Below are 269786 nucleotides of genomic sequence, written 5' to 3'. Positions count from 1 at the left end.
GCCATCCTTTCCCTACTTGGGGTAAATTAGTGAACAACAATGCCCAGGCCTCTACTTCCAGCCTATACTTACTATCTACACCTTATGGACACAGTCAATTTTACAATAATTCTATTTTATTAGTTTTTTTTGTTTTTGCTCCTGAACTTCTACTCAACCTCTCCGATCATTTTCATGATGTCCATCCGGTTTGCTTCTATATGCCATATCTTTCTAACTGTGCTCTTTCCCAAAAGCTCCCAACATACAACCTATATACTTATTATGGACACAGTATGCTTACATTATTAGTTGTCTTGTTATTATTTGTTGTTATTTGTTATTAGTCCCATCCTTCAACTCCATTCAATACCTCCCATCTATCTCTTAACACCATCCATATAGGATTTCTATTTGCCATATATATACAGTGGGGGAAAAAAGTATTTAGTCAGCCACCAATTGTGCAAGTTCTCCCACTTAAAAAGATGAGAGAGGCCTGTAACATAGGTACACGTCAACTATGACAGACAAAATGAGAAAAAAAAATCCAGAAAATCACATTGTAGGATTTTTAATGAATTTATTTGCAAATTATGGTGGAAAATAAGTATTTGGTCAATAACAAAAGTTTCTCAATACTTTGTTATATACCCTTTGTTGGCAATGACACAGGTCAAACGTTTTTTGTAAGTCTTCACAAGGTCTTCACACACTGTTGCTGGTATTTTGGCCCATTCCTCCATGCAGATCTCCTCTAGAGCAGTGATGTTTTGGGGCTGTCGCTGGGCAACACGGACTTTCAACTCCCTCCAAAGATTTTCTATGGGGTTGAGATCTGGAGACTGGCTAGGCCACTCCAGGACCTTGAAATGCTTCTTACGAAGCCACTCCTTCGTTGCCCGGGCGGTGTGTTTGGGATCATTGTCATGCTGAAAGACCCAGCCACGTTTCATCTTCAATGCCCTTGCTGATGGAAGGAGGTTTTCACTCAAAATCTCACGATACATGGCCACATTCATTCTTTCCTTTACACGGATCAGTCGTCCTGGTCCCTTTGCAGAAAAACAGCCCCAAAGCATGATGTTTCCATCCCCATGCTTCACAGTAGGTATGGTGTTCTTTGGATGCAACTCAGCATTCTTTGTCCTCCAAACACGACGAGTTGAGTTTTTACCAAAAAGTTCTATTTTGGTTTCATCTGACCATATGACATTCTCCCAATCCTCTTCTGGATCATCCAAATGCACTCTAGCAAACTTCAGACGGGCCTGGACATGTACTGGCTTAAGCAGGGGGACACGTCTGGCACTGCAGGATTTGAGTCCCTGGCAGCGTAGTGTGTTACTGATGGTAGGCTTTGTTACTTTGGTCCCAGCTCTCTGCAGGTCATTCACTAGGTCCCCCCGTGTGGTTCTGGGATTTTTGCTCACGGTTCTTGTGATCATTTTGACCCCACGGGGTGAGATCTTGCGTGGAGCCCCAGATCGAGGGAGATTATCAGTGGTCTTGTATGTCTTCCATTTCCTAATAATTGCTCCCACAGTTGATTTCTTCAAACCAAGCTGCTTACCTATTGCAGATTCAGTCTTCCCAGCCTGGTGCAGGTCTACAATTTTGTTTCTGGTGTCCTTTGACAGCTCTTTGGTCTTGGCCATAGTGGAGTTTGGAGTGTGACTGTTTGAGGTTGTGGACAGGTGTCTTTTATACTGATAAGTTCAAACAGGTGCCATTAATACAGGTAACGAGTGGAGGACAGAGGAGCCTCTTAAAGAAGAAGTTACAGGTCTGTGAGAGCCAGAAAAAATACTTATTTTCCACCATAATTTGCAAATAAATTCATAAAAAATCCTACAATGTGGTTTTCTGGAGAAAAAAATTCTCAATTTGTCTGTCATAGTTGACGTGTACCTATGATAAAAATTACAGGCCTCTCTCATCTTTTTAAGTGGGAGAACTTGCACAATTGGTGGCTGACTAAATACTTTTTCCCCCCACTGTATTTGGACAATTTGCACATTTGGATCGAAATTACTACTAATTAATATCATCACCCCTTTTGAATTTCATTGCCCATTGGAGAAGTATATTCCCCCCATTCCTTTTTCCACACAACTTCATCTCGAATTGTTGAATGAGTTTCCTGTATACAATAGATATTATATTCCTTCTCTTTGAGCCATGTAAATATTGTTCTTCTTTTGTTATTATCAGCTAAGCCATTACAATTATAACTGGCTATACTTATTTCAACATACACCATAATGAGATACAAGTTTCAAGTCAATTTATCATTATATATGTTTGTACATTTACCAATAAAAAATACCGTAATGATTGAGTGTCCATATAGCTGTACCGTGATATTTGCATTGCTGCGGAGTAACCCTTCAATTGTTCTCCACTAATTCCCCCGCTAAAGCCCCCCCCCATCCCAAGTTGAGCCGTCATCCCAGTGATCAGCATCCCACCCACGTCCCTCCGGGTCCCTAAGGCCCCGAGAGGCCAGGATCCATCCATCGAAAACAGCACACAGTGCCACCCACAAAACAGAAGCAGATTAACTGCCAAAAGCATTTCCAATGCTGTCACCTCTATCTATATATATATATATATATATATAACTATTTTTAAAAAATTATGCATATCCTATTTTCCATCATTATCAATTAATATGCGTAATAATGTCGGCAGTTCATGCGTAGGATTTTAACATATAACCTTGATTGCCATTGTATTACATTTAATTTGTTGACAAGCAATTATTATCCTAGCAAATAATTCCCGTGGTCCATCCCATACAACCCCCCCCTCCCCTCCCCAACATCCCCACCCCCTACAACAGATGCCGGACAAACACACACGCACATACTCACATACTCCAACACACTCAACCCCCCTCCTCCACAATCCACCATAAAATCAGATACTCAACGGCTGTTATATCCCAGAGCCCAACTCAAGAAATAACCTGATTTACGAGTGCACATACAGTTAAAGCTGATTGAGAAAGCATGCAGATTGAGCAGAAATGGACAACAATGTGAGATTTGATTAATCTACTTAATCTATGTCAAGTCCTAGGTGATGGAGATCAGATCCACCCTCTTCACCTGAGACACACAAACACTTTGATCCCCTGTTGTAACCATTTTCCCAAGCATCTCCGTGCGGTCAGACCTTTGATTATTTTGTGCCACCTGGGCCACAATGATAAACCCCCTCTCTGATTGTCCGAGTGTGACCCCCTCCCCATGGGTTACTGCAGCCAGTGTTGCCAGCACTGCCACTACCTGGGTGGGCGTACCCCACCGGAATCCCCACCGGCTAGGTAAAAGGTCGTCAAGGTTCTCATTAGCAGCTTCGAGAATTTCCTTGTATATTATGCTCTCCCATCAGGGGGCTCTGGCTTTGTAGGACCAACCCTGCCAGGCAGGCTCAGAATCTTGAGGGGGCGGTGCTGCTCAAGTAGGTCTCTGACCGCATTTATTTATCTGTTTAGGCTGCATACTCACAGCAGGTCCATAAAAGAGATGGGAACTTCTCTTTGGTGTATGGGTCGCTCAGGTGGGTGTCCAGGTTATAGGGTTAGGGATCTTTCCATCATATGATAGGACAATAAAAAATGTGATTAGATGTATACTATATTTAAAAATGTATATCCCTCATCTACACAAAATTGAAAGCTCTCTCTCACTACCCCTGCTCATAGACCCCCGTCAGCCCTGGGATATGCAACCATTTCCCCTCTCACTCACTTAACGCCGCACCTTTTCAAACACAAAAATGCACACCACATGGTTGACTGCGGAAGAAATGGGCTGAGCGTGCAAACGCACCCACATCCACATCTGCCGCAAGGGGGAAAGGACGCCAGAGAGAACACAGGACCAACCACAACAACCATCCGCCAAAACAACAACCTCCCGCCAAAAAAGCCATGTTCTAATTATTTGTATTTAAAGATGTATTATTCTGCTTGTTATCTTTTCTTGTTATATCGTTTTATCCTTATATAAATTACTATACTTACTATAAATGTTATTTAATATTACAATCCCTATCATTGCTAGTATTGGGTGTTCCATTATTCAACTCCTCTATTACAACTTTTAGAATAGCCATGGAGTAATCTTTGTGTCTCTGAACATTTGGTTGTCAATATATAGTTTATCCACCACGAGTGCAACACGTTTCCCTTTTAATCTGTTTTCCTTGAAGATTGGATACAGAACTTTGCGCCTTTCTGCAATCTCCCTCGGGAACTGATCATTCATGCCTATTTTCGTGCCAGCAAGTCTTTTCCCTAGGCTTTTAACCATTGCTTTATCTTTAAAAAAAGCAAATTTGGCAACGATTGGGCGCTCATATTTCTGTCCTCTTTTTCCAAAACGGTGTACACGTTCGAGTTGGATTTTATCGACAGCCTCGAGTGGGATTTGTAGCGCTGTATGCAGGAAGTCCTTCATAATATTCTCTGTTATTTCTCCCTCCTTTTCCTGAATACCCATAAGTACTAGATTTTCTCTCATCGATCTAGTTTGGATGTCTAGTAAGGTTGTTTTCCTTTTTTAGTTCCCTAACGTCCGTTTCCATCTTAGAGACTGTCACTTTTAATTTTTTGGTTTCATTCTCCATTACCAAAGCTTTTTCGTCACTCATTTGAAGACTCGCTTTCAACTCTTTTACGTCTTTACTGACCAATTCTAGTATGCCCAATTTGTCATTTATCGACTTCAACAGGTCGCTTTCCACACTTCCCATACCCAGTGGTGAAAAGCATATATCATCTGTATCAGTCGATGAGTCGCGATTTCCTTTTGGGGGATCGGCTCTCACGCTTATCTTCAGTCATGTTTGGGTGTTGCGTGTTGTTGTAATATTTGTTGATATATTTCTCTAGCCTTATGATCTGTTTTGTGTTATTATCCAGATTGAATTATATTAACTGCGAATATATGAAATGCTAATATTTAGTCTAACTTACTGATTTTGAATATTATGTTTTTATCTTGAGGTGTTTTGTACCGTTTCCTATTCAATACGCCATCTTGCCAGAAATCCCTATCATAGTTCCTCTCAGAAACTGGATTGCAAAATCCCACAATGCAAGGAGCACTGAAACACCACTGGAGCGCTAAACACCACTGGAGCGCTAAACACCACTGCACTGTCAAACCAAGTTCTGGAAGGACTATTATTATGCAGAGTGTAGTTGTTCCATAGATTGGAGTCTACTTACACTACATGACCAAAAGTATGTGGACACCTGCTCGTCGACTATCTCATTCCAAAATCATGGCCATTAATATGGAGTTGGTCCCCCCTTTGCTGCTATAACAGCCTCCACTCTTCTGGGAAGGCTTTCCACTAGATGTTGGAACATTGCTGCGGGAACTTGCTTCCATTCAGCCATGAGAGCATTAGTGAAGTTGGGCACTGATGTTGGGGGCGATTAGGCCTGGCTCGCAGTCGGCGTTCCAATTCAACCCAAAGGTGTTTGATGGGGTTGAGGTCAGGGCTCTGTGCAGGCCAGTCAAGTTCTTCCACACCGATCTCAACAAACCATTTCTGTATGGACCTCGCTTTGTGCACGAGGACATTGTCATGCTGGAACAGGAAAGGGCCTTCGCCAAACTGTTGCTGCAAAGTTGAAAGCACAGAATCATCTAAAATGCCATTGTATGCTGGAGTGTTAAGATTTCCCTTCACTGGAACTAAGGGGCCTAGCCCAAACCATGAAAAACAGCCCCAGACCATTATTCCTCCTCCACCAAACTTTACAGTTGGCACTATGCATTGGGGCAGGTAGTGTTCTCCTGGCATCTGCCAAACCCAGATTCGTCCGTCGGACTGCCAGTGAACGCGTTTCCACTGCTCCAGAGTCCAATGGTGGCGAGCTTTACACCACTCCAGCCGACGCTTGGCATTGCGCATGTTGATCTTAGGCTTGTGTGCGGATGCTTGGCCATGGAAACACATTTCATGAAGCTCCCAACGAACAGTTATTGTGCTGACGTTGCTTCCAAAGGCAGTTTGGAACTCGTAGTGAGTGTTGCAACCGAGGACAGACAATTTTTATGCACTTCAGCCCTTGAGATCCCGTTCTGTGAGCTTGTGTGGTCTACCACTTCGCGGCTGGGCCGTTGTTGCGCCTAGACGTTTCCACTTCACAATAACAGCACTTAAAGTTAACCGGGGCAGCGCTAGCAGGGCAGAAATTTGACGAACTGACTTGTTGGAATGGTGGCATCCTATGACTGTGCTACATTGAAAGTCACTGAGCTTTTCAGTAAGGCCATTCTACTGCCAATGTTTGTCTATGGAGATTGCATGGCTGTGTGCTCGATTTTATAAACCTGTCAGCAATGGGTGTGGCTGAAATAGCCGAATCCACTAACTTGAAGGGCTGTCCACATATTTTGTATATATAGTGTACCTCCACTTTTTACTTATTTTTTTGTAACTTTTTTTACAATGGAAAAAGCATGTTCATCCTAAACAGCACTCAAGCTGACTGAGCCTCAAAGAGTTTCAAAAGGTTTATTGGAGACCCTATGGGCCTATGATAAAGGCTGAAATCAATTACTTTGATAAATATAAACGGATTGATGCTTCATTAGAAGAAAAAATAGTTTTTCCCCATTCATGAAAGATAGGAAAATCAGAGGCCATCTATCCATGACTTGGTCAATGACGTTGTATAGGCTATAGGCTTCACAGGAGGTTGGTGGCACCTTAATTGGGGAGGACGAGCTCATGGCAATGGCTGGAGCAGAATCCTTGGAAGGGTATCAAAAACATCAAACACATGGTTTCCATGTTATGGTCAGACATGTTCACACATTTTTCACTGTACTTTTTCTGCTTAGTAATTGTTTTGCGGGGCATTGGATGTGAGCGTCGCTCTCCTGTGCACATTATGCACGAGGACAGCGAGGGTCCCATTGGTCTCCTCTCATGAGTCTCCTATCTGTTGGAAAAAGTTAATGCCGTTTAACCCAAACCTTAAAGTGTTTTACATTTTTGGGAATGATGTAACGGGGGTGTATGGCACAACCCTCAGTCTCCACCAATGAAAATACGGGCAGGGTTCAACAGCTACGATTTTCGGGGGGCTTGCTATAAAGCCGGCTTATAACGGATTTATCAGTCTATATTCATATTCAGTATTTTACCTGAATTCCTTCATTTGGAGTGTGAAATTCTTTTGAGATTGTAAAGGTATTTAAAAGGACTATTGTTATTTAAATTTATGATTACGCATTTAATTACCTCTAGCAAGTAGCCTAAGTGTCCAATTTATGTAGAGGCAATTTAAAATAGGCTACGGCTGGTAAAATGTATTAACGTATATTTTATTAAGGTATAGATCACGTGTTTATTATTACGCATGCACAAACAAATATTACCTTGCTCCAAAGAGATGCCTATTATATGTAGTTTTAGAATAGGCTGTATCCGATCGCTGAGATTTTTTTTAGATAGCATGACTTGTTTAGATTACATTTTATTAGGTTACATTTGAGTTGATTAGGATTGATTTTATTTATTGTTCTTGCATTATATACATAATTTTCATTGCTAATGGGCTATATAATGCATTTATACGGCGCTGTGATAAGATAGCCATTAATAAGATCAGATCTATAACTTGACGTGTCCCAGTCTGATGGTAGATCGCTCTTCATTACCAGATGTTCAACTAACTGTGCACATAGCTTAATTAGTTCAACAGCGCTTTTGATCTCAAACCGGATTTTATAGACATCGCACCTGTTGAGTTTTCATGGGTAATTTAACACCTGGGCTAGCCTACTTCTCTGCACTGATGTTTTTTATTTTTATCTAACAAGTTTATTTGCAGTTTTCCAATTGATTATTAGGCTACTCATTTGTATATTAACGAATAATCTTAATATATATTATTTGTATGATATTTTTCAACAATTTATAATGCAGGAATTATTCATGAAAATCAATTTGTTTGTCCTATCTTTTATCCCCTAGCCTTTTTTCTTCCTATCTCTCACATATTCAGCTGCAGTTGCAACATGGAGAACCAGTCCTATGTGGTCAAAATGAATGGGAATGGTATCCATGAGAAGAATGCTCTCAATGGTATCAATGGAAAAAGTCTTAATGGGAATGGTATCCATCATAAGGGTGTGAAAGGCATTGTTTATCCAGCCAAGCAGAAGAGCTGCAGGCAGCAATGGAACATCCGGCCCTCAGAGATGTCAGTCAACACCTTGAATCCCATCCGTGCCATTGTGGATGGGATGAAGCTCACACCCAACCCCGAGAAGCCCATGATTGCTCTGTCCATTGGTGAGATGCTACATCACTATCTCATTTGCATATGCTCAGTGTGTTCATCTGTGAAGTGCAGTTGTTCAGAATTATGTTTCTTATGTACTCCTTTGTCCTCCTGTCATTCCATCAGGGGACCCTACTGTGTTCGGGAACCTGCCTACTGATGACAAAGTTCTCCAGGCCATGAAGGACGCCATTGACTCACACAAATACAACGGCTATGCTCCGTCTGTTGGTAAGACTCACGCAATCACTTTCTTATAGCACCAACATTTCAAAAAGCTTGTGAAGTGCAAAAAAACTAGGGATGAAGTGATTTTTTTTGTATTTTATTTAAATGGGAATTGGGAGGATATGAGATGAGGCACAGCTATAGGGGAGTTGGGTGGCTTGCAAGGGGAAGAGAGGTTAGAGGTTAAAGTCATTTCAGTCAGGGAAGTTGAGAGAGCTATGTAAAATAAGGCCAAATAACCCCTCTATGATTAATGATGATTGTAGCTCTAAGGACGTATGCAGGCAAAATCTCCCTTTCTACCAGCAGACTACTGAGTACAGTATACAGTATAAAATATAATATGTTGTCTTCTACTCATCAACAGGTTATCAGAAGAGCAGAGAGGTGGTGGCAAACTTCTACAGTTGCCCCGAGGCCCCCTTGGAGGCAGAGGTGTGTTTATCTGACTCATCGTTTACCTGCTTTAACTCGTTCAAACTCTATTTTTTTCTTCACCATATATTCACCTGTCTCCCTACTGTAACTGTTTTCCAAAACTAGAGGACATATAGACATCAAAAATACAGTGAGGGAAAAAAGTATTTGATCCCCTGCTGATTTTGTATGTTTGCCCACTGACAAAGAAATGATCAGTCTATAATTTTAATGGTAGGTTTATTTGAACAGTGAGAGACAGAATAACAACAAAAAAATCCAGAAAAACGCATGTCAAAAATGTTATAAATTGATTTGCATTTTAATGAGGAAAATAAGTATTTGACCTCCTCTCAATCAGAAAGATTTCTGGCTCCCAGGTGTCTTTTATACAGGTAACGAGCTGAGATTAGGAGCACACTCTTAAAGGGAGTGCTCCTAATCTCAGTTTGTTACCTGTATAAAAGACACCTGTCCACAGAAGCAATCAATCAGATTCCAAACTCTCCACCATGGCCAAGGATGTCAGGGACAAGGCTGGAATGGGCTACAAGACCATCGCCAAGCAGCTTGGTGAGAAGGTGACAACAGTTGGTGCGATTATTCGCAAATAGAAGAAACACAAAATAACAGTCAATCTCCCTCGGCCTGGGGCTCCATGCAAGATCTCACCTCGTGTAGTTGCAATGATCATGAGAACGGTGAGGAATCAGCCCAGAACTATACGGGAGGATCTTGTCAATGATCTCAAGGCAGCTGGGACCATAGTCACCAAGAAAACAATTGGTAACACACTACGCCGTGAAGGACTGAAATCCTGCAGCGCCCGCAAGGTCCCCCTGCTCAAGAAAGCACATATACAGGCCCGTCTGAAGTTTGCCAATGAACATCTGAATGATTCAGAGGAGAACTGGGTGAAAGTGTTGTGGTCAGATGAGACCAAAATGGAGCTCTTTGGCATCAACTCAACTCGCCGTGTTTGGAGGAGGAGGAATGCTGCCTATGACCCCAAGAACACCATCCCCACCGTCAAACATGGAGGTGGAAACATTATGCTTTGGGGGTGTTTTTCTGCTAAGGGGACAGGACAACTTCACCGCATCAAAGGGACAATGGACGGGGCCATGTACCGTCAAATCTTGGGTGAGAACCTCCTTCCCTCAGCCAGGGCATTGAAAATGGGTCGTGGATGGGTATTCCAGCATGACAATGACCCAAAACACATGGCCAAGGCAACAAAGGAGTGGCTCAAGAAGAAGCACATTAAGGTCCTGGAGTGGCCTAGCCAGTCTCCAGACCTTAATCCCATAGAAAATCTGTGGAGGGAGCTAAAGGTTCGAGTTGCCAAACGTCAGCCTCAAAATCTTAATGAGTTGGAGAAGATCTGCAAAGAGGAGTGGGACAAAATCCCTCCTGAGATGTGTGCAAACCTGGTGGCCAACTACAAGAAACGTCTGACCTCTGTGATTGCCAACAAGGGTTTTGCCACCAAGTACTAAGTCATGTTTAGCAGAGGGGTGAAATACTTATTTCTCTCATTAAAATGCTAATCAATTTATAACATTTTTGACATGGGTTTTTCTGAATTTTTTGTTGTTATTCTGTCTCTCACTGTTCAAATAAACCTACCATTAAAATTATAGACTGATCATTTCTTTGTCAGTGGGCAAACGTACAAAATCAGCAGGGGATCAAATACTTTTTTCCCTCACTGTATATATTGTTATCTTCCTCTCTCTTCCATGCAGGATGTGCTTCTGACCAGTGGCTGCAGCCAGGCTATAGATCTGGCCATCACAGTGCTTTGTAACCCTGGAGACAACATCCTAGTCCCCTGCCCTGGATTCTCTCTCTACAAGACTCTGGCTGTGTCTCTGGGCATCCAGGTCAAACTGTACAACCTGCTGGTGAGTGTTGGACACGGGGGAGGAGCAAAATAGTGGGAAAATAAATCAAAGAGAAAAGCTGGATGATATATCATTTTTGTGAAGAGAGAGGGAGGGAGAGAGAGGGAGGGAGAGGGAGGAAGAGAGCAAGAGAGAGTGAGGGAGGGGGAAAAAAGAGATTGTTGAAAGGGAAAGAGTGGGTGAAATGCTGAGTTCTTCCTCATTGACGCACATCTGGCACTTATAAATCATTTTGGATGGCTTGCTTTCCTCTAGGCTTACACACACACACACACACACACACACACACACACACACACACACACACACACACACACACACACACACACACACACACACACACACACACACACACACACACACACACACACACACACACACACACACACACACACACACAACATACAAATACAGATAAATACTTGGAGCTACAGATAAATACTTAGAGCTACATAACATTTTTAGTTGAATTACATCCATAAAAAACACGAGGTCACTCAGGGACACAGTGGAATGTCGTGACTCATGAGGTCATGATGTGTACATGACAACTTCACACAATGTTAAGAGCTGCTATTGATTCACCTATACAATCCACTTATACATTCTTAGAACTCTTACAGAGCTTCCTCCTAATGTCAGGACAGCTGAGTTCCTGCCCATTATCTGAAAACATCTGAAAACCTATATCTTCACAAAGTATCTTGACTGAATTCGGATCTTTTTTCCACTAATTGGTCTTTTGACCAATCACATCAGATCTTTTCACATCAGATCTTTTTCAGAGCTGATCTGATTGGTCAAAAGACCAATTAGTGGAAAACATATCAGAATTGGACTGCCTGTATAAACGCAGCCTATGAGATCAAATGTCAGTTAAGACAGTTAGGGCGGTGCAGAAACCTCTCTGTTTTCCAGTGTGTGTGTAGTGCATGTACAGTAGCCTTATGCCTGCTCTCTGACTCATGGTGGCTTTGTCTGTCCTTGCAGCCAGAGAAATCTTGGGAGATCGATTTCCAGCACATGGAAAGCCTGATAGATAACAGGACAACCTGCCTGATTGTCAACAATCCCTCCAACCCTTGTGGCTCCGTCTACAGTAAAGAGCACCTACAGAACGTCCTTTCTGGTTAGCCCTGTTCCTTCACCCCCCTGGCCACAGTATTCCCTCTCACTATAGCACAATATAAGCATTTGGTTCCTATAATTAATCCAGTTATAATTGTAATATTTTTGAATGTGTCTATTCTCTTGTCTAGTTGCCTCCAAACATTGCATCCCAATCCTGGCTGATGAGATCTATGGTGACATGGTGAGTTCATATACACACAGAAGCACTCTCAGAAACAAACACCCACACAGACAGACACTCATACAGACTAATACAGAAACTGGCATTGAGTCTGTTGCATAATAGGAGACTAAGGAGAGGAATCTATATTGGATTGTCTTCTGGCATTGAGGAGATGTTGAGTTCTTTCTAGGGTCTAACGCAGGCTGGATTGGTCTATGGAGGTGTGCAATACAATAGTAGACAGGTCATGCGTCCAGGAGGGGGCTGCTGGTTCTGGGGTATAGCCTACATCCTGGCCACTGGGCCCCATGTAATACATAATGCCAGCGAGGCACATTCTTTAACATTCTGTAGCAGTTACAGGGAGGTTTCTCTGGTATCCGAGGAGACCTGTCTGACAAGTCCACATCAGCACTGGGGTGATTAGGGGTGTTACAGGCTGTATGGGTGGCTGGCAGTGGTGGGGCAGCAGTGCTGGGGTTAGGTCAGCCAGGGCAAGTGAAGGATGAGCCACAGAGGTAAAACTGTAGACAAGAGGCTCTCCTCTCCTCTGTAATTTCTGAGAGCTGTGTTGAGAATTTATTTTGGATAGTTTAAAGGGGAAATTTGGAGTTGCTACATCCATTTATGGACTTATAAATGAATTATTTACTGTATACTCATTGATTCTTGAAGAATATAACTTATAAATGCCTCATGAGCTTAGCTCAACTGTCGTAGCCCATCAGAACCCAAAATATAAGCTTGTTTTACTCCAATGTTTGTAAACATTGTAAATGTAATGAAACACTGTATAGCCTCCAAATATGTTTAAAACTATAATTTTGTTATCTTGGATGGTCATTCCTTGGATCAATAGCTCTGTCTATGAATATAAAGGAGCAATATGCAGAAATGTCCTGGTTGCTAAAATTCTAATAATTCGCCTAATTTCAGTTTATGTGACAAAACAAGCAAGTGTAGACAATCATTGTACCATCTAAGCCACTGTGAAATATATTTTTAAATAACCAACATTTTGTATTTTCACCTGTGTACAAAACCGAAAGTAAAAGATGCAAAAATAAAAACGTAAGAACGGGAAGTATAGAAGTAACGCACATAGAACAGATCTACTGCTTCTTAGACTTACTTTCAATGAGGATGACAGATCTATAACTCACATTTATATGTGAATTTGGTCTGGTCGCCCCAAAATGTTACATATTGCAGCTTTAAGTGTGGTAAAATTTTAGGTGGGGTGGCAGCTTTGTTATTGTTTCAACTGCTGATTGCCCCTTTAATGTATTAGAATTTGTTTTTATCATTGTTAGGTGTTAAACATCTTATATTTAGCTATTTGGATTATCTAAAGTGTTTTTAAGGTGTGTTTAATAGGAGAACAGATATTTTGCAGTAATTCATGTATTGATGAGATTGACAAGAAAGCAGTGTTTTTTATTATTAGTCCCTGTGAGAATAGAGAGAGGTAGTTGGGGTGATTGGGAATGCATTATTTTAGAGGAGGTGATTTGGGTCGTTGAGTGCATAAATCACATGGGCTCAGAATTCACCAATGTCTTGCTCAGTACAAAAAACTAAACAAAAATATGTTGTATTGTCACATACAGCGGATATGGGCAGTGAAAAGTGTTGTTTTTACAGGGTCAGCCATAGTAGTACAGAGCCCCTGGAGCAAATTAGGGTTAAGTGTCTTGCTCAAGGGCACATCAACAGATTTTTCACAATGTCGGCTCGAAACAAGGCCCTTTCGGTTGCTAGCCCAACGCCCTAACCACTACAACAGAAGTACTCAGAATGACTGTGCACTTTTTTGCTGCATGTGTTTGCGATTATGTGAGGGTAGTATAGTGCGAGAGCTGGGGGGAAGAAGTGGGTGGGGGTGGGAGGGCCTCTTTTTAAACAACAGGGTGCCTGTTTAGGGGCTGTGTGAAGGGGAGCCTGTTTAGGGGCTGCGTGGAGGGGTGCCTGTTTAGGGGATGTGTGGAGGGGTGCTTGTTTAGGGGCTGTGTGGAGGGGTGCCTGTTTAAGGGCTGTGTGGAGGGGTGCCTGTTTAGGGGCTGTGTGGAGGGGTGCCTGTTTAGGGGCTGCGTGGAGGGGTGCCTGTTTAGGGGCTGTGTGGAGGGGTGCCTGTTTAAGGGCTGTGTGGAGGGGTGCCTGTTTAGGGGCTGCGTGGAGGCATTATGTATCTGGGCACCATTAGCTCCAACTCACGGTTAGAGGGGAATGTTTGTATAGCACCAGGTTCTTTCCCTATGGGCTCTTCTCTGTGAAAAAAGAAAACACTGCTCACGAGAGCTTAGAGCGGAGCCATAAATGCTCTGTTTGTAAATTAGATCTGAGGTGAGGTTTGAGATGTTTTTTTTTTTTCTGAACTGTCAGTCACTGTGCTCTGACCAATAGCATGCGGGGCGGATCTCCCACCCGACATCAAGGCCTCAGCTCTAATGAAAGCCAGCTTGCTACAGTTACCACACCACCACTCTCTTTTTCTCTCTGCTCTTTCTCTCTCTCTGTCTTTTTGTCCTAGACGAGCAGTGCATAAAAATTTATTTGCATGACATAAAGTTATGAAATCCCTCACAAACTTTGTTATGGTCAAATTAGTTTAACTATTGATATACATTTGTGCATGTTGTTGTCTTTGATAGTGTTGTTTGTATTGATTGATTAAGTTTAACTGCTTTATTTTTCAATGGGTGAAGAAAGACCATATTTGCACTGATGTGTAGTCAGAGTTGGGTACATCTGGAGTTATCGAACTTCTTTAAAAAATTGTCATTGGATTACAGTTACATACTTAAAAACAGCGGAATACATTTGGAATTACTTGATCTAAAATCACGATGTGGGCTGCAAGTGTTTGCCTCAAACACACTGAAATGGCAAATTTATTAACATAATTGAAAGCTGTGCTGATCCACACAGTTCAGAAGTTACCTTTAGGTGGGAATGGAAGCTCTGTTGTATTTATTTGAAATCTCCAAAACTTCAGAATTTGCTCTCCTTGGTTGCTTTCCACAGAAATGTATTTTAACCAAAAAATTCAGATCTCCACTTTCACTGGGAACTGAAACATCAGGGTCTTTGTGTCAAAAGGACATCTTTGGTTAGTCAACATTCTCCACCCTGTTCACTGCTCAAGCACTTAGATGGCATATAATCATATTTCTCTTGCATCCGTTGCATCTGTCTATTGCCGTCTTTATCGTACCAGACAGTTACCTTAAGGGTGGGTCAGACATTTAAATGAGCATTTCCTTTTTTACTGACCACATACTGCTTGGTGGCTGGGTGTATTTTTCAAGTAATTCACCCAACCCTGAGTGTAATGCTCTGTATTGTGAATACTGTATTGTCAATATATTAAAACATTTCCCCTTTAGTGTAAACTAACCCTGATTATTTGACATTGTCTTCTACAGTATGTTTTGCATTGATGTGAGTATTTACTGTATCTCAATGATCAGGTGTTTCCGGGTTGCACGTACCAATCTATGGCGTCCATCAGCAGTGATGTGCCCATCCTAGCGTGTGGCGGTCTGGCCAAGCGATGGCTAGTCCCTGGCTGGAGGCTGGGTTGGATCCTCATCCATGACAGGAATCAAATCTTCGGAAAAGAGGTAAGTCCTTCCTCACTACGCCCATACAGTATGTGAAGTCCAGTTGATCGATTCACATACACTACACCAATACACATACGGTAGAATGAATCTGTGTCCTCTGAGGTTCTGAATGACTTCTAATGTATATAATCTGTCTCTCTTCTGCTTTCAGATTCGTCAGGGTCTGGTTAAGCTTAGCCAAAGGATTCTGGGTGCCTGCACCATTGTCCAGGGTGCGATAGAGAGCATCCTGAACGACACGCCCCAGGAGTTTTACCACAGAACCATCAGTTTCCTCAAGGTGAGACCCACTCCCTTGAACCTTCCCCAATTACTTTATATGCAGATGGTAGTAGTCTAACATATTGATTTATCTGGATATCTGTCTGTCTGACTGTCCGACTGACTGTCTATTGACTTGCTTCTTTCTCAGTCAAACTCTGAGATCTGTTTCTCTGAACTGTCCACTGTTCCTGGGCTGACCCCCGTAATGCCATCAGGAGCCATGTACCTCATGGTGAGTCTTTTGTGTCCAGAGCTTAGGTGTGGAGTCTGTAGGTGGGGAGATAACAGAACAGACCAGGATCCCCGTAAGGAAAATAACGTATTTTCCAGACATTAACGTTAGGTGCATTTTAGGTGCTGAATGACAGGTAAAAGTATGTATTTTCCGGATGTTGAAAATACATGTTTTCCAGACATTGAAAATACGACTTATCCTGATGTTGAAATCAGACGTTAAAATCAGGTGCATTTTAGGTGCTGAATGAAAGGCGAAAAGACTGCTTTTCTGGACGTTGAAAATACGTAATTTACAGACGTTGAAAATACATATTTTTCGTTCATTGATTCTATAGCCAAATTTCAACTGCACATACTGTACATTCTCAATGACGTAAGCATTAGATGACAATAATGTTATTTGTTATATGTTATTATTGCTCCCATTATTGCTCCCATTTTCAAAAGCTTTAAAACTTGAAGCAATGATGTTCAAATTAGTCCAATTTACATAGTAAACCAACAGACCACTTCAATAACTACAATAACATTCTCAGTAACGGTTACCGATTTTTTCTTTTCTTACTATGATATGTTGTTGTTTATCTATCTTAGTTGAATGCACTGACTGTAAGTCACTCTGGATAAGAGCATCTGCTGAATGACCAAAATGTAAATGTAAAAACAAACACTTGCAAAGCATGCTGGGTATTATTCATGGGCCAAATCTAGGCCGGTCTGGACCGGACCAAATCTGAACCAATTATAGACATCTATGTTTGGTCCAAATATAGGCCGGTCTAGACAGGTTGTCTGTGGACGTTGATATCAAGATGGCCGTCGGTAAATGCTTAGTAGGATAGTTAATGTGTGTCTTGGTATTTGTAGGCGGGAATTGAGATGGAACACTTCCCAGAGTTCCAGAACGATGTGCAGTTCACTGAGCGTCTGGTAACTGAGCAGTCCGTCTTCTGCCTGCCTGCTACGGTAAAACACCACACACACACACCTACCTACCTGTTTATTTATCGACGGGTTGGCTGACAACGTATCGAAAATGATGCGTGCGCATTGATGTGAGTGGAAGCCGTGCTTTGTTATGATTCTGAACGGTCAGATAGCTAGCAACACCCGTACAAAAAAAGATTGCAGTTTTGAAACTGCAGTAAAAGTGCAGTAACTGCAGTCGACTGTGATATTTTAAACGCAGTAATTCCAGAATAACTGCAGTGTACTGCAGTTATACTGCAGTGTACTGCAGTTATACTGCAGTGTACTGCAGTTATACTGCACTGTAACTGCAGTTACACTGCAAAATTACTGCAGTAAAAAAAATGTGGTATTTTGGACGTAGTATTTGAAACATACTGCAGTTATACTGCACTCTAACTGCAATCTTTTTTTGTAAGGTCAATGACAAGAAGCTGCCATCTGGGGAATCGTAGGTGGCTCGTTTCAGCTAGTTTTATCTTGTTCTTGTTTTAAGGTGTTTTGACTGATTTCATGTCAATGTTAATGTGGCAAAAATTCACTAGCCATCTAACCAATAACTGTAACAATGTATTTGAGAGACAACAAGTGCTCATTGTGCAAATATATTGATGTTTTCAATAAACATTTGGAGACTAATTATAGTTTACATATTGCTATCTATCCATCCATCCATCTAATGGTCTCATCCATCCTCTCTGTCTACCATGGGTAGAGAAATGACCTTGTTTTGTCGTTTACAACTCTCTTCCCCCTGCAGGCATTTGAGTACCCAAATTACTTCCGGATCGTGGTGACCGTACCAGAGGAGATGATGGTGGAGGCATGTGCACGGATTCGGGAGTTCTGCCAGCGGCACTACAGAACCTGCAGCCAAGACCGCAACGAGCTAGACCAATAATGAGAGACACAGCCTGAGAGAGGGGGAGACCAGAGAGTATTGGCACAGAAGGTGACAAAAGTAAATGTGAAAAAAAGAGAAGGGGAAGAGGGTGAGAGGAAAAGAAGAGAAATGAGGGAAGAGGAGGAGTGAGAAGATGGGTCAAAATATCATGTTGCACTGCGGGAACAAAGGTTTTAGCAATGTCATTGGTAGTGGTCCATCTTTGGTACCCCAACTTATTAACAGACGTGATATTTATATTTTGTATGGCCATCTTATGTTAACCTTACTTTGTCTAACTATTTGAATTCTTAATGTTATTCTATATATTGGGTTGACCAGAACACCGTTGGGCGTATAGAACCAGGGACTGGGGGTTTACCCCCCTCCTCCCCTTTGTTCAAACCATGATGGGATTCATGGTTGGGTTGATCCCACCAAGGAAACAGATGGAACTGAAGCACCAGCATGGATCAGATTATCTACAGTGCTTTCCATAGTCAGCATTACATACTCTTTATTTCATGTGTTAGAATTATGATGACACTCAGTACAATCTGATATATTGCATGCTTAACCAAAACTTTTCCTATGTATATTATCTATTTGTTATCTTGATGTAATATTGAATGTTTTTTGTTTGTTTTTCACTTTCATATAAAAAAGCTATTTTAAACCAAATTAAAGCTATGAAATACTTGTTTGTTTGTTGTGACCCATTAGCGCACAATAATATAAAAACAAAATCGAATTTATCCACACATGATGAATTATACAGTACAACATTTGTAGTTGTGGCCTACATCCAATCCAGATGTGGGGATTTGACCCGTGCTGACCTGTCCATCAGTAAAGTTATGTAACCGTTTAAGGGTTGAAAGGTGTGTCCAATCAGTCCAGAATGGAGGAACGCATTTTATTATTCAGTCTTGAGCTGTTGTCATTTTATACTTCTAATTCAAGTATAAAATGTTTTGTAAATGCTTTATGTCAGTATATTCAGTACACTTTTATTGCTTTTCAGCCAGAACTTTCTCATACTAAAATGTTATCCCCTAGGGCCTAGACACACCTTGAGTCACCTTCAGTTTCAAATCCCTATGAACGCTCTCTTGGTTTTAAAGAAAGAAAACAAACGTCCTCATAAATAATGAATATTACAATGGAATAATTGTACTCATAATACACACAGATACATTTATCAGTCTAACTAGATACACATGTGGTTCAATGGTATGCTTCTCGAGCTAATTGTAAAAAAAACTAAAAACTGGTGTGATGTCTTACTGTAGCATGAAATCATTCATTGCTGACACTATAGCACATCCTACTGTTGGAGGTATGTATTGCAGTATGGGACCTTGCTGAGCAGATTCAACAAGGAAACATTATTTGGCCCACATCCAGGACTTGCATGTCTGAATGTATTTGCATTGCATCACCAAACACTTTAAGTTTAAAATCTACACTTTGGTACAATATCACATATATCTCACAGTGCATAGGCCACACCTTTCCTAGCACATATTGTGTGCACATGAGGACCCTGTAGTCTAGGCCTACAGTATTTCCTGTCTGAAGAAGGTGACCTTTACAACATTCTCCTTCCTCCCCTGAGTCTTTACGACAGCCCTCAGTTACTGAGTGTACACATAAATACACAATAGTGGTGAAGTACTTCTTACATAGTTCAATGATTAACTAGAAAGATAAGGAAGGAAGCGAGAGAGAGAGAGAGAGAGAGAGAGAGAGAGAGATAGAAAGAGAAGGGTATGAGGGACAAGAGAGTGAGTGACAAAGTAGTTGGTAAAGAGGAAGGATAAGTCACAAGTCCCTGTCACAAGGCTCTTCCTGTCTTTCTGTGCTGTTTCAACCCACCACATGGAGGCGAGCACCAGTGTTGTTCGGACAATAGAGCTGAATGATGGCACACGCATGCCCCTGCTGGGCTTGGGAACATGGAAGGTACTCTCTCTTTCTCGCTCTCTCTTTCTCTCTCTCCCACTCACACATTGAAGGTTATCTCAAAATCTCAGTATATATAATGTCTCTATGTATTATTGTCTCTAAGTATGAAAGGTGTATGTTTTTACATTGCTGATTGTTGTTATTACACAGTGGGTTAATTGGTCATTATGGTGTCTTTGTGTTGTTTAGTCAAGCAGTTCAGCAGCAGTGTGTCAGAGTGCGGTGGAAGCTGCCATAGCTGCTGGTTACCGTCACATAGACACAGCCTACAGCTACCGCAATGAGGTCAAGATCAGCAAGGCCCTCCTCTCCAAGATGCAGCAAGGCATCATCCGACGACAAGACATGTACGTCGTCAGTAAGGTGGGTGCTGCGGCTGCAACCAAGAGGTGGAGTCTGAGTGTTTATGTGGGCTGGCTGTCACTGTTTCCAGGTGGACATGAGCTTGCCCTTTGGTCTTTTAGTCCAATACAAAGTTCAAATATATATAATCTGATATGAATATTGTCTGTAGAGTAGAGGTCTTCTCGGGTCCAAAAAGTTGGACCCGGAGCTGAACGGACCCGAGGACAATCAGACCAGGACCCGAACGGACCCGATTATAAAAAAAAGGGGGGACTCAGACCCGAACCCATATGGACCTGTTGACAACCAACCTAGACCAGACCCTATTGGACCCTAGTGACAAAATCAGTATGTTTATCAGCCAAGTTGCTCTTCTGGTTAACAAATTGGTCTTTATATGTTGGCTTTCTATAAGTCAATAAATGCACCTTATTAGCATAAAATAAATATGCTATAGGCTGTGCAGAGCCGTGGTCGGGTCCACTTGGGTCTATCAGCTGCAGTTACATAGACCTGAGAACCAATGACAATCAAACAGGACCCGACCCGGACCTGAGGGAAAAGTTTAAATTTTGGACCCAGACCCGCTCGCGTCCTGTGCCGGGTCTCTGGTATTCAGGTTCGGGTGGACCTGTGAAGACCTCTACTGTAGAGTATTTGTTGCTATATCCACTAGTGTTATTGGTCAATGTCTATTATGTAACACTAAAAAAGTTAAGTCATATTGATGAAGTGATTTTTCATAAAACCTTGCAAAAACAAGCTGGACCTCAGTTGACATATGTACTGATTGGAAGCAGAACTGGTTTCTATCTACGTGCTCTTGTTGTCTGTATTAATGGTTGATTTGCTACATCATTGTGTTGTGCTGCTGAATAGACCTGTGACCACTTCTTTGTGACCACTTCTTTGTGTGTAGTTGTGGAGTACACACCATGCGACCCATGACATCCCATTGTGTCTAAACAAGTCCCTGAGTGACCTGCAGCTGGACTATCTGGACCTGTACCTGGTGCACTTCCCTATTGGACTGAAGGTGGGATTACAGTACACACTGGCAAAAATAGTCACATGGATGATATAGGGACTAATGGACTCTTCTGATACAGTTCTTGACATTTTAATAACACACCTCTGTTTACTTTCACATACAGTGCTTTCGGAAAGTATTCAGACCCCTTGACTTTTTCCAAATTTTGTTACGTTACAGCCTTATTCTAAAATTGATCAAATTATTTTTTCTTCATCAATCTACACACAATACCCCATAATGACAAAGCGAAAACCGGCTTTATATTTTTTTGTTAATTTATTTAAAATAAAAAACAGAAATACCTTATTTACATAAGTATTCAGACCCTTTCCTATGAGACTCGAAATTGAGCTCAGGTGTATCCTGTTTCCATTGGTCATCCTTGAGATGTTTCTACAACTTGATTGGAGTCCACCTATGGTAAATTCAATTGATTTGACATGATTTGGAAAGGCACACACCTGTCTATATAAGGTCCACAGTTGACAGTGCATGTCAGAGCAAAAACCAAGCCATGAGGTCGAAGAAATTGTCTGTAGAGCTCAGAGACAGGATTGTGTCGAGGCACAGATCTGGGGAAGGGTACCAAAACATTTCTGCAGCATTGAAGGTCCCCAAGAACTGTCACGATCGTCGTATGGAGTAGACCAATGCGCAGCGTTAGTTGCGAACATACTTTACTTTATTTAATGAATGCACGAACAAAAACAATAAACGATACGTGACGTCCTATGTTGAACACAACAAACACGGAACACACCGAAAGGAACAACCAACAGGAACAAGATCCCACAAATACAAAGGGAAAACAGACAGTTTAAATATGGCTCCCAATCAGAGACAACCAGCCACAGCTGACACTCGTTGCCTCTGATTGGGAGCCACTCTGGCCAACATAGAAACACAACAACCAGAACTCCCGACATAGAAATACAACACAAGAATGAACACACCCTGGCTCAACATATAGAGTCCCAGAGCCAGGGTGTGACAGTACCCCCCCCCTAAAGGCGCGGACTGCGACCGCGCCTCAACTAGAACCAAACAGGGGAGGGCTGGGTGGGCATTCCTCCTCGGCGGCGGTTCTGGCTCCGGGCTTGCCCACCACCCTCCAATAATCCCCCCATAGCGCCCCTGGTCCGGTCTGGCCCCGCTGGCTGGAGCTGAACTGGACATCGTAGGAGCGGGTAGCTTCAGCTCCGTTGTGGAGCAGCTGACCGGTACCTGATCAGGCACCGGTGACCCAGGCACGGGTTGTGCCGGACTGACGACGCGCACCCCTGGCTTGGTGCGTGGAGCAGGAACGGACCGGACCGGGCTGACGATGCGCACCCCTGGCTTGGTGCGTGGAGGAGGAACGGGCCTTACCAGGCTGACGACTCGCACCCCTGGCTTGGTGCGTGGAGGAGGAACGGGCCTTACCAGGCTGACGTCTCGCACCCCTGGCTTGGTGCGAGTAGCAGGAACAGGCCGGGCCGGGCTGGCGACGCGCACCGTAGGCTTGGTGCGTGGAGCAGCAACGGGCCTTACCAGGCTGACGTCTCGCACACCTGGCTTGGTGCGAGTAGCAGGAACAGGCCGGGCCGGGCTGGCGACGCGCACCGTAGGCTTGGTGCGAGTGGCAGGAACAGGCCGGGCCGGGCTGGCGACGCGCACTGTAGGCTTGGTGCGAGTGGCAGGAACAGGCCGGGCCGGGCTGGCGATGCGCACCGTAGGCTTGGTGCGAGGAGCAGGAACAGGCCGGACCGGGCTGGCGACGCGCACCGTACACTTGGTGCGAGGGGCAGGAACAGGCCGGACCGGGCTGGCGACGCGCACCGTACACTTGGTGCGAGGGGCAGGAACAGGCCGGGCCGGGCTGGCGCGCCGCACCGTACACTTGGTGCGAGGGGCAGGAACAGGCCGGGCCGGGCTGGTGACGTGCACCGTACACTTGGTGCGAGGGGCAGGAACAGGCCGGGCCGGGCTGGCGATGCGCACCGTAGGCTTGGTGCGAGGAGCAGGAACAGGCCGGACCGGGCTGGCGACGCGCACCGTACACTTGGTGCGAGGGGCAGGAACAGGCCGGGCCGGGCTGGCGACGCGCACCGTACACTTGGTGCGAGGGGCAGGAACAGGCCGGGCCGGGCTGGCGTCTCGCACCCCTGGCTTGGTGCGAGTGGCAGGAACAGGCCGGGCCGGGCTGGGGACACACACCACTGGCTCTACACCGGGATCTGGAACGGGCCGGACCGGACTGGTAACACACCCCAGTACCTCTCGCCGTGCCTCTACACCTTCCTTCCCTTCCTTGACCAGTGACCCCCGTAACCTGGTGGCCTTCTGAATTCGCCCCTTGTCTGCCTCCGTCAGCCCCGTCATCCATGCCCTGTGCCCCCCCCTAATTTTTTTTGGGGGTTGCCTCTCGTCCGTCCGACGACGACACTGATTACGCCGTTGCTCCTCTCTCCGTCGCGCCTCTACCGTCTCACTCCATGGCCGGCGATCCATCCCGGCCAGGATTTCCTCCCAGGTCCAGGACCCCTGCCCGTCCAAGATCTGCTCCCACGTCCAGGCTGCCTGCTCCTGGACACGCTGCTTGGTCCTGGTATGGTGGGATCTTCTGTCACGATCGTCGTATGGAGTAGACCAATGCGCAGCGTTAGTTGCGAACATACTTTACTTTATTTAATGAATGCACGAACAAAAACAATAAACGATACGTGACGTCCTATGTTGAACACAACAAACACGGAACACACCGAAAGGAACAACCAACAGGAACAAGATCCCACAAATACAAAGGGAAAACAGACAGTTTAAATATGGCTCCCAATCAGAGACAACCAGCCACAGCTGACACTCGTTGCCTCTGATTGGGAGCCACTCTGGCCAACATAGAAACACAACAACCAGAACTCCCGACATAGAAATACAACACAAGAATGAACACACCCTGGCTCAACATATAGAGTCCCAGAGCCAGGGTGTGACAAGAACACAGTGGCCTCCATCCTAGAGCTGGCCGCCCGGCCAAACTGAGCAATCGGTGGAGAAGGGCCTTGGTCAGGGAGGTGACCAAGAACCTGGTGGTCACTCTGACAGAGCTCCAGAGTTCCTCTGTGGAGATGGGAGAACCTTCCAGAAGGACAACCATCTCTGCAGCACTCCACCAATCAGGCCTTTATTGTAGAGTGGCCAGACGGAAGCCACTCCTCAGTAAAAGGCACATGACTGCCTGCTTGGAGTTTGCCAAAAGGCACCTAAAGGACTCTAAGACCATGATAAACAAGATTCTCTGGTCTGATGAAACCAAGATTGAACTTTGGACTGAATGCCAAGCGTCACATCTCCAGGAAACCTGGCACCATCCCTACGGTGAAGCATGGTGGTGGCAGCATCATGCTGTGGGGATGTTTTTCAGCAGCAGGGACTGGGAGACTAGTCAGGATCAAGGGAAAGATGAACGAAGCAAAGTACAGAGAGAACCTTAATGAAAACCTGCTCCAGAGCGCTCAGGACCTCAGACTGGGGCATAGGTTATCCTTCTAACAGCACAACGACCCTAAGCACACAGTCAAGACAATGCAGGAGTGGCTTCGGGACAAGTCTCTGAATGTCCTTGAGTGGCCCAGCCAGAGCCCGGACTTGAACCCGATCGAACATCTCTGGAGAGACCTCCCCATCCAACCTGACAGAGCTTGAGAGGATCTGCAGGGAAGAATAGGAGAAACTCCCCAAATACAAGTATGCCAAGCTTGTAGCATCATACCCAAGAAGACTCAAGGCTGTAATCGCTGCTAAAGGTGCTTCAACAAAGTAAGTAAAAGGTCTGATTACTTATGTAAATGCCATATTTCAGTTTTTTTTGTTTGTACATTTGCAAAAATTTCTAAAAACCTGTTTTTGCTTTGTCATTATGGGGTAGTAGTGTGGTCGTGTATTCTGTTGTGTCCTCGTGTAAATAGCCAGTGTTTTGTGTGTCTTTTTTCGTATATATTTCTTTATCTCACTTTCCAACCTTTAACTAAATATACTTTCCTGCAACCTGCCTCACCCAATGTGGAACGGATTCTATTATTAATTTATTTGTATCAAGAACCTATGGCTGAAACTAGCCAACTAGCCAGCTAACTAGCTACTTGCTATTAGCCACCGTTAGCAGTCTTCACCACTGTCCGTGGGCTGCACTACCTACCAGCCAGCTCTAGCCTGGACAATTATCGGCCAGTCTGCACAGCGTGCTATCGACCCTGTCACAAGTGTCAGTGTAATGGGGTGGATCGAAGTCAGGCGCAGGACACAGAACTCTATGAAATGTACTTTACTGGATAAGTAAATAAATCAATACAAGATACCTCCACACAGGGAGGAACAAACCCGCTCACCAACGACACACGAAATGAAAAACAAACACGCACAAAACACATTGGGAGCCACCGGGTTAAATAGGGAAGGAGTAATCACATAATGGGAAACAGGTGTGTAACAATCAGACAACAGGTAGAACATAGAAACATAGAACATAGATCGGCAGCAGCTAGTATTCCGGTGACGACGAACGCCGAAGCCTGCCCGAGCAAGGAGGAGGGGCAGCCTCGGCAGAATCCGTGACAGACCCAGAGCATATCGGATTTTCTGCCGGAATCACTGAATCACTGGACCTTAGCACCAGACCATCGCAACTAGCTAGCTGCAACCGAATGGCTGTTGTTGGCTAATCACCACTGTCCCGACGTACCAGTTAGCCTTGAGCTAGCCTCGAGCCCATCTCCCGGCTATCTACCTCTCTGTCAACCGGACCGGACCTCCTAGTGTCGACCTCCTAGCGCCGATCCATCACGACTGGTCTGCCGACGTAATCGTCTGATGTGGTTTCAACAGGCTTCCCATTGTGACGACCACGAAGATCCATCTGCTGCCTCCTGCTCGCCTGTGCTGTAGCAGCCTACGAACTGCTCCCGGACTTACTTATTGCTGTTCACTGGACCTTATGATCACTCAGCTACACAGCTAATGCCTGCTGGACTGTTCCTTTACACGGTACCCCATCCTGTTGATCTGTTTAGCCTCAGCCCAAACATTCATCGCCATTACCAGTTGTTGTCTTAGCCCTCTCGAATAACACCTGTGATTGCGTTATGCCTCTCTCGCATGTCAATATGCCTAGCCTATTACTGTTTGGGTTTGTTCTTATTATACAATTTCACTGTAGAACCCCCAGTCCCGCTCAACCAGCCTCAGAGAGATCCTTTGTCCCACCCCCCATACACGCGGAGACCGGCTCAATCAGTACCTCCAGTGATGCTATCTCTTTCATAGTTACCCAATGCTTAGGTGTACCTCCACTGTACTCATATCCTTCCATATCCTTGTCTGTACATAATGCCCTGAATCTATTCTACAACGCCCGGAAATCTGCCCCTTTTATTCTCTGTACCTAATGCACTAGAAGACCAGTTCTTAAAGCCTTTAGCCGTATCCTTATTCTATTCCTCCTCTGTTCCTCTGGTGATGTAGAGGTTACCCCAGGCGCTATCATTTGTTGACTTCTGTAACCCTAAAAGCCTTGGTTTCTTGCATGTTAACATCAGAAGCCTCCTCCTCAAGTTTGAGTTATTCACTGCGTTAGCACACTCTGCCAACCCTGATGTTCTAGCAGTGTCTGAATCTTGGCTTAGGAAGGCCACCAAAAATTCAGAAATGTCCATCCCGAACTACAACATTTTCCGTCTAGATAGAACTGCCAAAGGGGGCGGAGTTGCAATCTACTGTAGAGAGTTGAGCTTCTACTTCTAAAAATCCACCTTTCCAGAAATAAGTCTCTCACTGTTGCCGCTTGCTACAGACCCCCCTCAGCCCCCAGTTGTGCCCTGGACACCATATGTGAATTGCTTGCCCCCCATCTATCCTCAGAGTTCGTACTGCTTGGTGACCTAAACTTGTATATGCTTAACACCCCGGCCGTCCTACAATCTAAACTAGATGCCCTCAATCTCACACAAATTATCAAGGAACCTACCAGGTCCAACCCTAAATCCGTAAACATGGGCACCCTCATAGATATCATCATGACTAATTTACCCTCTAAATATACCTCCCCTGTCTTCAACTAGGATCTCAGCGATCACTGCCTCATTGCCTGTGTCTGTAATGGGTCCGCGGTCAAACGACCACCCCTCATCACTGTCAAACGCTCCCTAAAACACTTCAGTGAGCAGTCCTTTCTAATTGACCTGGCCCAGGTATCCTGGATGGATATTGACCTCATTCCGTCAGTAGAGGATGCCTGGATGTTCCTCAAAAGTGCTTTCCTCTCCATCTTAAATAAGCATGCCCCATTCAAAAAGTTCAGAACTAAGAACATATATAGCCCCTGGTTCACCCCAGACTTGACTGCCCTTGACCAGCACAAAAACATCCTGTGGCGTACTGCATTAGCATCGAACAGCCCCCGCGATATGCAACTTTTCAGGGAAGTCAGGAACCAATATACACAATCAGTTAGGAAAGCAAAGGCTAGCTTTTTCAAACAGAAATGTGCATCCTGTAGCAACTTGCCCATGCCCCCCCCCCCCCGCTTCTCCTTCACCCAAATTCAGATAGCTGATGTTCTGAAAGAGCTGCTAAATCTGGACCGCTACAAATCAGCTGGGCTAGACAATCTGGACTCTTTCTTTCTAAAATTAGCTGCCGAAATTGTCGCAACCCCTATTACTAGCCTGTTCAACCTCTCTTTCGTATCGTCTGAGATCCCCAGAGATTGGAAAGCTGCCGCGTCATCCCCTTTCTTCAAAGGGGGTGACACTCTAGATCCAAACTGTTACAGACCTATATCCATCCTGCCCTGCCTTTCGAAAGTATTTAAAGCCAAGTTAACGAACAGATCACCGACCATTTCAAATCCCACCGTACCTTCTCCGCTATGCAATTTGGTTTCCGAGCTGGTCATGGGTGCACCTCAGCCACAGTACTGTGCAGCCATCTTCATCGACCTGGCCAAGGCTTTTGACTCTGTCAATCACCGCATTCTTATTGGCAGACTAAATAGCCTTGGTTTCTCAAATGACTGCCTCGCCTGGTTCACCAACTACTTCTCAGATAGAGTTAAATGTGTCAAATCAAGGGCCAGTTGTCTGGACCTCTGGCAGTCTCTATGAGGGTGCCACACGGTTCAATTCTAGGGCCGACTCTATTCTCTGTGTATATCAATGATGTCGATCTTGCTCTTGCTGCTGGTGACTCTCAGATCCACCTCTACGCAGACAACACCATTTTGTATACTGTGTTAACAAACCTCCAAACAAGCTTCAATGCCATACAACACGCCTTCCGTGGCCTCCAACTGCTCTTAAAACGCTAGTAAAACTAAATGCATGCTCTTCAATCGAACGCTGCTTGCACCCGCCCGCCCGACTAGAATCACTACTCTCGGCGGGTCTGACTTAGAATATGTGGACAACTACAAATACCTAGGTGTCTGGTTAGACCGTAAACTCTCCTTCCAGACTCACATTAAGCATCTCCAATCCAAAGTTAAATCTAGAATCGGCTTCCTATTTCGCAACAAAGCCTCCTTCACTCATGCTGCTAAACATGCCCTCGTAAAACTGACTATCCTACCGATCCTTGACTTCGGCGATGTCATTTACAAAATAGCTTCCAACATTCTACTCAGCAAATTGGATGTAGTCTATCACAGTGCCATCCGTTTTGTCACCAAAGCCCCATATACTACCCACCATTGTGACCTGTACGCTCTCGTTGGCTGGCCCTCACTACATATTCGTCGCCAAACCCACTGGCTCCAGGTCATCTATAAATCACTTCTAGGCAAATCCCTGCCTTATCTTAGATCATTGGTCACCATAGCAACACCCACCCGTAGTATGCGCTCCAGCAGGTATATCTCACTGGTCATCCCCAAAGCCAACATCTCCTTTGGCCGCCATTCCTTCCAGTTCTCTGCTGCAAATGACTGGAACGAACTGCAAAAATCTCTGAAGCTGGAGGCACTTATCTCCCTCACTAACTTTAAGCATTAGTTGTCAGAGCAGCTTACCGATCACTGCACCTGTACACAGCCGATCTGAAATTAGCCCACCCAACTACCTCATCCCCATATTGTTATTTACATTGTTATTTATTTTGCTCATTTGCACCCCAGTATCTCTATTTGCACATCATCTTCTGCAAATCTATCACTCCAGTGTTAATACTAAATTGTAATTATTTTGCACTATGGCCTATTTATTGCCTTACCTCCATAACTTACTACATTTGCACACACTGTATATAGATTTTCTATTGTATTTTTGACTGTATGTTTTGTTTATTCCATATGTAACTCTGTGTTGTTGTTGTTTTTATCGCACTGCTTTGCTTTATCTTGGCCAGGTTGCAGTTGTAAATGAGAACTTGTTCTCAACTGGCTTACCTGGTTAAATAAAGGTTAAATAAAAAAATTAAAAAATTTGTCTGTAGATTGATGAGGGAAAAAAACAATTTAATCAATTTTAGAATAAGGCTGTAACATAACAAAATGTGGAAAAAGTCAAGGGGTCTGAATACTTTCCGAATGCACTGTATCTTTTTCATTCCTTCCAGAAAGTGGATGATGAGCTCTTCCCTATGAGAGATGGAGAAATGCTCACCACTGACATTGACTATCTGGACGTGTGGAAGGTTAGAACACTATCATCTCCTCTTCACTTCATCAACATCATTATACTGTCTCCTAACAACAAAATGATTTGCATTTCTTTGTGATCTATTTTTGGTATCATGAAGTGTGGTGTATTACTGTGTCTGTGCTGTAATGTCTGCTGTGTGATGTAGGGGATGGAGGCCTTGCAGGCCTCAGGGAAGGTGAAGAGTATTGGCGTGTCCAACTTCAACGTCCTCCAGCTGGAGAGACTGCTCTCTGTGGCCAAGGTTCCCCCTGCAGTCAACCAGGTGCTTCAAGGCTTTACACCGCAACTTTAGCTCTTTTAAATACACCATTATGAAACACTGAGTACCTCACAAACCACAGGAGGCTACTGAGGGGAGGACAGCTCATAATAATGGCTGGAATGGAGTTAATGGAATGGTATCAAACACATGGAAACCATTCCATGTATTCAGTTCCAGCCATTACTATGAGCCAGTCCTCCCCAATTAAGGTGCTACCAACCTCCTGTGTCACAAACTTATTTCACTCCTTTAACCAGCTCAACCAGTGCAATACACAGTTAACTGTGTTTATGCATGGACACTACATGTGCAAATGGGTGTGTTTACCATGCTGAAAGAGTGTGTGGGTGTCGCTACTGGGTCAGAGGGGAGGAGACAAGAATGGATAACAGGCGAAAGAGCGTTCTCACAGCTCTGTCATCTCATCATCTCTCCCTCCACTCCTGCAGGTGGAGCTGCATCCCTACCTGGTCCAGTCTGACCTGGTGGAGTTCTGCAAGTCTCGCAACATCGCCCTCACTGCCTACAGCCCCTTTGGTTCCCCTGGAAGACCCAAAGACCTGTGAGTCCTCCTGACAATAACATGTATACAGTAGCGACTGGACTATGATCCTGCACTATTGACCCCACTATTGGCCGAGTAAACATCCCTCCCTATGTTCCAAAAGTTGACTGTGTCAATACTTCCTGCAGTCACTGTGGAGACACTGATCCTGAGAAGCTGCTGGAGGACCCTGTGGTAGGAGACGTGGCTAAGAAGCACCGACGGAGCCCTGCTCAGGTTAGACTAGATAGTTCAGTAGAAACACACATCTAAGGTGTATGCGTCTCAGCTGTGTGTCAATCTCAGATCTGTCTTCAGGGAGTGTGTGTGTGTGTGTGTGTGTGTGTGAATGAGTATCTGAGCTCTGCATCTAAGGACTGTATGTGTGTGTGTGTTGTTTCAGGTGCTGCTGAGGTACCATGTGCAGCAGGGTATAGCAGTGATCCCCAAAAGTGTCAAACCCAACCACATCCTGGAAAACACTAAGGTGAACTCTCTTTGACCCAATATAGATTATATTTCCTCATTTGTACTACATGTAGCTCTTGCTCAATCATACCATGAGTTCATATCAAGTTCAGTTTGAGCAATATGACTTTGACTGATATAGTATTCAGTCTTAGTGCTAGTTTGATCAATGTCAGATCAATGTCTTGGTTTACACATTTAGTTACTAACTAATTACTCGCTAACATAAATCAATGGAGATGTCACTTTTGACAACCATTCAAATGTGTCAAAGGTACAATAAACACTCAAAAATAAAGTGTATTGTCTGCAGATCTTTGACTTCTCTCTGACTGAGGAGGACATGTCAGCACTGAGAGGACTAAATAGAGGCTGGAAGAGCTGCATCATCGACTCGTAAGACATGCTAAACCCTTCCTTTTACAAAAATACTTAATACATCAATAATTCCATGTAGAGAACAACTGCTCCTACCCTGACATGTTTCTGTTCTTCAGATTGAAGTCTCATCCATACTACCCCTTTGAATGACAGTCCCTGGGGATCAGCGAGTTGAGACAAGAGACAGAGAAGTCACAAAATAACTGCTTCTCAACCTGAGAACATAGCCAGATTACTATCCACCTTCTCATCAACATCAGCAGCATCGGCCTGCAAATGGTCTTCAACCAGTGTTTATTGTTTACCTATAATGTGAAACTGTGATGATAAATAGAAACTTGGCCTCCCGAGTGGCGCAGTGGTCTAAGGCACTGCATCGCAGTGCTAGCTGTGCCACTAGAGATCCTGGTTTGAATCCAGGCTCTGTCGTAGCCGGCCGCGACCGGGAGACCCATGGGGCGGCGCATAATTGGCCCAGCGTCGTCCAGGGTAGGGGAGGGAATGGCCGGCAGGGATGTAGAGCATGGCGTTTGCAACGCCAGGGTTGTGGGTTCATTTCCCATGGGGGGCCAGTATGAAAAATAAAATAATGTATGCACTCACTAACTGTAAGTCGCTCTGGATAAGAGCGTCTGCTAAATGACTAAAATGTAAGGTATAGATGGATGGTATTGTTTTTTTGTTGGCATGATTTGAATAGATATACTGTGCCCTGTCTGCCTGATTCTGAAAGGATTCAATGTTGTTTTTTTATCCTCAAAACTCAAACAAAACGTTTAGTTTAAAACACATATACCGAAAAAATATATAAACGCATGTAAAGTGTTGGTCCCATTTTTCATGAGCTGAAATAAGAGAGGCCAGACATTATCCATACACACAAAAAGCTTATTTCGCTCACATTTTGTGCATACATTTTGTGGTACAAATTTGTTTACATCCCTGTTAGGGAGCATTTATCCTTTGCCAAGATAATCCATCAACCTGACAGGTGTGGCATATCAAGAAGCTGATTAAGCAGCATGATCATTACACAGGTGCACCTTGTGCTGGGGACAACTAAAGGCCACTCTAAAACGTGCAGTTTTGTCACACAACACAATGCCACAGATGTCTCAAGTTCTGAGGGAGCGTGCAATTGGCATGCTGACTGCAGGAATGTCCAACAGAGCTGTTGCCAGAGAATGTAATGTTCATTTCTCTACCATAAGCCGCCTCCAACGTCATTTTTATAGAATTTGGCAGTACATCCAACTGGCCGCACAACAGCAGACCACGTGTAACTATGCCAGCCCAGGACCTCCACATCCAGCTTCTTCACCTGCGGGATCGTCTGAGGAGGGGGAAGGGAGGTGCTGAGGAGTATTATTATTTATAATTTCTTTGCACTTTTACCCCTTTTTCTCCCGAATTTCGTGATATCCAATTACAGTCTTGTCCTATCGCTGCAACTCCCCTAAGGACTGGAGAGGCGAAGGTCGAGAGCCATGCGTCCTCTGAAACACGACCCTGCCAAGCCGCACTGCTTCTTGACACAATGCTCGCTTAACCTGGAAGCCAGCCGCACCAATGTGTCGGAGGAAACACCGTCCAACTGGCGACCGAAGTCAACTTGCAGGCGCCCGGCCCGCCACAAGGAGTCGCTAGAGCGCGATGGGTTGGTTAGTTGGTAGAGCATGGCGTTTGCAACGCCAGGGTTGTGGGTTCGATTCCCACGGGGGTATAAAAAATAATGTATGCACTCATTAACTGTAAGTCGCTCTGGATAAGAGCGTCTGCTAAATGACTAAAATGTAAATCTGATTTTGGTTGAATTCTTAAAGCATGAATAGTTTAGGGATGTAATGATTTAACAGGGAGTGAATATATAGAGTGTTATAATGTGTATGTCATATCAGGTATATTAGTAGAACAAATAGGAGTTTAACATTGTATCTATTAACAGTCTTGGATTTTCAAGCAATTGGGTTTGAGATGTCACTCATTAGACTATGTAAGTGATAATCACATAGCATTGTATGTTATTATAGTAGATAAAGAGGGAATGTATGTGATTATATGGGGGATACATGTTGGCCATTAAGATTAGGAAGGTATTGGGAATTTAAATAAAGCTATGGGAAATATTAGAGACATATAGGAAGGTATTAGGAGTATGAATAGAGATGTATCAGTCAATATAAATGCAAGGAGAGAAAGGATAAATTATTAATATATCATGTTATTCCAGTTTAGAGTACATTGATAATGTTGATTGAGGAATAAGGAATGTTAAGATGGAGATGTGTAAAGTGGATTTTACGGTGTACAGGATTGAAGATCAGATTGCGCCCCAAGTGACCAGTGACAAGCTTGGGGTTCATCTGTATGAAGAAGATTGCAGTTGTTTTATTTTGAAATATTCATTTGAATATATTGTAATATCCATGTAACTTAGTAATGGTCATGGATCTTTGTATTTGTGGGGATGATGTCATGATGGTCACAATTTATTTTATGGATGTTTTTCTTGGTCGCATGTCTCAGAAAAAGGGGTCATTTTAAAATGGGGGATGTCTATGTGGGATTTTTCCTTATATATATATATAAGTAAGGTTTTGACTACATAGATTATTAGCATGAATATATAGTAGTTAATTATGTGTTTATCTTTTACTCAGACTGAGTCTATAGAGGTTTGAGAGGTTTGATATCGCATAAGATAGATGACTGAGAATTTATACCTTTGTTGATTAAATATATTGAGAATCAAGTTGGATTCAGGTATAGAAGGTAGAAAGGGGGGAATTCTCAGTTATCTAGCATAGTTTAGGCTCTAGTCAGATATATATATATATACTACTGATTGGGAATATTGTATTTTATATGAACTGTTGGGGGTTAAGTAATTTTACTTGCCACAAAATAAGAAAAAAAAAGTGGATTGTAATGATGTCATGTCATAGTATCGTGGGGACCAGGTTAAAGTTACTAGATAAGTGGTTTGCTGCCACGGAGTCTACATTCCGTTATTACTGAGGTTGATCTTAGAATAATTGATAGACAGGATATACTGACAGGGGTAAAGGGTAATAACATCAAAGAATGGGAGTGCCCATGATGATTACCAGATGTTCGTGGAGAGACTTGTAACAGAGTGTATATATAGAGAGAGTGGATCTTTGTTCCGGAGTTAGGAAGTTGGCAGAGGCATGGCCATGTCCCTATGTCTGTTATAACTAACCATGGTACCATATTAAATATCTAATATGAACTCCCCATCAAAAGTGTCTAAGTACATCCTTACATTCGTAATCACTTGATACCCTAGAAACTCATCATAACAATAGGTCACATCATGCTACTAACCTTGGATGACTCACTTATCCGTTGAGGCCATGAAACACAGCATTGTCTTACATTATCCATTGTGTGCTCTCAATCCAACACTATCTGAAGGACAGGGAAATTTGAATACGAATGACAGAATTGAGAGAAATCACAAGTGGGCTACTAGCCCTTGATCATGATTCTCAGTTCCATTACATTATACATAAGTCATTGGACAAAGGTGTCTTCTGTACGGGGAACTTTTGTTAAGAGCCCCAACGCTCAGTCTGAACATTAACATGCATCACTTGCAGTACGGTTTTGGAAGCATAAGGACCTTAGCCTTATCTTTTGACTTTATGTTTTGTTTACATTTACATTTACATCATTTAGCAGACGCTCTTATCCAGAGCGACTTACAAATTGGTGGGGGGGTAGAAGGATTACTTTATCCTATCCCAGGTATTCCTTAAAGAGGTGGGGTTTCAAATGTCTCCGGAAATGTCTCTTTACCCCATATGTAACTCTGTGTTGTTGTTTTTATCGCAGTGCTTTTGCTTTATCTTGGCCAGGTCGCAGTTGTAAATGAGAACTTGTTCTCAACTGGTTTACCTGGTTGAATAAAGGTGAAATTAAAAAATTAAAAACAAAAAAATATCAACAAGATTTTTTTTAAACTAAAGGTTAAATTGATACACACCTTTATAGGGTTAGGGTTAGTGTTCTCACAAGGCCATATCTCCATGTTACAGCATGTTTACAGAAGACAGAGGGACCACCTGTGCTAATTAGCTATCTAGCATGCTCCGAACACCTGTGTGTAACGGAAGAAGGCCGCCAGAAACGTGTTGTCACTGAAAAATACTGTAGGCTGCAACTGTGCTAAAACCATCATTTTTAAAAATTATTCTGATGTGATATGAAAGTAAAGGGCTTTATGTTTGTAGAACCGTATTGCAATTGAGAATCAATTCACGTTTAGATGGAGTATTTGGCTGTTTTGGCTGCCAGAGCCAGTCCACCTCTGAAAATAACATAAGGTCATTTGACCTTAAGGAGTAACAGTAGGCTCCTTAAGAGTAACATCTTGGGCTAGTGGGCTACATAATTTCAGTTGTGTAAAGTCCTTAAGTAAAAAATACTTTAAAGTAATACTTAAGTCGATTTTTGGGGTATCTGGGCCCAGTTGCATAAAACAAGTGTTTCCCTTTAGGGTTTACCTTAAGGAATAATTTTCCCTTACCTAAGGGAATTGTTTAAGGGCGTTGCATAGAGCCTCTCAAATGTTTCCGTAGGTAAGGGCATACTTAAGGGGTTTTACGGTAGTTTGAAGGCATGTATGGCAGAAAGAGTATCTGGTTACCATAAAGACGGCCTGATTCACTGACTAAACGTCTCGCCAAAGAGATTGCTTTTATTTTGTGAGATAGCTAAATAGAACTTTTACAATCAAGACAGGATAACCAAATTGCTTCAGAAGATAATAAAGCACGTTTCTTGTACTTATTTTTTTCTCAACTTGTTTATTTTACTTTCTAGTATGTCAAGCTAGCTTACAGAGTAGCTATAGCTAACTAGCTTTGTAGCCATGGATTGTGCACCTTCCATTGTTTAGCTAAGTAGCTAGCTGGTTGATGTTTTCCTTTTGTAGCTAACCAGAGCAGATGAAAGCAACATTCACCTCCACAAATGCTGTTTACATTGAAATCCATACTGAATTAAGCAGTTAAGGGAGCTCATTGGAACCCTTAACTTTTTCACTTAATTTAAGAGGGAAATTCACCATAAAATGTTTTGTGCAACTGACTTAAAGTTAAGGAAACTTTAAGGGAAAAGATAATGGGGAAATTAACTTAAGGTGTTTTATGCAACCGGGCTCTGTATTTATATGTTTGACAACTTTTACTTTTACTTCACTACATTCCTAAAGAAAATAATGTACTTTTTACTCCATACATTTTCCCTGACACTAGTTACATTTTGAATTTTTAGCAGGACAGGAAAATGGCCCAATTCACGCTCTTATCAAGTGAACATCCCTGGTCATCCCTACTGCCTCTTATCTGGCCGACTCACTAAACACAAATGTATGTTTGTTAGTTATGTCTGAGTGTTGGAGTATGCTCTTGGCTATCCGTAAATTAAAAAAGAAAATTGTTCCGTCTGGTTGGCCTAATACAAGCAATTTGAAATGATTTATAGTTTTACTTTTGATACTTAAGCATATTTTTGCAATTACATTTACTTTTGATACTTATGTATATTTCAAACCAAATACTTTTAGACTTTTACTCAAGTAGTATTTTACTGGCTAACTTTTACTTAAGTCATTTTATATTAAGGTATCTTTACTTTTACTCAAATATGACTTTTGGGTACTTTTTCCACCACTGCATAACTTGGACTACAGCCGAACTTTGGGGTTGCTTATCAAGAAAATTTGACAATGACATCATGCCACAATGTATCACCTCACTTTGACCTCTCAGGAGAGGACACTGGGAGAATATTGGCGTCTTGTTACATTGTAGCGGCTATTCAACAGCAACTTTGAGATCCTACTATCAGTAGACTAGCAACAATCTACACGAGACGCTTTTATGTTCGACAGCGATATTGATCGTGCGAGAATAAAAACACCTATTTTAAATTTACCACAGCATCATCCGTTGTTATATCTTGCTTGATCAAAAGCATTTTGAAAATGTATTATTTTGTTGTTTAATCGCAGCCATGATCTCATCCAGGAAGTAGCCGTAGACTGTCTGTGAATCCAACCAATCACAGGGCGAGTGCATGGGGCCACTTGGGATGCATTCAGAAACGGCAATTAGGCCTACCATGCATGCACTGCTAAAAACGTCAAGCTATTGGACACAGATTTAAAAGGTTAGTTTGAGAATTGCACTGCTAAATGTTTCTCCCCGCAATCATAGCCCTCAGTGTAGAAACTTTTAGATTACATGTTGATTTTATTGTAGATATTTTGGCCTCATCAATTCATGGGGGATGTGATCATGCAGGTACAGCCGTTGTAAAATGACTAACACCTATCACACACACAATCTCTCTCTATTTCTTTTTTTCTTTCTCTTTCTCTCTCGCTTGGTCCCCTCATATAGCTTGAAATAAATGACCTCAATCTCTGTATTCTAGTCCTACTTTCCATGGTTTATTATTTTCTTTGAATGTTTAATTGTCTATTGGGCTATAATCACACTGCCCCCAAATGTGGGTATTGGTTTAGGAACTGTTTGCTGCGGGCTATTGTTCTCATGCATCGATCACATTAACAGACCACAAGAGGGCAGGATAGCGCAGTAAAACGGTAACAATAGAAAAAGGGTGGATTTAATTTGACTGAATACCTCAGTTGACTATTGGGAGGTGAATACTGCGTCTGGGGACTTCGCCGCACTAGTACGGCAACCTGATTGACAAACATCACCAACGCCCATTAACTGGATATAGGAAATGAATCGAGTCGTGGAAAGAGTCTCTTTCTCAGATAATTGAGAAAAGATACACCCTGCTCAGCGCGCTCCTCGTGTAATAGCGCAGACTCGACTGCTCAGTAGGGGCTCGTAATTTCAGACTAGAGCTGTCTCTATTGTATAACTCTCATTCTGCTCCTTTTGGATTTTTCTTTTCGCCTCGCTTTCTTCACTTCGACTACCGGTAGCCTATCTGTTCTGCGCTCTCATCTCTACTGTCCATTTGCGTCCATCCAAAATGGCAACACGAATCGATAAAGAGGCTTGCAGGGAAGCTTATAACCTCGTCAGAGACGATAACACGGAGATAAACTGGTGAGTGTGGTGAAATTAGTTGTGCATAGGCAATTGTGGGCATCTGAGAGTTTACACAGCATCCTAAAAATATATATATTTTTATAAAATCTATAACAATGTATGGATAATCAAACTGCGCACTTCTCATTCATTCATCCAGTGTTTAATTTGATTAAAATTGTTTCTATCCTCGCCATAAATTACCTCTCTTGGTCTAATAAATCAGGATACCGGGGCATGACGAATTCATTTTGCCTATCCAAGAGGTACAGTGATAATGACACGTATATGTTGACACAAAACCGGACACGTCGGCCCTCATTTGACAGATCGGTTTTTGAATTAATAGCCTACTCACCCTGGTCGCCACTAGATACATTGTAATCCTATCCGATAGATGTCGGATGATGGAAGTGGACACGCATTAGTGGAGTAGACTGGCATGGAGGATTACCGATTTTATTGACAGACAGGGTCTGAATATTCCATTTGAGATTACTGTAAGGTTAGTGCATTTTAATTCATTCATTTATTGTACCTTTTATGTTATTTTAGGGCAGCGTTTAAATATGAGGGCCATATGATTGTGCCGGCGGGCCAGGGGACTGATTATGAAGAATTCAAGAGTCAGTGCACAGGTAAGGCCTGGATTTCATTAATTTTTGCGTTTATGCGGTTCTTTCAAATTGGCGGCAATGGTCCTGAGGAATGGCAACAGCGCTGTAATAACCTATAAACCACACACATTTTAACGATTTGTTGCCATGTCAGTCAGTAGTGCTCATTGAGTTGTTGGAAACTTATATTATCTGAAATGTTGTTGCTTGTAAAGTAGTAAAGAATGTCAGCGCTTGAAGGAACTTCGGATTTGTGACTCCCTGTAGCCTACAAGAGCAATAATCTTATAAAACTCTGTCCTCTATTGGACGTCAGTATGCTACTTAATCCAGAAGTACTGCGACCTAGTTAACATTTAATAGCCTATCTGTCCCGTGACTTCATACGGAAGTAGGCCTTTCTGGGTTCTTAAAAAGTGTGAACTATATAGGCCTAGGTTTATAATATTAGTAACATTGAAAGTGTGTCCACTATATAGGACATAGTATAAATGTGCCACCCCAGGGAGCAAATCATGCTGTCACCACCCTATCAGCACACTTCCCTGACACTCTCATCCCCTTAATTAGATACTTGAGTGTTGGGCGTGGCGCATATAAACTCCAGCGTTGGTGCGCGCGCCTGTATTGCACCTGGCTGTAGGCCGCTCCGGTTTATTTATGTTTCAGGGCATATATTCCAGTGATGAAATTATGATTTGTTACGATCTAGGCCTATTACTGATGTATTACCCTTTTAAAAAGGATAACTGATGTATTACTATACTAACTACCCAAATAGTACCCCTGGCTGTCCAATACTACCATTGTCTCTCCTCACTTTGAACCTTGTCTTTGCCCAGGGAATATTGTTGCTCTAATCCTACTGTATAAGAAGTTTCATACATTCTGATGAGTCTGCTTTAACAGAAACTGTGAAAGTCTCATCCTGTCTTTGAGGGCCACCGGCTGTTGCAGTCAAAAGTAGATGAGTGAATACTTCTATGGGAAGGCTCAGTAATTGCATCTGTTGTTTAGATAGACATAGTGTGCTAAAATAAACATATGTCTTTCTTATCAACTAAAGGGCTAAACTAAAGCGTTCTATTTGTCTTTTTGCTACATGATCATAGTCTCAGTAGTGCAGCAGTTTTCTGGGCACTTGTGTTAACAGCGTTGTCAGCACAACTAAAATGGATGTCTTAGAGAGGGAAGAGATATTGAGCTCAGTCTGACAAACCAGAACGTTTACGACAGGGGAGTTCAGGCTTGATACTCAGGAGTTAGCAGAATTAGTGTTTTCTTTCAACAGTGTTATATGCTTATTCATTACTTGTCAGCCTTAACCGCCACCACAATGTGACAAATATGTAAATAAGCACAAAACATTTGACATTTTTTATGAATTTAAGTGCTAGAAACATCCCATTGTGGTCATTATACAGAGAAACAGTATAGACCTGTGTGTGGTCTGGTGGATATCGTGGCTAAGTCATGTGACATGTAGGGGACATGCTGGGTAGGTGTTGAAACTAACAATGGCCTTTGTAACCATGCTGATAACAGTTTGAACACTGATTCTTGTTCATGCACAACAAAAGCCTTTAGATGAATGCTGCTTGTGAAGCTCTGCCAGGAAAATCTCTATCAGCAAGGCACAGGTAAACACAGATATCATGCGTAGATGGTACCGATCAGTACAGAGGGAACCAATGGGGGAACCAATGGGGCATTATTAATGGTAAGGAAGGGCCAGGGCCCCGACCAGAGCAGAGTCATGTCATAAATGTGTTATTACTTTTACTATAATCTACTTTGAGAAATGGTTTGGCACATATTTGGTGTGTTGGACTATACAGTCGTGGTCAAAAGTTTTGAGAATGACACAAGTATTGGTCTTCACAAAGTTCGCTGCTTCAGTGTTATGAGAAATGTTACTATGGTATACTGAAGTATAATTACAAGCATTCCATAAGTGTCAAAGGCTTTTATTGACAATTACGTTAAGTTTATGCAAAGAGTCAATATTTGCAGTGTTGACCCTTCTTTTTCAAGATCGCTGCAATCCGCCCTGGCATGCTGTCAATTAACTTCTGGGCCACATCCTGACTGATGGCAGCCCATTCTTGCATAATCAATGCTAGGAGATTGTCAGAATTTGTGGGTTTTTGTTTGTCCACCCACCTCTTGAGGATCGACCACAAGTTCTCAATGGGATTAAGGTCTGGGGAGTTTCCTGGCCATGGACCCAAAATGTCGATGTTTTGTTCCCCGAGCCACTTAGTTATCACTTTTGCCTTATGGCAAGGTGCTCCATCATGCTGGAAAAGGCATTGGTCGTCACCAAACTGTTCTTCGATGGTTGGGAGAAGTTACTCTCGGAGGATGTGTTGGTACCATTCTTTATTCATGGCTGTGTTCTTAGGCAAAATTGTGAGTGAGCCCACTCCCTTGGCTGAGAAGCAACCCCACACATGAATGGTCTCAGAATGCTTTACTGTTGGCATGACACAGGACTGATGGTAGCGCTCACCTTGTCTTCTCCGGACAAGGTGTTTTCCGGATGCCCCAAACAATCGGAAAGGGGATTCATCAGAGGAAATGACTTTACCCCAGTCCTCAGCAGTCCAATCCCTGTACCTTTTGCAGAATATCAGTCTGTCCCTGATGTTTTTCCTGGAGAGAAGTGGCTTCTTTGCTGCCCTTCTTGACACCAGGCCATCCTCCAAAAGTATTCGCCTCACTGTGTGTGCAGATGCACTCACACCTGCCTGCTGCCATTCCTGAGCAAGCTCTGCACTGGTGGTGCCCCGATCCCGCAGCTGAATCAACTTTAGGAGACTGTCCTGGCGCTTGCTGGACTCTCTTGGGCACCCTGATGCCTTCTTCACAACAATTGAACCTCTCTCCTTGAAGTTCTTGATGACCCGATAAATGGTTGATTTAGGTGCATTCTTACTAGCAGCAATATCCTTGCCTGTGAAGCCCTTTTTGTGCAAAGCAATAATGACGGCACATGTTTCCTTGCAGGTAACCATGGTTAACAGAGGAAGAACAATGATTTCAAGCACCACCCTCCTTTTAAAGCTTCCAGACTGTTGTTCTAACTCAATCAGCATGACAGAGTGATCTCCAGCCTTGTCCTCATCAACACTCTCACCTGTGTTAACGAGAGAATCACTGACATGATGGCAGCTGGTCCTTTTGTGGCAGGGCTGAAATTGGATTTTTTTGGGATTAAGTTCATTTTCATGGCAAAGAGGGACTTTGCAATTAATTGCAATTCATCTGATCACTCTGAGGCATCAAAACTGAGGCATCAAAACTGAGGCAGCAGACTTTGTGAAAATTAGTATTTGTGTCATTCTCAAAACTTTTGACCACGACTGTACAGAAAACCCCCCAGCTCTATTCCAAGACAATGCAGCTGGTGATGTAGGTCGAACATGTGATGTGAATGTGTGTTTTAGTGTGTTTGTGTGAGAGAGACAGAGTGAAAGAGTGAACCCACAATCACTGCCTCCCCAGTCCCCTCGGTATTGCTCACAACTCCAGCCCCCTTTTATTAAGTCTGTTGACCTGAATACCTCCCCCTGTCTCTCGTACTCACAGATTTATCCCACTTTTGGATTTGGTGCTTGGCCAAGGCAGTGTCACCATAACAAGCCAAAACTCCCCGCCTGTATTCATACTTCTTACAGCAGCATAGAAAAACTCTCACAGGAATCAGGCCTTGCCAATTGCTGGCACAAAACATGGACATGGTGACAAATCCATTTCTCTAACAACTATACTGTAATTATCTGTCATGAGGCAGCTGGGAATGGAAATGTTCTGCTGTGTCATCAGCCTCTCTGCATGTTTCTGCTTGTCTGATGGTCAGTCTCATCTCTGACTCTCTCTCTCTCTCTCAGATGATGTGCGTCTCTTTGGCTTTGTGCGGATCACAACGGGTGACGCCATGAGCAAGCGGGCCAAGTTCACCCTCATCACCTGGATAGGGGAAAACGTGAGCGGCCTGCAGCGTGCCAAGATCAGCACTGACAAGACACTGGTGAAAGATATTGTCCAGGTTAGGGACTCTCTGTTCTCACACATACTCACATGATTCCTTCACAAATATCAAATATTTATGTTCTGTTAAAATATAGTAAATTAAATGGCAAATAAAGTATAACACAATTTTGTACCTGTGCCATCTCTCTAGCTTCGTTTGTCTTTTTTGAAGAGTCTTTCTCTTACATTCCTCTCTCTATCAACCCCCCTGTTTGTGTCCTGCAGAACTTTGCCAAGGAGTTCATGATCAGTGATCCTCGTGAGCTGGAAGAGGACTACATTCGCACCGAGCTGAAGAAGGCGGGCGGGGCCAACTATGACGCCCAGGGAGAGTAGAACAGAGTCCATCAGGGCGGGGCAGGGGAGGGGCTGCTACCTTTTGGGGGAGGGAGGGGTCTTCATGCCTGGATGAGAGAGTGACGGGGATATATACACACACACGTACAGACACGCAGACACATTAACACACAGCAACACACACACTCTCACAAAAAAGCATGTTGAGACACACTCAGACATATATGCCTACAGTCCTATCCTCAGCCCTCTCACCTGTCAGGTCATGGATGATTATCTACTGTACTGTGCATCATCTCAGTCTCATCTCAGCTGCGGCACAACGTTAAGAACTCTCTCAATCTAGGGGGCTGTGTTTGTGTTACAACTGGAAAAGTCACATTACTGTACTGTTTGTCAGAACAAGGGCAGAGGGATTCGCTTTGCCTCTATCTGATTTGACTTGTCATCATTGTGCTTTTACTGTATACTTCTGTGGTTGTAGTCCAAACATGCATCCTTGGTCAATAGAGGTCCTTCCTGCCCAGCGTTTCTCATCTCCCAATCCACCCCCAAGGTATATACCCCGCTGTGTTTACTGCCTTAATCTCCCATGGAGAGAGGGGCATCATGGGAGGCGTGTGTGTTTTTGGATACTACACTGTGATTGGCTATCCTCCACTCATGGGGGTGGGACTATGATTTTCCTATGGCCCACAAACCAATGGGACAGGGCTGTAGCACTTTCAGTCAGCCCAACCCAGGAGCAGCCATTTCTCTAGTGTAGCCTCTCTTTTTATTTGGATTAAACCCCCAAAATGCATTTTTTTTCAACGATTATTTTTTATTTTCTCTAACCTTTGATTTATTTTTGAGAGCAATGTTATCTAGGAGATTTGAGGAGACTTTTAAAAACTGAACTGGGCACATGACCAATCATTTCAGAATAAAAAAAATGTTTTTTCAAGCTCGCTGGTCTCTTTGTTTGTGTCTAAAGCTCTCATTTACATGGACAGGAGGGCTCTTTGGGTGATGTGAGAATAAGGTAAATTAGTTTTGTGGTGGTTGTGAGACTCAGTGGGGCAGTGATGTAATGGAAGCCCTTGGCATTGTGCCACTCTAGTCCAGAGTACACATAGTAACTGGGCTTGTTTGAGTGGTAATGTGAAAGCAACTGACTGTAGACAAAAGTCGAGGAGTGAAGTCGGGGGAGGTGCATCTGCAACAGCTGAAAGTTAGACCCTGATGTGGTTTTCCAACAGCAAGGCTCAGCGCAACATGGCAGTGTTGTCATTGTTTATAAACGTATTTTTTTATAATGTCAAAATTAATAGGTCTCTAACCCCCATATCACACACTCACAAACTGAAAATAATGTGTGTACATTGTACAATCAATTGGTGAGAGAGAGAGCCTTAAATATCACATTAATTTGTACATATCCACTGTATACATGAATTGCGGCAAAGTTGGTTCCTGTTTCAGTCACGTCTTTGGTCACGTTTGCGTGGGTCAAACAAAAACACCCTAATGATTGGTTGACAATAGAGCCTTTCACAATGCAGGCGATGCTGCAGGATGAAGTTGGTGAAGAGCAATTGCAGAAACTTGCAGTCAATTCTTCATGACCTTTGATAACATGATTTTTGTAAAGTTCATGCAGTCGGACAATTCTTATCCCCATAATGCAACACACTTTGAAAGGCGGTGACCAACGATGGTCACCAACTTGACAAAAGTGATCTACTCGAACGTGCCCACTGTCTCTGGGGGTTTATGGGAGTAGCATGTTGTCACAGTCACCACTTCTGTCAGACTCAACCAATCACAGCCTCAGGGTGAGCTGTTCTGTTCTAAAGCTGGTCAATAAGAACCCCTCCCTACTCCCACTCCCTCAATCCCTCTGTTGACTAACCCCTCTTCTCCCCTCTCTCTCCAACCATTTTCTTTTTGCCACTATTCTCTCTCGCCACCCCCATCCATTCCCCCTTTCCCCCTCTCAGCCGGTAGTTTTGTTCAACAAATGTGAACTCGACTGCCTAATTACTTAATCTAGTAATCTATAAGCCTCTTGCAGTCTGCTTTTATGACATCTAGTTCAGTTTGTAGTGGGTAAGAGAATGATAGAGTGGGTATGACCCTATGTGGAATTTGAATGCTAATGTTTGTTTGTGTAGTTTGAGCGTTGAATGTTGTTTATCTCAGGTCAATTTGGCTGCGTTTACACGGGCAGCCCAGTTCTGATCTTTTTTCCACTAATTGGTATTTTGACCAATCACATCAGATCGTTACACATCAGATCTTTTTCAGAGCTGATCTGATTGGTCAAAAGACCAATTACTGAAAAAATGATCAGAATTGGCCTGCCTGTGTAAACGCAGCCTTAATAGCCTCCAGCAAAACTGGTTCAGGTCCAGACATGGGGCCTGAGTGGTGAAGGGGAGGGAGAACAGGGGACTGAGAGACTAATAGGTTACAGAGTTCTGGAAGAGGCTGTAGTCAGGTTAAGATAAGGATTCAGGGTTCAGTATTGTCACAGTAAGGCCTACAGACTCCAATAATTGAGGATGCAGGGTGAGATTACATCTTGTGTTTATTGTGTTTGCTTTTAAGTAGATGTGTGTGTGTACGGCGTGCGTTTATGTTCATGTGTGCGTATAGTCCCCGAGTGGCGCAGTGGTCTAAGGCACTGCATCGCAGTGCTAGCTATCCTGGTTCGAATCCAGGCTCTGTCGTAGCAGGCCGCGACCGGGAGACCTATGGGGCGGCGCACAATTGGCCAGCGTCGTCCAGGGTAGGGGAGGGAATGGGATGTAGCTCAGTTGGTAGAGCATGGCGTTTGCAATGCCAGGGTTATGGGTTCAATTCGCACGGGGGACCAGTATGAAAAATAAAAAAATAATGTAAGTCGCTCTGGATAAGAGCGTCTGCTAAATGACTTAAATGTAATGTGTGTGCTGATGTGTGTGTGATCTGGTTAGGGATGTGTGTGTGTGTGTGTGACTTAGCCCAGTTGGAGCTGAGTGGAGGATGGGTGAGATGGTGTTGTCTTAGGGGACCATATTAATTAGATGAATGACTTTAGGGGGTTAATTTGCATCCTTGTCACACTGGTGGACAGACTGCTTTCTGAAGCAGGAAGCACCAGTGACTCGGTTAATAAAAAAGTGGTCAGATGACGCTAAGCTACAGGACTGTTTTGCTAGCACAGACTGGAACATGTTCCAGGATTCTTCAGATAGCATTGAGGAGTACACCACATCAGTCACTGGCTTCATCAATAAGTGCATCGATGACATCGTCCCCACAGTGACCGTACATACATACCCCAACCAGAAGCCATGGATTACAGGCAACATCCGCACTGAGCTAAAGGGTAGAGCTGTCGCTTTCAAGGAGCGGGACTCTAACCCGGACGCTTATAAGAAATCCCGCTATGCCCTCCGATGAACCATCAAAAAGGCAAAGAGTCAATACAGGACTAAGATTGAATCGTACTACACCGACTGACGCTCGTAGGATGTGGCAGGGCTTGAAAACTATTACAGACTACAAAGGGAAGCACAGCTGCAAGCTGCCCAGTGACACAAGCCTACCAGACGAGCTAAACCACTTCTATGCTCGCTTCGAGGCAAGCAACACTGAAGTATGCATGAGAGCACCAGCTGTTCCAGATGACTATGTGATCACGCTCTCCGTAGCCGATGTGAGTAAGACTTTTAAGCAGGTCAACATTCACAAGGCCGCAGGGCCAGACGGATTACCAGGACATGTACTCCGAGCATGTGCTGACCAACTGGCAAGTGTCTTCACTGACATTTTCAACATGTCCCTGACTGAGTCTGTAATACCAACATGTTTCAAGCAGACCACCATAGTCCCCGTGCCCAAGGACACTAAGATAACTTGCCTAAATGACTACCGACCCGTAGCACTGACGTCTGTAGCCATGAAGTGCTTTGAAAGGCTGGTCATGGCTCACATCAACACCATTATCCCAGAATCCCTAGACCCAGCCTAATTTGCATACCGCCCCAACAGATCCACAGATGATGCAATCTCTATTGCACTCCACACTGCCCTTTCCCACCTGGACAAGAGGAACACCTACGTGAGAATGCTGTTCATTGACTACAGCTCAACGTTCAACACCATAGTGCCCTCAAAGCTCATCACTAAGCTAAGGATCCTGGGACTAAACACCTCCCTCTGCAACTGGATCCTGGACTTCCTGATGGGCCGCCCCCAGGTGGTAAGGGTAGGTAACAACACATCTGCCACGCTGATCCTCAACACGGGGGCCCCTCAGGGGTGCGTGCTCAGTCCCCTCCTGTACTCCCTGTTCAACTCCCTCCAACACCATCATTAAGTTTGCCGACGACACAACAGTGGTAGGCCTGATCACCGACAACGATGAGACAGCCTATAGGGAGGAGGTCAGAGACCTGGCCGTGTGGTGCCAGGATAACAACCTATCCCTCAACTTGACCAAGACAAAGGAGATGATTGTGGACTACAGGAAAAAGAAGAGGACCGAGCACGCTCCCATTCTCATCGATGGGGCTGTAGTGGAGCAGGTTGAGAGCTTCAAGTTCCTTGGTGTCCACATCACCAACAAACTATCATGGTCCAAACACACCAAGACAGTCGTGAAGAGGGCACAACAAAGCCTATTCCCCTTCCGGAGACTGAAAATATTTGGCATGGGTCCTCAGATCCTCAAAAGGTTATACAGCTGCACCATTGAGAGCATCCTGACTGGTTGCATCACCGCCTGGTATGGCAACTGCTCGGCCTCCGACCGCAAGGCACTACAGAGGGTAGTGCGTACGGCCCAGTACATCACTGGGGCCAAGCTTCCTGCCATCCAGGACCTCTATACCAGGCGGTGTCAGAGGAAGGCCCTCAAATTTGTCAAAGACTCCAGCCACCCTAGTCATAGACTGTTCTCTCTGCTACCGCACGGCAAGCGGTACCGGAGTGCCATGTCTAGGTCCAAAAGGCTTCTCAACAGCTTCTACACCCAAGCCATAAGACTCCTGAACAGCTAATCATGGCTACCCAGACTATTTGCACTGCCCCCCCACCACCACCCCATCTTTTTACGCTGCTGCTACTCTGTTAATTATTTATGCATAGTCACTTTAACTCTGCCCACATGTACATATTACCTCAACTACCTCAACTAGCCGGTGCCCCCGCACATTGACTCTGCACCGGTACCCCCCTGTATATAGCCTCCCTCTGACAGCTCCACAGCTAGGCCAAAGGTAAAGCCAGCTTTTCTCCCCTGTGCTGTGGGAGTGTGTAACTATACATTACTTGCATGTAAGCTAGAGAGAGAGGGAGTAAGTACATCAGCAGAGGCTGGTGGGAGGAGCTATATGTGTTTGATACTGTTCCATTTATTCCATTCTAGCCATTACAATGAGCCCGTCCTCCTATAGCCCCTCCCACCAGCCTCATCTGAAGTACATGTGTATTAGAGTGAGGGAGAGTTGCTTAATAAGTGAGTATGCGAGTTCTGGGAGTATTGTTCACTCTGGGATTCACAAGGAAGTTCCTGCCAGCGATACTCAGCTCCTTCCTGCATTCCAGAGGCCTCCCATTTCCAGCATATTTCATATCCCACACATCACTGCAGAGTCATGTGCTTGTTTGTGTGTCTGTGTCTACGTCAGTGAATGTGTTTGAATGCCTGTGTGATCCATCTTATCCCAGCAATGTTCTTCCACTCTGAGAGGGAGGCTTTTTCTGTTGTTCTTTTGTTGTCTTTGGCAAAATATATAATTCAAACCAGATATCACATTTGACAAAAAAAAACAAGAGATGTAAAGAGTATGGAGTCTGTTTTAACATCTTGCCAATATCACTGAAATGTAATTGAACTGCATTATTCACTGCAGCAGTTGACATTATCAATGTCCCTCCCTGGATTCAAAGAAAAAGGACTCCCCCAGTCACTTATCCAAATATCACAACATGGGCTAACAAAGTGACTAGCACGGCTGGATTGTGTACTTACGGGATATTTAACCAACCCCTTGCTGTGCAGATGATCTCATCACTCTCTTCTATCACATCTCCTCAGGTGCAAGAGGGGGAAGGGGAGTAAGGGGGAGTGGTGGGCTGTGAGTAGGGAATAGGGTTCATGGGGACTGATGGGGTGATTTTGGTTGGGGAGGGGGGAGAGTTTAGGGAGGAGAGAAATTGGGGCGAGCAAGGGTGGTATGGGGGGCCCTTTCAGCCTGTGTGAATGGGAAAGGGAATGTGAGTGTGAATGGGTCAACTCTCAATGCTCCTGTGTGCCACTCCAGCATTGGCATAGAGCGGCCATTGTCAGGGTCTAATGAGCTGAGCTGCACTCCATCCACTCCATCCAAATTGATGCATCTATCTGTCTCCTCAGTGCAGTGATTGCACTGGCCGTTGGTCCACTCAGGTCACTGTTCTGTCCCCCAGATCAAACCTTCCGCTCTCTCTGTCATCCCTGTCATATGCACACTCAAATGACTTAATTTGGGAAATGATGAAAGCTGCTATTTTCCACTAGAAGAAAATATAATAGTCAATCAGATTATCTGTCATCATGGCCAATGAAGTGAGGAATATGATTGTGTAGTTTCATTTACTTTGAAAAATGAAGGATAGTTTCTCAACTGTTTTGCAGAATTGCAGAAGTGCTGTTCCAAAGAGCTCAAACGAAGATAGAAACAGAGGAAGTGATGAAGATGGAGTAGAGTTTGACGATCTGATTCAGAAGAGACTATTCTTCCTAGAAACTCCTTCCGAATGTTACATGTCAATGTCACGTCTTCTTTAGAGCAACTCTAGTCTTCTAGATATATAGATAACAGACCTGAGGCAACAAATGTTCTCTCTTTCTTTCTTTTCTTCTCCCTCTCATACTTACTCACCAATATGTCCAGCTTCTATATCCAGCTTCTATGTCCAGCTTCTCTTTCTTGCTGGATTCGCCATTTAATTAAACTATAACTCAACTCCTCTGCATGGATCAATGACCCCAGCAAAATAGTTATTCATTTCTTGATCCTGCTCAAGTTGCACACAGACTAATAAGATATGAAACACAGTCAGTAGACAGAGTTTATAAAGACAGATAATCTCCCTACAGCATGACTGGCTTTTTCAGAGGCAACACTTCAATATTATTGACCATTGGAAAAATGACATTATACTTATCTATAGCTAGCTACGGATACAGTATATTGCTGTCACGTTCGTTCAATGACGGGTCAGACCAAGGTGCAGCGTGATATGCGTACATGTTTATTCAACTTAATAAACACATGACAAAACAATAAATGAAACGAAACGTGAAGTGCTAAGGTAGACACACAACAAAACTTAACAAGATCCCACAACTCAACAGTGCCAATAGGCTGCCTAAGTATGATCCCCAATCAGCGACAACGAGCGACAGCTGCCTCTGATTGGGAACCACACCGGCCAACATAGAACTATACATACTAGAATGACAACCATAGAATATACACACACAGAATATACACACCCTGACTCAACATATACAAGTCCCCTGAGTCAGGGCGTGACAATTGCACAGACAGACGCTGCGTTAGATATAATATTTAAAACCTTCTGTACATTTTCTTTTTTCCCTGCATTGAGGAGTGTGGCATTTACAAGTCTTTGATGAATTGGTCAGCAAGGTCAACCACATGAAAGACATGATGACATTTGAAAACATTCAAGAGCCTAATGAACCTCTCAAGCATAAAGCAGAATGAGGAAGTGGTCTGTGCGAGCAGAGCAGAATAAGCACGCTATTTAGCACTAGAGTGGCAAACTGTGCACATTACAGCTGACTTGTGTGTATTACAAAGGTATACTAACATTTTTATTTATTTATTCCTGCTTAATATTGGCTCAATACTGACAACAACCTGAAGAACAATCTGAGTGTTTAAGCAGGTCATACACTGAGGTTATCCTATATTATAAGAAATATCCAAGGCTTGAAAATAAGTTACCTGTGATTCAAAGCATTGCATATGTACACCAACGTCCCCGCTTATTCAAGGTGGTTGTGTGCACATAGCTATGTTCTTCAGCTTGATTGTGTGTTTGATAGTGATCTTATGCAGTATGTTCCCAATTGGTGACAGCAGATAAAAACCAAATATACCGAAATCTTTCCACTTTATGATATATTTTAGTCATTTAGCAGACACTCTTATCCAGAGCAACGTACAGTTAGCAAGTGCATACATTTTCATACTTTTTCATACTGGCCCCCTGTGGGAATCGAACCCACAACCCTAGCATTGCAAGCACCATGCTCTACCAACTGAGCTACACAGTATCAAGTATCAAACTTGGTACATTAATACTAGATACCTTAAGGAACATTTTAAAGATGGGAGGCAGTCTGGGAAGCATGTCAGTCAACCAGGGCGCCATTTTAATAAAATGGCTGCCATTCGGATTTCCTGTTAGAAGAAAATCATTCCAAACAATATCTAAATGTCTTTGTAATGTTATATACCCACTAAATATATCCCACAGATAATATAGACAATAGTTATGATCATAAAATACTCTTAAGACCTTTATGGGGGTCATATTGAGGTCATTTTGACCATAGTCCAGCGGCTATTGGGAAACATTTTGGGACTTTGTGGTACAGCCACCAAATTTCACACACAGTTGGGGTATGTCTAAATAAATATTTTTGGCTATAGTGCCATCACAGATTTTGTCCATTACCCCCCTGGTAATATGGCCCCATGCAACCAGCTGCATGGGGCCATATTGGACTAGATTCACTTGGCCATATCTCCATAAATAACTGCCACATACAGCCCAATGATGGCTTAAAATGTTTGAGGGGGTCTGGAAAACACAATAAAATGGCCCAAAAATGCCATATATTCATATCCTTAAAACTTTTAGTAGAAAAGGGGTGAAAACATGTGGCAACTTACTGTTTATTGTAAATGTTTTCATGGCTAGTTCCAATAATTTACATGTAAACACTCTAAAAAGTAATATGGGTGTTCCCTGAGGTCTACTGATTACAATGATATATAATATAATATTCTGTTTTGTGTAAATTCAAAGAAAATGTTCAGGAAACCTGCTTTGAACACGTCACTTTGTACAGTAAAATCCCATAGGAATGTATTATGTCCAGCAGAGAGACAGGTAACCCATTTTAACAAAATAATTTTTATGATGAGACCTTTCAGCCTCTACACAAAGTAAGTACAAGTCTAAACAAAGATGTCTAGCTATAGTGCCATTTCAGATGTAACATATTATACTCAGTGGTGTAGTGCTATTTTGTGCCTCAGTGCACATTTTTTAAAATGACGTCATCATTTCTCAATCAACGTTTGCACCGTAGTCTGTTGAATAATATCATTTTATATTTCATTTTATATGCATAAAACGCATCATGCAAATGCACGGTCTGCCTATGCAGACTTTGCATTAATAAATGTTTGAATATTTAATACCCTCAAACACCAAATTAGGCCTAACTAATTTCAAAATAGGCCATCATTGTCAATCGTGAATGATAATTATTCTCGTTTTACGGGTAAAACGTCCAAGCTGCATCTGAATGCGAACCATAACCATTTAATCTCACTCAGTTTCATGAGAATATGTATTAAGATCTTCTTGAGTGATGTGAGTAAATACTCTTTGAGCAGATTTCAGAGGAGATTATATTAACAAGCTACAGACTAACCTTCCTGTATTGCTTCCATCAGAGTACATTTATCCTATGGCACGCGCTGTTTAGTTTTGGCCACATCATGAGAAAAAAACGTGACCTTTCAGTACAATCATCCTTAAATCTCAAAAGAAATTACGTGGTGTTTTTGGTCTTACAGTAACGTTATAGTATGCTATTATATTCAGGCTGTTATGCAGAATACGAATTAATCATTCATTAAGTGATCATATGGGACATTGATTCGTTGCTCCGGTGCGCTCCGGCAGCACTATACCTGTGAATATATTCCGTTTTCCAAAATGACCATCAACAAGCTCCATAGCGCCATATTGGACAGGATTTACATGGCCATATCGCCATAAATAATTGGTAGATACAGCCCAATGATGGCTTAAAATGTTTGAGGGGTTCACAAGAACACAATAAAATGGCCCAAGTATGCCATATACACTGAGTGTATAAACATTAGGAACACCTGCTCTTTCCATGACATAGACTGACCAGGTGAATCCAGGTGAAAGCTATGATCCCTTATTGATGCCACCTGTTAAATCCAATTCAATCAGTGTAGATGAACGGGAGGAGACAGGTTAAAGAAGGATTTTTAAGCCTTGAGACAATTGAGACATGGATTGTGTATGTGTGCCATTCAAAGTGCCTTTGAACGGGGTATGGTAGTAGGTGCCAGGCGCACCGGTTTGAGTGTGTCAAGAACTGCAATGCTGCTGGGTTTTTCATGCTCAACAGTTTCCCGTGTGTATTAAGAATGGTCCACTACCCAAAGGACATCCAGCCAACTTGACACAACTGTGGGAAGCATTGGAATCAACATGTGCCAGCATCCCTGTGGAACATTTTCGACACCTTGTAGAGTCCATGCCCCAACGAATTGAGGCTGTTCTGAGGGCAAAAGGGGGTGCATCTCAATATTAGGAAGGTGTTCCTAATGTTTTGTACACTCAGTGTATATGTATCCTTTAAATATTTTGTAGAATAGTGGTGAAAACGTGCCAAAAGTATCTACCAAAATTACTGATTCTTGAACATACTTTCATTCTCATTTTCTGTATTTTACATGTAAACACTTAAAATGGTCAAATGGGTGTTCCTTAAAGTCTACTAATTACAATGCTATAAAATATGATATTCTGTATTTTGTCAATTTCGGGAAATGTGACAAGAAACCTTCCCTGTACTTACTTTCCTGTACTTAGAATGTTGAAAATGAAACCATGGACATGTAGTGTTGAGCAGGTGAGGAGCTTGGAGCTTGGCGTCGGGTAAGTTTGGCTTTATACATAGCTTGGGCTTTGTCGAGTAAGGCTTAAACTATGTATTTAGATTGTAGTTAGGTATTGTAGGTAGGTATCGTGGGTTGTTGTAGGTAGTTATTGTATGTAATTATTGTAGGTTAGTGTTGTATTCGGCGGTGCCGGGTGTAGCACGAAGCTAGCTAGCTAGCTAGCTAACTCACCACCTGGACTAGCTGGCGAGTAGCTATTAGCAACGGTATAGTTGTTTCACGCCTGAGAGTGCCTGTAATTACGCCAGCTGGCTGCCTACAATAATTACATACAATAATTGCCTACCATTCAGCTGTTTTCTAACCTCATTGTCTGAACCGTTAATGTTAGGCAGCAAGTGGCTACTGTGCTCGAAAAATTAGCAAGCTTGTTGCAACCTGGATAGCTACTTGTAAACAATAGCTGAACGACCGAGCGAACAGACGCGAACTGGCTGAGTCAATTCAGTGGCTAGCTTTGCACTTGGCTAGCTAACAGTAGCTGCTAGGGGTAAGTCATAACCTACACTTGTGTTTTGTTTTTTACATATTGATAGCCCGAGTCGCTCAAGGAATTCGGGACATGGGTGACTAGTTAACGTTAGTTTGGCTCTCTCTGTGTGTTTGTGCCGTGAAAGGAGGGGTTCTTCTTTGTCTGAAAGCAATGGCTAGCTAGTTTGCTAACTATTCTAGCTAACTAACTGGCTGAATAAGTTGACGACGGACTCGCTCAAGCTGTCGGGACTAACCCACAACGTTAGACACGGACGATCTGCTTGTGTGTTGATACACTGGTGGTTGTTGTGGCTGAGTATTGGCGCTAAACCCTGCTGTTGGAGACCGGCATGCTAGCTGGCTGTGGCGTCTTATGACGAGGTGCCCGGACGTTTTTCACGGAATAATACTGCACCTAGTTAGCTAGCTGAATAAACTAGGTTAGTCTATTCCTAGAAAACATTGAACCGCTGTAGTTTACAACAATTATAGTTTCTGAGGTGGAAGTTGGGAGAGTTATATTTGGGAGTTGTGGTGAGGGAGGCCCCGCTCTCTCCTTTCCCAGATGTTTAGTTCATTTTATTCTGATCTCCTCTGCATTATTGTAGCCATCTGCTGCAGCCTGTCAACTATGCCTCTGCCTATCCCTGTTCTCTCCTCTCCGCACAGGCTACACAAACGCCTCACACCGCGTGGCTGCTGCCTCTCTAACCTGGTGGTCCCTGCACGCACGACCCACGTGGAGTTCCAGGTCTCAGGCAGCCTCTGGAACTGCCGTTCTGCTGCCAACAAGGCAGACTTCATCCCAGCCTATGCTACCCTCCAGTCCCTCGACTTCTTGGCGCTGACGGAAACATGGATTACCACTGAAAACACTGCTACACCTGCTGCTCTCTCCTCGTCTGACCATGTGTTCTCGCATACCCCGAGAGCATCTGGTCAGCGGGGTGGTGGCACAGGAATCCTCATCTCTCCCAAGTGGACATTCTCAATTTTTCCCCTGACCCATCTGTCTGTCTCCTCATTTGAATTCCATGCTGTCACAGTCACTAGCCCATTTAAGCTTAATATCCTTGTCATCTATCGCCCTCCAGGTTCCCTTGGAGAGTTCATCAATGAACTTGACGCCTTGATAAGTTCCTTTCCTGAGGATGGCTCACCCCTCACAGTTCTGGGGAATTTCAACCTCCCTACGTCTACATTTGACTCATTTCTCTCTGCCTCCTTCTTTCCACTCCTCTCCTCTTTTGACCTCACCCTCTCACCCCCCTACTCACAAGGCAGGCAATACGCTTGACCTCATCTTTACTAGATGCTGTTCTTCTACTAATCTCACTGCAACTCCCCTCCAAGTCTCCGACCACTACTTTGTATCCTTTTCTCTCTCCCTCTCCTCCAACACTACTCACTCTGCCCCTACACAGATGGTAATGCGCCGTCGCAACCTTCGCTCTCCCGCTACTCTCTCCTCTTCCATCCTATCATCTCTTCCCTCTGCTCAATCCTTCTCCCTCCAATCTCCTGATTCTGCCTCCTCAACCCTCCTCTCCTCCCTTTCTGCATCCTTTGACTCTCTATGTCCCCTATCCTCCCGGCCGGCTCGGTCCTCCCCTCCAGCTCCGTGGCTTGATGACTCATTGCGAGCTCACAGAACAGAGCTCCGGGCAGCTGAGCGGAAATGGAAGAAAACTAGACTCCCTGCAGACCTGGCATCTTTTCACTCCCTCCTCTCTACATTTTCTTCATCTGTTTTTGCTGCTAAGGCCACTTTCTACCACTCTAAATTCCAAGCATCCGCCTCTAACCCTAGGAAGCTCTTTGCCACATTCTCCTCCCTGCTGAATCCCCCCCCCCCTCCTCCCTCTCTGTGGATGACTTCGTCAACCATTTTGAAAAGAAGGTTGACGACATCCGATCCTCGTTTGTTAAGTCAAATGACACTGCTGGTCGTGCTCACACTGCCCTACCCTATGCTTTGACTTCTTTCTCCCCTCTCTCTCCAGATAAAATATTGCGACTTGTGACGGCAGGCCGCCCAACAACCTGCCCGCTTGACCCTATCCCTTCCTCTCTTCTCCAGACCATCTCCGGTGACCTTCTCCCTTACCTCACCTCACTGATCAACTCATCCTTGACCGCTGGCTATGTCCCTTCCGTCTTCAAGAGAGCGAGAGTTGCACCCCTTCTCAAAAAACCAACACTCGATCCCTCTGATGTCAACAACTACAGACCAGTATCCCTTCTTTCTTTTCTCTCCAAAACTATTGAGCGTGCCGTCTTTAGCCAACTCTCTTGCTATCTCTCTCAGAATGACCTTCTTGATCCAAACCAGTCAGGTTTCAAGACTGGTCATTCAACTGAGACTGCTCTTCTCTGTGTCACAGAGGCTCTCCGCACTGCTAAAGCTAACTCTCTCTCCTCTGCTCTTGTCCTTCTAGACCTGTCTGCTGCCTTTGATACTGTGAACCATCAGATCCTCCTCTTCACCCTCTCCGAGCTGGGCATCTCCGGCGCGGCTCACTCTTGGATTGCGTCCACCTGACCGGTCGCTCCTACCAAGTGGCGTGGCGAGAAGCTGTCTCCGCACCACGTGCTCTCACCACTGGTGTCCCCCAGGGCTCAGTTCTAGGCCCTCTCCTATTCTCGCTATACACCAAGTCACTTGGCTCTGTCATATCCTCACATGGCCTCTCCTATCATTGCTAAGCTGACGACACACAACTAATCTTCTCCTTTCCCCCTTCTGATAACCAGGTGGCGAATCGCATCTCTGCATGTCTGGCAGACATATCAGTATGGATGACGGATCACCACCTCAAGCTGAACCTCGGCAAGACGGAGCTGCTCTTCCTCCCGGGGAAGGACTGCCCGTTCCATGATCTCGCCATCACGGTTGACAACTCCGTTGTGTCCTCCTCCCAGAGTGCGAAGAGCCTTGGCGTGACCCTGGACAACACCCTGTCGTTCTCCGCTAACATCAAGGCGGTGACCCGATCCTGCAGGTTCATGCTCTACAACATTCGAGAGTACGACCCTGCCTTACACAGGAAGTGGCACAGGTCCTAATCCAGGCACTTGTCATCTCCCGTCTGGATTACTGCAACTCGCTGTTGGCTGGGCTCCCTGCCTGTGCCATTAAACCCCTACAACTCATCCAGAATGCAGCAGCCCGTCTGGTGTTCAACCTTCCCAAGTTCTCTCACGTCACCCCGCTCCTCCGCACACTCCACTGGCTTCCAGTTGAAGCTCGCATCTGCTACAAGACCATGGTGCTTGCCTACGGAGCTGTGAGGGGAACGGCACCTCCGTACCTTCAGGCTCTGATCAGTCCCTACACCCAAACGAGGGCACTGCGTTCATCCACCTCTGGCCTGCTGGCTCCCCTATCTCTGCGGAAGCATAGTTCCCGCTCAGCCCAGTCAAAACTGTTCGCTGCTCTGGCACCCCAATGGTGGAACAAGCTCCCTCACGACGCCAGGACAGCGGAGTCACTCACCACCTTCCGGAGACATTTGAAACCCCACCTCTTTAAGGAATACCTGGGATAGGATAAAGTAATCATTCTACCCCCCCCTCGTATTTGAAAAAACAACTTACAAAAACATACATGATCCATTTGATTGTATTTTCCACGCTACCTTGAACATTTTAAGCCATCATTAGGCTTAATATGCCACTTACTTATGACGTTATGGCCAATTCAAATTACAGAACAGTAATTTTAGGGGACATTTCCACCACATTTCTTTATAAAGTGTAGTTAAACGACACATACATAAGGCATAATTGAGTAATTTTACTGTGCTCATCATAATGGATTATCTGTTTCTCTGATGGACATAATGCGTTCATATGGGATTTTACCTAAAGTGACGTGTACAGGGCAGGTTTCACATTTCTTAAAATTGACACAAAACAGAATATCATATTATATATCATTACAATCAGTAGACTTCAGGGAACACCAATATAATGTTTTAGAGTGTTTACATGTAAACTATTGGAACTAGCCATAAAACATTTACAAAAAACAGTACGTTGGCACACATTTTCACCACTTTTCTACTCAAATTTTAATACGTATATATGGCGTCTGTGGGCCATTTTACTGTGCTTTCCAGACCCCCTCAAACATTTTAAGCCATCATTGGGTTGTATGTACCAATTATTTATGAAGATATGGCCAAGTGAATCTAGTCCAATATGGCCCTATGCAGCTGGTTGGCGACTGTACAAAATCCCTCAGAGTGGAGCAGCATTCTACTGAGATGAACTTGATTAAACAAGTTGATTTCACCTGTTGACTCTCTCTTACTACCCCACACTTGTCACTAATTATCAGGACTACCCTGATAGGCTCCTTCACACCTTAATTATAATTTTTTAAATCCTGTGACCCCATTCCTCTGTTTCTTTTCAGATGTATGTGTCCAAGTTAAGAGTACATTTGTTTGCTTGCTCTCTGACCGGAGCAGAGTACCCCTGGTGACATCTATCCAACCAGTTACCTTTCTTGGCTTATTTTTCAGTGCCAGGGGGGTAATGGACAAATTCTGCAATTGCGCTATAGACAAAAAAAAATATTTAGACATGCCCTAGCTGTGTGTGAAATTTGGTGGCTCTATCACAAAGTTTCAAAACATTTCCTGTAGCTGCTGGACTATGGTCAAAATGACCTCAATATGACCCCCATGAAGGTCATAAGAGTACTTTATGATCAGAATTGTCTATATTATCTTTGCGGTTTATTTAGTAGGTAGATAACATTACAAAGTCATTTTGATATTGTTTGGAATGATTTGACCCTATTTTCTTCTAACAAGAAATCCGGACGGCAGCCATTTTATTGAAATGGCCGCCCTGGTCGACTGACCGGCTTTCCAGACTGCCTCTAATCTTTAAAATGTTCCTATCTAGTATTAGTGTACCAAGGTTGATACTTGTATCATCAAATGGAACAATTATTTCACCTATCCGCTGGACTAATGAGACTGTCCCACATTCTATGAACTCCAAACAAGAGTTTTCAGTGAATTTTCACCCCAACAAAAATAGTGAGTGATACTATTATTATAATGTACTGTATGTTCTTGTTTTTGCGCATGAGTGTTTGCGGGTGATTCATTTCCTGTGCACTCAGTCAACAATGAGTCTTTTACCATATAGGGCTGTGAGTAGAAAGAGGCAGGCAGGGGAAGAGGAAAGAGTAACTGTCGAGATGGGAGAGAAAAACCTCAAGTCTCAACTTGCAGATAGACGAAGCACCAGAGAGGAACAAAGTAGAGACTGCCAGAGATACCTATCATGCCAAGAAACTTTTATTGGAACATCTACATGTGCACTCAGTGTCAGAACTTTTGTTTCTTTCTGGGTTTGTCTGTAACTGCATGAACTATCCAGGAGCCAGATGGAGAGAGGAGATGATTTCATTGGGAAACTTTGGCCTTGTTTATCGTGAGAATCTGAATTTACTCGCATCCAACCACATCAAGAGCTTGCTTTAACATGGACAGCATGACACATTCACTCCCTGATCATGCCCCTGGTATGGCCTACACTGCACAACTGAATCAATCTACTACAGCAATGCTCGGTTACAGATGCTCCAAAAGAGACCTAGTGTGTAAAAATAAAATATTGATGTCAGAGAACAGGAAGTTCCCTTCAGACTTATAGTATTTGGTGCTGACTGAACTTTAGCTTTACTTTCACTTTCATGGTCATCTTAGCGTTTCACATGCTTCTGAATGTGTACTTTCAATTTTAATGGGCAATAACACATCTGTCATACTGTTTGTCAGTTGCTGTTTCCATTATATTTCAATACAGTAGCTTATAGTCAGCCTTCTAACATGCTGCAATAACAGAATGTCTAGAACAGTCAGCCTTCTCTCTTGAACACTACACACACCATCACCTCTTGAAAAGGATCACTACTACTTCTATGTCAGTGGAGGCTGGTGGGAGGAACTATAGGAGGAAAGGCTCATAGTAATGGCTGGAATGGAATTCATGGAACGGAGTCAAACATGTGGTTTCCATATGTTTCATGTGTTTGATACTGTTCTATTGATTCCATTCCAGCCGTTACAATGAGCCCGTCCTCCTATAGTTCCTCTCACCAGCCTCTTCTGCTCTATGTCCTTTAGTGTAAGTCCTACTATATGTGATGGCTCACTAAAACGGATGCCCTTTGTGTGTTTCTCATTCTATAACAATAAGGAAAGGTTATGAGGCCTTTGTGAGATATCGTATTGCCTCCAGTGTAGGCAACCATTACCTTTTCAACACACCCATCAAATGTATACATATTAAAATGAGCAGACTAAACACACATATCATTCATACCGGTAATGGAGAAATCAAGTTATATTGTCTTTAACATACATATATTGTCCCTGATATAACTGAATATAAAATAAAATCCTGTAATGTTCTTGGTTTTTAACTGAGGAATAAACTTCAGTCTGCAGATAGGTGCAAGAGACACCTGGCGACGTCACCTATACAAATGAGTGGGACGTCACCTATACAAATGGAGCGAGACCAAAGCAGTCAATCGTCGCGTTCCCCTGCTCAGACGTTGCATGCATCAACCAATGGTTGCATGCCACGTCATAGACTGTGTCATCGGCAGCGTGGCATTAGTGGAAACCAATGGTGCTTTCAAGACAACTGGAAACTGAAAAGAACGAGGTCAAATCATGACGTCAGTGATCTTCAGGTCCGAAAGTCGTAGCTCTAGAAAGATGCCTGAGTTGCCGACTTTGAATTTCGAGTTGGATGACCGTTCAAAACAATTTTTCCCAGACAGAGCTCGTTTTTTCCCCAAGTTCCCAGTTGTCTTGAACGCACTGAAGTCAGAGATTTCCAAACTCTGAATTCCCAGTTGTTTTAAATGCGGCACAAGACTGTTCTCAGGGCAGGCCTGGTTGTAGATATGTTTGAGTCGCGTTGGGGACAATTTTAGCATTTTGGCTTACCCTAACCCTTTTCTTAACCTTAACCTCATTATCTGAAGCTGCCACGTTAATTCTCCTAACCTGCTGCGTAAATTCTCCTAACCTGTATGAAAAGTCACTTCTGCTAGTCAAAACCTGCATATCTGCCCTGAGAACAGTCTAATGCGATACAGCGTGTCATCGACTTACAGATTGCTATAACATATGATGTGGTTAGCTGATAGTGATACTTAAAGATTGAGTTGCACACCCTTTTGCCCTCAGAACAGCCTCAATTCGTCGGGGCATGGACTCTACAAGGTGTCGAAAACGTTCCACAGAGATGCTGGCAAATGTTGACTCCAATGCTTCCCACAGTTGTGTCAAGTTGGCTGCTAGTCAAAACCGGCATATCTGCCCTGAGAACAGTCTAATGCGATACAGCATGTCATCGACTGACAGATTGCTATAACATATGATGTGGTTAGCTGATAGTGATACTTAAAGATGCACTATGCAGAAATCACTCAGCCATTTCCCGTTTGCTAAAATTCTAATAATTCGCCTAATTTCAGTGTGTGACAAAACAATCAAGTATAGTGTAGAGAATCATTGAACCATCTAAACCGCTGTGACATATCTATTCATTAACCCAAAATATTGTATTTTCAGCTGTTTGAAGCTGGTGTACAAAACCGAAACTAAAAGACACAAAAATGAAATTGAAGAACAGGAAGCATAGAAATAGTACACATACAACAGATATACCGCTTCTTAGACTTGCTTTTAATGAGAATTACAGATTTATAACTAACATTTCTATGTGAATTTGGTCGGGACGCCCAAAAAGTTACATATTGCAGGTTTAAAATACCTATCTAGGCGTTGTATGATCTGGCATGCGTCAGCAACGCCTGAACAGAGGATAGCGCCCATTGTACTGCATCCGACTTGATAACACACCCAGCCCACTCACACCGTAAATCGTGCCCTTAAAAGGCGTTTTTCATAGTCTACTACTGTTTCAATATGAGCTGATGCTAAGCACACTGGTTCCGTTTTTATGTGCTCCTTTGCACACTCTTCTGGCGAATAAGGGAATAGCAGTGGCCGTCCAATGGAAACAAGGCTGCTCTTCAGAGAATGTTCTGTTAGTCTGACAGTTTTATGTCCAATTATATAGAATAAATGTATATAAAATGTAGTAAACAAAATGCTAAATTATTCCCCACTTTAATCATGGACTACTAGATAGATGTCTTGACTCAACAGCAACCATATTTTGCAACCATATTTGACAAAAAATAGCATTCGTTTATGAAATACAGACATTACTACACTGTGGTAGAGAATTCCCCCTGCTGAGGGCGCTGCAAGACACTATTTAATTGACTGGTTTTTGTTGTGCGCAATTGTTTATGATTGGCTCGGCTGAGTCTGGCTCTCCTCAAGTGAGGAAATATCGATCAGCGCACAGCCCGCGGTCTCAGCCAAGCAGCTGGTGCCCAGTTGCCCCATACTCTGTAAATGAGCTGATCATTCACCCTCTGATTGGCTAAGGACATATGCACCAGCTAATAAGGCACGATGCTCTTGCATCCCTATATATACAGTCAGTCCCAATGGCTGTTCCTTTCAGTGCACATAAGCGGTGTATTTACGGATTTACGGCAGTGTGTTCATGGAGTGCGCGGGTAAAAGTGAGTAGTGGTTATTGTTGTTATGGCTGAGATTTGTGTGTGTTTACTATTACTGTTTGTAGTAGTTGCTATTATTCCCTGTAATCTTATTACTGGGTTATATTACATGTTCAGGCAACATGTTTGTTTATATTCATACAGTCCTTTGTTATTTTTATCACAATCACTGTTAGTGTCAGTACCCTATTCCATGGGACTTCAACCTTTTCTTGCCCAGGGACCCCCTCCCGGGCAAACCGGTGACCCATGAACATCCATCATACGTTAACAAAAACATAATCAGGAGAATGATAATGGCAAGGAGACGTAATCAATGCTTTGTACAGCACATATGAAGGCATAAGGCCGAAATGTTTGCTAGTTTTTATTTTGCACCTTGCACTGTCACCCTTTGTATTATTTCGAGCATGGATTAAATTAAGTATATTTTGTGATAGGTGGTGGGCCGAAGCCTATAGATCAGTGGCCAAAGCATCATATCTGCTTTAGTTTTCAAGTTGATCGGTCCCTGGCAAGGAAGGAGCTGTTTTTTAAAAACATATTCTATATATGTATTTATTCTGAACACATTTCCTTTTGTTGGCAATGTCAATTATTGTAAATGTTTTCTAAATTCTTACTTTTATGTTTGCTAGCTGGACAGGCAAACACTGGCAAGTACTAAACCGCTAACCCATAGCCACAGGAAGTAGGGGTACTGAGGGTGCTACAGCACCCCCTAAAAAATTAAATACAATTAATAAAAAACTTTGTGTACTATCCAGGTACCATCTCTGCTGATCACGTCTGCCAATCACGTTCTCCGTATCTAAGGTACTAAACACAGCTGGTTACAGCTTGAGCGAGATCTCTGTCCGACCAACTGCTATGGGAGTGTGGGCAGGGAAGTAGTTGTGGCACTGCTCATGCTCTCAAAATGTGGCGCCCGGAGAAGACATGTTTCCGGGGGGTGAGCAGGACGATTATGAGATGGAGTTACGTCGGGATGCCACCGGGCCGCTAGCAAAGCCAGGACAAGAGGAATATTGGGACAGGGACACGGAAAGGTGGATTTCGGAGGAGGAAAAAGAGGAAGAAGAGGTCGTAGAGAATGAGGAAAGCAGAGGTTGAATTAGAATTTGATGTAGATGGCGATAAAAAAGCAGATGGTGTGTCGAAGAAGACTGGGGTCAAGTACAAACAGAGTGAGATGTCCGCCAGACTGAGTTCTGGAGGTGAAATGGAAGTGAATGAGGGAGATTTAAGTGAGGTGGAAAGTGTGGTGAGGAGCTCAGAGCCCGAGCCTTGTATCGATGGACATGGTTATGATAAAGATGAGTTTTGCCCAGTGGGAGTGAGATTCTTGGAGAAAGTGGATCCAGACCTTTTGGCTGATCCATATGTGGTATCAGGTTTGGTGGAAAAGTACTGTTAAATCGGTGAAGGTACAGCGATGCCACGCAACTCTGGTCAATATCTGTTTCTTGCTTTGCTCTTAGGAATAGGGCACTATTGAAAGGATGATTTCTGGGGTAGCGTTAAGTGTAGAGGTGGAGCAATTGAAGTTGAAGATACCTGGTGTTTGTGACGCCCATCATTTGGTGTGACGCAGACCCGGTGGGGAACGTGGTGAAACAGAGGTGTCACAGTCTGTCCTTTTGAGGTTTGAATCAGTCTTTAACCTACAAAGTCATGTTAGGATATAAGAGTTATCCTGTTAGAGCTTTTGTGCCCAATCCACTGCAGTGTTTCAGTTGCCACGTTTATGGTCATGTCACAGCAGTGTGTAGGAGGGAGATTCCAAGATGTGAGAAGTGTGCAGGAGGACATGGGACAGAGGATTGTTTAGTTTTGGTGGAAAAAGTTGTGTGTGTCAACTGTACGGGTGCCCATGTTGCTGGGGATCAGAAGTGTCCAGTGCCAGAGAGGCAGGTTGAGTTGTGCAGAAGGCGTTGTATGCTGAGGCAGTGAAGAAAGTAGAGGAGGATGGGTCAAGGGTGAGGGATCCTGAGAGGATCCCTCTGAGCAGTAGATCTGTGCCAGTTCAGAGGGATAGGCCAACGAGTGATATATGCTTCAGTAAGGTTGGCTTCTTAGCGCTCATAGCAATGGGTATCAACTGTACCGCAGAAATGGAACGTAAATCACAGAAAATAGATGTTGTGGTGACAGCTGCAGAGAAGTGCTTGTGTGTACGAGATTTGACTTCAGAAGAGTTACAGGGTGTGTTGAGTGGTGGGTGGTGTCCCATCCTCCCAGGCCGTTGGCATGGTGCAGATGCAGATAGGGTAGAAGTAGTGGAATGGGGTAGTGGATTTAGTTGGAAGGGTGTTTTTTTTCCTTGTCCCCTTTTCCCATTTTGTATCACAAAGTATAATGGATTTACAGTGAGGGAAAAAAGTATTTGATCCCCTGCTGATTTTGTACATTTGCCCACTGACAAAGACATGATCAGTCTATCATTTTAATGGTAGGTTTATTTGAACAGTGAGAGACAGAATAAAAACAAAAAAATCCAGAAAAACGCATGTCAAAAATTGTATAAATTGATTTGCATTTTAATGAGGGAAATAAGTATTTGACCCCTCTGCAAAACATGACTTAGTACTTGGTGGCAAAACCCTTGTTGGCAATCACAGAGTTCAGACGTTTCTTGTAGTTGGCCACCAGGTTTGCACACATCTCAGGAGGGATTTTGTCCCACTCCTCTTTGCAGATCTTCTCCAAGTCATTAAGGTTTTGAGGCTGACGTTTGGCAACTCGAACCTTCAGCTCCCTCCACAGATTTTCTATGGGATTAAGGTCTGGAGACTGGCTAGGCCACTCCAGGACCTTAATGTGCTTCTTCTTGAGCCACTCCTTTGTTGCCTTGGCCGTGTGTTTTGGGTCATTGTCATGCTGGAATACCCATCCACGACCCATTTTCAATGCCCTGGCTGAGGGAAGGAGGTTCTCACCCAAGATTTGATGGTACATGGCGCCGTCCATCGTCCCTTTGATGCGGTGAAGTTGTCCTGTCCCCTTAGCAGAAAAACACCCCCAAAGCATAATGTTTCCACCTCCATGTTTGACGGTGGGGATGGTGTTCTTGGGGTCATAGGCAGCATTCCTCCTCCTCCAAACACGGCGAGTTGAGTTGATGCCAAAGAGCTCGATTTTGGTCTCATCTGTCCACAACACTTTCACCCAGTTTTCCTCTGAATCATTCAGATGTTCATTGGCAAACTTCAGACAGGCCTGTATATGTGCTTTCTTGAGCAGTGGGACCTTGCGGGCGCTGCAGGATTTCAGTCCTTCACGGCGTAGTGTGTTACCAATTGTTTTCTTGGTGACTATGGTTCCAGCTGCCTTGAGATCATTGACAAGATCCTCCTGTGTAGTTCTGGGCTGATTCCTCACCGTTCTCATGATCATTGCAACTCCACGAGGTGAGATCTTGCATGGAGCCCCAGGCCGAGGGAGATTGACAGTTATTTTGTGTTTCTTCCATTTGCGAATAATCGCACCAACTGTTGTCACCTTCTCACCAAGCTGCTTGGCGATGGTCTTGTAGCCCATTCCAGCCTTGTGTAGGTCTACAATCTTGTCCCTGACATCCTTGGAGAGCTCTTTGGTCTTGGCCATGGTGGAGAGTTTGGAATCTGATTGATTGATTGCTTCTGTGGACAGGTGTCTTTTTATACAGGTAACAAGCTGAGATTAGGAGCACTCCCTTTAAGAGTGTGCTCCTAATCTCAGCTCGTTACCTGTATAAAATACACCTGGGAGCCAGAAATCTTTCTGATTGAGAGGGGGTCAAATACTTATTTCCCTCATTAAAATGCAAATCAATTTATAACATTTTTGACATGCATTTTTCTGGATTTTTTTTTTGTTATTCTGTCTCTCACTGTTCAAATAAACCTACCATTAAAATTATAGACTGATCTTTTTTTTGTCAGTGGGCAAAAATATAAAATCAGCAGGGGATCAAATACTTTTTTCCCTCACTGTATACTATAGTCCAGTTAGTGGTGGTAATGCAACATATTGGATGCCAACCGCCGTTAAACTCCAATGAAGAAGAAGAAGAAACTGCTGTGTAAAGTCTTTGTTATATTTGTAATCTATTTAGTTATAGAAACATGATACCATCAATGCAAGCTGTAAAATAAGTATTCCAACTTTGCTTAGAATGCAGTAACCTTAGCAATGTAGTTAGCTACTGTAGCTACAACAAGTATACCTTTTGCTAGCTAGCAGGAGCAGATAGCTTTATCACTAGCATGTCATTCTGGGACAGGGACCTTTAGCTATCATTATTCCAAGCAGGGGCGGTGTGTTCATTAGGGCGATATGGGCGACGCACTGCCAAACGGGAAAAGGAAGGGATTTTTTTTCTAATCAATTATATCACGTCAACAGTAGTTATCAGTGTTATAATCTAGACGTCTGATCTGCCACTAAATGTCCAATCAGGCTAAAGTCGTGCTTCAAATGGCCCCGCCCCTTTTGGGGCGATTTCAGTCAGGTTGAAAATCGCCCCAGAAGTCTCTCATAGACTCTCATGTAAAATCTTTTTTTTTCAAATATCAGAGCTTTCAATACAATCTCTATGGGTTCCGGGAGGGCTTGCACTTACGCGCTTTCGTCATACGTAACATAACAATGAACGTAACTAAGAAAAGAGCGGGTAGCAGCGTCAATCAATTCACGTACTACTGTCAAGATGGCTAGCGTTCAGTGCAACTCGATTGTCTCTTTGAAAGAAGTTCCTTTTTGTCGGCTAACAAATCAAGATAAATTGGCAACGAAACAATTAGGACCTCCCAGACCAAATTTAATAATTCAACAGGTTTCTACTAAAGGGGGAAAGTCCTACACCCGAGGATTTTCCAAAAATTGGTACGAACGAAAAACCTGGCTAGCAGGCTGCGATGTAGCTAATGCAGTCTTCTTCTACCCCTGCTTACTCTTTCACCCTGAAGGCGGCACGGCAGACGGCACCGCTTGGACAGCGACTGGTGTAACGGACATGCACCATCTTTCAGAAAAGATTAAGGAACATGAGCTGTCAAAGACCCACATGGATAGCTGTTTGAGATTGTCTGCTTTGGGGAGAGTGAACATTGCCACTCAACTGGATGAGGGATACAGGCTAGCTGTCCGCCGCCACAACGATGAGATTAGCAAGAACCGCCACATCCTCAGCCGGCTAATCCAGTGTGTGAAGTTTTGCGGAGTGTTTGAGTTAGCTTTGCGAGGCAAAGATGAAACTGAGGGCTCCACCAACCCTGGTATTTTTCTTGGACTTGTCAACTTTGTGGCACAATTAGATGATGTGTTTTATGGAAATGCATATTGTTTATGCAGTGTTGAGGAATGTGAAAGAACACCCTTGATTATTTTTACTGTGATAACTTATTTTGCTTTTGTAAGCCAACACTTTTGAGATCAGTCAATAAATGCTTCTGGTATTGACTTATATGCTGCCCCTGTCTTCATGTTGTTGCTGGACATATCTTTTTTAAAATGTGTGTAGGTCACCTAAATCATCAGAAAAATTGCCCCCCCTGAGAATTTTTTCAGGAGCCGCCACTGATTCCAAGTAATAATTTAAGACTACAAAAATCAATAGGACAAGTATTGTAAAGATGGTACACAGTCATCAAGGCAGGACTCATTAATTTCAAAAAAGAAATTACACATCCCTGCCAATAGGCATAGTTGGAGTTGGCTACAGATTGTACACCAGATAATGTGATAGTGTATAACCAATGATTGTTGGTATCCATTACTGGACGTTACAGGTTTGCCTATAAAAAATGCTTCGCAAAAATAACATGGACATTGTGGTAAAACGTTTATTTTGATTGGTGATTTTCTGCATTTATTTAAGTACCATCAGGTAGCCTGATTTCAGATGTGTCCATGTAAACATAATTATTAGGGAAATCATTCTTCTTGCAAAGCATATAAATGTTTTAAATGAACTATTATATTAATCTGACTATCCACAATAATCGTATTATTGTATGCATGTAACTCATTGAGACCACATATGCATTTGCCTGTTGTCTTTTCTTTGGGTTTTGTCTTATACAGTCTACACCAGGGGTGTCAAACGTCCGGCCCGCGGGCCGGATCAGGCCCGCAAACGGGTTTAATCCGGCCCGCGAGATGATAAAAAAAAAAAATATATATATATATATATATTAATAATTTTGTAAAGTATAAAAAATGCGCTGCAATTTTTCAATAAAATAAACTGCTGTTCCAATTGCGTCCACTGGATGGCGCAATAGCAATTGTGTTAAGCAAGCAAACTGTTTATACCGGGGCAGAGCAAGTAGGTCAAGCACGTGCAGCCAATGAGCTACTTTGTTTTGCCCGCGATATTTATTACGGCTTCTACTTTTAACATTATGTGCTTTGGCACCCTCATTGCCCCAATATGTCTCTGTCAAAAAAGAGAAAAGTGGACGCAGAGTGCAGAGTGTTCCAAGAAAAATGGTCATCCTATTTATTCCCTGAATTGAATGGGAAAGCTGTATGTTTGGTGTGTTCAGAGCATGTTGCAGTGCTGAAAGAATATAACCTTCGTCGCCACTATGTGAGTCTTCATGCCGACAAATATGACAACTTTCAAGGACAGCGGAGATGAGAGAAGGTGAATGAACTGTTGGCGGGTCGGAAGAAACAGCAGTCTGTGTTTACTCACAGCCGAGACATTACATTACATTTTAGTCATTTAGCAGACGCTCTTATCCAGAGCGACTTACAGGAGCAATTAGGGTTAAGTGCCTTGCTCAAGGGCACATTTACGTCATTTAGCAGACGCTCTTATCCAGAGCTACTTACAAATTGGTGCATTCACCCTATAGCCAGTGGGATAACCACTTTCCAAAATATTATTTTTTATTATTATTTTTTTTCTGTGGGGGGGTAGAAGGATTACTTTATCCTATCCCAGGTATTCCTTAAAGAGGTGGGGTTTCAAATGTCTCCGGAAGGTGGTGAGTGACTCCGCTGTCCTGGCGTCGTGAGGGAGCTTGTTCCACCATTGGTGTGCCAGAGCAGCGAACAGTTTTGACTGGGCTGAGCGGGAACTATGCTTCCGCAGAGGAAGGGGAGCCAGCAGGCCAGAGGTGGATGAACGCAATGCCCTCGTTTGGGTGTAGGGACTGATCAGAGCCTGAAGGTACGGAGGTGCCGTTCCCCTCACTGCTCCATAGGCAAGCACCATGGTCTTGTAACGGATGCGAGCTTCAACTGGAAGCCAGTGGAGTGTGCGGAGGAGGGGGGTGACGTGAGAGAACTTGGGAAGGTTGAACACCAGACGGGCTGCGGCATTCTGGATGAGTTGTAGGGGTTTAATGGCACAGGCAGGGAGCCCAGCCAACAGTGAGTTGCAGTAATCCAGACGGGAGATGACAAGTGCCTGGATTAGGACCTGTGCCGCTTCCTGTGTAAGGCAGGGTCGTACTCTCCGAATGTTGTAGAGCATGAACCTGCAGGATCGGGTCACCGCCTTGATGTTAGCGGAGAACGACAGGGTGTTGTCCAGGGTCACGCCAAGGCTCTTCGCACTCTGGGAGGAGGACACAACGGAGTTGTCAACCGTGATGGCGAGATCATGGAACGGGCAGTCCTTCCCCGGGAGGAAGAGCAGCTCCGTCTTGCCAGGGTTCAGCTTGAGGTGGTGATCCGTCATCCATACTGACATGTCTGCCAGACATGCAGAGATGCGATTCGCCACCTGGTTATCAGAAGGGGGAAAGGAGAAGATTAGTTGTGTATCGTCAGCGTAGCAATGATAGGAGAGGCCATGTGAGGATATGACAGAGCCAAGTGACTTGGTGTATAGGGAGAAAAGGAGAGGGCCTAGAACTGAGCCCTGGGGGACACCAGTGGTGAGAGCACGTGGTGCGGAGACAGCTTCTCGCCACGCCACTTGGTAGGAGCGACCGGTCAGGTAGGACGCAATCCAGGAGTGAGCCGCGCCGGAGATGCCCAGCTCGGAGAGGGTGGAGAGGAGGATCTGATGGTTCACAGTATCAAAGGCAGCAGACAGGTCTAGAAGGACAAGAGCAGAGGAGAGAGAGTTAGCTTTAGCAGTGCGGAGAGCCTCCGTGACACAGAGAAGAGCAGTCTCAGTTGAATGACCAGTCCTGAAACCTGACTGGTTTGGATCAAGAAGGTCATTCTGAGAGAGATAGCAAGAGAGTTGGCTAAAGACGGCACGCTCAATAGTTTTGGAAAGAAAAGAAAGAAGGGATACTGGTCTGTAGTTGTTGACATCAGTGGGATCGAGTGTTGGTTTTTTTGAGAAGGGGTGCAACTCTCGCTCTCTTGAAGACGGAAGGGACATAGCCAGCGGTCAAGGATGAGTTGATCAGCGAGGTGAGGTAGGGGAGAAGGTCACCGGAGATGGTCTGGAGAAGAGAGGAGGGGATGGGGTCAAGCGGGCAGGTTGTTGGGCGGCCTGCAGTCACTAGTCGCAAGATTTTATCTGGAGAGAGAGGGGAGAAAGAAGTCAAAGCATAGGGTAGGGCAGTGTGAGCAGGACCAGCAGTGTCATTAGACTTAACAAACGAGGATCGGATGTCGTCAACCTTCTTTTCAAAGTGGTTGACGAAGTCATCCACAGAGAGGGAGGGGGGCGAGAGGATTCACCAGTGAGGAGAATGTGGCAAAGAGCTTCCTAGGGTTAGAGGCAGATGCTTGGAATTTAGAGTGGTAGAAAGTGGCCTTAGCAGCAGAAACAGATGACGAAAATGTAGAGAGGAGGGAGTGAAAAGATGCCAGGTCGGCAGGGAGTTTAGTTTTCTTCCATTTCCGCTCAGCTGCCCATGGCTCTGTTCTGTGAGCTCGCAATGAGTCGTCAAACCACGGAGCTGGAGGGGAGGACCGAGCCGGCCGGGAGGATAGGGGACACAGGGAGTCAAAGGATGCAGAAAGGGAGGAGAGGAGGGTTGAGGAGGCAGAATCAGGAGATTGGAGGGAGAAGGATTGAGCAGAGGGAAGAGATGATAGGATGGAAGAGGAGAGAGTAGTGGGAGAGAGAGAGCGAAGGTTGCGGCGGCGCGTTACCATCTGTGTAGGGGCAGAGTGGGTAGTGTTGGAGGAGAGCGAGAGAGAAAAGGATACAAAGTAGTGGTCGGAGACATGGAGGGGAGTTGCAGTGAGATTAGTAGAAGAGCAACATCTAGTAAAGATGAAGTCAAGCGTATTGCCTGCCTTGTGAGTAGGGGGGACGGTGAGAGGGTGAGGTCAAAAGAGGAGAGGAGTGGAAAGAAGGAGGCAGAGAGAAATGAGTCAAATGTAGACGTAGGGAGGTTGAAATCCCCCAAAACTGTGAAGGGTGAGCCATCCTCAGGAAAGGAACTTATCAAGGCGTCAAGCTCATTGATGAACTCTCCAAGGGAACCTGGAGGGCGATAGATGACAAGGATATTAAGCTTAAATGGGCTAGTGACTGTGACAGCGTGGAATTCAAATGAGGAGATAGACAGATGGGTTAGGGGAAAAATTGAGAATGACCACTTGGGAGAGATGAGGATTCCAGTGCCACCACCCCTCTGACCAGATGCTCTCGGGGTATGCGAGAACACATGGTCAGACGAGGAGAGAGCAGTAGGAGTAGCAGTGTTTTCAGTGGTAATCCATGTTTCCGTCAGCGCCAGGAAGTCGAGGGACTGGAGGGTAGCATAGGCTGGGATGAAGTCAGCCTTGTTGGCAGCAGAACGGCAGTTCCAGAGGCTGCCTGAGACCTGGAACTCCATGTGGGTCGTGCGTGCAGGGACCACCAGGTTAGAGAGGCAGCAGCCACGCGGTGTGAGGCGTTTGTGTAGCCTGTGCGGAGAGGAGAGAACAGGGATAGGCAGAGGCATAGTTGACAGGCTGTAGCAGATGGCTACAATAATGCAGAGGAGATCGGAATGAAATGAGCTAAACATCTGGGAAAGGAGAGAGCAAGGCCTCCCTCACCAAAAAAATATAACTCTCCCAACTTCCACCTCAGAAACTATAATTGTTTTACTGAACCACCCGAATAAAACTCTCCCAACTTCCACTTTAGAAATTAGAATTGTTGTAAACTACAGCGGTTCAATGTTTCAAGGACTAGACTCAACTTACTTTATTCAGCTAGCTAACTAGCATGCTAGCATCCAATAACACACAGTTTAGCACCAATACTTGGTTACAACAAACTACCAATAGTGTGTTAACACACTAAACAGATAATTTGTGTCCGTGTCTAGTTCTTTCATAACGCAGCAATGATTAAACGTTGGCTAGCTAGCACAAAGATATTGTATTTAGCTACCACAGTACAGCCAGCTGGTAGTGTTGGCTAGCTAGCAATGGCTGCTGTGTTGACTTTGTTTGAAAAACGGCGTCGCTGCGAACGAATGTAGCTGGCTAAAAGGATATTGTATTTAGTTGCTGCCGTTGCTAATAGCTACTAGCCAGCTAGTCCAAGAGGTGAGTTAGCTAGCTAGCTTCGTGCTACACCCGGCACCGCCGAATACAAAAGTAACCTACAATAACTACATACAACAACTACCCACAACAGCCCACGATGCCTACCTATAATACCTAATAATATACAGCCCACGATGCCTACCTATAATACCTGACTACAATCTAAATACATAGTTTAAGCCTTACTCGACAAAGCCCAAGCTATGTATAAAGCCAAACTTACCCAACGCCAGCTAACTGGGTGGCACACTGCAATCAGTAGCTGTAATTAAGTACAGCAGCCACCAACCACCTAACGTTAATGCCTCGGATAATGAGGTTAGAAAAACAGCTGAATGGTAGGTAGCTAGCTGGCTCAATTACAGGTACTCTTAAGCGTGAAATAACATTGGAAACAACTAACCACAGTTGCTAAAAGTTACCAGTAGCTACCCGCTAGCTAGCTAGCTTTGTTGGTCCAAGTAGTGGGTTAGCTAGCACTCGTGCTTTGCCGGGGTCCGCCAAATACAATACTTACCTACAATAATTACCTACAATAACCTACAATAACCTACAATAACTACCTAAGTAAACTACCTATAATACCTGACTACAATACCTACCTACAATCTAAATGCATGGTTTAAGCTTTACTCAACATCATATAAGAAGCCAAGCTTACCTCCTGCTAGAGAAAACACAACCTCTCCCGACCACTGCGCCACCAGATGCTGCAGTGAAAGGTAGCTACCTCATTGCTAATGAAATCGCAGTGGCTTCAAAACCATTTAGTGAGGGTGAATTTGTAAAAACATGCATGATGAAGGCAGCGGAGATTGTGTGCCCTGAAAAGCGGCAGGCTTTTGCAAATATCAGCCTGACAAGAAACACAGTTGCAGACAGGATTTCCGATCCTTCAGTGGATTTGGACAGCCAGTTGAAGCAAAAAGTAAAGTCATTTATTGCGTTTTCGGTTGCAATTGATGAAAGCACGGACATTACAGATGTTGCACAACTGGCCATTTTCATCCGCGGAGTTGATGACACATTGACCGTCACCGAGGAGTTCGTGGAGTTGGTGCCGATGACAGATACAACGACAGCAGCTGATATTTTTACCGCACTCGTCGGCGCGCTGGACAGGGTCGGAGTGGACTGGTCCCGCGCTGTCAGCCTGGCTACAGATGGTGCGCCCTCAATGATTGGGAAAAAAGCAGGCGTTGTGACAAAGTTCAGAGAGAAAGTGCAATCTGCAAATGGAGGACGTGATTTTTTGACTTTTTACTGTATTTTGCACCAGGAGGCTTTGTGTTGCAAGTCATTAAAGATGGATAACGTCATGAAGGTGGTCATCCAAACTGTTAATTTCATCCGATCCAGAAGCCTGAATCACCGTCAGTTTGACAGCCTTCTCAGAGAGAAAGACCACATCTATGGCCTGCCATACCACACTGAGGTAAGATGGTTAAGCCGAGGTGCTGTGCTGAGGCGTTTCTTTGATTTACGAGAAGAAATTGAACAGTTCATGGAAGAAAAGGGCAAACCAGTGTTAGAATTTCATTCCGCAGAATGGATGCAGGACCTTGCATTTATGGTGGATGTTACAGAGCACCTGAATAACTTGAACAAACAGCTGCAAGGGCGCAACAAAGTTGTCACGCAGTATTATGACAGCATACGTTCTTTCAAGTTGAAGCTGTCATTGTGGGAGACGCAACTTGCCGGTGGTGATGCAGCTCACTTCCCCTGTCTGAAAAATGTGTGCGCGACCCAACATGTGGCAGACATGAAGCGGTTCAAAGATAAAATAACGGGACTGTTACGGGAGTTTGAGCAACGCTTTCAGATTTATGTTTATATGTTTTTATGTTGATGTGCTATTGTTTTTAATTGATTTTATTTGTATATTTAACCTATTCTTGACTCTGTGGTTCTTGCACTTGTTTGGGGAACAGGATTTCATTATTTTTATCTTCATTTCTGCCTGAGAAATGACACCCTGATATAGTTCTGTGATATACTTCTGTGAATCACTGAGGCATTGTGTGTTTGTGTGTTCTTTGTCCTCAGAACTTTCAAATAACTTGAGGTGTTTTATGATTAATAGTGATGTGCTTTTGGACACTGTCCTCAGGCTCCAGCTTTATGTTTATATGTTTTTTTGTTGATGTGCTATTGTTTTTTATTGATTTTATTTTATTTGTATATTTAACCTATTCTTGACTCTGTGGTTCTTGCACTTGTTTGGGGAACAGGATTTCATTATTTTTATCTACATTTCTGCCTGAGAAATGACACCCTGATATAGTTCTGTGATCTGTGAAACAGTTATGTTAATCACTGAGGCATTGTGTGTTTGTGTGTTCTTTTTCTTTAGAATTTTCAAATAAACTTGACGTGTTTTATGATCAATAGTGATGTTGTGCTTGTACTATTTTGGACACACTGTCCTCAGGCTCCAGCTTTATGTTGTATGTTGATCGTATTAAAACAAAGAAAACAATCTGAAGTTGTTGTTTTTAAGTTATATATACACCCACCCGTAGTCTGCGCTCCAGCAGGTATATCTCACTGGTCATTCCCAAAGCCAACACCTCCTTTGGCCGCCATTCCTTTCAGTTCTCTGCTGCCAATGACTGGAACTAATTGCAAAAATCTCTGAAGCTGGAGACTCTTATCTCCCTCACTAACTTTAAGCATCAGTTGTCAGAGCACCTTACCGATCACTGCACCTGTACACAGCGCATCTGAAATTAGCCCACCCAACTACCTCATCCCTATATTGTTATTTATTTTGCTCTTTTGCACCCCAGTATCTCTATTTGCACATAATCTCTTGCACATCTAGCATTCCAGTGTTAATACTATTGTAATTATTTTGCACTATAGCCTATTTATTGCCTTACCTCCATAACTTGCTACATTTGCACACACTGTATATATATTTTCTGTTGTATTTTTGACTTTATGTTTTTTACCCCATGTGTAACTCTGTGTTGTTTTTATCGCACTGCTTTGCTTTATCTTGGCCAGGTCGCAGTTGTAAATGAGAACTTGTTCTCAACTGGCTTACCTGGTTAAATAAAGGTGAAATAAAATTAAAAAAATACCATGATTTTTCCGGTCCGGCCCACTTGGGAATAGATTTTCCTCCATGTGGCCCCTGAGCTAAAATGAGTTTGACACCCCTGGTCTACACAGTCTAGTGCATTTTAGAGTTGAAGAGCACCAACTACAGATACACATGCTTGTTAGAGCATCTCAAAGACTAAATTCAATATAGAATCAGTTTGACAAGGTGAAAACAGATTATGTTTTACTATTGTAACATGCAGTGATGCAAATTCTATTGTCCCTGTCAGGAGCCCAGGCATTTGTCATAGATGGGAGAGTTCTCGTCTGTGGACCATAAGATCTTAAGATTGCATTCTGTTAAGGCACTTCTCTCTCTCTACATCGGTTGGCTACATTGGTGACCAGGGTGGGATCCTTTCGATACACCTATGGGGCCTGGGCACACGAATGCTCCTAGAGAGAGGGGGGGCATACTGAAGCATGTGTTGGTGACAGTTTTCTACTGTCTCCATTAGAGGCTCAGGCTTTTGGCATAGATGGTAAAGCTCTCCTTTCTGGACTGCAACATTGTAAGATTGTGCCCCCACGGCACTTTCTCTCTATATGCATTAATTGGTAGGTTACACTATATTTAAATACTTCAAATACTGCCTGAGACACCTTTGCTATTTGTCTCCGTACTCAATAAATGGTGAGACACTCAATTTGATTGTGTTCTTTGTTTGAATGTATATGCATGAAACATACATTATGGAAAACATGTCTCACACTCAGTCATAGTTATTAGTAGAATAATAGATTGTCAAGAAGTCGGCATCGCCAACTTTTAGAAGGTTAGTAGGAAAGTTAGGCTAATCATTTAACCCACCTAAATATATTCACATTCACTGAACATTTAGTATTTGAAACTCAAACATTCATTTCCCAACTGCTTTTTCTATAATCCTACACCCTTGATCATTCTCCATACCTTATATTCCAATGCATCCAACATTATGCATGCCCACCATGGTATTGGGCAGCTGCTGACATTTGAGAACTGGTTTAGAAATTAAACTCTGGTCATCTTATTGCAGAGCACATTGTATACATTTTGCCCAGCTGTTTTTTGAGAAGACCAGCATCAGTTTGAAATGATTGTATTAGCTGTGTGTTTGGCCATCTCTTCTGAACAGTGGCCTGGCGAGAGAGCAAATGTTCTATGCCACGCGAAATCGCACATCATTAGCTCATTTTTATTGATGTATCTCAAAGAAATCACTAGAAAACAGCTTAAACAAACGCAAATGAAGCTACTTTGCTGTTATTCTGGCTGCACTGTTTGATGTAACTGTGTTAGCCAAAGTTGGCTAGCTAGCAAGCCATGGATAAGAATGTTGCCAGCCATCATGGCAAGAGAACATTTAGAACATACAACTGGGTCTTGTCCATAGATTTAGAACAAAAATACTTAACGACTGGGTTGCGTCTCTGGCAACTGAACCAATAGAACGAATGACCAGCCGGCTTGGGTAGCAACCCAATATTTGTGTCGGGACTATATCTCGTGGAAGGATAAAATAGTATGAATAAATTAATCGAAATAACATTTTTCATGAAAATATGTCAATCATTATTTGAATATGTTGGTAACCCCTTGTATACAAGTGATAATGCCCTCGAAGCCAGTGTTTGGAGGATATATTGTCACTAACAACACCCGTGCCAATATATCCTCCAAACACCGGCTTCTCGGCATTATCACATAACTAGACACCATAGAGGTTTTCCTCTTACATCACATGTGGTTTTGCTTCCTGGCTGAAGTACAGCTTTTGTCAAAATTGGCTTTTCGTAGCAGGTCAGGAGAATTTACGCAGCAGATTAGGAGAATTAATGTAGCAGGTTAGGAGAATTAGGTAAACAGGAGAGTCAGTGAAATGACGTTGCACGAGCAGCAACGCAGATATTGCGAGACTTCGCTCTCACAGTCAAAAACAGTATCTGCGCATGCTCACAGGTTTGCTTCACACTCTTACGGAGGACCAAACACACTCTTAACGGGGACCAAAACAGCTGAGAAGTTTAGCATCGCGCTCCAAAGCTCTTAGTTTTTGCAGAAATTGACCCACTATGTTGTTTACTTTGTGCATCTACGTCCATATCGCTGACTCTACCTTTAGCTAAAATGCAAAAAAACAACAACAACAATTACATCAAAAGCTGTATCCCATCTAGACATGACCAAGCACAAGGGTCCTTTAGATCGGAAGCTGGTTTTATAGCTATTCAACCTGTCTTCTTTGGTTGCTGTTGACCCTATTGACTTCTCAATGAGACCACCTCTCACTATATGTACCATTGTACAGTAATGAACATTAACCCTGCAATGTATTGCACCGCAAGACAATTGCCAATGATAAACATAATCAAATTCTAAACATAATTTCAACATAATTTCAACCATGCTAGAGAGACTGAACGTCAAAGTCTACTCACTGGCACTAATAGAAACCAGGACAAAATGCCCCTACGGGTACAGCCCATGTGCTGGTCGCGTCAAATCCATTGTACTGAAATACTGGAACATCCTCAAAAGTGATCAAAATCTACCAGAGATCACAACATTGCCCCCTAGCATTTGTTTTTCGCCATGCGTGCAATCTAGCCAATTCCGTTACACACAGCATGCACAGTGGCGATTTTAGCATGTAAATCTTGGTGGTGCAAACAAAAAAATGAAAACTAAGATGCATGCCAGCAAAGCCACTACACTACACAACACAAAACTAAACAATACTTGAATTGCACTATAATGGTGACAAACTGTGCTTTCTTTTCAGCACCATGGAGTGAATCCTTACCACTGCTACACCTAGCTATCAGCGGAGCCTTGTCTGGCAGCGAAACAGTTCATTCAGCCTAATTTACTGCCTTTAAAAAAAACATAGCTGATATTTTTTATTTATTTATTTTTTTTATTTTATTTCACCTTTATTTAACCAGGTAAACCAGTTGAGAACAAGTTCTCATTTACAACTGCGACCTGGCCAAGATAAAGCATAGCAGTGCGATAAAAACAACAACACAGAGTTACATATGGGGTAAAACAAAACAAAAATCAAAAAAAATACAACAGAAATACAATTAATATACAGTGTGCAAATTTAGTAAGTTATGGAGGTAAGGCAATAAAATAGGCTATAGTGCAAAATAATTACAATTTAGTATTAACACTGGAATGATGTGCAAGAGATGATGTGCAAATAGAGATACTGGGGTACAGATGAGCAAAATAAATAACAATATAGGGATGAGGTAGTTGGGCGGGCTAATTTCAGATGGGCTGTGTACAGGTGCAGTGATCGGTAAGGTGCTCTGACAACTGATGCCTAAAGTTAGTGAGGGAGATAAGCGTCTCCAGCTTCAGAGATTTTTGCAGTTTGTTCCAGTCATTGGCAGCAGAGAACTGGAAGGAATTGCGGCCAAAGGAGGTGTTGGCTTTGGGGATGACCAGTGAGATATACCCGCTGGAGCGCAGACTACGGGTGGGTGTTGCTATGGTGACCAATGAGCTAAGATAAGGCGGGGATTTGCCTAGCAGTGATTTATAGATGGCCTGGAGCCAGTGGTATGGTTGACTTGCTTAAACAAATGTGTTTTTTACTGACAATTGAGATGTACAAACTATGGCATAAGGGGACGACGAGCGCATAAGAGGCAATCCGTAATTTCGATTAAGACATTAATGAGCGAGCTAGGATAGACGTAATCAATATAACAATTTATTCAGCACTTTTGAAATGTATAGCGTCAGAATTCAGAACATGGGCCGTTCTTACTATATTCTCCCTGTACACCAAGTCAGAACCGTAGGATAAATAAAGGGGGCATATAAGCAGACAATGAAAGCTCTTACAATATTCGATGATTACATTTCTCTAAAACAGGTTATAGGCTACATGTGCACCACCAAATCTGAACAGTAAACGAAATTATGAGGGGGAAAGGGACCAAATTATTAGGGTGAGGCACATGGGCTACTAACAGCTTACTACACAACATACACTTATTACTACTTTCTTAGCTACAGTATACATATCTCCCTGGCATATTACATCATTTATGCAGCAGCATACAAGACATTTCTGGACTCATCTTGTTGTGCTGTGCTCACTTGAACAGGAAGGTGGTGTGGCGGTCCTTCGTGGGCAAATTTTGTCATCAAAGTCTGGCATTCTCTGGATTGATGGTGCTTTCAAGACAACTGGGAAGTCGGAAGAAAACAAGGTTGAATCATGACATCAGTGATCTTGAGGTGGGAGCTCTATAAAGAGGCCCAAGTTCCCGACTTGGAATTCCGAGTTGGATGACCGTTCAAAACGTATTTTCCCAGTCGGAGCTCGTTTTTATCCGAGTTCCCAGTTGTCTTGAACTCACGGAAGTCTGAGATTTCCCAGTTCCGAGTTTCCAGTTGTTTTGAACGCGGCAGAAGTCATGCTGGATTGACAACGTGGCCAATGTATTCCACCTTTCCTGACCCATGGTGTTGAATGTTTATCCTTTTAAGCTTGGAAAAGAGACCCTTAAACCCAGACTTGGACCATACACCCACTCCACTGAATAGCAGGCTAGTGATTGCTTTGCAATGCTTGCAGTTAGCTACTGATTCCTTCCAAACCACTCATTGTTGAATTTTGCGATTTCCAACTTGTTGTGTAATGTTTATGTCCAATGGCCGATGAGCACCGATTCGTTTTATCTATAATTTCTCTTCATATGACAAGGGTTGAAAAGGATTGTCAAGTTGATTCATGATGATGACTGCTAGCGTGCTAGCTAAGATTTTGAAAGTATGATGTTGACATGATCAGTCCAATCAAAGCTACAGTAGATATAATGTGATTTGACATCATTTTATCTGTGGCCAATGACCTTGAGCCTTCTTGGATGGGCACTTCTAATGTAACTATGGCAGCACCCAAGGGGCTTGAGTTTTCGAGCTCTACCCATAGATTTTGCGGTGAGTGACAGAACACATATCCAATCACGGCGCAACTAGAGAACATTACCAGCCCCTACGCTCCGTATTATCTGCTGGTTGCCCCACCACCACAGAAAGCGCTGAGCTAATTCACCTTGTCCTAGACAGATTTACACGGTTATCAAAACGTCATGCCAGGGTAAGCCTACAAAAAAAACAGCCCTTATTTTAAGTGTTTCTAAAATCCCCTATGGGAAAAATGAATGATGGAAAAACGAATGTAACCATTTCCCTGTTTGACCGCTATGTTTTATGGGTATTATGACTCATACTGTGGTACTCTATTGCTGTGGTGAGAGAGAAGCGCGCCTGTATCCCTCACAGAACTAGAATGAGATTCACTTTATATGAACTCTCTCCCTCTCTCTGCTCTGATAGACATGAGCCTGCAACTCTCATCTCTCCAGCGTGGCACTTCATCATTTATTTCCTTATAGAATCATAGCCGCGGGAACAGTGCTGGAGGTGCTGCAGTACACCTAATAAATTGAAACACATTTGTCAAAGTTATAGAGTTACTGAAATAAATAAAATAATTCTGAATACTACACCAGGAGTAGGCCTATCATTTAGCCACGGAGGATCAATAGTTTATTTTATTTTTTTATGGCCTAGCTGTGGATTGTGTGTGGCCCAATCACAAGGCTTGCCTACAGTTGGGAACGCACAGCAAATCTGTCAGGGAACAGCATGCAGCCAAAACAAGTATTTCGCAAATATTTCAAATACAATCGGGGGAAAACACAGGTTGTAAAGCAAATGGATCCTGCTGAAAAGAGAAGACTAATCTATCTGTAGGCTACCAAGTTATCAATTTCCAAATACAGTTGAAGTCGGACGTTTACATACACTTACAGTGAGGGAAAAAAGTATTTGATCCCATGCTGATTTTGTACGTTTGCCCACTGACAAAGAAATGATCAGTCTATAATTTTAATGGTAGGTTTATTTGAACAGTGAGAGACAGAATAACAACAAAAACATCCAGAAAAACGCATGTCAAAAATGTTATAAATTGATTAGCATTTTAATGAGGGAAATAAGTATTTGACCCCCTCTCAATCAGAAAGATTTCTGGCTCCCAGGTGTCTTTTATACAGGTAACGAGATGAGATTAGGAACACACTCTTAAAGGGAGTGCTCCTAATCTCAGTTTGTTACCTGTATAAAAGACACCTGTCCACAGAAGCAATCAATCAATCAAATTCCAAACTCTCCACCATGGCCAAGACCAAAGAGCTCTCCAAGGATGTCAGGGACATGATTGTAGACCTACACAAGGCTGGAATGGGCTACAAGACCCTCGCCAAGTAGCTTGGTGAGAAGGTGACAACAGTTGGTGCGATTATTCGCAAATGGAAGAAACACAAAATAACTGTCAATCTCCCTCGGCCCGGGGCTCCATGCAAGATCTCACCTCGTGGAGTTGCAATGATCATGAGAATGGTGAGGAATCAGCACAGAACTACATGGGAGGATATTGTCAATGATCTCAAGGTAGCTGGGACCATAGTCACCAAGAAAACAATTGGTAACACACTACGCCGTGAAGGACTGAAATCCTGCAGCGCCCGCAAGGTCCCCCTGCTCAAGAAAGCACATATACAGGCCCGTCTGAAGTTTGCCAATGAACATCTGAATGATTCAGAGGAGAACTGGGTGAAAGTGTTGTGGTCAGATGAGACCAAAATCGAGCTCTTTGGCATCAACTCAACTCGCCGTGTTTGGAGGAGGAGGAATGCTGCCTATGACCCCAAGAATACCATCCCCACCGTCAAACATGGAGGTGGAAACATTATGCTTTGGGGGTGTTTTTCTGCTAAGGGGACAGGACAACTTCACCGCATCAAAGGGACGATGGACGGGGCCATGTACCGTCAAATCTTGTGTGAGAACTTCCTTACCTCAGCCAGGGCATTGAAAATGGGTCGTGGATGGGTATTCCAGCATGACAATGACCCAAAACACACGGCCAAGGCAACAAAGGAGTGGCTCAAGAAGAAGCACATTAAGGTCCTGGAGTGGCCTAGCCAGTCTCCAGACCTTAATCCCATAGAAAATCTGTGGAGAGAGCTGAAGGTTCGAGTTACCAAACGTCAGCCTCGAAACCTTAATGACTTGGAGAAGATCTGCAAAGAGGAGTGGGACAAAATCACTCCTGAGATGTGTGCAAACCTGGTGGCCAACTACAAGAAACGTCTGACCTCTGTGATTGCCAACAAGGGTTTTGCCACTAAGTACTAAGTCATGTTTTGCAGAGGGGTCAAATACTTATTTCCCTCATTAAAATGCAAATCAATTTATAAAATGTTTGATATGCATTTTTCTGGATTTTTTTGTTTTTATTGTCTCTCACTGTTCAAATAAACCTACCATTAAAATGATAGACTGATCATGTCTTTGTCAGTGGGAAAACGTACAAAATCAGCAGGGGATCAAATACTTTTTTCCCTCACTGTAGGTTGGAGTCATTAAAACTAGTTTTTTCAACCACTCCACTAATTTCTTGTTAACAAACCTATAGTTTTGGCAAGTCGGTTAGGACATCTACTTTGTGCATGACACAAGTGATTTATCCAACAATTGTTTACAGACAGATTATTTCACTTATAATTCACTGTATCACAATTCCAGTGGGTCAGAAGTTTACATACACTAAGTGTCTTTAAACAGCTTGGAAAATTCCAGAAAATGATGTCATGGCTTTCGAAGCTTCTAATAGGCTAATTGACATCATTTAAGTCAATTGGAGGTGTACCTGTGGATGTATTTCAAGGCCTACCTTCAAACTCAGTGACTCTTTGCTTGACATCATGGGACAATCAAAAGAAATCAGCCAAGACCTCAGAATTTTTTTTTTTTATCTCCACAAGTCTGGTTCATCCTTGGGAGCAATTTCCAAACGCCCGAAACTACCATGTTCATCTGTACAAACAATTGTACGCAAGTATAAACACCATGGGACCACGCATCCGTCATACCGCTCAGGAAGGAGACGCGTTCTGTCTCCTAGAGATTAACGTACTTTGGTGTAAAAAGTGCAAATCAATCCCAGAACAACAGCAAAGGACCTTGTGAAGATGCTGGAGGAAACAGGTACAAAATTATCTATATCTACAGTAAAACGAGCCCTATATAGACATAACCTGAAAGGCTGCTCAGCAAGGAAGAAGCCACTGCTCCAAAACCGCCATAAAAAAGACAGACTACGGTTTGCAACTGCACATGGAGACAAAGATCGTACTTTTTGGAGAAAAGCTTTTATTTCTTTCATCCCATTCCCAGTGGGTCAGAAGTTTACATACACTCAATTAGTATTTGGTAGCATTGCCTTTAAATTGTTTAACTTGGGTCAAACGTTTCAGGTAGCCTTCCACAAACTTCCCACAATAAGTTGGGTGAATTTTGGCCCATTCCTCCTGACAGAGCTGGTGTAACTGAGTCAGGTTTGTAGGCCTCCTTGCTCGCACACGCCTTTTCAGTTCTGCCCACAAATTTCCTATAGGATTGATGTCCGGGCTTTGTGATGGCCACTCCAATACCTTGACTTTGTTATCCTTAAGCCATTTTGCCACAACTTTGGAAGTATGCTTGGGGTCATTGTCCATTTGGAAGACCCATTGCGACCAAGCTTTAACTTCCTGATTGATGTCATGAGATGTAGCTTCTATCTATCCACATAATTTTCCTTCCTCATGATACCAACTATTTTGTGTAGTGCACCAGTCCCTCCTGCAGCAAAGCACTCCCACAGCATGATGCTGCCACCCCCGTGCTTCATGGTTGGGATGGTGTTCTTCGGCTTGCAAGCATTCCCCTTTTTCCTCCAAACATAACGATGGTCATTATGGGCAAACAGTTCTATTTTTGTTTCATCAGACCAGAGGACATTTCTCCAAAAAGTATGATCTTTGTCCCCATGTGCAGTAGCAAACCGTAGTCTGGCTTTTTTATGGCGATTTTGGAGCAGTGGCTTCTTCCTTGCTGAGTGGCCTTTCAGGTTATGTCGATATAGGACTCGTTTTACTGTGGATATAGATACTTTTGTACCTTTTTCCTCCAGCATCTTCACAAGGTCCTTTCCTGTTGTTCTGGGATTGATTTGCACTTTTCGCACCAAAGTATGTTTATCTCTAGGAGACAGAACTCCTTGCTGAGTGGTATGACGGCTGCGTGGTCCCATGGTGTTTATACTTGCTTACTATTGTTTGTACAGATGAACGTGGTACCTTCAGGCATTTGGAAATTGCTCCCAAGGATGAACCGGACTTGTGGAGGTCTACAATTTGTTTTCTGAGGTCTTGGCTGATTTCTTTTGATTTTCCCATGATGTCAAGCAAAGAGTCACTGAGTTTGAAGGTAGGCCTTGAAATACATCCACAGCTACACCTCCAATTGACTCAAATGATGTCAATTAGCCTATCAGAAGCTTCGAAAGCCATGACATCATTTTCTGGAATTTTCCAAGATGTTTAAAGGCACAGTCAACTTAGTGTATGTAAACTTCTGACCCACTGGAATTGTGATACAGTGAATTTATAAGTGAAATAATCTGTCTGTAAACAATTGTTGGAAACATGACTTGTGTCATGCACAAAGTAGATGTCCTAACCGACTTGCCAAAACTGTAGTTTGTTAACAAGAAATTTGTGGAGTGGTTGAAAAACGAGTTTTAATGACTCCAACCTAAGTGTATGTAAACTTCCGAATTCAACTGTAAATCTTGGTATTGCAAAAATAAATAAAGTGGGATGAATGCCAGCAAAGCCACTACACAACACAACACTAAACAATACATTAATTGCACTATAATGGTGACAAATGGTGCCCACAAACTGTTAGAGCCTACATAAAGTTGCCAAAACAGCAGAGTCCCAACAGCAGTCCCAACACCTTACCACTGCTACACCTGGCTATCAGCGGAGCCTTGTCTGGCACTGAAACAGGTCTTTCAGGCTCATTTAATGCCTTAAAAAAAACATAGCTGATATGGCTGACTTGCTTAAACAAATGTGGTTTCTACTGACGATTGAGATGTACAAACTATGGCATAAGGGGACGACAAGCGGATAAGAGGCAATCCGAAATTTCGATTAAGACATTAATGAGCGAGCCAGGACGGACGTAATCAATATCACTATTTGTTCAGCACTTTTGAAATGTACAGTGACAGAATTCAGGACATGGGCCGTTCTTACAGTGTTCTCCCTGTACACCAAGTCAGAACCGTAGGATAAATAAAGGGGGCATATAAGCAGACAATGAAAGCTCTTACAATATTCGATGATTACATTTCTCAAAAACAAGTTATAGGCTACATGTGCACCACTGAATCAGAACAGTAGGCGAAATTAAGAGGTGAAAATAGACCAAATTATTAAGGTGAGGCACATGGGCTACTAACAGCTTACTACACAACATACACTTAGTATTACTTTCTTAGCTACAGTATACATATCTCCCTGGCATATTACATCATTTATACAGCAGCATATAAGACATTTATGGACTCACCTTGTTGTGATGTGCTCACTTGAACAGGAAGGTGGCGCGGCGAAAGAGGCCGGATTTACATTTCCGAGTTGGATAACCATTCAAAAGTGGAGCAGGTTGAAAGCTTCAAGTTCCTTTGTGTCCACATCACCAACAAACTAACATGGTCCAAGCACACCAAGACAGTCGTGAAGAGGGCACGACAAAACCTATTCCCCCTAAGGAGACTGAAAAGATTTGGCATGGGTCCTCAGATCCTCAAAAGGTTCAACAGCTGCACCATCAAGAGCATCCTGACTGGTTGCATCACTGCCTGGTATGGCAACTGCTCGGCCCCCGACCGCAAGGCACTACTGAGGGTAGTGCGTACGGCCCAGTACATCACTGGGGCCAAGCTTCCTGCCATCCAGGACCTCTATACCAGGCGGTGTCAGAGGAAGGCCCTAAAAATTGTCAAAGAATTCAGCCACCCTAGTCATAGACTGTTCCCTCTGCTACCACACGGCAAGCGGTACCAGAGTGCCAAGTCTAGGTCCAAGAGGCTTCTCAACAGCTTCTACCCCCAAGCCATAAGACTCCTGAACATCTAATCAAATGGCTACCCAGACTATTTGTATTGCCTACTCTCTGTTTATTATATATGCATAGTCACTTTAATAACTCTACCTACATATACATATTAACTAAATTACCTTGATTAACCGGTGCCCCCGCACATTGACTCGGTACCGTTACCCCCTGAATATAGCCTCGCTATTGTTATCTTACTGCTGCTCTTTCATTATTTGTTACTTTTATTTCTTATATTTTTTAGGTATTCTTTCTTAAAACTGCATTGTTGGTTAAGGGCTTGTAAGTAAGCATTTCACTGTAAGGTCTACACCTGTTGTATTCGGCGCATGTGACAAATAACATTTTATTTTATTTGATAAAAACATATTTTCCCAGTCTGAGCTCATTTATTCCGGACTTCCCAGTTGCAATGCTTGCAGTTAGCCACTGTCACCGATTCCTTCCAAACCACTCATTGTTGAATTTACGATTTCCAACTTGTTGTGTAATGTTTATGTCCAATGGCCGATGAGCACCGATACGTTTTATCTATAATTGATCTTCATTATTTATCTTCATATGACAAGGATTAAAAAGTGTGTGCCAGTAGATTGTCGACTTGATTCATGATGATGACTGCTAGCTAAGATTTTGAAAGTAAGATGTTGACATGATCAGTCCAATCAAAGCTACTGTACATATAATGTGATTTGACGTAATTGTATCTGTGGCCAATGACCTTTAGCCTTCTTGGAAGGGCACTTCTAATGTAACTCTATGGCAGGACCCAAAGGGCTAGAATTTTCGATGTCTACCCTTACTAAGGATTTAGACTTGGCGGTGATGTAATGTCCCCATGAGTGACAGAACACTGAGCCAATCACTGTGCAACGCTCCTATTTTCTGCTAGCTTGCCCCACCACCACAGAATGCACTGAGCTAGGCTGAAACACCTGCATTTTGGAGCTGCCTTACTCAAGAAAACAAATAAAATACTATGTTTGTATGATATATATTTTTTTATTGTTTGCAAACTGATATGTGACACATATTAATGCCCAAATAACATGCAAAACAGGCAAGCCCCACCTGCCCTGAATGACAGGTCGCCACTGAATGCGTTTATAAAAGGCCACATTCTTTCCGGAACCTAGGCTACAAATGTGTTTCCCCATGTGTGCAACTTTTGCAAGCGCCTCTACTTTACTGCTCTATGCCAGTACACAAAAGCGATGATAATGCATGCAATGCTTTATTATAACTTTTAAAAATATATATATATGAGCCCCACAGGGCTCACTTTTTGTTCCGGCACCTCCCAATTTACAAATTAAGCACTGGCGGGCATTGAAACTCGGCATCCCAGAACATAAAGTTGCTTGCTATTCGTAATAAAAACACGGACTATGCTATTGTGCGCCACTGCATATAAGCCAACCATGGCTCACCTTCCTCCCTGTGCTTTGTAGCCACAGAACAAGTCCACATTTCACCAAGTGGAGGTTACATAAACTAAAACAAAGAGAGGCATTCTGCCAGTAGCGACGCGTCATGTTTTGAGCCACACATGTTTAGCCCAAAAAAACATATATAGATGTTATATATTTCTTTGCCTGTTTTGCATGTTCTTTTGGTATTAATACGTGTCACATATCAGTCTGCAAACAATGTAAAACATGTAATAATAATTGACTTAATAAAGCCGCATACAAACATGGTCTCTTTTTTGCTTTCTTGAGTAAAGCAGCTCCAAAAATTATTTTGAATGGGACTGAATTGTGTGTCTCCACAAGGTTAGTAGTACAAGACAGTGTGTGTTTGTGTGGTGTGTGGATGGTAAAGTCTGTTGAGATTTCTAATCTGTGTGTACAACTGTACACTACTATTGTACTGCTACAATAAATGGACACCAGGTGCGGCCCACTCACATCAATCTTTATCTTCTGTGTTTGAGCTCATGTGAACAGGTATTTAGTACTGTCATAAATCATTGTTTTGCTTTGATGGCTTTTTATTTCCAAGTGTTTATTTAAGATCCAATATTATGTTTCACCTTTTACCATTCATTTTATGGCTTATCTACTATACAGCACCAATAACTATAAACTTCCAGGCGGCAATTTACAATAATGAGGCCTGCATAACCTACTCTGGAGGTTCCCTCAGTCGCTCTACTGCCTCGTTGGGTTTAGTTAGTACTCTGGTTTGCTGATCTTGCCACTTCATATTTTTATGCAAATTTCGAGGAAAAGTGACGTTACATACGCAAATCAGCAGTTGAATTTCCTTGTAGACACAGTGAATGGAATAGAACAAGGCGGCTTCATAAAGTAAAAGAAAATACCTCTTTCATACATCCGACATTTCCACAATAACTTGTTCTATTTTTTTTATGTTTAAATCTTTCATAGGCTTATTGTACTGACTGAGCGTGTGTTTAAAGGTAGACTCAGCGATATGACGTAGATGCAAAAAGTAAACAGCATAGTGGGTCAATTTCCGCAACAACTAAGAGCGTTGAATTGCGAGGCTCATCTTCTCCGCTGTTTTGGTGCCCTGGCTACCACGCTGTGAACCGCGTGAAGCGAACCATGCACATGCGCAAATACTGTGTGTGAATGTTTGAGAGTGAAGTCTTGCATCTCACTTATCTCAATATCTGCAGTGCTGCCTGTGGCAATGTCATTTCGCTGAGTCTACCTTTAATATTAGATTATTACTTTATTATAGGCTATGTATGTGATGGTATTAACCCATTCATGCCCATAACGGAAATGTATTATTTCCTTTGGTACACTTGTTCTCTGAGGTTACTGATGGACAAATTTGAAAAGAAGTAAAACATTTTTTTTTCATGAATCAAGTAATGTGAATACATCAGATCAGATCTTAATAATTTTTGCTATATAGATTGTCCAGACCAATATATATATATATATATATATATATATATATATATATATATATATATATACACTACCGTTCAAAAGTTTGGGGTCACTTAGAAATGTCCTTGTTTTCCATGAAAACATACTTGAAATGAGTTTGAATAGGAAATATAGCAAAATGCATAGGAAATGTAGTCATTGACAAGGTTAGAAATAATGATTTTTAATTGAAATAATAATTGTGTCCTTCAAACTTTGCTTTCGTCAAAGAATCCTCCATTTGCAGCAATTACAGCCTTGCAGACCTTTGGCATTCTAGTAATCTGAAGAGATTTCACCCCATGCTTCCTGAAGCACCTCCCACAAGTTGGATTGGCTTGATGTGCACTTACGTACCATACGGTCAAGCTGCTCCCACAACAGCTCAATAGGGTTGAGAGCCGGTGACTGTGCTGGCCACTCCATTATAGACAGAATAACAGCTGACTGCTTCTTCCCTAAATAGTCATTGCATAGTTTGGAGCTGTGCTTTGGGTCATTGTCCTGTTGTAGGGGGAAATTGGCTCCAATCAAGCGCTGTCCACAGAGTATGGCATGGCGTTGCAAAATGGAGTGATAGCCTTCCTTCTTCAAGATCCCTTTTACCCTGTACTAATCTCCCAATTTATCACCACCAAAGACCATCACATTGCCTCCACCATGCTTGAAAGATGGCATCAAGCAATCCTCCAGCATCTTTTCATTTGGTCTGTGTCTCACAAATGTTATTCTTTGTGATCTGAACACCTCAAACTTCGATTCGTCTGTCAATAACACTTTTTTCCAATCTTCCTCTGTCCAGTGTCTGTTATTTTGCCCATCTTAATCTTTTATTTTTATTGGCCAGTCTGAGATATGGCTTTTTCTTTGTAACTCTGCCTAGAAGGTCAGCATCCCGGAGTCGCCTATTCACTGTTGACGTTGAGACTGGTGTTTTGCAGGTACTATTTAATGAAGCTGCCAGTTGAGGACCTGTGAGGCGTCTGTTTCTCAAACTAGACACTCTAATGTATTTGTCCTCTTGCTCAGTTGTGCTCCGGGGCCTCCCACTCCTGGTTAGAGCCTGTTTGCGCTGTTCTGTGACGGGAGTAGTACACAGCGTTGTACGAGATCTTCAGTTTCTTGGCAAGTTCTCGCATGGAATAGCCTTCATTTCTCAGAACAAGAATAGACTGACAAGTTTCAGAAGAAAGTTATTTGTTTCTGGCCATTTTGAGCCTGTAATCGAACCCACAATTGCTGATGCTCCAGATACTCAACTAGTCTCAAGAAGGCCAGTTTTATTGCTTCTTTAATCAGCACAACAGTTTTCAGCTGTGCTAACATAATTGCAAAAGGGTTTTCTAATGATCAACTAGCCTTTTAAAATGATAAACTTGGATTAGCAATCACAACGTGCCATTGGAACACAGGACTGATGGTTGCTGATAATGGGCCTCTGTACGCCTATGTAGATATTCCATTAAAAATCAGCCGTTTCCAGCTACAATAGCCATTTACAACATTAACAATGTCTACACTGTATTTCTGATCTATTTGATGTTATTTTAATGGACCAAAAAATTTGCTTTTCTAAGTGACCTCAAACTTTTTAACAGTAGTGTATATGAAAACAATATCTAAAGAAATACACACACTCTCTCTCTTGGAGGTGGCTTATGGTAGAGAACATTTTATTCTGGTAGACATTCCTGTAGTCAGTATGCCAATTGCACGCTCCCTCAAAACTTCAGACATCTGTGGCATTGTGTTGTGTCACAAAACTGCACATTTTAGAGTGGCCTTTTATTGTCCACACCACAAGGTGCACCTTTGTAATGATCATGCTGTTTAATGAGCTTCTTGATATGCCACACCTGTCAGGTGGATGGATTATCTTGGCAAAGGAGAAATGCTCACTAACGGGGATGTAAACACATTTGTGCACAATATTTGGTGCATATATATATACAGTGAGGGAAAAAAAGTATTTGATCCCCTGCTGATTTTATAAGTTTGCCCACTGACAAAGAAATGATCAGGCTATAATTTTAATGGTAGGTTTATTTGAACAGTGAGAGACAGAATAACAACAAAAAAATCCAGAAAAACGCATGTCAAAGATGTTATGAATTGATTTGCATTTTAATGAGGGAAATAAGTATTTGACCCCTCTACAAAACATGACTTAGTACTTGGTGGCAAAACCCTTGTTGGCAATCACAGAGGTCAGACGTTTCTTGTAGTTGGCCACCAGGTTTGAACACATCTCAGGAGTGATTTTATCCCACTCTTCTTTGCAGATCTTCTCCAAGTCATTAAGGTTTCGAGCCTGACGTTTGGCAACTTGAACCTTCAGCTCCCTCCACAGATTTTCTATGGGATTATGGTCTGGAGACTGGCTAGGCCACTCCAGGACCTTAATGTGCTTCTTCTTGAGCCACTCCTTTGTTGCCTTGGCTGTGTGTTTTGGGTCATTGTCATGCTGGAATGCCCATCCACGACCCATTTTCAATACCTGGCTGAGGGAAAGAGGTTCTCACCCAAGATTTGATGGCACATGGCCCTGTCCATCATCCCTTTGATGCGGTGAAGTTGTCCTGTCCCCTTAGCAGAAAAACACCCCCAAAGCATAATGTTTCCACCTCCATGTTTGACGGTGGGGATGGTGTTCTTGGGGTCATAGGCAGCATTCCTCCTCCTCCAAACACGGCGAGTTGAGTTGATGCCAAAGAGCTCGATTTTGGTCTCATCTGACCACAACACTTTCACCCAGTTCTCCTCTGAATCATTCAGATGTTCATTGGCAAACTTCAGACGGGCCTGTATATGTGCTTTCTTGAGCAGCGGGACATTGCGGGCGCTGCAGGATTTCAGTCCTTCACGGCGTAGTGTGTTACCAATTGTTTTCTTGGTGACTATGGTCCCATCTGCCTTGAGATCATTGACAAGATCCTCCAATGTAGTTCTGTGCTGATTCCTCACCGTTCTCATGATCATTGCAACTCCACAAGGTGAGATCTTGCATGGAGCCCCAGGCCGAGGGAGATTGACAGTTCTTTTGTGTTTCTTCCATTTGCGAATAATCGCACCAACTGTTTTCACCTTCTCACCAAGCTGCTTGGCGATGGTCTTGTAGCCCATTCCAGCCTTGTGTAGGTCTACAATCTTGTCCCTGACATCCTTGGAGAGCTCTTTGGTCTTGGCCATGGTGGAGAGTTTGGAATCTGATTGATTGATTGCTTCTGTAGACAGGTGTCTTTTATACAGGTAACAAACTGAGATTAGGAGCACTCCCTTTAAGAGTGTGCTCCTAATCTCAGCTCGTTACCTGTATAAAAGACACCTGGGAGCCAGAAATCTTTCTGATTGAGAGGGGGTAAATACTTATTTCCCTCATTAAAATGCAAATCAATTTATAACATTTTTTACATGGGTTTTTCTGGATATTTTTGTTGTTATTCTGTCTCTCACTGTTCAAATAAACCTACCATTAAAATGATAGACTGATAATTTCTTTGTCAGTGGGCAAACGTATAGAATCAGCAGGGGATCAAATACTTTTTTCCCTCACTGTGTATATATATATATATATATATATATATATATATCTCAGTGCCTTCAGAAAGTATTCATACCCTTTGACTTATTCCACATTTTGTTATGTTACAGCCTGAATTAAAAATGGATTAAATAGATTTTTGATGTCTTCACTATTATTCTACAATGTAGAAAATAGTAAAAATAAAGAAAAACCCTTGAATGAGTAGGTGTGTCCAAACTTTTGACTGGTACTGTGTATATATATATATATATATATATATATATATATATATATATATTGTCAAGGTCTGATGTGGATGCGGTGGTGGAGTCAAGCGCAGGACACAGAGGAATAGTCAAGATGACTTTACTAATACCTCTTAAGGTACACACAAAATAAACAGCCTCCAAAAACACAAGAGGCGTAACAAAATACGCGAGTGCGTAAAACCCACAAAAGCCAAGGTCACAGAACCTATACATACACGACAGGCGACAATAACACACAAAATGCAAACCTAACACAGGAGAACTTATAGGAGACATAATCAAGACAGAATACGAGACAGGTGCACCAACTAGACATAACCAAACAAACATCGAAAACATCAAGCGGTAGTAGCTAGTACTCCGGGGACGACGAACGCCGAAGCCTGCCCGAGCAAGAACGAGGAGCAGCCTCGGCGGTCTCCGTGACAGTACCCCCCCCCCTTGACGTGCGGCTCCAGCCATGCGCCGACCCCGGCCTCGGGGACGGCCAGGAGGACGCGAAGCAGGACGCGTAGGATGACTCCGGTGGAACTCCGTCAGAAGGGAGAGATCTAAAATGTCCCTCCTAGGCACCCAGCACCGTTCCTCCGGTCCGTACCCCTCCCACTCCACGAGATACTGCAGACCCCCCATCCGACGTCTCGAATCCACGATGGACCGGACTGAGTACGCCGGAGCCCCCTCGATGTCCAGTGGGGGCGGAGGAGTCTCCCGTATCTCACTGTCCTGGAGTGGACCAGCTACCACCGGCCTGAGGAGAGACACATGGAACGAGGGGTTAATGCGATAATCATTAGGCAGTTGTAACCTGTAACAAACCTCGTTCAATCTCCTCAGGACTTTAAATGGCCCCACAAACCACCGACCCAGCTTCCGGCAGGGCAGGCGAAGGGGCAGGTTTCGAGTCGAGAGCCAGACCCGGTCTCCTGGTGCATACACCGGAGCCTCACTGCGGTGGCGATCGGCGCTCGCCTTTTGCCGCCTGATGGCACGCTGCAAATGAACGTGCGCAGCATTCCACGTCTCCTCCGAGCGCCGGAACCACTCGTCCACCGCAGGGGCCTCGAGCTGGCTCTGATGCCAAGGTGCCAGAACCGGCTGGTAACCTAACACACCCTGGAAAGGTGTCAGGTTAGTAGATGAATGATGGAGGGAGTTATGGGCTATCTCTGCCCAGGGAATATATCCCGACCACTCCCCCTGCCGGTCCTGGCAATATGATCTCAGAAACCTACCCACATCCTGGTTCACTCTCTCCACCTGCCCATTACTCTCAGGGTGGAAACCCGAGGTAAGGCTAACCGAGACCCCCAAGCGTTCCATGAACGCCCTCCAGACTCTAGAGGTGAATTGGGGACCCCGATCAGACACTATATCCTCGGGTACCCCGTAGTGCCGGAAGACGTGGGTAAACAAAGCCTCAGCAGTCTGTAGGGCAGTAGGGAGACCTGGCATTGGGATGAGACGACAGGCCTTAGAGAACCGATCCACAACGACCAGAATAGTGGTATTCCCCTGGGATGGGGAAGGTCCGTGACAAAGTCTACCGAGAGGTGAGACCACGGCCGTTGTGGAACGGGTAGGGGTTGTAACTTCCCCCTGGGCAGGTGTCTAGGCGCCTTACACTGAGCGCACACCGAGCAGGAGGAGACATAAACCCTCACGTCCTTAGCCAATGTTGGCCACCAGTACTTGTCACTAAGGCAGTGCACTGTCCGGCCGATACCAGGGTGTCCAGAGGAGGGTGACGTATGAGCCCAATATATGAGACGATCACGAATCTCGAGCGGAACGTACGTCCGCCCCACCGGACAATCTGGAGGAGTAGGGTCGGTGCGCAACGCCCGCTCGATCTCCGCATCGACCTCCCACACCACCGGTGCCACCAGACAAGACTCCGGCAGTATGGGCGTGGGCTCAATGGACCTCTCCTCTGCATCATATCGCCGGGACAGGGCGTCTGCCTTACCGTTCTGGGACCCTGGGATGTAAGTGAGCTTAAACGCAAACCGGGCCAGAAACATGGTCCACCTAGCCTGACGAGGGTTCAGTCTCCTAGCTGCCCGGATGTACTCCAGGTTACGATGGTCTGTCAGAATGAGAAAAGGGTGTTGAGCCCCCTCAAGCCAATGCCTCCACACCTTTAGGGCTAGAGCAAAAAGCGCAGGGCCGGAGTTTAGGGGGGGTGCCTGAGCGTTGAGACAGTACAGCCCCAATACTGGCCTCTGACACGTCCACCTCCACCTGGAACGTTAAAGCGGGATCCGGATGCGCCAGCACCGGAGCAGAGGTGAACAGGTCCTTCAGTTTACCAAACGCCCTGTCCGCCTCAGCTGACCACTGCAAACGCGCCGGGCCCCCCTTCAGCAGGGAGGTGATGGGAGCTGCCACCTGTCCAAAACCCCGGATAAACCTCCGGTAGTAATTGGCAAAACCCAAAAACCGCTGCACTTCCTTAACCGTGGTTGGAGTCGGCCAATTACGCACGGCTGAAACACGGTCAATCTCCATCTCCACCCCTGACGCGGACAATCGATGGCCCAGGAAGGAGATGGACTCCTGGAAAAACAGACATTTCTCTGCCTTGACATACAAGTCATGCTCCAACAGCCTACCCAACACTCGACGCACCAGGGCTACATGCTCGGCTCGTGTAGAAGAGTAAACTAGTATGTCGTCAATATACACTACTACACCCTGCCCATGCAAATCCTGGAAGATCTCGTCCATAAAGGATTGGAAGACTGAAGGAGCATTCATTAACCCGTATGGCATGACGAGATACTCGTAGTGACCCGAGGTGGTACTAAATGCTGTCTTCCATTCATCTCCCTCCCTAATGCGCACCAAGTTGTAGGCGCTCCTGAGATCCAGTTTTGTGAAGAAACGCGCTCCGTGTAATGATTCCGTCATACTCGCAATCAGAGGGAGTGGATAACTGTATTTCACAGTGATCTGATTGAGACTACAGTAATCAATACACGGGCGCAACCCTCCATCCTTCTTCTTCACAAAAAAGAAACTTGAGGACGCAGGGGAAGTGGAGGGCCGTATGTATCCCTGTCTCAGAGACTCGGCTATGTATGTCTCCATAGCCACCTTCTCCTCTTGAGACAGAGGATACACATGACTACGCGGAAGTGCAGCACCTGCCTGGAGGTCTATCGCACAATCCCCCTGTCTATGAGGTGGCAATCGCGTCGCCCTAGTCTTGCTAAACACTAGTGCCAAATCATCATACTCAGGAGGAATGTGCAGTGCGGGCAATTGGTTCGGACTCTCCACCGTGGTCGCCCCTACGGAAACACCTAGACATCGCCCAACACACTGGGCAGACCACTCCTTGAGAGCCCTCTGTTGCCACGAAATGGTGGGGTCATGGGCGATTAACCAAGGAAGCCCCAGCACCACGGGATACGCAGGAGAGTCGATCAGATATAACTGAATGATCTCCTCATGACCCTCCTGCGCCTTCATCCTTAGTGGCGCTGTGACCTCCCTAATCAACCCAGATCCCAACGGACGGCTATCTAAGGCATGAATCGGGAAAGACACATCTACTGGTCGGCAGAGCATATGAGCGGAGTGGAGCGGGAGCGAGCGTGGAGCGTGAGCGGACGGATTTTGAACAGAGCGCAGAGCGGCATTTTTAAAAGGACAGAGCGTCGCCCTATGTCCCGCTCCAATTTCGCTCGCTCACACCACGAGTCTGAAGCATGCTCAAGCCTGACCCAGAATCCATCTGTTTAATTTAATTTGTGTCGTCCATTAATTTGTATTTTATAGAGCGAGAGGAGCAGCAGCAGCAACAAGAGAAAAGGGTTGAGGAATTCAAAAGTTTATTCACTGCACGCAAAGGCCCAACCATAACAAGGGAGAGAAAAAGAGAGCTGGATGTAGCATTTTTTGAAATGATTTTCATGGACTATGAACCGCTGAGTAAAGGAGAACGCGAAGGGATGCAACACTTCGCCAGCGCAGCTCAACCGGGCTACACTCCCCCAAGAAACTATGATAAATCAGTACTTTACTTTGTCAAATTTACATCTGAGATGCCCCATTCACATGCTTCAGCTGGCGATCAAAAACGCCGTTAACAAGCACGACAACATTAATAGGCTGTTAGTGAAAGTCGGGCACCTGGTGAAAAGTGTACGCAAGAGCACAGAGGAAACCGACCAATTAGGTGTCCGCCCCACAAATGCCTGCGCCATTCGATGGAGCAGCCAGCTGCGGATGATTCAGTCGTTCATCCGGTTGTTCCAAAAAGACCCGTTATGGTAAAACAAACTCAAGTCTAATGTTGCTAACATCACCCTGAATCAAGTACGGCAGCTGACGCACCTTGTCAGTGTGCTGACACCACTAGCAGACCTCACAGACAAAATGCAGAAGGAGCTGGGGAACCTGGGGATGATCCTCCCTGCTGTCACAGAAATCAAATCCCTGCTCACCGATTACACTCACGCTGCACTTCCAATGGGCATCGCTGCTTTTGCAGAAACATTGGCAAACAACGTGTCAATTCGCTATGGAATATACTATACTGATTAACATCTCATTTTAGCGTCAGTGTTAGATCCCCGTTTCAAGACAGAATGGATAATCCGAGATGAGTCTGTATGCAACAAATTCGGGAGATAAAGTAAGGCTGTGGTTTAAGCTAAAAGTGAAATACATGCAGATTTTGTTCCTTTTTTGGAGTGAGCGGGGGGCGATTTGAGTGGAGCGCGATGCAAACTGCGTTGAGCGCTGAACGATAATGAGCGGACTGGCCTGATGTGGCTTTGAGCGGGGGGAGCGGAGGGGTGAACAGCTCCGTGAGCGAGGAGCTGAGATTCTCACCGCTCCACTCCGCTCATATGCTCTGCTGGTCGGAGGGGAATCCCTAACTTAACACAAAAATTACGATCAATAAAATTCCCAGCTGCGCCTGAATCGACTAGCGCCTTATGCTGGGAATGAGATGCAACCTGGGGGAATACTACAGGTATACACATGTGACCAACAGAGAGCTCTGGGTGAGTTGGGCGCCTACTCACCTGGAATGACTCCCCAGTGCGTGACCTGTTGCCTCGATCCCCTGGAGACCCTCCCCAGCACCGAACCGCAGTGTGTCCTCTACGGCCACAGTTGGTGCAGAGTACGGCCTCCCTCCAGATCTCTCTCCTCCTCTCTCTAGCGCCAGCACCCCCGAGCTCCATAGGGCTCGGCTCGGAGGTGCTGGGGGATGGAATGGACGGCCCCAACTCCGGACGTCCGCGGGTAGCCAGCAGGGTATCCAGACGGATTGACATGTCCACCAACTGGTCGAAGGTTAAATTGGTGTCCCTGCAGGCCAACTCTCGTCGAACGTCCTCTCGCAGGCTGCACCGATAGTGGTCGATGAAGGCCCTCTCATTCCACCCCGCATCTGCCGCTAGAGTCCGGAAGTCCAGGGCGAACTCCTGTGCGCTCCTCTTCCCCTGTCGGAGGTGGAACAGACGCTCCCCCGCCGCTTTACCCTCTGGAGGATGATCGAAAACAGCCCTGAAGCGGCGGGAGAACTCCGCGTAGCTGATGGTGGCGGCGTCTATTCCCCTCCATTCGGCATTGGCCCACTCCAAAGCCTTGCCGGAGAGACAGGAGATGAGGGCGGAAACGCTCTCGTATCCCGAGGGCGCCGGGTGTATGGTTGCCAGGTAGAGCTCCACCTGAAGGAGGAACCCTGACACCCGGCTGCGGTGCCATCATATGCCCTCGGGAGCGAGAGCCGAATCCCACTGGACTCCGGAGCTGGTATGATGGGGCTGGCCGATGGTGGTGGTACGGTAGGAGGAGGTGTGGGCAAGCCTCCTCTCTCCAATCGGCGCAGGGTGTTCATGACTTCTTGCATGGCGGCGCCGAGTCGGTGGATCATGGCGTCCTGGCTGCTGACCCGCTCCTCCAGTGACTCGGTCACCGCCGCTGCTGCTCCTGCTGACTCCATAGGTGGTGTGTTATTCTGTCAAGGTCTGATGTGGATGCGGTGGTGGAGTCAAGCGCAGGACACAGAGGAATAGTCAAGATGACTTTACTAATACCTCTTAAGGTACACACAAAATAAACAGCCTCCAAAAACACAAGAGGCGTAACAAAATACGCGAGTGCGTAAAACCCACAAAAGCCAAGGTCACAGAACCTATACATACACGACAGGCGACAATTGTCACGGTTTACTAAGCCAGAACCCAGAAGCAGACCAGGACAAGGTGAGTTGAAACGAAGGTGAGTATTTATTTAACAGATTCAAAAAACGATGTAGAATAATCCAGGGGACAGAGCGGACGGCGGAGATGAGTTGGTGGAGGTGCAGTGGTAGATCCAAGAATGGCTCGGCAGCCGCCGACAACCAGGCAGGGGTTGGGTGAAGGTTCCGGGAGATTGACTGCAGATAGAAACAAAACGGAGGTAAGTACATGGCAAGCCAACAAGGTGCAAAACAACAAAACTAACGCTAGAAACTCCAAGGCTGATACACTGACAAACATACTGTTCATGGCTAACGATCCGGCAGGGAATGGATGTCAGGTCAGGGCTTAAGAAGGGTGATGATCAGGACCAGGTGTGCAGACCGCTGATGAGATGCAGGTGCGGTTAATCGGGAGATCTCCCGCCTAGCAACGTCGCCCGGCAACCAGGCCGGGAGCGTTCACGAACCCTCAGGAAACTGGAGATTCCGAGCAGAAAAATAGCAACACAGGCAGGAACCGACTCAGGATGCAGGGTTCATGACAACAATAACACACAAAATGCAAACCTAACACAGGAGAACTTATAGGAGACATAATCAAGACAGAATACGAGACAGGTGCACCAACTAGACATAACCAAACAAACATCGAAAACATCAAGCGGTAGTAGCTAGTACTCCGGGGACGACGAACGCCGAAGCCTGCCCGAGGAAGGAGGAGGAGCAGCCTCGGCGGTCTCCGTGACATATATATATATATATATATATATATATATATATATATATATATCAGTGCCTTCAGAAAGTATTCATACTGTTTGACTTATTCCACATTTTGTTGTGTTACAGCCTGAATTCAAAATGGAATAAATATATTTTATTTTCTCACCCATCTACACAAAATACCCCATAATGACAAAGTGAAAACATGTTTTTAGAAATGTTTGCAAATTTATTGAAAATTAAATACAGAAATATCTCATTTACATAAGTATTCACACCCCTGAGTCAATACATGCTAGAATCACCTTTTGCAGCGATAAGTGAGTCTTTCTGGGTAAGTCTCTAAGAGCTTTGCACACTTGGATTGTACAATACTTTTTTTACATTATTTTTTCAAGCTCTGTGAAGTTGGTTGTTCATCATTGCTAGACAGCCATTTTCAAGTCTTGCCATAGATTTTCAAGCTGATTTAAGTCAAAACTGTAACTAGGCCACTCAGGAACATTCAATGTCGTCTTGGTAAGCAATTACAGTGTATTTTTGGCCTTGTGTTTTATGTTATTGTCTTTCTGAAAGGTGAATTTATCTGCCAGTGTCTTGGAAAGCAGACTGAACAAGGTTTTCTTCTACGATTTTGCCTGTGCTTAGCTCTATTCCATTTATTTTCATCCTAAAAAAAACTCCCCAGTCCTTGCCGATGACAAGCATACCATAACATGATGCAGCCACCACCATGCTTGAAAATATGAAGAGTGGTACTCAGTGATGTGTTGTGTTGGATTTCCCCCAAACATAACGCTCTGTATTCAGGACATAAAGTTAATTTCTTTGCAACATTTTTTGGCAGTTTTACTTTAGTGCCTTATTGCAAACAGGATGCATGTTTTGGAATATGTTTTATTCTGTACAGGCTTCCTTCTTTTCAGTCTGTCATTTAGGTTAGTATTGTGGTGTAACTACAATGTTATTAATCCATCCTCAGTTTTCTCCTATCACAGCCATTAAACTCTGTAACTGTTTTAAAGTCACCATTGGCCTCTCTGGCAACTGAGTTATGAATGGCGCCTGTATCTTGTGACTGGGTGTATTGATACACCATCCAAAGTATAATTAATAACTTCACCATGCTTAAAGGGATATTCAATGTCTGCTTCTTTTCATTTTTACCCCTCTACCAATATGTGCCCTTCTTTGCAAGGTATTGGAAAACCTCCCTGGTCTTTGTGGTTGAATCTGTGTTTGAAATACACTGCTCGACTGAGGGACCTTACAGATAATTGTATCTGTGGGGTACAGAGATGAGGTAGTCATTCAAAAATCATGTTAAACACTATTAGACACAGAGTGAGTCCATGCAACTTAATATGTGTCTTGTTAAGCAAATTTTTTATCCTGTACTTATTTAGGCTTGCCATAACAAAGGGGTTGAATATTTATTGACGCAAGACATTTCAGCTTTTCATTTTTAATTAATTTGTAAAAGTTTCTAAAAACATAATTCCACTTTGATATTATGGGGTACAGTGTGTAGGCCAGTGACACAACATCTCAATTTAATCCATTTTAAATGCAGGCTGTAACACAACAAAATGTGGAAAAAGTCAAGAGGGGTGAATACTTTCTGAAAGCACTGTATATACCAAATATTATTAAGATCTGAACATGATTAAGATCTGAGAAAGAGGGAGAACACTGTAAAATGACTCACTCTCCAGTCACCATTGACTTGCATTGGATTTGCTTATACTTCATGTACTCTAGGGGTGTGTATGTGTGGAAGAGAGTGTGTGTGTGGATTTCTTTAGATATTGTTTTTATATATCTATACAGTACCAGTCAAAAGTTTGGACACACCTACTCATTCCAGGGTTTTTCTTATTTTTACTATTTTCTACATTGTAGAATAATAGTGAAGACATCAAGACACATATGGAATCATGTAGTAACCAAAAAAGTGTTAAACAGATATATTTTATATTTGAGATTCTTCAAAGTAGCCACCCTTTGCCTTGATGACAGCTTTGCACACTCTTGCACACTATTTTGATGAATTTATTCATACTATTTCATCCTTCCACGAGATATAGTCCCGACACAAATCTAGGGTTGCTACCCAAGTCGGCTGGTCGATCTTTCTATCGGTTCGGTTGCCAGAGACGCGACCCAGTCGTTAAGTCTTTTTGTTCTGTATCTATGGACGCGACGCAGTCATTCGTTCTAAATGTTCTATTGCCATACTGTCTGGCAACGTTCTTATCCCTTGCTTGCTAGCTAGCCAACTACGGCTAACTTACAGTCACGTCAAACAGTGCAGCCAGAATAACAGCAAAGTAGCTGCATTTGCATTAGTTTAAGCCAGGACCGGTCCTTGCCGTTCTGCCGCCATAGGCGGTAAACCATTGTATTGCTTACAGGGACTAGAATAGTCCCAGTAAGCAATATGAAGTTGGAAAGACGTCTAAAATATGTATTTTCCAGACATTGAAGTTATGATCAATTTAGGTTCTGAACCTGAACCAAACATAGACATCTATGATTGGTTCAGATTTGGTATGGACCGGACCAAAAATCTATGTCCATGGATGTTGAAATCAAGGCCGTTCCGGAACTGCACCAAAAAAAGACGTCCAAAATGCGTCGGTGTCGGTCCGTGCTTACTGAGGTGTAGCCTACAGTGTTGCCTGAAATTGAATTTTATGAATGCCCATCCATTTGTAAAACAGGCCATCGCATTGGCTTTATTAGTCCTGATTCCTGTGACTAATCACTTTGTCTATTTATGCTCTGAATATCAGCTACCCAACTTTATCAGGAGTTATCGCTAGCCTTTACAATTTTTACACAGCGGGAAATGCAGAAGTATTTTCTTTTTCACTATGATCAGCTTGTCAAAAATGTACGGATACAAACTTGAAACCACTGATCATGACAATGGGGTGAAACTCCTAGACAACAGTTGTGATTGTCCATTCCATATTGTCCATTTTACTTTGACCTGTCCTGTTTTTAGGATATGTTGTTTGTTAACATGACAGCGCATTTTTTATTTGATTGAGCGCCATTTAGGTTAGGCTATTTGATTGGAGAAACCTGCATGATGTAAAAAGTGTCCGTCTCATTACATTGTCATACATTTTATCTCCAGTTTGTAGACTGCAGAAAAGGCCACATGTTCTTTCTACCATATCCTATATCTGCTACATAATTTATGTTAGATCAAAGGGTGTCATCAGCGTTCACCTAAAATGCCCATATGCCACTGGTTGAGAGAAATTGTTATTGTTTTTGGGTAGATTTATGTGAGGTTTTATGTGCTGTTGTTGGAGGTGCCGCCTTCGTCAATCTGCCACCATAGGCGGCTGCCTAATCCTGCCTAATGAGCGGGCCAGCCGTGGTTTAAGCTGTTTTCAAGTGACATTTATTTGGATACATCCATAACAATGAGCTAATGATGTGCGATTTCACCTGGAATAGAAAATGTGCTCTCTCGTCAGGACACTGTTCAGAGGAACTAGCCAGCAACACAGCTAACACAATCACTTCAAACTGAAGCTGTAAAGACTGCAAACTAGCTGCATTTCGTTTGACCTGTTTTCTATTTATATTTATTTGTATATATCCATAGAAATTATACTGATTCATGATTTCGACTGGCTGAGAAAAGCTGCCTGCCTGTCTGTCTCAACCCGACTCCCGACACGTTCATTACTATGCGACAGCTGGAGATCTAATTTGAATATTGAAACAATGTTGCAAATGTCGGAGAGACAGACAGCAAGGTTTATACAAATCTCCGCTGTTGAAAACGAAATGTTAGTCTAAAAGAAATGTGAGATAATGTCTAGATGCTTTTTATAGTGGAGATCAAGTTTATAAATTGCCTGGCCGGGCTGACGAGACAGTGGATTGTGCAGTCAGATGGAAAAGAGTAAATAGGCATTATGTCCATTGTATAATGCTTTTATAAACTGTTACCAACATATTAAAATAACAATGAATTGCATATTTTCATTACAACGTTATTTTAATAAGTAAATTCATACAATTTCATTCTTCCTCCAGAAGATATAGTCCAGGCAAAAATCTGGTTGTTAGTTATTTTGGACATGTTGCTACAGACCCAGTCCAAAAATTTTTTTCATAGTTGCTATGCAAAAGTACTTGTAATCTGTTCTAAACAAAATGGTTGCTATGCAGGATAGATAATAACTGTATTGTCGCTAGCTAGCTTCAGCTAACTCAGTCATTTTAACCTGGAATGACAATACACTAGCTGCATGTTTGTTTGATTGAGCTTTTTTACATTTACTTGGATATGTCCCATTATATTAACTTTTAAGCGTGATTTCGCCTGGCACAGAAAAAGTTGTCTAGTCTTGTCTGGGCACTATTCACTCTCCATGTATGGTACAGAGGTTTATATGATCTTCCGCTGTACCAAACTAAATGCTAAGCAGGAAGCAAGGGGAAATAATGTGCGAGTTGAGATAAATACAAGAGATTATTCGGACAGCAACATGAACATGATATTCTTATAGAGGTGCATTGATAATTTTCAGATGGAACTGTTAGCAGGCATAGAATTCCTGTGATGGTAAATACAGCTTGGAACGCTGCTTGTCCAATCAGCATCCATGATCTAAACAACAATTTTTATCATTCAAAATACATATGCTGAAGTCATTTTAAGGATTTTTTCTAATTTCCTAAAAATCCCATCTTTGATTGACACAGGAAGTATGACAGATAATGACAATCTTACCATTTAAATGTGGCCTATTTAGACACTTGTACTAACTGTGTTGACATCAAATTTCATGCAATTAAGCCAAACAGGATTTGTTCTGTGGCGCATTTTGATATTGTACTGAATATAGTACAATGACGTGAATGGGTTAATAGGAATGGTTCATTGGTAAATAATATAGATTCAAATTATCAACAGATTAAACAAACTGTGGTCGAGATCTCTCAAATTATCAATTGAGTGCGGTGCAGCGCTGCTGCTCTAGAATAAACTCGCTCTCCTGCTTCTCAACAGGCACAGCAGGTGGTTTCGATCTTTTCAGCCTATCACTGTAACCACGAGGGATGCTTTCACTTAAGAGATAGAGTTTTAAGAGATAAGAGTTTGAGACAAACATTGCCATCAGTGACCATTATATATATTTACAACAATTTGCCCATGTATAGACAGTCAAAGGACTTCCAATAACTACTTCATCATAGGCCAATAATTTGACTTCACCAAAAAGCTGAAACCTTTCAATGCAGCTGTGTCGCCAAATACTCTTGCGTCCAAGGGGACTTTGCATAGATACCCGTACTTCCGGATCTTTTTATTACTGCTATGCCTATAATGCAAGTTAACTTTACTTCCTTGTACACAAAGAATTGAGGAACTGACCATTTCGCGGCTGGGTTAGGACTGTTTGAAAGACTGTAGAATTTTTATTTTCTCAAGCGTTAAAAGCATGAATTAATTTATACAAGAGGCTACTTTACAGCTATAACATTGGTTGTTTCATTTATTGGGTAAGTCTTTAACCTTCTCCGTTTTTTTGTGGGTGTGGAAATGTACAGCAAAGTGAGAGCAGTGTGACAACGGGGAAATCCGCTTTTAGTTTCAAGTGGAGCGTTGAAGGTGATGGATTTTCTTCGCCCGTAATGGTCTCTGGCAGGGGTCTTGTGGGGTGTGATTGTGTGAACCTTCCTAATATAAGACGGAACACCTGCTGCGCTTCCAAATGTCGATCTAATTTTCCCTAATCTATTAAAATATGAATTTCCAAGGAACCCGTTATGTCATACACCCGAAATTCATCTTAACACTTGGAGTAATTGTCCAGCAAGCTGCATCTACTTTCATGATAATTCAATTGTGGATAGCAAACACCAATAACCTAAAAAAGTGGGGATTTTAATCAATGATGTGCCTAATGTAATCAGGGTTACAATTTACATCATATTTTGACATACCTGTATTGTATTGTCTCTCATATGGTACATCAAGACATGGGGAGTGCCACGGTGTTGATTGGTATCACATTTGGTCTAAACTACACTTGATACCTCTTTTACAGAAGGAAGTAGTGAACCATCAGTTATGCTTATGGTTTATGTGTGTGTTGTTGGCTATGTTCTTGTGGTGTATCAGGAAACTACTTTGTGTAAATGTTGTGGATAGCCCTTTAAGGGGACAGCAACCGTTGAGAGCAAAGGTTTCCTCAGGAAAGATATTGAAATAGTTCTGGGTTAATACTTCACTTCTCTCTCTGGGTCCATCCATCCACTGCGCCTGCTGCTCATTTGCAATGTAAATAATGAGTGCTACATGGAATCAGGTCTGACACACTCATATAATATTACCCCTCAGTATTCCGGCACAAAGTTTGCTTCCATTTGTACACAACCACCATACCATATACCATAAAGCCTAAAAACGTAGAGGTGCAAATAACTTTCCCTCCCTCACACTAAGAGACTGCCAGTTAACAGAAAAAACGAAAAAGGTTGGTTGTTAAATGTTGTGGTTTGGAAAGTAGAACACATAGCTGCTAGAGCTGTTGCTCTTGGTTGAAATGTACAGTGCATTCGGAAAGTATTCAGACCCCTTCCCTTTTTACCACATGTTGTTACCTTACAGCCTTATTCTAAAATGGATTAAATTAAAAATGTTCCTCATCAATCTACACACAATACCCCATAATGACAAAGCGAAAACAGGTTTTTATACATTTTTGCAAATATATTACAAATAAAAAACAGAAATACCTTATTTACATAAGTATTCAGACCCTTTGCTATGAGACTCGAAATTGAGCTCAGGTGCATCCTGTTTCCATTGCTCATCCTTGAAATGTTTCTACAACTTGATTGGAGTCCATCTGTGGTACATTCAATTGATTGGACATGATTTGGAAAGGCACACACCTGTCTATATAAGGTCCCACAGTTGACAGTGCATGTCAGAGCAAAAACCAAGCCATGAGGTCGAAGGAATTGTCCGTAGAGCTCCGAGACAGGATTGTGTCGAAGCACCGATCTGGGGAAGGGTACCAAAACATTTCTGCAGCATTGAAAGTCCCCAAGAACACAGTGGCCTCCATCATTATTAAATGGAGAAGTTTGGAACCACCAAGACTCTTCCTAGAGCTGGCTGATCCGGCCAAACGGAGCAATCGGGGGAAAAGGGCCTTGGTCAAGGAGGTGACCAATAACCCGATGGTCACTCTGACAGAGATCCTGAGTTCCTCTGTGGAGATGGGAGAAACTTCCAGAAGGACAATAATAATAATAATATGCCATTTAGCAGACGCTTTTATCCAAAGCGACTTACAGTCATGTGTGCATACATTTTTACGTATGGGTGGTCCCGGGGATTGAACCCACTACCCTGGCGTTACAAGCGCCATGCTCTAACAATTGAGCTACAGAGGACCACAACCATCTCTGCAGCACCATAACCCGAACCCAATCAGGCCTTTATGGTAGAGCGGCCAGCCACAGAGTTTGCCAAAAGGCACCTAAAGGACTCTCAGACCATGAGAAACAAGATTCTCTGGTCTGATGAAACAAAGATTGAACTCTTTGGCCTGAATGCCAAGCGTCACGTCTGGAGGAAACCTGGCACAATCCCTACAGTGAAGCATGGTGGTGGCAGCATCATGCTGTGGGGATGTTTTTCAGCGGCAGGGACTGGGAGACTAGTCAGGATTGAGGGAAACATGAGCAAAGTACAGAGAGATCTTTGATGAAAACCTGCTCCAGAGCGCTCAGGACCTCAGACTGGGGCGAAGGTTCACCTTCCAACAGGACAACGATCCTAAGCACACAGCCAAGACAACGCAGGAGTAGCTTCGGGACAAGTCTCTGAATGTCCTTGAGTGGCGAGAGATCTGAAAATAGCTGTGCAGCGACGCTCCCCATCCAACCTGACAGAGCTTGAGAGCATCTGCAGAGAAGAATGGGAGAAACTCCCCAAATACAGGTGTGCCAAGTTTGTAACATCAAACCCAAGATGACACGAGGTTGTAATCACTGCCAAAGGTGCTTCAACAAAGTACTGAGTAAAGGGTCTGAATATTTATATGTAAATTTGATATTTCAGTTTTTTATTTTGCCAGGCAATTTATAAACTTGATCTCCGTTATAAAAAGCATCTAGACATTATCTCCCATTTCCTTTAGACTAGCATTTGGTTTTCAACCGCGGATATTTGTATAAACCTTGCTGTCTGTCTCTCCGACATTTGCAACATTGTTTCAATATTGAAATTCGATCTCCAACTGTCCCATAGTAATGAATGTGTCTGGACGAGACAGACAGGCAGACAGCTTTTCTCAGCCAGTCGAAATCATGAATCAGCTGGCATCATTTTTATGGATATATACAAAGAAATGTCAATAGAAAACAGGTAAAACTAAACGAAATGCAGATAGTTTGCAGTCTTTCCAGCTTCAGTTTGAAGTGATTGTGTTAGCTGTGTTGTTAGCTAGCTCCTCTGAACAACAGTGTCCTGACGAGAGAGCACATTTTTAATGCCAGGCGAGATCGCGCATCATTAGCTCAATGTCCATGATAATGACGTTGATGCGTGATTTCGACTGGCTCAGAAAAAGTTGTCTTGTCTGGACACAGTTCACTTTAGGTATGGTACTACGACAGAGATTGAAATTCAAAAGTGAAACTTTGTTTCCGAGGTCGGACAGGCAGACAGCGAGGTTTATATTAACCCCCGCTGTACCAAAGTAAATGAAAGGCAGGAAGCAAGGGGAAATTATATGCGAGTTGAGATAAATATAAGAGATGATTCGGACACCAACATGAACGTGATATTCTTATGGAGGCGCAGTGATCATTTTCAGATGGAACTGTTAGCAGGCATTAATGTGTCTGTGACCGCCAATACAGCGTAGCTTTGAACGCTGCTCGTCCAATCAGCATCCAGGATCCAAACAACCAGTTTTATAATTGAAAATATATATATTTTGAGGTTATAAATAAGCTAATATACAATGCAATGTAGAGTTGTTACAAGTTACAGATCTGTTATCAAGCAAATAAAATATTTTTCCCCCCCATGTTATAAACATAGATATGACGCCTAACAAGTAATCAATGCAAATGAACATAATATACTGCCACTGTACACTATGCACCTCCTGAAATATTTAAAATTGTCAAATAAAAACATGCTTTATGACTGTACTGGCCTGTAGTTGCTTCCTCGTCCTCTGTTTGACATGATGAAACCATGAATCGTGAAACAGCTTCATGGAGAGGCTATAAGGTAGGTGTTTAATGATTCACTGAACAAAACCGTGGACATAGTGAACCATTGCATCCCTACTATAAGTAGAGTATGGGCTCATTCCACAGGGCCAGAAATGGCGGGGCTGGGGCGAAACCAGCAGGGAGAGCTGACAGAGTACAGGAAGAGTCTAGTCAAGAGGGACCTGGAGATGGGTATCGTCATGACCGTGTTCCGCCAGAAGGTAGAGCGCCTTACTGTGCAGGTCATCATGGAGACCAGGCAGGTGGCCTGGACCCGAACAGCAGACAAGAATGATGGTGTCTGTGAGTAACCCTGAATCTTTACCCTAAGTCTAACTCGAATCCCAACCCTAACCCTAAAACATGATGAGCAATGAGAAGAGAGGGACTGTGAGTACATTAAGAGATGTGGTGTGTGGATAGGGATGTGTGTGAGGGAGAGGGAGAGTATGTGAGAGAGTGAGTAACAATGATGAGTACGGTTTCAGTGGACCTGTCTGAGATACGGGAGATTCGCCCAGGGAGGAACTCAAAGGACTTTGAGAGGTTCAGAGATGGCAAGGACAAACATGATGAGAATACCTGCTTCACCATCTTCTATGGGTCCCAATTTGTTCTTAACACCATAAGCCTTGGCGGTAAGTGTGTGTGTGAGGGTGCAGAGTATGTCAGATTTTCTGTGTTTATTTGATGCCATACAACATAATTTTGTTGATGATAGCCTATTGATTGAATATGGATAGTTTGTTGTAGGTTATATTGGATAATCAAGCTTGTAACAGTAATAGTCTGTGTTGATTGACAGCTGACACTGTGGATGACGCAGAGAAATGGCTGACAGGCCTGGAGTTACTTAGACAGGAGACACTGGTGGCCCCCACACCAGACATCATAGAGAGGTGAACACACACACACATACACACACGTGAAAAGACCACAAACACAAACCTAAACCCATATACTGTACACACCCATTATATGGACGATAACTGACAATTACTGACCATATTGTTTGTTGTTTCCAGCTGGTTGAGGAAACAGATGTATTCTATCAATCAGACTAAAAAGAACAGGTAAGAACAGTTTCAACCCTCAAAAATGGATTTAATCCTCTACTTAATTATACCACTTTTTATGCCAATTCCCATTCTGCCCAATTCAATCCATTGTTCTTTTCATTTGTTCTCCTCAGAATCACCTTGAAGGAGGTGAAGTCTCTTCTGCCACAGCTCAACTACAAGGTCCCCGGCACACGTTCCCTAAAGGAAAAGTTCTCGGTACCCATCCCCTTTTCATCCCTCTTCACACCCTCATCCTATAATAATAATAATATGCCATTTAGCAGACGCTTTTATCCAAAGTGACTTACAGTCGTGCGTGCATACATTTTTGTGTATGGGTGGTCCCGGGGATCGAACCCACTACCTTGGCGTTACAAGCGCCGTGCTCTACCAGCTGAGCTACAGAGGACCACACTGCTGCCAAAGCTTTAATGAGTTGTAGAACCAAGGAGCTGAAGTTTCCCTCCCTCCTTGGCCAGTTAAAACCTTGGGCAGTAGAATTAATTATATTCATTAGTTATTTTAGATGATAATAAGTGATCTTGGGCACTCAAGGGATCTCTCAATTGTAATAGAATTGAAGTATGTATGTAATAAAATAAATTGTAGTATTCTGAACCAAACATTGTCCATCTCCCTCTTTTTTATTCCAGGAAATTGGAGCCAGGAAAGATGTCCTGGACTTTGAGCAGTTTCATAAATTCTACAATATTCTAATGTTTGATCAGAAAGATGTGAGTCAGAATATTACTGCACTACTTCACTCTCTAAGTAGAAAAACCTGAACAGATACCATAAATTACTGACAGTTTCACTTCTCTTACAGTATGTGTTGATATGTGTGTTCACATCGGAAGTGTTAGCTAGCATATCACATTTTGCATGTTTAATATGATTAGACATACAGTGGGGAAAAAAGTATTTAGTCAGCCACCAATTGCGCAAGTTCTCCCACTTAAAAAGATGAGAGAGGCCTGTAATTTTCATTATAGGTACACGTCAACTATGACAGACAAAATGAGAAAAAAATCCAGAAAATCACATTGTAGGATCTTTAATGAATTTATTTGCAAATGATGGTGGAAAATAAGTATTTGGTCAATAACAAAAGTTTCTCAATACTTTGTTATATACCCTTTGTTGGCAATGACACAGGTCAAACGTTTTCTGTAAGTCTTCACAAGGTTTTCACACACTGTTGCTGGTATTTTGGCCCATTCCTCCATGCAGATCTCCTCTAGAGCAGTGATGTTTTGGGGCTGTCGCTGGGCAACACAGAATTTCAACTCCCTCCAAAGATTTTCTATGGGGTTGAGATCTGGAGACTGGCTAGGCCACTCCAGGACCTTGAAATGCTTCTTATGAAGCCACTCCTTCGTTGCCCGGGAGGTGTGTTTGGGATCATTGTCATGCTGAAAGACCCAGCCACGTTTCATCTTCAATGCCCTTGCTGATGGAAGGAGGTTTTCACTCAAAATCTCACGATACATGGCCCCATTAATTCTTTCCTTTACACGGATCAGTCATCCTGGTCCCTTTGCAGAAAAACAGCCCCAAAGCATGATGTTTCCACCCCCATGCTTCACAGTAGGTATGGTGTTCTTTGGATGCAACTCAGCATTCTTTGTCCTCCAAACATGACGAGTTGAGTTTTTACCAAAAAGTTATATTTTGGTTTCATCTGACCATATGACATTCTCCCAATCCTCTTCTGGATCATCCAAATGCACTCTAGCAAACTTCAGACGGGCCTGGACATGTACTGGCTTAAGCAGGGGGACACGTCTGGCACTGCAGGATTTGAGTCCCTGGCGGCGTAGTGTGTTACTGATGTTAGGCTTTGTTACTTTGGTCCCAGCTCTCTGCAGGTCATTCACTAGGTCCCCCGTGTGGTTCTGGGATTTTTGCTCACCGTTCTTGTGATCATTTTGACCCCACGGGGTGAGATCTTGCGTGGAGCCCCAGATCGAGGGAGATTATCAGTGGTCTTGTATGTCTTCCATTTCCTAATAATTGCTCCCACAATTGAGTTCTTCAAACCAAGCTGCTTACCTATTGCAGATTCAGTCTTCCCAGCCTGGTGCAGGTCTACAATTTTGTTTCTGGTGTCCTTTGACAGCTCTTTGGTCGTGATTTTCTGGATTTTTTTTCCTCAATTTGTCTGTCATAGTTGACGTGTACCTATGATGAAAATTACAGACCTCTCTCATCTTTTTAAATGGGAGAACTTGCACAATTGGTGGCTGACTAAATACTTTTTTTCCCCACTGTACTTTGTGCCGTCAACCAGTGTGTGTGTGTGTGTGACTGTGTATTGACTTGTAACTTGTGTGTGGATATGTTTCATCAGATTCTCGAGGAGTTTAAAAGGGAGTCATGTGCTTTCATCATGGGGTGGGTCTTTCTCTTTCATTGAAAGATGTAGTTCTACAATCACAATTAATAATTTACTCAGCTTTATTATACCGGTAAACTTGAGTCTTGTTGACAGTATGTTGGTGTGTTGTGGTTTTTCCCTACTGTAGTAGTACAGATAAACCTGATGCCTCTGCAGTTCTTCTCCATGATTTCCAACGGTTCCTTCTGTACCAGCAGAAGGTAAGATCAAGCTATCTATCAATAATCAAATTGGTAAAACTGGGTCTGTTTCCTTCAGTGTTTAACCTGTTACCTTTTATCATTACCTTTATTTAAAAATGTTCCCTCTATTTTCCTCACTCTCTACGTTTCTCTTTCTCAGGAGTCGTGGGCCAATGACCTGAACCAGGTCAGAGAGCTGATGACCACCTTTATAGACGACACCATGAGGAAGACCAACGATCCAGAGTTCACCGTCAGCGAGGTGGGACACAGTGTTTGATGTGTGTGTGTATGGGGAGTGGAGAATGATGTGTTATGTTTGTCACAGCACTCTCTCTCTCTTCTCTCACTTTAGTTCCTCAGTTTCCTCTTCTCTAAGGAGAACTCGATTTGGGATGAGAAATACTCAGAGATGTGCAACCTGGATATGAACAACCCGCTGTCCCACTACTGGATCAATTCCTCACACAACACGTCAGTACCGCCACATAACACAAAAATACAACACAACACTATGAAATTAACACTACTTAACTTTTTTTGAATCAGTGTTTCACACCAAGTGTAAGTACAGTTGTCAGCACAGTAAAGAATTTCAGCAATACTGTAAACCTGTGTAATGAATAGGCTCAGGGCCGCTGGAAAAAGTGTGGCGAGGCTGCATTTGCCACAGCACTTTTCATCAGGTGTGGCTGTGCCACACCACTTCTGATTTAGTTTAATAAAATATATCTATGCAAAGCGTTTAAAAAAGGGGCAAAGTGCTGCTTTTTAGACCGATTTGCCTCATGATTTGTCAACTTGCGCACAATTTCTCTGTCCTTCAAATCAGAGTGCTGCTGCAGGCTCTTTGCGTGTCTTGACCAATCAGATTCGCGGAAATCGCAGCTCGCGCGGGCAGGGCGCAACGCACAAAGCTCTAAGTGGGATCTCCAATTTCCTCCAGTATTTATTAAGCAACCGTGATAACACATCACTCCCAACAGACACGAGCAAAATCTAAATGCAGCAGCCTATAGACCTAAACATTAGCGATATGACTTGCTGTATTGCATGGAAACTATACTATTTTACAGTCTGATCAACTGTAAGCTACTAACAACAGCAGCTGTATAGTCTAGCCTATGTGCCCTGTCCCTCTGGCCAGGGTAAACCAAGAGGTAACGTTGTGTATTTATAGCCCATTTGTTTGTGACAAAATTTGAATGAGATAAAATGTGGTTTATATTAAAACCTGGGCTGAGTAGGCTACCTATACTTTTTCAATCCAAAACAGGAATTAATCAATAGGTCTAAACACAATAGCTGACATAGACTATGAGTACATTTTTAATTAGGCCTACAGTTGCATAGGGCATGACTACACGATGCAGACCTGCATAAAGCAAGCTCAGCCCTGTGAGTTTTATTGTCCAATCATGTTGGTTTCTCTGTGTTTGTGTGTAGGAAACGCCCCTAGTCCTTAAAATATAATTAATATTAACAATTACAAGGTTGAGGCAATTTAACAGGGTTTTAATCCTCACCAAGACCAGGAGTTTTTCCATGAGTTTTTAAAAACCATGTGACATGATTAGAAAAACTATTTTCCTATCATAGCCCATATTAAACCTTTTTACAACAGATTAATCATGTCATACCGTATAAGGTCTGGAGTTTTACCTGGTTAGTTTACCAGATCAGAAAAAACTACGGACCCCAGAATTATTTTTTCACCACACCACTGGACCTGTGGTGCCACTCTGAATAGGCTATGACTGATATTAGAATAAACACACAAATGCTGTTTGTGATTTGTTTGCATGTTTTATTTCTTGTTAAGATGTTGTTTTGTGTTTCCATCAGGTACTTGACTGGAGACCAGCTGCGGAGCGAGTCGTCCACCGAGGCCTACGTTCGCTGTCTGCGTCTGGGATGCCGCTGTATTGAGTGTTAGTTGTACAGCTTAAACCTCACTAAAATAGTCCCTGCCATATTTTACTTTGCCCTCATTACATTATCAATTTACTTCTATAGTTGTAAAGGATTATTTTGTGTTGTGCGGCACTATAGTGGACTGCTGGGAAGGGCCAGGTGAGCCCATCATATACCATGGCTGGACCAGGACTACCAAGATCAAGTTTGAGGACGTGGTGAAGGCCATCAATGACCATGCCTTCGTCACATCTGAGTGAGTCTCAATCTGTCTGAGAAAACTCACCCAAACTAATAAACATACCCACACCTGAGGTGCTTTACAACTGAGGACTGTAAATGTTTCTAGAACATTCTGCCTGTGTTGACTGAGCTTTGTGGTGATGTTGTTGTCAGATACCCTGTGATTCTCTCCATCGAAGAGCACTGTCCCATAGAGCAGCAGAGGCAGATGGCTCGTATCTTCAGAGAGGTATTCCAGGACAAGCTGCTGATGGAGCCTGTGGAGCTGATGGCTGAACAGCTGCCCTCCCCCACGCAGCTCAAGGGCAAGATCATCCTCAAGGTGAGGGCCAGCCCAGAGGGTACCATGGGGGTTGTGGTGGGAGGGAATAATGTGAGGAATTGAGTCATAGGGCAAAACGATTTCCGATGTAGTATGTGGTACAGCGTGTTACAGTAAAGTGATTCATCATCATGATATGATGGGCTATACAGATTACATTCAGTTATTACCTGCATGGTGGGTCTGTGGTGGTCACTGTGCTGCTCCAACTCCTCTCCCCTACAGCACAAGAAACTGAGTGTGGAGGGAGGCATCGGCGGAAAGGACTTCCGGAAGGGAGAGAAGCAAGGAGACCTGCATATCTGGGACCCAGTGGACCAGGTAACTTAGAGACCGCTTGTCCTGTTAACATGATATGGTTCCAAGCTAGTTCCTTAGAAGTCTGTAGGCCTATTTGGTTCAGGAAGTGTGTTGTATATGAATGTATTTGTTTCATAGTCATAGCATTGTTAGTGTTGTTAGTGAATATGTTGTTGTGATGGTTGCAATTGTCGACTATTCTGACATTGTGCCTGTTTGTCCACCTGTAGCGATGGAACAAGCACTACTGTGTGATTTCAGATGACACACTCTACTATGCAGAGGAGGAGGAGGAGGAGGAGCTCAGGAAGGTAAACAACAGAGAATAGTTCAATTCTAATTGTAGTAAACAAATGATCATTGTCACGGTATTTAATATTACATAATTATGACTCATTTGTATCGTCCTCCTCTCCCTCCCGCCTTCCTACCTTCCTACCTTTCTTCCAAAACTCCCTCCCTCCCTCCCTCTATGCTGTAGTCCCCAGAGCTCCACACGTCTGAGCCCTGGTTCCATGGGAGGATGAGTGAGGGGAGGCAGACAGCAGAGAGGCTGCTTCAGGAGTTCTGTGCTGAGTCGGGAGGCAGGGATGGCACCTTCCTGGTCCGAGAAAGCGACACCTTTGTGACAGACTTCACCCTCTCATTCTGGTACGCCAGCTTGGCTGCAGCTCTACTGCCATTATGTGTGTCCTGTGTTTAAGACTCTGCTGTGCTGATGTCTGTTTTCGGTGTGTTCTACTGTAGGCGCAGTGGGAGGGTCCAGCACTGTCGTATCCGCTCTGGCTCAGAGGGAGGACACACCTTCTACTTCCTGACTGATAACCTGCACTTCCCCAGTGTTTACGCACTGATCCAGCACTATCGCGACATGCCCCTCCGCTGCCACGACTTTGACCTGCGCCTCACTGAGGCTGTGCCTCGGCCCAACCCACACCTACTGGAAGGGTGAGTTACACAGGGTCATCTGACATAGAGTATGTCTAAATTTAAACATGCACACAGGTACACAAAAATGCACACACTTACACATAGATTCTATCTCTGTGTGTTGTGGTGGTCAGGTGGTTCTATAGTAACCTGAGCAGAGGGGAGGCAGAGGACTATCTGTTGAGAATCCCCCGGGACGGAGCCTTCCTCATCAGACAGAGAGAGGAGGGCGACTCCTACGCTATCACCTTCAGAGGTGATGGGAAGGTGAAGCACTGTCGGATCCAGAAGGATGGCTCTTTGTACGTGCTGGGAACCACCACTGAGTTCGAGAGCCTGGTGGAGCTGGTCAACTACTTCCGTAAGAAGCCTCTGTATCGCAAGATCAAACTACGCTACCCTGTCACACCGGAACTGGTCAGCCGCTTCAGCACGGTGAGAGAGGGGGACGGGGAGAGACTGGAGGCAGGAGAAACTAAGGGAAAAAGAGGATGGGAGAGAGATATAATGGGGATGAGAGGGCAAAAGCGGGGCAGAGACTTGACTGCTGGGGGAGGAAAGGTTAAATAGAGTATGTTTTCTGATAAGTGTTTTCAATGGTTTGTCTGTGTAGGAGACAGACTGCGCCTCACTGTATGATATTAACATGTATGTGGAACCAAATGAAATCGAGCAGTCACTGGTAAGTTCACATATTATGTTAACTTGTTTCCCTTCATTGAAATTATGTTTATAGATTTTCTCAGGCAATGTCAATGTAGTGTGTGTATCTATATTTGTATGTGTATTAATGTATGTACCTGTTGATGTACTGTATGTATAACTCCACCAGCCGACGAGTACAGTTAAAGCTCTGTACGACTACAGACCCATGAGATCTGATGAACTGAGCTTCTGCAAGGGGGCTCTGATCCACAACGTGTCAAAAGAAAGCGATGGATGGTGAGGCCCCAGAACACAGACACACACACGCACGTACGCACACACCGATCTGATCTCAGGTCAGATTAGGAACATACTAACCTCTCTCTGCTGCTCCCTACAGGTGGAAAGGGGACTATGGGGGAAAGCTGCAGCTATTTTTCCCTGCCAACTATGTTGAGGAAGTGTCCAACAATATCAAAGCTGAGTCACAAGATCAGGTAGGAGGAGTGATCAGTATTTTGCATGGTGTTACTGTATTACTTGTGTGGGGTCAGTCTGTCAATGACTTTATGCATTTATGCTGTATATTTCTTGTGTGGTAAGAGTGCATATTTAGAGATCTACAGTGTACACATTTGTCTCACAGGTCATGGAGGACAATCCTCTGGGGGATATGTGTAAAGGAGTTGTTGACATTTCCAAGTGTAACGTTGGTGAGTACAGTAATTCTATTACATCTGTTTTACATGCTGTCCAAACACAGATCATCTATTAATGAAACATGCTATCTTCACATGATAAACACACTACATACCAAAACCCCCAGTCCTTCCACACAGCACATGCTCATTACACTGACTGCTCTTAAAACATACCTCATATCAACAGTACACACAACTATACACAATTCCAAATGGATCGTTTTAGACCGCGACACCGTACACTGGCTAAATATACAATTGACGGTACATAACATGTAGACACAGTCTAATCCTGTACCCAAACACAACACTGTATTATAAGCTCAGCAAAAAAAGAAACATCCCTTTTTCAGGACCCTGTCTTTCAAAGATAATTAGTAAAAATCCAAATAACTTCACAGATCTTCATTGTAAAGGGTTTAAACACTGTTTTCCATGCATGTTCAATGAACCATAAACAATTAATGAACATGCACCTGTGGAACGGTCGTTAAGACACTAACAGCTTACAGATGGTAGGCAGTTAAGGTCACAGTTATGAAAACTTAGGACACTAAAGAGGCCTTTCTACTGACTCTGAAAAACACCAAAAGAAAGATGCCCAGGGTCCCTACTCATCTGCGTGAACGTGCCTTAGGCATGCTGCAAGGAGGCATGAGGACTGCAGATGTGGCCAGGGCAATACATTGCAATGTCCGTACTGTGAGACGCCTAAGACAGTGCTACAGGGAGACAGGATGGACAGCTGATCGTCCTCGCAGTGGCAGACCACGTGTAACAACACCTGCACAGGATCGGTACATCCGAACATCACACCTGCGGGACGGGTACAGGATGGCAACAACAACTGCCCGAGTTACACCAGGAACGCACAATCCCTCCATCAGTGCTCAGACTGTCCGCAATAGGCTGAGAGAGGCTGGACTGAGGGCTTGTAGGCCTGTTGTAAGGCAGGTCCTCACCAGACATCACCGGCAACAACGTCACCTATGGGCACAAACCCACCGTCGCTGGACCAGACAGGACTGGCAAAAAGTTATCTTCACTGACGAGTCGCGGTTTTGTCTCACCAGGGGTGATGGTCGGATTCGCGTTTATCGTTGAAGGAATGAGCGTTACACCAAGGCCTGTACTCTGGAGCGGGATCGATTTGGAGGTGGAGGGTCCGTCATGGTCTGGGGCGGTGTGTCACAGCATCATCGGACTGAGCTTGTTGTCATTGCAGGTAATCTCAACGCTGTGCGTTACAGGGAAGACATCCTCCTCCCTCATGTGGTACCCTTCCTGCAGGCTCATCCTGACATGACCCTCCAGCATGACAATGCCACCAGCCATACTGCTCGTTCTGTGCGTGATTTCCTGCAAGACAGGAATGTCAGTGTTCTGCCATGGCCAGTGAAGAGGCCGGATCTCAATCCCATTGAGCACGTCTGGGATCTGTTGGATCGGAGGGTGAGGGCTAGGGCCCTTCCCCCCAGAAATGTCCGGGAACTTGCAGGTGCCTTGGTGGAAGAGTGGGGTAACATCTCACAGCAAGAACTGGCAAATCTGGTGCAGTCCATGAGGAGGAGATGCACTGCAGTACTTAATGCAGCTGGTGGCCACACCAGATACTGACTGTTACTTTTGATTTTGACCCCCCCCCCTTTGTTCAGGGACACATTATTCAATTTCTGTTAGTCACATGTCTGTGGAACTTGTTCAGTTTATGTCTCAGTTGTTGAATCTTGTTATGTTCATACAAATATTTGTTAAGTTTGCTGAAAATACAGTGTCTTTTTTCCTATTTTGTTGCCTTACAACCTGGAATTAAAATGGATTTTTTGGGTATTTGTATCATTTGATTTACACAACATGCAAAATATTTTTTCTTGTGAAACAAACAAGAAACAAGACAAAAAAAACAGAAAACTTGAGCGTGCATAACTATTCACCCCCCCAAAGTCAATACTTTGTAGAGCCACCTTTTGCAGCAATTACAGCTGCAAGTCTCTTGGGGTATGTCTCTATAAGCTTGGCACATCTAGCCACTGGGATTTCTGCCCATTCTTCAAGGCAAAACTGCTCCAGCTCCTTCAAGTTGGATGGGTTCCGCTGGTGTACAGCAATTTTTAAGTCATACCACAGATTCTGAATTGGATTGAGCTCTGGGCGTTGACTAGGCCATTCCAAGACATTTAAATGTTTCCCCTTAAACCACTAGAGTGTTGCTTTAGCAGTATGCTTAGGGTCATTGTCCTGCTGGAAGGTGAACCTCCGTCCCAGTCTCAAATCTCTGGAAGACTGAAACAGGTTTCCCTAAAGAATTTCCAAGTATTTAGCGCCATCCATCATTCCTTCAATTCTGACCAGTTTCCCAGTCCCTGCCGATGGTGTTCTCGGGGTGATGAGAGGTGTTGGGTTTGCGCCAGACATAGCGTTTTCCTTGATGGCCAAAAAGCTCAATTTAAGTCTCATCTGACCAGAGTACGTTCTTCCATATGTTTGGGAAGTCTCCCACATGGCTTTTGGCGAACACCAAACGTGTTTGCTTATTTTTTTCTTTAAGCAATGGCTTTTTTCTGCCCACTCTTCCGTAAAGCCCAGCTCTGTGGAGTGTACGGCTTACTCCAATCTCCGCTGTGGAGCTTTGCAGCTCCTTCAGGGTTATCTTTGGTCTCTTTGTTGCCTCTCTGATTAATACCCTAATTGCCTGGTCCGTGAGTTTTGGTGGGCGGCCCTCTCTTGGCAGGTTTGATGTGGTGCCATATTTAATGGTGCTCCGTGGGATGTTCAAAGTGTTGGATATTTTTTTATAACCCAACCCTGATCTGTACTTCTCCACAACTTTGTCCCTGACCTGTTTTGCAAGCTCCTTGGTCTTCATGGTGCTGCTTGCTTGGTGGTGCCCGTTGCTTAGTGGTGTTGCAGACTCTGTGGCCTTTCAGAACAGGTGTATATATACTGAGATCATGTGACAGATCATGTGACACTTAAATAAAGTCCACCTGTGTGCAATCTAACTAATTATGTGACTTCTGAAGGTAATTGGTTGCACCAGATCTTATTTATGTGCTTCATAGCAAAGGGGGTGAATACATATGCACGCACCACCTTTCCGTTATTGATTTCTTCGAATTTTTTGAAACAAGTTATTTTTTTAAATTTCACTTCACCAATTTGGACTTTTTTGTGTATGTCCATTACATGAAATCCAAATAAAAATCCATTTTAATTACAGGTTGTAATGCAACAAAATAGGAAAAACGCGAAGGGGGATGAATACTTTTGCAAGGCACTGTAAATGCAGTTGACAGTGAGAGGACGTTTCTTGTTTTGCTGAGTTTATAAACACTACATTACACATAATAAATATTTAACTCTCTCTTCCCCATGCTCCCTCTATCCCCGCTCTCTTCTCAGTGAGATCGGGAAAGAATGGGAAGTCCCACGTCATGACACTTCAGATGACTGATTACGACAGTAAGATTCATTTTGACTTTGCGGCAGAGTCACTGGAAGACCTATTTGAGTGGTACCAGGTGGCCTGGGACATCACCCAGAGAGAGATCACCAAGCAGCACAACAAGAAGTTAGAGGTTAGTATCATGATATAATTCCATATAACCCACCTGTATCTATACGTAAGAGGCTAGTATGATATCATTATATCTGCACTCCCAAAGCTGCACAGCCCAGCGTATATTGTGATGTCATGCTGAGAGGAAGCTGCTACACAGCCAGGCGTCTTCAGTGATGTCATGCTGACAAATCAAATCAAATCAAATTGTATTTGTCACGTGCCGAATACAACAGGTGTAGACCTTACCGTGAAATGCTTACTTACAAGCCTGTAACCAACAATGCAGTTTTAAGAAAATAGAGTTAAGAAAAGATTTACTAAATAAACTAAAGTAAAAAAAATGCTGACAGGAAGCTGCTGTGTGTTTTCTGTCCTCCAGATCAAGCAGCAGGAGGAGGTGGAGAAGAGTGAAGCGGTTGCCATGGAGATGTCTGACCTGGTGGTGTACTGCCAGCCTCGCAGCAAGGAGAAGGACTGCTTTGGTACGATCCCCAGCCCTACCACCCTTACCACCCACCTGAAGCATGCATCCTATGACATGCACTGCAATACACATTAGAGATTTCAAATGTGTTTTTTCAAATGAAATTCAACCCACGCTTTACTCGCACTCATATTATTACTACCAGAATGTGTCACCCTCCACCACAGTCACATGTAGTAGACTCTCTCCTCTCAGTATTGTTCTGATCAAACTTAGTCTGCCCATTACCAATCATGCCCCCACAGTGAACTACTGCTACAAAGAGATCCGCTCCTTTGTGGAGAACAAGATCCCAGCCAAGAACAAAACTCCAGACTTCCTGAGGTACAACCGCAAGTCCCTGAGCCGCATCTACCCCAAGGGCCAACGTGTAGACTCCTCAAACTACGACCCTTACCCTTTGTGGGCCTGGGGCTGCCACATGGTGGCGCTCAATTTCCAGACTGCAGGTGGGTTTGTCAAGCATGTGTTAAAGATGGAATGAAAAGCTGTCCATGTGCCCTTGGTAGAGCAAGGAACCCACAACCCTGGCGTTGTAAGCACCATGCTCTACCAACTGAGCTACACTAATTTGCTCCAGAGACTCTGTACTACTATGGCTGACCTTGTAAAACAACACATTTCACAGCGCCTATCCAGTGTATGTGACAAAAGAAAAATGTATAGTAAAAAAAAATGTGTTCACAGAGATTAGGAAAGCGCTTGCAAGGTGTCCAAGTGATGGTCATGTTTGTTTGTGTCCCCAGATAAGTACACTCAACTCAACAGTGCCCTCTTCAGCCTTAACGGACATACAGGCTACGTGCTACAGCCAGAGATGATGCGTTCAGACAGCTATGATCCACATCTGGAGAAGAGGAAAGTCAAGTTCACCCTTACTGTCAGGGTATGGCTCTGTTCACTGTCCAGATGTATTTATTTACACTGACATTTCCCTGCTAATCTTTCATATGGTAAACTGGTTACTGTTGAGCACTGAGTCTGTTGTGCTGCCCCCTGTAGGTGATTGCTGCCAGACACTTGCCTAAGCCAGGCCGTAGCATCGCCAGCCCTTTTGTAGAGACGGAGCTGTGTGGACACACAGAGGATAACAAGTTTAAGACCGTCGTCTATCGTAAGGAGTGGGAGTGGATAGAATTACATTCTTCCCACAATGCCTTCCAGCTAATTAAAGAAACTCAGCTTGTGTGTGTTGTTTTAAAGAGGACTTTGTATTTATTTATGTATGTTGGTAATGGGGCTTTTTTTATGTTTGTTCAGGTGACAATGGGCTGAACCCGGTGTGGAAGGCCCCTCCAGAGCCGGTGACGTTCCCAGTCCATGAGCCAGAGCTCACCTTCCTGCGCTTTGTGGTGAATGAGGAGGACATGTTCTCAGACCCTAACTTCCTGGCTCAGGCTACCTTCCCTGTGAAGGGCATCCGCTCAGGTAGGACACATACACAAATATGTGGTACATGAACCCTTAAACCCCTCATTTACACACTTCTACACTTTCATCTTAGGGTACCGTTCTGTTCCTCTGAAAAATGGCTTCAATGAGAGCATAGAGCTGGCGTCTTTACTGGTCTACATCGATGTGCAGCAGGTGGAGGTGAGACACACACACTGCATGTTGACAGCCTTTGGTGTTAGTTAGTGGTGGTGTTCGTGCATCTGGATGGTGAGCCTGTGCCTGTCTGTCAATCAGAAAGCAGAGGAGGAGCTGTACTCGTCGTCTAACCAACTGCGGAGGAGGCAGGCTGAGCTAAACAACGAGCTCTTCCTGTACGACACCCACACCAGCCTGCAGCGCTCCGCCCCCCCACAGCTCCGTGACGACCTCATGAGAGAGTTCAGCACCAATGAGACACAGTTACAGAAGATTCAAGATACCTGCAAACAGAAGTAAGCCTGAGTTGTGCTCTATTCAACTTATACTAAAATAATAATACAAAATACACTACCGGTCAAAAGTTTTAGAACACCTACTCATTCAAGGTTTTTTCTTTATTTTTACTATTTTCTACATTGTAGAATAATAGTGAAGACATCAAAACTATAAAAGAACACATATGGAATCATGTAGTAAAAAAAAAGTGTTAAACAATTCAAAATATATTTTATATTTGAGATTCTTCAAATAGCCACCCTTTGCCTTGATGACAGCTTTGCACATTCTTGGCATTCTCTCAACCAGCTTCATGAGGTAGTCACCTGGAATGCATTTGAATTAACAGGTGTGCCTTGTTAAAAGTTCATTTGTGGAATTTCTTTCCTTAATGCGTTTGAGCCAATCACTTGTGTTGTGACAAGGTAGGGGGGGTATACAGAAGATAGCCCTATTTGGTAAAAGACCATGTCCATATTATGGCAAGAGCAGCTCAAATAAGTAAAGAGAAACGACAGTCCATCATTACTTTAAGACATGAAGGTCAGTCAATACGGAACATTTCAAGAACTTTGAAAGTTTCTTCAAGTGCAGTCGCAAAAACCGTCAAGCGCTATGATGAAACTGGCTCTCATGAAACTGGCCGCCACAGGAATGGAAGACCCAGAGTTACCTCTGCTGCTAAAGGATAAGTTCATTAGAGTTACCAGCCTCAGAAATTGCAGCCCAAATAAATGCTTCACAGAGTTCAAGTAACAGACACATCTCAACATCAACTGTTCAGAGGAGACTGTGTGAATCAGGCCTTAATGGTCGAATTGCTGCAAAGAAACCTCTACTAAAGGACACCAATAAGAAGAAGAGACTTGCTTGGGCCAAGAACCACAAGCAATGGACATTAGACCGGTGGAGATTTGTCCTTTGGTCTGGAGTCCAAATTGGAGATTTTTGGTTCCAACCGCCGTGTCTTTGTGAGATGCGGTGTGGGTGAACGGATGATCTCTGCATGTGTATTTCCCACCGTAAAGCATGGAGGAGGAGGTGTTATGGTGTGGGGGTGCTTTGCTGGTGACACTGTCTGATTTATTTTGAGTTCAAGGCACAGTTAACCAGCATGGCTACCACAGCATTCTGCAGCGATACGCCATCTGGATAGTGGGACTATCATTTGTTTTTCAACAGGACAATGACCCAACACACCTCCAGACTGTATAAGGGCTATTTTACCAAGGAGAGTGATGGAGTGCTGCATCAGATGACCTGGCCTCCACAATCCCCCGACCTCAACCAAATTGAGATGGTTTGGGATGAGTCGGACCACAGAGTGAAGGAAAAGCAGCCAACAAGTGCTCAGCATATGTGGGAGCTCCTTGAATATTGTTGTAAAAGCATTCCAGGTGAAGCTGGTTGAGAGAATGCCAAGAGTGTGCAAAGCTGTCATCAAGGCAAAGGGTGGCTATTTGAAGAATCTCAAATAAAAAATATAATTTGATTTGTTGAACACTTTTGGTTACTACATGATTCCATATGTGTTATTTCATAGTTTTGATGCCTTCACTATTATTCTACAATGTAGAAAGTAGTAAAAAATGTAGAAAACCCTTGAATGAGTAGGTGTTCTAAAACTTTTGACCGGTAGTGTAAATGTTACAACAGAAATGTAATGATGATAAAGGGCATACATAAATTGTATCTTGTCTGGTCCTTCACTGCTCTGTCCTAGGATAAAGGAAAAGAAAATCAACAACAGTAAATTTTATTCCTGAGGGCATCTGACCCTGCGCGGATGCCTCCCAAACTTCAGTCTTACAAAGCCATGGCCAATAGAGAGAAAATGTGTAATGTACCTCTGTTTACTGAGATGTTTTTTTTTCTTAACATTTGCATAATTTTTGGTTTTAATGAATAGGTTATTCAGATGAACAGTGAAAGGTGCAATTTGCAGCATCGTACTGATCATTTCAATTTCTCTGAGGTTTTTGAGGAATACAAAAGAAAAATACATGAAGTCGTGTTACCGGTATATTGTTTGTTTCTTATATTTTTGTTCTCAACAAATGTATTCTTTAACTACTGATATATTGTAGACATACAGGGCTATTTGCAGGTGGAACTGTTGCTTAGAGCACCTTTTTTCCCCCAACATTGGAATTATGTTGCTTTGTTAATCCTTCTGTTTTGTTAGATTAGATTTTGTTTTATAGTTCCTCTGCGTAATTTCAGTCAATAAAATATTACCTCTTCTGCTGACTATCTTTGCTTCATTTGATGATTTAACAATGGCATTTGACAACCCAGTGAAACTTGCACAGAACCTATAAATAACTATGCAGCACTCACATTTTAAACATATTCACAGACAGTTTATTTTGATTGAAATTATTTCACATCATAGTTCTTATTTTTCTGTAGAAGGTCTTGTATTTTTATTACAACAGCCACAGAGCAGTAGTAACTCAGCTGTAGAAGCAGATAACGCAGACGAGGAAATGAGGGCAGCATTTGAGCTGCAAAAAATTACAGGAATCATGGGAAATCTAGTTTGTTATGTCCATCACTGCGCCAGCAGGGAGGCCACAGCAGCAGGCACCCCCCTTTCAACCACATTAAGACTCAAGCCTCAGTCACAATTCAAATTATAGAAATCTTTACAAATTCAGAAAAATTAGAACAGGTTGTAATATCACCTGAAAAGAGAGGAATGAGAAGAGAAAGAGTTTGGGAGGAGGAGACATAAACCAAAGCAAAGCACAGTGAGCTCCACAGGATAGCGATATAACAAATGGATGACTTTTTATAACAATCACATAATTTCCTCTACAGTACTAAAACCCTCCACATTCCAACCTCTACATCTCCCTCTTTAGCCAGCGGCAGATATACATTTGAAATGTTAAAAACTAGAGGAACATCAGGGCTACAAAATAAATCCTCAGGTCAGGTTCCTGCATACATACTATGTTCATATCATTGCACACAGTATGTCACCAGTGTACAAACCGTACAGTAACCAGTACACTCACTGGCATACATACAGTGGGGAGAAAAAGTATTTGATACACTGCCGATTTTGCAGGTTTTCCTACTTACAAAGCATGTAGAGGTCTGTAATTTTAAAAAATCCAGAAAATCACATTGTATGATTTTTAAGTAATTAATTTGCATTTTATTGCATGACATAGTGGGGGAAAAAGTATTTAGTCAGCCACCAATTGTGCAAGTTCTCCCACTTAAAAAGATGAGAGAGGCCTGTAATTTTCATCATAGGTACACGTCAACTATGACAGACAAAATTAGAAAAAAAAATCCAGAAAATCACATTGTAGGATTTTTAATGAATTTATTTGCAAATTATGGTGGAAAATAAGTATTTGGTCAATAACAAAAGTTTCTCAATACTTTGTTATATACCCTTTGTTGGCAATGACACAGGTCAAATGTTTTCTGTAAGTCTTCACAAGGTTTTCACACACTGTTGCTGGTATTTTTGCCCATTCCTCCATGCAGATCTCCTCTAGAGCAGTGATGTTTTGGGGCTGTCGCTGGGCAACACAGACTTTCAACTCCCTCCAAAGTTTTTCTATGGGGTTGAGATCTGGAGACTGGCTAGGCCACTCCAGGACCTTGAAATGCTTCTTACGAAGCCACTCCTTCGTTGCTCGGGCGGTGTGTTTGGGATCATTGTCATGTTGAAAGACCCAGCCACGTTTCATCTTCAATGCCCTTGCTGATGGAAGGAGGTTTTCACTCAAAATCTCACGATACATGGCCCCATTCATTCTTTCCTTTACACGGATCAGTCGTCCTGGTCCCTTTGCAGAAAAACAGCCCCAAAGCATGATGTTTCCACCCCCATGCTTCACAGTAGGTATGGTGTTCTTTGGATGCAACTCAGCATTCTTTGTCCTCCAAACACGACGAGTTGAGTTTTTACCAAAAAGTTTTATTTTGGTTTCATCTGACCATATGACATTCTCCCAATCATCTTCTGGATCATCCAAATGCACTCTAGCAAACTTCAGACGGGCCTGGACATGTACTGGCTTAAGCAGGGGGACACGTCTGGCACTGCAGGATTTGAGTCCCTGGCGGCGTAGTGTGTTACTGATGGTAGGCTTTGTTACTTTGGTCCCAGCTCTCTGCAGGTCATTCACTAGGTCCCCCCGTGTGGTTCTGGGATTTTTGCTCACCGTTCTTGTGATCATTTTGACCCCACGGGGTGAGATTTTGCATGGAGCCCCAGATCGAGGGAGATTATCAGTGGTCTTGTATGTCTTCCATTTCCTAATAATTGCTCCCACAGTTGATTTCTTCAAACCAAGCTTCCCAGCCTGGTGCAGGTCTACAATTTTGTTTCTGGTGTCCTTTGACAGCTCTTTGGTCTTGGCCATAGTGGAGTTTGGAGTGTGACTGTTTGAGGTTGTGGACAGGTGTCTTTTATACTGATAATAAGTTCAAACAGGTGCCATTAATACAGGTAACGAGTGGAGGACAGAGGAGCCTCTTAAAGAAGAAGTTACAGGTCTGTGAGAGCCAGAAATCTTGCTTGTTTGTAGGTGACCAAATACTTATTTTCCACCATCATTTGCAAATAAATTCATTAAAATTCCTACAATGTGATTTTCTGGATTTTTTTTTTTCAATTTGTCTGTCATAGTTGACGTGTACCTATGATGAAAATTACAGGCCTCTCTCATCTTTTTAAGTGGGAGAACTTGCACAATTGGTGGCTGAATAAATACTCCCCCCCCCCCACTGTAAGTATTTGATCACCTACCAACCAGTAAGAATTACGGCTCTCACAGACCTGTTAGTTTTTCTTTAAGAAGCCCTCCTGTTCTCCACTCATTACCTGTATTAACTGCACCTGTTTGAACTCGTTACCTGTATAAAAGACACCTGTCCACATACTCAATCAAACAGACTCCAACCTCTCCACAATGGCCAAGACCAGAGAGCTGTGTAAGGACATCAGGGATAAAATGTTAGACCTGCACAAAGCTGGGATGGGCTACAGGACAATAGCCCGTCTGAAGTTTGCCAATGACCATCTGGATGATCCAGAGGAGGAATGGGAGAAGGTCATGTGGTCTGATGAAACAAAAATATAGCTTTTTGGTCTAAACTCCACTCGCCGTGTTTGGAGGAAGAAGAAGGATGAGTACAACCCCAAGAACACCATCCCAACCGTGAAGCATGGAGGTGGAAACATCATTCTTTGGGGATGCTTTTCTGCAAAGGGGACAGGACGACTGCACCGTATTGAGGGGAGGATGGATGGGGCCATGTATCGCGAGATCTTGGCCAACAACCTCCTTCCCTCAGTAAGAGCATTGAAGATGGGTCATGGCTGGGTCTTCCAGCATGACAACGACCCGAAACACACAGCCAGGGCAACTAAGGAGTGGCTCTGTAAGAAGCATCTCAAGGTCCTGGAGTGGCCTAGCCAGTCTCCAGACCTGAACCCAATACAAAATCTTTGGAGGGAGCTGAAAGTCCGTATTGCCCAGCGACAGCCCCGAAACCTGAAGGATTTGGAGAAGGTCTGTATGGAGGAGTGGGCCAAAATCCCTGCTGCAGTGTGTGCAAACCTGGTCAAGACCTACAGGAAACGTATGATCTCTGTAATTGCAAACAAAGGTTTCTGTACCAAATTTTAAGTTCTGCTTTTCTGATGTATCAAATACTTATGTCATGCAATAAAATGCAAATTAATTACTTAAAAATCATACAATGTGATTTTCTGGATTTTTGTTTTAGATTCCGTCTCTCACAGTTGAAGTGTACCTATGATAAAAATTACAGACCTCTACATGCTTTGTAAGTAGGAAAACCTGCAAAATCGGCAGTGTATCAAATACTTGTTCTCCCCACTGTACATACATACATACTATGTTCATATCATTACACAGTATTTTTTGCACAAGCTAATGTGTTCCAGCAATAAAAAGGTCTGTAATCACACACAAAGGTGATTCAATCGCTGGTCTATGACATGTATGTACTGCTTATCATCAGAACATCGTGGTAACCCATGGACAAAGAGTGTAGGGCGACTTCAGAGCTAGTGATCTGACCCTTTTCATATTCAAATCTTTAAAATAAAGTTACAAAATTAAAACATCAGCTGATGCAACATGTACATGCCAAAAAAAAGTCAGGCGGAAAAAGAAGTCAGGCGACAAACTCTTGATTAAAGTGATCAAATCAAATAAACAGTTGACATAAACAAATCATTAAAAGATATTAACCATGATAACATAATGACAGATTACAGTGCACTTTGTGTGAAAATATAAAGTTAATGACCACACGCACATGTCCTGAAGATGAAGGCAATGACAGCCTCCCTAACAAGGAGACTAAGAGAAACACAGAGGGGAGGGAGGGAGACAGACAGAAAATTATATACACATGTATATATATACATTATAAAGGATGTGACAGCATGAGGTCTTAAGCAAGAACAAAGATGGCCATACACAATGAAATGTAGTGCCAGTAACCGTAACGGCACTCAAAATAAACATAGCATTGAACTCTTATTGGACGGTGTCCAACTCTGTGTTCTGTAAGTTCTGCCAAAACTGAACAGAATTCTTGAGCATTCTGGAAAAAACAAGAAGTGGATGGAACCAGAGTAGGGCAGTCAGAATAACGATCTGATTGTGTAAAATACGCCCTGAAAGGGCACAGAGAAGGGACAGATTGATCAAAGCCACCTACAGCAGAAGAGAAGCGACACAGAGGACAACACTGTTCTGCAGTTTGTGTGGGCAAAGTTACCACATACCTGAATGCTGCAATATAACATTCCTTGGTAACAATACGGAAAATCAATTCAAAACAGGTGGTTTAAAAAATTTACTTGTTCACAGTATGCCCATGTAAACAGAAAGTGTTCTTAGGATTTCAAATAAAGATTGATGAATGCAACACATTTTAACCCAGATACATGCACTACTTTCATGGGTGAGCATACTCCAAACAGTGCCCTCTCTCCATGCTTGATGGGGAGTAAAGAGAAATGTGGTTCTGTGAATTAATGATTAGCACGTTGGAGTCCACCGTTATAATTTCACGTTTCAGACAGTACTGATGTTTGATGCAATAGTTTCTGTTTTGAAGTACAGTATGGCAAAACAAGTATAAAAATCTTATTCTAGAGACTTTGGGCAAATAATGTGCCCCTTTTTATCAGGGTCATCTACACACCATGCTGTTGCCTCTATAGAGCCTCTTCACTCCTGACATTGACAAAAGAACCCTATCCCATTAAGGATGACCATGGCCTGTATATCTACACCCGCTAGCAAAAGGTGTCCCATATTCATCTCTATAAAAACATGCCCCATCATACCAAAAAGCAACATTGAGAGGTTGATGCAAGGTGCACATAGAACTTCTGTTGAAGCCACAGCATGGATTATGGATAAGAATGTTATGCATCATCTTGGGTGATTTGTTTCTGTTACGAAAGTCAACTAAAGTATGCTTGTTCCCTGGAAAGTGAAGAAAGTGTACATGACTAAATAAAGGGGAGGCAGAAAAACAGGGATATGAAGGGAGAAATCATAAATACAAGGCAGTCCCAGACCACCTACTGCACAACCATTCTATTAAATATGGGAGTTATGTACATTGAAAACACAAATTAAAAGGAAACATATTTTCCTTTGAATGGTGTTGCAACTGCAGAGCAGAGCTCCTGAAATGTCTGCTTTTAAAATGTCAACAGGAATATATATATATATATATATATATATATATATATATATATATATATATATACATATACACACACACACACAAACACACTACCGTTCAAAAGTTTGGGGTCACTTAGAAATGTCCTTGTTTTCGAAAGAAAAGCAATTTTTTGTCCATTAAAAAGCATCAAATTGATCAGAAATACAGTGTAGACATTGTTAATGTTGTAAATGGCTATTGTAGCTGGAAATGGCTGATTTTTTATGGAATATCTATATAGGCGTACAGAGACCCATTATCAGCAACCATCAGTCCTGTGTTCCAATGGCTAATTGATCATTAGAAAACCCTTTTGCAATTATGTTAGCACAGCTGAAAACTGTTGTGCTGACTAAAGAAGCAATAAAACTGGCCTTCTTGAGACTAGTTGAGTATCTGGAGCATCAGCAATTGTGGGTTCGATTACAGGCTCAAAATGGCCAGAAACAAATAACTTTATTCTGAAACTTGTCAGTCTATTCTTGTTCTGAGAAATGAAGGCTATTCCATGCGAGAAATTGCCAAGAAACTGAAGATCTCGTACAACGCTGTGTACTACTCCCGTCACAGAACAGCGCAAACTGTCTCTAACCAGAATAGAAAGAGGAGTGGGAGGCCCCGGAGTACAACTGAGCAAGAGGACAAATACATTAGAGTGTCTAGTTTGAGAAACAGACGCCTCACAGGTCCTCAACTGGCAGCTTTATTAAATAGTATCTGCAAAACACCAGTCTCAACGTCAACAGTGAAGAGGTGACTCCGGGATGCTGACCTTCTAGGCAGAGTTGCAAAGAAAAAGCCATATCTCAGACTGGCCAATAAAAAGAAAAGGTTAAGATGGGCAAAAGAACACAGACACTGGACAGAGGAAGACTGGAAAAATGTGTTATTGACAGACAAATCGAAGTTTGAGGTGTTCGGATCACAAAGAAGAGCATTTGTGAGACGCAGACCAAATGAAAAGATGCTGGAGGAGTGCTTGATGCCATCTGTCAAGCATGGTGGAGGCAATGTGATGGTCTGGGGGTGCTTTGGTGGTGGGAGATTTGTACAGGGTAAAAGGGATCTTGAAGAAGGAAGGCTATCACTCCATTTTGCAACGCCATACCATACCCTGTGGACGGCGCATGATTGGAGCCAATTTCCTCCTACAACAGGACAATGGCCCAAAGCACAGCTCCAAACTATGCAAGAACTATTTAGGGAAGAAGCAGTCAGCTGGTATTCTGTCTATAATGGAGTGGCCAGCACAGTCACCGGATCTCAACCCTATTGAGCTGTTGTGGGAGCAGCTTGACTGTAAGAAGTGCACATCAAGCCAATCCAACTTGTGGGAGGTGCGTCAGGAAGCATGGGGTGAAATCTCTTCAGATGACCTCAACAAATTGAGAACTAGAATGCCAAAGGTCTGCAAGGCTGTAATTGCTGCAAATGGAGGATTCTTTGACGAAAGCAAAGTTTGAAGGACACAATTATTATTTCAATTAAAAAAATAATTATTTCTAACCTTGTCAATGACTACATTTCCTATGCATTTTGCTATATTTCCTATTCAAACTCATTTCATGTATGTTTTCATGGAAAACAAGGACATTTCTAAGTGACCCCAAACTTTTGAACGGTAGTGTGTGTGTGTGTATATATATATATACACACACACACACATACACATACATACATACACACACACACACAATATATATATAAACATGTCTGGAAAAATATGTTCATTCAAGTTGATAAAAATTGATTGAGAGTGAACGTGTCATACAAGGAATTAGGCACAGTCTTGCAACTTTTTTTTTGTTTGAGGTAGCACCTCATTCCCAATGAAGGACTGGAAAGGCTCGACTCTGAACCTGAAAGTACCCAAACAAAACAACAAGACCAAAATGACAATTGAATAGTCTTTTAAAGCTACATTTGGATTGACTAGAGGCAATATCAAAAAAGTGTACTGGAATGTGACCTGGTTTTCCAGCCTTCATCAGACAAGGGTAGAATAGCTCCCAGTAAATGGAGAGAAGAGAGGTAATTTTAACGCAAAGGTCCTCAGAGAGAGCGGGAGAGGGGAGAAAGGGGGAGATCCACAATTTGTTTCCTTTGTTCTGTGTACATATGACACAATACAGAGGAAATCTATGACGAGCCTATTGAGGGCAAATAGGATGTGGACAGGGACTGAGTGAGCAACCACACATGAGAGAGAAAGAGAGCGAGAGAGGGTCCCTTATGTCACAAGAAAGTGGGTCCTTGCATTTTGATGATGACGCTAAAAAGGAGGTCCTTATATGTTGATCTCACAAGAAAGAACAGGTCCTTGTATTTTGATGATGTCACTAGAAATATAGTAATTCTCCATTGACTTGTTACTAGAGAGGTCGTGACGTTTTGATGTCATCTCCAGATAAAAGGGTCCTCATCTAGAGATGGGAGAGGATCCTCTTATTGTTGATGTAAGAGAGGCTATGTGTTCTGATGATATCAGGTAATCCTCATGTTTGGATGATGTGGGAGTTGGTGTTCTAGTGATGTCATACACGATGTGTTCACCAGGCCTCGGTGTAGCGGACGTCCACCTCCTTCAGATTGGGGAGTTTGGCCTGACAGGGAGAGAGAGAAGATAAGAGACCAAAACAAATGTGATATTTGTTGATATACTAACATGTTCTTGTCAACAGAGAGGGTATGAAGGTTAATCTTACCTTTAAGTCATCGTATGTGTCTGCTGTGAGCTTGGTGCTGTTCATGTTCAAACTACACAGGCTCTTCATGGCTGGAAGAGACACGCATAAATATGTCACTGTACATACATGAATATACACTGAGTGTACAAAACATTAGGAGCAGCTTCCTAATATTGAGTTGCACCCCCCTTTTGCCCTCAGAACAGCCTCAATTCGTTGGGGCATGGACTCTACAAGGTGTAGAAAGTGTTCCACAGGGATACTGTTCCATGTTGACTCCAATGCTTCCCACAGTTGTGTCAAGTTGGGTGGATGTCCTGTGGGTGGTGGACCATTCTTGATACACACGGGAAACTGCTGAGCGTGAAAAACCCAGCAGTGTTACAGTTCTTGACAAAAAGCGGTGCGCCTGGTACCTACTACCATACCCCGTTCAAAGGCACTTCAATCTTTTGTCTTGCCCATTCACCCTCTGAATGGCACACATTCTCAATTGTCTCAAGGCTAAAAAATCCTTCATTAACCTGTCTCCTCCCCTTCATCTACACTGAAGTGGATTTAACAGTTGACCTCAATAAGGGATCATAGCTTTCACCTGGTCAGTTTATGTAATGTGAAGAGTAGGTGTTCCTAATGTTTTGTACACTCAGTGTATATAGATAGAGCTAGGAGATTGTGTGGGAAGCCTGTTCTATACTGAATGCATGACGTTGTGTGGCAGGTCAGAATTGAGCCCTGTGTAGCTCAGTTGGTAGAGCATGACGCTTGCAACGCCAGGGTTGTGGGTTCGATTCCCACGGGGGGCCAGTATGAAAATGTATGCACTCTCTAACTGTAAGTCGCTCTGGATAAGAGCGTCTGCTAAATGACTAAAATGTAAATGTATGTGAGTAGCATATAGTAAAATGATTGAGATGAGTTCTTACAGCTGAGGGACAGCAGGCCAGCATCGGTCACGGGTGTCTCACACAGATTCAACACCTGCAAACACGCCAAATGTTCAGACAGCAACCGCAGTCCTGCATCTCCAAACTGAAGGAAAGACAATAACAGGAAGAAAGGATGTCTTTCAAAGTCATGCAGAGTATTACTTATTCAAATAAAAACAAGTGTGTGCGTAGGGTGGCAGGTAGCCTAGTGGTTAGAGCATTGGGCCAGTAACTGAAAGGTCACTGGTTTGAATCCCTGAGCAGACAAGGTGAAAAATCTGTCGATGTGTCCTTGAGCAAGGCACATAACCCTAATTGCTCTGGATAAGAGCATCTGCTAAATGACTAAAATATAAACTGAACATAAATATAAACGCAACATGTAAAGTGTTGGTTTCATGAGCTGAAATAAAAGATCCCAGAAATGTTCCATATGCACAAAAAGCTTATTAAAAAAGAATGACGTCCCTGTTAGTGAGCATTTCTCCTTTGCCAAGTTAATCCATCCACCTGACAGGTGTGGCATATCAAGAAGCTGATTAAACAGCATAATCATTACACAGGTGCACCTTGTGCTGGGGACAATAAAAGGCCACTCTAAAATGTGCAGTTTTCACACCGTTATACTTACACATACAATGCCACAGATGTCTCAAGTTTTGAGGGAGCGTGCAATTAGCATGCTGACTGCAGGAATGTCCACCAGAGCTTTTTCCAAAGAACGTAATGTTCATTTCTCTACCATAAGCCACATCGTTTTCGAGAATTTAGCAGCACGTCCAACCAGCCTCACAACCGCAGACCACGTGTAACCACGCCAGCCCAAGACCTCGTCTGAGACTAGCCATCCTGACAGCTGATAAAACTGGGTTTGCACAACCGAAAAATGTCTGCACAAACTGTCAGAAACCATCTCAGGGAAGATCATCTGCGTGCTCGTCATCCTCACTGACTGCAGTTCGGCATTGTAACCGATTTTTGTTGTTGTTGACATTTTAGTGATTTAGCAGACGCTCTTATCCAGAGCGACTTACAATTAGTGAGTGCATAAATGTTTCATACTGGCCCCCCGTGGGACTTCAGTGGGCAAATACTCACATTCGATGGCCACAGGCATGCTGGAAAAGTGGGACAATATTCTACAGGCCACAATCAACAGCCTGATCAACCCTATGCGAAGGAGATGTGTCGCGCTGTATAAGTCAAATGGTCACACCAGATACTGACTGACTGATTTTCTGATCCACGCCCCTACTCTTTTTTTTATTAAGGTGTCTGTGACCAACAGATGCATATCTGTATTCCCAGTCATGTGAAATCCATAGATTAGGACCTAATGTTTTTATTTCAATTGACTGATTTCCTTATATGAATTGTAACTCAGTAAAATCTTTGAAATTGTTGCATGTTGAGTTTACATTTTTGTTCAGTGTACGTGTGTGTGAGTTCTTGCGTGTGTGAGTGTGTGTTCTGACCTGGGTGGACCACAGGTTGAGCTGTTTGAGAGAGGGCAGCTTGATGAGCTGTTCAGCACAGGCACTGGTGACGTTGGTGAAGGCAAGACTCAGGTTCTCCAGGTTCCCAAAGGAGCCAGAGCTCAGCAGCCTGGCAAGGTCTGCATCCTACAGAGAGACAGAGCGACATGGTCGGGTACAGAGGCAGCAAGAGACATCATTAAGCTGTTTGAGTTTAATTGAGATGGAGGGTCAGGGAGAGACATGGAGAAAAAAAGAAAAAAGATCCTACCAAATGTGAACATTTTGTTGAGATTTTTTTAAATCATATGTTCGTATGAAAGAAAAACAAAGGACCTTTATGGGAATTGGAGTAGCATAATAAAAGCCAATCTCACCGTAGACTTGGAGGGCAGAGTGAGTCGGGTGGGGCCTCCTTTTCTTTGCTGAGGGAGAAAGGGAAACAAAAATGTTGACTGATTACAGCAGGCATTGCAGTTCCTCATTCAGACAGCAGGTGGTATCTGTGAACAATGTGCCACCGATGAAATCTATGAGGTCTCTTAAATTAGATAAAGGGTTACATTTGCATGAAGTAACAACAGATAAAGATTAGGTAACACAGAAGAATGAATAGATAACTCTAGTTGTGTCGACAGTGTAGAGTAGTAACAGTTTTAACTGAGCAGATACTACAGCTGATAACCCAGATATCTAGTGTATTTTGTAGAGACATTGCAGTATAATTGTGAACGCAGTGTAAGGTTGAGCGTGTGGTGTTTGAGCCTTTGTTGGTTAACAGTAGTAACTCACCAGCTCTTTGAGCTCCCTCTGCCTGTCACACAGCTGCTCGTACATGTGAAGGCCCACCGGAGTGCTTTCCAGGGTGGAGATGATCTGCAGCTGGGTGTCCTTGTTCTCGATGATGTTGTACTCCAGCATCAGGCACAGGATCTGAAACACACACACTTGGGTCACTTCTGCTTCCTGTACACTTACACCTCTCTGCCACACACAAACACACTAATAAAAACAGGTCAGCTCTGTGCTACGGGTGCACACACACCTCAACCATGGTCTGGTTCCCACGCAGAGCCAGGAGCATGCAGGGTCCGAGCTTGTTTTCAGCCAGGGACAGAAGGAACTTCTTAGTTTTGTAGCAGGAACCCATAAGGATGTGGACCTGGAGGAGAGAGTCAAAGGTCAAGTCCAGCCAATTAGAACAGAAGGTGGTATGAGGGTTAGGATTATTAGGGTAAGAAAACCAATCACTCACCATGCTGGCAAAGAGCTCCCCATCATCATCACAGGCCACACCCCCTGGACTGTAGAGCTGGAACCAACCATCCTTTCCCGAGCGCACACTGAGCAGACAGGAGTGGACCTGCAACAAGCACACAACCATGAGTACTACACAAACCAACCTAGCACTGAACTAGGGTGAAACAGTGATGAATAGTCAGAGCCACACTCACCTCCTGTCTGGGGTCTTCTGCAAACCTCTGAATAACATATTTCAGCTCTCTGTTCAAACAAACAAACAGACAGGTCAGGCACAATCCTCAAGCTTTCCTTACAGATTCATCTGGATGGTAACTGAAATGTAACATTCATTAACTAAACGTCATGGCTGTAGATACTTACTTTGTGAATTTGGCATGTGCAAGGGCCCTAAAGAGGCGCGAGAGGTAAGAATAAACATTAAAACATGTAATACACTCATTATGATAAAATGGAAAATAACCAATTTAAATACTTCTACCATGTTTACACTCAAACATGCAGTAAGGTGTTGAACAGATAGCAGCTGGATTGCAAAGGAAATACAGCCTGTTTTTTTGTTGGTTTGAACGTATCTGAAAAACACACAAATACATGTACATGTGAAGCTCTGAGGGTGTGTGTGGGTGTTTGCTGTCTGACTCATTCATTCTGGGAGTTGTGTCGGAGTGTTTTTGCCCTTTCTAATGACGCCTGAACGTTTAGATTAGACTCTGGTGCGCAGGTGAGCAGCAGGTGGATCTCCCGGCTGTGACAACAACAGCCCTCTTTAGGTGACTGGTAATGAGGGCCCGGGCTGAGGTGCCAATTACAGCAGCAACCCCGGAGCCCACCCCATCCCCCAGCAGGGCCCCTCAGCAGCGCACCCACGTCAACACCACTCCCAGGATCCTACACCTCTGAGAGAGGCCCTCACCCACGGTCCCAGCCGAGGGTGAGGGTGAACATATGGGCGATTCACAATATATACTGTATATAATTATAAAATATATAAATAAGCTTTGTTGTACAATTCAGGACCAAAAATGTAAAAGTAGGCTATAAAAAATTTGACTAAAATCATTCCAATCACGATTAAAATGCAATAGCAGTTTAGCATATCGGTTTGATGCCTTTAGGACCATGCGGAGCGTCGCTCAGAGAAGCTGCCAGCCTGCATGCTTTTCTCTCACTTTAAGAAAGTAGAGAGCAGAGACTGCCAGACAGTTTTGCTTTGCCGGTCTGCCGGTAAGGCAGTGAGCCGATTGCTTTGAATTTAATGTTGGCATTTGAACTAGGCCTTGTAAGCCTCACGGCCAGCTGTTTTATTCACTGGTTACTTTCACATTGATGTCGGCATAGGCGGCGTGTCCAATAGGCTAGGGAAAGATAAGCTTCCCTTAAAGTAAATAAAATTGGATATATAATTACTTGTGCCTATACAGAAATGTATATATACACACTACACCAGAGAGCATGATTTGGCCACAGAAGATCATTAGCATGTTTTAAAAATGAGCTGTGGATTATTTTTAAGTGCATAATTTGGGCAGCGCACAGCAAATAGCCTACCAAATAGCCTACCAAATAGCTGATTGCTGAGTTGCAGCGGTCAATGGAAAGCAGTTAAATAGGCCTATCACAATATTTCAAAATAAAATCGTAGGAAAAACCGTTTAGAAAGCAAAAGGCTATTGCTGAAAAGTGAAGACAAAATTACTAATCTGTCTCTAGTTATCAAAATTCTCCACTCCCAATTAAGCGAACAGTAGCCTATCTTATTGGAACCAGCGGAGAGCATCGGCCATATCGATATCCCCGGTGAGTGCACACAAACTGTCTATCATTGTATCAGTATCACTGTAAAAAAAAAAATTGGGGGGACAATAATTTCCTCCTCCAGGGTAGATGGACGTCAAATTATATAATTTGTGTCTCCCCTTTTCGTAGGCCTAGATTAGATGGTTCAATTCAAGACGAGGTCGTTTTTACTGATCTGTTTGTCAGTGTCAGCAGAGTAGGCTACTAATTTGTGTCGTATTAAAAAATATGTTGCTTATTGTCTCCAGTCATTTAAAGTGTAGTAGAATTACATGAAATGTGTTTATAAAAAGGCCACATTTGTCCCGTTCAAAGAAAGGAGAAGAAAACATCTCTGATTAGGCCTACTCTATGTCACTTCGCACTCAGGCATGCATTGTTCTTCAGAACTGTCTGTTTTGCTAATATTGAGTTATATTATTAGCCTAAATTATGTCAATGCAATCTACTCATCACATTAGGAATAGTAGCCTGCCTATCTTACATTAGTCTGCAAATGCGATGATAGATGCATGTAATCCTTTATTATAAAAGGTGCACATTTTATAGCTTCCCCAAACTTGAAACTCACGCGCCGCCTATTAATAATATAATAATATGCCATTTAGCAGACGCTTTTATCCAAAGCGACTTACAGTCATGCGTGCATACATTATTTTTTTTTGTGTATGGGTGGTCCCGGGGATCGAACCCACTACCTTAGCGTTACAAGCGCCGTGCTCTACCAGCTGAGCTACAGAGGACCATCCATATTGATGGCAGCATCTGAAGTTGGCCTTGTAGTGACTTGATAGCGTTTATTATGCTTCGATTTCACGTTGCACTGTATGCGCCGTTCCACAAGTAATGTGTTAATTTATGATGAGGTTAAGTAGTTGACACTGTATATGCCGTTCCACAGACCTTTAAACCTAATATTGCAGTTTTAAATGAATGGCTGGGGATATTTTTGTTTGTGTTTACTGTTCTCCAAAAGGCATTTTTTGTTTTTAAATTGTGTAGAAATGCAGTAAATGAGCATCAACTTCCCAAACATTCCTTGCATGAAATGAGCTCAACCCCATCAAACACCTTTGGGATTAATTGCAACGCTGACTGCGAGCCAGGCCTAATCACCCAACATCAGTGCCCAACCTCACTAATGCTTGTGTCTGAATGGAAGCAAGTCCCCGCAGCAATGTTCCAACATCTAGTGGAAAGCCTTCCCAGAAGAGTGGAGGCTGTTATAGCAGCAAAAAGGGGAACCAACTCCATATTAATGCCCAAGATTTTGGAATGTGATATTGAAGCCGGTGTCGTTTTGGGTATCAGTTCATAAACCATGTGGAGTCGGTACATCGCAAATCTCTTCTCAACTATTTTGCAATCTGTATGGCACAGCTGTCCTTTTTTGGTCCTTAAATGAAACTGGTATACTTGTTTATTTATCACAATTGTCTTTAACCAATTTTGGTCTTTAATGCAGGGCCGACAGACAAGTTCCTTACTTTCTCCCCTTCCACTTGCCTCTTCCATTTTTGCAGTAATGCTGCAATCAGTTGGTTGTAATTTTGGATAGAGCAGACGTTTCCATATTATTTTGCTAGCTGCATGCGTTATATAACTCCACCAGTCCTATTTATGATCACATTTCCAAAGATTAAACCGTATTTAAACATTTCTTCCTTTTTAAAAAAACAATTAATTAGTATATTTGAGTTTAACCATAATATTTGTTATCTTTCTGGTTAAACTGAAATTGCAACCAACTTTCTATGGCTTGTTGTAAAAATAGTGATAGTTTGGAGATTATTTCATTTTCAAATAACTGAAAGTGAGAGGTTGTATAAAGGGAATAAGGCCATTCTTGAACACGGGGTGAGCCATTCTTACTAACCTGCTAGAGAACCAGTTTGGATTTAAGTATAGCTTTTGTATGACTGAAGCTTTTAGTGAGAGGTCTAATGCTTTAATATTTAAGCGCAGTATACTTACTCTTTGGGGAAGGGGATGGGCTGCAGCAGGCTAGCCAGGGCTGGTCTCCAGTCATCGTAGTCAGACCTGAATGGTTGGAGAGAGAAAGAGAAAGTGAATGATAGAAAGAGGTACACAACAGAAAGGGGTATACAGAATGAGAGCAGAGGGCTGGTCACACAGGGAATCACAAGAGGTAACCTGAGCATAGTCCTATGACGCCAAACAACCATTAATTCAACGTTACGAGGAGAGGATCCGATTCCTGTCTGTTAAGTAATAGTGTCATTGTTACAGACAGACACAATATTTAGTTCATTCCCCCTATTCCCACACACATAATATAACATCTTGCTCCACAGCGTCACACCCATGTCATCCATCCATTCAGAGAGACACACTAAGCAGCACTCCCTCCTTTTGAATGATTCCCCAGTAGGACAGAGGCAGCAGCTGTGTCCAGCTGCTCAGCACAGCCCACACAGATAGCACCACACATTAATCCTTGTTTACACTTAGGGCGTTTCCACAAAAGTTTGCAGGGATTTTTCTGCCATTGAAATCCTTGGACGGGCAGGGCCTTTTTGGGTTTTTTCAGGCCACATAAGTCCAAAACAGTGAAAAAATATAAATAAAAAATATATACAGTGCCCTCTGTAATTATTGGGACAGGGAAGCGTTTCCTATTTTTTTGGCTCTATACTTCAAAACTTTGGATTTGAAATCAAACAATTACTATGAGGTTAAAGTGCAAACTGTCAGTTTTAACTTTGAGTGTATTTTCATCCATATCGGGTGAACTGTTTAGGAATTACAACACTTTTTGTACATAGTCCCCCCATTTTAGGGGAGCAAAAGTATTGGGACAAATTCACTGTGTGTATTAAAGCAGTAAAACGTTAAGTATTTGGTCCCATATTCATAGCACGCAATGACTATGTCAAGCTTGTTATTCTAAACCGAGTGGCGCAGTGGTCTAAGGCACTGCATCGCAGTGTTAACTGTGCCACTAGAGATCCTGGTTCGAATCCAGGCTCTGTCGTAGCCGGCCGCGACCGGGAGACCTATGGAGCGGCGCACAATTGGCCCAGCGTCGTCCAGGGTAGGGGAGGGAATGGCCGGCAGGGATGTAGCTCAGTTGGTAGAGCATGGCGTTTGCAACGCCAGGGTTGTGGGTTCGATTCCCACGGGGGGCCAGTATGAAAAAAATAAAAAAAATAATGTATGCACTCACTAACTGTAAGTCCAGAGCGTCTGCTAAAATGTAATGTGTATTAAAGCAGTAAAACGTTAAGTATTTGGTCCCATATTCATAGCAATGACTATGTCAAGCTTGTTATTCTACAAATTATTTGGTTGTGTTTCAGATTATTTTGTGCCCAATAGGAATGAACGGTAAATAATGTATTGTCGTTTTGGCGTCACCTTTTTTATAAATAAGAATAGAACATGCTTCTAAACCCTTCTACATGAATATGGATGCTACCATGATGACAGATAATCCTGAATGTATTGTGTTTAATGATGAGTGAGAAAGTTAGACGCACAAATTCATACCAGCATCCCTGTGTAATGCTTTCGACACCTTGTAGAGTCCATGTCCTGATGAATTGACGCTCAGTGTATTTTGTAATAATATAATCTTTGAGAACTAACAATCACCGAAATGAAAGCTAGACAGTCAGGGAGAATATAACATTCCAAAAACAATTAATTTAGCAGTATTGATTTTGTTATTATGTCTGAGCAAAAGAACACAGTATTAGCCATAGAAAAATACAGTGCCTTCAGAAAGTATTCACAACCCTCTACTTTTTCAAAATGTTGTTGTGTTAGAGCCTGAATTTAAAATTGATTAAATTTAGATTAATTGTCACTGGCATACACACAATACCCCATAAAGTCAAAGTGGAATTAGGTTTTTCAAACTTTTTACAAATTCATTAAATATGAAAAGCTGAACTGTCTTGAATCAATAAGTATTCAACCACTTTGTTATGCCAAGCCTAAATAAGTTCAGGAGTAGAAATGTACTTAACAAGTCACATACTAAATTGCATGGATTAACTATGTGTGCAATAATAGTGTTTAACATGATTTTTGATTGACTAACTCATCTCTGTACCCCACACATACAATTATCTGTATGGTCCCTCAGTCGAGCAGTGAATTTCAAACACAGATTAAACCACAAAGACCAGGGAGGTTTTCCAATGCCTAGCAAAGAAGGGCACCTGTTGGTAGATCGGTAAAATATTTAATTAAAAAAAGACATTGAATATCCCTTTGAGCATGGTGAAGTTATTCATTACACTTTGGATGGTGTATCAATACACCCAGTCACTACAAAGATACAGGTGCCATTCATAACTCAGTTGCCAGAGAAGCCAATGGTGACTTTAAAACAGATACAGAGTTTAATGGCTGTGATAGGAGAAAACTGAGGATGGATCAACAACATTGTAGTTACTCCGCAATACTAACCTAATTGCCTGTACAGAAAAATATTCCAAAACATGCATCCTGTTTGCAACAAGGCACTAAAGTAATACTGCAAAAAATGTGGCAAAGAAATTCACTTCTTGTCCTAAATACAAAGTGTTATATTTGTGGCAAATCCAATAAAACGCATTACTACCACTTACCATATTTTCAAGCATTGTGGTGGCTGCATCATGCTATGGGTATTCTTGTAATCGTTAAGGACTACTAAATCTACTTTAAATCTACAGCAAGACCTGAAAATGGTTGTCTAGCAATGATCAATGATCGTGGTCCTCTGTAGCTCAGCTGGTAGAGCACGGCGCTTGTAACGCCAAGGTAGTGGGTTCGAACCCCGGGACCACCCATACACAAAAATGTATGCACGCATGACTGTAAGTCGCTTTGGATAAAAGCGTCTGCTAAATGGCATATTATTATTATTATTATTATTATCAAAAACCAATTTGACAGAGCTTGAAGAATTTTGAAATGAATAATGGGCAAATATTGCACAATCCATGTGTGGAAATCTCTTAGAGAATTACCCAGAAAGACTCACAGCTGAAATCGCTGGCAGAGGTGCTTCTACAAGGTTGACTCAGGAGTTTGAATACTTATGTAACTGACATATTTCTGTATTTCATTTTCAATACATTTAGCAAAAATGTCTAAAAACATGTTTTCACTTTGTCATAATGGGATATTGTGTGTAGATGGGTGAGAACTAATATATATATTTAATCCATTTTGAATTCAGGCTGTAATATAACAAAATGTGGAAAAAGTCAAGGGGTATGAATACTTTCTGAAGGCACTGTACATAGAGTTGCAGGAAATCAGCAAAAATGTCTCAGCTCCGTGGAGAAATGTGTAGGATTGCAGGAAAATGGCTTAAAAATGCAGAAATGTGTCTACCCCGCCAAGATGAGGACCACTAAAATGTTCTATAAAATTCAGGCACACTGACAGGCAAAAAAAACTTGGTTTGGTATAGTTCGAATCAGAGTTTGATTATTTGTTACATTGTACTTTTTCCATTTGGTCCCGATTGTTTCACATTGCCAAATGTCAAACAAACTAAAATGCATATACAAAACCATTCATGCAAGTCATTGGTTTATTGGACAAAAATGCTCACGTTAAAGCCATCTATGATCATCATGGAGCATCACTTGTGTGTCCCAACCAATGTTCCCTCAAAAACAATTAGGCACTGAGCAAATTTCAAGTCTGCTGAGCGCAAACTTGAACATTGTGAAAATTCAGTGCAACTTCTGGCGATCGTTTACTGTTAAGACTGAGGCTGTACCCGCTTTAAGTTACAGTTATAACAGTGGTCAAGTAGGCTACTGTGGCTATATGATCATAATGTAGGCCTATCAGAATGGCCTACCATAAAATAAAATGGAGAAAATGCATCCCATAACATTTTAACATGGAAATAGCTGTTCTATCATTCCATGAGGCTTTTGAAAAAAACATGTAGGGATTGACAACCTGTTTATCCACTTGTCCTTCAGACAAGGAGGTGACTGAAAATGTAGTGTTGTTTGATGCAAGAAACCACTTTACAAAATAAAATGAATTATCTCCATACCATTATTACAGAGAATCAGACACATTATGCTACCCTCTGCCTATTGGCTATTTAGCTTATTCAAGCCTGTCTCAAAATACAACAATGCCCCGTTAAGACAGAAAAAAATCTCTATACCTGACTTGCTTTTCAAAGATGCACACGTTTTGTGCTCTTGTAGGAAGCAACCACTCCCCCATTGCTAACTAGAACTGGGCTAATAACTCACTTACTAGGAAAGAATATGAACAAATGTACACACCTGGCTACATGCAACTCTTGCTTTGATCTCAAAACAAGCGCATTTACTCGCGACCGCTCATGCTGTAAACACAGTCCAGTTCAAAGTGAACGGCACAGATCCATATATGGCAATGGTCTATTTGCATATAGGGTACTGCAGCTCTGATTGGTTATGGCACACCGGTCTGTGTAGAGTATGGGCCTGATTAGTGCCTGTCAATGCAATAGAATCCTACTCCAATGTTCTCTGCCTACAAGAAAATCTCTTGCATAGTTCGTTTTGTTTCGATATGTTGCATTGAAAGTGGCTAATATTGAGTTGATTCGATCACAATTCACAAAGTAGAGGGAAACGTTGATAGTGTTAACTAAAGGGGAAAGATGAGAAGTTAAATCTCGTGCTTCTCTGCGCGGGCTGATACTTCTTCTGTGTGGCAGTCCTGGGGGAGCTGCATGCCCCCTCGCAGCTTAGAGGGAACATTGGTCCCAACATTCATATTACTTCCACTTTGTAACATGCGTGAGGAAACTGTGACATGCAGCCAACAGAGGAGACATGACTCTGCATCAGATGCGCTCATAAACGCACACTGCTACTTACAACACGTTTCAGAGATATCAAGTTATGATATTGCGTGCATTTAATCAAATGCTTGCAGTCAAACAACCGATAATACTGCACACCTCTGGTTCTTTTCCTGTGTTTAGTCCAGAATGTGTTTTCACCTGCAGCGAACTGCACCACGGTATGAATGGAATTGGACCAAGACCACCCTTTTTGAGCAAAACACAGTGCGTTGTCATCCGAGTGCGGATTGTATTCTGTCCAAACATACCAAATGTAGGAAAAAAACCCTGCTTCAAGCAAACTTGGTGTGAAAGCCCCCTTAGACACTGTAAGGCAGGCAGTAAGCGAGAGGTGTTACAGTAACAGTAGGGCCGGGACGATACTCGTTAGTATCAGGCAAGGAAACAAAACACCAAGCAGATTTAACTTATTTAGGAAAACAGCCCTAATGTTGGAAACAAAAATCATGATGTCACCCACAGTCACATTTATTGTTTTTAAAGGACCAAAGAGTTTTCTGCTTTGTGTTTTCATTTTTGCCATGGAAAAACTATTGCAATACTGGTATCGTCACAGCCCTAAGTAACAGTAGTCGTAACTCACAGCATTTGGAGGATGAGTGCGAAGCAGCCCAGCACGCGGTCAGCCTGGGCAGGCAGCTGGATTGACAGGGCGTTGAGGGCGGGGCTGACCAGCAGACAGTCGATCAGGTTGGGCTCACTGTCGCTTCCCGCTGGGCCCTTCCTCCTGGCGTTGGCAGTGTTGTTGTTGCGTTCCAACTCCACCAGGATCTCACTGGAGTTGACGATGGAGGGCGGGGGAGAGAGGGGCAGCGTGGGGGGAGGGGAGAGGGGAGCTGAGGGGGGAGGGGAGAGGGGCAGCAGGGCCGTTGACGGAGGTGTGGGGGGCTCTGGGCGGAGCAGGCGGAGGGGCAGGGGGGGTTTACGCTCATTCTGTTGCTGGCAGCCGTTCCTAATCTCCTTCAGACTTGGGGAGTTGTCCCGGCTGGACAGAAAGAGAGAGAGGGCGAGAGAGGAGGAGAGAGCGGGCGAGAGGACAGAGACATATTGATGGAGAGAGGGCAATATTGTGTAAGAGAGGAATGGAGCGAGTCACTGTATCAAACATTAAATAATCATTTCAAGACTACAACACTCAGAAGTTCATAGTAAGAATACATGTCATTCTGTTGGGGTTGTAGGTTTCTGTTACAACGGCATTATCCCATGTGTACTTAGAGGCAGAGTGAGGAGAGTAATGTATCCGAGCGATGATTCTCCGGGGTGACAATGTCACGGAAATTTTGCAAATGTCCTCTCACAGGGGCTGAGGACCCAGTGGCTCAGGATGATGATGTTATGATAACCAATTAGATGACTCATTACTCAAGTCAACATCTCATTTAAAATGTTTAAAGGAGAGGCGAGTAGCCTACGCTAACCAGGGAGGTTTATTTGGCCAGTGAGTCTAGTCTGTGTGGTGGGTCTACAGTACAGTAACAGTACATCACTTACCTGTTGATTAACTCCTCGTAGCAGGAGTAGATGGCAGCTAGGCACACTGCCACCAGGTTGGGCAGGACGCGGGGGTGAGGGCACTGCCCGGTGGGGCCATGCATGCTGAAACACAGCCACACACACACAATTAGCACTCAATACCCTCCATGGAACGGGGAGAAAACAAATAATAAATAAGGGGGTACTATCGAAATAACTAGGTCCCAAGTTTTTCCTGGGTCTGTGGAGAAAATCCCAGTCCTAAAAACACGTTGTCACTGACTCACCTGTGAATGAATTTCTTGACGACCTCCATCCCAGCGTTGAGCTCATTCAGAGCCAAGATGTACTCCTGAGTGAAGAGACGCAGTCTGGGGCATTTCCCAAAGTCCTGACACACACAGAGACAGGGAGAGGAGGCAGAGAAATAAGTACAGGGAGAGAGAGGACAAGAGGCAGCACAGTGAGCTTTGACTCACACTCCAATATATGACCACAGAAGAAAACAGACATAAACAAACTGAGCGTGACCCTTAACAGGAAATAAGATGGAAAACTCAGCTCACCATGTTGTGTTTGAGGATTCTCTGGACCACAGGGGTGAACACTTCAATCACAACCATCGACCGCGGACGTTCCCGACAGTGCTGCACAAACACAAAAACACCATTTAACAGTAGCTAGGTTTCCATCCAATTTGTGACAGATTTTCATGTGAATATTCTAAAATCTGCATAAACAAAATATGCACATTTTCCCACCAGTGGTGGGAGTTCATTCATCTATAGCCTAATAAACTGCATGGTTTCCCAAGTCGTAGTGGGAGGACCACACACCATGTCATCGCGTGACTCCAATTTTATTTCGATATGATGTTATTATATCAATATTTGCACATAAAGGCGTTTCCACCGCCATTTCCCACATAATTAATTTTACCGACACAAAAAGATCCCACCATGTCGAACTAACAAATTATATGTTGGCATTTATAAAATTGTACCGAAACGCCCTGTTTCCATCTCAGCCGTCGTGATTAAAATAAATAAAAATAATTATATTAACTAGGCCCGGATTAACTATAACTGGGCTGTTAATGATACCCATGGTTGTAAAGCGTTTACATCTTCTGCTCCAACAATTGCCCTAGTGTGAGGGACGTCACTGTGCTTGCTTAAAAGTATAGCTTCCTTCCTCAAGTCCTACCGGGCCTTGATCTCAGATCCTTTGTCTCACAAAAACACACAAGACCGCCCTCTTGACAACGCCTAAAGGCCGCTACACACTTTACGCAAACTACGCTCTATCGCTCTGTTTGCATAGGATGTAGGGCCCTTTAGCCAGCTACGCCACCGAAATGCTAGCAATTCTATGGGGCGGGTGGAGGCATTTCAAGCTGAGGAGTGAGATTACCAATCCAACTCTGTTACACTAACACTATGATTTTGACAACAGGTTGAAGGTGAAGTGTTCAGACCCCATCTTTACCTTGCAGAAGAACTCACACAGGTCTGGTGGAGGGTGGTTCTTTTCCAGGAGAGGAGCGATGGCCTAGGGACACACAGCGATACCAGAGACAGGACTGATCAATCGAACTTCACAATTTCCCCAGCCATGCTATCTTCTATTTACAATGGCCCCTTGCCAGCAACCAGCCATGGGCCAATAAACTGTACTATCCTAGCCTGTAATTCCCAAGAGTTACTGCAGAAGTCAACCTACAAGTACACAGCTGTCCCTATTATCCTCTAGGGCTGTATTATCTTAGGTCTCAATACGCCCCAAGACAGGTAAATAAGGTGAGCAGCTGTTCGTATGAAACAAGTGTAGATTTAACTGTACCTCGAGTGCTGCAACAGTTTAATAATGCAATCATCCCATGACTCTAGTGGCCAGGGCCCATGGGGGTATGGACACAAACACATCCAGATGAATACACCATTACACTGTAACAATAGTAACTGGGCATTATCTGACAGCATCCACACAAACATCAGTGGGTACCACTGCTACGGTGTAGCTGTCCATCATCAGAGCTGCTATCCAGGAGCCTATTGCTAACCTGCTCGACACGCCCTCTGGGCTGCAATAATAGGCTAAATCATTTGCGGCCTCAGCAGTTTGACCAGGTTTCACCTGTCAAACAGGACCCTTTCACTAAACTTCGCCATTGCTAAATTCCTAAACTGTTTCTGTCCAGTCACTGACGTAATAATATGAACAAGAAAACATGGCTATTTACAGTTACAGTAAGCTGGCATTCTAGAGCCTAGTGCTTCCAACTCACCACAATGATGTTCTCATGGTCCTGAGAGCTGAGGTTGGTGTTCTGGGGAGGCAGAGGGGACAACAGAAGTGAAACAGGTATGATCAGAGAGCGAGAGCAGACAAACAAATTGAACAGAGCCACTCCCAAACTGACTAACAGTTCTGACTCTGCCAACCAGCAGGCATCTGTGTGTTTTGAACTGAGCTCCCAGCAGCAGGTGTGTGTGTGTGTGCGAGGCCTGCAGATGGGCCTACCTCGGCCAGCAGGGTGGAGATGATTTGCAGCGGGGCCTGGTGAATGGACTCGTCCTGCAGGGGAGAGGTCAGGGCCATGTCCACCAGCGATCTGATCTCCTTCAGAACCACCTCCCAGCGACTAGGGTTGTTCAGAACCTTACGGTACTTATAGATCTTTTTCTGGTTGGAAAATAGAGGCACAAGCATGCCCACATACAGATGAACTACAATAGGATTCAAGCCTTTGGAACACAATATGTTGTTTGATAGGCTTATCAAACCAATGCAAAAAGGGAAATGCATGCAGGACAGGAGGACCGCATTTGAGGCCCAGGGGCACCGACCTCCGAGGGTGCCCTGGGGGCCCCCCACCCCAAAGAAGAATTTTTTTTTTATAGTTGATTTAATAATACATAAATAAAAAGTAACTTACTGCATTTCAAAACATTTGTGCAGTTTTATAATGCTATTCTACACATTGTCATGAGGCCAAGAGAAATTGTTGCCATTTTAAGAATAATTTCCTGCTATTCTACACATTTTGCCATGAAGCTGAGAGAACATTTTGCAATTTTAAAGCAAATTTCCTTTAATTCTACACATTTTCCTATCATATGCTATCTGGGGAGCCCCCGACCTCCAGTGGGGCCCCTACACAAAAAGAAAAGGTCGGAAGCCTTGGGAGGTCGGAGGCCTTGGGGCACGTGCCCTGCCCATGCAAAGTGCTGTGAGTCTTGTTGAACCCCCGTGAACACAAACCAATGAATACTTCAACATAGTAATCCTACCTTCCACTGTAGAGAATGAAACCACTGGTCCCGCAGATAGCTGTTGGCCGCCTGTTAGGGCACACATACAGTCAGGTAACAGACCGAAAGCAAGCACGCACACGCACACAATGTTACACGAAGAGGGAGGGAGGGGGACAGGACATACCTGCAGGAGGACGGTGCCCCCGGGGAAGCTGAGCTGCACACAATATTTGGGGGCGTTATCCCAGGAGAGCAGCTGCAGGTCCTCTATGGTGCTGTAGGACAGGGCAGCCTCCATGTATCCTGTGGGCTAGAGACCATGAGAGAAATAATAATAATAATAATAATATGCCATTTAGCAGACGCTTTTATCCAAAGCGACTTACAGTCATGCGTGCATACATTTTTGTGTATGGGTGGTCCCGGGGATCGAACCCACTACCTTGGCGTTACAAGCGCCGTGCTCTACCAGCTGAGCTACAGAGGACCACAATAATGTTGCCACTCATTCATATATGCTACACACTTGTATAGACATATACAAGGCCAACATACAGGCTATCACAGTGTTTCCAAACAATTGCTCATTGGGAAGTCACAATGATCACTGTACTGACGACCAATGTTTCCTCAAAGCTGGGCACAGAATAAATATCAGCGCATGCAGAGAAGCACGAGATTGAACTTCACTCAACTTTCTAAAGTTCTCCCTGATAACACTATCAATGTTTCCCTTTACTGTGGGAATTGTGATCGAATCAACACAATACTAGCCACTTTCAATGCAACATACCGAAACAAAACGAACTATGCAAGACTTAATATGCAAAACTAACTATGTAAGAGATTTTGTTGTAGGCTGAACGCATCGGAGTAGGATTCTATTGCATTGACATGTACGACTCAGGTCCGTACTCTACACAGACCGGTGCACCATAACCAATCAGAGCTGCAGTAGGCCTATATGCAAATTGATCATTACCATAAAGTTATGGATCTGTGCCATTTACTTTGAACTGGACTGTGTTTACAGCATGAGCGGTCGTCAGTAGATGCGCTTGTTTTGAGATCAAAGCTAGAGCTGCATGTAGTGACGTGCACATTTGTTCATATCCTTTGCTAGTTACTGAGTTATTAGCCCAGTTATAGATAATTTGTAGTCAGCAATAGGGGAGTGATTGTTTCCTACAAGAGCACAAAACGTGTGCATTTCTAGACATCTTTGAAAAGCGAGTCAGGTAAAGAGCTTTTTTTCCTGTAAGAGGCAGTGTTGTATTTTGGGGCAGTGTTGTATTTTGAGACAGGCTTGAATAAGCTATGTAGCCAATAGCCATAATGGTATTGGAATAATGATGCATTTTATTTTGTAAAGTGGTTTCTTGCATCTAACAACACAACAACATTTTTTGTCACCTCCTTGTCTGAAGCACAAGTGGATAAACAGGTTAAATGTCAAGCCCTGCATGTTTTTTTCAAAAGTCTCATGGAATGTAGGCCTACATTGAACACAACACATTTGCTGCTACTGTAGGCTGAACGATAGAACAGCTATTTCCATGTTAAAATGTTATGGGATGCATTTTCTCCATTGTTTTTGATGGTAGGCCACTCTGGTAGGCCTACATTATGATCAAATAGCCACAGTAGCCTACTTGACCACTGTTAAAACTAACTTAAAGCGGGTACAGCCTCAGTGTTAACAGTAAACGTGCGCCGGAAGTTGCACAGAATTTTCACAACATTCAACTTTGCGCTCAGCAGACTAGTTTGCCCAGTGATTAAAATAATTAGAGTGAAGTATTCAACACCCAAGAGAGCTGTCCATATAGCACAGGGATGGGCAACTGATGGTGGTGGGGAAATGTTTGGGTGTAATTTTTTAAAATATGTTTTAACCTTTAACGTCAATTATCTAAAAACATGTAAACTCTGATTTATTTCATATTTTCGCATATGTTGTAGCTTAAACCCTAATTTACATTATCTGAGGTTTTTGTGTTGTGCCCGCCATTGGTTGAGACACAACATACTCTTGAATACAGGGTGGGTGTCATTTCAATCATACAAAGAAAATTAATAGAATGGACGTATCACTTCAGACTACTACAATTTATCTGGTACAGCTACACCATTGAAATGTAATAGAAATTGTAACTTCTAATTACTACTACAAAGATGGCTGCCGGTCCACCCACCGTTGAATGTCAACTTAAATGCTCATGGCTATTCTATTATCTATATTTCTATGATTTCAATAGGTTTCCTATGGAAGATTGAAGGCATAATTTAAAAAAAGATATTCCCATTCAAGTCAACATTGTTTGATGTACATTTATTAGCCAAAAAAATTACTCCCACCCTGTATTCAAGAGCATGTTGTGTCTCTAAAGCAGGGTCTAAGCTACAACACATATACATATATATACATACATACACACTGCTCAAAAAAATAAAGGGAACACTTAAACAACACATCCTAGGATCTGAATGAATGAAATAATCTTATTAAATACTTTTTTCTTTACATAGTTGAATGTGCTGACAGCAAAATCATACAAAAATTATCAATGGAAATCAAATTTATCAACCCATGGAGGTCTGGATTTGGAGTCACCCTCAAAATTAAAGTGGAAAACCACACTACAGGCTGATCCAACTTTGATGTAATGTCCTTAAAACAAGTCAAATGAGGCTCAGTAGTGTGTGTGGCCTCCACGTGCCTGTATGACCTCCCTACAACGCCTGGGCATGCTCCTGATGAGGTGGCGGATGGTCTCCTGAGGGATCTCCTCCCAGACCTGGACTAAAGCATCCGCCAACTCCTGGACAGTCTGTGGTGCAACGTGGCGTTGGTGGATGGAGCGAGACATGATGTCCCAGATGTGCTCAATTGGATTCAGGTCTGGGGAACGGGCGGGCCAGTCCATAGCATCAATGCCTTCCTCTTGCAGGAACTGCTGACACACTCCAGCCACATGAGGTCTAGCATTGTCTTGCATTAGGAGGAACCCAGGGCCAACCACACCAGCATATGGTCTCACAAGGGGTCTGAGGATCTCATCTCGGTACCTAATGGCAGTCAGGCTACCTCTGGTGAGCACATGGAGGGCTGTGCGGCCCCCCAAAGAAATGCCACCCCACACCATGACTGACCCACCGCCAAACCGGTCATGCTGGAGGATGTTGCAGGCAGCAGAACGTTCTCCACGGCGTCTCCAGACTCTGTCACGTCTGTCACATGTGCTCAGTGTGAACCTGCTTTCATCTGTGAAGTGCACAGGGCGCCAGTGGCGAATTTGCCAATCTTGGTGTTCTCTGGCAAATGCCAAACGTCCTGCACGGTGTTGGGCTGTAAGCACAACCCCCACCTGTGGACGTCGGGCCCTCATACCACCCTCATGGAGTCTGTTTCTGACCGTTTGAGCAGACACATGCACATTTGTGGCCTGCTGGAGGTCATTTTGCAGTGCTCCTCCTGCTCCTCCTTGCACAAAGGCGGAGGTAGCGGTCCTGCTGCTGGGTTGTTGCCCTCCTACGGCCTAGGGCAGAAATTTGACGAACTGACTTGTTGGAAATGTGGCATCCTATGACGGTGCCACGTTGAAAGTGACTGAGCTCTTCAGTACCGGCCATTCTACTGCCAATGTTTATCTATAGAGATTGCATGGCTGTGTGCTTGATTTTATTCACCTGTCAGCAATGGGTGTGGCTGAAATAGCAGAATCCACTAATTTGAAGAGGTGTCCACATACTTTGTATATATAGTGTATATACACCAAAAAATGAATTCATGTGTTTTTTGATAACTGACGTTTAAGGTAAAAAAATATATTTTAAAATAAAATATGTCCTACGAAATTATGACAATTTGACAACCCTGTTTGTAATAGGGATGGGCATTTGAAATGATTTCACTATTCAAATAATATCTGGTCCTCTGTAGCTCAATTGGTAGAGCATGGCGCTTGTAACGCCAGGGTAGTGGGTTCGATCCCCGGGACCACCCATTCCTAAAATTGTATGCACACATGACTGTAAGTCGCTTTGGATAAAAGCGTCTGCTAAATGGCATAATAAATATCATTATATTTTTTCAGGTATCCGGATAGTCGAAATACATTATTGTTTTTGAAACTTCAATGGAGACTCTCAGCCGAAACAGTTCGGAAGAGTCCGTGCATATATTATGCCAACTTTTGTGACGTTTATGTTAGTTTTGGACTCTTCTTCTTCTGGCTGTTAGGGCACACATTTTTTTCTTGAGGCAAGCGGAAGCCGGTAGCCGAAGTCTACCCCCCTTCGTCGGTGATTGGTCAACAGTAGGGATTCTTCAATAAAGTATGTTGTCATACAACGAGACGACTCCTTTTCATGCAATTTTTTCATTGAAAATACTGCCCCAAACATCTTAGATGTAAAATTGAGCGACTAAGATCTCCTCGGCAAAAACGTAAAAATGACAGATTTCTTGAGTTATCTTAGATTATTTCAGACTATTTTGAGGAAGTGTATGCTGGCTACGGCGTCTCAAAATGGCCGAACAGTACTATTGCCGTGTTTTTTCAAGCAAAATATACTTCAAGGGAGTATGCGAGCACAGTCATTCGGTTCGCCTAGCTGACTTCTGCTAGCCGCCAGCCGAAATGAAGCACGCCGAAGCCTTTACTCAGGAGACTCGAGAGAGCCGGTGCGCTGCACTCTGCTTGTTTCAGCAGAACAGTGGGGAGGGGCGATAGAGGAGCAGGGGCCGGTGTGTGTGAGTCTGTGTGTGGAAGGGAGAGCGAGAGAGAGACAAACTTGTTGCTGCTATAGGTTATTTATCATACCATCTGGTTGTGCCTGTCTTGACTGCATCAAATCGCTGTAAAGAAGCTTGCTAGATAAAGTAGGAAGGCAAATGGTGTCTATTTTTCTGCGCTCCCTGTACTTGTCTACAACAACTCCATTCAAATGAAACAGCAGCCTAGTACCGGTTGGTTGATCATTGTAGCAAACTCTCTCTCATTTAGCCAACTTTCATTACATTTTGCATTGACTAGAAATGTTCCACTTCACGGATATTCGAATAACCATGCCCATCCAGTTTGTAAGCTTTTAAAATTATATATTTTCCAGTGATGAAGACATGATGTCCCATGGTCTGGTGGGGTATGCAAAATAGGTCAACTTTGTGCACCTTTATATCTCTTTAATGTTTTGCCATTCAGGTCCAAAAAGTCACTTTCTGAGCACTTCTACAATGGGCAAATATGTATGGAAGGTATCATTCAATCAAAAAGGGGTGTTGTCAAAAAGTGATTGAATTCAAATGGATTTACCTTTAGACTTTGACATCTAAGCTTGGATATTTGGGAATTCATACTGGTAAAAGGTATAGACAGATTGATAGAGAGAGATAAATAAATAAACTACCGGTAAGACGGTTTTCAGCTGCATGACTTCTGTGCTTCTGGTCACATGGCCCGAAATGTCAACAGGCTGTTCTGTGTCTCCATCACTCTACAATAGGAGACCAGAGCTGTTCCGTTATTAGTGGCACCCTCCCTCCACAGTCAAACCAACAGGCTCTTCCTTTTACTTCTGATGCCCTCCCTCTGCACAAGCACACCGGAGCCATTTCTTTATTTGTGACGTTTTTCCTGGTAAATTCAAACACAGTTCCTTATTTTACGTTGCCCTCAGTCAAGCCAACAGGTTGTTCCTTTATTTGCATCTCTCGATCTCTCCTGTGTGATAGAACAAACAAGCAGTTGCTCCCTGTGTCTCCCTCCCCCTGCAAAAGAACAAACAGGCTATTCCTTTATTTAAATCTCCCTCCCTGGCTGATAGAGCAAGCGGGCTGTTCTTCATCGTATCTCCCTCCCTCTGAGATAGATGCTAGACATGTCGTAGCCATATTGTGAAATCAGGAGTGCTTTTCATTACACACCATCCCTATATCAAATATAGGTTTTTTTTTGTCCGGGAACAAAAGTAATTATTTTACAGTGCCTTCAGAGACTATTCATAATCCTCGGCTTATTCCACATTTTGTTATGTTACAGCTCGAATTCAAAATGGATTACATTTAAAAAAAAATATATATATATACACACACACACACACACACACACACACAAAAACACTAAAGTGAAAACATGTTTTTAGACATTTTAGCAAATGTATTGAAAATGAAATACCTCATTTACATAAGTATTCACACCCCTTTGGCAGCGATTACAGCTGTGAGTCTTTCTGGATTGTACACCTGGATTGTACAAGATTTGGCCATTATTCTTTTCAAAATTCTTCAAGCTCTGTCAAATTGGTTGGTGATCATTGCTAGACAACCATTCCCAAGTCTTGCCATAGATTTTCAACCATATTTAAGTCAAAACTGTAACTCCAGTGTAGGTTTGGCCTTGTGTTTTAGGTTATTGTCCTGCTGAAAGGTGAATTCATCTCCCAGTGTCTGGTGGAATGCAGACAGAACCAGGTTTTCCTCTAGGATTTTGCCTGTGCCTAGCTCCATTAATCTTATTTTTTATCCTGAAAAACTCCACAGTCCTTAATGATTACAAGCATACCAATAACATACCCCCATGGGGGCCCAGTATGAAAAATAAAAATAATAATGTATGCACTCACTAACTGTAAGTCGCTCTGGATAAGAGCGTCTGCTAAATGACTAAAATGTAAATGTAAAATGTAATGATGCAGCCACCACTATGCTTAAAAAATTAGAGAGTGGTACTCAGTAATGTGTTGTATTGGATTTGCCCCAAACACAACACTTTGTATTCAGGACAAAAAGTAAATTGCTTTGCCACATGTTTTGCAGTATTACTTTAGTGCCATGTTGCAAACAGGATGCATGTTTTGTATTTTGTACAGGCTTCCTTTTCACTCTGTCAATTAAGTTAGTATTGTGGAGTTTTCTATCACGGCCAGTAAACTAACTGTTTTAATGTCACCATTGGCCTCATGGTGATATCCCTGAGCGGTTTCCTTCCTCTCCGGCAACGAAGTTAAGAAGGATGCCAGTATCTTTGTAGTGACTGGGTGTATTGATACACCATCCAAAGTGTAATTAATACCTTCACCATGCTCATAGGGAAATGCAATGTCTGCTTCTTTTTTTTTTACCCCATCAACCAATAGGTGCCCTTCATTGCGAGGCATTGGAAAACATCCCTGGTCTTTGTGGTTGAAATGTACTGCTCGACTGAGGGACCTTACAGATAATTGTATGTGTGGGGTACAGAGATGAGGTAGGCATTCAAAAATCATGTTAAACAATATAATTGCATACAGTGTGTCCATGCAACTTACATGACACATTTTTACTCCTGAACTTATTTAGGCTTGACATAACAAAAGGGGTTGAATACTTATTGACTCAAGACATTTCAACCTTTCATTTTTAATTACATTTGTAAAAATTTCAAAATATATAATTCCACTTTGACATTGTGGGGTATTGTGTTTAGGCCTGTGACAAAAACATCTCAATTTAAACCATTTTAAATTCAGGCTGTAACACAACAAAATGTGGAAAAAGTCAAGGGGTATGAATACTTTCTGAAGGCACTGTACAATACCATTTTTAATTTAACGTATTGTGCATTTATTTGGATGCAGGTGCATGCACAAATGCAGCACATACGCATGCATGCACACAAATAGCAAAGCAAGACACAAAAAACTATAGGTCACAAGAGAAGGGGAACCTTGCATCTCCGAGAAATTCAAATGAAAAAGTCAATATAGAACAGGAGCAAACAGATGGGGGATTCAATTAACCCTATGAGCACAAGACGTTGAAAAGACGTCTTTCAACCAATTTTGGTCACTGGGAACAACTATAAGTTGTTATAGATGCAATATCCTGCACAACAGCTTGCTGTGGTAACTTGCGTCAATCGATCTTCCTCTGACATTCACTATCTTCATCCCTCACTCGTCATGTTGTTTTCTTCTCTCTTTTGCTCATGGTCTTTCTTCATCTCATTTGGTCTCCTTTTATTCTGCTTTTTTTTTCCCTTGAGGAGAAGTGGAGTACAGCTATCCTCACCAACAGCTATGTTGCCATGGAAACTAGGAGGTGAAATGGAGACATGTTTTTTTTTTTGTTTCCAGGGAGAACCAGGTGGAAAGCATCTCTGTATTCAGGTGCACTGGCAAACTGATCATACGAACGATGAAGAGAATCAATGTTGATCCTGCTCAATTAATGATATATTCTAACAATTATATCAGGTTTCAGTGTTCAGTGTTCATGATAAATTATGTAGTTCTAGTAATGAACACAATGAATATACCCACACTATGCTCACCTTATTAAATGATTATACCCCATGCGTCTTGATAGGATGTTTATATCAACTAAATATTTGATGATGCATGTCTTTTGGCAACAACAACAAAAAAAAATCACAACAAAAAAAGATTGCATAATGCACAAAGCATTCATTGTGAAGGAATTCAAGAATGTATAGATGGTACACAAATACTGCCAGGTACTTTTACATACCGATGCAAATAAAATATATGAAAACCGCTATTCACAATATGCAGCATCAAATCTCTCCTTCCATTGTATAGCCATTATGGGTATTGCTAGCCAAGTACTCTCCACCATTTTCTCATTTGCACATGTTATGAACATCAGACACCAGTAGGTGGCAGTTGCCTCTGGACAGCTTGTATGAAGGATATCCAATTAATGAGACTTCTCAATGGCAGCCTGAAACTGAGTGATTAGAGAAAAAGAGGCACATTAGGCTACTTTGTAACACAGCATCAGTTTGCAGAAGGTGAGGTATGGAGGATTATTAAAATCAGGCATGACCTAGTGGACCTGATAATAAATTCAAGCCATATACGCATTGGGGGATTCTGACTGGTGTATGTGGACAACTCCTTATGCTGACTTACCTACACAATGTGGTTTGATCTAATCAGAGAGACAGGCTGCAGTGGAAGTGCATGTGTATGCAACCATTACCCTGTTTTCTTCTCACCCAAACACACATTTGACATGCTGTGGTTTTTATTTTTTGCCAATACCTTGATCAACTTCATACTGGTTGTTGTACTGTTATACTAGCTGAGTACTTTAAGCATTCACATTTTATCTGGCAGACATGAAAGCTTCCTGTGTGAAAGATGGTCAAATAAAAGTGAAATGGATTATGGGATACAGGGCAAATAGGGTGTTTCATTTCATCATACAACGCTGGAACATACTATTATATAACTCACGGAAATACATGACTCTTGGCTTGGATTCAATAATGCACTGATAATAAAAAAACAATACGATTGTGCCAACATGACTTCCTAAATATCAGGCAAATGGCCACTGTTCTGTGTGTCAAAATGCTCCAGAGGTGCCGTACTACTATGGCTGACCCTGTAAAACAACACATTTCACTGCACCAGTCTGCTGTGTGACAATAAAATATCTTATTTTTTAAACTGGGATTTCACTCTATGAACATTGCAAAACAATAACAAACAAAATAAATCTCAACTTTGGGAAATGTACTGTGAGAGCTGAGACAATCACACACTGTGACAGAGACAAAATAGAGCCCAGCCAGGACCTCACCACAGCAGAGGTTCCAAAGGTTCTCATATGATGAACCATGTAAGGGAGGGGGATAATCTAGTTCTCCTGATGCCACATGACCAGCTCACTGCCCTTCCTTTCACCACTCTGTTACTCCCTCCTGAACTGCCAAGGATCCCATGTACTGTATACCGTCTCTGAGTACTGGGCTACACAAATGTATATACTTGATAGCACCTGTTCCAGTGTTACTGTACAGTTTGGGTTACAACAAAGGTGGCAAACTTATGGTAGTTTAGTACCACTCCAGTTAGAAAACCTATAACATTTCCTGCTGTATTTGATATAAAGAGATTTGTCAAATAAACAGAGCTAAAACCACTGCTCATCATAGTTATGGCATACAGTGGGCTACTGTACACTTTTCTAATAAGGCCTAAAACATTTTTACTGGACAGGTGACAAATAGGCCTAAGCCTATATGTCTAAAGTTATGATGAAATTCACATTTATTTCATTATTGCACACATTTTCTCTATATCTCTCCCTCTACTGAATGTTCTGGCAAAGGGAAAATTGAAATTCAGGTTAATGATAAGAAACCATATATGGCAGGGCACGGCAGCTTAATTCCAGACAATAATTAAAATCTTCTCTTAATGGGTGATTATCCCAACAAAGGGAGGATGATCCTGTATTTGAATGTGAACACATTTGTCTGCCAAGAGGTTTTCTGAGGCTTCTGTGTGTGTCATAACTGTGTATTATACATTTCTTCACTTCATTGTACACTACAATAATAGCGCTAATGGAGTATGACGTGGAAAATAGTTTGGTTTTTCAGTCTGACTTTTTCAGTGTTTCGATAGAATGTTGCCTCATCTTGTGTTTTCAGTTGCTTGCTGATAGTAAACTATCTCTGTCTAATCTGAGCTCTTTGGGGAGCAGTATGGCCTAACCCTGCTCAACCTCATGTTCTTAGTTTCTGTCTGTTCGTGTCCGCTTCAAGACATAATAGGACCCTTGAGATATCAGAACTGCAAGATAATCTGTAAAGGCCTTTGTAAAGGAGGCGTGACAGGAAGTTCTTGTAATGGGTTGGTGTTACGCAAATATGATGCAGGTTCTCAATAGTGACTGGCCTATGCTTAAGAAGGGGAATGATTCATATTTCTCATATCGGGCCCTCAGATCTATTTATACATTAGCCTACCTCATTTGTTGAAACTGAAGCATCCACATGGCTTGGCTTATGACAGGAAGGGAGTAAGTTTGGTGTGAGAAAATGCACCGGAAACCTTTTATGACATGGCTCAGGTTTCAGTCACAGTTTGGTGACCCAATACAAAAATAAAATACAATTAAAGTCGTTATTAGTACAGAAGAACAACTGTTCTGCACTCTATAATTTGTGATTGAACTAGGGGGGGTTAGTCAGCACCTCAACATCTGATAGAAAATGAGTTGTGCAGGAAGACAAATTTTTTTTTCTTTTTTTCCCCCCTGTAGTCTACCATATTATAGGGATATGTATATTCTAGTCAATAACTAGGTCAAGCCACAAAATACTAGCTACTTTGTCATGTCTGACAAAGACGTCTTGTCTGGGAGTGTTTGACACTTGTTGCAACTGTACTGTACTTTTAATTGAAGCACTGTGACAGTGTGATTGTCCACAAGTTAAGATGCGCTATAAGAATAGATTGGACAGTATGTCTTTGTAAATTGTAATGCAGTCTACCAAGACAAAACATATTTGTGAACAGCCCCATGGGTGAACTGCCAACTGTACTGCACTGAAATTATGCCTTGTGCATTATAGTGTAATACATTCAAACATTGTATACTCATATTCTTATTTAAGTGACTTATTAATTACATCATTAAATATCCCCACCATTATTTACTATATGGAGTCTATTCATAATAAGATCTGAAAAACATGTATTTTGTGGCTTTATTAGCTTACTGCATACAGCATGGGTAAAATTGTTCAAATGGGTGAAAATGTAAAACAAAAAACAATGTCCTCTTAGAAGACCTGTTGATAAAACAATGCCCTAAGCCTACTGACAATACTGTCCCACTGCCACCAGTAACCAACAGCAACAACAATAATAGCCTAACAGTGATCATTATCATATTTTATTCAACCATTTTAGACCCATTTAACCAGGAAGTATCTTGCGGTGTGAACCTTTAAAAAAAAGACCAGGCACTTATAACTATAGGAAGAGTAATATTAATAATATTTTCTGTTAAAAACCCATATTCGTATGGCCTTCCTGTTGAAAATAGTTGTAATCTATGAGCTATGGCTGCATACAAAGTTTACACAGTAGATCAGAGTGCAGTAATTTTTACATCACAGTTGGAGTCAATTCAGTGAATTCAGGAAGTACATTGAAATTAAATTCATGATAAATACCTATTGTTTGAGGATTAAAAAAAAAATCCATTAACTGAATTTCAATTTACTTTAATTCACTTAATTAAAAATTGAATTGACCCCTGCCCTGGCCTGTGCTACCAATTTTATGTGATACAAATCCATAGGAGGCAGTTGTTGGGAGATTAACAGTAGGCCCAATTCAGCTTCCATAGCCTACAGAAAATGTCCTCCAATAAATTTGCGAGCATGCCACCACTCGCTGCTCACAAAACAATGCTTTAATACAGAAATAACACGTCCGTCCTTGCTTATGTATTCAACGTGAGGACAACAGTAGGCCTAGGCCGCCTAGGACAGATAAACCATATGAACAGCCATACATGTTTGATGAACCAATAGTACTAGAGATTATCAAATGTTATAATGATATGAAAATCGTAGCCAGCTAGAATAAAAGTGTAGCAAATAGGAGTCCACTGCACAGGCGTCAGAGGATGTGTGTAGGTGTAGCAACTATAGTGTCACGGAGGGGGGAAATAAAGCAACAATGTTGCGATCAAATTATAAGCTGAGCAAATGGAACTTGGAAGGTAACAAAGGAAACCGATAGGCTACATTTTCTGCTGTTAATTATAGAAAATGCGTCAATCGTCATGCTTAATCGATTACAAGTGATAACAAAGCCCACAAAAAAAATACATTATGGCCTTTGGGGGTGGAAATAAACATTTTACGTGGACACAATGTTGTAACAACAGTAGCAACTCACCGTCGCAGACGCCAGGCTGCAGTCTGTCAAGGTGAGGTGGTGCGGTTCCCATCTCCGTAAGAATTTTGAGGTTAGAATTTTGCTGAGGAAGGTCCGAGGGTGTTTCACCACACACACCTGGATGTCCCCCTCCTGTAGTAGTTTATATCGCATCCCGCTGCTGCAATGGAGAAGGGTTCTCTTGCACGGCCCGGCGCCTAACTTATTATTATTCCCCTCCGGCGGCGTCGGCGCAGACATCTCCCCCAGCAAAGGCTTGCTCTCCTCAGATTGATAGAATTGTTTATTATGTAGGTCGTTACCCCCGCCGCTGCTGTTAAAATCCATATTTAACTAGTCGCAAATAATATCCTATAGTTAACAATGTAGGCCTATCTACTATTCGTTTTTTAAATATATATATATATATATATATATATATATATATATATTTAAAAAGAAAAGCTAATTGGGTTGGATTGTAAGCCTTGGGAGCAAAGCTACCGCGATACGACCTCAATTGTTAAAAGAGTGTTGTGGGCGAAAAACTGACACGGCGGAGCCACCGATAGAAAAGCCATGAAAGAGTCTTTGATGGGGGTATTTCAGGACGGAAAAGTAAAAGAGCAGTTATTGGGTAGGCAAAGAATCCACTATCCACACAATGCCTACCGCAATGTCTATCCTGTCCGCGTTTAGCACCCCCAACGAGCTACTCAATATGTTCGGGCCATGTCCATTCTGCCAGCCCCAGTTCAGATAACATATTCCACAGATTGAACTCATACAAATCACGTAGCTTTGAAACAAAACACCAAAAATCCAAAGGCGACGTATTTCTTCGTGTTTTTTGGTCTTTAAACGATCATTGGCATGGGTCCTTTTACTGTCTTTTTCTTCTATCTTCGTGAAAGAACCCAAGCACTTGGATTGGTCCCTTCTCGTTCATGTGATACCAAAGTGACGTCAATGGGGAGGCAAGCGGATGCGCGGTGCGTCTTTTAGCTCCACTGTCTGCTGCCTACTATGTGATAGGAGGGTGTACAGTTCCCTCAACACAAAAATGGAGGGCGCACGACCTACATGTACATTTTCTCGTCTAGCAGTATTGTCTCTATTTTTATTAAAGATCGCGTTCGACACGGAAATCAATCACTCTAATCAATAAATGTTGCTGGAATCATGGGTTTTATTAATCATGAGAAGACCTGATAGGATACTGAGGGCAACATATGGCAATATGTGATATGAGGATATCCTCATAATTGTCGGTAGGCTACAGTTTCAATTACAAACCGAAGACGGTTGTAGGCTATAATTTCAATTTTATTGCAAATTATTTAGCATTTTGATTCATATTACAATAAACATAAATCACTGACAGTTTCCCTTTAACTGTGAGCTCAATGTTGATACTTCATTCCCAGAAATGATTGATTACCATCCACAATGTCTGTCTGATGGGGGAGTGCACAACACATACCCATTAAAACTGTTTCAGCAGTGGGTCAGAGACTCCCAGTCCCATACTTGACCCACAGTGACAGTATGTATCGATGTTTACAGCTTAAACCTAAGAAACGGTTGTCACAAACCTACTGTATGTGACAGCCTATGTTGACAACACTGTATGGGCATGCTGAAGGGCATACTGAGTAGAATAAGTATTGCAGAGATAGAAGAGTAACCTACACTCTAATGCTGCTTAGTAACCAAGTGGGAAGTGGGAATTTAAAACATAGAACTGGCAAAAATCCACTTGAACCACCCTCAAACTGGTAATTACTAGTGGGAAACTCATATCATCATGAGCTCTGACTTCTCCCACATGCTGACCTCTGACGTCACCTACTAAGGAAATTACCTCCCTAGCATCATTTTCGGTAGTTAAATGCAACAAAACATTTATAAAAAGCAATCTATTAATATGGTTTTTGAACACTATAATTGATTTACAAGCATGATAGCTGTACTTTTAGTTTATGGTTTATGCAGCTTGTTGGCCATTAGCGTTTCTCAACTAATTCAAAGCACTTGAATGCATCCAACTGGTATTTATGGTATCACAACTGCTAAATTCCCACCTCCCACTTGGTTACGAATGCAGCATTGTCATGAGTAATTGTGTCTGTTCTTTTCATTAACATTTGTAAACCATGTTTTGTTTGTGGGGAGGGACACAGCAGGTAGACTAGAGTGTGAAATATATAGTACCTTGGGCACTCATCTCATGGGTCACACTGTCAAAAACAAGCAGCTCTTCAAAGATGCACTATGCAGAAATCGCTCCACCATTTCCTGTTTGCTAAAATTCTAATAGTTCGCCTAATTTCAGTTTATGTGACAAAACAAGCAAGTATAGTGTAGAGAATCATTGTACCATCTAAACTGCAGTGAAATATATTTTCCATAACCAAAAATATTGTATTTTTAAAGCGATTTGAAGCTGGTGTACAAAACCGAAAGAGGCAAAAACGAAACGTAAGAACGGGAAGCATAGATATAGCACACATAGAACATATCTACCAATTCTTAGACTTGCTTTCAATGAGAATGACAGATCTATAACTAACATTTCTATGTGAATTTGGTTGGGTTGCACAAAAAACTTACATATTGCTTAGTCTCTCCACTAAGGTCTCGATGCTCCCACTGTGAGCTGAACACATTTCTCCGAATGCTTTTTCAATTCCACCCACTCCCATTACTCAACTTGACCACAACATTGCAGAGATAGACACTCTTACCAATTGTGCTCCATATTTGCAACACACAATCGCAAGCCTTGGTCTGTCATGTCTGAACATTTAGTAAAGCTGAAAGTGAAAGACAATGTGACTGTCATTATGCAGTTTAGACATTTCAGATATAAGAGGAAGTTAAATAACCCCCTATGTAGTCTCCTTTAAATGATAAATCACACTCAAATGGAACATAAATAAGGAGGTCCTACAAACATGCCCAAAATCTTAGGGCATAACACATTACGGTTCCTAATTTCTGATGAATTCATTCCTTTACAATCAGCATTATTATGTAAACATTGATTACGCTCAACGTAAATCTCAAATGGGTTTTGTCAATGCAATGAGTGTAGAGTGCTGGTGGCTTTCTGATATGTTTCCCTTCACATGCCACTGGTGGACATGAACAGGTCTGGTATAGTTGTCCGGTCGGCAGCGCTCCTAGCTGAATCCCAGCCTAAATCCTGTGTCCAAACTGTAGCAGAAGAAGCACAGTCTCTCAGGTCTCAGTTTAACATTAGCCACTCATCAGTGTCCCGAGTTACAAAATCTCTTGTTAAATTATGAGAACGTAATGAGAGCAGCTTGGTTTCAATTAATTAACTCCATCCTGATTATCTTCAGTAATCCTGTTGTGTTAAAGGGTAACTCCACTCAAAAACTATGGGTATTTTTTTTAAACAAACAATAACCCAAATATAATGGATTATTTGGGGAATAACTCCTCAGTTCCCCCCAAATCTCCTGGAATAAATAAAAAAACACACCCTGAATGCTACTTGATTTAAACCACTTCAAGCAGGGCTGAAGTCACAGAGGAATAACTACCCAGTTGACCAGACAGAGTTGTGTTTAATCCATTTTGTTAAACCAAAAGACACTCATGATTGAGCTCATTCGATGAGACCTTCCTTGCTACCCCACAGAATTGAATACAAAATACAAACAGCTTTGAATTTATGCTCCTCTCACATCCCGATTTTGGTTATCAACCACTTGATGATACTATTGCAGAATTCCCAGAAGAACAGTGCTTAAGTGCATCACAAAGTGTTTTGATAGCTACACAATGGGTGAATTCTTTGTGAAAGCACTGTTTCGACCACTAGAATGTGGATAGTGTTTAAACTGTTTGAGGGACAGTGGAATGTTGAGTGTCTCTCAGCAATACACTGTAACATGCTACAAGTAAACAGTGTTAAGTGGAGATTGTGATACAGTATAATATGTGTTCTTGGTGCTTTTCAGAGGTGTCCTGAGCTCTGTTGGCTGCATTAAGGCATTAAGTGTGTGTGTGTGAATGCATTTTCTCTTATACTGTATGTGTCTGTGAGTTCTGTAGTGTATAGGTGATGAGTTTCCCTTCTATTGAGATGGAAAGCAACAGCTGTAACTCACACAGAACAAATGGGGTCAACAGATGCCAAATTCGTCCACACTGACTGGAAAGCCAGTTCAAAGGTCATCAGCAAATTACATCCAGCAACTTAAAAGTCACATTTATGCTTGATCCGAAAATGTGGTCGGAGGCTCCGTAATGGAGGGTGTGACGCAATTGCAGAGCCTCCGGAGGCATGCAGAGGCCAAATTGAGCTCCGTACCGCATTGCCGTGCACCTCCCAAATGTTGTAACAATGCAGAGGGCTCCATATAGCTCTGCATTGACATGATTGGTTGACGGTAGGTGGGGGCGGGAGGTCCTGTATAAATACAAACTCACTTTTTTGACAACAGCTCTGCGCTGCTTTACGAAGCGCAAGAAGTATGAATGCCCTGACTTCTACAGAGGCCATATCACCTAAATGCTGCACGGCCAATGCAGATGTCGGATTGACCATGCAGCGCCTTTAAGCGTGACACTAGTAACTCTACATCTATTTCTGACCCACGCTGTTCCTAGAGTGCTTGGTTGAGGAGAAACCAATGGCACTGCAGGAAAAAGCTTAACTCAGCCTTACATTCATGCATGTCATGAAGAGATTTCATTTAGGATAAAGTACCGTTCATATATACACACAGTGCACAAATCATTAGGAACACCTTCCTAATATTGAGTTACACCCCCCTTTTGCCCTCAGAACAGCCTCAATTCGTCGGAGCATGAACTACAAGGTGTCGAAAGCATTTCATAGGGACCCTGGCCGATGTTGACTCCAATGCTTCCCACAGTTGTGTCAAGTTGGCTGGATGTCCTTTCGGTGGTGGACCATTCTTGATACACAGAAAACTGTTGAGCGTGAAAAACCCAGCACTGTTGCAGTTCTTGACACACTCAAACCAGTTTGCCTGGCACCTACTACCATACCCTGTTCAAAAACACTTAAATCTTTTGTCGTGACCATTCACCCTCTGAATGGCACACATACACAATCCATGTCTCAATTGTCTCAAAGCTTAAAAATCCTTCTTTAACCTGTCTCCTCCCCTTATTGAAGTGGATTTAATAGGTGACATCAATAAGGGATCATAGCTTTCACCTGGATTCAGCTGGTCAGTCTATGTCATGGAAAGAGCAGGTGTTCCTAATGTTTTGTTCCTAATGTTTTATACACTCAGTGTATACAGTATATCACCAGTTACCATTTCAATATGTGCTATGCTCCAGCTTCTGGTATTACTAATTATAAACGGTCTATTTAAAAACAGTCTTATTTTAAGTTAAGATTGAGTAAAGATTATTTTATAGGCCACAAGTCCCTTAGCTAAGGGAACAACTAAAACCACATCTGTTCTTTTATTAAAGTATCCTTGTGCATCTCTAGTTGTCATAGGCCAAAAACAGCATTTGTCCTTTTGTGAGTCTATTTATGTATCTCTAGTTGACATTCACTGACTCATTAAAAAAATAAAAATACAGTGTTAGACATGGGTCTAGATTTTCCTTAAAAATGACAGCCTAGGTGACTACGAATGACAGTACTACTAGGCGGCAGGTAGCCTAGCGGTTAAGTGAAAGGTCGCTGGTTCGAATTTCCGAGCCGACTAGGTGAAACATCTGTAGATGTGCCCTTGAACAGGGCACTTAAACCTAATTGCTCCTGTAAGTCGCTCTGGATAAGCGTGTCTGCTAAAATGTAATTATTGCTTTTGACCCCTTAAAATTAGTGTTACATTCTCTAAAACCCACCAAGCAGCAGCAAAAACATAGTAAACGAATGGAGAATGTCAGTAAAACATATTTACAAATCATTCCCACTGTTAAATTGCAATAAAATAAGGCCATGTTTAAAAAGCGATCCCTCTTCAAGCAAGATCCCATATACAATAATACCCTGATGAACCCTAAGAAAGCCAGCAAAATATGCAGATAAATACTCCAAACATTCCCATTTGAGGGTCCCTTCTTCAACCTCCATTCTTACGTCCCATTGCTGTGCCCATAGCCAAAAAGATGAGCGTGGACAGAGCACCTAAAGGAGTGCCATTCTATGACAATGGGACCCTGTGTCTAAACAGGCCCTGCTTCAGCTGCAGACGGAACAGTTTGCAGTTAGCGATGCGCAGAGCTGCACAGCCCGTCTTGCACAGATCAGATGTCAGCATGGGCTTGGTGCGGTGCCACGTCCCCGAGCTACGACGGAATTCCCTCACATAGTCATAGGTTGTACCTACGCAGAGGGAGGAAAATATACATTCATATTGCCCTCAGGGGACCGCCAGCTGTACACACACACACACCTTTAGAGATAAATATATACATTACACAGTACACACAAACAGTAACTTGTATTTGCAAATGTTTGCCAAGTTGTTGTAATGTGCTTCAGGAGTCCATTACATAACATATCATAATATTTACATTTCTATTGGCACAGCCTTTAACTCACCAGTGTCTAGGTCTCCCACCACATAAATGCTGACTCCAATGGGGACAGCTCCATACACAAAGGAGGAACTGGTCTGAACACAGAGATTCTGGTCGTCCAGGTACATCCATCTGGACACAGTGTGGTTGGGCCCAAAAAATAAAATAATGCTTTAAAGTTTTTTTACTCATCTACAAACACAGTAAATATAAGGTCTCTTCGTCTTTAGGTAACGAGGATACACCCCAGTCTATAACCGTTCTGGCTAATGCATAAATTAAAACAAGGAAATATTTGATCAAAGTAAGCCCTATTATTGACCTTTTCATCTCATCATGGAAAAACTCGGACTTGCAGGTGGTCATGGGGCTGGATTCTGGGTTGTCGGAGTCACGGCTCCTCACGCCTCCAAACACATAGAGCTCCTGACCCACACCACACGCCACTGAGCCAAACCTGCAGGCAGAGACAACCCCACCGTAACATTAGGTGAGGGGTCACTCATCAAGAGCTAGAGTTGCAAAATTCCAGGAATTTTCAATAAATTCCCAGGTTTTCCAGAAATCCTGGTTGGGGGATTACGGATTTCCTGTTTATTCCCTCCTGTGCTCTCCAACCGGGATTTCAGGAAAAGCTGGGAATTTATTTAAAGTTCACGGAATTTTGGAACTCTATCGAGAGCATAATATGAATAACACCAACACTAAACAAATCCACCACAGGGGACTTTCTGTCACATACATCTTTTGTGGTCTTTGAAGGGATGAAAATTCTATTAAAAAAGTTAGGAAAAATATGAGTTAATCTGGGGACAAAGCTATGCTTCTGGCCTTATTCTCTACCTCGTGTCGAAATACAATAGACAGAATGCATTTATGTAATCTAACCTAATATATAGTCATTATAATAAGTGCATGCAATTGTTCACTGTTAGTTATTTTATCGCTTTGGTGCAATTTTTACAAGTATGTGGTGCAGTTTCACAACTCTTAGTTCAAAACTCAAAACAGATAATCAAAAAGGCAGTTGTTTCAAAACTCTAAGCACATTGTGAATTAACTAAGTAGAACACACAAAATCATTCAGTCACTTTTTCATCAAACTTAGTGTCACATTGCAATACATGTTCATATAAAGTAATTGCCTTTCACAATGCAATGCTCAGATTACTTTTGATATGATTCTCTTCTATTTTGTTAAAATACATTTTACTATTACTTAATTCGACTGCTCTTAATGGATGATCATTTAAACGTTAGGTAAACCTATAGATTAGACTATACATGTAAACTGGTTTGTCTACTACAGATTTTGAGAACTAAATAATCCCCCCCCCCAAAAAAGGTAATTTGTCACATGCTTCGTAGACAACAGGTGTAGACTAACAGTTAAATGTTTACTTACGGGTCCTTTTCCAACAAGATAAAAAAAAATCAAATAAAAAATTAAGTGACAAGAAATAAATGCACAGTGAATAAGGAATAAAAATAAAAAGAATGAGTAAAAATAACATGGCTCTATACAGTGGGGAAAAAAAGTATTTAGTCAGCCACCAATTGTGCAAGTTCTCCCACTTAAAAATATGAGAGAGGCCTGTAATTTTGATCATAGGTGCATGTCAACTATGACAGACAAATTGAGAATTTTTTTTCCAGAAAATCACATTGTAGGATTTTTTATGAATTTATTTGCAAATTATGGTGGAAAATAAGTATTTGGTCACCTACAAACAAGCAATATTTCTGGCTCTCACAGACCTGTAACTTCTTCTTTAAGAGGCTCCTCTGTCCTCCACTCGTTACCTGTATTAATGGCACCTGTTTGAACTTGTTATCAGTATAAAAGACACCTGTCCACAACCTCAAACAGTCACACTCCAAACTCCACTATGGCCAAGACCAAAGAGCTGTCAAAGGACACCAGAAACAAAATTGTAGACCTGCACCAGGCTGGGAAGACTGAATCTGCAATAGGTAAGCAGCTTGGTTTGAAGAAATCAACTGTGGGAGCAATTATTAGGAAATGGAAGACATACAAGACCATTGATAATCTCCCTCGATCTGGGGCTCCACGCAAGATCTCACCCCGTGGGGTCAAAATGATCACAAGAACGGTGAGCAAAAATCCCAGAACCACACGGGGGGACCTAGTGAATGACCTGCAGAGAGCTGGGACCAAAGTAACAAAGCCTACCATCAGTAACACACTACGCCGCCAGGGACTCAAATCCTGCAGTGCCAGACGTGTCCCCCTGCTTAAGCCAGTACATGTCCAGGCCCGTCTGAAGTTTGCTAGAGTGCATTTGGATGATCCAGAAGAGGATTGGGAGAATGTCATATGGTCAGATGAAACCAAAATATAACTTTTTGGTAAAAACTCAACTCGTCGTGTTTGGAGGACAAAGAATGCTGAGTTGCATCCAAAGAACACCATACCTACTGTGAAGCATGGGGGTGGAAACATCATGCTTTGGGGCTGTTTTTCTGCAAAGGGACCAGGACGACTGATCCGTGTAAAGGAAAGAATGAATGGGGCCATGTATCGTGATATTTTGAGTGAAAACCTCCTTCCATCAGCAAGGGCATTGAAGATGAAACGTGGCTGGGTCTTTCAGCATGACAATGATCCCAAACACACCGCCCGGGCAACGAAGGAGTGGCTTCGTAAGAAGCATTTCAAGGTCCTGGAGTGGCCTAGCCAGTCTCCAGATCTCAACCCCATAGAAAATCTTTGGAGGGAGTTGAAAGTCCATGTTGCCCAGTGACAGCCCCAAAACATCACTGCTCTAGAGGAGATCTGCATGGAGGAATGGGCCAAAATACCAGCAACAGTGTGTGAAAACATTGTGAAGACTTACAGAAAACATTTGACCTGTGTCATTGCCAACAAAGGGTATATAACAAAGTATTGAGAAACTTTTTTTATTGACCAAATACTTATTTTCCACCATAATTTGCAAATAAATTCATTAAAAATCCTAGAATGTGATTTTCTAGATTTTTTTTTCTAATTTTGTCTGTTATAGTTGACGTGTACCTATGATGAAAATTACAGGCCTCTCTCATCTTTTTAAGTGGGAGAACTTGCACAATTGGTGGCTGACTAAATACTTTTTTCCCCACTGTGTGTGTGTATATATATATATATATATATATATATATATATATATATATATATATATATATATATATATATATATATATATATATTCACACACACACACATACAGTGGGAAGAACAAGTATTCGATACACTGCCGATTTTGCAGGTTTTCCTACTTACAAAGCATGTAGAGGTCTGTAATTTTTATCATAGGTACACTTCAACTGTGAGAGACGGAATCTAAAACAAAAATCCAGAAAATCACATTGTATGATTTTTAAGTAATTAATGTGCATTTTATTGCATGACATAAGTATTTGATACATCAGAAAAGCAGAACTTAATATTTGGTACAGAAACCTTTGTTTGCAATTACAGAGATCATACGTTTCCTGTAGGTCTTGACCAGGTTTGCACACACTGCAGCAGGGATTTTGGCCCACTCCTCCATACAGACCTTCTCCAGATCCTTCAGGTTTCTGGGCTGTCGCTGGGCAATACGGACTTTCAGCTCCCTCCAAAGATTTTGTATTGGGTTCAGGTCTGGAGACTGGCTAGGCCACTCCAGGACCTTGAGATGCTTCTTACAGAGCCACTCCTTAGTTGCCCTGGCTGTGTGTTTCGGGTCGTTGTCATGCTGGAAGACCCAGCCACGACCCATCTTCAATGCTCTTACTGAGGGAAGGAGGTTGTTGGCCAAGATCTCGCGATACATGGCCCCGGCCAAGATCCCCTCAATATGGTGCAGTCGTCCTGTCCCCTTTGCAGAAAAGCATCCCCAAAGAATGATGTTTCCACCTCCATGCTTCACGGTTGGGATGGTGTTCTTGGGGTTGTACTCATCCTTCTTCTTCCTCCAAACACGGCGAGTGGAGTTTAGACCAAAAAGCTCTATTTTTGTCTCATCTGACCACATGACCTTCTCCCATTCCTCCTCTGGATCATCCAGATGGTCATTGGCAAACTTCAGACGGGCCTGGACATGCGCTGGCTTGAGCAGGGGGACCTTGCGTGCGCTGCAGGATTTTAATCCATGACGGCGTAGTGTGTTACTAATGGTTTTCTTTGAGACTGTGGTCCCAGCTCTCTTCAGGTCATTGACCAGGTCCTGCGGTGTAGTTCTGGGCTGATCCCTCACCTTCCTCATGATCATGGATGCCCCACGAGGTGAGATCTTGCATGGAGCCCCAGACCGAGGGTGATTGACCGTCATCTTGAACTTCTTCCATTTTCTAATAATTGCGCCAACAGTTGTTGCCTTCTCACCAAGCTGCTTGCCTATTGTCCTGTAGCCCATCCCAACCTTGTGCAGGTCTACAATTTTATCCCTGATATCCTTACACAGCTCTCTGGTCTTGGCCATTGTGGAGAGGTTGGAGTCTGTTTGATTGAGTGTGTGGACAGGTGTCTTTTATACAGGTAACGAGTTCAAACAGGTGCAGTTAATACAGGTAATGAGTGGAGAACAGGAGGGCTTCTTAAAGAAAAACTAACAGGTCTGTGAGAGCCGGAATTCTTACTGGTTGGTAGGTGATCAAATACTTATGTCATGCAATAGAATGCAAATTAATTACTTAAAAATCATACAATGTGATTTTCTGGATTTTTGTTTTAGATTCCGTCTCTCACCGTTGAAGTGTACCTATGATAAAAATTACAGACCTCTACATGCTTTGTAAGTAGGAAAACCTGCAAAATCGGCAGTGTATCAAATACTTGTTCTCCCCACTGTATATACAGTTGAAGTCGGAAGTTTACATACACTTAGGTTGGAGTCATTAAAACTCGTTTTTCAACCACTCCACAAATTTCTTGTTAACAAACTATAGTTTTGGCAAGTCAGTTAGGACATCTACTTTGTGCATGACACAAGTAATTTTTCCAACAATTGTTTACAGACAGATCATTTCACTTATAATTCACTGTATCACAATTCCAGTGGGTCAGAAGTTTACATACACTAAGTTGACTGTGCCTTTAAACAGCTTGCAATTTCTGAGGCTGGTCACTCTGGGTCTTCCTTTCCTGTGGCGGTCCTCATGAGAGCCAGTTTCATCATAGTGCTTGATGGTCTTTGTGACTGCACTTGAAGAAACTTTCAAAGTTCTTGAAATTTTCCAGATTGACTGACCTTCATGTCTTAAAGTGATGATGGACTTTCGTGTCTCTTGGCTTATTTGAGCTGTTCTTGCCATAATACGGACTTGTTTTTTTACCCTCCCTATCTTGTCACATCACAAATGATTGGCTCAAATGCATTAAGAAGGAAGGAAATTCCACAAATGAACTTGCAACAAGGCACACCTGTTAATTGAAATGCATTCCAGGTGACTACCTCATGATGCTGGTTTAGAGAATGCCAATATTGTGCAAAGCTGTCATCAAGGCAAAGGGTGGCTACTTTGAAGAATCTCAAATATAAAATATATTTTGATTTGTTTAACACTTTTTTGGTTACTACATGATGACGTGTTATTTCATAGTTTTAATGTCTTCACTATTATTCTACAATGTGGAAAATAGTAAAAATAATGAATGAGTAGGTGATTCCAAACCTTTGACTGATAAAATATATACACTGCTCAAAAAAATAAAGGGAACACTAAAATAACACATCCTAGATCTGAATGAATGAAATAATCTTATTAAATACTTTTTTCTTTACATAGTTGAATGTGCTGACAACAAAATCACACAGAAATTATCAATGGAAATCAAATTTATCAACCCATGGAGGTCTGGATTTGGAGTCACCCTCAAAATTAAAGTGGAAAACCACACTACAGGCTGATCCAACTTTGATGTAATGTCCTTAAAACAAGTCAAATGAGGCTCAGTAGTGTGTGTGGCCTCCACGTGCCTGTATGACCTCCCTACAACGCCTGGGCATGCTCCTGATGAGGTGGCGGATGGTCTCCTGAGGGATCTCCTCCCAGACCTGGACTAAAGCATCCGCCAACTCCTGGACAGTCTGTGGTGCAACGTGGCGTTGGTGGATGGAGCGAGACATGATGTCCCAGATGTGCTCAATTGGATTCAGGTCTGGGGAACGGCGGGCCAGTCCATAGCATCAATGCCTTCCTCTTGCAGGAACTGCTGACACACTCCAGCCACATGAGGTCTAGCATTGTCTTGCATTAGGAGGAACCCAGGGCCAACCGCACCAGCATATGGTCTCACAAGGGGTCTGAGGATCTCATCTCGGTATCTAATGGCAGTCAGGCTACCTCTGGCGAGCACATGGAGGGCTGTGCGGCCCCCCAAAGAAATGCCACCCCACACCATGACTGACCCACCGCCAAACCGGTCATGCTGGAGGATGTTGCAGGCAGCAGAACGTTCTCCACGGCGTCTCCAGACTCTGTCACATGTGCTCAGTGTGAACCTGCTTTCATCTGTGAAGAGCACAGGGCGCCAGTGGCGAATTTGCCAATCTTGGTGTTCTCTGGCAAATGCCAAACGTCCTGCACGGTGTTAGGCTGTAAGCACAACCCCCACCTGTGGACGTCAGGCCCTCATACCATCCTCATGGAGTCTGTTTCTGACCGTTTGAGCAGACACATGCACATTTGTGGCCTGCTGGAGGTCATTTTGCAGGGCTCTGGCAGGGCTCCTCCTGCTCCTCCTTGAACAAAGGCGGAGGTAGCAGTCCTGCTGCTGGGTTGTTGCCCTCCTATGGCCTCCTGATGTACTGGCCTGTCTCCTGGTAGCGCCTCCATGCTCTGGACACTACGCTGACAGACACAGCAAACATTCTTGCCACAGCTCGCATTGATGTGCCATCCTGGATGAGCTGCACTACCTGAGCCACTTGTGTGGGTTGTAGACTCCGTCTCATACTACCACTAGAATGAAAGCACCGCCAGCATTCAAAAGTTACCAAAACATCAGCCAGGAAGCATAGGAACTGAGAAGTGGTCTGTGGTCACCACCTGCAAAACCAGTCCTTTATTGGGGGTGTCTTGCTAATTGCCTATAATTTCCACCTGTTGTCTATTCCATTTGCACAACAGCATGTTGTTGAAATTTATTGTCAATCAGTGTTGCTTCCTAAGTGGACAGTTTGATTTCACAGAAGTGTGATTTACTTGGAGTTACATTGTGTTGTTTAAGTGTTCCCTTTATTTTTTTGAGCAGTGTATATATACACATACACACACAGTTGAAGTCGGAAGTTTACATACACTTAGGTTTGAGTCATTTAAACTTGTTTTTCAACCACTCCACACATTTTTGGTTAACAAACTGCAAGTCGGTTAGGACATCTACTTTGTGCATGACACAAGTAATCTTTCCAACAATTGTTTACGGACAGATTATTTCACTGTATCACAATTCCAGTGGGTCAGAAGTTTACAGACACTAAGTTGAAAATTCCAGAAAATGATGTCATGGCTTTAGAAGCTTCTGTTAGGCTAATTGACATCATTTGAGTCAATTGGAGGTGTACCTGTGGATGTATTTCAAGGCCTACCTTCAAACTCAGTGCCTCTTTGCTTGACATCATGGGAAAATCAAAAGAAATCAGCCAAGACCTCAGAAAAAAAATGGTAGACCTCCACAAGTCTGGTTCATCCTTGGGAGCAATTTCAAACGCCTGAAGGTACCACGTTCATCTGTACAAACAATAGTACGCAAGTATAAACACCATGGGACAACGCAGCCGTCATACCGCTCAGGAAGGAGAAGCGTTCTGTCTCCTAGAGATTAACGTACTCTGGTGCGAAAAGTGCAAATCAATCCCAGAACAACAGCAAAGGACCTTGTGAAGATGCTGGAGGAAACAGGTACAAAAGTATCTATATCCACAGTAAAACGAGTCCTATATCGACATAGGTATGTCAAGGTATTGGAGTGGCCATCACAAAGCCCTGACCTCAATCCTATAGAAAATTTGTGGGCAGAACTGAAAAAGCGTGTGCGAGCAAAGAGGCCTACAAACCTGACTCAGTTACACCAGCTCTGTCAGGAGGAATGGGCCAAAATTCACCCAATTTATTGTGAGAAGCTTGTGGAAGGCTACCCGAAACGTTTGACCCAAGTTAAACAATTTAAAGGCAATGCTATGAAATACTAATTGAGTGTATGTAAACTTCTGACCCACTGGGAATGTGATGAAAGAAATAAAACCTGAAATAAAATCACTCTCTACTATCATTTCACATTCTTAAAATAAAGTGGTGATCCTAACTGAGCTAAAACAGGGAATTTTTACTAGGATTAAATGTCAGGAATTGTGAAAAACTGAGTTCAAATGTATTTGGCTAAGGTGTATGTAAACTTCAACTGTATATATATATATAAAATACATATTCTATTATTTTTTACTAATATAATTGCTCAGAAAAAATGATTTTGTTTAACAAGTAATATTTTCTTCTCAAGAAGGTAGGGGTCAAAATTATTGACACCCGTTTTCACCTTGCACGGAGCCTTTTTGTAAAATGTTTTATGAGTGGTAGCACACATTGGAAGGGATCTTAGACTATTCCTCCATACAGACTCCTTCCAGATCATTGATATCCTTCGTCTGCACTTATGGACTGCCCTCTTCAATTCAAACCACAGGTTTTCAATGGGTTTCAAGTCCAGAGACTGAGATGGCCATTGCAAAATGTTGATTTTGTGGCCAATTAACAATTTCTTTGTGGATTTTTATGTGTGCTTGGGGTTATAGTCTTGCTGGAAGATCCACTTGCAGCCAAGTTTCCGCCTCCTGGCAGAGGCAACCAGGTTTTTGGCTAAAATATCCTGGTACTGGGTAAAGTTAATGATGCAGTTGACCCAATGCAGACATTTCTATATCAATATCAAATCATTACTGGGTAGCAATTAAATACCTTACTAACCACATTTCCATCTACAGTTTTTATGTGAGTAAAGTTATACCATATAAAAGAAAATCACGACAGCTGTGATGGAAACAGGAAGTTTCAGTACAATTTCATAGATGCAGACAGATAATTTGTTTGTTCGACAATATGGGATTTTGTCTGTAAAATGTATTATGCAAGAAATGGTGGTGGAAACGCCTTTATGCGCAAATATTGATATAACAACCATCATATCGAAGTAAAGTTGGAGTCACACGATGACATGGTGTGTGATCCTCGCACTACGACTCGGGAAACCATGCAGTTTAAATTAGGCTACAGATTAAATAAGTTATGATGAACTTCACAGGGTGGTGAAAGTGCACGGTATGAGCTTGATGCGCCTTTCCAATAAATGTTGAGGGTCTTATTCTGGTGACATGATGATCGATGCTTGACTGCCATTTGACAAATAATTACCCATAATCTCATCATGTAGACTAGCCTAGCCGCACTGTATCTGTGAGCTGTTGGCTAGCATGCACGTGCCAAGACCAGAGTAGACACATTTGCTATTTAACGCAAAAGTTTGTGAGAAAACTATCAGTAGAGTTGAAATGCAATGGAAACACATTGAGCATTAGATTTTTATTTGGTAAATAAAAACTTAAGCAATAAAATAATAATTGTGTGCACTGTCATCACGCACAGATTTTGTATCTGCAACAAGTCCAGTTTGGAGGAACACCACTGTTTGGGAAAAAGCAATTTTTTTTGCTTTATGCAGATTTTTGAATATTTGCATGAAAATCTGTCGCCAATTGGATGGAAACCTAGTTACTGTAATAGAGTTCCATGAAAATTGGCAAAAATAGCTTTTTAGCAAAAAACGATTTCTCACTATCTGGGAGTGTTCTGAGTGGGGAGGGGAGAACAGAAAACTAGCTGTTATTGGTAGAGAGGTTTGGAACGGATGTCACCATGGAAAGCCGAAACTCCCACCTTGCAAACCTGCTGATTAGAAGGTCCTTTGCAGATGGTATTTTCTATCCGCAAATATCAGGAAATAACTCTGATCACATTTTTGTTGTACAATATAATATAAAACACATAAAAAAATCATGTTTTTGACTACACTGGGCTTTTAACAAGGGCTCTAGGACCAGTGCAAGCAAAATAGCCCCATAACATCAAAGATCCACCACCATATTTTACAGTAGATATGGGGTTCTTTTCTGCTCATGCATTCTCATTTCGACGCCAAACCCACCACTGGTGTGCGTGGCCAAAGAGCTCTATTTTCATGTCATCTGACCAAAGCACCAGTTCCAATCCAAGTGCCAATGCCGTTTAGCAAACTCCATGCATTTACATTTGTTGGATGACATGAAAATGGAGCTCTTTGGCCACGCACACCACCATACGAAGAATTCTGTATGGAGGAATGGTCTATGATCCCTCCCAATGTGTTCTCCAACTCATAAAACATTTTAGAAAAAGGCTCAGTGCCATTATCCTCGCAAGGTGAGATATTGAAAGTAATTGAAATTGATTTTGTTAAACAAAATCAATTTTTCTGAGCAATTGTATTAGTATAAAATAAATATTTTGCATACAATATAGCTCAGTATTGGAATTATTTATTTTATATAGTATTTTTTTCTAATTTTTATCAAGGGTGTCAATTTTGGACCCCACTGCATATACTGTATATTCATATTTTACAACTACTGAGTTGATTATGTACCTTCTCTCTTTCAAAGGGCAGATTGCAGTCCACTGCTGGGTCTTTGGGTCATAAGATTCTACTGAGTCGTACAGCTTTCCATATGACCCACCACCCATGGCATAGATCTTCTTTTTCATGGTGGCATAGCAGCCAACCTGAGGAGAGGAGAGATCGTTGGGCAAGTGGTGAGAGATTTGGAGAGGTTGCAATTTGTGAATGTGTTTGTTATACATTTCAGTTGGAAGCCGGAAATGTTCATGTCTCACCTTGCGGACCATGGTCATGCTGGTTTGTGTGGTCCAGGTGTTGTAGTGAGGGTCGAACACCTCCACAGTCAGGAGCTCCTTGTCCTCTTCCTCTCCTCCCAACACATAGATCACCCCATCCAGCTCTGCAACACCAAAGTTCTGCCTCGCCTGACCAAACAAATGGCAGAAGCCTCAATAATACTGGGCAATACTGAACCCTGGTGGCATCACTCGGAACTATAACACATTTTAGCAGGTTAGAGACGAACAAAACAAAAAATGGCTACCAGTGGGAGTATACAAGTAAAAAAGATAGATGGAACATTTGATAGATTAAATAAAAAAGTGTAATGTATGTACCAGTACATACCACAATAATCCCTTGGTTTAGTGGAATACATTTATTTGGTCTACATAACCAATTGAAGTGAGAACTTCAAATGATACACTTGAAATGCCTATGAAATAAGTGGGTTGAATGGTGCTAATGAAAAGGTTAAAAGGATTGCAAAGAAAAAAACGTTGCAGTTTTTAGGTTGTGTGGAGTAGTAGAATACCTGTTTCATGGAAGGAATGGGGGTCCAAGTGTTTGTGTTTGGGTCATATTTCTCTCCACTGCTAAGGACTGTCTTGGTTTCATCCATGCCACCCATCACAAAGAGATGGCCCTCTGAGAGGACAAAAATGGGGTTAATCCATTGTTGATCACTAAGACTAGGTTGGGTTTGCCTTACATGAGAATTGTTGGAGCTATCAACTAATCATTAGCTGCCATGAAGACTGCACTGTGTATAAGTATGTGCATATGTAACAGTAAAACTGGGTCTGGATCCAATACCAACCTGCTGCCAGCACCCCATGCCCTATTCGCCCAATGCTCATTGGTTCCAGCTCGATCCACAGCTGGCGGTTTGGGTCATAGAGTGGACACATGCAGCGCGCCATGGCTGACGGCTTCCTCGTTCTAAACAGGAACCAGATAACAGGATGTAAATTGTGGTCAGTCCTGTTGGTTTTATCTCTGACACACTGGCTCCTTCTCTAACCTCATCCTCTGTCTGTGTGTCACCATAACACCCCTTCAACTTTACTTACTTGTCTAGAGGCTCCTCAATCTCTCAGTGCTCTATCAGTAGATTAACCACACTATTCTCAGTTTTTACCCTTCCTGTCCTTAATACATTCTCTTCTTGCTTGTCATAACTTGCAGTTATCTGAATGTTTTGCATGAATTTCCATTACAAACTGTTTATCTATCAAGCATGTGCACAAAACCACAGCATATTGCAAAATTAGAATCAATGTTCAGAAAATATTCACACCCCTTGACTTTTTCCACATTTTGCTGTGTTACAGCCTGAATTTAAAATTGATTAAATTGAGATTTTTTGTCACTACCCCATAATGTCAAAGTATAATGATGTTTTTGGAAACTTTTACAAATTAATTGAAGTAATCAACCCCTTTGTTATGGCAAGCCTAAATTAATTCAGGAGTAAAAACATGCTTAACAAGTCACAGACCAGGAAGGTTTTCCAATGCACCCATTGGTAGATAAAAAATAAATAAAATAATAATCATAATAATAAGCAGACATTGAATATCCCTTTGAGCATGGTGAAGTTATTAATTACACTTTGGATGGTGTATCAATACACCCAGTCACTACAAAGATACAGGCATCCTTCCTAACTCAGTTGGCAGAGAGGAAGGAAACCGCTCAGGGATTTCACCATGAGGCCAATGGTGACTTTAAAACAGTTAAGAGTTTAATGGCTGTGAAAGGAGAAAACTGAGGACAGATCAACAACATTGTTGTTGCTCCCAAGTGGCGCAGCGGTCTAAGGCACTGCATCTCAGTGCTTGAGGCGTCACTACAGACCCCCTGGTTCGATTCCAGGCCGTGATTGGGAGTCCCATAGAGCGGCGCACAACTGGCCCAGTGTCGTCCGGGTTTGGCCGGTGTAGGCCGTCATTGTAAATAAGAATTTGTTCTTAACTGACTTGCCTAGTATAAAAATGTAAATTAAAAAATGTATGCACTCACTAACTCTATGTCGCTCTGGATAGGAGCGTCTGCTAAATGACTAAAATGTAAATGTAAATGTAGTTACTCCACAATACTAACCTAATTGACAGGGTGAAAAGAAGGGAGCTTGTACAGAATACAAATATTCCAAAACATACATCCTGTTTGCAACAAGGCACTAAAGTAACACTGCAAAAAATGTGGCAAAGCAATTACCTTTCCCTGACAACAAAGTGTTATGAGTACCACTCTCCATATTTTCAAGCATAGTGGTGGCTGCATCATGTTATGGGTATGCTTGTCATTGTTAAGGACTGGGGCGTTATTCAGGATAAAAAAAGAAACGGAATGGAGCTAAGCACAGGCAAAATCCCAGAGGAAATCCTGCTTCAGTCTGCTTTCCACCAGACACTGGGAGATGAATTCATCTTTCAGCAGGACAATAACCTAAAGCACAAGGCCAAATCTACACTGGAGTTGCTTACCAAGAAGACAGTGAATGTTCCTGAGTGGACAAATTACAGTTTCGACTTAAATCTGCTTGAAAATCTATGGCAAGACCTGAAAATGGTTGTCTAGCAATGATCAAAAACCAATTTGACAGAGCTTGAAGAATGTTGATAAAGAATAATGGCAATCCAGGTTTGGAAAGCGCTTTGAGACTCACCCAGAAAGACTCTCAGCTGTAATCGCTGCTGAAGGTGCTTCTAAAAACTATTGACTCAGGGGTGTGAATACTTATGTAAATGAGATATTTCTGTAATAATTTTCCATGAATTTGCAAACATTTCTAAAAACATGTTTTCACTTTGTCATTATTATGGGGTATTGTTTATAGATGGGTGAGGATAAATTTTTTAAAATCCATTTTGAATTCAGGTTGTAACACAACAAAATGTGGAATATGTTAAGGGGTATGAATACTTTCTGAAAGCACTGTACACATTCAACAGCATGTAGACATTTGTCTGGACATCATCCCAGAGCAACTTAGCAAATACTCACCCTCTCTCCTCCCCCCCTACAGTGACAATGCACTCTGAGTAGCCACGAGGTTTGAAGGCGGCTAGAAGAGCCTCGCCCTGCAGTGCAGCGCCCCCCAGTGGAGCATTGCAGTACTCCCGGATCACCTCCCTCATCACAGGCTCTCCCAACATCTGCTCCCTCATGTAACCCTGGTCCAGCCCCTGGATCCACACCGATGACATCACCTCTTTCATGTGCACCTGGGAGGGATCAAGAAGATGTTACTCAGGGGATGAGCTAAGAGGCCAATAGTAATGCATAGGCAAATTGTGTGCGAAAAACACATTCCTTCAAATTATTTAGTAGTCTCCGACCATAATTGTAGTTGTAATTCTACATTTGCAGCCATGCTTTAGGCAGATGTCTAATACTAAAGAGGTTGTTTTCTGACAGACAGAATCAAGGGCAGTACCACCACCACCACCCTAGTAGTAGAACAGGCCCTCACCCTCCGTTCCTCCAGGTCATGGCCGAGCCAGCGCACCACAGCCTCCAGGACATGCTTCTCATTGCCCACGTTGAGCTTCTCCATCGACAGGATCTCGCACAGCCGGTCTGGGGGTAACTCCCTGAACTCCTCCGTGGCGGCCACATCACAGAAATGTGTCTGAAGGAAGTCTGTGGCAGCATGGTGAACATGGTGCAGGCAGTAATGTAGAGAGAAAAGCCGGATCCCAATGCAGTTCTCTGCAGCAATGCAGCTCTCCAGAAACTGGCAGCACAGGGACTTCAGGTCTGTCAGGAGCAGCAGGTCAGCGGCCTGGACCATGTCCTGAATGGTGTCCTCACTCAGACTGATCTACACACAGACAACAAGGAGCGGGATGGAAGGAGAAGTGTAACATCAGGATTGTTCTAGGTATCATAATATGTTTTTGAATATTATATCATTCTAAAACAGATATGAAAATGGATTCTCTCAAAAGAGTTAGGCATATAACCTACCGGACAATATCGGTATTGGCAATTTAAAAACCAGTATAAGAATCACACATACTGGTCAGTTTTAATGAATCTGACCCATCTCACTTGTGTTCACTTCATTGTAGGCCCACTACAGATTTGCATACTGCTCACCTCCCCACTAAAGATGAAGTCCAAGATCTGCTTCATGATATTGACAGAGATTCCTTGGAGCTCAATGGTGTACATGGATCCATCTTCCTTTGGAGGGTTGTAGTTCAGTTTTGTTCTATGGGATATGTCAGAATACTGTATCAGAATGACAGGAAAAGGCACTGACAGTCTGCCAGCACCGAGTGGGACACTGGGACACACCCTTGACAGCTGGAAACAATGTCACATCATTAGCCCTGTCAACATTTTTTTTAAACCATGGCTTGTCAAAAGCCATAGCTGATTACCTGATATATGGACTAGCCGCAGCCAAAATGTTTTTCTGGACTGGAATCCTTTCCCCGTCCAGTACTAACACTGCATCTTGGAAGCATTGTTCTATCCAGAAGGAGCGAAGGGCCTTGAGAAGTTTCTGAGAGTGTTGAGGGTCCGACACCACCGAACCTGCAGCACTAACCACTGGATCAGAGCTGGACATTGCGTACCTACAGACGAAAAACACGTCATTATTAGTACAGCTGCCGGGATGGCGGACATAGAGAATAAATCAATTTAGCCGGCCAGTGTTAGTTTCACACAGGATTAGCCTAGGCTAACGTAAGCATGATACATTAGTAACTGTAGCAATAAGACTGAACTGAATTGTTGGCTGAATATTAAAAGTGACACCATTACACTTGGTAGGGTCACAAACATTTCAATAAAAACGGACAGGTTTCGATGACATGCATAGCTTACTATAATAGTAAGCTACTTTACCGCTAGCTAGCTAGACATAAACAAAGAACGGGTGCGTATATAAATCATTGGGTGCGTCCCACTTCACTGTAGCATACCTTGCATGGACAACCACTAGCCAGAGGAAGAAAGCGAGAATTCTGTAAAGTAGGCGTGAAGAAGCTTTCCAGCAGGCTCCGTTGACAAACTTTTACTGTCCTTCCTTTTGAGCAATCCATACATTCATTGGAGCAGTCACAGACCTGCGAGAGACATGAATATGTTGAAACCTTCCTTTCACCTTTCTGCTTTCATACAGATTAGTGTGTGCACCATTGATTGACCTTATATATGAAGATGTACACCTCGAGGAAGAAAGGGTGGATCAAACTTCAAAGTAATCGAACAGAGCCCCGATTGACTGTATTTCGGATCCGCCCATGTTACGCCCACAAAAAAAATGATTCTTCTTCTTCTTCTTCTTCTTCTTCTTCTTCGATGAGGTATAAGGGCGGTTGGCATCCAATAAATGTTGCATTACCGCCATCTACAAGACTGGAGTATAACTCAATTTTTCCTCCGACTCAACTCGGGCCGAACGCCCAGCTTCAAATTCTGACATGTCGACACCAGAATCCTCAACGGCTCCCCACAAAAAATCTCTACAGTGTTTTCACACATATGGTCCATGCGCATGTGTCGGAGAGGCACTAATGCTGCATTCATAAACAAAAGGGAAGGTAGTAATTACCAGTTGTGAAGTCGTAACTACCAGTTAGATGCATTCATGTGCTTTGAACTCGTTGAGAAACGCCGATTGGCTAATGGCCAACAAGCTGTGTCAACCATGAACTAAAAGTATGTCTACTATGCTTGTAAACAAATTATAGTGTTCAAAAACCATATGAATAGATTGGTTTTTACATATACGTGTTTTGTTGTTACATTTAACTGCTGAAAATGCTGTTATTGAGGTCATTTCCTTAGTAGGTGATTTATCTCATGATCACCACATAACAAAATATATTTTGTCAAGATCACAAAATCATTTTCTCATGATCACGACATAACAAAAGTTATTTTGTTATGATCATGAGATAATCAAAAGTACCATGCATCATCCATCCATTTGTTCAGATGCACAATTGAGTACCACAGTATGAGTCATAATACCCATAAAACCTAGCGGTCAAACACGGAAATGGTTCCAATCGTTTTTCAACCATTCATTTTTCCATAGGGGATTTTAGAACGACTTCATACAGTATAAGGTCTGTGTTTCGTGTAGGCTTACCCTGGCTTGACGTTTTGATAACCACGTAAATCTTTTTTGGACAAGGTAACTTTAATCAATATGTTCTCCTGTAATTACCCCCCCCCCCCCTATCATACAGAACTACACATCCTGTCGCAAGCTTTGACATCATCACTCAAGGCAATGTTGCAGGGTGGGAATAACCTCTACTGTCCTAGCTTCAGGGGGAAGCTGGGGGTCGAGGTGAGGAGGGGGATGCCAGGACAGGGATGCTTTCGGAAGATGGGCAGGGACTCTGCTGTCCTAGCTTCAGGGCGAAGCTGGTTCCACCATTGGGGTGCCAGGACAGAGAGGAGCTTGGATTGGGCTGAGTGGGAGCTGCCCTCCCATAGGGCTGGGAGGGCAAGAGACCAGAGGTGGCAGAACGGAGTGCTAGGGTTGGGGTGTAGGGTTTGAGCATAGCCTGAAGGTAGGGAGGGCAGTTCCTCTTGCTGCTCCATAGGCAAACACCATGGCCTTGTAATGGATGTGAGCTTTAAATGGAAGCCAGTGGAGTGTGCGGAGGAGCAGGGTGACATGGGAGAACTTGGGAAGGTTGAAAACCAGGCTGGATGCAGCGTTCTGGATAAGTTGCAGGGGTTTGATGGCACAAGCGGCGAGCCCAGCCAACAGCGAGTTGCAGTAGTCCAGACAGGAGATGACAAGTGCCTGGATTCGGACCTGCACTGGTTCCTGTGTGAGGTAGGGTCGTACTCTATGGATGTTGTAGAGCATAAACCTGCAGGAGCGAGTCACTGCTTTGATGTTTGCAGAGAATTACAGTGTGTTGTCCAGGGTCACGCCAAGGTTTTTTGCACTCTGGGAGGGCGACACTGTAGAGTTGTCAACTGTGATGGAGAGGTCTTTGAACGGGCAGGCCTTCCCCGGGAGGAAAAGCAGTGCCGTCTTGTCAAGGTTGAGCTTGAGGTGGTGGGCATCTGTTGTACATGACTAATCAAATGACCTGTGAAGTCAGTTAGATATGTCAGCAGGGATGGGAATTAAGTTAGCCTGAGGCTAGTACTTTTCAGACTGGGCTAGTATACAATGTGCCAAACTAGCCTGACACAGCAGTGACATTTTGCCTTTACAAACATCGCATGCCACAGATTTAGGACCAGAATGTTACCCGGGCTAGTAGAAATTGTGGTCTTCTGGCCAGTGCCCAAAATCCTTATGTTTCTTTCAGAATATCCCCCTACCACTGTTGGTCCTCCTCAGTGACCTCACGGCTGAGGGTTTTAACTTTCCTCTTGAGAATTAGAATCGTAAGTACAGTCATATAGCTCATCGCAATACTTCATCTCTTCGGGCAAATAGTACCCTAGACTGTCCTGATCATCTAGTTTCAACCTAGCTAGCTAGTAAAAGTAACTACTTTTTTGACTTTCAGACGGGCGGACCGGAAACCCAGTGACAACACTTGGGTCTGCAGCTGCCATTTTATGTTGGGAAAGAGAAATTGCCCTGTATTTACAAGAAAAGGTAGTTCATCCACCATGGCAGAAGAGGAAGATCCAGACACATCCACCATGGCAGAAGAGGAAGATGCAGACACATCCACCATGGCAGACGATGAAGTTCCAGGCCCATTGAATGTAGGAGGCTGCTGTCTGCACAGTTGCAGAATGTTCTCACTGAGGTGCATCTTGAGGATTTGCGCAGTTGAAGATTCTATAGGAGAATCAGCTGTATACCCTCAACAGGTATTAAGCATCACAGCTGTCTGATAAAGTACTTAGGATGGAAACAGGACTTCCAGACAAAGACATGTTCAACATCGTTGTTGAATACTTGGAACGTTACAAGGATTGCATTGTCTACTTTGCCAAGTGGAGGGTCGAGGTGATGTCATTTGAGGATCAAGTGTTTATGGTGCTTATGAAGTTGCATCACAGCTACACCAACTTGCATCTGGCTCCCTTGTAGTGCAAGCACTGTCAGCAATGTTACCATCACTTTCATTCACGTGATCCACAAGCTTTTTTTCATTAGCATCATGAAGACTGTTCCAAGTCGGGAGAAGAACCAAATGTGCTTGCCTGTGTCTTTTCAGGGGTGGAAATAATATGGCACCACAACAAACCTGCCAAGAGAGGGCTGCCCAACAAAACTCATGGACCAGGCAAGGAGGGCATTAATCAGAGAGGCAACAAAGACACCAAAGATAACTTTGAAGGAGCTGCAAAGCTCCACAGCGGATATTGGAGTATTTGTCCATAGGACCACTTTAAGCCATACACCCCACAGAGCTGGGCTTTACGGAAGAGTGGTCAGAAAAAAGCCATTGCTTAAAGAAAAAAATAAGCAAACACGTATGGTGTTCGCTAAAAGGCATGTGGGAGACTCCTCAAACATATGGAAGAAGGTACTCTGGTCAGATGAGACTAAAATTGAGCTTTTTGGCCATCAAGGAAAACGCTATGTTTGACACAAACCCAACACCTCTCATCACTCCGAGAACACCATCCCCACAGTGAAGTATGGTGGTGGCAGAATCATGCTGTGGGGATGTTTTTCATCGGCAGGGACTGGGAAACTGGTCAGAATTGAAGGAATGATGGACGGTGCTAAATACAGGGAAATTCTTGAGGGAAACCTGTTTCAGTCTTCAGAGATTTGAGATTGGGACGGAGGTTCACCTTCCAGCAGGACAATGACCCTAAGCATACTGCTAAAGCAACACTCAAGTGGTTTAAGGGGAAACAATTAAATGTCTTGGAATGGCCTAGTCAAAGCCCAGACCTCAATCCAATTGAGAATCTGTGGTATGACTTAAAGATTGCTGTACACCAGCGGAACCCATCCAACTTGAAGGAGCAGGAGCAGTTTTGCCTTGAAGAATGGGCAGAAATCCCAGTGGCTAGATGTGCCAAGCTTATAGAGACATACCCCAAGAGACTTGCAGCTGTAATTTCTGCAAAAGGTGTCTCTACAAAGTATTGACTTTTGGTGGGGGGTGAATAGTTATGCACGCTCAAATTTGTGTTTTTTTTGTCTTATTTCTTGTTTGTTTCACAACAAAAAATATTTTGCATCTTCAAAGTGGTAGGCATGTTGTGTAAATCAAATGATACAAACCCCCCCAAAATCTATTTTAATTCCAGGTTGTAAGGCAACAAAATAGGAAAAATGCCAAGGGGGGTGAATACTTTCTCAAGCCACTGTACTGACATAGAAGTTGCTACTCCAAGTCAGATGGATCTGCAGAAGCAAACCTACTTTGTGTACTGTTCAATGCACTCCTTCAAGCCATTCCTGGGAGTTGCACCTAATGCAGTGATAACATACTGCAGTGATCGGTATCCAGGATCTGTCTCAGACAAAGCCATTGTCCAGAAGTCGGGGTTTGTTCACATCTGGAGACATGATTTTGGCAGACAAAGTATTCTTGATCCAGAGGTTGACACCTGCAGGAGTCACTGTGAACATTCCTACATTATTGAACCATGGAAGGTTCACAGAGAGTGAGATACACCTCGCAAAAGACATAGCGAGAAACAGGATCCATTTGAGAGGGCAAATGCTAGACTAAAAGATTTCAAAATCCTGAGATTCATCCAACCTTATCTGCATTGTTAAAGTAATGTCCTGGTGCAGACTTGCTATGCACTTGTAAACCTCCAAGACCCACTCATCACAGAAGTAGCTGTTGATTGGGAAACAAGAATAAACAATGATGCATGAGGCTTGGGTGTTGAGGGACCACTTGTCACCTTGTCCAAGGTGGGTTTGTGTACAATATTGTGTACAACAATTAATTTGTAGATATATCTGCACAGTATGTTTGTCATGTTTGTGTAAGGTTCTCATGACTTAAGATTAGGTGTTGTGGGACCACTTGTCACATTATCCAAGGTGTGTTTGTGTCCAGATGAAGATGGTGATACAGCATTGAAAAATACCTACAGTTGAAGTCAGAAGTTTACATACACTTAGGTTGGAGTCATTAAAACTCGTTTTTCAACCACTCCACAAATTTCTTGTTAACAAACTATAGTTTTGGCAAGTCGGTTAGGACATCTACTTTGTGCATAACACAAGTCATTTTTCCAACAATTGTTTACAGACAGATTATTTCACTTATATTGTATCACAATTCCAGTGGGTCAGAAGTTTACATAGTTTAAACAGCTTGGAAAATTCCAGAAAATTATGTCATGGTTTTAGAAGCTTCTGATAGGCTAATTGACATCATTTGAGTCAATTGGAGGTGTACTTGTGCCTCTTTGCTTGACATTATGGAAAAATCTAAAGAAATCAGCCATTACCTCAGAAAAATAATTGTAGACCTCAACAAGTGTGGTTCATCCTTAGGAGCAATTTCCAAACGCCTGAAGTTACCACGTTCATCTGTACAAACAATAATACGCAAGTATAAACACCATGGGACCACGCAGCCGTCATACTGCTCAGGAAGGAGACGCGTTCTGTCTCCTAGAGATGAACGTACTTTGGTGCGAAAAGTGCAAATCAATCCCAGAACAACAGCAAAGGACCTTGTGAAGATGATGGAGGAAACAGGTACAAAAGTATCTATATCCACAGTAAAACGAGTCCTATATCGACATAACCTGAAAGGTCGCTCAGAAAGGAAGAAGCCACTGCTCCAAAACCACCATATAAAAGCCAGACTACGGTTTGCATGTCACGGATGCCGCCGAGGCTGCTCCTCCTCCTTGCTCGGGCAGGCTTCAGCGTTCGTCGTCCCCGGAGTACTAGCTACTGCCGCTCGATGTTTCGATGTTTGACTTGTATTGTCTAGTTGGTACACCTGTTTCGTATTCGGTATTGATTATGTACCATATAAGTTCCCTTGTTTTATGTTTGCCTTTGTGTGTTATTGTCCGCGTCTCTTGTATGTATGTTCGGCATTGACCATCTTGTTTATTACGCACTCCGCGTACATTTCTCCTCTTGTGTTTGGAGGCTTTTGTTTGTGCGTATTTTACTTTGGAAAGTAAAGTAGTCGTTACTTATCCTCTGTGTCCTGCGCCTGACTTCACCGCCGCATACACCTCAGCATTGACAGAATAACACACCACCCATGGAGTCAGCAGGAGCAGCGGCGGTGACCGAGTCACTGGAGGATCGGGTCAGCAGCCAGGACGCCATGATCCATAGACTCGGCTCCGCCATGCAAGACGTGATGGACACCCTGCGTACCAGCCCCATCGTACCATCTCCGGAGTCCAGTGGGATTCGGCTCTCGCTCCCGAGGGCATATGATGGCACCGCAGCCGGGTGTCAGGGTTTCCTACTTCAAGTGGAACTCTACCTGGCAACCATACACCCGGCGCCCTCGGGATACGAGAGCGTTTCCGCCATCATCTCCTGTCTATCCGGCAAGGCTTTGGAGTGGGCCAATGCCGAATGGAGGGGAATAGACGCCGCCACCATCAGCTACGCGGAGTTCTCCCGCTGTTTCAGGGCTGTTTTCGATCATCCCCCAGAGGGTAAAGCGGCGGGGGAGCGTCTGTTCCACCTCCGACAGGGGAAGAGGAGTGCACAAGAGTTCACCCTGGACTTCCGGACTCTAGCGGCGGATGCGGGGTGGAATGAGAGGGCCCTCATCGACCACTATCGGTGCAGCCTGCGAGAGGACGTTCGACGAGAGTTGGCCTGCAGGGACACCAATCTAAACTTCGATCAGTTGGTGGACATGTCGATCCGTCTGGATACCCTGCTGGCTACCCGCGGACGTCCGGAGTTGGGGCCGTCCATTCCATCCCCCAGCACCTCCGAGCCGAGCCCTATGGAGCTCGGGGGTGCTGGCGCTAGAGAGTGTAGGAGAGAGATCCGGAGGGAGGCCGTCCTCTGCACCAACTGTGGCCGTAGAGGACACACTGCGGTTCGGTGCTGGGGAGGGTCTCCAGGGGATCGAGGCAACAGGTCACGCACTGGGGAGTCATTCCAGGTGAGTAGGCGCCCAACTCACCCAGAGCTCTCTGTTGTTCACCTGTGTATACAAGTAGTATTTCCCCAGGTTGCATCTCATTCCCAGCATAAGGCGCTAGTCGATTCAGGCGCAGCTGGGAATTTTATTGATCGTAATTTTTGTGTTAAATTAGGGATTCCCCTCCTACCAGTAGATGTGCCCTTTCCTATTCATGCCCTAGATAGCCGTCCGTTGTGATCTGGGTTGATTAGGGAGGTCACAGCGCCACTAAAGATGAGGACGCAGGGGGGTCATGAGGAGATCATTCAGTTGTATCTGATCGACTCTCCTGCATATCCCGTGGTGCTGGGACGTCCTTGGTTTATCTCCCATGACCCCACCATTTCGTGGCAACAGAGGGCTCTCAAGGAGTGGTCTGACCAGTGTGTCGGGCGGTGTCTAGGTGTTTCCGTAGGGGCGACCACGGTGGAAAGTCCGAACCAAATGCCCGCACTGCACATTCCTCCTGAGTATGATGATTTGGCACTCGTGTTCAGTAAGACGAGGGCGACACGATTGCCACCTCATAGACAGGGGGATTGTGCGATAGACCTCCAGGCAGGTGCTGCACTTCCGCGTAGTCATGTGTATCCTCTGTCTCAAGAGGAGACGGCGGCTATGGAGACATACATAGCCGAGTCTCTGAGACAGGGATACATACGGCCCTCCACTTCTCCTGCTGTCACGGTTAACTAAGCCAGAACCCAGAAGCAGACCAGGACAAGGTACGTTGAGACAAAGGTGAGTGTTTATTAATAGATTCCGAGTGAGGCTGAATAATCCAGGGAACAGAGCGGGTGGCGTGGATGGGTTGTTGAGGGTGCAGTGGTTGGTCCGGTACTGGCTCGGCAGCCGCCGACCATCAGGCAGAGGTTGGGTGAAGGTTCCGGGTGAGAGACTGCAGACAGAACAAAAACGGAGGTCAGTACACAGCAAGTCAAAAAGGTGCAAAACAACAAAACTAACACTAATGGCTCAGAGACTGATACGCTGACAAACATACTGTTCATGGCTAACGATCCGGCAGGAACTGGATGTTGGGCCAGAGCCTAAGAAGGGTGATGATCAGGACCAGGTGTGCAGATTGCTGATGGGATGCAGGTGCGGAAAACAAGAGCGCTCCCCGGAGCGTTCCCGAACCCTCGGGAAACTGGAGATTACGAACAGGAACACTAGTCACCAGACAGGACCCGACTCAGACAGCCGGGATCGTCACAGTACCCCCCCTCCGACGAACGCCACCGGGCGGACTCCCCGGAGCGCCAGGATGGAGGCGGTAGAAGTCACTGATGAGGTCCGCATCTAGGACCTGTCGCCGCGGAATCCAACTCCTCTCTTCAGGGCCATACCCCTCCCAGTCCACGAGATACTGGAAACCCCGGCCCCGCCCGTCTGGAATCCATGATGCGACGCACCGTGTAGGCAGGACCACCTCCGATCATCCGAGGAGGAGGAGGAGGAGGCGGAGGAGGCAACAGAGGACTGAGGAAGACAGGCTTGAGGCAGGAGACATGAAAGGTGGGATGGACTCTGAGCGTCCTCGGTAGTTTGAGTCGAACTGCCACTGGATTGATCACCTTCTCCACCACAAACGGACCAATGAACTTCGGTAACAACTTCCTAGACTCAGTCCGTAACGGAAGATCCCGTGTGGCCAACCAAACCCTATCTCCGATGGTATAGGTGGGAGCGGGGATCCGGCGACGATTCGCCTGGAGCTGATACCGGTCCGAAACTCTAAGGAGTGCCTTTCTGGCCCGATGCCAGGTCCGGTGGCAACGCACGAATATGGGCCTGAACAGAAGGCACTGAGAGCTCCTTCTCCTGAGAAGGAAACAGGGGAGGTTGGTAGCCATACAGGCACTGGAAGGGGAGACATCCCAGTGGCAGATGTAGGAAGAGTATTGTGGGCATACTCAACCCAAGGCAACTGAGAGACCCAGGAGGTGGGGTTGGAAGAGACCAGACAGCGTAGCGTGGATTCCATCTTCTGGTTGGCTCTCTCCGCCTGACCATTGGATTGGGGGTGAAAACCAGATGTGAGACTGACTGTAGCTCCAATGGCCAAACAGAAGGACTTCCAGACAGCAGAGGTAAACTGAGGGCCACGGTCGGAAACGATATCACTGGGCAAACCGTGGACCCTGAAAACCTCCCTAACCAGGATCTCGGACGTCTCCGAGGCAGAGGGAAGCTTGGCAATAGGCACAAAGTGGGCGAACTTGCTGAATCTGTCCACGATAGTCAGAACGACCGTGTTCCCCTCAGAAGCGGGCAACCCAGTGACGAAGTCCAGGGCCAGATGCGACCATGGTCGCCGGGGAATAGGAAGGGGGTGAAGTAGTCCAGAGCTGGGCCGATTGGTACTCTTATTCTGCGCACACACTGGACAGGCAGCAACAAAACCCCCGAGTATCCTCGGCCATGGCAGGCCACCAAAAACGTCTGCGAAGAAACGCCATTGTCCGAGCCACGCCAGGGTGACAAGCCATCTTGCTGGCGTGGGACCATTTGAGGACAGCAGGACGAACCGACTCAGGCACAAACAACCGACCGGGTGGACCGTTACCGGGACCGGGCTGAGTCCGAAGGGCCGCCAGCACCTCCTCCTCAATCTTCCACCTAACTGCTCCCACGACGCAGTTCCGGGGGGAGGATTGTCTCGGTCTTGGACCCACTCTCCTCCGTCTTGGAGAACATCCGGGACAAGGCGTCCGCCTTGCCGTTCTTAGATCCAGGTCGGAACGTCAGGGCAAACTTGAATCGTCCAAAAACAACGCCCACCTGGCCTGACGGGAGTTGAGACGTTTAGCCCGATTGCACGTAAGCAAGATTCTTGTGGTCAGTCCAGACAACAAACGGTTGCTCCGCCCCCTCCAACCAGTGGCGCCACTCCTCCAAGGCAAGTTTCACCGCGAGAAGCTCCCGGTTACCCACATCGTAATTCCTCTCCGCAGGCGAAAGGCGACGAGAGTAGTAGGCGCAGGGATGGAGTTTACTGTCCGTGGAGCATCGCTGCGACAGGATGGCGCCAACTCCCACATCAGATGCGTCCACTTCAACGACGAACTGACGGGCCGTGTCCGGTTGAGAGAGAATCGGTGCGTTGGTGAATCGCCTCTTCAAATCCAGAAACGCTCGATCCGCCTCCGGATTCCACTTGAAGGTCCTGATACTGGAAGTCAAGGCAGTTAACGGAGCGGCCACACGGCTGTAATCCCGGATGAATCTGCGGTAGAAATTCGCAAACCCCAAAAAATCTCTGGAGCTGCAATCTCGTACCGGGCTGGGCCCATTCCAGAACCGCTCTAACCTTCTCCTGGTCCATCCTAATCTCTCCCCTGGAGATGATGTACCCGAGAAAGGATGTCGTGTGGGCGTGAAACTCGCACTTCTCGGCCTTCACGAACAGGCGATTCTCCAACAATCGCTGCAGAACCTGCCGGACATGCTGGACGTGGTCGGAAGGTTCCTTCGAGAAGATCAGAATGTCATCCAGGTAAACAAACACAAAGAGACCGATCATATCTCTCAGGACGTCGTTCACCATACTCTGGAATACCGCTGGAGCATTGGTCAGTCCAAACGGCATCACCTGATACTCGAGTGACCCATCGGTGTATTGAAACCCGTCAACCACTCGTCCCCCTCTCTGATCCGGACCAGGTGATACGCATTGCGTAGGTCTAGCTTGGTGAACACCGTAGCACCCTGTAAGGAGTCGAAGGCAGAACTCATCAAGGGCAGGGGATACTTGTTCTTGACCGTGATGTCATTCAACCCCCGATAATCAATACACGGTCGAAGAGAGCCATCCTTCTTACCCACAAAGAAGAATCCTGCCCCCAGGGGTGATGACGAGGGACGAACGAGACCAGCAGCTAGGGGACTCCTTGATGTAGGTCTCCAACGCCTCACGTTCAGGTCGGGAGATACTGTATAACCTTCCCTTGGGGTAGACAGCTCCAGGGACCAGGTTGATGGCACAATCATATGGTCGGTGGGGAGGGAGTGACAGAGCCTTCTGCTTACTGAAAACTTCCCCCAAATCGTGATATGTCTCGGGAACCAGGGACAAATCTGGGGGTTTAGCCTCAATCACCTGACTGGGAACCGAATGGGGGCAGGCAGTCTTGAGACAGTTAGCATGACAATCAAGGCTCCAACTCGTTACCTTGCCCGTCACCCAATCGAACGTGGGATTGTGTTCCTTCAGCCAGGGGTATCCAAGGACCAGAGGAACATGGGAAGACGGCAGAATGAAGAATGAAATCATCTCAGAATGATTCCCCGACAACCGCATCTTAACCGGTTCAGTCCTCATCGTGATACGTGCCAGACTACTGCCGTTCAGAGTGGTCGCTTCAATGGCTTCCGGCAATTGCTCCTTGGAAAGCCCCAGCTGTTCCACCAACTCGGCATCAAGAAAGCTTCCATCGGCACCTGAATCGATAAAGGCGTTAAGCGCTAAGCTCTGATTCCTGTTCACAAGGGTAGCCGGGAAACGGGTCTGACAGAGGTACTGAGAGGTTGAAACTGGCTCGCTAAAAGTCCTCCCAACTTTAGCGAGCCGGGCAGTTTGACGACCGCCGGGAACAAGTGGAGATGTAATGTCCCGAGCTACCACAGTAGAGGCAGCAGTTGGTCTTACGTCTATGTTGACGCTCCTCCTTGGTTAACCCGTGCCGCCCCACTTGCATGGGTTCAGAATCGGGAGAGAGGACCTCTCCACTAATCCATTGTGGTGGAGAATGATCGACGTGTTCTGGTCCACCACCCGACCCGACTGGGAACTGAGAAGCTGATCGATTGGACGGACCCCATTGCTTCTCCCTCCTTCGCTCTCGGACTCGATTATCCACCCGAATAGACAAGGCTACCAAGCTGTCCAGGTCACTAGGCTCCGGATAGGAGATCAACTCATCCTTGAGCTGCTCCGACAGACCCTGGTAAAAGGCCGCTTGCAGAGACTCCTCGTTCCACCCACTCTCCACAGCCAACGTCTTGAACTCGATCACGAAGTCGGCCACGCTGCGAGTTCCTTGGCGAAGCGAAAACAGGCGCCTAGCTGCGTCCCTCCCTCGGACGGAATGGTCGAAGAGCTTCCTCATCTCGGCCGTGAACCCCTGGTATGAAGCCATGCAGGGATCCTGTCGTTCCCAAACGGCTGAAGCCCACTCCAGCGCTCGACCACGCAGCAACTCAATCACAAAGGCTATCCTAGCCTTGTCTGTGGCATAAGAGTAGGGCTGTAGATCGAACACTAATCCACACTGCATAAGGAAGGAACGGCATCTTCCCAGCTCCCCCTCATATTTATCCGGCGTCGGAACCTTGGGCTCACGGATGGACACAGCTTCAGAAGCGGCAGGCGAGATGGGTGAAACCGGTAGTGGATCCTCCACCGGACACTTGCGTTGGTTCTGGACCTCCGTCAGACCGGTAGAAAGGTTCCAACTGACAACGCGATCTCCTGTAGTACCGTGCTATGATGGCCCAACATCTTCTCCTGCTGGGTAATAGCATGGCGAACAGAGTCCAGGTCCGCTGGGTTCATTACTGGCCGGATCGTTCTGTCACGGTTAACTAAGCCAGAACCCAGAAGCAGACCAGGACAAGGTACGTTGAGACAAAGGTGAGTGTTTATTAATAGATTCCGAGTGAGGCTGAATAATCCAGGGAACAGAGCGGGTGGCGTGGATGGGTTGTTGAGGGTGCAGTGGTTGGTCCGGTACTGGCTCGGCAGCCGCCGACCATCAGGCAGAGGTTGGGTGAAGGTTCCGGGTGAGAGACTGCAGACAGAACAAAAACGGAGGTCAGTACACAGCAAGTCAAAAAGGTGCAAAACAACAAAACTAACACTAATGGCTCAGAGACTGATACGCTGACAAACATACTGTTCATGGCTAACGATCCGGCAGGAACTGGATGTTGGGCCAGAGCCTAAGAAGGGTGATGATCAGGACCAGGTGTGCAGATTGCTGATGGGATGCAGGTGCGGAAAACAAGAGCGCTCCCCGGAGCGTTCCCGAACCCTCGGGAAACTGGAGATTACGAACAGGAACACTAGTCACCAGACAGGACCCGACTCAGACAGCCGGGATCGTCACACCTGCGTCCTCGAGTTTCTTTTTTGTGAAGAAGAAGGATGGAGGGTTGCGCCCGTGTATTGATTACCGTAGTCTCAATCAGATAACTGTTAAATACAGTTATCCTCTCCCTCTGATTGCGAGTATGACGGAATCATTACACGGAGCGCGTTTCTTCACAAAACTGGATCTCAGGAGCGCCTACAACTTGGTGCGCATTAGGGAGGGAGATGAATGGAAGACAGCATTTAGTACCACCTCGGGTCACTATGAGTATCTCGTCATGCCATACGCGTTAATGAATGCTCCTTCAGTCTTCCAATCTTTTGTGGACGAGATCTTCCGGGATTTGCATGGGCAGGGTGTAGTGGTGTATATTGACGACATTCTAGTTTACTCTTCTACACGAGCCGAGCATGTAGCCCTGGTGCGTCGAGTGTTGGGTAGGCTGTTGGAGCATGACTTGTATGTCAAGGCAGATAAATTTCTGTTTTTCCAGGAGTCCATCTCCTTCCTGGGCCATCGGTTGTCCGCGTCAGGGGTGGAGATGGAGATCGACCGCGTTTCAGCCGTGCGTAATTGGCAGACTCCAACCACGGTTAAGGAGGTGCAGCGGTTTTTGGGTTTTGCCAATTACTACCGGAGGTTTATCCGGGGTTTTGGACAGGTAGCAGATCCCATCACCTCCCTGCTGAAGGGGGGCCCGGTGCGTTTGCAGTGGTCGGCTGAGGCGGACAGGGCGTTTGGACAACTGAAGGACCTGTTCACCTCGGTTCCGGTGCTGGCGCATCCGGACCCCGCTTTAGCGTTCCAGGTGGAGGTGGACGCATCAGAGGCCGGTATTGGGGCTGTACTGTCTCAACGCTCAGGCACGCCTCCTAAACTCCGGCCCTGCGCTTTTTACTCGAAGAAGCTCAGCCCGGCGGAACGTAATTATGACGTGGGGGACAGGGAGCTGCTAGCCGTGGTTCAAGCCCTAAAGGTGTGGAGGCATTGGCTTGAGGGGGCTCAACACCCTTTTCTCATTCTGACTGACCATCGTAACCTGGAGTACATCCGGGCAGCTAGGAGACTGAACCCTCGTCAGGCTAGGTGGGCCATGTTTCTGGCCTGGTTTGTTTTTAAGCTCACTTACATCCCAGGGTCCCAGAACGTTAAGGCAGACGCCCTGTCCCGGCGATATGACACAGAGGAGAGGTCCATTGAGCCCACTCCCATACTGCCGGAGTCTTGTCTGGTGGCACCGGTGGTGTGGGAGGTCGATGCGGAAATCGAGCGGGCGTTACGTACCGACCCTACTCCTCCAGAGTGTCCAGCGGGGCGGACGTACGTTCCGCTCGAGATTCGTGATCGTCTCATTTATTGGGCTCATACGTCACCCTCCTCTGGACATCCTGGTATTGGCCGGACAGTGCACTGCCTTAGTGAAAAGTACTGGTGGCCAACATTGGCTAAGGACGTGAGGGTTTATGTCTCCTCCTGCTCGGTGTGCGCTCAGTGTAAGGCGCCTAGACACCTGCCCAGGGGGAAGTTACAACCCCTACCCGTTCCACAACGGCCGTGGTCTCACCTATCGGTAGACTTTGTCACGGATCTTCCCCCTTCCCAGGGGAATACCACTATTCTGGTCGTTGTGGATCGGTTCTCTAAGGCCTGTCGCCTCATCCCAATGGCGGGTCTCCCTACTGCCCTACAGACTGCTGAGGCTTTGTTTACCCACGTCTTCTGGCACTACGGGGTACCCGAGGATATAGTGTCTGATCGGGGTCCCCAATTCACCTCTAGAGTCTGGAGGGCGTTCATGGAACACTTGGGGGTCTCGGTTAGCCTTACCTCGGGTTTCCACCCTGAGAGTAATGGGCAGGTGGAGAGAGTGAACCAGGATGTGGGTAGGTTTCTGAGATCTATTTGCCAGGACCGGCAGGAGGAGTGGTCGGGGTATATCCCCTGGGCAGAGATCGCCCAGAACTCCCTTCGCCATTCCTCTACGAATCTGACCCCTTTCCAGTGTGTGTTGGGGTATCAGCCGGTTCTGGCACCATGGCATCAGAGCCAGATCGAGGCTCCTGCGGTGGATGAGTGCTTTCGGCGCTCGGAGGAGACATGGAACGCTGCGCATGTACATCTGCAGCGGGCTATCCGTAGGCAGAAGGCGAGCGCCGATCTCCACCGCAGTGAGGGTCCTGTGTACGCACCTGGAGATCGAGTCTGGCTCTCGACTCGAAACCTGCCCCTTCGCCTGCCCTGCCGGAAGCTGGGTCGGCGGTTTGTGGGGCCATTTAAAGTCCTGAGGAGATTGAACGAGGTATGTTACAGGTTACAACTGCCTAATGATTATCACATTAACCCCTCGTTCCATGTGTCTCTACTCAGGCCGGTGGTAGCTGGTCCACTCCAGGACAATGAGATACGGGAGACTCCTCCGCCCCCACTGGACATCAAGGGGGCTCCGGCGTACTCAGTCCGGTCCATCGTTGATTCGAGACGTCGGATGGGGGGTCTGCAGTATCTCGTGGAGTGGGAGGGGTACGGTCCGGAGGAACGGTGCTGGGTGCCTAGGAGGGACATTTTAGATCCCTCCCTCCTGACGGAGTTCCACCGGAGTCATCCCACGCGCCCTGCTCCGCGTCCTCCTGGCCGTCCACGAGGCCGGGGTCGGCGCACGGCTGGAGCCGCGCGTCAAGGGGGGTACTGTCACGGATGCCGCCGAGGCTGCTCCTCCTCCTTGCTCGGGCAGGCTTCGGCGTTCATCGTCCCCGGAGTACTAGCTACTGCCGCTCGATGTTTCGATGTTTGTCTTGTATTGTCTAGTTGGTACACCTGTTTCGTATTCGGTATTGATTATGTACCATATACGTTCCCTTGTTTTATGTTTGCCTTTGTGTGTTATTGTCCGCGTCTCTTGTATGTATGTTCGGCATTGACCATCTTGTTTATTACGCACTCCGCGTACATTTCTCCTCTTGTGTTTGGAGGCTTTTGTTTTGTGCATATTTTACTTTGGAAAGTAAAGTAGTCGTTACTGATCCTCTGTGTCCTGCGCCTGACTTCACCGCCGCATACACCTCAGCATTGACATTGCAACTGCACATGGGGACAAATATCATACTTTTTGGAGAAATGTTCTCTGGTCTGATTAAACAAAAATAGAACTGTTTGGCCATAATGACCATCGTTATATTTGGAGGAAAAAGGGGGATGCTTGCAAGCCGAAGAAAGCCATCCCAACCGTGAAGCACGGGGGTGGCAGCATCATGCTTTGGCGGTGCTTTGCTGCAGGAGGGACTGGTGCACTTCACAAAATAGATGGCATCATGAGGAAGGAAAATTATGTGGATATATTGAAGCAACATCTCAAGACATTAGTCAGGAAGTTAAATCTTGGTCGCAAATGGGTCTTCCAAATGGACAATGACCCCAAGCATACTTCCAAAGTTGTGGCAAAATGGCTTAAGGACAACAAAGTCAAGGTATTGGAGTGGCCATCACAAAGCCCTGACCTCAATCCTATAGAACATTTGTGGGCAGAACTGAAAAAGTGTGTGCGAGCAAGGAGGCCTACCAACCTGACTCATTTACACCAGCTCTGTCAGGAGGAATGGGCCAAAATTCACCCAACTTATTGTGGGAAGCTTGTGGAAGGCTACCCAAAACGTTAGACCCAAGTTAAACAATTTAAAGGCAATACTACCAAATACGAATTGAGTGTATGTAAACTTCTGACTCACTGGGAATGTGATGAAAGAAATAAAAGCTGAAATAAATCATTCTTTCTACTATTATTCTGACATTTCACATTCTTAAAATAAAGTGGTGATCCTAACTGACCTAAAACAGGGAATTTTTACTAGGATTAAATGTCAGGAATTGTGAAAAATTGAGTGTAAATGTATTTGGCTAAGGTATATGTAAACTTCCGACTTCAACTGTAGGTGGGACAACCACATTTAACAGTCATAGTAAGTACATTTTCCTCAATAAAGTAGTTATCAGAAAAGACAAGTGCAATTATTATTTTATTTTTGTGTGGGTGGGAAAGGTGTGGGATTTAGTTAATGCCAGGAGTTTTTCTTGGTTAGGTCACGTGGTCAAGGAACTCCTAGCCCTACATACTAAACAATGTAATAGTAATGTATTCAAGACTAAAACACCTTTTATACTAACAAAACACCACATAACTACAACGTTTATCATACAACATTTTGTGTCTCTGATGATATATTGGGTATTTATAATATTTAGTTTTTTCAAATCAAGAACAAGGCCTATACCAGCCTGTAGCCGTGGTAACATCCAGATGAATACACAAGACTGATGCCTTTTTCCTTTTACAGGTATATTTACTTGGTCAAACTGTCAGCACTGTCCTCAGTATTGTCATCCATTTTCTCGTTTATATGCGAGTTCTGTATGTGTATTGTGTTCTGTTTCCCTCCCAGCCTGGTCCCCCATCTTAACTCTGAGATGTTGAAGAGGACAGTGAAGACCTCAGGGTTCCTCCACACTGCTGTGCTCTGCTACTCCTCCCCTATCAAGCTGTTTATGGATGGCCAGACTTCCTGCCCTGTGATCGAGCACCCAACTGATCAGGTGAGCTTACTTTGATTAGCAAAAAAAGCACAGATAATCATGTTTAATAATCATACATCCTCACTGTGGTTGACTGGTATGTGGTCACCAAACTACTGACAGTGGCATTTTTCTGAATCTGTGTTTTTGTCTCACAGATGGACCCCTCCCAGATTCTGACCCGGGCCCAGCAGGTGCTTCTGAAGATTATCTCTGACATCCCCAACCTCACTGTCTCAATGTCAGCTGAACCAGGTAACACATTAGTGCACTGACCACCCAGAGCAAGGCTGATCTCAGTCTGTAGCCCATAGAGTAGGACTGGGTTTTGTAGGACTGGGTTGAAATCAGCTGGATATGACATCATGATACATTTATTAGGTTTTCACAAACATCAAACATTACACAAATACAGCCTATGATACATTTCTGGGCTTCAACTCATGTCAGGCTCTGGTTTTTACCAATGGCTCTCAAAACCCAACAGATTGATATACCCTGATACTTCCTTTGACCCACACAATACCCTATTGAGTGACCCTCTCTCTCCCCTGTTCCTAGCTGGAGGTCTTATGTGTTGACCTGGACCCGGAAATGGCAGCAACTCTGGTCTCTCAACTCAGCCCTTCCAGCCTCAGCTGGACTTCCTGTGCATCAGCAAGGAAGAAGCCACTGCTCCAAAACCGCCATAAAAAACCCAGACTACGGTTTGCAACTGCACATGGGGACAAAGATCGTACTTTTTGGAGAAATGTCCTCTGGTCTGATGAAACAAAAATAGAACTGTTTGCCCATAATGACCATCATTATGTTTGGAGGAAAAAGGGGGATCTTGCAAGCCGTAGAACACCATCCCAACCGTGAAGCACGGGGGTGACAGCATCATGCTGTGGGAGTGCTTTGCTGCAGGAGGGACTGGTGCACTTCACAAAATAGATGGCATCATGAGGAAGGAAAATTATGTGGATATATTGAAGCAACATCTCAAGACATCAGTCAGGAAGTTAAAGCTTGGTCGCAAATGGGTCTTCCAAATGGACAATGACCCCAAGTATACTTCCAAAGTTGTGGCAAAATGGCTTAAGGACAACAAAGTCAAGGTATTGGAGTGGCCATCACAAAGCCCTGACCTCAATCCTATAGAACATTTGTGAGCAGAACTGAAAAAGCATGTGCGAGCAAGGAGGCCTACAAACCTGACTCATTTACACCAGCTCTGTCAGGAGGAATGGGCCAAAATTCACCCAACTTATTGTGGGAAGCTTGTGGAAGGCTACCCAAAATGTTAGACCCAAGTTAAACAATTTAAAGGCAATACTACCAAATACTAATTGAGTGTATGTAAACTTCTGACTCACTGGGAATGTGATGAAAGAAATAAAAGCTGAAATAAATCATTCTCTCTACTATTATTCTGACATTTCACATTCTTAAAATAAAGTGGTGATCCTAACTGTCCTAAAACAGGGAATTTTTACTAGGATTAAATGTCAGGAATTATGAAAAACTGAGTTTAAATGTATTTGGCTAACGTGTATGTAAACTTCTGACTTCAACTGTACCACTGACCTAATGTCTCTTTGTTTTCCAGTCCAACAGGAGTTCATCCCTCAGGCCATCCTGTGCCAGTGTGATCTGAGCACAAGCGTCCAGATGATTTCGTAGGATGTGTCCTATCCAACTCTACTTACTTCTTATTTGGAGTTCAATGGAAACATTGAAGTTCCAGGCTCAGGGGATGATGCCAGGATAGCAGGTAGACATTTGCTTTGATGTTGCTTTGCTTTGATGTCCACAGTTCATTTGAAATATTGTCAGTTAAATGTACATATAGTCAGTTAATCATTCGTCTTAAAGTGGCTGGCTAGTTAGCTAGTAAACTAACATACTATGCAGAGATTAACTACATTACTTTAGTTGGCTGCTTTGAGCAAAACATTAATGTAATATGACCTATTCTAGGAGCTTATTGTTTGTGTATGATATTGATTAATTGTTCACTTGTTTTTCAATAATGTCAGGTACAGACAGGGATGACTGGGGCCTTCAACAAGTAAGAAATTATTTGAACATCACTGATATAAATTCCCACTGTGCCCATGACAAAGTTAACTGCATTACTTTAGTTGGCTGCTTTGAGCAAAACTTGTATGTTATATAACCTATTCTGGGAGCCTAGTGTGTATGAACTATGTGGAATATTTTTGGACCTTCGGCTTCCCTGAAAACAGGTACTGACAGAAGGCGTGACAAGAGCGCTGATCCAGTGCCCCCCAAAAAACTTATTGGAATAAAACCTCAAGGTAAGATAAAAACAGATTTGTGTGCAAAAACGATTTATAAGATATTTACAGATGTTCACTGTGCAGTGCCAACTTTGGGAGCATGTGATCCTTGAAAAACTCCACTAGTCCAGCAATATGAGTCTGCCAGAGGTCGTCACACTGGATGGGGATGGTGATGGAGGCTTTGGTGGTCCACACAATGAAGAAGCAAGTGACCCTTCCTGTGATGTGGAGCTGCCCTTGGATCTGGTGCCAGTAAGGATGGTCTTCACGGAGGCTGTAAGACCCTCCCGCCTCCTGGATATAGAAATCCTTCGACTTCACTGCCTTTTCAATGGTAAGATCCCATGCACCATAGGGACACTTGACCTCCCTCACTGCTGTGGTGCCCACCAGACCATCTGGTGAGGCACCCAGGATCCCAGACCCCATGAACCAAAGCCTTGACTCCTGCATATCCATCCCTGTAGCCATTTCGAATGCCTTGATGCCCTCTTCTTCATTATCTGTGCCCCACTTTACAGACAACACGCCATCCAATGACTGTGATCTGAGGACCCTTTTTAGCAGCGACGGAGTAACACGCTTGGCCCTAACCACTGCTCCAAAATTGCTGGCCGTCAACCCACCTCTCCTCATGGTGTGCCAGTTTGGGTTGGTGCACTGTCCAACTGTTGCCTGCCATATAGCCTCCTGCTGTTCCACCGACAGCGCCATGCCAGCCAGGATGACTGCATGTCTGTCACGATCGTCTTGAAGCGAAGTAGACCAAGGCGCAGCGTGTGAAACAAACATGACTTTAATTAGTTAAAGTTATACAAACAAAACACGACTCGTGAAGTCCACGGTGACAAAATACCGACACGGAACAAAAACCCACAAACACAAAGTGAAACACAGGCAGTTAAATATGGCTCCCAATCAGAGACAACCAGCCGACAGCTGGCACTCGTTGCCTCTGATTGGGAGTCACACAGGCAAACATAGAAACAGACAACCTAGAACACCCAACATAGAAACAGAAAACATAGAATGAACACACCCTGGCTCAACATAATAAGTCCCAGAGCCAGGGTGTGACAGTACCCCCCCCTAAAGGCGCGGACTGCGACCGCGCCTAAAATATGAGCAAAACAGGGAGGGCTGGGTGGGCATTCCTCCTGGCGGCTCCGGCTCGGGCTTGCCCACCACCCTCCAACAAACCCCCCATAGCGCCCCTGGTCCGGTCTGGCCCCGCTGGCTGGAGCTGGACTGGACGTAGCAGGAGCGGTAGGCTTCAGCTCCTTAGTGGAGCAGTTGAGCGGTACCTGAATTGGCACCGGTGACTCAGGCACGGGTTGTGCCGACTGACGACTCGCTCCCTGGCTTGAGTGCGAGTAGCAGGAACGGGCTGGACCAGGCTGACGACGCGCACCCCTGGCTTGGCGCGTGAGGCAGGAACGGACCGGACCTGGCTGACGATGCGCCCCCCTTGGCTTGGTGCGTGGAGCAGCGACAGCCGGACCTGGCTGACGACTCGCACCCGGGCTTGATGCGGTAGCAGGAACGGGCTGAACCAGGCTGACGACTCGTACTCCCTGACTTGGTGCGAGTGGCAGGAACGGGCTGGACCAGGCTGACGACTCGCACCCCTGGCTTGGTGCGAGTGGCAGGAACAGGCTGGGCCAGGCTGACGACTCGCACCCCTGGCTTGGTGCGAGTGGCAGGAACAGGCCGGGCCGGGCTGGCGACTCGCACCGTAGGTTTGGTGCGAGTGGCAGGAACAGGCCGGGCCGGGCTGGCGACGCACACCGTAGGTTTGGTGCGTGGAGCAGGGACAGGCCGGGCTGGGCTGGCGACGCACCCCGTAGGCTTGGTGCGTGGAGCAGGGACAGGCCGGGCTGGGCTGGCGACGCACACCGTAGGCTTTGTGCGTGGAGCAGGGACAGGCCGGGCTGGGCTGGCGACGCACCCCGTAGGCTTGGTGCGTGGAGCAGGGACAGGCCGGGCTGGCGACGCACCCCGTAGGCTTGGTGCGTGGAGCAGGAACAGGCCGGGCTGGGCTGGCGACGCACACAGTAGGCTTGGTGCGTGGAGCAGGGACAGGCCGAACCGGGCTGTGGAGACGGATAGGAGACCTGGAGTGAAGAGCGGCCACCACCCGTCCTGGCTGAATGCCTACCCTCACACACTCTGTGTGAGGCATCCGCACAGGACGTACAGGGCTGTGTACCGGTACTGGCATAACAGCACGTGACACTGGAGCAGGATATCCGGGACCGCGGAGAGGCATTGGAGACCACGAGCGTTGAGCCGGCACACTCCGTCCTGGCTGCATACCCACCTTCGCACGACACGTGCGGGGTACTCGCACAGGACGTACAGGACTATGCCGGACCACTCGTGGCACAGTACGCCGCTCCGCATACCGCGGAACCTGCCCCGTCCCATGCTGCCATGCCTGAGCACGGGAAGTTGGTTCCGCTCTCCATCCAGGCTCCGCCAACCTGCCTTCTGGCCCCCCAAACCCGGTGGCCTCCTCTCCAAATCGCCCTGTGGCAGCCTCCTGCTGCCCAGTCGCCCATGCCGTGTGCCCCCCCTAAACAATTCTTGGGGGTGCCTCTCGTCCTTCCGATGATGGCACTGCTGACGCCGCTGCTCCTCTCTCGCCAGGGCCTTAATCCTCCCCCAAGGTCCCTTGCCCCCGAGCATGTCCTCCCAGGACCACGATTTGCCCACCTGGGCCATCGCCAGCCTCTCCATCTCTTTTCCTGGCGCTTCCTCCCATGACCAGGCTGCCTGCTCCTGGACACGCTGCTTGGTCCTTTTACGGTGGGTTTTTCTGTCACGATCGTCTTGAAGCGAAGTAGACCAAGGCGCAGCGTGTGAAACAAACATGACTTTAATTAGTTAAAGTTATACAAACAAAACACGACTCGTGAAGTCCACGGTGACAAAATACCGACACGGAACAAAAACCCACAAACACAAAGTGAAACACAGGCAGTTAAATATGGCTCCCAATCAGAGACAACCAGCCGACAGCTGGCACTCGTTGCCTCTGATTGGGAGTCACACAGGCAAACATAGAAACAGACAACCTAGAACACCCAACATAGAAACAGAAAACATAGAATGAACACACCCTGGCTCAACATAATAAGTCCCAGAGCCAGGGTGTGACAATGTCCTAGGTGGCCATTTTTTTTAACAATGTCCGGTACAGACTGGGATGACAGGGAGGGTAGCGATTGCTCTGGCTCAGGTTCAAGGAGACATGCCATTCCACTGAACCTCCCCCGTAGACTGTTCCTTAGCCACTGAAGATCCTCCCCTGTGGGCTCTAGGGACAGAGGCTTGTAGTCTTCGGCCGAGTACAGGTTCTCCACTGACTGCACCTGGTTGGGCACGGCTGGCTTCCTGCACTTGCATTTCACATCCGTACAGCCAACATTGTGAACCACAAAAATAGCCAATGCAGCTGCATGGCTACACTTATGAGCTCCACGGTGGCATTCACATATGGTAGAGAGAATTCCCTAGTCACCTATAGAGACCTGCCAAGAGGAAGGAGGTTATGTGCCACATGCCTTTCAATGCATGACTTTGAACACCTTGAAATGCATTTGTTGTAAGAAATGTGCTATATATACTGCTGAGGAGTATTTCTGTCTGTAATAAAGCCCTTTTGTGAGAAAAAAAAAATTCTGATTGGCTGGGTCTGGCTCCCCAGTGGGTGGACCTGGCTCTCAAGGGGGTGGGCCTATGCCCTCCCAGGCCCACCCATGGCTGAGCCCCTGCCCAGTCATGTGAAGTCCATAGATTAGGGCCTAATGAATTTATTTCGATTGACTGATTTCCTTCTATGAACTGCAACATGTTGCATTTATATTTTTGTTCAGTATAACACAAAATTATTTTTTTATCTACTGCTCTGCTAACTAGCTTGCTAAAGTGTAGTCAGTGGCTAGCTAAGACAGAGAAAGGGGAGGTAAGAAGTGTATTGGGCACAGAAGGTCTCTGATCGCGCTGGTGAATGGTAGCTGACAGTGTCGGCTAATCGGAGCTTCCTGCAGGAATTTGTAGTCTTGCTGAGGTCTTCTCTGTTACTAATTAGCATTTCAATTTTTTTAGAGTAAATTGAGGCGAATATATTGATAGAATTCACCTTGTCCCGAGAGAGAATTACACAGTTATTCAAACGTCACGCCAAGTTAAGCCTACACCAAACACATACCTAAATTGAAGTGTTTGTAAAATTCACTATGTGAAAAATGAATGGTGGAAAGACGATTGGAAACATTTCCGTGTTTGACCGCTAGGTTTTATGTGTATTATGACACGTCCACTGTGGGGGACTATAACCACCTAATCAAGGAGCCCTGTGGCTGCATTGATCGCAATGCGCTCGTGGGGCATTTAAGCCTTGAACGATGCCTGACAGGCAACAATGTCTCCCAGGCTGCACTGTCTACCAGGCTGCGTGCCACTCCCAAGACCACAGCCAATCGCATGCAAGGAACAATGCAGCAAAATAAAAATAGATTTTATGAGCTAGCTAGTTAGTTTGGTAGTCTTCTGTTATTTATGCTGGTTGTTAGCTTGCATAACTGACATGTATATAATTATAAGTGACACAATGTTTTGTGGATAATATTTAAATTTACAGTGGGTGAGCTCCATTCCTGACAGGCTGATCAGATTCAATAGCAACATCAGAGACTGATAAATCAGGATGCTGCTTTGCAGGCTATTTCGTATGTAAGGCTCCTTGCAGACAGCCTACAAGGCAGCATGCTGACTTATCAGCCTCTAAGGCTGCTATTGAATCTGATCAGCCTGCCAGGAATAGAGCGCACCCACACTTGATCATATACATAATGCACTGTCAGCTAATCTGCCTGCAAGGAGCTTTACATTTTACATTTACATTTTAGTCATTTAGCAGACGCTCTTATCCAGAGCGACTTACATGAGCAATTAGGGTTAAGTGCCTTGCTCAAGGGCACATCGACAGATGTTTCACCTAGTCGGCTCGTGGATTAGAACCAGCGACCTTTCGGTTACTGGCACAATGCTCTTAACCACTAAGCTACCTGCCGCCCAATAGCTTTACCTATGAAACAGCCTTCAAGGCAGAATACTAACTTATCAGCTCTGAGGCTGCTATTGAATCTGATCATGCGCTGAGGCTGAAATGTAATCTGATCAGCATCATCTATCCATTTGTTCAGATGCACGATAACCACCTCATCAAGGAGCCCTGTGGCTGCGTTGATAACAATGTGCAAGTGGGGCATTTAAGCAAATATTATCCATATAACATGAAGTGTCCCTTACAATTATACACATATCAGTTACGCAAGCTAAAAATCAGCATTGATAACTAACTAGCTAGTTAGCTATCTAGGTAACAAGACTACCTAGCTAACTAGCTCGCTTGCTCACAAGACTAGCTAAATTAGCTGCATTGCTTGCATGCGATTGGCTGTGGTCTTGGGGGTGGCACAGAGTTACCTGTCAGGCATCATTCAGGGCTTAAATGCCCCACCAGGGTTTAGCACAAGGTAGGGACATTTAGCTTGCAAACATTCAAATTTATAAACTGATAATGAGCTCCAAACACAAATTAAAGCATGATGTTAGCCTGAAATGTGCCATCCCTTAATGTAGCAATCAATAAAAATGAATATGTCCACTCCTATTTATAGGGTGTTTCGTTTGTGCGCAAGTTGGATTGAACAGAGTGTTTGTCATGTACAGGGGAACTGCACTAAGACCAATCCTTAGAAGACTTGAGTAAGATCAAATCCGTTATGAGATTTTTCTTTAAATACAATTTGTTTTTAATCTTGACAAAACAACTTTTGTTATGTCATGACCATGAGAAAATGATATCGTGATCACGACAAAACAAATTTTGTTATGTTGTGATCTCGACATAAATAGGGATTTTTTTATTAATGTCTGCTCTGGACTTCCGTATTAAAGTGTACAGCAAAAAAAAAGCACACAAAAAAAAGCATTCTCGTTCTCGCCATTAGGTGTCGCCAAATGTCTTCATTTTGTTCCTGGGAAAGCCAGGTCCATAGGCCAGGGTTTGACATAATTGTATGAAACTGTCTTTAACCAAAACTGTAACCCTTATTTTCTTGTCAGGGTTGCTCTAATTGTCTAAGGGCCATCTACCCACTAACCAAACCAACAGAGTAGTGTAGGCCAAGTTTTTGATGTCCACAAAACAACCTAGAAAAAAATTGCCTAGGTAGACTATAGGCTCATTGACCGCATTCTTTTCCTTTTTGCATTTACCACAGCTATCATATTCAAATGTTAAACATTTGTCACTTATAGCGGGCTTTATGTCTATATATTTTGTCAGGGGCGCAACTATGGTTTTAGAAGTAGGAGGGACATTTATTTATTTATCCAGTGGTTAAATGTAAATGTATAAACACTCCAAACAGCCTACCTGACCACACAGAGGCGTCCGCATGGTCCTAAAGCATACCGTTGCCTCGTTTTGTATCACATTCCAATGATAAAACTTGGGGGGACAAAAATGCAATTTCAGAATGTGGGGGGGACATGTCCAATATCAGATGAGTGTGTGGGCTAAACACTTGAGATAGGCTATATAGCCTCAAGGTTAAAGCGTTAAGCCAGTAACCGAAAGGTCACTGGTTCAGATCTCAAAGCTGACAAGGTGAAAACCTGTCGCGGTGCCCTTGAGCACGGCACTTAACCCCAATTGCTCCAGAGACACTGGACAATGGTGACCCTGGTCGTGATCCCACTCCCTGTGGGTGCCTCAGGGGGAGTTGGGATATGCAAAAAAACACATTGTACAAGTGTGTAACAGCACAAATATAAGCACCCCCAAGTTACTATTATTACATAGACTATAGGCTGCTTTTGGACATGTTGGCCTCACAGGAGGTTGGTGGCACCTTAATTGGGGAGGACGGGCTCATGGTAATGGCTGGAGCGGAATCAGTGGACTGGTATCAAATACATCAATCATATGGTTTCCATGTGTTTGATGCCATTCCATTCGCTCATTATTATTATTTATTATTATGAGCCGTCCTCCCATCAGCAGCCTCCACTGGTTGGCCTATTTCTTAATGAATCATCGTCTGTGAGGAGAGGAAAAAAGACAAACTCAGAAAAACTCAGTAGTTTAGATGCTGAAACCTCCAAACTCGTAATGTAAGCACCGGCCAGCTGTGTGTACTTGTAAAGTTGTTATAATCCTCCTCCGTTTTATAAACAGGAAAATACATAATATAAAGCGTCATGCAAAAATAATACAGTTTACTTTGACGTCCTGCCAAGTTATCCTTTTATGGCAGTGGGTGACTGCTTTCTCACTCATCTGTTGATAAAACAGTTAAAACACTGTATTTAACATGTTGTCAAGCATAGCAGAGGGATTTGCTCCATTATAAAAACAATACCTGAAGTATATTTTTATGTATTGTAATAAATAAAATAAAAGCAGTGCATATTAACAGCAGGTCTGGGAATTAAATAAGTAAAGTATAGGCTATACCTTCTCTCTTTTTAAATTCCTAATTTTAGATGCAAGGGGGATCTGACACAACATGAGTTAAAGGGATAGTTCATCCAAATTACAAAATTAAATATTGGTTTCCTTACCCTGTAAGCAGTCCATGGACAAGGTATGACAGCAATCTATGCTTTGGTTTAGTTTACTTGGCACTGTTTCCACATACTAACGTTTGAGCATTTGTGGCACAAATCCCATTCAAATATTAGCATTTTTCATGCATTATGTTCAAATCATCTAAAAGTGACTTTGTTGAGCTTCTCAACCAATTAGAGATACTGTACTTTGGGATTATTGGGACATGATGCATGCACAATGCAAATATCTGTCCCATGATTTGAATGGCATGTTTAAAATGTTAGCATGTGGAAACAGTGCCAGGGAAACTAAACCAAAGCATTGATTGCTGTCATACCTTGTCCTTAGACTGTTTACAGGGTAAGTAAACCAACAGGGTTGGGTAGGTAACTTTCTAAATGTAATCTGTTACAGTTACTAGTTACCTCTACCAAATTTTAATTAGTAATGTAACTTTTGGATTACCCAAACACAGTAACGTAATCTGATTACTTTTCAGTTACTCTTCGCTCAGGTAGAACAAACTTAAACTTGTGCCTTTTTCCAATGCTGAATTGAATGTCATTGACCAATGATGTACAGTATCAGTCAATTGTTTGGACACACCTACTCATTCCAGGGTTTTTCTTTATTTTTACTATTTTCTACATTGTAGAATAATAGTGAAGACATCAAAACTATTAAATAACATATATGGAATCATGTAGTAACCAAAAAAGTGTTAAACAAATCAAAATATACAGTGAGGGAAAAAAGTATTTGAACAGAAAGGTGGTGTGGCAGTCCTTCTTGTTGGCTCTAGAAAGAGGCCCGAAATCCCGACTTGGAAATCAGAGTTGGATGACCGTTCAAAATTATTTTCCATATTTTCCCAGTCGGAGCTACAGTAAGGGAAAAAAGTATTTGATCCCCTGCTGATCTTGTACGTTTGCCCTCTGACAAAGAAATGATCAGTCTATAATTTTAATGGTAGGTTTATTTGAACAGTGAGAGACAGAATAACAACAACGAAATCCAGAAAAACGCATGTCAAAAATGTTATAAATTGATTAGCATTTTAATGAGGGAAATAAGTATTTGACCCCCTCTCAATCAGAAAGATTTCTGGCTCCCAGGTGTCTTTTATACAGGTAACGAGCTGAGATTAGGAGCACACTCTTAAATGGAGTGCTCCTAATCTCAGCTTGTTACCTGTATAAAAGACACCTGTCCACAGAAGCAATCAATCAATCAGATTCCAAACTCTCCACCATGGCCAAGACCAAAGAGCTCTCCAAGGATGTCAGGGACAAGATTGTAGACCTACACAAGGCTGGAATGGGCTACAAGACCATCGCCAAGCAGCTTGGTGAGAAGGTGACAACAGTTGGTGCGATTATTCGCAAATGGAAGAAACACAAAATAACTGTAAATCTCCCTCGGCCTGGGGCTCCATGCAAGATCTCACCTCGTGGAGTTGCAATGATCATGAGAACGGTGAGGAATTAGCCCAGAACTACACGGGAGGATCTTCTCAATGATCTCAAGGCAGCTGGGACCATAGTCACCAAGAAAACAATTGGTAACACACTACGCCGTGAAGGACTGAAATCCTGCAGCGCCCGCAAGGTCCCCCTGCTCAAGAAATCACATATACAGGGCCATCTGAAGTTTGCCAATGAACATCTGAATGATTCAGAGGAGAACTGGGTGAAAGTGTTGCAAAGAGGAGTGGAACAAAATCCCTCCTGAGATGTGTGCAAACCTCGTGGCCAACTACAAGAAACGTCTGACCTCTGTGATTGCCAACAAGGGTTTTGCCCCCAAGTACTAAGTAATGTTTTGCAGAGGGGTCAAATACTTATTTCCCTCATTAAAATGCAAATCAATTTACAACATTTTTGTTTTTCTGGATTTTGTTGTTGTTATTCTGTCTCAAATAAACCTACCATTAAAATTATAGACTGATCATGTCTTTGTCAGTGGGCAAACGTACAAAATCAGCAGGGGATCAAATACCTTTTTCCCTCACTGTATGTTATATTTCAGATTCTTCAAAGTAGCCACCCTTTGCCTTGATAACAGCTTTGCACACTCTTGGCATTCTCTCAACCAGCATCATGAGGTAGTCATCTGGAATGCATTTCAATTAACAGGTGTGTCTTGTTAAAAGTTAATTTGTGGAATTTCTTTCCTTCTTAATGCGTTTGAGCCAATCAGTGGTGTTGTGACAAGGTAGGGGTGATATACAGAAGATATCCCTATTTGGTAAAAGACCAAGTCCATATTATGGCAAGAACAGCTCAAATAAGCAAAGAGAAACTTTAAGATATTAAGGTCAGTCAATCTGGAAATCTGGAAAATGTCAAGAACTTTGAAAGTTTCTTCAAGTGCAGTCGCAAACACCATCAAGCGCTATGATGAAACTGGCTCTCACGAGGACCGCCACAGGAAAGGAAGACCCAGAGTTACCTCTGCTGCAGAGGATAAGTTCATTCAAGTTAACTGCACCTCAGATTGCAGCCTAAATAAATGCTTCACAGAGTTGAAGTAACAGACACATCTCAACATCAACTGTTCAGAGGAGACTGCGTGAATCAGGCCTTCATGGTCGAATTGCTGCAAAGCACTACTAAAGGACACCAATAAGAAGAAGAGACTTGCTTGGGCCAAGAAACATGAGCAATGGACATTAGACCGGAGGAAATCTGTCCTTTGGTCTGATGAGTCCAAATTTGAGATTTTTGGTTCTAACCGCCGTGTCTTTTTGAGACGCAGAGTAGGTGAAGAGATGATCTCCGCATGTGTGGTTCCCACCGTGAAGCATGGAGGAGGAGGTGTGATGGGGTTGGGGTGCTTTGCTGGTGACACTGTCAGTGATTTATTTAGAATTCAAGGCACACTTACATTTACATTTTAGTCATTTAGCAGACGCTCTTATCCAGAGCGACTTACAGTTAGTGAGTGCATACATTTTTCATACTGGCCCCCCGTGGGAAACGAACCCACAACCCTGGCGTTGCAAGCGCCATGCTCTACCAACTGAGCTACAGGGGACCACTTAACCAGCATGGCTACCACAGCAATCTGCAGTGATATGCCATCCCATCTGGTTTGTGGGACTATCATTTGTTTTTCAACAGGACAATGACCCAACACACTTCCAGGCTGTGTAAGGGCTATGTAACCAAGAAGGAGATGGATGGAGTGCTGCATCAGATGACCTGGCTTCCACAATCACCCGACCTCAACCCAATTGAGATGGTTTGGGATGAGTTGGACCATAGAGTGAAGGAAAAGCTGCCAACAAGTGCTCAGCATATGTGGGAACTCATTCAAGAATGTTGGGAAAGCATTCCAGGTGAAGCTGGTTAAGAGAATGCCAAGAGTGTGCAAAGCTGTCATCAAGGCAAAGGGTGGCTACTTTGAAGAACCTAAAATACATTTTGTTTAACACTTTTTTGGTTACTACATGATTCCATATGTGTTATTTCATAGTTTTGATGTCTTCATTATTATTCTACAATGTAGAAAATAGTAAAAATAAAGAAAAACCCTTGAATGAGTAGGTGTGTTCAAACTTTTGACTGGTACTGTATATAAATCCTGGATTGCTGATGAGAGGCTTTGAAGCCACCGGTCAGCCATGTAGTCCGCCACAGTACCCATAAAAACACGGAAATGGTTCCAATGGTTTTTCCGCCATTCATTTTTCACATTGTGAATTTTACATACACTTCAAATTAAGTGTGTGTTTGGTGTAGACTTACATTGGCGTGACGTTTGGATAACCGTGTAATTCTCTCTCGGACATGGTACGTTTTATCAATATATCCGCCTCAATTTATTCTCAGAAATTCGAAATACTAATTAGCAACAGAGAATACCTCAGCAAGACTACAAATTCCTGCAGGAAGCTCCTGCACTTCAGCTACGGTTCACCAGCGTGATCAGAGACCTGTGCCCAATCCATGATGAATCCATGTGCTGTATTGAAATGAATTCAATAAAGTGTTAAACTTCTTGCGTCCCCTTTCTCTGTCTTAGCCAGCCACTGACTACACTTTAGCTAGTTAATTAGCAGAGCGGTAGATAAAACATTTGTTGTATTACTTAGCCTAGATAATTGTTTGTACACCATGTCTACTTCAGACCTTAAGGCAATTTTCAAGGATGAGCATAAGAGCATTACAAGGGGAGAAGACCACTCTAAGTCTAGTCGGGGAGAAGTGCAGCTAAAGTGAGGGGCAACTTACCGGTTTGGTCAGGGCCAGCATGAGGGATAAAGTTTATCCTGTGTCAGTGAGTGTAGCTATTAAGTTCAGTTTGAGCATCTTAGCAACACAATGTGTTCTATACAGCTGTCAACATTCAACAAGGAAAGATCCACTTAATCAATTATATAATCATTAATCAGATTACCTTGGATACCGGACTTTGATGAGTGATAAGTTCTAGAATGTTGTTATTGATGAGATTGAATAAAAAAATCTACTGACATTCAGAAGTGACTTTGTTTAGACATCCAGCCTGTATTGTAGTTTCATGACCATAGACAAATCTTCAAAGGCACAGTACTAATTTATTCAGAGTGGTATATGCATTCACACAGTCTTGATTTATAGAATCAATGTGCTGTAGTCTCCACAACTGGACGCTCGTGCTCGGATCACACTGGCACATGTCCATGCACCAGATGGTCCGCAGAAGAACAGCGCCGGAGAAGATGGCTGCCGTTTTACAGCCCTCTAACCAATTGTACTATTATGTGTGTTTTTCCGCGTTATTTGTAATTTATTTTGTACATAATGTTTCTGCCATCGTCTCTTATAACCAAAAAGAGCTTCTGGATATCAGGACAGCGATTACTCACCTCGTATTGGACAATGATTTTTTCTTCAACGAGGCGGCCGCGAAGGATATCATACAGACACCCGACAAGGCCCAAATCCCCGTCATTCGCGTGAGGAAGAGACGGAGATATCGTGGACGTAGATCGGGGTGCCTTGTAAGGATCCGACGGCGAGCGAGTAAACTGCCTCTTCCATCAATCCTATTAGCCAACGTTCAATCATTGGAGAACAAATTGGACGACTTAAGATTACGGTTATCCTACCAACGGGACATTAAAAACTGTAATATCTTATGTTTCACCGAGTCGTGGCTGAACGACGACATGGATTTCATACAGCTAGCGGGCTATACGCTACATCGGCAGGATAGAACGGCTGACTCCGGTAAGACAAGGGGTGGCAGTCTGTGTATATTTGTAAACAACAGCTGGTGCACAAAATCAAATACTAAGGAAGTCTCGAGGTTTTGCTCGCCTGAGGTAGAGTATCTTATGATAAGCTGTAGACCACACTATTTACCAAGAGAGTTTTCATCTATATTTTTCATAGCTGTCTATTTACCACCACAAACCAATGCTGGCATTAAGATTGCACTGAATGAGTTGTACAAGGCCATAAATCAACAGGAAAACGCTCATCCAGATGCAGCGCTCCTAGTGGCCGGGGACTTTAATGCAGGGAAACTTAAATCCGTTCTACCTAATTTCTACCAGCATGTTAAATGTGCAACCAGAGGAAAAAAACTCTAGACCACCTTTACTCCACACACAGAGACGCATACAAAGCTCTCCCTCGCCCTCCATTTGGCAAATCTGACCATAACTCTATCCTCCTGATTCCTGCTTATAAGCAAAAACTAAAGCAGGAAGCACCAGTGACTCAGTTAATAAAAAAGTGGTCAGATGACGCAGATGCTAAGCTACAGGACTGTTTTGCTAGCACAGACTGGAACATGTTCCGGGATTCTTCAGACAGCATTGAGGAGTACACCACATCAGTCACTGGCTTCATCAATAAGTGCATCGATGATGTCGTCCTCACAGTGACCGTACGTACATACCCCAACCAGAAGCCATGGATTACAGGAAACATCCGCACTGAGCTAAAGGGTAGAGCTGCCGCTTTCAAGGAACGGGACTCTAACCCGGACACTTATAAGAAATCCCGCTATGACCTCCGACGAACCATCAAACAGGCAAAGAGTCAATACAGGACTAAGATTGAATCGTACTACACTGGCTCTGACGCTCGTCGGATGTGGCAGGGCTTGAAAACTATCACAGACTACAAAGGGAAGCACAGCCGCGAGCTGCCCAGTGACACAAGCCTACCAGACGAGCTAAACCACTTCTATGCTCGCTCGAGGCAAGCAACACTGAAGCATGCATGAGAGCACCAGCTGTTCCGGATGACTATGTGATCACGCTCTCCGTAGCCGATGTGAGTAAGACTTTTAAGCAGGTCAACATTCACAAGGCCGCAGGGCCAGACGGATTACCAGGACGTGTACTCCGAGCATGTGCTGACCAACTGGCAAGTGTCTTCACTGACATTTTCAACATGTCCCTGACTGAGTCTGTAATACCAACATGTTTCAAGCAGACCACCATAGTCCCCGTGCCCAAGGACTCTAAGATAACCTGCCTAAATGACTACCGACCCATAACACTCACGTCTGTAGCCATGAAGTGCTTTGAAAGGCTGGTCATGGCTCACATCAACAGCATTATCCCAGAAACCCTAGACCCACTCCAATTTGCATACCGCCCCAACAGATCCACAGATGATGCAATCTCTATTGCACTCCACACTGCCCTTTCCCACCTGGACAAGAGGAACACCTACGTGAGAATGCTATTCATTGACTACAGCTCAGCAATCAACACCATATTGCCCTCTAAGCTCATCACTAAGCTAAGGATCCTGGGACTAAACACCTCCCTCTGCAACTGGATCCTGGACTTCCTGACGGGCCGCCCCCAGGTGGTAAGGGTAGGTAACAACACATCTGCCACACTGATCCTCAACACGGGGGCCCCTCAGGGGTGCGTGCTCAGTCCCCTACTGTACTCTCTGTTCACCCATGACTGCATGGCCAGGCACGACTCCAACACCATCATTAAGTTTGCCGACGACACAACAGAGGTAGGCCTGATCACCGACAACGATGAGACAGCCTATAGGGAGGAGGTCAGAGACCTGGCTGTGTGGTGCCAGGACAACAACCTCTCCCTCAACGTGACCAAGACAAAGGAGATGATTGTGGACTACAGGAAAAAAAAGAGGACTGAGCACGCCCCCATTCTCATCGACGGGGCTGTAGTGGAACAGGTTGAGAGCTTCAAGTTCCTTGGTGTCCACATCACCAACGAACTATCATGGTCCAAACACACCAAGACAGTCGTGAAGAGGGCACGACAAAGCCTATTCCCCCTCAGGAGACTGAAAAGATTTGGCATGGGTCCTCAGATCCTCAAAAAATTCTACAGCTGCACCATCGAGAGCATCCTGAATGGTTGCATCACCGCCTGGTATGGCAACTGCTTGGCCTCCGACCGCAAGGCACTACAGAGGGTAGTGCGTACGGCCCAGTACATCACTGGGGCCAAGCTTCCTGCCATCCAGGACCTCTATACCAGGCGGTGTCAGAGGAAGGCCCTCAAAATTGTCAAAGACTCCAGCCACCCTAGTCATAGACTGTTCTCTCTGCTACTGCACGGCAAGCGGTATCGGAGTGCCAAGTCTAGGTCCAAAAGACTTCTCAACAGCTTCTACCCCCAAGCCATAAGACTCCTGAACAGCTAATCATGGCTACCCGGACTATTTGCACTGCCCCCCCACCCCATCCTTTTTACGCTGCTGCTACTCTGTTAATTATTTATGCAAAAAATAAATGCACTGTTGGTTAAGGGCTGTAACTAAGCATTTCACTGTGATGTCTGCACCTGTTGTATTCGGCGCATGTGACCAATAAAATTTGATTTGATTTGATTTGAGGATGCACCCTGTTAGACTGGAAAACAATGATGGGTATTTTTCAATGCTGTATCAACATCTTTATCTGGACAGAAAATGCATTGTTTATCATAACACAAACCCACCTCAACTGGACATTACAACAGCCTGAACCTCAATAAAGTCCTGGGCATATATTGAACTCTAACAATTGGGGATGGAAAGGTTCTGTTGAAATTAATACATACAATACCAGTCAGAAGTTTGGACACACCTACTCATTCAAGGGTTTTTCTTTATTTTTAATATTTTCTACATTGTAGAATAATAGTGATGACATTTGTTTCTCTAGCAGGAGGTAAGCTTGGCTTCTTATATGGTGTCGAGTAAAGCTTAAACCATGTATTTAGATTGTAGGTAGGTATTGTAGTTAGGTATTGTAGGTAGTTTATCTAGGTAGTTATTGTAGGTTATTGTAGGTAATTATTGTAGGTAAGTATTGTATTCGGATGAGCCCGGTGAAGCACGAGGCTAGCTAACCTACTACCTGGACCAATAAAGCTAGCTAGCTAGCGGGTAGCTACTGGTAACTATTAGCAACTGTGGATAGTTGTTTCCAATGTTATTTCACGCTTAAGAGTACCTGTAATTATGCCAGCTAGCTACCTACCATTCAGCTGTTTTTCTAACCTCATTATCTGAAGCGTTAACATTAGGTAGTTAGTAGCTACTGTACTTGAAATGTAGCTAGCTTGTTGCTACCTGGATAGCTAACTAAACAATAGCTGGAACGACTTAGCTGTAATATTTGGAGACGCTTTCTCTCCGTTGGGACAGACGCGAACTGGCTGAATCGATTCAGAGGCTAGCTTTGCACTTAACTGGCTAACAGTAGCTACTAAGAGTAAGTTATTATCTACATTTATTTTTGTTTTGTTTTACATACTGGTAACCAGAGTCGTTCAAGGGAATTCGGGACATGGGTGACTAGTTAACGTTAGCTTGGCTCTCTCTGTGTGTTTCGTGCTGTGGGAGGAGGGGTTGGTTCGTTGGCAGAGAGCAATGGCTAGCTAGTATGCTAACTATTCTAGCTAACTAACTGGCCGAATAAGTTGACGATGTACTCACTCAAACTGTCAAAACTAACCCAAAACTTTACACAACGTTAGACACGGACACGAATGAACTGTTTGGCGTGTTAACACACTGGTGGTTTGTTGTAACCGAGTATTGGTGCTAAACCATGTTATTGGAAGCTAGCATGCTAGTTAGCTATGGCGTCATAGGATTCGGTGCCCTGGACGGTTTTCACAGAAGAATACTGTACCAAGTTAGCTAGCTGAATAAACTAAGTTAGAGTCTATTCCTAGAAAACATTGAACCGCTGTAGTTTACAACAAATATAATTTCTAAAGTGGAAGTTGGGAGAGTTATATTTGAGTGTTTCAGTGAAACATAAGTGAGGGAGGCCCCGCTCTCTCGCTTTCCCAGATGTTTAGTTCATTTCATTCCGATCTCCTTTGCATTATTGTAGCCTTTTTCTGTAGCCTGTCAACTATGTGTCTGTCTATCCCTGTTCTCTCCTCTCTACACAGGCCATACAAACGCTTCACACCGCGTGGCTGCTGCCACTCTAATCTGGTGGTCCCTGCGCGCACGACCCACATGGAGTTCCAGGTCTCCGGCAGCCTCTGGAACTGCCGTTCTGCGGCCAACAAGGCAGAGTTCATCTCAGCCTATGCTACCCTCCAGTCCCTCGACTTGTTGGCGCTGACGGAAACATGGATTACCAAAGAAAACCCTGCTACTCCTACTGCTCTTTCCTCGTCTGACCATGTGTTCTCGCATACCCGAGAGCATCTGGTCAGCGCGGCGGTGGCACAGGAATCCTCATCTCTCCCAAGTGGACATTCTCTCTTTTTCCCCTGACCCATCTGTCTATCTCCTCATTTGAATTCCATGCTGTCACAGTCACTAGCCCATTCAAGCTTAACATCCTTGTCATGTATCGCCCTCCAGGTTCCCTTGGAGAGTTCATCAATGAGCTTGATGCCTTGATAAGTTCCTTTCCTGAGGATGGCTCACCCCTCACAGTTCTGGGTGACTTTAACCTCCCTACGTCTGCCTTTGACTCATTTCTCTCTGCCTCCTTCTTTCCACTCCTTTCCTCTTTTGACCTCACCCTCTCACCGTCCCCCCCTACTCACAAAGCAGGCAATACGCTTGACCTCATCTGAACTCCTGAGTGGCGCAGTGGTCTAAGGCACTGCATCGCAGTGCTAACTGTGCCACTAGAGATCCTGGTTCGAATCCAGGCTCTGTCGCAGCCAGCCGCGACCGGGAGACTCATGGGCGGCGCACAGTTGGCCCAGCGTCGTCCAGGGGAGGGAATGGCCGGCAGGGATGTAGCTCAGTTGATAGAGCATGGCGTTTGCAACGCCAGGGTTGTGGGTTCGTTTCCCACGGGGGGCCGTATAAAAATATATGTATTCACTAACTGTAAGTCGCTCTGGATAAGAGCGTCTGCTAAATGACTAAAATGTAAATGTACTAGATGCTGTTCTTCTACTAATCTCACTGCAACTCCCCTCCAAGTCTCCGACCACTACTTTGTATCATTTACTCTCTCACTCTCCTCCAACACTACTCACTCTGCCCCTACTCAGATGGTAATGTGCCGTCGCAACCTTCGCTCTCTCTCGTCCATCCTATCATCTCTTCCCTCTGCTAAATCCTTCTCCCTCCGATCTCCTGATTCTGCCTCCTCAACCCTCCTCTCCTCCCTTTCTGCATCTTTTGACTCTATGTCCCCTATCCTCCCGGCCGGCTCGGTCCTCCCCTCCTGCTCTGTGGCTTGACGACTCATTGCGAGCTCACAGAAGAGGGCTCCGGGCAGCCGAGCGGAAATGGAGTAAAACTAGACTCCCTTCGGACCTGTCATCTTTTCACTCCCTCCTCTCTACATTCTCTTCCTCTGTTTCCGCTGCTTTCTACCACTCTAAATGTCAAGCCTCTGCCTCTAACCCTAGGAAGCTCTTGCCACCTTCTCCTCCCTGCTGAATCCTCCTCCTCATCCCCCTCCCTCCTCCCTCTCTGTGGATGACTTCGTCAACCATTTTGAAAAGAAGGTTGACGACATCCGATCCTCATTTATTAAGTCAAATGACACTGCTGGTCCTGCTCACACTGCCCTACTCTATGCTTTGACTTCTTTCTCCCCTCTCTCTCCAGATGAAATCTTGCGACTTGTGACGGCCGGCCACCCATCAACCTGCCCGCTTGACCCTATCCCCTCCTCTCTTCTCCAGACCATTTCCGGAGACCTTCTCCCTTATCTCACCTCGCTCATCAACTCATCCTTGACCGCTGGCCATGTCCCTTCCATCTTCAAGAGAGCGAGAGTTGCACCCCTCCTCAAAAAACCTACACTCGATCCCTCCGATGTCAACAACTACAGACCAGTATCCCTTCTTTCTTTTCTCTCCAAAACTCTTGAGTGTGCCGTCTCTAGCCAACTCTCCTGCTATCTCTCTCAGAATGACTTTCTTGATCCAAACCAGTCAGGTTTCAAGACTGGTCATTCAACTGAGACTGCTCTTCTCTGTGTCACGGAGGCTCTCCGCACTGCTAAAGCTAACTCTCTCTCCTCTGCTCTTCTCCTTCTAGACCTATCCGGTGCCTTTGATACTGTGAACCATCAGATCCTCCTCTCCACCCTCTCCGAGTTGGGCATCTCCGGTGCTGCTCACTCTTGGATTGCGTCCTACCTGACAGGTCGCTCCTACCAGGTGGCATGGCGAGAATCTGTCTCCGCACCACGTGCTCTCACCACTGGTGTCCCCCAGGGCTCAGTTCTAGGCCCTCTCCTATTCTCTCTACACACCAAGTCACTTGGCTCTGTCATATCCTCACATGGTCTCTCCTATCATTGCTACGCAGACGACACACAATTAATTTTCTCCTTTCCCCCTTCTGATAACCAGGTGGCGAATCGCATCTCTGCATGTCTGGCAGACATATCAGTGTGGATGTCGGATCACCACCTCAAGCTGAACCTCGGCAAGACGGAGCTGCTCTTCCTCCCGAGGAAGGACTGCCCGCTCCATGATCTCGCCATCACGGTTGACATCTCCATTGTGTCCTCCTCCCAGAGTGCAAAGAACCTTGGCGTGACCCTGGACAACACCCTGTCGTTCTCTGCTAGCATCAAAGCGGTGACCCGATCCTGCAGGTTCATGCTCTACAACACTCGCAGAGTATGACCCTACCTTACACAGAAAGCGGCACAGGTCCTAATCCAGGCACTTGTCATCTCCCGTCTGGATTACTGCAACTCGATGTTGGCTGGGCTCCCTGCCTGTGCCATTAAACCCCTACAACTTATCCAGAACGCTGCAACCCGTCTGGTGTTCAACCTTCCCAAGTTCTCTCATGTCACCCCGCTCCTCTGCACACTCCACTGGCTTCCAGTTGAGGCTTGCATCTACTACAAGACCATGGTGCTTGCCTACGGAGCTGTGAGGGGAACAGCACCTCCTTACCTTCAGGCTCTGATCAGACCCTACACCCAAACGAGGGCACTACGTTCATCCACCTCTGGCCTGCTAGCTCCCCTACCTCTACGGAAGCACAGTTCCTGCTCAGCCCAGTCAAAGCTATTCGCTGCTCTGGCACCCCAATGGTGGAACAAGCTCCCCCACGACGCCAGGACAGCGGAGTCACTGACCACCTTCCAGAGACACTTGAAACCCTACCTCTTTAAGGAATACCTGGAATAGTATAAAGTAATCCTTCTTCCCCCACCCCCCATAAAAAAAGGTGGTTGTCCCACTGGCTATCATAAGTTGAATTCACCAATTTGTAAGTCGCTCTGGATAAGAGCGTCTGCTAAATGATGTAAATGTTAATGTCCATCAACACCCAATCCTCATGCCTCATTGTTTGTTCTTGTTACCCAATCATCAGTCTGGATCTTCCGCTTCTGCCATGGTGGATGAGCTTCCTTTTCTGGTAAATACAGGGCCATTTCTCTTTCCCACCGGAAAATGGCAGCTACAGTGTTGTCACTTGGTTTTCCAGTCCGCCCATCAGAAAGACAAAAAAACAAAAGTTACTTTTACTAGCTAGCTAAGCTGATTACTAAAATGCTATCATCTATATTAAAATACCATAACCCACAGACTTGACATAGTATAGTAACAGGGCTTTGGTCTAACTGCTCATCTAAAATCCTACTATATGGATGGGACATTTCTGCTGGGATGGAGGAATTATATGTAATGCTCAACTAGATGATCAGGACAGTCTAGGGTACTAAATGTATTTGCCCGAAGAGATGAAGTATTGCGATGAGCTATACAACTGTATTGATTCTAATTCTCAAGAGGAAAGTTAAAACCCTCAGCCGTGAAGTCACTGAAAGGGACTGACATGCAGGGATGTAACAAAAGGATTTTGGGCACTGGCCAGCAGACCACAAGTTCTACATTCAGGACCTATAAATCTGTGGCATGCTATGTTTGTAAAGGTAAAATGTCACTGCTGTGTCAGGCTAGTTTGGCACATTTTCTACTAACCATTTCACTGCTGTGTCAGGCTAGTTTGGCACATTGTCTACTAGCCCAGTCTGACAAGTTCAAGCCTGTGGCTAGCTTAATTTCCATCACTGCTGACATGTATAACTGACTTCACAGGTCATTTGACTAGTCATGTACATATGCACTCATGGAACAAAACCGTTTGTGTTTCGTATGGAGAAAACATTGAGCCCACAAGTCCTTTGTGACCTAGCTAGCCAACTTTAGCTAATGTAGCTAACTAGCCAACCAAGGTGCCTAACTAGCTAGGTCACTTGTCAATAAAAAGGCCACAACGGTCATTATGCTAGGCTATGCTGTTTTTTTTTTTTTTGTAAGGAAGGTAACATGTGTTGTACACGTAACTACAGTCGGTGGTTATGTACCTAATTTTCATAAGCCCCTAGCTAACAACAGATCTTTGAACCAAAATAGCTTGTTAGCAGTTAGCAAACAGGGCTTACCTTATCACACGGCTGCAGCGACACCTCTTGATTACAGAGGTCGGAAAATGATAACATGCACATGTGCTTATCAGAGTAGTAGTTACAATTAAGCAATAAGTCACTAGGGAGCGTGGTATATGGCCAATATAACACGGCTAAGGGATGTTCTTTGGCACGACGCAATGCGGAGGACACAGACTTTAGCCGTGGTATATTGGCCATATATCACAAACCCCTGAGGTGCCTTATTGCTATTATAAACTGGTAACCAATGTAATTAGACCAGTAAAAATAAATGTTTTGTCATACGCGTGGTATATGGTCTGATATACCATGGCTATAAGCCAATCAGCTATCAGGGCTCGAACCACCCAGTTTATAATCTGGTACAGTATGGAAAATATATGCACTCACTAACTGTAAGTCGCTCTGGATAAGAGCGTCTGCTAAATGACTAAAATGTAAAAACATGTAAAAATGTACATTGTACAGAACTATCCTTGCTTCTGATCAGTTCGCTACAAAGGCCAGATGATCATTTAAACAAAATTATAGCAATAAAAAAATGCTAAGGTAGCTAGGTAGGTAATTTGAAAATTGCTAAACAAGAATACACACGAGAAATACACAATATAAATTATTTATACGAGAAACTAAGAAGGCTATAATATCTACATGCTAGGTTACTTGCTACTTGTCGATGAGTTTGCAGATAAACAAATTAATAATTAAAGTTAAATCGGGGTCCATATCATTTGGATGAAAATAAAACATAAAATCTGAGTCTTTCAAATTAACATTCATAGTAGTTTATTTTAAAATCTTCTAACTCATAAAAATCTTCTGACATAAGAACAGTCCCAAAAGAAATGGTTAAGAGTCTCTGGGTCACAACCCCAAAATACACATTTGTCATCAATAGCAATTCTGAAACTGTGTAAAATAAAGGTCTTTACAGGGTAGATTCTATGAATGAGTTTGTATGATACTTCTTTCACCTTATTAGATATACAATATTTGAAAGTAAACAATGAAACTTGTTCCAGTTCACTTGTCCTAGGGCTGCATTCCAGTATATTTTAGTAGAGGGAATAGTAACATCTTGACAGAGTTTTCTTATATATACAGTATGTTATTACATTTATAGTTTAAAATGTCAATTCTTTCTAGCTGAATTGAGGCTACAAAATCCTCAACAGTTACACTTGGAGTACTGTTATATTCACCTAAAAGAAGGATAGCACCTTTAGGGACAGCTCTAACAACTATTTGAAACTCCTCAGGGGTGACCTCAGGAGTGAATGTAACATTGTGTGTTCTCATAAATTCTGGATAATCACATAGTTGTCTATCATTATTCAATAATTGTTTAACCCAGATAATGCTGTTGTCAAACCAGTTCTGGAAAAACAAAGACTTGTTTTTGTATTTTATGCCTTTATTATTCCAGATTATTTATATACAGTATATACAGTATATATGTGGGGAAAAGTTATGTTTGTACAAGTTAGAAGTACTTGTTTATGAACGTTAGCAAGCTTAATAGGGATCTTACCAACATCAAAGTTGCATTTAAGTAAAAACTCCAGACCACCAATCTGTTGGAATATTAAATTAGGGATTATATTCCAAATGCTATCCTTATTTCTTAAATAGGTGTGTATCCATTTGATCTTAAAGATTATATTAGAGGTTTTAAAATCCAGAGCATTCAACCCTCCCTCACTTTGGATGCTACATATAGTGCATTCGGAAAGTATTCAGACCCCTTCACTTTCTCCACATTTTGTTACGTTACAGCCTTATTCTAAAATTGATTTAAAAAAAAAATCCTCATGAGTCTACACACAATACCCCATAATGAGAAAGCAAAACCAGGATTTTAGAATTTTTTAAAAATGTATTAAAAACAAAAAACAGAAATACCTTATTTACATAAGTATTCAGACCCTTTGCTATGAGACTCGAAATTGAGCTCAGGTGCATCCTGTTTCCATTGATCATCCTTGAGATGTTTCTACAACTTCATTGGAGTCCACCTGTGGTAAATTCAATTGATTGGACATTATTTGGAAAGGCACATACCTGTCTATATAAGGTCCCACAGTTGACAGTGCATGTTAGAGCAAAAACCAAGCCATGAGGTCAAAGGAACTGTCTGTAGAGCGCAGAGACAGGATTGTGTCGAGGTACAGATCTGGGGAAGGATACCAAAACATTTCTGCAGCATTGAAGGTCCTCAAGAACACTGTGGCCTCCATCATTCTTAAATGGAAGAAGTTTGGAACCACCAAGACTCTTCCTAGAGCTGGCCGCCCGGCCAAACTGAGTAATCGGGGGAGAAGGGCCTTGGTCAGGGAGGTGACCAAGAACCCGATGGTCACTCGGACATACAGTTGAAGTCGGAAGTTTACATACACCTTAGCCAAATACATTAAACTCAGTTTTTCACAATTCCTGACATTTAATCCTAGTAAAAAATTCCCTGTCTTAGGTCAGTTAGGATCACCACTTTATTTTAAGAATGTGAAATGTCAGAATAATTGTAGAGAGAATGATTTATTTCAGCTTTTATTTCTTTCATCACATTCCCAGTGGGTCAGAAGTTTACATACACTCAATTAGTATTTCATGGCATTGCTTTAAATTATTTAACTTGGGTCAAACGTTTCGGGTAGCCTTCCACAAGCTTCCCACAATAAGTTGGGTGAATTTTGGCCCATTCATCCTGACGGAGCTGGTGTAACTGAGTCAGGTTTGTAGGCCTCCTTGCTTGCACACGCTTTTTCAGTTCTGCCCACAAATGTTCTATAGGATTGAGGTCAGGGCTTTGTGATGGCCACTCCAATACCTTGACTTTGTTGTCCTTAAGCCATTTTGCCACAACTTTGGAAGTATGCTTGGGGTCATTGTCCATTTGGAAGACCCATTTGCGACCAAGATTTAACTTCCTGACTAATGTCTTGAGATGTTGCTTCAATATATCCACATAATTTTCCTTCCTCATGATGCCATCTATTTTGTGAAGTGCACCAGTCCCTCCTGCAGCAAAGCACTCCCACAGCATGATGCTGCCACCCCCGTGCTTCACGGTTGGGATGGTGTTCTTCGGCTTGCAAGATCCCCCTTTTTCCTCCAAACATAACAATGGTCATTATGGCCAAACGGTTCTATTTTTGTTTCATCAGACCATAGGACATTTCTCCAAAAAGTACCCATGTGCAGTTGCAAACCGTAGTCTGGCTTTTTTATGGCGGTTTTGGAGCAGTGGCTTCTTCCATGCTGAGCGGCCTTTCAGGTTATGTCGATATAGGACTCGTTTTACTGTGGATATAGATACTTTTGTACCTGTTTCCTCCAGCATCTTCACAAGGTCCTTTGCTGTTGTTCTGGGATTGATTTGCACTTTTCGCACCAAAGTACATTAATCTCTAGGACACAGAACGTGTCTCCTTCCTGAGCGGTTTGACGGCTGCGTTGTCCCATGGTGTTTATACTTGCGTACTATTGTTTGTACAGATGAATATGGTATCTTCAGGCTTTTGGAAATTACTTCCAAGGATGAACCAGACTTGTGGAGGTCTACAATTATTTTTCTGAGGTCTTGACTGATTTCTTTTGATTTTCCCATGATGTCAAGCAACGAGGCACTGAGTTTGAAGGTAGGCCTTGAAATACATCCACAGGTACACCTCCAATTGACTCAATTGATGTCAATTAGCCTATCAGAAGCTTCTAAAGCCATGACATCATTTTCTGGAATTTTCCTAGCTGTTTAAAGGCACTGTCAACTTAGTGTATGTAAACTTCTGACCCACTGGAATTGTGATACAGTGAGTTATAAGTGAAATAATCTGTCTGTAAACAATTGTTGGAGAAATTGCTTGTGTCATGCACAAAGTAGATGTCCTAACCGACTTGCCTAAACAATAGTTTGTTAACAAGAAATGTGTGGAGTGGTTGAAAAACTAGTTTTAATGACTTAAAACCATCTCTGTAGCACTCCACCAATCAGGCCATTATGGTTGAGTGGCCAGACGGAATCCACTCCTCAGTAAAAGGCACATGACAGCCCGCTTGGAGTTTGCCAAAAGGCACCTAAAGACTCTCAGACCATGAGAAACAAGATTCTCTGGTCTGATGAAACCAAGATTGAATCCGGAGGAAACCTGGCACCATCCCTATGGTGAAGAATGGTGGTGGCAGCATCATGCTGTGGGGATGTCTTTCAGCGGCAGGGACTTGGAGACTAGTCAGGATCGAGGGAAAGATGAACGGAGCAAAGTACAGAGAGATCCTTGATGAAAACCTGCTCCAGAGCGCTCAGGACGTCAGACTGGGTTAAAGGTTCACCGTCCAACAGGACAACGACCCTAAGCACACAGCCAAGACAACGCAGGAGTGGCTTCGGGACAAGTGTCTGAATGTCCTTGAGTGGCCCAGCTAGAACCCGGACTTGAACCCGATCAAACATCTCTAGAGAGACCTGACAATAGCTGTGCAGCGACGACTCCATCCAACCAAAGAGCTTGAGAGGATCTGCAAAGAAGAATGGGAGAAACTCCCCAAATACTGGTGTGCCAAGCTTGTTGCGTCATACCCAAGAAGACTCGAGGCTGTAATCGCTGCCAAAGGTGCTTCAAAGTACTGAGTAAAGGGTCTGAATACTTACGTAAATGTGATATTTCATTCTTTTTTTAAATCTATATAAATTTGCTAAAATTTCTAAAAACCTGTTTTTGCTTTGTCATCATGATATTGTGTGTAGATTGATGATGGGGGAAAAAACTATTTCATCAATTTTAGAATAAGGCTGTAACGTAACACAATGTGGAAAAGTCAAGGGGTCTGAACACTTTCCGAATGCACTGTATTATGGCTTTTCTTAAATAATGAGGTTTATTCCTCCATATGAAGTTAAATAATTTAGTTATTGACAGAGGAACATCGAAGGCAAGGGAGGTATAAACTAATCTTGACACACCTTCAGATTTTGACAAAAGTACACGTCCAGATAAAGAAAGATCTCTTAATAACTAGGGGTTAAATCTCTTTCCAATTTTCTAGGAGAGAAATTTAAATTGGCCCTTTCTTTCTGATCTTTGCTAACTTTAATACCAAAATATGTAATCACATCTTTTACAGGCTTATTACATATTGAGTTAAAGTCATCTTTTCAATGCAAATAATTCACATTTCCTAATATTCAGAGATAAACCACATACAGTGGGGAAAAAAAGTATTTAGTCAGCCACCAATTGTGCAAGTTCTCCCACTTAAAAAGATGAGAGAGGCCTGTAATTTTCATCATAGGTACACGTCAACTATGACAGACAAAATGAGAAGAAAAAAAATCCAGAAAATCACATTGTAGGATTTTTTATGAATTTCTTTGCAAATTATGGTGGAAAATAAGTATTTGGTCACCTACAAACAAGCAACATTTCTGGCTCTCACAGACCTGTAACTTCTTCTTTAAGAGGCTCCTCTGTCCTCCACTCGTTACCTGTATTAATGGCACCTGTTTGAACTTGTTATCAGTATAAAAGACACCTGTCCACAACCTCAAACAGTCACACTCCAAACTCCACTATGGCCAAGACCAAAGAGCTGTCAAAGGACACCAGAAACAAAATTGTAGACCTACACCAGGTTGGGAAGACTGAATCTGCAATAGGTAAGCAGCTTGGTTTGAAGAAATCAACTGCGGGAGCAATTATTAGGAAATGGAAGACATACAAGACCACTGATAATCTCCCTCGATCTGGGGCTCCACGCAAGATCTCACCCAATGGGGTCAAAATGATCACAAGAACGGGTAGCAAAAATCCCAGAACCACACGGGGGGACCTAGTGAATGACCTGCAGAGAGCTGGGACCAAAGTAACAAAGCCTACCATCAGTAACACACTACGCCGCCAGGGACTCAAATCCTGCAGTGCCAGATGTGTCCCCCTGCTTAAGCCAGTACATGTCCAGGCCCGTCTGAAGTTTGCTAGAGTGCATTTGGATGATCCAGAAGAGGATTGGGAGAATGTCATATGGTCAGATGAAACCAAAATAGAACTTTTTGGTAAAAACTCAACTCGTCGTGTTTGGAGGACAAAGAATGCTGAGTTGCATCCAAAGAACACCATACCTACTGTGAAGCATGGGGGTGGAAACATCATGCTTTGGGGCTGTTTTTCTGCAAAGGGACCAGGATGACTGATCCGTGTAAAGGAAAGAATGAATGGGGCCATGTATCGTGAGATTTTGAGTGAAAACCTCCTTCCATCAGCAAGGGCATTGAAGATGAAATATGGCTGGGTCTTTCAGCATGACAATGATCCCAAACACAACGCCCGGGCAACGAAGGAGTGGCTTCGTAAGAAGCATTTCAAGGTCCTGGAGTGGCCTAGCCAGTCTCCAGATCTCAACCCCATAGAAAATCTTTGGAGGGAGTTGAAAGTCTGTGTTGCCCAGCGACAGCCCCAAAACATCACTGCTCTAGAGGAGATATGCATGGAGGAATGGGCCAAAATACCAGCAACAGTGTGTGAAAACCTTGTGAAGACTTACAGAAAACGTTTGACCTGTGTCATTGCCAACAAAGGGTATATAACAAAGTATTGAGAAACTTTTGTTATTGACCAAATACTTATTTTCCACCATAATTTGCAAATAAATTCATGACAACAGCGCCGGAGAAGATGGCTGCCGTTTTACAGCCCTCTAACCAATTGTACTATAATGTGTGTTTTTCCGCGTTATTTGTAATTTATTTTGTACATAATGTTTCTGCCATCGTCTCTTATAACCAAAAAGAGCTTCTGGATATCAGGACAGCGATTACTCACCTCGTATTGGACGAAGATTTTTTCTTCAACGAGGCGGCCGCGAAGGATATCATACAGACACCCGACAAGGCCCAAATCCCCGTCATTCGCGTGAGGAAGAGACGGAGATATCGTGGACGTAGATCGGGGTGCCTTGTAAGGATCCGACGGCGAGCGAGTAAACTGCCTCTTCCATCAATCCTATTAGCCAACGTTCAATCATTTGATAATAAATTGGACGACTTAAGATTACGGTTATCCTACCAACGGGACATTAAAAACTGTAATATCTTATGTTTCACCGAGTCGTGGCTGAACGACGACAATGATAACATTCAGCTAGCAGGCTATACGCTACATCGGCAGGACAGAACGGCTGACTCCGGTAAGACAAGGGGTGGCGGTCTGTGTATATTTGTAAACAACAGCTGGTGCACAAAATCAAATACTAAGGAAGTCTCGAGGTTTTGCTCGCCTGAGGTAGAGTATCTTATGATAAGCTGTAGACCACACTATTTACCAAGAGAGTTTTCATCTATATTTTTCATAGCTGTCTATTTACCACCACAAACCAATGCTGGCATTAAGATTGCACTGAATGAGTTGTACAAGGCCATTAATCAACAGGAAAATGCTCATCCAGATGCAGCGCTCCTAGTGACCGGGGACTTTAATGCAGGGAAACTTAAATCCGTTCTACCAGCATGTTAAATGTGCAACCAGAGGAAAAAAAACTCTAGACCACCTTTACTCCACACACAGAGACGCATACAAAGATCTCCCTCGCCCTCCATTTGGCAAATCTGACCATAACTCTATCCTCCTGATTCCTGCTTATAAGCAAAAACTAAAGCAGGAAGCACCAGTGACTCGGTTAATAAAAAAGTGGTCAGATGACACAGATGCTAAGCTACAGGACTGTTTTGCTAGCACAGACTGGAACATGTTCCGGGATTCTTCAGACAGCATTGAGGAGTACACCACATCAGTCACTGGCTTCATCAATAAGTGCATCGATGATGTCGTCCCCACAGTGACCGTACGTACATTCCCCAACCAGAAGCCATGGATTACAGGAAACATCCGCACTGAGCTAAAGGGTAGAGCTGCCGCTTTCAAGGAATGGGACTCTAACCCGGATGCTTATAAGAAATCCCGCTATGACCTCCGACGAACCATCAAACAGGCAAAGAGTCAATACAGGACTAAGATTGAATCGTACTACACTGGCTCTGACGCTCGTCGGATGTGGCAGGGCTTGAAAACTATTACAGACTACAAAGGGAAGCACAGCCGCGAGCTGCCCAGTGACACAAGCCTACCAGATGAGCTAAACCACTTCTATGCTCGCTTCGAGGCAAGCAACACTGAAGCATGCATGAGAGCACCAGCTGTTCCGGATGACTATGTGATCACGCTCTCCGTAGCCGATGTGAGTAAGACTTTTAAGCAGGTCAACATTCACAAGGCCGCAGGGCCAGATGGATTACCAGGACGTGTACTCCGAGCATGTGCTGACCAACTGGCAAGTGTCTTCACTGACATTTTCAACATGTCCCTGACTGAGTCTGTAATACCAACATGTTTCAAGCAGACCACCATAGTCCCCGTGCCCAAGGACTCTAAGATAACCTGCCTAAATGACTACCGACCCGTAGCACTGACGTCTGTAGCCATGAAGTGCTTTGAAAGGCTGGTCATGGCTCACATCAACAGCATTATCCCAGAAACCCTAGACCCACTCCAATTTGCATACCGCCCCCAACAGATCCACAGATGATGCAATCTCTATTGCACTCCACACTGCCCTTTCCCACCTGGACAAGAGGAACACCTACGTGAGAATGCTATTCATTGACTACAGCTCAGCATTCAACACCATAGTGCCCTCTAAGCTCATCACTAAGCTAAGGATCCTGGGACTAAACACCTCCCTCTGCAACTGGATCCTGGACTTCCTGACGGGCCGCCCCCAGGTGGTAAGGGTAGGTAACAACACATCTGCCACACTGATCCTCAACACGGGGGCCCCTCAGGGGGTGCGTGCTCAGTCCCCTCCTGTACTCTCTGTTCACCCATGACTGCTTGGCCAGGCACGACTCCAACACCATCATTAAGTTTGCCGACGACACAACAGTGGTAGGCCTGATCACCGACAACGATGAGACAGCCTATAGGGAGGAGGTCAGAGATCTGGCCGTGTGGTGCCAGGACAACAACCTCTCCCTCAATGTGACCAAGACAAAGGAGATGATTGTGGACTACAGGAAAAAAAAAGAGGACTGAGCACGCCCCCCATTCTCATCGACGGGGCTGTAGTGGAACAGGTTGAGAGCTTCAAGTTCCTTGGTGTCCACATCACCAACGAACTATCATGGTCCAAACACACCAAGACAGTCGTGAAGAGGGCACGACAAAGCCTATTCCCCCTCAGGAGACTGAAAAGATTTGGCATGGGTCCTCAGATCCTCAAAAAAATTCTACAGCTGCACCATCGAGAGCATCCTGACTGGTTGCATCACCGCCTGGTATGGCAACTGCTTGGCCTCTGACCGCAAGGCACTACAGAGGGTAGTGCGTACGGCCCAGTACATCACTGGGGCAAAGCTTCCTGCCATCCAGGACCTCTATACCAGGCGGTGTCAGAGGAAGGCCCTCAAAATTGTCAAAGACTCCAGCCACCCTAGTCATAGACTGTTCTCTCTGCTACCGCATGGCAAGCGGTACCGGAGTGCCAAGTCTAGGTCCAAAAGACTTCTCAACAGCTTCTACCCCCAAGCCATAAGACTCCTGAACAGCTAATCATGGCTGCCCGGACTATTTGCACTGCCCCCCCCACCCCATCCTTTTTATGCTGCTGCTACTCTGTTAAGTATTTATGCATAGTCACTTTAACTCTTCCCGCATGTACATATTACTTCAACTACCTCAACTAGCCGGTGCCCCCGCACATTGACTCTGCAACGGTACCCCCCTGTATATATAGCCTCCCTACTGTCATTTTATTTTACTTCTGCTCTTTTTTTCTCAACACTTTTTTTTGTTGTTGTTTTATTTTTACTTTTTTTAGTTTAAAATAAATGCACTGTTGGTTAAGGGATGTAAGTAAGCATTTCACTGTAATGTCTGCACCTGTTGTATTCGGCGCATGTGACCAATACAATTTGATTTGATTTGATTTGATTAAAAATCCTACAATGTGATTTTCTGGATTTTTCTTTCTCATTTTGTCTGTCATAGTTGACATGTACCTATGATGAAAATTACAGGCATCTCTCATCTTTTTAAGTGGGAGAACTTGCACAATTGGTGGCTGACTAAATACTTTTTTTCCCCACTGTACATGTGAGAAGGCATTATTACACTCAATAGCTTTCCTGACTTCTTTATGATCTTTTAAAATAGTTGTGTCGTCAGCCAATTGTGAACATTTGATCTCTTTATCCTGTATCTGAGTAGCCCTAAAACTATCCTGTTATAACTTGTGTGAGTGTGACCAATAAAAATAAAAAAGGAGAAATTGGGCATCCTTGTTTAATTTTACGTCTAATATCGAATCTCTGTGAGGTTCCATGAAATAATTTAACAGAGCTGTTACTATTATTATAAAGTGTTTTATAAAACCTAAAAATCTAAGAGTCTCAAAAAGAAAGTAGTGTTCAACTGTATCAAAAGCCTTGTAAAAGTCTACAAATATATAAAGCTATCTTCCATAATGTGCTTATTGTAGTCTATCAAGTCCAATACTAGTCGGCAGTGGAGATTTTAGAATTGTCAATCTTGGTGGGGCAAACAAACAAAAAAATGTGGGATGCATGCCAGCAAAGCCACTACACATCACAACACTAAACAATACATGAATTGCACTATAACAGTGACAAACGGTGCCCACAAACTGTTAGGGTCTACATAAAGCTGTCCCAACAGCAGAGTCCCAACAGCAGTCCCAACACCTTACCACTGCTACACCTGGCTATCAGCGGAGCCTTGTCTGGCAGCGAAACAGTTCATTCAGCCTCATTTACTGCCTTTTTAAAAAACATAGCTGATATGGCTGACTTGCTTAAACAAATGTGGTTTCTACTGACAATTGAGACGTACAAACTATGCCATAAGGGGACGACAAGCGGACAAGAGGCAATCCGTTATTTCGATTAAGACATTAAGGAGTGAGCTAGGACGGATGTAGTCAATATAACTATTTGTTCAGCACTTTTGAAATGTACAGCGACAGAATTCAGAACATGGGCCATTCTTACAGCGTTCTCCCTGTGCACCAAGTCAGAACCGTAGGATAAATAAAGGGGGCATATAAGCAGACAATGAAAGCTCTTACAATATTCAATGATTACATTTCTTTAAAACAGGTTATAGGCTACATGTGCACCACCAAGTCAGAACAGTAGGTGAAATTAAGAGGGGAAAATATACCAAATTATTAGGGTGAGGCACATGGGCTACTAACAGTTTACTACACAACCTACACTTAGTATTACTTTCATAGCTACAGTATACATATCTCCCTGGCATATTACATAATTTATGCAGCAGCATACAATACATTTTTGGATTCACATTGTTGTGCTGTGCTCACTTGAACAGGAAGGTGGCGCGGCGGTCCTTCGTGGGCAACTTTTGTCATCAAACTTTGTCATCAACGTCTGGCATTCTCTTGATTTATGGTGCTTTCATGACAACTGGGAACTCTGAAAAAAACAAGGTTGAATCATGATGACGTCAGTGATCTTCAGGTCGTAGCTCTAGAAAGAGGTCCGAGTTCTGGATTTACAATTCCGAGTTGGATGAACATTCAAAACGTATTTTCCCAGTCGGAACTAGTTTTTTCCCCGAGTTCCCAGTTGTCTTGAACTCACTGAAGTCAGATTTCGCAGTTCCGAGTTAACAGTTGTTTTGAGCGCGGCACAAATCATGCTTCATTGACAGCATGGCCAATGTTGAATGTTTATAATTTTAAACTTGGAAAAGAGACCCTTAATCCCAGACTTGGGACCACACAGCCACCACAGAATAGCAGGCTAGTGATTGCTTTGCAATGCTTGCAGTTAGCCACTAATTCCTTCCAAACCACTCATTGTTGAATTTGCGATTTTCAACTTGTTGTGTAATGTTTATGTCCAATGGCCGATGAGCACCAATATGTTTTATCTTTAATTTCTCTTCATTATTTCTCTTCATATGACAAAGATTAAACAATATTTGCCAGTAGATTGTTGACTTGATTCATGATGATGACTGCTAGCTAATATTTAGAAAGTATGATGTTGACATGATCAATCCAACCAAAGCTACTGTAGGTAGAACGTGATTTGACGTCATTTTATCTGTGGCCAATGACCTTGAGCCTTCTTGGATGGGCACTTCTAATGTAACTCTATGGTAGCACCCAAGGGGCTTGAATTTTCGAGCTCTACCCTTAGACTTGGCGGTGACTAGTGTCCCCATGAGTGACAGAACACTGAGCCAATCACAGCGCTGTTACAGGAGTGGGTCGCAGTTCCGGAGCGACCCACTAGGTGTAATCCCCCGACAACCATAGGCACCTCCTCACTCACAGTCGGGACTAATTATCTGCCTATTGATGTCACCTGTGGCTATCTGATTCACCTGTGTATTTATGCCCTCACTTCCCTGTGTTCCCTTGCTCAGTTTTCTCTGCTAGTTCCTTGATGTCAAGCAGTACGTATCAGTGTCGGATCACGTGACTGAGTTACAGGTACTCGAGAAGTGTTCTCCCTGTGTCATTGTGTTTTTCCAGTCAGAGTTAGTATTTCATGTTGTTTGTTGTCAGCCTGTTTTTTGGAGACATATGTGTTCCTCATTTGTTTTCGTGTATAGTCCATTGTTTTGTATCCTGGCTTTGGAATCACCAGTAAAGATCCTTGTTTCACCATCCTTGCCTACTGTCTATCCTGCACCGCACCTGGGTCACACCTCACACCAACCCTCACACAGCGCAACTAGAGAACATTATCAACACCTACGCTCCGTATTTTCCACTGATCCGACGCTGCCCCACCACCACAGAAAGCACTGAGCTAGGCTGAAACACCTGCATTTTGGAGCTGCCTTACTCAAGAAAGCAAAAAAGAGAGTATGTACTGTATATATAAAATATATATGTGGGGCTCAAAACAGGTGGGGCTCTTCCCCACCTGCCCTGAATGACGGGTCGCCACTGCTAGTCGGATATTATTACATAAATATCTGCCCTGCATAAAACCAGAGTGGGTATCATCAATGATTTGGTCAAGTCTTTCTGCAAAGATGGATGCAAGTAGCTTTCCATCATTGTTCATCAACGAAGGAGTGGCTTCGTAAGAAGCATTTCAAGGTCCTGGAGTGGCCTAGCCAGTCTCCAGATCTTAACCCCATAGAAAATCTTTGGAGGGAGTTGTAAGTCGCTCTGGATAAGAGCGTCTGCTAAATGACGTAAATGTAAATGTAAATGAGTTGAAAGTCCGTGTTGTCCAGGGACAGCCCCAAAACATCACTGCTCTAGAGGAGATCTGCATGGAGGAATGGGCCAAAATACCAGCAACAGTGTGAGAAAACCTTGTGAAGACTTACAGAAAACGTTTGACCTGTGTCATTGCCAACAAAGGGTATATAACAAAGTATTGAGAAACTTTTGTTATTGACCAAATACTTATTTTCCACCATAATTTGCTAATAAATTCATTAAAAATCCTACAATGTGATTTCTGGAGAAAAAAAATCTCATTTTGTCTGTCATAGTTGACGTGTACCTATGATGAAAATTACAGGCCTCTCTCATCTTTTTAAGTGGGAGAACTTGCACAATTGTTGGCTGACTAAATACTTTTTTCCCCCACTGTATGTAACTCAAAAGGATTTCTATCCCATTTTTAACCCAGCACTCATTTCATTCAAATGTTTGTGTAAATTCTTTACAATAAAAGGCTGCTTTTCACCTGGCAATTAGGCAGTGTTTAGGTCTACCAGTTCTGTCCGGGTTAGACTCTGGCTCTCTCTCAAATGTTCTGATTTGGCCGCATTTCTTTCCCATCGACGATCATTCTTGCACCGACAAAGAATACAGTTTCCCTGCCTTTCGAGCTGCAGCCACCACTCGGCCACAGTTTCTCCCGTGTCACTTTGTCCGCAGAGGTCAGAGCCTCTGTGAACCTCAATTCTTGCTTGATGACGAACTCAGTTCTTTGCTCGCCTCTAGAGGAGATCCCGTGTAGATCTGTTGGTGAACCGGATGACGGTTGTCCTCGGACTCTTGTCTTGATCCTTCAGTCTTCCCAAACGATGAACGATGTCCACATTTTCCTGAAGTCTGGCTTTTGATTCGGGAATGACATCTCCACAGATGTCAACAATTCTGCGTTTGATGTCCTCACCCGCCTGCTTTGGAATTCCATGGAGCCTCAGGTTCCACCTGCTCTGGTATCTCTCCGCCTCATTCACCTTTTGCTTGAGTTCAGCCACCTTCTTTTCATTTTCCTGGCAGATAACTTTCACCTTCTTCATGTCACTTTTGAGAGTTTTTAATTCTCCAGAGATAAAGTCAATCGATTTTTTTATGGCCTCAATTTTTATCGTATTCCTCCTAACCATGTCCTCCAAGCCATCTGCCCTTTCATCTATTTTTGCTGTCACAATATTGTTTTGTATCTCAAGAAGTGACATACTATCTTGCCCCCTCATCTTTTTCCCCTGGGGCTTGACTGGAGTGTCGGGGTCGTAAGGTAACGGCCTGAGCTGGGGAATGGATGGGCGCAGGTTGACAGCATTGTTGTCCGTGCAAACCAATTTTCCATCACCAACAGCAGTATTTCCCCCCCACAGTTACATTCTGAAGAGGAGTACCCAAAACCATACCATATTTTGCTGTTGATTGTCCATTTGATGACTTCTCTATTTCTTTTCTTTTGGTTCTGGTCGTAGAAGTTTCCATGTAGACAAGCTCGTTTTTGAGCTAGCTAGCTAGCTAATCTGGCTCTAATGTTGTCGCTAACTTATGAGTTTTAGAGGTGAATAACTTGCAGAAAGTAATCAATTACTTTGGTAAACTAAACCATATTCATATGGGGTTTAATGTCCTTAGAAATGACCAAATGGTCATATTCGGGTGAGGAAATAAAAGTATTCCTTCAGCTACCAAAAAATGCAACTGCACTGACCACCATCTTGCGCACACCCCCCCGACAGGATGTGTAGTTCTGTATGACAGCCACATTAGCGGCTGATATATTGATACAAGTTCCCTTGTCCGAGAGAGATTTGCGCAGTTATCAAAATGTCACGCCAGGGTAAGCCTACACAAAACACAGAGCTTATATGAAGTAGTTCTAAAATCCCAGACGGAAAAATTAATAGTGAAAAAACGATTGGAACCATTTCTGGGTTTTACCGCTTGGTTTTATGGGTATTATGACTCATACTGTGGTACTCAATTGGCACTCCCCAGAAGAACGGTCATGTCTAGATGGGATACAGCTTTTGTCAAATTGTCAAAAGTTGATTTTTTGTTTTGTTTTAGCTAACCCTAACTCTTTTCCTAACCTTAAGTATGTGGACACCTGCTCGTCGAACATCTCATTCCAAAATCATGGGCATTAACATGGAGTTGGTCCCCCCTTTGCTGCTATAACAGCCTCCACTCTTCTGGGAAGGCTTTCCACTAGATGTTGGAACATTGCTGCAGGGACTTGCTTCCATTCAGCCACAAGAGCATTAGTGAGGTCGGGCACTGATATTGGGCGATTAGGCCTGGCTCGCAGTCGACATTCCAACTCATCCCAAAGGTGTTCAATGGGGTTGAGGTCAGGGCTCTGTGCAGGCCAGTCAAGTTCTTTCACACCGATCTCGACAAACCATTTCTGTATGGACCTCGCTTTGTGCATGGGGGCATTGTCATGCTGAATCAGGAAAGGGCCTTCCCCAAACTTTGCCACAAACCCAGATTTGTACGTGATTCATCACTCCAGAGTCCAATGGCGGCGAGCTTTACAACACTCCAGCCGACGCTTGGCATTGCACATGGTGATTTTAGGATTATGTGTGGCTGCTCTGCCATGAGCGGCAGGTAGCTTAGTGGTTAAGAGCGTTGTGCCAGTAACCGAAAGGTCACTGGTTGTAATGCCCGAGCCGACTAGGTGAAAAATCTGTCGATGTGCCCTTGAGCAAGGCACTTAACCCTAATTCCTCCTGTAAGTCGCTCTGGATAAGAGCGTCTGCTAAATGACTAAAATGTAAAATGTAAACCTATTTCATGAAGCTCCCGACAAACAGTTATTGTGCTGACGTTGCTTTCAGAGGCAGTTTGGAACTCGGTAGTGAGTGTTGTAACCGAGGACAGACGATTTTTACACGTTACGCGCTTCAGCACTCGATGGTCCCGTTCTGTGAGCGAGAGGCACCCCCAATACATTTTTAGGGGGGGGCACATGGCATGGACGACGGGGCTGCTGGAGGCAGATAAAGGGCGAGTTTGTGGACATGGAGAGAAGGCCACCAGGTTACGGGGGCCATTGGTCATTAGAGGGAAGGAAAGTGTAGAGGCACGGCGAGAGGTACTGAAGTGTGTTACCAGTCCGGTCCGGCCCGTTCCTGATCCCCGTATAAGGCCAGTGGTGTGTGTTCCCAGTGCGGTCCGGCCTGTTCCTGTCCCTCGCACCAAGCCTGTGATGCACGTCGCCAGCCCGGCCCGGCCTGTTCCTGCCCCTCGCACCAAGCCTGTGATGCACGTCGCCAGCCCGGCCCGGCCTGTTCCTGCTCCCCGCACCAAGCCTATGCTGCGCGTCGCCAGCCCGGCCCGGCCTGTTCCTGCTCCCCGCACCAAGCCTATGGTGCGCGTCGTCAGCCCGGTCCGGCCCATTCCTGCTCCCCGCACCAAGCCAATAGTGCACGTCGTCAGCCCGGTCCGGCCTGTTCCTGCTCCCCGCACCAAGCCTGTGGTGCGCGTCGCCAGCCCGGTCCGGCCCATTCCTGCTCCCCGCACCAAGCCTGTGGTGCGCATCGTCAGCCCGGTCCGGCCTGTTCCTGCTCCCCGCACCAAGCCAGTGGTGCGCTTCGTCAGCCCAGTTCGGCCCGTCCCTGCACCAAGCCAATGGTGCGCATCGTCAGCCCGGTCCGGCCCGTCCCTGCTCCCCGCACCAAGCCTGTGGTGTGCGTCGTCAGTCCGGCACAGCCCGTGCCCGTTTCACCGGTGCCTGGTCAGGTACCGGTCAGCTGCTCCTCACCGGAGCCTAAGCAATCCGCTCCACCGATGTCCAGTCCAGCTCCAGCCAGCGGGACCAGACCAGGGGCACTACGGGGGGGTTGTTAGAGGGTGGTGGTCACGCCCGGAGCCGGATCCGCCTCCGAGGAGGAATGCCCACCCGGCCCCTCCCCTGTTCGGTTTATGTTGGCGCGGTCGCAGTCCGCGCCTTTGGGGGGGGGGTACTGCCACGCCCTGGCTCTAGGGACTCTTTTATGTTGAGCCAGGGTGTGTAGTGTCTATGTTTTGTGTTCTATGTTTAGTTTCTAGTTCATGTGTTTTCTATGTTGGCCGGGGTGGTTCTCAATCAGAGGCAACTTGAATCAGCTGTTGCTTGTTGTCTCTGATTGGGAACCATACTTAGGCAGCCTATTGTGCACTTGTGTTTCGTGGGATCTTGTTCCGTGTTGGTTTGTTTGTTAACCGAGGACTTCATGTTTCGTTTTGTTAGTTGTGTAAGTACTCTAATAAAAGATGTACGCATTCCACGCTGCGCCTTGGTCTACTCCTTTTGACGATCGTGACACAGGCTCTAGTTTTGTCGCACCTGGACTACTGTTCAGTTGTGTGGTCAGGTGCCACAAAGAGAGACCTTGGAAAATTACAATTGGTTTAGAACAGGGCAGCACGGCTGGCTCTTAATTTTACACGGAGAGCTAACATTAATAATGTGCTTGTAAATCTCTCATGGCTCAAAATGGAAAAGAGATTGACTTCATCACTACTTGGTTTTTGTAAGAAGTGTTGACATGCTGAATGCAGCGAGGTGTCTGTTTAAACTACTAGCACACAGCTCGGACACCCATGCATACCCCACGACATGCCACCAAAGGTCTCTTCAAAATCCCCAAGTCAAGGACAGACTATGGGAGGCGCACAATGCTACATAGAGCCATGGCTACATGGAACTCTATTCCACATCAGGTAACTGATGCAAGCAGTTGAATCAGATTTTTTAAAAATACCTTATGGAACAGCTGGGACTGTGAAGAGACACACAGGCACAGACACACACACACGTACACATGGATGTTGTATTGTAAATATGCGATGGTGGAGTAGTGGCCTGAGGGAACACACTAAATGTATTGGGTAAAGTTTTATGAAATGTAATGTCATGTAATATTTTAAATTGTATACAACTGCCTTAATGTTGCAGGACCCCAGGAAGAATAGCTGCTGCCTTGGCAGGGATCCTTAATAAATATAAATACAAATACACAGTCATTTTTTAGATACTTGAGGATGATTTGGACACGATTTGGCGCAGAAAGAGGGACCTTACATCAAAACCTCACCATAGTGAGGATATTAATAGAGAGATGTCCAATACCATTTGGTTTCAATATTTTATTATTATTTATTATTAAAAAATATATTTTGGGGGGGAGGTCTTGGGAAAAATGCCCCTTTTCTAAAAACATTTAATTAAATAACTAAAAAAGTGTAAACTGTAGCCACTTATATCCCTTCCTAGTTTGTTTGTTTAAGCATGACCATCATCCACATAGGCCTACCAAAATGTTGACCAAACTTTGCTTTTTTTGTGTCAGCAATTGGACACTGGGGTAGTTGCCCACGTTACCCTACATGTAATCAGTTACTCGACAGCAACCTTGTAAACCAATGTGTCATTGTCACGAACGTCGTATGAAGGAGTGGACCAAAGCGCAGCGTTAGTTGCGAACATACTTGCTTTATTTAATTAAAGCATGCACACGAAATAACAAAACAATAAACGACTCGTGAAGTCCTCAGTGACAATGACCGAACACGGAACAAAAACCCACAAACACAAAGTGAAACACAGACAGTTAAATATGGCTCCCAATCAGAGACAACCAGCACACAGCTGACACTCGTTGCCTCTGATTGGGAGTCACTCAGTCAAACATAGAAATAAACAACCTAGAACACCCAACATAGAAACAGAACACATAGAATGAACACACCCTGGCTCAACATAATGAGTCCCAGAGCCAGGGTGTGACAGTACCCCCCCCTAAAGGCGTGGACTGCGACCGCGCCTAAATACGAGCAAAACAGGGAGGGCTGGGTGGGCATTCCTCCTCGGCGGCGGCTCCGGCTCCGGGCTTGCCCACCACCCTCCAACAAACCCCCCATAGCGCCCCTGGTCCGGTCTGGCCCGCTGGCTGGAGCTGGACTGGACGTAGCAGGAGCGGTAGGCTTCAGGTCCTTAGTGGAGCAGTAGAGCGGTACCTGAATTGGCACCGATGACCCAGGCACGGGTTGTGCCGGACTGACGACTCGCACCCCTGGCTTGGTGCGAGTGGCAGGAACGGGCCGGGCCGGGCCGGGCTGGCGACGCGCACCGTAGACTTGGTGCGAGTGGCAGGAACAGGCCGGACCGGGCTGGCGACGCGCACCGTAGACTTGGTGCGTGGAGCAGGAACAGGCCGGACTGGGCTGGCGACGCACCCCGTAGGCTTGGTGCGTGGAGCCGGAACGGGCCTCACCGGACTGACGACTCGCACCCCTGGCTTGGTGCGAGTGGCAGGAACGGGCTGGACCAGGCTGACGACTCGCACCCCTGGCTTGGTGCGAGTAGCAGGAACGGGCCTCACCGGACTGACGACTCGCACCCCTGGCTTGGTGCGAGTGGCAGGAACGGGCTGGACCAGGCTGACGACTCGCACCCCTGGCTTGGTGCGAGTGGCAGGAACGGGCCGGGCTGGCGACGCGCACCGTAGGCTTGGTGCGTGGAGCAGGGACAGGCCGGGCTGGGCTGACGACGCACACCGTAGGCTTGGTGCGTGGAGCAGGGACAGGCCGGACAGGGCTGGCGACGCACACCGTAGGCTTGGTGCGTGGAGCAGGAACAGGCCGGGCTGGGCTGGCGACGCACACCGTAGGTTTGGTGCGTGGAGCAGGGACAGGCCGGGCTGGGCTGTCGACGCACACCGTGAGGCTTGGTGCGTGGAGCAGGGACAGGCCGGACTGGGCTGGCGACGCACACCGTAGGCTTGGTGCGTGGAGCAGGAACAGGCCGGGCTGGGCTGTCGACGCACACCGTAGGCTTGGTGCGTGGAGCAGGGACAGGCCGGGCTGGGCTGACGACGCACACCGTGAGGCTTGGTGCGTGGAGCAGGGACAGGCCGGACAGGGCTGGCGACGCACACCGTAGGCCTGGTGCGTGGAGCAGGGACAGGCCGGGCTGGGCTGACGACGCACACCGTAGGCTTGGTGCGTGGAGCAGGGACAGGCCGGACCGGGCCGGCGACGCACACCGTAGGCTTGGTGCGAGGGGCAGGAACAGGCCGGGCTGGGCTGGCGACGTGCACCGTACACTTAGTGCGGGAAGCAGGAACAGGCCGGGCTGGGCTGGCGACGTGCACCGTACACTTAGTGCGGGAAGCAGGAACGGGCCGGACCGGACTGGTGACGCACACCACTTGCTTGGTGTGAGGAGCGGGACTGGGTTTCATCATAACCCTCCGCTCCCTCAGCTGCCTGCCGAGTTCCTCTCGCCGTGCCTCATTTCTCACCCTTTCCCTTATCGCCTCCAATAGCTCCATCCTCTGCAACACTAACTCCTGCTCCCTCTGGGCCAGTAGCTCCTTAACCTGGTGGCCTCCTCACCTAATCGCCCTGTGGCAGCCTCCTGCTGCCCAGTCGCCCCTGCCGTGTGCCCCCCCCTAAAAATTTTTTGGGGTTGCCTCTCGACCGTCCGACGCTGACACTGCTTACGCCGTTGCTCCTCTCTCCGTCGCCTCTCAACTGTCTCACTCCATGGCCGGCGATCCATCCCGGCCAGGATCTCCTCCCAGGTCCAGGACCCTTTCCCGTCCAATATCTCCTCCCATGTCCAGGCTGCCTGCTCCTGGACACGCTGCTTGGTCCTGGTATGGTGAGTTTTTCTGTCACGAACGTCGTATGAAGGAGTGGACCAAAGCGCAGCGTTAGTTGCGAACATACTTGCTTTATTTAATTAAAGCATGCACACGAAATAACAAAACAATAAACGACTCGTGAAGTCCTCAGTGACAATGACCGAACACGGAACAAAAACCCACAAACACAAAGTGAAACACAGACAGTTAAATATGGCTCCCAATCAGAGACAACCAGCACACAGCTGACACTCGTTGCCTCTGATTGGGAGTCACTCAGTCAAACATAGAAATAAACAACCTAGAACACCCAACATAGAAACAGAACACATAGAATGAACACACCCTGGCTCAACATAATGAGTCCCAGAGCCAGGGTGTGACAGTCATTTTGTAATTTGGGTGAACTATCCCTTTAAAAGAAAATGGTTGAAGTTATTTTCCTTTTATACACTTTGTTTTTATTTCAAGTAACCCACAGCAACTCCCAGAAAGAACTCGGCCGTGTTTGCTTGTTCTCTCTGTGTGAGCAACTTTCAGCGTCAAGGGTGGACATGATATTTCAAACATCAGATCAGTGCGTTTATGTATTGGGTGCCCGGAAATTTTTCCAAATAAACACAGCTTGATTCAACTTGGGTGGGCAGACTTATCAACAGACTAATTCTATAAACAAATGTGGGAATAACCAAGAACACCATTGGCTGGTAGGCCTACGCAGGGGACACGCGGGGAGAGAGCTGGGGCTTTCGGCAATGAAATTGTAATTAATGTGGGTGGGCTGAGAACACAACGAGTGTTTATGATAGACAATTTTTTAACATTTTTTGACTCATGTGGCACTGAAACTGTGGGAGCCCGTCATTCCAAGAGCAGTTTTCTCCACGAGCTGAAGTTCCTTGGGAAGCAGATAGCGCTCCATGCATCATGAGCCTGTACCACAGTCGAGTGCTTGGAGTGCCACCCTCGGCACTCAATCTCTCCAATTCGTCACTGATTTACTTGTATGGAGGCGACGGCGGTACCATTCTTCCCGCTTTGGGCATCCTCCCAACTCTGCAGGAACCTCTGCAAAAACCTCCTTACAGCTACATTGCACTTATCGCTATGGCCATCAAGAGCGCACCAGACAAGCAAGCAACGCTGAGCGGCATTTACCAGTTCATAATGGACCGCTTCCCCTTTTACCATGATAACAAGCAGGGATGGCAGAACTCAATACGCCACAACCTCTCTCTAAACGACTGTTTCATCAAGGTACCGAGAGAGAAGGGCCGGCCCGGGAAAGGCAGCTACTGGACTTTGGACACCAAGTGTCTGGACATGTTCGAGAACGGGAACTATAGACGGAGGAAGAGAAAACTAAAGGGCCAAGAGACCGCAGAGTCCAAAACTACTCACAAGAGGAAAAGGGGTCCGGTTTCCTCGACCCCGTCAGGATCTAAACTTCCAGCTGATGCTCACCTGAGGAGGATGGGTAGGCCTATGTCAGCTGGAGATTGGACGGAGGTGGAACAACATCATAGACATTATGAGCAACGTAGTTCAGATTTAAAACATGTTCTTGGTGAGTTCAACAATGTTGGGATGCAGCAAAGTGGGTCTGTCCATGGCCCAAAATTAAATGTGCAGAATCAAATCCAAATTGAATCCATTCAGGACATGTATGGCACACAATCCACTGACGCGCGCAGCGGTCCAAGGTGCATACCAGTTCAGGAGCACAGGATCTGGTTGGACACAGCGCATCTGTCAGGAGCGTCTTCTCTCCATGGGAGTGAAGCAGACAGCAGTAGACTAGCCTTTGATGGGAGGGAGAATGGGCCTCCTATTTTGTCCGGTTGCACAGAGAACTTGAACTCATCTATGCTGTGTAGAACAATAGAAATTATACCCACTGTCCCTAGCAGAGCAACGGACAAATCCAAAGGTTTTAGCATAGACAGTATCTTATCAAAAAAGGGAAACCAAATGCACAAAAGCAGCGTTGGTGTAACAGCAGAGACATGCTTGGACCCCCAAAGTCATCCATTCAAGCTGATGGGATTCCCGCTTTGCCCTTACTTATCGCTCACGTGCCCTGAGAAAGTTCTACATTTTAAATAGGCAGAGTGATATGCAAAACAAAATAGGGAACATCGGAATAATAATATAATGGGAACGTCTGAAAAATAAATAAAATATATTGCAAGATATTACGCGCGAATGTCACCATTTTGGTACCTGGGGAAGAGAGAACATGACTTCGACAATTATCTTTTTCAGGAGCCAATAAAGACTGTGATTAAAATATGATTGTGATTGTGGTTATTATAGGCTAACTTCTCTTCCGAAGTGCAGCTGCGCATAAAATACCATTGCAGTTGCAGTCCCTCTTTCAGTTGATTTATCGTCATGAGAGAACAGTTAATAAAAGCCCAAGAGTCTACGGATGTTGTTTTAGTAAATGTAAATGTTTAGGAAAACTATGGTTTAAATGTAGGAGCTCTGAGCTTGTCATCTGAGTGCCTGCCATTTGACTGTTGTGTGTTATATTCTGTGCTGCTTCTCAGATGTTGAATTTAGATGTTAAAGTGGAAATCGTTTTTTAAAGGTAGCTGAAAAAAACGTATGTTATTATTAATATAATAATTATTTCTATTTTTTCATCTTGAATGTAATATAAAAGCGTAATAAACTAAAAGAATACATTGCATGTCAGCTTGATTTTATTCCATGAAAATTGACATAAGTAAATTGAAAACAAAGGACAGTGCAAAGTAACACATTCAATCTTAGCCAATTAAACTTAAAGATCATTATAGTCATGTATTCTTCATTATAAACTGGGTGGTTTGAGCCCTGAATGCTGATTTGCTGAAAGCCGTGGTATATCAGACCATTTACCACAGGTCAGATATGACAAAACAGTTATTTTTACTGCTCTAATTACATTGGTAACCAGTTTATAATAGCAATAAGACACCTCAGGTGTTTGTGGTATATTTCCAATATACCACGGCTAAGGGCTGTATCCAGGCACTCCGCGTTGCGTCATGCAGTGTTATATTGGCCATAAACCACACCCCCTCGGGCCTTATTGCTTAAATATAGCCCTGCAGCTGGTTTTCAATGTTCTTCCTCATATACAGATTTACACTATGGAATAATAAACCAAAAACATTTTGAATAACCCTGCACTACATACTACATCAGGATTAGAGCTATGGGCACCAGTAAACATGCATTTATTTTTCAGTTTAACAAATTCACCATTGCAAAAAGTGCTGTTAACACAAATACTGAATCAATCAGAGCATTGTCATCTGTTCCCTTGAGGCCACATGTGATTTACAGTGAATTAAAGTTGTTATGGTATTGAACTGTAAAGTTTCATACTGTATAAATAAGCATTGGTTTTGTAGGGGTTTCTATGATACCTGCATGAAATCAGAGAATTATTGACAACATAATAATGAAATATCTGACAAGAAAACTCCCACTTCTAAATATATCTTACATTTATACTCATTTACATTTACGTCATTTAGCAGACGCTCTTATCCAGAGCGACTTACAAATTGGTCCTCTGAAACCCTCACTGTAGACCTTGAGAGTGCAAATTAGGAATGCCTGTGGAAATAAATAAACTTACCCACATTTGAGGAGAGGAACTCACAATCACAAGAATTTCCTGTGTATAGGATTATTTTGGTCAGATGTGTAAATAAAACCTCATGCTGAAAACCTCAGAGGAGAAAAATAGTTTTCATTCCCTAGACTGCTCAGCTCAAACGGTCATCAGCATATTTAGTCTTGAGCTCTATGGACAAATTCTGTAGGACTTTCTGTAAGACACTGTGGCTCTGCTAAACTGACGATCCTCAACAAACAAGAACTACAGTGAGGGAAAAAAGTATTTGATCCCCTGGTGATTTTGTACGTTTGCCCACTGACAAAGACATGATCAGTCTATAATTTTAATGTTAGATTTATTTGGACAGTGAGAGACAGAATAACAACAAAAGAATCCAGAAAAACGCATGTCAAAAATGTTATAAATTGATTTGCATTTTAATGAGGGAAATAAGTATTTGACCCCTCTGCAAAACATGACTTAGTACTTGGTGGCAAAACCCTTGTTGGCAATCACAGAGGTCAGACGTTTCTTGTAGTTGGCCACCAGGTTTGCACACATCTCAGGAGGGATTTTGTCCCACTCCTCTTTGCAGATATTCTCCAAGTCATTAAGGTTTCAAGGCTGACGTTTGGCAACTCAAACTTTCAGCTCCCTCCACAGATTTTCTATGGGATTAAGGTCTGGAGACTGGCTAGGCCACTCCAGGACCTTAATGTGCTTCTTCTTGAGCCACTCCTTTGTTGCCTTGGCCGTGTGTTTTGGATCATTGTTATGCTGGAATACCCATCCACGACCCATTTTCAATGCCCTGGCTGAGGGAAGGAGGTTCTCACCCAAGATTTGATGGTACATGGCCCCGTCCATCGTCCCTTTGATGCGGTGAAGTTGTCCTGTCCCCTTAGCAGAAAAACACCCCCAAAGCATAATGTTTCCACCTCCATGTTTGATGGTGGTGATGGTGTTATTGGGGTCATAGGCAGCATTCCTCCTCCTCCAAACACGGCGAGTTGAGTTGATGCCAAAGAGCTCGATTTTGGTCTCATCTGACCACAACACTTTCACCCAGTTCTCCTCTGAATCATTCAGATGTTCATTGGCAAACTTCAGACGGGCCTGTATATGTGCTTTCTTGAGCAGGGGGATCTTGCGGGCGCTGCAGGATTTCAGTCCTTCACGGCGTAGTGTGTTACCAATTATTTTCTTGGTGACTATGGTCCCAGCTGCCTTGACATCATTGACAAGATCCTCCCGTGTAGTTCTGGGCTGATTCCTCACCGTTCTCATGATCATTGTAACTCCACGGGGCGAGATCTTGCATGGAGCCCCAGGCCGAGGGAGATTGACAGTTCTTTTGTGTTTCTTCCATTTGCGAATAATCGCACCAACTGTTGTCACCTTCTCACCAAGCTGCTTGGCGATGGTCTTGTAGCCCATTCCAGCCTTGTGTAGGTCTACAATCTTGTCCCTGACATCCTTGGAGAGCTCTTTGGTCTTGGCCATGGTGGAGAGTTTGGAATCTGATTGATTGATTGCTTCTGTGGACAGGTGTCTTTTATACAGGTAACAAGCTGAGATTAGGAGCACTCCCTTTAAGAGTGTGCTCCTAATCTCAGCTCGTTACCTGTATAAAAGACACCTGGGAGCCAGAAATCTTTCTGATTGAGAGGGGTCAAATACTTATTTCCCTCATTAAAATACAAATCAATTTATAACATTTTTGACATGCGTTTTTCTGGAATTTGTTGTTGTTATTCTGTCTCTCACTGTTCAAATAAACCTACCATTAAAATTATAGACTGATCACTTCTTTGTCAGTGGGCAAACGTACAAAATCAGCAGGGGATCAAATACTTTTTTCCCTCACTGTAAGCATCTGAAACTACATCATCTTTTGAATAATGTCTTTGATTCAATGTGCTGCACACAAAATGGTTACCTTTTCCTGAATTTTATGCATTTGATTAAAATATGACAATCTTCCTTCTCAATATTATTCTGATTTAAATATTGTGACTAAGTAAATGATTGAAAACCAATTTCAGTTCACATCTAAACACACTTATACAGGTCTGAGATACCACTCCCTAACATAATAACTTCTAAGCCTCATGATCAGCATATATTATGAATAATTTCTAGTCTCTCTAGAGCAAACTCCTCAACCAATAACTGTAATATTGGTTAATTGGAGAGAGTGGTGATCCTGAGACACAAACATAACAGGATGGCTGAATGTTCTAGTGCCACCCAGTGGTTCAACTGTTCTGCACTCGGTGGTCTGTTGACACTTCTAAGTGTTTGAATTAAAACATGATCCACATTTAGGTAGTCCTCTAATTCTTATCTATTTTCATGGGAAACAAATCTGAAAGCTCTCTGACTGTGTCAATAACTTTTCTCTTCAATGAGACGAATGCTGTGTTCCAGGTGAATATTGCCCATCTACACTCTAATACCAACCAGACATTTACATTACATTTACGTCATTTAGCAGACGCTCTTATCCAGAGCGACTTACACATTGGTGCATTCACCTTATAGCCAGTGGGATAACCACTTTACAATATGTTTTTTTTTTTTTTTTTTTTTTTATTGGGGTGGGGTGGGGTAAGAGGGGGTAGAATGATTACTTTATCCTATCCCAGGTATTCCTTAAAGAGGTGGGGTTTCAAGTGTCTCCGGAAGGTGGTGAGTGACTCCGCTGTCCTGGCGTCGTGAGGGAGCTTGTTCCACCATTGGGGTGCCAGAGCAGCGAACAGTTTTGACTGGGCTGAGCGGGAACTGTGCTTCCGCAGAGGTAGGGGGGCCAGCAGGCCAGAGGTGGATGAACGCAATGCCCTCGTTTGGGTGTAGGGACTGATCAGAGCCTGAAGGTACGGAGGTGCCGGTCCCCTCACAGCTCCGTAGGCAAGCACCATGGTCTTGTAGCAGATGCGAGCTTCAACTGGAAGCCAGTGGAGTGTGCGGAGGAGCGGGGTGACGTGAGAGAACTTGGGAAGGTTGAACACCAGACGTGCTGCGGCATTCTGGATGAGTTGTAGGGGTTTAATGGCACAGGCAGGGAGCCCAGCCAACAGCGAGTTGCAGTAATCCAGACGGGAGATGACAAGTGCCTGGATTAGGACCTGTGCCGCTTCCTGTGTAAGGCAGGGTCGTACTCTCCGAATGTTGTAGAGCATGAACCTACAGCATCGGGTCACTGCCTTGATGTTAGCGGAGAATGACAGGGTGTTGTCCAGGGTCACGCCAAGGCTCTTCGCACTCTGGGAGGAGGACACAACGGAGTTGTCAACCGTGATGGTGAGATCATGGAGCGGGCAGTCCTTCCCCGGGAGGAAGAGCAGCTCCGTCTTGCCGAGGTTCAGCTTGAGGTGGTGATCCGTCATCCACACTGATATGTCTGCCAGACATGCAGATATGCGATTCGCCACCTGGTTATCAGAAGGGGGAAAGGAGAAGATTAGTTGTGTGTCGTCTGCGTAGCAATGATAGGAGAGGCCATGTGAGGATATGACAGAGCCAAGTGACTTGGTGTATAGCGAGAATAGGAGAGGGCCTAGAACTGAGCCCTGGGGGACACCAGTAGTGAGAGCACGTGGTGCGGAGACAGATTCTCGCCACGCCACTTGGTAGGAGCGACCGGTCAGGTAGGACGCAATCCAAGAGTGAGCCGCGCCGGAGATGCCCAACTCGGAGAGGGTGGAGAGGAGGATCTGATGGTTCACAGTATCAAAGGCAGCAGACAGGTCTAGAAGGACAAGAGCAGAGGAAAGAGAGTTAGCTTTAGCAGTGCGGAGAGCCTCCGTGACACAGAGAAGAGCAGTCTCAGTTGAATGACCAGTCTTGAAACCTGACTGGTTTGGATCAAGAAGGTCATTCTGAGAGAGATAGCAAGAGAGTTGGCTAAAGACGGCACGCTCAAGAGTTTTGGAGAGAAAAGAAAGAAGGGATACTGGTCTGTAGTTGTTGACATCAGAGGGATCGAGTGTTGGTTTTTTGAGAAGGGGTGCAACTCTCGCTCTCTTGAAGACGGAAGGGACATAGCCAGTGGTCAAGGATGAGTTGATGAGGGAGGTGAGGTAAGGGAGAAGGTCACCGGAGATGGTCTGGAGAAGAGAGGAGGAGATAGGGTCAAGCGGGCAGGTTGTTGGGCGGCCGGCCGTCACAAGTGGCAAGATTTTATCTGGAGAGAGAGGGGAGAAAGAAGTCAAAGCATAGGGTAGGGCAGTGTGAGCAGGACCAGCAGTGTCATTTGACTTAACAAACGAGGATCGGATGTCGTCAACCTTCTTTTCAAAATGGTTGACGAAGTCATCCACAGAGAGGGAGGAGGAGGGGGGGATTCAGCAGAGAGGAGAAGGTGGCAAAGAGCTTCCTAGGGTTAGAGGCAGATGCTTGGAATTTAGAGTGGTAGAAAGTGGCTTTAGCAGCAGAAACAGATGAAGAAAATGTAGAGAGGAGGGAGTGAAAAGATGCCAGGTCCGCAGGGAGTCTAGTTTTCCTCCATTTCCGCTCGGCTGCCCGGAGCCCTGTTCTGTGAGCTCGCAATGAGTCATCAAGCCACGGAGCAGGAGGGGAGGACCGAGCCGGCCGGGAGGATAGGGGACATAGAGAGTCAAAGGATGCAGAAAGGGAGGAGAGGAGGGTTGAGGAGGCAGAATCAGGAGATTGGAGGGAGAAGGATTTAGCAGAGGGAAGAGATGATAGGATGGAAGAGGAGAGAGTAGCGGGAGAGAGAGAGCGAAGGTTGCGACGGCGCATTACCATCTGAGTAGGGGCAGAGTGAGTAGTGTTGGAGGAGAGCGAGAGAGAAAAGGATACAAAGTAGTGGTCGGAGACATGGAGGGGAGTTGCAGTGAGACATAGACCAATTGCAATAGTGCACAATGTCAGACTGAAACACTGATGACTGTCAATTTCTTTCTCAAGACCTAAACTGTAGGTAATCAGGTCAGTTCACTGAATCGTGTTGATTCAGTAACCCCTAAAATCAACTGTTTGTTACTCTGTTTCCTCTAACCAATAGCCAGACCACCTACGAGGAAGAGACTCCATGACATCATTCAGTGGTACAAGACTGCAGTAGTCAAATGGAGGGCTGACAGGGAAGATATATGGGTGGATGAGAGGATTTCTAGGGGTGAATGGTGCTGTAATGAGGCATATAGCGTAGGTTTAAGGGTGTGGTTCTCACTCACAGCTCTCTGAATCAAAGTTGAATCTCCTCACCATAATTCATTTGAGATTGAGTTGACAAGGCTTGATGAATCAGTGTGGGATCAAATAAACAGTGAGAGAAATAGAGCCTGTATAGGAAAGTGTCATCACTCTAGTTTCATGTACAATCAGATCTCCATTCTGCACTAAATCATGCCATTTAAAACCGCAAGGTTCAAAAGGGGTTTAATCTACATGTTTATTATATTTTTTCACTCTCTACCTAAACCAACTACACTTGTCCAAATACATACTCAGCACAAGGGTATGAGCGGATTGATGGGCTAGCTGGAAGGAACATTAGCTACTAATCAAGTTATGTTTCCTGGCACACAATTGTATACGTCATTATCTGCCTCAGATATCCACCAGGCCTATGCATGCTGCTGACCATGTTTACACAAACACACAAACGCACGTATTCTGACATGCAAACACTGAGCATGGATTGGACACACATTCAGTACAATGACACACACAAACAAACAAAACTCTGTTTTAAAAATGCTCTCAGATGACATTTATATTTCCATCAAAACAAAAAGCAGCAATATCCAAACATATAGACATAAAGCCTTTACTCTTCTTGAAAATGATTACATTCAGTCATCTAGCAGACACTCCCATCCAGAGCAACCCATGGGAGCAATCAGGGCCAAGCGCCCTGCCCAAGGGCACATCGACAGATCTCCCACCAAGTAGAATCGGGGGACCCGAACCAGCGACCTCTCGGCCACCAGCCCAAGCTCCCAACCGATGCACAGAAAACCCAGCCAACTGTATATTATCTGTGTCGTCGTTCAGCCACGACTCGGTGAAACATAAGATATTACAGTTTTTAATGTCCCGTTGGTAGGATAGTTCGAACAGAGATTATCCAGTTTATTCTCCAGTGATTGCACGTTGGCCAATAGAACGGATGGTAGAGGCGGGTTACCCACTCGCCGACGAATTATCACAAGGCACCACGATTTCCGCCCACAGCGAATGACGGGGTATATCCTTCGCGTCGGACTCGTTAAAGAAAACATCTTTATCCAGTTCGAGGTGAGAAATCGCTGTTCTGATATCCAGAAGCTATTTTCGGTCATAAGAGACGGTAGCAGTAACATTATGTACAAAATAAGTTACAAACAATGCGAAAAAACACTCAAAATAGCACAGTTGGTTAGGAGCCCGTAAAACGGCAGCCATCCCCTCCGGCGCCATTAAGTATTACAATATCATTTAAAAACAAAATACCCTTTCAAACATATTTTCCATAAATGCAACACATTTGAGTTCAACAATAATATTTGTTGCAGTGTTGCAATATTTGTCACATATCAGTTTGCAAACAATGTAAAAAAGTGAATATAAAATCATTGAGTTAATAAAGCCGCATACAAACATGGTCTCGTTTTTGCTTTCTTGAGTAAGGCAGCTCCAAAATGCAGGTGTTTCAGCCTAGCTCAGTGCTTTCTGTGGTGGTGGGGCAGCCAGCGGAAAATACTGAGCATAGGGGTTGGTAATGTTCTCTAGTTGCGCCGTGATTGGCTCAGTGTTCTGTCACTCATGGGGACACTACGTCACCGCAAAATCTAAGGGTAGAGCTCGAAAATTCAAGACCCTTGGGTGCTGCCATAGAGTTACATTAGAAGTGCCTGTCCAAGAAGGCTCAAGGTCATTGGCCACAGATAAAATGATATCAAATCACGTTATATCTACCTTAGCTTTGATTGGTCATGTCAACATCATACTTTCAAAATCTTAGCTAGCAAGCTACACAAGCAGTCATCATCATGCATCAAGTCAGCAATCTACTGGCAAATCCTTTTCAAACCTTGTCATATGAAGATAAATTATAGATAAAACTGTGCTCATCGGCAATTGCACATAAACATTACACAACAAGTTGGAAATTGAAAATTCAACAATGAGCGCTAAGGCGCCACCGCAGCCCCAGGTTCGATCCCAGGATATCCTTGTCTCTTTGTGCTCTAGCGACTCCTTGTGGCGGGCCGGTCGGTCGACTTCGGTCGTCAGTTCGACTGGTTTACGGGTTAAGCAAGCAGTGTGTCAAGAAGCAGTGCGGCTTGGCTCTCGATCTTCGCCGAGTCCATAGGGGAATTGCAGCGATGAGACAAGATCGTAAATACCAATTGGATATCACGAAAAAAGGGGGTAACGCCATGGTCCAGAAAAGTATGAATACATTGGCCATGTTGTCAATCGAGCATGACTTCTGCCGCGTTCAAAACAACTGGAAACTCAGAACTGAGAAATCTCAGACTTCAGTGAGTTCAAGATAACTGGGAACTCGGATGAAACTAGCTCCGACTAGGAAAATATGGAAAACAAGGTGAGTCCAAAAATGTATTGTATGCTGCTGCATAAATGATGTAATATACCAGGGAGGTATGTACAGTGGGGAAAAAAGTATTTAGTCAGCCACCAATTGTGCAAGTTCTCCCACTTAAAAAGATGAGAGAGGCCTGTAATTTTCATCATAGGTACACGTCAACTATGACAGACAAATTGAGATTTTTTTTCCCAGAAAATCACATTGTAGGATTTTCTATGAATTTATTTGCAAATTATGGTGGAAAATAAGTATTTGGTCACCTACAAACAAGCAAGATTGCTGGCTCTCACAGACCTGTAACTTCTTCTTTAAGAGGCTCCTCTGTCCTCCACTCGTTACCTGTATTAATGGCACCTGTTTGAACTTGTTATCAGTATAAAAGACACCTGTCCACAACCTCAAACAGTCACACTCCAAACTCTACTATGGCCAAGACCAAAGAGCTGTCAAAGGACACCAGAAACAAAATTGTAGACCTGCACCAGGCTGGGAAGACTGAATCTGCAATAGGTAAGCAGCTTGGTTTGAAGAAATCAACTGTGGGAGCAATTATTAGGAAATGGAAGACATACAAGACCACTGATAATCTCCCTCGATCTGGGGCTCCACGCAAGATCTCACCCCGTGGGGTCAAAATGATCACAAGAACGGTGAGCAAAAATCCCAGAACCACACGGGGGACCTAGTGAATGACCTGCAGAGAGCTGGGACCAAAGTAACAAAGCCTACCATCAGTAACACACTACGCCGCCAGGGAATCAAATCCTGCAGTGCCAGACGTGTCCCCCTGCTTAAGCCAGTACATGTCCAGACCCGTCTGAAGTTTGCTAGAGTGCATTTGGATGATCCAGAAGAGGATTGGGAGAATGTCATATGGTCAGATGAAACCAAAATAGAACTTTTTGGTAAAAACTCAACTCGTCGTGTTTGGAGGACAAAGAATGCTGAGTTGCATCCAAAGAACACCATACCTACTGTGAAGCATGGGGGTGGAAACATCATGCTTTGGGGCTGTTTTTCTGCAAAGGGACCAGGACGACTGATCCGTGTAAAGGAAAGAATGAATGGGGCCATGTATCGTGAGATTTTGAGTGAAAACCTCCTTCCATCAGCAAGGGCATTGAAGATGAAACGTGGCTGGGTCTTTCAGCATGACAATGATTCCAAACACACCGCCCGGGCAAGGAAGGAGTGGCTTCGTAAGAAGCATTTCAAGGTCCTGGAATGGCCTAGCCAGTCTCCAGATCTCAACCCCATAGAAAATCTTTGGAGGGAGTTGAAAGTCTGTGTTGCCCAGCGACAGCCCCAAAACATCACTGCTCTAGAGGAGATCTGCATATAGGAATGGGCCAAAATACCAGCAACAGTGTGTGAAAACCTTGTGAAGACTTACAGAAAACGTTTGACCTGTGTCATTGCCAACAAAGGGTATATAACAAAGTATTGAGAAACTTTTGTTATTGACCAAATACTTATTTTCCACCATAATTTGCAAATAAATTCATTAAAAATCCTACAATGTGATTTTCTGGATTTTTTTTTCTCATTTTGTCTGTCATAGTTGACGTGTACCTATGATGAAAATTACAGGCCTCTCTCATCTTTTTAAGTGGGAGAACTTGCACAATTGGTGGCTGACTAAATACTTTTTTCCCCCCACTGTATGTATATATTCTTAAATCCCATTCCTTACTAGTTTTGTGTGTATTAGGTATATGTTGTGAAATTGTTAGATACTACTTGTTAGATATTACTGCACTGTCGGAGCTAGAAGCACAAGCATTTTGCTACACCCGCTATAACATCTGCTAAACACGTGTATGTGACAAATAACATTTGATTTGATTTTGGGCAGAAAGGCAGAGTGTACGCCTAGACCTCAGAAGAACTGGAGTGAATATGATGAGCACCTCGATCCGACGCCAAAGAAGATACTAGGCAATGTTTGACTCACCTGTCTCTCTCTTCCTTTTCTTTGCCTCCAAAGGAAGAGGACCCATTCCCGGGCAGCATGCCACCCGGCGCAAGTTGAGCGCAAGGTTTGAAACCCCGGACTCATCGCTCGCTCTCTCTTTTATTTATTTTTGTGGTACTTTTACACCTTTTTCTCCCCAATTTTGTGATATCCAATTGGTAGTTAGTCTTGTCCCATCGCTGCAACTCCCCTACGGACTCGGGAGACGGTTGAGATCCATGCGTCCTCCCTAACATGACCCTGCCAAGCCGCACTGCTTCTTGACATACTGCTCGCTTAACCCGGAAGCCAGCAGCACCAATGTGTTAGAGGAAACACTGTCCAGCTGGTGACCAAAGTCAGCTTGCAGGCACCCGGCCCGCCACAAGGAGACGCTAGAGCGCGATGGGACAAGGAAATCCCGGCAGGCCAAACCCTCCCCTAACCCGGACAACGTGCGCCGCCTCATGGGTCTCCCGGCCACGGCCGGCTGTGACACAGCCTGGGATCGAACCCGGGTCTGTAGTGACGCCTCAAGCACTGCGATGCAGTGCCTTAGACCGATGCACCACTCGGGAGGCCCTCTCTCTTTTTTGTTCTTTAACATAGGCGACCGACACACCGGCCACAGTGACCCACCCATTACCTGGGAGGCCTTTGTTGTATTTCTCCCCTCCATGTTCCCCCCAACCTTTACTAAAGAACACCTTTGGTTTGAGCACTGCAAAACGGTCTCCCACTGTCTTATTTTATTGTGAGTTTCACCTCTGACTCCCCTGACTTGCCAGTTTGGGTTATTAACATGCATTTTTTCACTATTTTGAATGTCTAAAGAATCTATATTTTTCTGAAATATGAAAACATAAATATTTTGGTGATTTGACAAAATTACAATAATGGTCTTTAATTGGACTTGAATTGAATTGGACTTGCATGTTTATGGTCTCGGTCTTGACTCGGTCTCGGACCCCTTGTCCCCCTCCCGGTCTCGCCTCCCCCTCCGGTCTTGGTCTTGACTCTAACTCGATTTGCTCCGGTCTTGGTCTTGAATCGGTCTCACTTTAGGTGGTCTCGAACACAACACTGATTTGTTGTAATATTTGTTCAATATTTTCTGGGGGATGAATTTGTAACCAGCTCTGCATTGCTTGTTTAAAAAAGAGATCGTTTGAAAAAGGTTTCATTTTCAATTAATCAAAAATGAGACTTGGCAATCTGCACAAAGGCAATTTTTAAACAAGGTATACGCTTTTCTTAGTAATCTACTTGAGAACCATTTTGGGTTCATGTAAAACTTCTGCTCATATGACTTCAAAAACCAATCAGGAGTAGGCAGCGCCATAAGTAAGTTAACTGAGATATGACTAAGGAGTTAATCAGTGTAATTTTTCCATAAATACAGGTATTTTGCCAGCAGCATACCACCCTGGTAACCAGGGTTGGTCCTGGTTGGTCCCTGGATGGGAGACCAGATGCTGCTGGAAGTGGTGTTGTAGAGCCAGTAGAAGGCACTCTTTCCTTTGGTCTAAAACAAATATCCCAATGTACCTGACAGACTACCATTTCTATAGGAGTAGTTAAAACCAGCTAATAATGGAGCTTTGAGTATATAAAAAAAAGGCTTGATATACCTCTACCGGTATGCCATCAAGCCCTGGAGTTTTTCCAGACTAAGGATTTAATAGCCTCATTTTTTTTTGGGGGGGAAGAATTCCTTACAGTAATCGTCATTCAGAGGGTGAGACAAAAGAAAACATCTGCTTAATATTTTGCTTCCTCTTTTCAAATATAATTCGGAGAATCATGGATGGCTCCGTCTTTCGTAATGAGTTTCTGCAAATTATTTTTCATCCTGACAGAGCTGGTGTAACTGAGTCAGGTTTGTAGGCCACCTTGCTCGCACACGCTTTTTCAGTTCTGCCCACAAATTGTCTATAGGATTGAGGTCAGGGCTTTGTGATGGCCACGCCAATACCTTGACTTTGTTGTCCTTAAGCCATTTTGCCACAACTTTGGAAGTATACTTGGGGTCATTGTCCATTTGGAAGACCCATTTGGGACCAAGCTTTAACTTCCTGACTGATGCCTTGAGATGTTGCTTCAATATATCCACATAATTTTCCTTCCTCATGATGCCATCTATTTTGTGAAGTGCACCAGTCCCTCCAGCAACAAAGCACCCCCACAGCATGATGCTGCCACCCCCGTGCTTCACGGTTGGGATGGTGTTCTTCGGCTTGCAAGATCCCCTTTTTTCCTCCAAACATAACGATGGTCATTATGGCCAAACAGTTCTATTTTTGTTTCATCAGACCAGAGGACATTTCTCCAAAAAGTACGATATTTGTCCCCATGTGCAGTGGCAAACTGTAATCTGTTTTTTTTATGGCTGTTTTGGAGCAGTGGCTTCTTCCTTGCTGAGCGGCCTTTCAGGTTATGTCGATATAGGACTAGTTTTACTGTGGATATAGATGCTTTTGTACCTGTTTCCTCCAGCACCTTCACAAGGTCCTTTGCTGTTGTTCTGGGATTGATTTGCACTTTTCGCACCAAAGTACGTTCATCTCTAAGAGACAGAACGTGTCTCCTTCCTGAGCGGTATGACAGCTGTGTGGTCCCATGGTGTTTATACTTGCGTACTATTGTTTGTACAGATGAACGTGGTACCTTCAGGCATTTGGGAATTGCTCCCAAGGATGAACCAGACTTGTGGAGGTCTACAATTCTTTTTCTGAGGTCTTGGCTGATTTCTTTTGATTTTCCCATGATGTCAAGCAAAGAGGCACTGAGTTTGAAGGTAGGCCTTGAAATACATCCACAGGTACACCTCCAATTGACTCAAATGATGTCAATTAGCCTATCAGAAGCTTCTAAAGCCATGACATCATTTTCTGGAATTTTCCAAGCTGTTTAAAGGCACAGTCAATTTAGTGTATGTAAACTTCTGACCCACCTGAATTGTGATACAGTGTATTATGATACAGTGAATTATACAGTGAGGGAAAAAAGTATTTGATCCCCTTCAGATTTTGTACGTTTGCCCACTGACAAAGACATGATCAGTCTATAATTTTAATGGTAGGTTTATTTTAACAGTGAGAGACAGAATAACAACAACAAAATCCAGAAAAATGCATGTCAAAAATGTTATAAATTGATTTGCATTTTAATGAGGGAAATAAGTATTTGACCCCTCTACAAAACATGACTTAGTACTTGGTGGCAAAACCCTTGTTGGCAATCACAGAGGTCAGACGTTTCTTGTAGTTGGCTACCAGGTTTGCACACATCTCAGGAGGGATTTTGTCCCACTCCTCTTTGCAGATCTTCTCCAAGTCATTAAGGTTTCGAGGCTGATGTTTGGCAACTCGAACCTTCAGCTCCCTCCACAGATTTTCTATGGGATTAAGGTCTGGAGACAGGCTAGGCCACTCCAGGACCTTAATGTGCTTCTTCTTGTGCAATTCCTTTGTTGCCTTGGCCGTGTGTTTTGGGTCATTGTCATGCTGGAATACCCATCCACGACCCATTTTCAATGCCCTGGCTGAGGGAAGGAGGTTCTCACCCAATATTTGACGTACATGGCCCCGTCCGTCCATCGTCCCTTTGATGCGGTGAAGTTGTCCTGTCCCCTTAGTAGAAAAACACCCCCAAAGCATAATGTTTCCACCTCCATGTTTGACGGTGGGGATGGTGTTCTTGGGGTCATAGGCAGCATTCCTCCTCCTCCAAACACGGCGAGTTGAGTTGATGCCAAAGAGCTCGATTTTGGTCTCATCTGACCACAACACTTTCACCCAGTTCTCCTCTGAATCATTCAGATGTTCATTGGCAAACTTCAGACGGGCCTGTATATGTGCTTTCTTGAGCAGGGGGACCTTGCGGGCGCTGCAGGATTTCAGTCCTTCACGGCGTACTGTGTTACCAATTGTTTTCTTGGTGACTATGGTCCCAGCTGCCTTGAGATCATTGACAAGATCCTCCCGTGTAGTTCTGGGCTGATTCCTCACCGTTCTCATGATCATTGCAACTCCACGAGGTGAGATCTTGCATGGAGCCCCAGGCCGAGGGAGATTGACAGTTCTTTGCGTTTCTTCCATTTGCGAATAATCGCACCAACTGTTGTCACCTTCTCACCAAGCTGCTTGGCGATGGTCTTGTAGCCCATTCCAGCCTTGTGTAGGTCTACAATCTTTGGTCTTGGCCATGGTGGAGAGTTTGGAATTTGATTGATTGATTGCTTCTGTGGACAGGTGTCTTTTATACAGGTAACAAGCTGAGATTAGGAGCACTCCCTTTAAGAGTGTGCTCCTAATCTCAGCTCGTTACCTGTATAAAATACATCTGGGAGCCAGAAATCTTTCTGATTGAGAGGGGGTCAAATACTTACTTCCCTCATTAAAATGCAAATAGGATTTTTTTGTTGTTATTCTGTCTCTCACTGTTCAAATAAACCTACCATTAAAATTATAGACTGATAATTTCTTTGTCAGTGGGCAAAGGTACAACATCAGCAGGGGATCAAATACTTTTTTCCCTCACTGTAAGTGAAATAATCTGTCTGTAAACAATTGTTGGAAAAATGACTTGTGTCATGCACAAAGTAGATGTCCTAACCGACTTGCCAAAACTATAGTTTGTTAACAAGAAATGTGTGGAGTGGTTGAAAAACGAGTTTTAATGACTCCTGCCTAAGTGTATGTAAACTTCCGACTTCAACTGTAGTATCAACATCATAGTTGCATTAAACATCATATTCATAGAAAAACACATCCCAGCATTTCCATAGTAATTGATGTTTCACATGATTACGAAAGAGACATTGCATTACTATAGAGACGGCTTCACTACAGTACAAATGTATCCCGTACAATGTTATTCCCCAACGTCCCTGTTCTGATATCTTCCCATTGCTTATTGTAAACATAGATAAACATGTAGACTAAGACATACAAAAGATAAACAAACAAGAAACATATTGAATTATAGAAAGTTCTCGACAACAGAGAGAGGAGAGAGAGAAGAGAGAGATCAAGTGTGTATGTGTGTGTGCATCCGTGAGTGTAAACGAGCATGTAAGTGAGTGCGTGTATCAACTTCATAGTGTTCAGATTTTTTATAGTACCCACTACTGAATAAATATTTTAGATATGTATGTGTGTGTGAACACCCTAGGACCCATAACTCGAGGCTTGCCACCCCGTCCATGACCACGTTGACACGAGTCTCACACTTAATCCAGGAATTAACCTGACTCCAGAGCAGCCAACCTCAGCGGGATCCAAGAATGCAGCCGGCTCCCTGCAAGGTCCACCTCCACCAACCTCCTATTACTAGCCTACAGACTGGTAAAGACGTCATTAACCAGCCAAACTTACTCAGGTATTTATAAAACTCTTACCCTCTCCCTCACAGTGTCCCCAAACAGCAAAGCATACTCACATAGAATAAAACTCTCTTACAGAAAGACAAGACACTAGTTACCGCACAGACAGACGAGTTGTCACAATACAAAATGTTTCTTCAGTATAATAGACTACATATCAAAGTGCAATGTGGGAAAAGGAAGGTGTGGTGTAAATGT

At 44.0% G+C, this 269786-nt stretch overlaps 7 protein-coding genes across 10 annotated transcripts; 5 read left to right on the top strand and 2 right to left on the bottom strand.

Annotated features, from left to right (window-relative positions):
• The first annotated feature begins 7059 nt into the window (after positions 1-7059).
• Positions 7060-18824, top strand: LOC121576697 (tyrosine aminotransferase-like). Of its 2 annotated transcripts, none has more exons than XM_041890061.2 (12): positions 7060-7203; positions 8021-8310; positions 8426-8530; positions 8895-8962; positions 10693-10851; positions 11842-11980; positions 12111-12163; positions 15616-15768; positions 15923-16051; positions 16184-16267; positions 17140-17238; positions 18002-18824. In XM_041890061.2, exons 2-12 carry the CDS (start codon positions 8034-8036, stop codon positions 18140-18142), a joined length of 1407 nt encoding a protein of 468 aa, XP_041745995.1. In that variant the 5' UTR covers positions 7060-7203; positions 8021-8033; the 3' UTR covers positions 18143-18824. The 2 variants fall into 2 exon arrangements, with proteins under 2 accessions (XP_041745995.1, XP_041745994.1); XM_041890060.2 differs by having other exon boundaries at positions 7061-7203; positions 7990-8310.
• Positions 18825-19880: 1056 nt separating this feature from the next.
• On the top strand, positions 19881-31977 carry zgc:56622 (uncharacterized protein LOC326033 homolog). Its single transcript, XM_041891050.2, has 10 exons — positions 19881-20089; positions 20282-20455; positions 21357-21473; positions 30057-30134; positions 30288-30404; positions 30854-30966; positions 31098-31185; positions 31352-31435; positions 31730-31812; positions 31914-31977. The coding sequence occupies exons 1-10, from the start codon at positions 20006-20008 to the stop codon at positions 31945-31947; spliced, it is 972 nt and encodes a 323-aa protein (XP_041746984.1). The 5' UTR covers positions 19881-20005; the 3' UTR covers positions 31948-31977.
• A 6469-nt stretch (positions 31978-38446) lies between these two features.
• Positions 38447-44792, top strand: LOC121576696 (coactosin-like protein). The gene is made up of 4 exons (XM_041890059.2): positions 38447-38915; positions 39453-39535; positions 43408-43565; positions 43775-44792. The coding sequence occupies exons 1-4, from the start codon at positions 38839-38841 to the stop codon at positions 43883-43885; spliced, it is 429 nt and encodes a 142-aa protein (XP_041745993.1). The 5' UTR covers positions 38447-38838; the 3' UTR covers positions 43886-44792.
• Positions 44793-63799: 19007 nt separating this feature from the next.
• plcg2 (phospholipase C, gamma 2) lies at positions 63800-128325 on the top strand. Of its 2 annotated transcripts, none has more exons than XM_041890056.2 (32): positions 63800-63967; positions 111570-111767; positions 111953-112102; positions 112270-112363; positions 112490-112537; positions 112657-112741; positions 113179-113259; positions 114876-114919; positions 115051-115123; positions 115266-115367; positions 115461-115579; positions 116951-117036; positions 117158-117275; positions 117416-117584; positions 117810-117905; positions 118115-118195; positions 118366-118535; positions 118632-118832; positions 118949-119249; positions 119428-119496; positions 119647-119756; positions 119860-119956; positions 120106-120172; positions 123563-123738; positions 124102-124204; positions 124452-124655; positions 124953-125092; positions 125209-125320; positions 125467-125634; positions 125711-125799; positions 125896-126092; positions 127799-128325. In XM_041890056.2, the coding sequence occupies exons 1-32, from the start codon at positions 63949-63951 to the stop codon at positions 127839-127841; spliced, it is 3810 nt and encodes a 1269-aa protein (XP_041745990.1). In that variant the 5' UTR covers positions 63800-63948; the 3' UTR covers positions 127842-128325. The 2 variants fall into 2 exon arrangements, with proteins under 2 accessions (XP_041745990.1, XP_041745991.1); XM_041890057.2 differs by lacking the exon at positions 63800-63967 and adding an exon at positions 107387-107723.
• Positions 128326-135466: 7141 nt separating this feature from the next.
• On the bottom strand, positions 135467-166661 carry LOC121576694 (c-Maf inducing protein). The gene is made up of 21 exons (XM_041890055.2): positions 166267-166661; positions 153737-153862; positions 153589-153639; positions 152819-152980; positions 152583-152624; positions 151784-151846; positions 150862-150942; positions 150583-150686; positions 150314-150418; positions 149403-149804; positions 143950-144015; positions 140539-140565; positions 140370-140418; positions 140171-140278; positions 139961-140077; positions 139708-139848; positions 139293-139340; positions 138916-139062; positions 137438-137543; positions 136530-136600; positions 135467-136427 (listed from the first exon to the last, which is right to left on the bottom strand). The coding sequence occupies exons 1-21, from the start codon at positions 166591-166593 to the stop codon at positions 136374-136376; spliced, it is 2397 nt and encodes a 798-aa protein (XP_041745989.1). The 5' UTR covers positions 166594-166661; the 3' UTR covers positions 135467-136373.
• Positions 166662-171996: 5335 nt separating this feature from the next.
• Positions 171997-188968, bottom strand: LOC121576693 (gigaxonin-like). 2 transcript variants are annotated; one of them, XM_041890054.1, is made up of 13 exons: positions 188881-188954; positions 188656-188799; positions 188107-188304; positions 187820-187934; positions 187191-187541; positions 186722-186942; positions 184530-184651; positions 184245-184357; positions 183706-183855; positions 183458-183594; positions 173117-173251; positions 172817-172926; positions 171997-172597 (listed from the first exon to the last, which is right to left on the bottom strand). In XM_041890054.1, exons 3-13 carry the CDS (start codon positions 188295-188297, stop codon positions 172416-172418), a joined length of 1827 nt encoding a protein of 608 aa, XP_041745988.1. In that variant the 5' UTR covers positions 188298-188304; positions 188656-188799; positions 188881-188954; the 3' UTR covers positions 171997-172415. The 2 variants fall into 2 exon arrangements, with proteins under 2 accessions (XP_041745988.1, XP_045064961.1); XM_045209026.1 differs by having other exon boundaries at positions 188656-188968.
• Positions 188969-251957: 62989 nt separating this feature from the next.
• On the top strand, positions 251958-253647 carry LOC121577284 (forkhead box protein I1c-like). The gene has a single exon (XM_041891049.1). The coding sequence runs from the start codon at positions 251996-251998 to the stop codon at positions 253172-253174; it is 1179 nt and encodes a 392-aa protein (XP_041746983.1). The 5' UTR covers positions 251958-251995; the 3' UTR covers positions 253175-253647.
• The last annotated feature ends 16139 nt before the right edge of the window (positions 253648-269786 follow it).

The sequence above is a fragment of the Coregonus clupeaformis genome, chromosome 29 (assembly GCF_020615455.1).
Source record: "Coregonus clupeaformis isolate EN_2021a chromosome 29, ASM2061545v1, whole genome shotgun sequence".
Lineage (NCBI taxonomy): Eukaryota > Metazoa > Chordata > Actinopteri > Salmoniformes > Salmonidae > Coregonus > Coregonus clupeaformis.
Note: the sequence above shows the minus strand (reverse complement) of the source record. Positions and strands in the feature narration are given on the sequence as shown.

Coding starts and splice junctions, on each gene's coding strand:
- LOC121576697 (XM_041890061.2), top strand. CDS start 8,034: ATGGAGAACCAGTCCTATGTGGTCAAAATGAATGGGAATGGTATCCAT. Junction 8,963..10,692: donor AGGCCCCCTTGGAGGCAGAG/GTGTGTTTATCT, acceptor TCTTCCATGCAG/GATGTGCTTCTGACCAGTGG. Junction 16,268..17,139: donor CAGGAGCCATGTACCTCATG/GTGAGTCTTTTG, acceptor TGGTATTTGTAG/GCGGGAATTGAGATGGAACA.
- zgc:56622 (XM_041891050.2), top strand. CDS start 20,006: ATGGAGGCGAGCACCAGTGTTGTTCGGACAATAGAGCTGAATGATGGC. Junction 20,456..21,356: donor ACATGTACGTCGTCAGTAAG/GTGGGTGCTGCG, acceptor CTTTGTGTGTAG/TTGTGGAGTACACACCATGC. Junction 30,967..31,097: donor CCTGGAAGACCCAAAGACCT/GTGAGTCCTCCT, acceptor TACTTCCTGCAG/TCACTGTGGAGACACTGATC.
- LOC121576696 (XM_041890059.2), top strand. CDS start 38,839: ATGGCAACACGAATCGATAAAGAGGCTTGCAGGGAAGCTTATAACCTC. Junction 39,536..43,407: donor ATTCAAGAGTCAGTGCACAG/GTAAGGCCTGGA, acceptor TCTCTCTCTCAG/ATGATGTGCGTCTCTTTGGC. Junction 43,566..43,774: donor TGGTGAAAGATATTGTCCAG/GTTAGGGACTCT, acceptor TGTGTCCTGCAG/AACTTTGCCAAGGAGTTCAT.
- plcg2 (XM_041890056.2), top strand. Junction 118,536..118,631: donor GACTTCACCCTCTCATTCTG/GTACGCCAGCTT, acceptor GTTCTACTGTAG/GCGCAGTGGGAGGGTCCAGC. Junction 125,635..125,710: donor TGTGAAGGGCATCCGCTCAG/GTAGGACACATA, acceptor CTTTCATCTTAG/GGTACCGTTCTGTTCCTCTG.
- LOC121576694 (XM_041890055.2), bottom strand. CDS start 166,593: ATGGATTTTAACAGCAGCGGCGGGGGTAACGACCTACATAATAAACAA. Junction 149,805..150,313: donor TACGAGGAGTTAATCAACAG/GTAAGTGATGTA, acceptor CTTTCTGTCCAG/CCGGGACAACTCCCCAAGTC. Junction 139,849..139,960: donor GGAACCAGACCATGGTTGAG/GTGTGTGTGCAC, acceptor TGTGTGTTTCAG/ATCCTGTGCCTGATGCTGGA.
- LOC121576693 (XM_045209026.1), bottom strand. CDS start 188,297: ATGTCCAGCTCTGATCCAGTGGTTAGTGCTGCAGGTTCGGTGGTGTCG. Junction 172,927..173,116: donor TTCCATGATGAGATGAAAAG/GTCAATAATAGG, acceptor CACTGTGTCCAG/ATGGATGTACCTGGACGACC. Junction 172,598..172,816: donor GGTGGGAGACCTAGACACTG/GTGAGTTAAAGG, acceptor CCCTCTGCGTAG/GTACAACCTATGACTATGTG.
- LOC121577284 (XM_041891049.1), top strand. CDS start 251,996: ATGAGCCTGTACCACAGTCGAGTGCTTGGAGTGCCACCCTCGGCACTC.